This window comes from Xenia sp. Carnegie-2017, unplaced genomic scaffold, assembly GCF_021976095.1.
Source record: "Xenia sp. Carnegie-2017 unplaced genomic scaffold, XeniaSp_v1 HiC_scaffold_16, whole genome shotgun sequence".
NCBI classification, from domain to species: Eukaryota; Metazoa; Cnidaria; class Anthozoa; order Malacalcyonacea; family Xeniidae; genus Xenia; species Xenia sp. Carnegie-2017.
Genome location: NW_025813469.1, coordinates 10,183,693 through 10,451,768, shown reverse-complemented (window position 1 = coordinate 10,451,768; position 268,076 = coordinate 10,183,693). Strand labels below are relative to the sequence as shown.

Below are 268,076 nucleotides of genomic sequence, written 5' to 3'. Positions count from 1 at the left end.
AATGTTATTAGAAAACATATATAGCAATCGAAATATATAGGGTATAGTTGGTGGTTGTGTAAAGACAATGATAATGTCATCTCTTGAATCAAAGGCTGCTGATGTTTGAATTCTTTACCAGAATTTAAACAACAGCTTTACAATGACATTGATTAAACTCCTCAAAGCAGAGCAACAAAACATGTCGAAATTAAACAACAGCTTTACGAGCTGACATTGATTAAACTCCTCAAAGCAGAGCAACAAAACATGTCGAAATTTAGTCATTAGATAATGAGTTTTTACAACCATTACGAACACCAACAGCATGCAATTGAAGAGGAATTGATTTTCGATTTCGCCACCATTGAATTAAGTTGTTTGCTTTGTTATAGTTGGTATGCGATTCCTTCAGGGATTCCTATTACAATGTGAAATCTCATAGAAAAAGAGAATTCTTATAAGAAGCGCTTTAGAAAAATTCACAGGAATTTGCAAACTTATAGAAAAATATATTTTCAAATTCTTACACAAAAAGCTATGGGAAAAATGTAAAAATAACAAACTCAAATCATCCTTGAATTAGCTAAAAAAAATTATTGTGAGATGAAGTTGGATTTTTTCATTTGTAATAAAAAAATCGTTTTGGGAATGTCTTGTTGACTGTTACGACAGTGAAATGGAATTTACATATTTTTCTGTATGATATGAATAAAACAACACATTCCAAAAGAGCTATAGTACAAATTAATGATTATAAACAATTTAAAACATATGTAGTGGCATGCATTATAAGCAAAGCTTTGTACGATATACAAGAAGTTATCTGTTTAGAGTTACGCGTCATATATACAACATGCAACAAATACTGTGTATCTAAAATATCTGTCCAGTCGAGTATTCTCAAACTTACAAAAAATGAAAGACAACAGCAATCCTTTCTATTTTGAGTTAATCGCAGTAAAACTTACATGGCAATTCAAAAAAAAAGTCTCGATTTCGTAATTTTAAGTGTACGCCTTTGTCTTTAATTTGGTCAGGTTTGAGAGCCACAATTTGGTCTCTGTTTGTACACTCTCTTACGAAATGTGAAGTAATACCACATTCTTTGTTGGAAAACAGCGGTCTTCCTCCACACAAATCAAGTTTTTTCACAATCACAACATAATATACTTCGCACTGGCATGCCTGTAATTCAGCAGTGCTGCATTGACAGTCTGGCTGTACACGGTAAAGCCCAACAACGATACTATACTTGGTAGTTGAGCTGTCGATTTGCACATAATAATCATGGTGTCTTTGGGATCTTGTATAACTTTCCGAAGTGTATAGCACATGATTTACAATAAATCTGTTATAAAAAGTAGCTGATCGATTGGCAACGTCTCTGTTAATCATTTTTGCCACGGAAATGGTCTCAGATGGTGTAGACGAACAGCTTGTCCATTTCAAGTCCAGTAACAGCTCTAGTAAGGGCCCGTTCACTATTTGTAGGAATTTTGTCTTTGGAAAGTTTATTGAACAAGTGCCTTACTCTTGGACATGCGTCATCACGAATACACTCTTTCCCAATACCTGGTAGTTTCTGCGACAGTATAAAAGTATCGCAAATCTGTTGTGGAACATATTGGGTACCATTAAACATTTTCAGCAAAAAGTGGTTGTTGGCTTCGAATGCAAAGGCAGAAGTAGCCCAAAGTGGCCCGCAGTTCCTTACGCCTTCCGCTAAATGCGTCATAACGTGTACATTGAATGTACAGTTAGTCAAACCGTACAACTTTTCCATATCAGTTGCAAATTTAACAAGGCATGCGTTGGCTCGTGATAACATTTCATCACTAATTCTATTACCAAGTAATGTATGTACACCATGTACTAGCAAAAACAAATGCTCTAAATATTCACGAGGAAGCAAGCCATTTAGAACCACAAGACCATAAAAAAGAAATGCTCGTCACTCCGACGCTTCCCAAAATTTTCGCTCTTTTATTGATCTAGGGGCTCTAGTTATTTCAGAAGGCGGGCATATTACAGACAAACGTTCATCTAATAGCTCGACGTTTCTTCCCAAATAAAAGTTCTTTTCGTGGTTTCTCGAATCAAGCCAAAGATTGCACAGTTGACGGACTACTCCTTGACACACAGAATGCATATACTCCGGTGTAAAGCCTCTCACTGTATCAAATGTGGGAAGAATGTCGATACGCGAAAGCCCTTTTACCCCATTAACTGCTTCTTTTCTCATTTCAGCTTCGAAAGCATATTCAGCTTGATTCTGTGACGTTCTTGAGCTTTGATGACCACGCTGTGGATAGTAACGAGTTGGAGGACCTCTATTACGGAGAACAGACACACCTTCATGTTCACACCAATCGCACCCGTACTTACCATTAAACTGCTTGCAGTTTCTCAACATTGCACGAGCTGGGCTGTCGCTGGAACATACTAATGCGAAAACTTTGCGAGGTATAATTTCTTCACGTAAAAGAAATCCCTTTTTTTCCAAATCATGGCATTCGTTCACAAATGCTTCAAGAAAAGTGTTCATCTGTGGTTTTGTCGCACCAAACCACAAACCTGTAAGTAGAATATTCTTGGAACGAAGGTGAGGAGGTAACTCGTTTATCATACATTGATAGGCCAAATAGAGTATTGTGATGACTTAAAACAGGAATGCCATCTGCATTCCAAGTTAAAGAAATGTCATTTTCGCCATAGCTTTATCCCTTATCAGGCTCTTATATAGTTTACCCGTAGTTACGTCTGATATAACAGTTGATTCAGTCAAAATTTCCAAATTCCTGTTGGTTAAATATTCATAAAGAATGGGATCAGACAGGAGCTGCTTAAGTTGTTCTTTAGTGGAATATGAAGAAAAAGGTGCCGTTCTTCATGCTGTTTTCGCGATTGAAAGGTGTATCACATTCATCACACTTTGTGCTTTCTGCGCTTGTTCCAATGTACGACAAACATGACTCGCAATAAAATGAGCCTGCAAAGTATAACAATTAATTTTTCAGGAGGGATATAAACTGTAAATCCGTAACGTTATTTGCCGCTAGTTCTAATCCAGTTCGATCATTTTCATCAAGAATACAAGCCCTAAATATGCAGAATTCGAATTGTTTCACCACTTTTCTTCTTTAAATTGCACAAAATAAAGTTGAATTTTAAGATATTAAATGCACGAAGCTAACTACGTATTCCAGTCGAAAGTCGTTATAAAGAAAACCATATTAGAAAAATTCAAGATAGTTTTCTTTTACCTGAGATTCCTCCACTTGAATTGCTTTGTAGAACTTATACTTGCTGGATGGAAACGTGCTCGGCAAAATCAAACTCAAAATGTCGAGTAGATCAGTCAAAGCTGCATCTGTTAAATTGTTCTTTAATAAAAATGCGACGAGCAGGAGAACACTTTGAGACTTTGTTATAAGAGCACCAGGATATATTTCTTCATCACCATTTTCGATGTTTAAAACCTAAATACAAATTCTGAGTGTAAATCGGAATGTAGTAGCTATTATATGGTGGGGAGGAAGTTCATGTTAATATATTCATGTACCATAATCAATAATTAAAATGGATTTCAAAATTGATAAAATAGAACACACACAAAAAAGTGAATATTAGCCCTCTTTCCCAATCCTTGATCTTCTGCCTACCCTGGTTCTACGTACTGTATGATGTTTCACATTCACCTGCAGTGCTTCATGTCCAAGGCCATTATTACTAAGCTGGAAATCAACATCAATTTTTCCATTCTCCTGACATGCCTGTGCCTGTGTCTCTTGATCATTTTGATGAAATTGAATCTAATTTTTAAATATGTGTTCCATTGATTAAAGCGTTAATGAAACAAAATTTTGCCAGACTGTTTTCTAAATACATTACAATAACTATTCAAGCTCATCTAGCATCTTACAAACTATTTTTTAAATATAAAGATGTTTACTGTGTTTGCATAGTCTTATCCAATCAAGGAGACCTTTGGGAGAACTTGCAGATCAGTGCAAGCCAGAACGTTGAGGGTTGCACCTGCTCGAAAGTTCTCAAAACGTCTCCGAGGTTTGCATAAGCCAGTGCAAACGAAAAATATCTTTTATTTCTTTTCAAAATAACAATAATGCGAAACAGAGAAAACGTTCTAATATTCTTTTAACATGTATTCATGATGGACTTGCAACATCTTTTAGATTGATTGATTGATTTGATTGGCTGAGCGCAGATTGTTTTTCAAAGGCTAATGCAATGCAAAAATTTCGATTACCTGACAAAAAAATGGTGAAAGGATTCATAAAGGCAAAGCTAAACAACAGCGAAAGATGTAAAAAATTAAAAAAGTAGTAGCGTACCCAACTGATTTAACATAATTTTTATTTTTGATAGATAATTTTCATGTTTTTTTCTAGTTATACATACATATACGTTATTTGTATTATTATTGGTAATTTTGCAATTTTATTAACGTATGCAAGTTTAAAATTTTTAAAGTTCTATTAAATTGTTGGTTTTCTATATATTTAATGGTCATCTACAGTCATGTGTCTGTTTTTATGACTTATCATCTATGATCTGTAGAATTTATAGTCTTTCAAGTCTTATAGAAACTTGTGGGGCAAAACTGTCATTTAAAATCATGTAGAATTCCTATGTATGTTTAGAACTCCCCATGACAATTAGATTATGTAGCAATTCACGTGAGATTTTATAAAAATACGATTAAATTCTGTTGTAATCTGTAAGCAATAGTTTAGCCTCTTTACAAAATTCTTTTAAAAGGTTTTGTGGGAATTTTCGCCGAATACAATTCTTATACAATTCTTGCAGGATCTTATTGCAGTTGTTGTACAAATTTGTATGGGAATGCTTGTGCAGGAATTCCAATAGGATTCTTTGTAAGAAATTCGTATAGGAATTCTTGTAGAGTCATATATGAATTCCTATAGGTTCCTAAGCATGCTACACGTTGTTCTATGGAACAGGCCAATTTCCAATGGGGATCCTATAGGAAGTTTAATAGAATTTGGAGATCAGGTAAAATTCTTATAGCAATAATTTGTTTAGGAAAACTTGTGGGAATTCCAATGGGATTCCTTTTGTAAGAACTAACATAGGGTGTAGAATTCCTATAGGTTCTTACAGCATCCTATAGATTATTCCTATAGGCTCATGGGCCAATTTCCAATAGGATCCTGTAGAAAGTTTTAATAGGAATTCCTATTGATAATTTTCGTAAGGGATGTGCATCGTGAAGCAGGTTGACGTACTACTTATTTGCCAAAGTTATAGTAGGTTTGATCAACTGGACCCTATGTATCGGCTTTTGGATGGTGTTATCTATTTGTCTGAGACTAGACTTTTGAGGTTCGATACAATGTGTTAATATCACAGGAGAAGATGAATAATAATGAATGAGAGTTAATGATATTAAATTAACTAATAGGCTTTTCAATTAATTTGGTAAATGTTTACGAAACAAATTGTCACGACTGATATTGAGTGCACTTATGATACAAATAGTTCAACTCGTATATTAGTTAAGATATGGTTTAGAACCATAAAATGCTGTTGCAAGAAATGTTGCAGCCATGACATATTAGTGTTGTAAACTTTAGTAAACTAGGCTGGTTGCCTTTTTTTGACGAAATAAAACTAAACAAATGTGCCATGATTTTTAAGAGCCTAAAATGCGATGTTCCTATTTATATCAAAGATTTGTTCAAGACGAACAGTTCTGTTCACAATACGTCCACGAGACATGGCAATTTAAATTTAGTGTGTCCCAAATGAGTAGAAATGAACGATGAGGTGCTTAAGGCATTCAGTGTTGACGCAGTTAGTTATGGAATTCCCCATGATATCAAAAAAGCCTGAGTATTAATCTATTCAAAACAGCTGTGAAAAAGCATTTTATAGCTCATATCAAAACCTGGACAACTTTGAAACAATATTAAGCAATAGCACACTACCTAATTATAATTTTAATTTTTTATAAATTAATTTTTTCTTTCTGAATATTTTTTATGTGTCCTGCTATTTTTATCATAGAATTTTGTAATTATTTATGTATTTATTCATTTATCAGTTTTTTGTAATGCCTTACAATCTAGTTAGAGGGCCACAGGTTTGTCAGCTTTTCAGCTGTTACGTGTCCCCTCTTCAAATAAAGTCCTTATTATTATTATTATTATTGAGGTAAATGGATTTCATACTATTTCATTATTCATAATGACAACCACACTCGTTTCTGTGGCCTGTATGTGTGTAATAGTTTTGTGCACAGGACGCTAATGTTGCCATGATATGAAAATGTAAGGTATATAGCTGTAAAATACTTCAATTTGTGTAATATATTAATATTTTTTATGAAACGTAAAACTTTTGTCAATTTTCCTTCAGTTGTTTAATGTAATATAGTAAGACATACTTAAATAAGTCACTGGATCTATGAAACATTGCTTATTTGCTCTTATGGTTTTTGCCTTCATCATAAATCACCTTACAGAAATTCAGTTTAAACCAAACTCGGTATTTCATGCATTGTAATGCTCGATTTGATTTGCCAAGTGACCACTTGGCAAAAATTTGACAAAGCGATATTTGCCGTGTTTATTACAAATATACATCCAGAAACTGAGCAATGTCATCCCATTTCTTAAAAAGGTGGCTAGAACTAGGATGGAAAGGGTACGACGACGAAAAATACAAAAAACATCATTTTTTGAAATACAAAATATGGTCTTTTTGCCTGCTTTAGACGCCATCTTGGAATGCTCAATTTGCTACGGCCGTGCGATGTGCGTTAGCAATCTAGGTTCTATTAAATCTATGTGTTCAACTATCTACGTTACAACTTATTAATATACCATCAAAAAGTTTGCAAAAGTATGCCTGAAAATTGCAAATTCGAACGTTAATAAGTTACTTCTTGAAATCAGAATTGAATTATAATTGCAGAAAGAAAATCCCTGAAACCTATTCTTTTTAATTTAGCTAATAAAAAAAGGGGGGTTAGGATTCGTAATTGAAAAACTTTAATCGGTTCCATCAAGATTAGTAAAAAAGAAATAATAATTTCTTTGAATACCGTTTCAAAGAAACACATAATAGCTGTATTATGCAGGGGGCGGATCTAGAGTATGTCAAATCAGTCGCGCGACTGATGTTTGAAATTCAAAAATTACCTATTTATATTAATTAAAAATTTATTAATTATTCTCACTTTATTATCGCATTTACTTCGTGATAAAAATCCAATTTTATTTATTATTGAAAACTTATGACTAATCAATGAATATTTCGTTGGTAACCAGATAAGTTGAATTTTAATTGACCTGGATTAACCGACTGATAAGCGGGGTGGCTTGACTGGTTCGACTGATAAGGGAGTCTATGAACGCCAAAAACGCTTATTTTATTAGTCAATGGCCAGATCAGTGGACAGTCTGGAATGGTCTCGACCGATAAGAGGGGTGGCCGGACGTATAAGGGAGTCCAATTGCCATCTTACAATTGATTCATTTGAATTTTTGTTTTATTGTGATTGGTTTGACGGATCTCGACTGATAGCCAACTGAACTAACATGGTCAAGCTTACTGTGTGATTGGAATGTTTGATCGTTTCATAGTAATTTTTATAAGCGTGATAGAAACTAAACTACAATTGATGGAATTTATGAAAATCTTTTAGAAATTCATATATTAACATGAATGCTGCTGTCGAAACTGTGAATTTTTTCAAGAAGGTGAAAAATTTATGAATAAATTGTAAATGCTTGGCAAAGACGATCCCGCGAGCAACATTTCAGTCATTGATGTTCAAAAGAAAGCCAACATTGTTTTCAGTTTTATCAGCAGAAAATTACATCCAAAATCGTAAGTAAAGGACAAGTGAAGTGTATGCATGAATGTAATATATCAAAGTCAATTTATGCGAGTGTGTGATGCGATTTATGTTAATATGCCGTATGGTAAGCAGATTGATGCTTCTAAAAATGTTGTTGCCGAAGTACTTTTAGCTATGATTTCATTAGTGCTTGGGAAATCGTGGTCGTTATATGGCAGCGAAATCCTACATTCCTGAAAATATATTTCAATGGACAAAAAATCTGTGGCCATAAGGCGCCATACTATTATTTACTTTATCACAAACAAATGTTTGGGGCTTTTCAGTTTATGATCATTGATCATTCAATCATTGGACAGTTATACTACATATTGTCTAAGATTTGAGAAAACTAACATTGATTACATGAGAAGCTGTTTACTATAACCTGTGATTTTGAGTCTTCTGATCCATGAAGCTTTTTATTTTGACAATTAAACTGGAATGGTATTAAACCTGAGTATCTCACATACATGAAATGTTGTCTCATGTCACATATTGTCCCCTTTTCTAACTGAACACCTCATGCAGAGATGTAAAGGTGTGTTATGCTACGGCTCATACCAGATTGTTTGCCATAAATTCCAAAGGGCTATTGATGTATGAAAAGCATTTTCTATAAAGTAAAAATGTCTTTCTATGTATGCAGATAAACCTTGAAATTTGGCAAAAGTATTTTTTATGATCACTAGGTAATTTTAGATTTAGGTAATTATTTCAGATTTATATTCAAATGAGCTTTGATCATATGAAAAGATATTTATCATAACCAGTACGCATGACACATGATGCAATTTTAACATTCATGTAATTATATAATTAAAGACATGTTGGTTACATTCTGTTTGTATTTGATCATACAATGCTACTAGTGATTGCTATATAGCACACCTTGCAGAAGATAATAGTCTAGCGAAATGCCTAATAAACATTTATGGTATTAAGCTGTCCTTAACTGCAAATTTTCACTCTGATACTTTTTGCTTAAAATTTGGCAGAAAAAATTTTGAGTTTTTTCTCAAAAGGTGAATTTGCTGGCACTGATGTGGAGATGGATAAAGGGTTACAATAAACTTGCATGGTTTGAAGTCTGAGCTTTTCTATTTTTATGAACTGTCACTTGTAGTACGAAATTTCTAACTTAATTCATTACATAGAGGTTTGAATGAGGGTCCCTGTGGGGTCTATACCTGACAATTTGGTAGACATTTTTAAAGACTATATCGGTTTTTGAATAGCATTATTGTAAAATAAATTTTACGTTCCTAGACATGCTAATGAGCCATATATTTGGCATGATAATGAGCCTAAATATTTTGCAAAACATTCAAGTATTGTTCTCTTCATTTTTTTTTTTGAAAAAAACGTAGGCAAAATGTGTTGTTTTTACGCAAAAACAATGCCCATAAAATACATTTTCTATTGTTCTGAAACGCTGAAAATGGCATTTTCAAGGCTTTAAAATTCAAAATTTCTCAGGGGAGAATGCCTCGGACCCCTCCAGGTGCGGAGCGTTTTATGACTGATGTTTGAAAAATCCTAGATCCGCCCCTGGTATTATGGGCACCAAATTTATAACCATCTTCTCAGTAAAGTTTAGAGGGATGAGGAAAGCATCCGCCTGAAATTCCGGCAAAGTTATGTGTTTTTTTATCTATTCTCCGGCTTAGCTTTTCTGCCTGTTGCTGCAGCAGTATAAGATTACAATTTTTTACTGTTTTATCTCAAAAGCTTTGATATCAGTATGTTTATTTATCTTTTTACGTGCTATATTTGCTAACGAAAACCTTTACTTTCATTATGATTTTGATTGACTTTTAAGTATAGCATCATTCTATAGCAACCTAGATCTTGTGGTCAATTTGTTAGTTTGTGTTATTTTGATTTTGAAATTCGTTCATTTTTGCAATTCGTACTCTTAAAATTCAAAAAGATGTTTTCATTTTAAAATACTGCGTTAATACAGTGTTATATAAATCGGGTATTATAAAACAAGTAGTAGGGCTATACAGATACATTTTTAGATAAAAGTTGAAATTTTATCATAGTAGCTATTTTTGAATCATTTTATTAAATTTGATACAATTTTGTGCTTATCTAACATAAACTATGTATAGTGAAGATTAATATATTGTTTGTTCCTTTGTGAATACTAATAATTATTCTCCGACTACTTTTGCTGTTTTCAGTGATATACGAATTGCACATTTTATTCATACGACATATGTCTGTGATTTAGTTATTGATTGCAACAGTGATACGTAGACATAGCTACTACCGACATTAAATGGTTTTTGATTTTCTTCTATCTTCCGAAAGTTTTTGGGAAGCCTTGCTTGAAACACCAATCCTCAAACAAATCTTTTACCTGGTCTCTTTGTTCAGGATTTTTTGCGTAAACTCTGATGTATTTTTCCAGAAATTTTTTTGGCAGAATTTTACTCACTTGCTTTTTACTTATTTGCGTGTGTTCTAGGAATTTGTTGTAAAAGGTCACTGCATCGACTGGATCTTTCTCTTTCATTCCATAGCTAAATTCAACTATGGAAACAAATATATCTTCTTTTCCTATCACTCCTTCTGACATTTCAGCCAATTCTTTCTCGATTTTGTCTTTGATAGGACATTCGGCATCTGACGGTGGCTGAGTTTGACCACAAAATTTGTAAATTTTTCGTTCTTGTATGCGTCTTATCAGCTCCTTCGCTTTTCTGACAGCACACTCCTCGCTCTCATTTCGTAATATATCATACAGAATGCTGTCTGTTAAGAGAGTATATCGCTTCATATCGTTCACAGCTTCTGAAATTCCCATGATTTGGTCAACATTTTGCAACGCCTTAGCTAGCAAGTGTTCTATTGGTGCCTTAGTTTTGTGCTGACAAACCCTGTGATGGAAGGACCAACGTGTGTGGAACAACTCGTACAGGTTAAACACCTCTTTGTCCCGAACGCAGATATGAAGTTGGTTTTTCACAGGCATGATGCGAACATTCTTGAAGTAGCGTCGATGATCGAAGGTAGTTATCACTCCAACATTAGCGCAGTCACGGGCGAAATAATCAAACTTATCACAGTCAATGCCATTTTGTTTATTCGCTACTATTTCATAAAGAAACCATTTTGGTTTGCCTGTCTTTTTACATTTTCTTGTCACCTCTTTTTTGTCGTCGGGTTGTTTACCTGCAAAACCCCGTCAAAACATCAGGGTGAGTTGTGATTTTTACAGATGTGGCAGGAAGCGAGCATAGTTTGTATAGCCCATAATGCCTGGTGTGACAATTGTGTTACTATCAGAAAGCCGAATGAAAAATGTTTTAGGAAGAAATGCCGGGCTCTTAAGGAATAAATACAAAAAGGTCGGATTGAAAATCAACAATTAATAGAATGAGATGTAAATTCAAAAATGGAAACGTTTCATTTTCTGTTTACAACTATCTTTTTTATACCAACGAACACTACCCAGGAGATAAGGAATAAAAATCCATTAATTTCAACATGTATAATTTTGAGTGCATTGTTATTTCATAAATTTCAAACAAAAATGAAGACTGAGTTCATGGGCTGAGATCCATTTTTTTGCAAACCTTCTATAAGTTCCTTGATGAAAGATTCATGTTCCTCGTCAAGACCATTTTTCCTAAAACTTTCCCTAAGTTTTGGATTTTCATCAAGCATTAAACCAAAAAGTAGACACGATGCTTTCTCATGCTTCCACTGCAATTCAGGTTTTACCATTTTCAAGTACACTTCATCAAAGAAATGAGAGAACGGTCCTTGGCCAAGATCGTGGCAAAGACCGGCTATTTTGACGCATAAGCGTTCTTCTTCTGTGATATCAATCTCTTCTCCTTGAAGCTCGTGTAATGTATCAATCAATTTCCCACATAAATGAGATGTTCCAAGGGAATGTTCGAATCTGTTTATAATAAGATGTCACTTTAAATATGTTGCATATGTAAAGTTTGGAAATACTTGTATCACCAAATTATACGATAATTTCATTATCAATAGCCTTACCTAGTGTGAGTTGCCCCTGGATAAACATAATCACATATTCCCAACTGCTTGATATCTTTTAAACGTTGAAACTGTGTTGTGTTGATAATTTTAACCAACAAAGGATGAAGTTCGATGATGCCATGAATTGGATCGTTGAATATCGGATATGGCTTCAATTGCTTTGATAATGCCGTAAGATATTCTTCATCTACGATAAGTAATAATTTTAAGTGAAGCATCTTATTTCTAAAAAGATGCAGATTCCAAAGAAAATACCAATCTTGAATTTAAGCACTTGTAAATTTTTGGCTTTATTTCAAAGCCTTCGTAATACACTTTTGAAAACAAGTCCAAAATTTAATTCGAGTATTGATGGCTATTTTTTCGCAATCTGCTTCGTTTAAATCATTTAAAATTATGGTGAATGGTTTGAGCCCAGGAGTATCATTAAACGTTTGTAGATGTAGATTTTCCAGGTTAGTGGAGTCCTGAGAAGAACTGTTGGTGTTGATGTAAACTGACGTTTCGACAACCTTAGCGATAGTTATCTTCAGTCTCTTTTAAAATTGTTGCTGGATGTGGTTTTTACACCTAAGTAAATTGATTATGGTTTCCTTTAAGAAGATAAAAATATGAAATAGCTTCCAGCTTTCCTGTTCTCCTATTTTTGATTGCTTATGGCTGTAAGTGCAACATGTTCAAATCCAAATCTCAAATCTGGACAAGTATTATGTGTGACACATACCTTTGGTAGTTCTTAAATGAAAGGACAGATGTAGCTGCCGTGCAGACAATACCGTCAAGTTGGGAAGGCCTTTTGTATGTTTTAGCGATTGAATGGTACTTTTTGTCAACAATTGCGTCTTAGCACCAACATAACGAAACGCTGTTTCAGTGAATAAACCGCGCAACCTTTGCAGCATTTTCTTTCTGAAAATATATCATCATTATTGTTATTGTTATTCATTTAATTATTGTTCTTAATATACAAAGACGGCAGTACATCAGTTACAACTTTAAAACTTTTTGAAGTTGATGAAAGTAATAAGTTATTACATGCAAGTTAATTACTTGCAATAAATATCAATATCAAAACAATAAAAAGCAACAATAGTTACTCAAGAAATAAATTACTACAATAGTGCATCTTTAGTCATGCTAAACATTTATTTGAAACTTTACTTCCAACAATTGAAAGTGTAGACAAACCTATAATATAAATTTAATGTAGTCGTCTTCAAAATAAAAAATAGCTGATTTCCCTATAAAGATATTTCTATATATATGTAACGCAATGTACAAAATTTTAATACGGTGGCAGTACATCAGCTACAACTTTAAAACTTTTTGAAGTTGATGAAAGTAATAAGTTATTACATACAAGTTAGTTACTTGCAATAAACATCAATAACAAAACATTAAAAAGCAACAATAGTTACTCAAGAAATAAATTACTACAATAGTGCATCTTTAGTCATGCTAAACAATTATTTGAAACTTTACTTCCAACAATTACAAGTGTAGACAAACCTATAATATAAATTTAATGTAGTCGTCTTCAAAATAAAAAATAGTTGATTTCCCTATAAAGATATTTTTATATATATGTAACGCAATGCACAAAATTTTAATGATGGTTTATTAAAATCTGTTGCCTACGTACATAAATAGACGACTACTAGTTAATATTTCACTCAAAAGGCAACTTGCTTTCATTGGGAAAATTCTTTCAATTACTAAAACATTTGCACTTCCTATCAACGTAGATCAAACGAAGTCTTGGTGAACACTAGTGTATCTAACTTTTGGCAAAGTCTTTTTATTAACAAATGGTATGTTTTATCAAAACAAATAATAATATCTAACCTATCAATGGGTATTTATTTATTTTGCTGACGGCTGGATTCCCATTGTTGGTAAAAATGGTACACGGATCTTCCGCATTCCTTCATTGAGAAATTCCACATATAGCCCCAATTTCATAAAAAATCTTTTCAATCAGCATAATCTTTTACTGATTGTACTTCTTCTGCAGAATTTTTTTTACAATTTTATGCATTTATGTTCTTATTTAGGTTAACTATATTGGGTTTCTGAATTCTATGTTTCAGCTAAAGTTCAAAAACATTTCAAATTCAAAAATATGTTTTATTACCGGGTAATACAATAAAGCCCCAAGTTTTGTGTTGAACTGATGACACTTTTTGTCATTAAAACATAGAAAATAACTTAGAGTGTATGAGTTCAGCAATAGTTGTCAACTTAAAGTTGTCAACTTAAAGAAAAACATTCTCTTTTAGGCATTTTTTCTTATTAAAAATTAGAACATCTGTCGGAATTTATCGGTTTGTAACTCTTTGTTTTTTTCATTTTCAGATAAATTTCGTTTGTATATATACAAAATATATTTGAGCATTAAAGAACAAGATTGTCTCGGAAGTTTTTCTCCTAGCAGCTGAACCTCTTCGTGTACGGATTTTGACAAAGGGAGCAGCTCTGCTTCCACAGGGAAAGTCATTCTGTGAAGTGTCAAAGTTTTTTTGAATAACATGTGTAAAATCTTATTAATTCTTTTTGAATAAATTAGCGTTTTGATATCGAAAACCTATTGGAACTGTTAAGGGCTGGCATTGGGGTAAGGGCTTGGCTCGACTCATATTTCCAACAATGTACTCTTTTGTTATGTATGTTTTGATGATATGAAGTATGATTTTAATAACTTCTCGTTCGCTAACACCATATTGTCTAGGGCTATTATATTGCAAAACAGTTAAGTCTACTGCGATGAAAATGTTTTGTTTTTTAAATATAGTTGATGTGTATAACAGAATGGTTATATACGAGAGAAAATTGTGATTGTACATAATGATAAATGATTCAAAGATAGGTTAAAGCAAAAAGTTTTCATTGACCAACTGTATAAACATTTTCTTAATTCTCGTAAATATGTTGTGATGAGAACAAGTATCGTCTGTTCAACACGAAACTTTCACATAATGACATAAGGTAACTTGTGTCAAATACTAAAAGAAGTTTTTAGCCAAACTAATTGCGGAAGTTGTTGACTGTTTGACTGAAAGTTCGTTATTGCCAGTTTTCGTTTTTCATCTTGACGCGTTCTTGATGAGATCATTTTAGAACTTTATTCACATTTGTAGTTTAGACATAGATGAATAGTGTTGAAAGCTGTACCTCTGCAGTACGTTGTAATTAAACTTATATGCAAATATATATAGTTATATGTAAATTGTACACGGTCACATTCCTTTCGACAACATTCAAGTATTACATATAAGTACTTTATATCATTAAGCAATTGTATTTTCACGAAGTAACTTTAAAGGATTCCTCTTTCTATTTCGTGCACATTGTAAATTTTTGATAAAAATTGATAAAAATTTTATCGTTCAATTAGTACATTTATATAAAAATTGTACGCAATTGGATGCTCTTCATAATCTTTAAAGTATAGCATATACATTTGTGATATTTTTATATTTAAATAGATTTTAGATACGTTTTTTCCATTATAAAAACGAAACCCGTCAGTTTAGAATTAGGACTATGTTACATCAAACATAAATGTTGACGATCTAAGCTGTATATTGCCTACATACATATGTAGACAGCTACTCGTTAATATTTCACTGGCAAGGTAACTTTATTATGCCTTCGAGAAGAAATTATTTGAATTACTTAATTGTCTGCTTTTAATCAATGTTATATCAAACAAAGTGCTGGTGAACACTGTTATGTCTACGTTTTAGCAATTAAAAATTTCTATTTAATAAAATCTAACTAATCAATGGACATTTACTTATTTTCTTGACCGCTTAATTCCCAAACTTGGTAAAAATGGTTCACGAATCTTCTGCATTCGCTCATCGGGAAATGCTTCATAGAATCGAATTCCTGAAACATCTCTTCAGTCAAGATAATCTTTTACGAAATTTACTCTTTTTACAGCATTTTTATTACAAATTTGGGCATTTATGTTCTTATTCACGTTAACTATTTTGGTTTTTAGATTTATGTAATCTAGCAGTGGCTAAAATTCATAAAAAATTTGCTAATTTAAAAACATATTTTATTACTGGTAATACGAAAGCCGGAAGTTTTTGCATCGAGCCGATTATACTTCAAGTCATCACAACATGAAATAACACAGAGTTTATAAGTTCAGTATTAGTTGTTAACTGGAAGGAAATTATTTTCTTCCAGTTCCAGGCATTTTTATTCCATTAAATGTTAGTAGCTACTTTATTCTGATAAAATTTAGAAGTTTATATCCTAAGCAACCCCTTGTGTTTACATTTTTATGTAAATTTATTTAGTGTTTGAGCATAAAAGAACAAATTTATCGCGAAAGTTTTGTTCCGTTTGTTCATTTTCGTGCACTTATTAAACAGTCGATAAACGATGATGGAAAGTTAATCGTTCAATTTGATATCCTTATACGGACATTGTTCCCAGTGAGGTTGGCAAAATAAGTCATTGCATATATTAAAATTCAAAACACCTCAAATACAATTTAGCCATACAAAGATAATTTTTGTCAGCTAATGCCGTAACCTTATGAAGCGCTTTTTAGTGAATAATCTGCAGCATTTGGCCACATTTTCCTTTTTAAAATTATCCATTTAACTTAATGACATAGAAATGGTCGATTTCCCATATATTCATTCCAATTAAATTTCAAAATAAATTGAAAGTATTGAATGAGGCATTTGTGAAATGAAGCAGAATTATTAAGGAATTTAGGTAAAGCTGGGCGTCACCCAGGAAAAACTTGTTTGATATATCGTATAGGTTTTATATCTACGTTAAGAAAGCTTTAATTAATCCAAAGAAAAGTAGTTTATTTGCTATGATTCATTTTCAAAATATCTATTATGTTGCCTTGCCTTTTCTTTTGTTGTCTCACATTCTATATAGTGATTTATGTCGTCTAATAAACTTTTACAACTAAAACTGTTGCTTACATACATGTATAAATAGATAACTACTAGTTAACATTTCATAAAGCTAACGTAACCTACCTTAAAAAAATTTGGCGAAACACTGTAAGGTCTGCTTTTCAACAATGTAAATGAAACGAATTCTTGGTGAACATCAATGTCTGAGGGCTTGACAAAATATATTATAGCTGATAATTTTAAATTTAAAGTACCTTTACGACAATGATATTGGTTAGAAATTTCTAAAGAATAGAATTTTACCAACTGATTGGCTGTTGTAATTTATTTTGCCAACTGCTGTATCCCCACTGTTCGTGAAAACGATACGCGTATTTTCCGCATTCCTTCATCGGAAATTGCTGAAAAGCCCAAAACTGCACTAAAAGGCTAGACAATGTTATTGGTTTAATTTTCTTCGAAATAGTAAGTATCGGTTTCCCTAGACTTATTTATGCTAGCCAAATTTTAAAATGGCTTCAAAATGTTTTTGTAACGCAAACGGCAACATATTTACAGCAGTTTATTCAAATCTTGTTGTGCTGACATACGTAGTATGAATCTTAATGAAATCTCCAAAATACATTGTTACGAAAGTATGCAAATATTTTGTTTACATGGAACACAACCAGACCTTATACAAATTCAAAGTGCAGCAAAGAAGAACTTTGTATTGTCAAACAAACACTTTTATTCTCATAGCAAATCTAAAGATTCCTATGTTTTGTTTCGCACACTTTGTAAAATGTCGATGAAAATTGATGGAAATTTTATCCTTCCATTTGATATTTTTTATAATACGGAAATTGTATACAATCAACGGTGGTATAACTGCTATGAGTAGGCAGAAGATATTCTTGTTAAAAGTAATTTGTAAATTTGTGTCATTGGTAGTCATCAAGCTTTATATTTGGTATTCTTGGCACCAAATTTTTGTACTTTTGATATTTGTTAATTAGCACTTTGGTATCTTCTCTCACTTTTTCTTGTGCTTTTTCTTTAACGGGTTCCTGTTTAGACTTTGTAGTGCCTTCTATGGATGCAACTATTTGTACCAGGCCCAATTTTTGAGAACTTTTCTAGCTTATCAAGCAACCCGTATTCCCATTAACAACAAAAAATGTCTCCAACCCATATAGTTTATCGGTTTCGACCACACACTGGCATTTTCCTTTAATTGATAGTTGTTTTTTCGACTCATAAAAAAAAACTTTCTCATTTGCGTCCTGCAATATTGGCCAGTTCTTCAATTTGTTAAAATTCACTTCATCTATAAGATTTACGCTGGAACCGGTATCTGCCATGACTGACACAGGAGTACCATTTATCTTAACTTTAAATTTCGGCAGCTTTTGTTGGGCCGTCAACGTTGAAAATACATATTCATCTTCCATACTTGATTCTGACGTTATTTCTTGCACCGTATTCACCTTGTGTCTACGTTTTTGTCTACCTTTGTGTGAATCTTTTTTTTTATGTATTTATGTTCACCTTTGTCAATCAGTTTTTCTGCCGTTGTGTCTAATATTGTGTCTAAGTTAATGTCTACATTTTTGTTTATCTTTGGGTCTACGTTTCTGTTTGTCTTTTGCTGAACTTTTTCTCCATCTTTTTGTTTACTTTCTTGTGTGGTTGCTGTAAAGTTTGAGGTGACAAATTTCACAATGTGATAGCGTTCTCCTTCGACTGTCATTGAAAAACCTTTCAAATTGTTTTTAATTGCATTTTTTTATTTACATCATTTTTCGAAATTTAATAAGGCACATTAGCGCTCCAATCACAGCCACTACACCCATCAATTGTAACCTTATATCATTACGGAACCTGAAAACGAGTCATGTTCACTACTATATCCAATCATGGTCTTGGATCAATGATCCAATGATTCAACCAATTTCCATAAATTCAATGACTTTAGGTTGAGAGATTTTAAAAGATATGAGAATTTTAGATACTGATAGTGAAACAAAAATGTCACAATACAAATTATCATCAATTTCCTTCAGAGGTACGCTATCCGTCATTGATTTTTGCTAAGTACCTTCAAACAAACATGAAAATTATACAAAATCTTGGGAATGATATGTTCTGGATCATACGGTGTTTAAAAAATTATTACGAAAAACAGACAAAAAGGTACGATAAACTTATTCCTATACTATGCTCACAATCATGGTGATGTACATAAAATGCCTTGTCTAATTACAAGTGTGAACTATTGATTAGATCTTTTTTACTCAAAGCTACTGTTTCACCATCTTTTGAAATCATGATAAAAACATCACAATAAAATTAACTTGAAACTCAGCAAAAACGATGAAATTTTCATTGCTTTCCTCAACATTATACATATGCAATTTGTTCTCGGGTATTGATGCAAAAATGTACAAATCACAACAATTGATAACATATTTAGAGTTATATATCTAAACTCTGAGCACATCATTGTTTTCTGCATTTTCTATATGCCCATATGCAGTAAGTTATGCAAGAGAAATGACAAAATAATAAAATCGAAAAGTTATATTTTGCGGGAGTAACTATGGTTTTACTTCAGAGGTTTAATGAACAAAAGTATAAAAAATATAAGAATTGATGTTGAATCAACAAAATTTCATGAAATACTATAATAGTAATTATTTTTACACAGTACATAATAGATGGAAATGATCACTCAATTTGTATGATTGAAAGTGGCTCGCACACATCTCGTATGGTCTTTATTTGAGTTTATGTATATTCACCTACTGCATAGAGTGTGTTTGGTAGAATGCAGCTAAAATTTCCATTAAGTACTTTCATAATCTTTGAGTCATATAAAATTTAATATAAACATGGTTTTTTTTATAACAAAATGTATAGTTTATAAAAAGCAAAATTCGGTCGTTTTTTATAAAATAAATTGTAATTTTGTATGAAAGCCAGTTTCAAGTGCAAAATTTTTTAAGTGATCTACAAAAAATATAATATGTGAAAAGTTAATCACAAATTTGTAAAAAACATTGTTTGATTATTGTCTTTTGCACGCTCTGCAATACATACTCTCTAATGAAAATTCCCAATATTTGTGCAGGATTTTTGATACACTGTATACATTGCTTAATATAGCTAAATCTTAAAAATCATAAAATAGATTATACTTGAAAGAAACATTCTAAAACAGTCTTCGAAATAATAGTGCTCTTGTGGGAAGTTTACGTCTAAAATTTGATAGCATTTAAGTACCTTGCTGAAAAAGTAAATTTTGTCCAAGATATTAAAGCAGTACTCCAGCGTTCGAATTTTTTATTGTTTCGATCTCAAATCCTTGATCTTCTGTACATTTATACACTTTTAACTTTTTTGCATGACGTTAACATCAACAATGCCACTATCAGCTTGGTAATTGAGGGCATATCTAGACATGTTTTATTTCGTATTAAATCCAGAAATAATTTGTTTCAAAGGAGCTCAATACGGCAAAACATGCATTAAAAATATTAACACCCCCCCCCAATCATCGTTAACTATGCAACCGATAGAGTTATATTATTTCCATAATAAGAATCTTTCTCTTTTTTATCATGAAGGACTTTTTATGCATAGCTATAACCCTAGCAACCTGACTATTTTGCTAGCCAATCAGCGTGCGCACAAAATATCAGGGTTAAACTGGCTTTGTGGCATTTATTAAAGTTAAACCAAGGACGCATACTCACAAAAAAGTTTTCATTTCTCTTGATCTTCTTGGACCACTAATGAATTGTCTCACTCCATCTATGTGGCTGAACTCGGCCTTTGTAATCAATCCCTATATGCTGCTACACCAACACGTTGAATTATTTTTGTTATGAAGTGCTACGTAGCCTCGAATTTAATCAGAATACTTATCTGTCTGTAACATTTTTTACAACTACTGATTTATTTTCTCTTGCACTTTATGTAGTTGTATTTTTTCAAAATATTTAGAATATTCTAGCTAAAATTCTAAAATACGTGCGAGTGTAACAATATGTTTGAATTTAATAGCAATGTCGCAAAATATCGACCTGTTCAAAAGGGCGACATTTTTTTGCGTTCTGGATTTTATACAAATTGTTCATAAACAAATCGCCAGGCTGCAGATGCACTTCATGTGAAGGTTAAAACTTTATCATCGTATTTTTTATTCATTTTATTGAATTAGATACAGTTTTGTTCTTATCTAACATAAACTATGAATGGAGAAGATTATTATATAGCTCGTTTTGTTTCACTTGTGCTTTAGTGTTACATTCTAGCTATTTTTCATTAATTGGAAGTGTGAAATGTGGATTTAATGTATATATAACTATCGGTGCTTTGAACTAAAGACATTTTGTTGTGATTCGCTCGTTAAGAAATTGTCAAGCGTATTTATAAGACAGCGTGATTTAGCAACAAGAACTTCGAACAGTCTTTCTTTATCCTCCTATAGGTTTCGGATACTTTTGCTTGGAGCACCATTTCCTAAACGTTTTTTTGATCAATTCAGTCTGCTCCTTCTTTTCGGAGTATTTTGCATAAACTCTGATGTATCTTTCCTGGAAATTTTGTGGCAGCATTCGACTCACTTGCTCTCTTTTTATTTCTACATTTTCGCCAGATTTTTCGAAAAATGTAACAGCTTCAACTGGATTCATACCTTTCATTCCAAAATCGATTTTTGGTATGTGAACAAATATATCTTCCTTATTCAATTCTTCTTTTGATATTTTATCCGAATCTTTTGATATTATTAACAGGTCTTCGACGATATCTTCTTCCGAAGGACAGTCATTCGATTGTGGCTGAGTTTGACCACAAAATTTGTAAATTTCTCGTTCTTGTGTGCGTTTTATCAAAGCCTGCGCTTCTCCGACAGCATGCTCCTCACTCTCATTTTGTAATATATCATAGAGAATGCTGTCTGTTAGAACGGTGTATCGTTCCATATCGTTCACAGCTTCTGAGATTTTCATGATTTTATCGACTTTATAAAACGCCCTAGCCAGCAAATCTTCTATTGGTGCCTTAGTTTTGTGTTGATAAACTCTGTGATGGAGAGACCAACGTGTGTGGAACAATTCGTACAAGTTAAACACCTCTTTGTCACGAACGCAGATATGTAGCTCTTCATCAATAGACATGATGCGAACATTCTTAAAGTAGCGTCGATGGTCAAAAGTACTTCTCGATCCAACGTTAGCGCAGTCACGGGCAAAATAATCAAACTTGTCACAGTCAATCCCATTTTGTTTGTTTGACACGATTTCATACAGAAACCATTTTGGCAGTTTTGTAATTTTGCATTTCCTTTCCACCTTGCCTCTGATTGGGTCTTTTCCTACACAAAAGGAGAAATTGCAGTTGTTTTTTCGTTTATTAGCTTGAAAGATAATGAGTTAGCATTAATCTTATTGGCATCACAGAAATCAATCTTTACTCTACATATCTTTGCAATAAAGTCGAAACACGGTGCCATCTAATAAATTGCTATAGGGATGACTGACGAGAATCTCTCGTCCATTCGCAGCTTAAAAGAGATTTGACTCTTCTCCAATCCCTGTGGGCTTGATAGCTCAACAGGTAGAGCGGCCGACTAGTATCCCGAAGGTGTGAGTTCAAATCTTGTCAAAGTCAAATGTCTTTCATGTTTTTTTTTTAAATTTTTAAATTGAAAGGTTTCTATTATTCATCTTCAGATTAAAAAGTATGATAAATTTACTTTGATTTTCTATATATTTATCATAATATACTAAGAATTACATGTTAACTTTATTATATATATCTACAAGATCTAGCAATAAAAGATTGTTTATGACGTTTGGTCCGGGATAAAATACTATAAGTTTTGCTTTTACGCAACTCGTGCGAATTTTCTTTGGAATAAGGTACTAAAAATTTGCATGGATGATCAGGTTCCTCTATAATCCTTTTGATCTCTTGGGTAGTTGCTAGTTCACGTCTGCTTTTCAAGGAGGGTAAGTAGTTTTTATCTAGTTGTAAAATTTTTAAACTTCTTCTTTGTACACGTTCAATTTCTTGCTGTAAAAAATGTGGAAGTCCTGCCCAGACTGCCGATGCATACTCTAATACTGGTCTTAATTTTGATGTATATGTTAATAATCCAACATTTGAAGGTAATTGAGACTTCCTACAAAGTCGAAGATGATATAGTCTTTTATTTGCCTTGCATGTAATTTGGTGTACATGTTCATTCCATTTAAGATCATTTTGACATGTTACATCAGGAAGTTTGAAATTAGTAACTTTCTATTTCTTCTTCTCCAATAAATAGGGAGGGTGATTCTTGTATTGAGTCCGTAAAGCATATCCACATATCCTTTGTTTTTTTTCGGATTCAGAGCCATTCTGTTATTATCAGCCCATTTCCGCAATTCGTCGATTACTTTTTGCATGGAACTGCATTCACCTCTTTCGACAATCTGGTTCTGAGTGCAATCGTTCGCATATTTACATGTATTAGCATCTATTTCTTTAGGAATATTGTCCTCTAAATCATTTATATATACGTTAAAGAGCACTGGTGATATGACAGCGCCTTGTGGCACGCCCAAAGGGCAAGGTTGGATGGATGAAAAGGCTCCTTGTAGGTTGACTTGTTGCGTTCGTCCGGTCAAAAAACTTCGAATCCATTGCCAGAAAGACTTATTAATTACCGTTGATGCTAATTTTTGTAGTAATATATTGTGATTCACCATGTCAAACGCCTTTCGAAAATCAATAAATAATACGTGAACTCCCTTTCTACCTAATTGAGAATTATCTGTTGCATTATACCAATTTTGTGTCATAGATATTAGAGCAGATACAGTAGATCGTCCATGAGTAAAGGCATGTTGGTTACTCTTTATTTTGAAATCTGATTTATTCAAATGGAGTTGAAGTTTGTCTATTACTTTAGCCATTTGAGGAAGGACAGATATAGGTCTGAAGTCATTTTCAATATTGCTTAGATTATTAACTTTAGCAACTGGAGTTATTAGTGCATATTTATATTGGCTGGGGTACTTGCATTGTTTTATACTTGTGGTTACTTTATTGTGTACGACTGGTGCAAGATTTTTGCAAAAACGTTTAAGTATCCATGCCGGAATTTTGTCATCTCCTGTTGCTTTTCTGGGACTTAGGTGCTGTAGACAACTCTTGACCTGTCCAATAGATGGTAAAGGAGGTTTAATATCCTTAAGCGTTTGGTTGATTAAGTTATCTTCAATTTCGTAGTTAGGTAATTGGTTTAACTAAGGTTTTGTAAAGACTTGTTGTAATTTTTCAGCTAGCTCCAGTACATTTTCATCATAAACATTTCTTTTACATTATTTCCGTTATTCATTCCCAACATTAAGAAGATTGATTTATACCATTTTTTAGGGTTAGTCGTACGAAAGTCCTTTGCTTTTCGTTTGTAATATGAAATTTTGGCGTTTTTTATAAGTTTTGAGATATCAGAACATAGTTTTTCATAATGTGCTTAATTATTACAAGAGAAAGCACGTTGTCTGGCTTTGATCTTTGATTTATAAAGCTTATTATCCAAGGTTTATCTGAAGCATGCATTCGTACTGTGTTCTCAGGAATAGTTTCATCCATAATACTAAGCATCGTCGAGGTAAAAGCATTTACTTTTTTATCTACAACTTCTACATTAAAGACCTCCGACCAATCTTCAAGAATAAGTTTTCAGCATAAGACATTTACTTTTCCAGGCGTTAAGAGTCTTACCCTTCTGGGAATTGTTGGTGTTTTTTCTTTCTGTTTTGGCACTAATAGAAGGCATTGGTGATCAGAACGTCCCAAAGGTGGTAAATGCTGTGTTGGTTTATAAATCTCTCGCATATTTGTCAAGAATTGATCCAAAATGTTTTTTCCTCTGGTTGGGTATAGGATAGATTTTTTTAAATTGAAACAATTACATAGATTAGTCAAGTTTAATTTATTGAAGTTCAATCTTATCATGTTCTTTTTCGGCACTTTGTCCAGGTGGATAATAAAAAATGACGACAATAATTGCACTAAAATGGCGAGGCTGTTGGTTTAAGCACTAACCATAGCACCTTTTTATGATTGTCTTCATCAAATAACTTACGACTAACAGCTATACTTTGATGTACATAAGTAAGAACTCCTCTGCCAAGGGTGGGTCTATCTTTGCGAAATATTTTGTATTCATCATTAATCGATATTGCTGTATCTGGTATATTTGGAGAAAGCCAGGATTCTGTAATCAGAACAACTTCAGGACCATCATTCATGACGACTCCTTGTAGTTCATCAATTTTATTAGTTATATGACATGCATTTTTGAGCATGATTGTTGGGAGAAAGGTTTTAACTGGATCATTACTATTAGTTTTAATTTCTATAGAGTTGCATTTTCCATAATTCGTATTGTATCCCTTATTTATTTTAATATGTTTGATTGGTTTTCTCTGGGTTATACGAACGTCAATTGAGAAGATGTTATCATTGGTTGTGTAATCTGATGCGATTAAACCACGATGCATTCGATCCATTTTCCTCCTCATCTTAGCCCCAAAACCAGTCGTATACTGAGAACAAACGTCAACATGCGGTTCAACAGTAGTTATTTTTCGTTCAGTGTTTGATGAACAAAGTGTAGCTATGTTAACCATTATTTTGCTTTGTTTTTCCTTTTGCAAGATGTCTGATAATCGTACTTCAAAAAAGCTTGTTTGCGAAGATCTTGGTGATGTGAGTGTGTTCGGGGATGATGGTAATACTGAAAAGGGGTACTCTTATGACAAAAATTGTTTTTCTTTGTACTTTTAGAAGGTGTTTGAGATGGTGGATATTTAATGTCGTTAAATTTGACTTGATATTTACCATCCTTTGAGTAGTTTTGCTTTGAGTTTTGGAAAACAGAAGTAGAACTCGGCAGTTGTTCGGTGTTAATTGCTGTAAGCGATGTTAAATTTTGTTTTTGATCAGAAAGGACATCATGAGTTGTATCAACTGGGTTTGGTAACTTCTGTTCCGGATGGATAGTAGCAGCAGAGTTGTTTATCTGGAGTTGTTCCATGCCAGCATGATTTGCAGAATACTTAACATGTTGTTTTTCACGATATTTAGTCATTTGCATTGAAAACTTGTCATTGAAATTTTGTTTGTTATTAATTGTAGTATAATTTTGTAGGGTAACGGAATAGTTTTTCGCCTTGGTGTAATTATTTTTGTGTTTGGCACGATATATTTCTAGTTGATCATCAAGAGAGTTAAGCAATTGTGATGGAACAAAATTATTGCAAATTTTAAATTCATGTCTATTGCTTCTAGTTTCAATAGCTCGTTCATTCTTTTTGTTTTCAAATCTCTTTTTTAACATTAATACATCCGTTCTAAGCTCTTTAATTTCCAATTCAAGTTTGATGTTTTTATCCTTTTGTACTTGCAACTCTGTTTGCAATGCCCTTATATCATCTCTGAGAATTTGAGCCTTTGCTTCGGGGGGAAAAGATTGGGTATTTTCCAAAGTTTGAAGTGCATCGACTCGGCTTTGAAGAATTTCGATATCAAGTTTAATATCTTCGACACACTCTTTAATGTTAACATTCGACCATTGAGGTGTCATTCCACCTGAGGCTTGGGAAGGAATACGTTGTAAACATCTACAACATACCTTTGTATTTGCTTTAAATTCTTCCAAAGTTGTAGATACACACATTTGAATTAGACAATATCTTAGTTGATTACCGCTTTCTCCTTGAAACATAAAAGTATTCTGTCTACCACAGTACTAAGTACAAACCAGATCATTGCTTGAACCGACAAACTTTCTTGAACTACCTCCCGGTGATGACCATTTACCTCGTTGATCAAGGCAATTTTCGAAAAAATCTTGCAGTGTTTTTAAAAAATTTTGCCATTTTAATCGTTTTCCATCATAAGCAATACATTTCGAAGCTTTAAAACTATAAATTCTTTCTATATCACAATTAAGATTACATTGATCGCGAGACAATAAAACACAACCTACCGCCATGTTTGCTTGTTAAGACCTTATGGCTAACAAGCCATTTACTAAATCAACTTCAATTGAGCAATTCGCAGTCGCACTTGAAGCTATTGTGTCATACACAAATACAAAATAATAATTTGAAAGCAAACACAATAGAAAGTTAATACCAACAATGATCTCATAATTTGATAATCACTAACCACTGTACTCGTATTAAAAGATCGAATAATTACAATATCCGCCTATTTAAAATAGCCTAAGTTCAACTATAAAAACGGCAGATTTAAGCATGCGCAAAGTCCCTTAGCCAATCAGAATTCAAAACTTCTGATATAGAATTGCATTGTATGTTCCGCCCTCTGAAGATAGGCGGAATACGTCGAGAATTCGCGCGAGTACGCATTGAAATGTGGGAGAAAAGACAGTTGTTAGGTTACAAGCCAAATCTTGAGATTTAGCGGTATTACGATTACGAACCACAGAATAAAAGCGTGAAAACGAACGAATAAAACATTATATTACAAATTGTTTGTGAAATAATATTTATCTCATCTCCAAATAGAATATTTATTATTCTTTGGAAATTTCTGGCTGTAACGTGGCTGTAACTCACAAGAATGTTCATGTAACAAAGCAGGAGTGAAGTACACAGATGTATGGTCGTGTACTGCAAACACGAATGTAGATATTGATGACGACAATGATGTTGAGGAACAGGAGTTTTTAGATGATGATATGGAGGACGAATTCGAGGCAGACCTTTAGAAAAAGCGCGTCTTGTCTTGCACAATACGCTTCTAACTTTTAAAATATTATTTCCGCAACAATTGTTTAAATCCAACTTAATGCACAAGTTTATTTTTTTAAGCATTTTACTTATTTTGTTAGTTTCATCGTGTGGAATAGCTCTTTATTAGGTCTGGCACTAGCACACAAAATATAAATAACATGAAGTTTCACGGGAGAAATGGCGGATTACGGAATTGTAATGAGCTACAAATTTTGAAATTTCAATGTAATATAACAATAAAACTGCAGCTTTCTTGAGATGACAAGAAGTAAAACAGTATTAAGCATGTAAAGTCGTACTGTCTTGAATTTTTCACGGCCTTTCTGGAGGTGTCCAACGGGAATGAAAGAAAATCGGTCACAGGTCACGGATAATTTTGAATTTTTTTATGCTATTAAAATAAAATTGGAAAAGGAAAATCTTAACCTTTCAATGACTTTAATTGGCTACTAAGTATAAAAAGACCTCAAGCTCGGTTATTAAAGGCTTATTGATTTCTAATTACTGCCTTTCCATGGAAAACTACAATTTAATTATTCTCTCAAACTATTTGTTATTTCGCATTTGTTGTACCTGGTAGTCCGACTGGGAGTCAAACAACGCTTTAATAAAACATGTGCAAAAATCAAGTGACGTCGTATTTCACGTGGTAGACATGGCTATGGCTAGTAGTGTTTATGACGTCAAGATTTGATAATGTTTATTATCAGGTGTTTAATGAACCGATATTTACAATGAAAGGTAATATTTATGTTTTTTTTGCATTAGAGCAGGTTGAATTCGATTGGCGTCGGAGGCTCTGGACCGATTTACTTACTTTAAAAATTTTTGGCGAGTGTTACTTTCAAGTTTACGTCGAATTATCACCAGGGCGGTATATATCTACAGGCATTGTTAAATTTTTCGACAATTTTTTGTTTACTGGATCTTGCTCATAACATGTACGTTGCTAGACTACAAATACGTCTCAATATTGAAATTTGAAAGTTTATTATAATACTTTTCATTTTATTTTGATTCAATTTTGTGCTGCTCTAACATAAAGTAATTTTAGCATAGATTATAATATACTTATCAATATTTATTCATTCCTTTGTTTCCGTTCTTCCATCTTTTACACTCCAACTATTTTTTTACTTTTCCATATATATTGTCCGACTTGGGCATTTAAAGTGTCTATAATCATTGGTGTTTTGAATTTAAGATATGTAGTTTAAGTTATATGAAACTGTCAAGTACGTTTTTAGAACAGAAAGATGTGGCATAAAATAGTTCATAAGGCTTTAGGAACATATGGCTTTGGAAATTCATTATCATCGCACCATTTTTCAAATATTTTATTAATCAATTGAATCTGGTCTTCATTTCGTTCCGGGTTTTTTGCGTAAACTCTGACATAAGTTTCCTGGAAATTTTGTGGTAACATTTTACTAACTTTCTCTCTTTTTATCGCAAACGTTTCCCTGCGTGATTTATCAAAAAACCTGACAGCATCAACTGGATTTTTATCTTTCATCCCAAAGTCGAACTCCACTACAGAAACAAATATGTCGTTCTTTGTTAATTTTCTTTCTGATAGATCAATCAACTTTTGGACGATTTCATCCTCTTTTGGGCAAGTGAAACTCGACGGTAGATCAGTCTGACCACAGAATTTGTAAATCTTCCGTTCTTGTATGCATCTTATCAACTCCTGCGCTTTTCTGACAACTCGCTTCCCGCTCTCATTTCGTAAGATGTCATACAGAATGCTGTCTGTTAGAACGGTGTATCGTTTCATATCGTTCACAGCTTCTGAGATTTTCATGATTTTATCGACTTCGTAAAACGCCCTAGCTAGCAAATCTTCTATTGGTGCCTGAGTTTTGTGTTGATAAACTCTGTGATGGAGGGACCAACGTGTGTGGAACATCTCGTACAAGTTAAACACCTCTTTGTCACGTACGCAGATCTGAAGTTGGTCGTTAATAGACATGATGCGAACATTTTCAAAGTAGCGTCTGTAGTCAAAATTACTTTTCACACCGACATTAGCGCAGTCACGGGCAAAGTAATCAAACTTGTTGCAGTCGATACCATTTCGTTTGTTTGACACGATTTCATAAAGAAACCATTTTGGTTGGCCTGTAAATGGACATGTCCTTTCTACCTTTTCGTCTTCTTTGTTGGGGTCTTTACCTGCATACAACGAGAATTTATAAAGTCTCGGGCTACTGCAATATAAATGTGGAGTTGTGTTACTGGAGTAATAATTTGGAAGGTATAATAAATAATGAGTTTGAATCCTAATGAGAGCTAGCATGAACTTTATCATGATTTTTAGCATTACCTTGATGAGATCTTTAATGAAATTTACATGATCATCATCAAGGTTTTCCTTTAAAACTGTCCTTAAGTTCACGATTTGACTTGAGCATATCATCAAATAGTTTCAGTGACGCCGTCGCGTGTTTCCACTCATTGTCAGTACTTCCACGACAAAACTTTTTCATGTACACTTTTCGAAGAAATAAGAGAACGGTCCATGGCCAAGACCACGACAAAGACCTGCTATTTTGACACATAACCGTTCCTCTTTGTGATTTCAATCTTTTCTATATTTTCTCTTTTTCTCTCTTCACGATGAAGCTCGTAAAGTTTATCGATCAATTTTCCACACAAATAAGATGTTCCAAGAGAGTGTTCGAACCTGTTTGAAGATAAATTGTGTGGGTAAAAATTTTCAAAAGTTGCGCTATTCACCACTTAATCTATAAAACATATCCCATAGTGTTTTCCACGTAATAACCTTACCTTGTGTGAGTTGCTCCAGGGTAAACGTAATCACAGAGTCCCAACTGCTTGATATCTTTCAAACGCTGAAACTGTCGTGTGTTGATAATCTTGACCAACAATGGATGAAATTCGATGAAACCATGAATTGGATCGTTGAATATCTTAGATTTATCAATTGACTGGCTGTCTTCATTTTTTAAAGTTGCAGAATCTCCCATATCTACTTAAACTAAAATTTTCAAATAAAACAGTTTTGTTTGCTTTTATTCAATTTACAGATAAACAGAGCTACTCGGCTTTGCTGCTAATCAATACTTTGTGGAGCTCTATGTCTTAGCATTTTCAAATTCTACTCTTAAATGCATGCATGTTCAAGACAGATGTATGCACTGACAGGCAAAGGCGTAACTAGAACGTTAATTAGGAGTGTGCATATTCATATACTCAGTTGCACCCTACTGATTTCTTTTGAAATTCAATTCACTTTCAAAAGAAATCAGTTGGACGCAACGGAATATATGAATATGCACCACCCACCCCCTCCCCCAAATTTACGTTCTTGTTACGTCTATGTTGACAGGTTGCCTCATATTTAAGGGGAATACAATCAAACGCTAAAAATATCTGCCGCATACGAATCTATATCCAAGGAATTCGTGAGGTAGATAAGTTAACTTTTGCATTTGTTTTTTAAAGCTTATCATATGTTGATGTATAATTTGCCACAATTATGGTGCGTTCACAAGATCCGATTTGTTGTATCTTATAAAACTGATCGTGTGAGCACATACAATTTGAGCCTACGACATTTGGATGAGTAAGTCTGAAATGTCGGATATAGATGTCGAAGATCAGAGAAAACCAAAAAACCCCAGAGTTCTCACCATCCATACTTTCCATATTTAGATTTGCAAAAAACTTGGAACCAAGGACATAAAGATGCAAAATGTATCAATAAATGTTCTAGATGAAATAAATGGCTGCTACCACTATTAGAAGTATCCAGACGAATATAAATATCAACAAAATTAGCGGACCGAGAAATCGGATCTTGTGAACGGGCCACAAAAACATGGTTACGTTGAGGAGCTCATGTGTGCGTGTGCGGGGATGATTTGTTTTAATGAGACGAACAAACATCAAAGACGATAGGATCCATACCGTTTCTCGGGAATGCTGGAATAATAAAATGAGACCCCCGATAATAAAAGAGCGCTTTCCAATAATGGCATCAATATTTATGATTGTTATAAAATCTCCACTACCAAAAGTCTGTTTTATTTTTTGAAGATTTTTTCTCCCTATTTTTCTATGGTAGCTGTAGAAGCAATATCAACTAAGCCAATGATCATTTTGATAAAACAATCATTTCACTCAAGATGCCGTATTTGCAATTTGTGTACGCAGGTGGAATCTTGTAAAGAACCGACCGGCAATACGTGTTGTCATTACAAGATAAGTAGCACAGAGTTTATTGTTTGAGTAATAACTGAAGAAAGTTTTCAGACTCATTACATCTGATAAAACTTATCTATCTACGTGCTTGTCGTCCGTTGTCATGTTAATTTCTTTTCTCTTTGAACATGCATCGAACAGCAAATTGATGACGAAGTATTTAGCTTTCTCAACAAGACAAGTTCATATCAAAATTTTGGCTAAAAGAAGTGACATCACGACCTACATACGACGCGTAGCAACGTCGACACTTAAAGAGATAAACAACACCAGAATCTCAGAGCACCTGGAGATTTTTCTTCTGACAGGAAAACAGTATCACCATATCAGTATCTTCACTCATACTTAATATATTTTATGTTGGGCAATTGTTAATCAAGGAAGTTTTTGTGAAATGAACTATCAATATAGGTAAAGGCCTATCGTATACTTGGAGTAACTTGTTTAACTTGTAAAAAAAAAGAAACTTAGTTTCTTTGGCTATAATTCATTTTTAAAAGATATAAAACCTGATTTTTTATACTGATAATGACACGTAATACTTGTATTCATACCCTAGTGATTTGTTAAATTAAACACAACTCATTGTGCTCATATTTTTATGTAAATTTCTTTTGTGCGTGAGCATGAAAGAACAAATTTATCGCGGAAGTTTTTCTCTTAACATCTGTTGCGATTTCAAATACTATTTTAGTAGTTTATTTAACGTAGTGTCAACGAACCTTCTTTTGTAGGTGATGAACAAGGTTTTTGCGTTGCGTGGCGGTGTTATCAAAGTAATCTTTTCGAGTGTCTTATTTTTAATGTATTTACATGTACAGGTGGCATATAATATTAAATGGACGATACCTGTTGTCTTCGCAACATAAAGGAGAATAAATTTTATGAGTTCAACAATACTTAAAGAAAATCATTTTCTTCCGTATACATTTTCTTCAAATAGAAATAAGTACATTTAACGAATTTATCGGTGTTCGTTCATATCAACAACAATTTTTTTGTTCTCCATATTTTATGCAAATATCTTTTTGTCTGTGATCCTAAACTACGAAAAGGATCACGAAATTTTTTGTAGCACTTGTTCCAATTGCAAAACATTTTTTGTCATAGTTCATTAAACTTAAAGTTTATTTTGAATGAAAGATGGGAATGAATTAATCTGTGTCCAATGTCCTTTTTTAAGATAAAACTCAAAAGACGATGTTTTCTATATATTTTGTCTCGTCTGAAGTTAAAATGTGAATAAAACAAAGGTATCATAAAATATTCTTAACAAAAACACGTCGGGGTTAAAAGCAAAAATTAGCGCCGACAAAATCAAATGAAATATTTAGACTTTTTTCAAAACAAGACTAGTTGCTGTCAGAATCTTTGACTGAAAATATCTTTTCCTAGTTTTGTGGTTTATTGCACTTTGTTTTTATTTGGCCTTTTCGTGGCAATGCTTAATTCTTTTCATTTGGAAAACTGTAAATGCTCATCAAGACACTTTTCTTATATAAAGAATAATAAATGATTTCACCCACCTTTGATTTAACTATGTCTTATCGTTTTTAGATAAAGATCACTGACGTTTATATTTCTTCACCAAACACAAGCTTCGTGTAATCTTCTCTCTGCAACAAAAACGATTGAAAGATAACAAACAGACTCGCCCTTTCTTTTTTTGCCAGTTAGAGATCACGTGCATAAGCAACGCCAATCTTTGAACCAATAGAATACTTGCTGGGGTGATTTTTCACGCATGCGCTATAAAAACGATGAAATGTACGAAAATGGAACTATGCTTTCCTATAATGGCTTTAACATTTTGATTGTTTCAAAAGCAATAGTGCCGACATTTTCTTGCATATGTCTAAAGTTTTTCATTAAGAAGTTTGTAAACGTAGCTGTAAGAAATATAAATTAAACACAACAAGTTGTTATACACAACAGTACATAAATCTTAATTAAATATTAAACGTGTAATGACAGGTAGCCTACCTTAAAAGGAAAATTAACGTATGTGGAAAATTAAATAGTTAAACCTGCTGCCATACATCAATATAGATCTAAGTAAATCTTACATCAATGCAGTGAATTTCTGCATTTGTTATTCAACCGTGTCTTGTGTATCTGTGAGCCTGTAAGACCAAAACATTGCATTCCTTTCTATAGAAACTCTACTTGATCCATTTAGGTTCCTTCAAAATCAGTATAAAGGATATAATAATTAAGGCGGCATTCGGAATACGTTTCAAAGAAACAAATAACAGCTGTATTATGGTCGCCAAATTTATGACCATCTTCTCAGTAAAGTTTAGAGAGATGAGGAAAGCATCCTTTTGAAAGTCCGGCAAAGTTATGTGTTATTTTATCTGTACTCTAGTTTCGCTTTTCTGCCTGTTGTTGTATTGTTGCCCTATAAGATTGTAATATTTGACAGTTTTTGTCTCAAAAGCTTAGTTGTTAATATAATTTACCAATTTTTGAACTTTTGTTACATATTATTAAAATAAAATTTCGAATATACAAATATAAATTGTGTAATATAATTACTTTCTTTATGCAAATATAAATTGTGATATAAAATTAGTACACAGTCCATTCCTTTCAAAACCATTGAAATATTTCATATAAGTACTTCATAATATTAAAAAACATATTATTCACAAAGTAACTTTAAAAGAGTCTTTGTGCTGTTTCGTGCACTTTGTAAAATGCCGATAAAATTAATGGCAATTTTATCGTTCACATATTATATATACATATCGTACAAATATTTACGCAATCAGATGTTTTTCATAATCTTTAAAGTGTAGCATGTATATTTTTGATACGGTTGTACTTTATGTATGTAAAATTGAAGGTTTTCTAAAGATTGATTTTAGATACGTTATCTACCTAGAAAAACGAAATCCTTGAAGAAATTAGTTTCTTGCATAACATGCTATGATGTACCAAGCTTTATTCTCTTAAGTCTTCAAAATATTTCCTTTTAAATTATTTGCTATCAGTAGTCGATCTATGGTTGGGCAAATCAAACCAATGCCGTACATATCGAAATTAAAAATTCTTAATTACAATTTACGCATGCAAAATAATTTTTGTTAGCAAATGCCACGTAGCCCTCTCATTATGACATGCTACTTCGTAAATAATTTGGAGCTTTTTGCCACATCCTCTTTCTAATACATCGAGTTAACTTTTTCACATGTAAAATGATTCGTTTGCCAGATATTTATTGCAATCATTTTTCAAAAATACATTAAAATCGAAAAAATATTTTAATTCATATGGATATAATGTTTTTGATTAATCGTATAGAAGTATTGAATGAGTTTTTTTTGTGAAATGAACTATCAATATAGGTAAAGCCCAGCGTATGCTTGGAGTAACTTGTTTAACTTGTAAAAGAACGAAACTTAGTTTCTTGGCTATAATTCACTTTTAAAAGATATAAAACCTGCTTTTTTATACTGATAATAACATTTAATACTTGTACTCATTCTCTAGTGATTTATTACATTAAACAAACTAATTATGCTCACATTTTTATGTGAATTTCTTTTGTGTGTGATTATGAAAGAACAAATTTATCGCGGAAGTTTTTCTTTTCACAGCTGTCCTGATTTCAAATACTTTTCTAGCAATTTAATCAACGAATCTTGTTTTGTAGCTGGTGAACAAGGTTTTTGCGTTGCGAGGCGGTGTCATCAGGTTACTTTTTTAGAGAAAATACTTACTTGATACAAGTGTCTTATTTGTAATATATTTGCATGTACAGGTGGCAGTCTCGTATTGAATCGACGATACCTGTTGTCTTCGCAACATGAAGGAGAACAAATTTTGTGAGTTCAACAATACTTGAGGAAAATCATTTTCTTCCGTTTGCATTTTCTTCCCATAAAAATAAGTACGTTTAACGAATTTATCGGTGTTCGTTTAAATCAACTACAATTTTTTTATTCTCCATATTTTATGTAAATATCTTTTTGTCTGTGATCATAAACTAGGAAAAGGATCACGAAATTCTTTTTGCAGCAACTGTTCCAGTTGCAGAACATTTTTGTCGTAATTCATTAAATTTAAAGTTTATTTTGAATGAAATTTGGAATGAATGCTTCTGTGCCTAATGTAACTATATAAGATAGAATTAAAAAAAACGAAGGTTTCTACAAATTTCGTTATGTCTGCAGTAAAAATGTGAAAAAAAAACAAAGGAATAAAACATTATTCACTAGAAAAACGCGTCGGGATGAAAAACGAAAATTAGCGCCGACGAATTCAAATGAAATATTTAGGCTTTGTTCAAAACCATATTCCCTCTGCAGCCAAAAGAATTGAAAGATAACAAACAGACTCGCTCTTTTCATTTTTTGCCTGGCAGATATCACATGCATAGCCAACGCTAATCGCTGACGAAATAAGATACTTGCTAGGATGATATTTACGCATGCGCCATAAAAGGAATGAAATGTTCGAAGATGGAATTGTGCTTTCATAAAATCACTTGAACATTTTGGATTGTTTAACAACCAATATGGCCTATTGCCGAGATTCTTTTGCATACGCCTAAAGTTTTTCATTACGAAGTTTGTTATGATAGCTGTAATAATTAAACACAACAAGTTCAAATCTAAATCTTAATTTTAAATATTACATATATCTTAATTAAATATTAAACGTGCAATAACAGGTAGCCTACCTTATATAGAAAATTAAATCGATAAATATGCTGTCATATATCAACATAGATCTATGATAATCTTAGATCTATGCACAGAGTTTCTGCATTTGTTATTCAGCCGTGTCTTGTGTATCTGTGAGCCTGTAGGCCCAAAAACATTACATTCCTTTCTATAGAAACTCTACTTGATCCATTAACGTGTTTATATTACGAATTTTAGCCCCCCTTTTTTATTCAATTATATGAAAATTTGGACTATTTGAAGGACTATGATATGTTGATGGTACTAAACAAGCAAATATAAGTTCGTTAATTTTGCCTCTAAAGTTGGGTATTTTTTGCGAATATTTTACGACGCCATAAAGACACTTGTCACGTAGAGTTGAACACGTCTGCTTCCGGTGATAAAATAATATATAGAAACATTAGGTGATTTGAATCTTTTGATTGTCCTTTTTCTTGTTTTTCAAATAAATACACACATTTTTCTTAAAAATTAAAAAGAATATAGTAAGAAAAACTATTGCTGAAGTATGGCCTCCAACAATTATCAGCTTGACACGATAACTCATAGTCTGAATCCGTTTCCTCGAGTTGTGCAAAAATCAAGTAGTTATGTCGTAATGTCCAGCAAAAACAATGATCGGATGCATTTTTCGTCAATATTCTTCGCCACTTTCAAATTAATATTGAAACAAAAATCCTCAAAACGTACAGAATAAGCAATAGAGATAGAGAAAGCCTCAAAGTTCGCCAATGTTTATCAATGTTTACCCGCTAAATTTATCCATTTCCCTCGTCTTTACCATTCATTTTCTTTGTTAGGAAACAAAGGAATTGATATTTCTTCCTTTTTTGAGTAATTTGCGCAACTGAATTGATTAGGTTGATCAGTAACACATCTTTTTCCATCACATTTTTTGTATAGATTACCAGTAAAATACGCCATGTTGATTGGATGTGTTCAATTCCACCATAGATATATTAAACATAGATTGCTGACGTGTATACAATTTATACTTAGCCAGCATTGAGTTCTATAATAACTGGAGCGGCTAACTGTACTGGGGCAAGGACGCCAAAAAATGGCGGCCAACGGACGTATTTCCGCTGAAATGATCGCTTTGCAGAAAAATAAATTTTCGACCTCCCCCTGGTATCTATAGTAAATTATAAAGAGTCTTTCAAAAGCAAACACGATATCACAGAATATGGTTATCGTTAGTTCCATATTCTGTGACGATATCTTTTTCGGCATTTCTTTTATAATGCCAATACTTCAATCGTTCAATTGTTGGATGTCGTAGTTTCCACAAAAAGGAACTAATCGCTTCTCACAGGTGAGATAGTTGCTTGTTTGGTTAGTCCGTCGACGATTGAAAAGCAATTATACATGCACTTGAAAAGCCATAAAATACATATTAAAGATCGTATTTTGTAAGACTGACTTGAACGCCAAATATACTGATGTTTTCCTGTTTTTGTTTATAAAACTCAGCATACTTTTCTGTCATTTGTTAAAGCATGAAATCGTAAATTTACCCATCTATTTGCAAAATAGTTTCCCTAAAGCAAAAATACCCTGCACACATTTTGCTCTGTGAGTAAGTATCAAAAAGAAACGATCAGCCCAAACAGTACCCATGACTTGGAGCAGAGCTTGTTATGTTCTATTTGCTGACAACATGCAGGGAAGATCAAGGAATAAAGATGACTGGAAGATGTTATTGACAAGGCAGAGTCTTAAAAAAATGATAATGCTGTAAAGGTAATTGATTTATTTTCTTCCCTATCGAGAGTTATTTAATTTGATCGTTGTCAAATTCTATGGATGGAGACAAATAAGTACTTCATATTATTAAACAAGTATGTTTTCACAAACTTAACTTTAAAAGATTCTTTGTTTTGTCTTGTGCACTTTCTAAATTTTTGATAAAACTTGATGGAAATTTCATAGTTCAATTAGTATATTTATACAAGCATTGTGCGCAATTCGATGCTTTTCTTAATCTTTAAATATCGCAAATATATTTGCGGTATAACGATACTTTATAATTGTAAAATGAAAGGTTTCTAAAAAGTTATTTTGAATACGTCACTGATAAGGTAACTTAAACCTTCGAAAAGAAATTCGTTGAATTAATTAATTGTCAGCTTTTAACCTATATAGATCGAACGAAGTGTCGATGAGCACTATTTTTTTATTGTGTCTATGTTATGGCAAAATAAATTATAGCTGTTAATTTAAATTAAAAGTACCTCATTTACAATGTCATTGGTGATAAATTTTCGTTTAGTAAAATCTAACCAATCAATACACATTTGTTTATTTTTCTGACCGCTAAATTTCCAATGTTGGTAAAAATAGTTCACGCATCTTCATTCATTCATCGGGAAATGCCACATAGCAACGAATTCATGAAACATCTCTTCAGTCAAAATAATGTTTTACAAAATTTAGTCTTTTTGCAGAACTTTGCAATAGCTAAAGCTCATAAAAAACTTGCAAATTTAAAAATCTTTTAGTGCGGGGTATTACGGAAGCCGGAAATTTTGCATTCAACCGACTTTTTAAAAACATAAAATAACGCAGAGTTAATGAGTTCAGTAATAGTTGCTAACTTGAAGAAAATTATTTTGTCGTCGGCATTTTCTTCCAATAAAAGTTAGTACATCTGATAAAATTTTGGATTTATATCCATGGCAACTCCTTGTGCTCACATTTTTATGTAAATTTCTTTTGTGTGTGAGCATGAAAGAACAAATTTATCGCGGAAGTTTTTCTCCTAGCAGCTGTTCTGATTTCAAATACTTTTCTAGAAGTTTATTAGATGTAACGTCAACGAACGCTCTTTTGTAGCTGGTAAACAGGTTTTTTGCGTTGCGAGGCGGTGTTATCAAGTTAATCTTTTTTAGAAAAAATTTATATGATACGGGTGTCTTGTTTGTAATGTATTTACATATACAGGTAGTAGTCTCGTATAGAATCGACGACATCTGCTGCTTCCCAACATAAAAGAGAACAAATATTATGAGTTCAACTATATTATGATTTCCTACTTGAACAAAATCATTTCGTCCGTATGCATTTTCTTCCAACAAAAATGAGTATCTTTAACAAATTGTCGGTTTTCGTTCATATCAACTAAAATTTTTTTGTTCCTATATTTTATGCAAATATCTTTTTGTCTGTGATCATAAAATACGAAAATGATCACGAAATATTTTTTGTAGCAGCTGTTCCTTTTCCAAAACATTTTTGTTGTTTTTCAAAAACTTAAAATTTATTTTGAATGAACGATGGGAATGAAGGTTTCTGATTGCAATGCATCTATTCAAAATAGAATTCTCAAGACGAAGGTTTCTTTAATAATTCTCATGTAAAAATGTTAACGAAACAAATGCATGATAAAGTACTCTCAACAAAAGGGCGTCGCGACGAGAAGCGAGAGTTGGCGCAGACAAAATCAAATGCAATATTTAGGCTGTGTTCAAAACAAGACAAGCTCCAGTCAGAAATTTTCATTGAAATATCTTATGCCAGTTTTATCGTTTATTGCATTTTGCTTTTATTTTGTTTCTTTGCGGCAATAAATCATTTTCATCTGGTAAATGCTAAATGCTCATCACGACACTTTCATTATATAAAGAATAAGAAATAATTTCTCCCAGCTTTTACTTAGCTATGTCTTATCGATTTTATATAAAGATCACTGACGTTTATATTTCTTCACCATACACAAACTCCGTGTAGTTTTCTCTCTCCAACCAAAACGATTGAATAATAACAAACGGGCTTGCCCTTTCTTTATTTTTGTCTAGTAGAGATCACGTGAATAGGCAACGCTAATCTGTGAACCAATAAAATACTTACTGGGGAGATTTTTCACGCATGCGCTAAAAAACAATGAAATCTATCAAAATGAAACTATACTTTCCTATAATCGCTTTATTATTTGGATTTTTTCAAAAGCAATAGTGCCGACATTCTGTTGCATATGCCGAAAGTTTTTCATTACGAAGTTTGCAAAGGTAGCTGTAAGGGAAGTATAAATTAAACACAAGAAATTGTTATACATAACAATACATAAATCTTAATCAAATATTAAACGTGCAATGAAAGGTAGCCTACCTTAAAAAGAAAATTACCGTATGTGGAAAATTAAATAAGTAAATCTGCTGCCATACTTAAGGCCAATTTATGCTTCTTACGACATGTGCCGCGCGACACTCTGGCTTGTGCAATCTATGGGCACGCGCCATCCGACAATCAAATAAAGCATTTGTCGCAAAGTCACTACCCATGCGACAACCACGCAAAATCTGCATACAAGTTTTAAAATTATGTTGACATTTACATCAAATAGTGCATTGGCAGCATTGTTAATATTCTTTGTGAATCAAATGAATTAATTTCTGCAAAAATCTCAGACGAGGAAGAGCTGGAACTCGAGGAAGAAATGATATTGCTGTTATTGCAACGAAAAAGGAAGCGACATCGTAAAAGAAGATGGTGTGTCCGTCCACTTCATCAGTCAAGAAAAACTGAGGGAGAGTTTGTGCTTGTTTAACAAATGCGTGCTATTGATGAAGAAATGCACTTCAAATATTTTTGCATGTCAGCCAACCACTTTGATGAGCTTGCTCACAAAATTAGACCATTTACTAATCATGCAGGAACTCACTCTAGTCCTGTTGAACTGAAGGTGAGATTTGCAGTGACTCTCACAATTTTGGCGTATGCTGGATCACATCAAAGTATTGCCGCCAGCTACCGCCTTGGATCAACGACTGTTATGTATGCAAAGCAATTTGGAATGCATTGAATAGAGAGTTTATAGGTTGTCCTTCCGGGACCTCGTGGAATGAGATTGCCCGTGATTTCTGGAGGTTATGGAACTTTACTAACTGCTTAGGTAGCATTGACGGAAAACATGTCGTTATCAGAGCACCCCCATCTTCTGGCAGTGATTATTTTAATTACAAGTCAACCCATTCAGTTGTTTTGATGGCTGTTTGTGATGCACTGTACAACTTTTTAATGGTTACATTGGAGACAACCTACTTCATAGGAGATTACAATTGCCATCCCCCCAAGTGTTACCAAACACCAATATACCTGTTCCCCATGTCTTTGTTGCAGATGCCGCTTTTCCACTCCATGTTAACATGATGCGACTATATTCAGGTAGGCTTGCACAACAGATGTATCAGTCACATTTAATTACTTAGTCTACCATTGCTTTATTGTATGAAAAAAGATGCCACAAACAGATACTGCAAATGCTTCCACCTAGCATTTATGATTATACTTGTTAGGCTCTATCCTCACTGAATCAGAAAGAGTTTACAACTGCAGGCACTCCATAACAAAAAGAGTTATCAAGAACTTATTTGGAATGTTGTCTGCTAGGTGGAGGATTCTTGGACGACCAATGGAATTTCATCCACAAAACGTAGTTGATATTGTGAAAGCATGTGTTGCTCTTCAAAACTTCCTCAACTAAACAGATGCCACAAATGCTTCCGCTAAAATTTTTTTATCAAACTTCCCAGATACAATCAATGCTTTGCATGACACACAAGAAGGAGAATGGAGAAAAATTGTTGCACATGATACTAACTTACTAGATATGAGGCGGCTATCCAATGCAACGTCATCACGTGCTGTTCGAAATGCAGTTCGAAATGACTTAAAGAGTTATTTTATGTCAGTTCATGGGATGCTGACATGGCAAGCAAATGTTGTAAATACAGGATGTCTGAAGTCAAGACCCTAAGCATAGTTTGATTACACATTTACGAAATTATTTAAATAACCCTAAATGTTAAAAAATTGTGTTAATATTTTTTGTAAATTATAGGTACATGAATATGTATTCATAAAATTGCAGTGGTATACCCAGCCAGATAATTTTTTTATTATTAGCAGTATTCATTTTTTTAGAAATCTATTAATTTTATTGTGAGCAAAGACGAAAATATTTACTTAGCATAAAATTGTGGGCTGGCTGCAACTGTAACATTGCATGCAGCATTAATGTGAATGCCCTCCAGCATTGTCATAAAATACAAAACTCAATGATTACTACATTGAAATATAGTTTTTTACCATCCATGTTTATTTTGCCTTTAGCTTTATCAGCCGAAAACCTTCACAATAAAAAAAGCTATTTCCCTTTAGAACAAAACTAAGTTTAATGTGTCTTAATATATTTCCACGACACATTCACTGCATAAATACAAAGTTTTATTAATTAAAGTCACTACTGTAAAGTTTCTGTTCTATTTCAAATAAAATTTTATTAATAGCAAATTTTGCTTTGATTACAGTTGTGGTGGAAGCTTCTTTAGTGTATCTACCATTGATTCTGCAAATCTTATTTCCTCATTTGACCTATAAGCTCTTCTTTCTTCTCCTAATGATTTCATAGAGTCCAGTCTCTCTAAAAGTGCTGATGTTGTGGGTGAGGCAGCTCTCTTTTTGGACCTTTTAGATGAGGATGGTAGCATCTCACATCTGTCTGAACTTAAGGACTGGCCAGGTGAGGTCTCTCGGATAGCCAGGACAATTACTTGAGAAGGAGGAGTAGTGCCATCACATAGAGAGGTCCTGGAATGTGGGGTACTGGCCCTTGAATTAGAGGTGTTGGCTTATTAAGTAGTAGATTGCAAGTCTTCTAGAGAAATAGTTCATAAACTGGTAGGGTCCTCTTCAGTACACGAAAGTTGGGCCTCGAATGAATAATTTTCTGTACGGCCATTGTCAGTTAGATTCTATATATATGTGGCAGCGTTCACAAAACCACACAATGGACATGAACAACTAATCCCCTGTAATGCTTATCTGAGTTACCTCTGATAATAGAAAATTCAAGTCAGTCTCACGATATTTGATAAAGCTAGACAACCACGACAGGCTAATGACAATAGCAGGTATAATTTTCCCGCCAGGGTCACCACTCTTCGATTTCAAACGCTTTTTGGCTTTCGTAAATCGGTCCCGTATTTTCTTCCATTTTTGTCAGCAAACAGCATCAATTGTTTCGAGCTTTTCGACGATTTCCTTCCATGAATTCGTAGTTTTTTTGTAGGTCTTTATAATCCCGTCTAGACGAGACATATATATGAGGATATTTCCTAACTTCTTCCGCTAATCTTTCTTCGAATCCATCCATGATTTAACATTTTTCCATATTAGGGATAAACATATTCAGAGACAAACACAAATGACCAACTACGTGTGATTAGATAGCCATTCTTAGTCCATGATGGCGATGTTTGCGGGGAAAACATTAGACATGGCGAACTAAACACTTTCTGCAAGGTTGTACTGCCACACAACCAGCCCTTCTCCTCATACCAATCTCTCTGAAATGCTCGTCATTTATTTTGGATTGTTACATCAGGAGTGGGCCGTTCATGAACGATAACATTCTGTTCGACCGACGATGGAGCAGAGAACAGTTTAGCTAATAAGCTATTTACTAAATCAACATCAGTTGAGCAAATCGCTGTCGCACTTGAAGGCATTGTGTCATACAAGACATGTCTTGAGATTTTGCGGGAAGTACACAGATGTATGGTCGTGCACTGCATGCACAAATGTAGATATTGATGACGACAATGATGTTGAGGAAGAGGAGTTTATAGATGATGACATGGACGACAAATTCAAGGCGGACCTTTAAAAAAGCGCGCCTTGTCTTGTACAATATGCTTATAACTTTCAAAATATTATATTGCTTAAATCCAACTAATGCGCGAGTTTATTTTTTTTAAAACTGATGTTTTGCATCTTTTCCATTTAGTCGATGGCATTTTCTGATGGCTTAAAGTTACCCAAAATACAGTATTCTGTGATAAAAACTTCCTTTCACACTGTTTTCTCAGGCGACATGATATTTTCAGATTTCAAAACATTTACATATGTATTTCACTTTTTCATATAAGCACAGTTAATTATATTTTTACAATTCAAAACATTTCATTATAGTTTGGCACAAAAATCTAATAATCGTTTTAAAAAGAGCAAATACAATGGTGAATGGTCATTATATTAATATAATATTTCTTAAATGAACTGTTTAAAAAACAGAATGCTAATCCAACAGTTATTAAAGAACTGTGCTTAAAGATAAAAGACATTATGCATTTCGGCAGACCACTCATCAGGTGTCAACGTCTGCTAAATGAGAACTTAGAAAGTATTCGATATGTATAAAAATGGTAAGAAAAAGTTAACGTCATCTCCAAGTTAAGAGATCACGCTTAAAAGAGAGATACATTAAACATTTCTTTTTCGCTTGTTGTTTCAGTTACGCTGTTGTAATTAAGTTGACTAATCACATCCTCTGTCGACAAAAAGATTGCATGTTCAATTCTCTGTTTTAAGCGCCATTTCTCAATTTGACGAGATGACGTTAACTTTTCCTTACATTATAAATATCGCATGATTCTAAGAGCTCTCATTTAGCAGACGCCGACACCTGATGAGTAGCTTGCCAAAATGCATGGTGTCTTTCAGATTTAAAACAGTCCTCTTAGAGTTCGTTGGGTTAGTATTCTGATTTTTAAGAGTTCATTATAGAACTATTATGTTATGATTTTGACCACTCATCATGGTATTTGCTCTTTTTAAAATTTTTAAATTTGACACCACGACAAAATCTTTATTTTACTGGTTATAACTCATATCCTAACGTTAAATAAATTCTTCAAAGTTTGGAAGAAATAGAAATATTTCCTTTAAAATATGAAAAAGTGTGACATATTAAACATGCATAAGTCAATGTAGCTAATAGGTAGGTTTAGGTTAAAAAAGGACGAGATGGAATATCAAGTCATTCTGTTGACTGGTAAAAGTTAAATGTACCCTTTTTTAAAGGATAAGTTAACAATTTCGCTTTCTTGGCGCAGTTCAATGGCCCATCGGACAAAAATTCTAATACATCAGCAATGTAAAGCGAATAAAGTATTTCTACACACTTTTGACTAAAATTTTATTGTGTTTATTGAAAATTGCTAAGGCTTAAATATCTTCACCACGCTCAAGGTTATTGTGCTCTTCACTTTACTACAAAAAAGGCCAAATGGTGTGAAAATCTGCTATGATATGTCTTAATGTTATTGGTGAACATGCATAAAGCTTAAGATTTGACACCCATAGATTACAACTAAAAACATCACATCTAAATCACACTTCACAACTAAAAATAGTTCACTTCACGCTAATTCACAATGACAATACACATTTCCTGTACACACAATACAATGACGTAAGAACCAGATAACAAATACGGCTAACCTGACGTTTACTCCTCATTTGACTCTGAAGATGACTGCCGCTAAGGTTGTCGAAACGTCAGTCAACAACAATAAAAACAGTCCTTCTCAGGACTATACCAACCTGGACGATCTTCATTTACAAACATGTAATTCTTGTAGTTTTGTGTTTTTGCACCACGTGGTATAATTTAATGACAGTTTTTCTACGGATACATCTGATGAAATATTTTGGTCACTCAAGTAAATGGGGACTACATCAACCATTAATGTATGTTCTGGGATTGTTATTGTCAAATCAACATCAATCAATGGGATGAATGGCTGTTCATTCTTGTGGCATCAATTTTTATGTGCCTCAATTCGTTTTATTATGATCTATTTATTATATAGCAAGTATCACTTACGGATAAATGGGCTCTTTGATTGGATCAGAAACATTTTTGTTGGCCATTATTTTCCTGTAATCTACCGCGGTCCAAAACGCGTAAATTTAAAGTTAAATGTAAACAAAATTCGTAAAGCAAACAGCATAACGAAAAATAAACGAAACAAGAAACCATTTACAAATGTGATTCAAAAGAAAAACACTTGGAAAACAGTTTAACTATCCAGATAGTACAATTTAATACAATTTTTTTTTTATGGGCGAAAACTAGAAAAGTGAAAGCATAGAAAGGTACACAGAAATGATGTGGAGAGAATAATTAAATTGTAGTTTTCCATGGAAAGCAGGAATTAGATATTACTAAGCCCTTAATAACCGAGTGCGAGGTCTTTATGAAGAAATAACGGACCGAGGTGTTTTTGTACACAACGAGCCCGTAGGGCGTGGTCCGTAGAGCGAGGTACAAAAAGACAGAGCTCCGTTATTTCTCAGTAAAGACCAAAAAAGCGGGGTAATTAAAAGGTTTATTATATGCCATTATTTGACCTGAAACGAAGCTCCCTTACTTTCTCGTCCTTGCTGTTTTTTATAGGTGTAATTAACAGAATTTACTATACTAGTTAGCCAAATTTGGTACTATTGAGCAAAAATTCACAAATATTTTGCCATAGATTTACTATATGGTGGGATTTGCACATTTTTTAGGCTTTGCAATTCAGTTCCGTTCAAAATTAAAAATGTGTTTTTATTTATTAACATACACTGCGTCATACAGTAGCAGTCTGTCTGTATTCCCTATCCTGCCAAAAATCTCCATAATTTCTAACATAATGGATTTTATAGAAATTCAGTAACAAAGAAAGCGGATATTTTATCATACATTATTTTTTCAATCATTTTATTGAATTTGATAAAAATCAGTGCATAACCTATGAATGGCAAAGTTTATTATAATGTTTGTTCTTTTTTCCTTTTTGCTTGTTTTTTTTACACTCTGATTAGTATTTATTATTCTAATGTGCAGTGTGCATGAATTCAATTTACACGCTATATTTTTGTGATGAAGTTATTAAAAATCTATTAAATGCATTTACTTTGTTATGCTAAATCAAAAATTCAATAATATCAATGTACAAATAAACCAGTTTTACTGACATTTGATGACATAGTTACAGTGGTTTTAAAATGTACGATAAGTGCAGAATGATGCATCGATATCGAAGTAAAAAGTGCAAGTGTTAGTGTTTATGCGTTTATTATGCATGGCTTTCCTAATTATTTTACTTAGTTTGATAGCTTAAAAGATTTTCCAATTCAGGAGTGTCAAAGTGTAGTCAAGTGAAACTGTTTCATTACTGATTGTTATTTATCCAAAAAATTCCTGCATAGATGGAGGAACTAATTGCATTAGCCATTTCTTCCGTTCTGATGCAAACCTGTTCTTCTTCAATTGGGTCGAGGCCATCACCTTGCGACATTGGACCTTTGATATAATCACATGCATTTGCTTCATTCAGCAAGTTTTCTGGAGGCACAACAGGATTCTTTTCAAAATTTCTATAGTATTCTGTTATCAATTTCCAATCATTGCGTCTTCTTTGAGTCGAAAGATCAAAGCACTCCCATCTTGCTGGGTCTGTGAGGATGAACATGATTACCGCTGGGTGAGTACTTCTCATAGCAAACTCATTTATGGCAAAGTCGTAATCTTCGGCGAGATAAAATCCTACTCCATTTGAGAAATCAGAACCCACTCTACTCGCGCCAAGATTGATCCCACCATCAATGATACTTTTAGCAGCTTCATGATGTGTGCCATGGTAATAGATGAGTGCGTTTGCATCACCTTGCTTTATTTCATCTTTTTTATCCTGAAGAGCTTTTTCGGCATCTTCTTTACTTTGTGTATTGAAAACTTTCACCGTGTATGATCTTCTTCCTCTTCCTTCAGATCTTGATGGGCTGAAAGCGAACCATTGATTCATAGGCGATAACGGGTAACTGAGCAATGGTAGTTTCATGTTGAACTCTGGGTCGTACTTAAAAACATTCTCGACATAAATTCCAACCCAATCTTGCAAACTTCTGTGTCCTGGAACAGGTATGTTTGCGATCCATTGATCGATTTCAACAGCTTTATCTTCAGCAAATCCCATCTTTTGCAATTTATCTTTTCGGGTCAGAGCTTCATCATTTCTAATTTTTTTTTCGACATCTTTAAGAATGCGTAATAAGCAGCTCATTTTTCCATGATGACTTTTCATAAATGCAGTAAGATTGTTAAAGCGAGTGACAATTTCATTGTTCAGACCAAGCACGTTAACTAGAGAAAATTGAATAACTGTTATAAGACATTTTATGTTGAGTGTCACGGTAATGTTTTGCGCTTAGTCATACAAAGGCAGCCATTTTTAAGGCACCCTAAAATGGCGCTACAATAGTTTAGTTTGTAGCAGTTTTCCTCACAGCCTGTTCTTCATGATTAGGTTGTTCAACTGATGATCCGTAATTGTTTAAATCGTCTTCATATTCCTAACTCAATACAGTCATGTCTGGATCTTATTTAACTTCCGGCATTTTTGTGCAATATTGTAGTTAATTAATTATGGAACATTTAAAATACACGAGAATAGCGTAATTTCATTGGCAGATGTGAACAGAAGCACGCAAAACATTACCGTGACACTTGCAATTTAAACTGCGTTAATGAAAGAGAGCAATAAATCACGTATCGTACATTGTTTGGACGTAACTTGTTCGTTCTCGTTTTGCTGTGGCTTTTCTAGATCTTTGCTGACGACGTCTACAAGAATCATAAACGATTGTCATTCAAAAACCACTTGCTTATAAAAGCGAAAAGTAATAAATTCAAATTTCTAGATTTGTGCATCGAATTACTTAACACAAAGATCTCGCATTTTAATAAATCAAGTTTGGCAAACACGATAAAGACATTAGCATTTCGTACTTTGAATCGGCATGATTTCTTTCTTATCACTTTGCTGTGGCTTTTTCACTGCGTTGCTGAGGCCGTCTATACGAATTATAACAATAGCATGGAAAACATAAATTTACAATGTAATAGGTTTCTTTACTCTAAATTATATTTGTATGACTTTTTTACATCATTACATCCAAAGAAATGATCTTAAACTTTAAAAATATCATGGAAGTGAGTAAAGAGGAAGGTAAACCATTTATTATCACAGGGTCCATAGTAAAGTGCGCACCGGGAAGTAAAGCAGGAAGTAAGTCATGTCTGTGCTTAGAGGAGATAATTAACATTATGAAATTAAACCATAAGAAACTTCTGAACAAATAATCTGAAAAGTTTGTCAAGTGTCGTCACACTTACCGGTAAGTGCTTATTGCGCTTTTAGTATTTATCAATATTACGTGTACATAATTTCAATGAATAACGGAAGTGTAGTTTTATTGTGTTATTTCATCTGAAGATCGTCGTTGTACGTGAAACAATGTAGAGAATCATTTCAAAGTATTGTTCAAATATAATTTAAAGTTATAGATATATACATATTATTTACAAATAGGCAAATGTAAGCTGAGCGTAGCTACTATGATTCGTATATTATCTAAAAACTTAAGCAAATGTAAGCTGAGCGTAGCTAGTAGCTATACTAAGACTGACAAAAGTACAACTAATTTACAAGAGTTCATAATTTTATTTTTTGATAATGGCCTTGTGTACTGTATTTTTATTTCTAATACCCCGATAAAAAACATCAAATTTTACAATTTAACAGTGGTCTTTACTCTGAGGAAGTCATTTTCGATAAAGTAACACTTGAATGCATGCAAACTTGAACAAGTTGCTCGAAATGATAATTTACAGGTATTTATATAAGCTCAGCGTATGTATAGCTACTAAGATTCTTGCAAAAATTACTTAAAAGTAAGAACTTGCGCCTTAATTATTGATTTACAAAATATAACTATAAGTTACAAGAATTCGTAATCTTATTCGTTAATGATGGCTTGGTGAACACTCGAATTAAAGAAGACATCAAAATTTTGTTTTATGATTATTGTAATTTTAAATTCTGCTTGGTGGATTTCAAAAACATCAATAATTAAAAGAATCTTACTTTTTTTGCTCTTGGTTTGTTCTGAAAAGAAACTTTTCTGAACTTCAAAGGTAGGATCTATACAAATTTAACAAAATCATAATTATAGCTGCATAAACTTTAACTGGCTGCGAAGAACACATTTTTCGTTTGACTGAAATAGTCAAACGAAAAACGACTAAAATCTAAAACAATATATTTTATTGGTATATCTTTTCACCTATTTTTTGCTTTCTTTCTTTGAACTATATATGTACGCCCCAAGTCAAAATGTAAGTATAAATTTTTATTTCATCATGTCAAATAAGAGTAAATGTCTGCCTGATAACATACTTTAAAACTGTTTATCTTTCATGGTATATTTTTACCATGCAGATGGATATTTAGATGGGAAATTTTAAACATGGTGGTTTAGTCTGAATAGAAATATAAAGTGTGTCCACGATGATTGAGGAAAATGGTACTGTAAAACTTAATTTTGGTCAAAAGATCATTGTTTAATGTAGCTGAAACTTGTAGAATTTATAAAAAAGTTTCCATTGTTTCAAAATTACAAAGTGATGAACAAATTAATCTTGATGAATCTTAATGAATAACATATTTTGGTAATGAATACCTTCTCGCCATCCTGATTTGTAATTATGTGTACTTAACTTTCGACGTTTTTGAGCATTTTCCATATTCTAAAAAACAGTAACGTGTATGAATCACAGTCTCGCATTATTTTACCATATTGTTTATCGGATTTGAACAGAATATTTGGACCGTAAATATTCTCAATATTGACGTTTTGGGAGCAGGTGGTACATAAAATATAGAAGATGCGTGCAATCATAAAGTAAATAAAACCTAATAATGGGAGGGGGAATTTAAATCATAAATATAATATCTTAAATCATACGCCAATCAATAAAAGTATACAATCTTAAAATCTTATGTTATCCTTTTACTAGTTTTACAGCAAAATGTCGGTATATTTGTTTACAAGATCCACATAGGCATAATTTGATTTGGTGGCAGTGCCCAGCACAAAATTTCTATTGCTTCCAACCTTTCTTGTCTACTGTTTAACGCAAGAAGGTTTTGAATTGGCAATCTTTCGACTGCCATCCTCCAAAAAATTCAAATAAGCAATTTTTTGGCCAGGTAAAACTAAATAACTAGTAAAGTAGCAATGTGTTTTGAAAAAAATTTAATGTTCCGAAATATTTTTATAAACGCAAAATATTTTTACTCGCGAAACGTTCCTGCATGACGGCAGTTTGAATAAAACGGTATTTTACTTAACATATAATAATGCATTTCTCAGGCACGGAGCATCCTTTGCTCGTCAAATCTTAGCCTTTAATAAATACACCTCGCCCTAACATGAAATATAATATATTAAATTGAAGATAATGTTGATGATCGTATTGATGCTGTCGTACGTCAAACAGTAGGGAGCTTTAGCAAAGACTACGAGTACGACTCAGTGAACTCGACATTTGAATAACTGGAATGATAACCGAAGCCAAAAATTGAAGCCAAAAAAATATTTGTTGTCATCATTCGTCATCACACGTCAGGCTCTAGTCCTCGCGTGTTCATTTTATTTTTTTTAAATCATTTGTCCCTTGGTAATGGTAGAGTTTGGATCTTGATCAGAGCGTAAAAATAACGAAATTTTTGGAATGAAAAGGTTCACGGAAAGTGAATCAAAGTGAGAAATCGAGAAGCAAGATGAGGTGAACTTAGTCGATCTGCTCTTACGCTGCGGTTTTCCTTTAAAACATATCAAAGTCTTTAAGGATATTCAATTATTGATATCGAGATGACAACCATTTAGTATTTCAAGTTTCAAGCGCTATCAAAATCGATGAAAAATACAATCGATCTGTAAAAAGTAAAAATGCGAGTTATAGACTCAATATTTTTTATGAAACTGGATATTCAAGTTTCTTTTTTATTCGGAAAAACAGATCTTTAAATCCACTTAAATGACAAAAAAGACAAACACTGTCTGACACCGTTTGAAAGTTTACCTTCCAACGAAAGAAAAATTTATGCTTGAATATTTTCTCGTCATATTTTCTATTGTATTGTCTTTTTAGCAAACAGTGTAAATTTCAATTGGCTTTTCCTCGTTACAAGTTGTTAGTTACAACGAACTCACTGTAGTAAAGTTTCAGCTGTAAAAAATAACCTTTTGCGAGGAGTTACCTCGTGTGCTGTTTGTCGTGATGTTTTTTATATGTTTATGCTTTTGCGATTTGTATTCAAATTTATATTGGCCGTGTATGTTTGGCACTCAGGGGAATGAAACTGACGTACAAACCGCGTGAATATTCGACTTTGAAGGACCGGAACTAACGTACAAACCGCGCAAGAGACTAGGACTTTGGCTTCAATTTTATATCTATAAAATGTATTGTCCATTGAGTTCTATAATAACTGGAGCGGCTATCTCAAGCGCGGCCTTAGATATATGATGATGCCAAATAATGGCGGATTTCGTCCTTTGCCGCTGAGATTTACCGAAATTGACCGCTTTTCCGAAAATTTCCCAATTTCCCACTCCCTCCTGAGGAAAGAGTGAGGAAAATGTATGTGTGTATTTGGGATTCGGCAAGCAATTTTTTGATGAAAATCAAGGTAAAAACCTTAAATTCATAACAGCGAGTCAACTGTGGTTTTCAGTTATCTGCTCCTACGAGGATGCATTTATAACTATCGACGAAAGACCTATATGTCGGCTACACATGTATGAATGCAGATGTGCGTCGTTTTCTTACCAGCGTCAAACTTGTTTGATCGATTAAACTCTTTAGTCTACACAAAAAAGTATATCATAGTTCATCTCCACGGCTCACGAGAGAGAAGTTGGCTTATTTGTTATCATTGCCATTTTGCACCTTTTCATGCAATGGGCAATGGCTTTTTTCGCCACAATTGTAGGATTTTTACTTCTTTCTTTAAAAAAGTACATGTTAAATCTCTCGATATTTACGGATTTTCTGTAATTGAGTTTCACATTAAATTTCAAAAAGACTCAAGTCTGCATAGGTTTGCAGGGGCGGATCTAGAGTATGTCAAATCCGTCGCGCGACTGATGTTTGAAATTCAAAAATTACCTATTCATATTAATTAAAAATTCATTAATTATTCTTACTTTATTATCGCATTTACTTCGTGATAAAAATCCAGCTTTATTTATTATTGAAAACTAATGACTAATGCAACGAATATCTCCTTGGTAACCAGATCAGTTGAATTTTAATTGACCTGGAATAACCGACTGATAAGCGGGGTGGCTTGACTGGTTCGACTTATAAAGGAGTCTATGAAAGCCAGAAACGCTATTTTATTGGTCAATGGCCAGATCAGTGGACAGTTTGGAATAATCTCGACCGATAATAGGGGTGGCCGGACCTATAAGGGGTCCAATTGCTATCTTACAATTGGTTCATTTGAATTTTTGTCTTACTGTGATTGGTTTGACCGATTTCGACTGATAGCCAACTGAACTAACATAGTCAAGCTCACTGTCTGAATTGAATGTTTGATGGTTTCATAGTAATTTTTATAAGCATGATAGAAACTAAACTACAATCAGATGGAATTTATGGAAATCTTTTACAAATTCATATGTTGACATAAATGCTGCTTTCCAAACTGGGAATTTTTTCAAGAGGGTGAAAAATTTATGGATGAATTGTAAATGCTTGGCAAAGACGATCTCGCGAGCGACATTTCAGTCATTGATGTTCAAAAGCAAGCCAACATTGTTTTGAGTTTAATCAGCAGAAATTTACATCGAAAATCGTAAGTAAAGGACAAGTGAAGTGTATGCATGAATGCAATATATCAAAGTCAATTTATGCGAGTGTCTGATGCGATTTATGTTAATATGGCGTATGGTAAGCAGATTGATGCTTCTAAAATTGTTGTTGACGAAGGACTTTTAGCTATGATTTCTTTAATGCTTGGGGAATCGTGGCCGTTATATGGCAGCGAAATCCTACATTTCTGCAAATATATTTCAATGGACAAAAAATCTGTAGCCATAAGGTGCCATACTATTATTTACTTCATCATAAACAAATGTTTGGGGCTTTTCAGTTTATGATCATTGATCATTCAATCATTGGACAGTTATACTACATATTGTTTAAGATTTGAGAAAACTGACATTGATTACATGAGAAGCTGTTACTATTACCTGTGATTTTGAGTCTTATGATCCATGAAGCTTTTTATTTTGACAATTTGACTGGAATGGTATTAAACCTGAGTATTTCACATACATGAAATGTTGTCCCATGTCACATATTGTCCCCTTTTCTAACTGAACACCTCATGTAGAGATGTAAAGGTGTGTTAATCTACAGCTCATATCAGAGTGTTTGCCATAAATTCCAAAGAGCTATTGATGTATGAATAGCATTTTCTATAAAGTAAAAATGTCTTCCAATGTATGCAGATAAACCTTGAAATTTGGCAAAACAGCAAAGTATTTTTCATGATCACTAGGTAATTTTTCTGATGATCAGTATAATTTCCAAACTAAATTATTTCAGATTTACATTTAAACGAGCTTTGATCATATGAAAAGATATTTATCATAACCAGTAAGCATGATACATGAACCAATTTTAACATTCATGTAATTATATAATTAAAGACATGTTGGTTACATTCTGTTTGTATTTGCAAATACAATGCTACTAGTGATTGCTATATAGCATACCTTGCATATACTTACAGAAGATAATAGTCTAGTGAAACGCCTAAGAAACATTCATGGCATTAAGCTGTCCTTAACTGCAATTTTTCACTTTGATAATTTTCTTAATCTTTGACAGAAAAAAATTTTGAGTTTTTTCTCAAAAAGTGAATTTGCTGGCTCTGATGTGGAGATGGGTAAAGGGTTACAATAAACTTGCATGGTTTGAAGTCTGAGCTTTTCTATATTTATGAACTGTCACTTCTAGTACCAAATTTCTAACTTAACTTATTACATAGAGGTTTGAATGGGGTCTCTAGGGGGGTCTATGCCTGACAACTTGGTAGAAATTTTTAAAGACTATATCTGTTTTTGAATAGCATTATTGTAAAATAAATTTTACGTTCCGTAGACATGCTAATGAGCCATATATTTGGCATGATAATGAGCCTAAATATTTGGCAAAACATTCAAGTATTGTTCACTTCATTTTTGAAAAACGTAAGAAAAAAAACGTAAGCAAAATGTGTTGTTTTTACCGAAAACGATGCCCACAAAATACATTGCGTATCTCACGAAGGCGGCATTTTAGAGGTTCTGAAATTCAAAATTTCTCGGGAGAATGCCTCAGACCTCTGGCGCTGGAGTGCCTCTGACGTTTATGTTCTGATGTTTGAAAAGATCCTAGATCCGCCCCTGTAGGGTTTGAGTAAAAATGAAAACAAACAATATTTATAGAAATTACTTAAAATTAACCTTTTCTGATGTTCTGGTGAAACTCCATCAAATACTTGTAAGTTGTAGTATATTTTTGATTTTGTTGTATTGATATATGTTGGGCAAAATGCAAATGATAAATGAAACCTTGCCGCTTCCAATGGTGTTTATAATTAATTTGTAGTTTAATACTTCTACCTTTCTTTTTCACTTTGTTTTGTTTCCTATATTTGCAATAAAAATTGCATATAATTTGAATGATTAACAGTTGTCACATAATAATAAATTTCATAAGCAGTTGGTAGTGCATTTTGTTCACTGAGTATCCACATCTGGTGTTTTGTCCATACAAGAATGATGAAATGCAAAGTAGATATGTCATAGCAAGGCAATAAAAACCAAAATGAATTACATACCTATATTGGCCTTTTATGCTAGAAGCTTAAAAGCTTTTTGAAATTAGAATATTATTGTATTGTATTACCTCTATATCATCAATCTAATGATGAAATAAGAAGCAAAAGAATTTGGAGAAAAGCTTTGAAAAGTGGCTTTTTCTTTTAGTAAGCAGCAATAATCCATATGATAAATCTAAATCCTGTACTCTAATGGTAAATAAGCTCAAATTTTTCTTAAAAGAAATATAAGAAATATGTATAAGAAATATACAATACAGTAACTTTAAGTTTCATCACTGAATCTTTAATGCTTCAGTGTAGTGCATTAGATATTAGTAACATTCAAACAACTCAACTAAAATATTTTTTTGATAAATGTATGACATGATTCAAACATTAGGTTACATAAAACCCAATGAAACATACAGTTTGAAGCTTTAAAGTCTGCATTGAGTCATCATCAATCTCAGTTACAAATGTTTACATAGACACAAACTTTATGGCCCTTCCATTTTATGTTGGAGAATTGACATTTCATTAAAGCATCAACACACACAACCGCTTTGCCATCTTTCTTTGGATGTGAACTTTAACCAAAGCATTCAAGGCATCCTGAGTGAATCCATTGTGCCATCCATAGAATTTTGATCAAATTAAACTATACTCTGATTGGGCAGACAATAATCATATATCTTTACAGCAATTATCATTTTTAAGACTCTGCCTGGTCAATAACATCTTGAGTCATCTTTACTCCTTGATCTTTCCTGCATGTTGTTAAAGCAGCCAGAACATACAATCTCTGCTCCAAATCATGGGTACCGTTGGAACGATCATTTCTTTTGATCGCTTCTCACAGAGCAAAATGTTGCAGGGTCTTTTTGCTTTAGGGGAAACTATTTTGCAAATAAATGGGTAAATTTACGATTTCATGCATTAACAAATGACAGAAAAGTATGCAGAATTTTATAAACAAAAACAGGAAAACATCGAGTATATTTGGCGTTCAAGTCAGTCTTACAAAATACAGAATCTTAATATGTATTTATGGCTTTTCAGTGCATGTATAATTGCTATCCAATCGTTGACAGACTAACAAAACAAACAACTCTCACCTGTGAGAAGCGATATGTTCCTTTTTGTGGAAACTACGATATCCAACAATTGAACGGTGGTGGCATTATAAAATGCCAAAAAATAAATCGTCACAGAATATGGAACAAACGATATCCATATTCCTGTGTTATGTGTTTGTTTTGAAAAATTCTTTATAATTTACCTATAGACATAAGGGAGGTCGAGAATATTATTTTTCTGCAAAGCGATCATTTCAGCGGAAATACGTCCGTTGGCCGTCATTTATTTGGCATCCTCGCCCCAGTAAAGTTAGCCCCTCCAGTTATTATAGAACTCAATGGTATTGTCGTTATCATTCCAGATATATATATATGGAGTTCACTGGTACGACTACGAGTACGATTTACGTCATTTTGGCGCGAAAACATTGTTGCAACAACAAAAACACGAATCTGACATCAATCTAAGTACGATGTGTTTTAAAAAATTCGTAGTCGCAACTACGATATCTTTTTAAGCAAAGAAAGTAGGTATATTTCTTTATTCCGTAAGAAATTAGTTTACGATACTATTTTCGAGCATCCAGGCTTTAATTTAGAACCCTTTTTGAGCGTAGATGAACATTAAAAAGGAAAATATGACCTGCAAAACTTTCATGTATTTCGTACGCAAAGTGAAAGGTAAACAAAAAACGATAGTATAAATATATCGTACATAAAATTTAAAATAGTGAAGATTTTTCAGTCTACAAGTCCTATATTCTCGCAAAATTAGTGTTACCGATTTTGTCTGGAGGGCAACTGTCAAGCTTCCCCTTCCCCCGCTACTTACGGCCCTTCTGTGTGTACGATAACTCAAAAAGTACGTAAAATATTATGCGAAATATATTGCAGTGCATTACATTCCCATCGTTAAAGAACGAAAAGATTAAAATTTGGTAGGAAATTGAACGAGAAATGAACAAAAAATTTATTTCGCTTTTCCCAATATATAGCTGCATGCGTGTACAATTATAGTTTGAGAAACTTTGTATCTTTAAACACGTTTTAGTTAGGAATGGATTTGAATGTGTAAAATGCATGCATATAAAAAGAATTTAAGTCAATGAAGTTTTTGCCATATTTTAAACGTTGTCTAAAAACTAAATGTGAATAGAAATATAGTTATCTCATCAAGAAGGCGTCAAAATGAGAAACAAAAACATTCAGTGACGAAATCAATAGAAGCATTGCGCTTTTTACTATTTGCATGATTTTTGCTAATAATTGCGTTTTCTAGTTTTTTTGATTACTGTGAATTTGTTATATGTTGCAACGACTATGAGTCACAATTATGAATGCTGAACATTTTCATCTGTTAAAGATTATTACGACACTTATATTATGTAATGATTATGAAGCACTTTTGCACATCTTTGCAAATATCTTGTCGTCTGCTATAAGATTACTGGCGTTTGTTTTTTTACAAAACACAAACTTCTTTCAGTCTTTACTTTGTAACAAAAAAGACGAAAAGTCGATAAACTGACTCATTATCGTCATGCCTCAGGGGTGCATTTCTACTTGGCTCAAGTTTTGCATGCTCTTTTTGGGTCAATCACTTCCAGCGTTAAATCATTAAAGTAATGTTCATTTTTTGGTTGCAAGAAATAAATTAAAAACAAAATGCTTGTTGTAATATTGTTATGTTGGCATTGGTCTCCCTGTGCCACTATCTACGGTACTTTATGACCAGCTGTACTCACTCTTGTGTTTATCCGCCTTATTATTGTTTGTAGCATTTAATTTAAATAAAGCCTAATGAATGGTAAATTAACACAATGCTTATTATGAACTGGCCACCTTGCAAGTCAATATTTAACACCCTCCCCCTATGGCAATTTCGCCTTGAATATTTCAGTTCTAATATTCTGGAGGTTTTGTTGCACTTTTTTCAAATGTTTTTTTATGAACTTCTAAAGTTGCTGTAGAGGTAATATAAATTGAGCAGTTAGTCACTGGCTTAATTATTTAAAGGCTTAATGGCTTAAATACTGGAAAAATGGCTTAAACACAAAATATTTTTAATTATAATTTATACATGCAAATTGACGTCTTTGATAATTGCTGTATTAGCAATTTATAAAAACATATAATAGAGTTTATACAATGAACAATAGTTTAAAATAGTTTACTTTAATGCATTTTTCTTCAAATAAAAATTATCAAATTGGTGTACGTTCATGTCAACTGCTTGTGCTTCAATTTCGTAAAAATTTATTACGTTTTGTGAAGGTGAGAAAACGAAATTTGTGACGATTAACCACTGGAATCCTTTATAGGCTTTGTAGCTACAAATGTCAGTCGGAGCTAAATTTCCTTTGGCAAGTTGCTCGGCTTAAGACATTTTGCATGCCTGCACATATTTAGTTACTTGCCTTTTGGGAAAGCAAAGCATATTTGATTTTTTTTGTTGAATGTTCATCGTGACCTAAAATGTAAAAATTAAAAAACAATCTGACCCACCTCTATCTTTTCTTTTTCTATTTGATGATCACTGAAATTGTGAACCATGCGCACAAGCTTCTTGTACTCCTCACTTTTCAACATTCAGTATTAAATGTGAATAAACAGGCTTTTCCTTTCCTTTTTTTTCTGATGCTTACGTGGATGGTAAAGCTAAGTATTTGAACCAATAAAATAGCTACTAGCTGCCCGGAGCTGTTTTTTTGCGCGTGCGCCTTAAAACAATGGATCAATCAAAAAAAAGTTTGTTTCCCAATAAAGGCGTAAATTTTTATGGGTTTTTAAAACTAATATTGTCGAGATAGTGTGACATTTGTCAACGATTTTCTAATATAATCGTTTGAAAGTAGCAATAGAAAGAAAATAAAACTATTGCTTTCATTTGAAGTATCAATTTGAAAACCATCATTAGATGAAAATTGTCTCACTTTAAATTTATATGCACAGATGCAGCTTTAAAAATTGGAAAAACTATGAAACGATGAGAGTTTTAATCATATATATGTTTAAACTCATCGCTTAATTGTATAACGTAGGTATCTCTTTATAACCATTGAAGTAAAGCGAAGATATTTTTAAGATCAGTAAGATACATTGCGTGACTCATAATTACCGCAAGTTCGAATTAAAAAATTATTTACGTTAGATTTTTGAGATTTAAGATACCAAAGTTAAAAGTAATTTGAAGTGTGGCCTCAGATAGCGTAATATATTGAATAACAGATACACCTATAGGTAGTCACAAAAGAAGTTTTAAAACTAAAATAAAACTGTATATTTTTTGGACAATTTATCTGTTCTCAAAATCATCTAATTGTGAAAGTATTTAGACGTGCTATAACCGATTTTTAGTTTGATGACATCATGTTGTGTAAGATGTTCAAAACAAACCTCTTATCATGCATTTTGTGAATTTTTATACAAAATAAAATCTAAAAAGAGTTTCTGCTTCCACTCTGCAGACAAATTCTTTATGTTTTGAAATTTCAAAATTTTAGACATTTCAACTTTCTATCAAAGCTGAAATTTTGTAGCTGTAGCCGAACTGAAAATACATAAAAGCATTGTGCTATTGCTTTGATATTTCACTTCATAACAACAGACAATATTTCCTTTAAATTAGTATGCAGAAACATTTTTTATCACTTTTTTCAAAGAGTTCTTAATAAGCATTTTTTTTAAAAATAGTTGAAAAGAAATACAGTAGCAATACTTACAAATTGCGACTGCTGTTCATTGCAAATTTCAAGCAAATAATTTATTTAATTTAAATTGCGTTTACGCTTTCTTGGGAATTATTTAATATTGCTCATCCAACACATTATGTATCACATATTATGTATGAATAAAGATGCATGTATATACTGTTTATAGAAGAAATATCAAAACATCCATTTTATTTGGATGTATGCTCATCATTTTGAAACAGCAGCTTTTGCGCAAATTGTCTTATTTGTCATTAATGTATACCAGGCACGGCGCCGAATTGCGGCATTTTTATCGAGATAAATCTCTGTTAACATTTAGCTACATATTTTAGCTACATATTTTAGCTAAAAGTGAGGCAAAACGAAGAATTTTAAGAAGTAACTTTAAAAATAAGAAGAATTTTGGAAAAGAGTAATTTGTAGTCTTATGTTTTAACAATTATAACCAAAGATTGCAACAGGTTTATTAAAATTCTGCGACAATAGAGAAAATAAAAATTTCGAGAAATAACTAGCACTATCAATATCAAGAATAAAATTCAAATTGTCAACGCACGTACTCTGACAATTTTTACACATCCTTAGGCTTACCATAGTGATTTACGTCGAATTTATTAAAATATGAAAATAAATTTATTTCTTCTATTTTTATACATACACCCTGTAAATTTTCCTCGTTACAAGCTTGTGATTAACTCGTGGAATACATAATGATTTTGATTTATCATAAGAAAGCATCGAATGGTTTTTTGGTGACATGAGACAGAATTATCAAAGCGCAAATTATAAGCCTATATCTTTTATGTTCAATGTGCAACTGGTTTTACGTGTCCTAGCCAGTCTTCTCCGTATTATTATAAAAAAAAACTCTACCATGAAGAAACTTAGCTATTAGCTAGTTTGTTGGATATAATTGATTTCAAAACACAAGACACGGGCTTTTTACTTCTGTTGTCTTATATTGTCGTCATTTCTAGTACGAAAACAAACTTTTTACGACTCAAACTGAGGCTTAAATACGTAGAGAACTATACCATTTAATGTTTTTCTGACAAGGTAAATTAACTTCGGAAATGGAGGACTTGACAATACAGTATAGTCAGTAGTGATGTTTCGACTTGTTGTCTTGATGTTGTTCTAACCTCATCTGCAGACTGTTGCTGTCTTTAGTCTATAGGGTTACTTAGCTATATGATCACTGTTACGTGGAACAGATTGTTTGTACTCTCCTAGCCGCGAAACTCGTTTCATATTTATTCGGAAAAGGTATTGACCGAAATCAAACTTAAACAACATAATAAGGTTAAGTTTAACACTACATTTGTTCCTGTCAGCACCTTTTCTCTGTCGACACCATGTTTAAAGAGATAATCATTGACATCATGCATCTTGACCGCGAGGTCATATAAATAAGCCCTTATATATAGTGACGACGGTAACAACTACTAAGCAATCATTGCACGAGGTTGAGCATGATATCAAGAATTGGTCAGACCGAAGTCATGTTGAGCCTGAAACACTTGTTGTTATCACAATATATTACTTTAAAGAAAATTATTTTATTTGAGCCAAGCTTCCATTTTGTGGAGTCTGCATCCAGCAAAATTTTGAGGTCATCCAATGTAGTTGGCGTACATATTTTGTATTGATAAGTACCTTGCATGACGTCACGAAGTATGTTGTTCCAGACCTTTCGGACGACGGACAAGGTGTATCAGAGGGCATTTTTGCCAACTTCAAACCACCATAATAACGGAACGATTTGAGCAAACTAACAAGTTTTTTTCACTAATATGTTAGATGTCACACTTACATTTGATATCGCGAATAAAACGTTTTGCTGACAGGAACACTTTATATTTGACAGACAAAAATATTTTATATGCAAAATCTAATGGCAGTTTGAATAGCTGAGTATTAAAGCAAAAAATGAAATAAAACATAAAATTTTACTTGACATTTTTCCAAATCAACAATAGCTACACATAATATGTATGTTGGCGTTTCTTTCTAATTTAGACTTAATTCAGCCTGATGGGCAAAACGTGTGCATTGGCTCCATATCGTGGTTCACTCATTGAAGGAAGATATGCCCATGGCCAATTGTTACCCATTATAATGCACTCCATTGATTTGAGTTCTTCATATTTATAGATAAGATCTCCCATGACAACAATTGAATCCCATGCACAACATAAGGATCACTTTTCCAACATGATGGTAAGACTGTGATCTTAGCTGTCCTACTGTCATACATGAAAACACTTTTATGCTTCTCTGTCCTCTTTCGACCTCCAAAAATAACAACTTGATCTCTTCATCAAACGGTTGCCATTCTAATCAATGGATGAGGTAATGGAGGCATCTTTTCATGGGCAATTTCTTTACTTTCACAAATCTGGACAGTTTTCTTTATGTCATTGAACTTCCTATTGGTTTCGAAACTAATCTTTACAGCAAAGTTAAGCGGAAAGAAGAAAAATACAAACATTTAATAAAAGAGCAGAGTCATCGTTTCAGACATGTTAAACTAATCAATCGCTTTAAAAATACATTATAGGTGTCTTTGCCAATGAGTGCTCTAGTTTCTTAGATATGTTCGATAAAACTGGCATGGAGAAGAAACATCAAAAATACTGCAAAAGAATTATCTCTATAATCTTAGCATGTTCAGATTTTGGTAGTTAAAGTCATTATTCCTTATCTTCATTACGTCATTAGTAATTACTTTTTGGTTGTGATTCAACTAAGATTTGTTTTTGATTTCTTTTCAAGTATCGCAAAATTTTCTTTGCGTCAAACAAATAAAGTATGGTCGTCGTGCCAGTCAAGATTGTCAAAAAATATTTTCAACTTTTCTGTTCGCTACATTAACAATTCTTTGCCAACAAGGAAAAACTTCACAAAATGGGCTTACTTGTCTTCACCAGATTGTACCTTCTATCTTAAACTGAAACCCTATTGATGTCGTTGCTGGCCTTTTCTTAGCGATATTTGCAGTTGTAAATGTGCGAATAATTAAATCAAAAATCCTAATGTAATTACTAACACATTTATTCATCACGAAAAATCCGATGAATATGGTCAATTCGGTTTTTCGTATAATCTTCTCAATTCAATCCATTGGTTTCAATTCATCGACAATGCAGCAGTAATAACCAGCAAGAAGTCAGAAAACCAAAAATCTTTTCAATCGCTTTCAACTTTGCTGCAACTGGTCTAGTATGGTAATTCGAGTTGATACATTGACTTTGAAATGTCAAACAATAAGCACCAAAACGAATTGAGGTCCATTCTTACTAAGCTGGTGGTTGATAGTGACATCCGAGAATATAACCTAAAAACAAAATTGCTCTCAATACTCGATACGTTTTTCCTAAACTATGGCATTTCACGATCGCAACCCTTTCAAAAACCTGGATATCCGATCCCATTGTCCACCAATACACACGCAAATAGTTAGAAATACCAATATCAGGAACCCTAGGTAACGTCTACCTGAGGTATTCCGAAATTGGTCTTAACGTCACTCAACCATCCACTACATTCACTCAATGGCAATACACTATTCTAAACACTTAAAAACAATACATTAAAAACATCCGGCATTTTTGTAACTCAACAAATAATCATACTAATATTCAACATGATCAAAATAAAACAGCAAAGGAAGTTTTATGGTCCTTTCAAAATCAACAAGTAGACAAACATCGAAATCAACTACAGTGTCAAGGTCCAGCATTTCAAAATTTCTTTACGTGAAACAATTACAACGTGGTCGTGAAGACGAACTAAATAAAGCATTTGCGATAAAATACTGGAAAGATTCTGCAAATGTTAGGAGTGTAAAATCTGAAGCTCACTTGTACATGATAATTTTAATTGGTTTCTTATTTTAGGCCGTGAGCAATTTTGTAAAGACTTTTTTTAGACTGCAATTCACGTTCAATAAACCATCAATCAACCACTAAACAAACTGAGAACGGTATAAGGTCCATAAAATAATCACTTTTTCTTCAAATGCTTTTTAAACTACACCTATATTACACAAACGTCGTTCATTTATAAAATAAATATTCACCATACTCAAAATGAATGTGAAAACATTTTTCATTATTATAGTCGTGGGAAGCATCTTTAACTGTATTTTGTATACGTACTTTCATTGACAGCCTTTCCACATGTACATGCGTACTTTCCATGCCGATGTCAACAGGATTGCTCTCTCTTGAATAAATACGCTTTATGCAGTAAAGACTCAAAGCAACGAGCAAACAAAACACGAAGACACCTGCCAAGACAACACCACGACAGCTCCAGTTGAAACTAAAAACATAAATCATGTAGATACAATACAAAAAGGCTTCCGCGAATTTGGGGGAATTATATACAACTTTGTAAGACTTATTCGTACAGCAAAGTTTTTCACACGACTGTTGGCTTTTTACATTCATAAAAATACACATTGTCTTAAACAACGAAACACACAGATTTATGCATTTAGGGTTAGAACTATAGTTTGCTGCAAAAATAAACAGTATTTTTACGAAACGCATGCAAGGAAGTTTACTGCATTGACACGTAGGCCATTGTCTCCCAAAAGAATGGAATAACTGAATAAGGCCTCTCAATGCAAAGGTATAGAGTAAGTTTTAGATTCAACAAACAACTTGTTTTGTTTTATGAGACACGTTTTTATCAAGGTGTAAAACGGGTCTTCATGTCACTGCATGGCTACAACAGATCATCAGCAGGATCAACAAAACGTTAAAAAATGCTTTCTTTGCGGCATCTGTGGTGTGATGTTTCTGCGTTCACGTCTATCTGTTTGACTTCGGAAAATTCACGATCGTCACAGTTGAGCAATAATTAGGTATATGCTCTTTAATAGACACTCAACTATGCCAACTCCGCATTTTATTATGGCTGCCAATTCTACTTGTCTTTTTAAAAAACTCTTGGGAACAAATGAAACAGCCGATTACAATTCAAAAAATGTCGCTTAGCAACCTTTTACTTAGAATATGACTGCCATGAAAAAACAAGTCTACTTGAGATAACAAAATATGTATAAATACAAGACGCAAAAAAACTGTTAATTTTCGACTTTAGGATGTGGTTTTGAAAGATGACTTGTTTTCCGGACTTTATTTGTTGCTTTGCTTTTTTAAAATGTCGGTTGGAAATGGTTTTTGGTTACTGGTGTACTTTGTGTACATATCCTGAAAAAACGGCGTCCTTGGTAACTCTAGATATCAAGAATTGACATTTCAGCAAGCTGACAGTGAATAGTATTTATATCATAATATTCGTGCAACAAAAGATACACAGACAACCTTGTTTATTAAGCGAGGAAAAAGTTCCACCATCTGGCATCTTCGTGGAAGTAGCTGAAAAGGAAAGAGCTCAACTTATGTCAATTTGATTGGGCAGAATTTATAATTTACTTGCTTTCACATGGACGGATACAATCACCAAAGTCTGTTGCTCCGGGTCTCACTTTAAAACACTAAACTGACTCAACAACAATATGTAATCTGAATATTTTATGCAGTGCGGTGTTTGAAATTTAATGAAGATATGATCTTCGCACTTTGCTGGACAATTTAAGCAATCGTCTCAGGACCTGAAAAAATCAGGTGACTCCCGAAGATCATATCTTCATTTAATATGTAATCTATTGCACAAATTTGGACACTGTGCATCCTATGATACAGTAGTTCGAAATGAAACTGACTCAGCAATACAAAGAATGGAAACAAAGAAACCTGTCACAAGGTTTTTGACGAGGGACACTTACTGTTGCAGTTTGGCAAAATATTGAAAAGGAAAAAGAAACTGTGTCTATAGAAGAGGTACAACTCATCACACTAACGTCATATTAGTGCTACCTTTACGTCAGAATTCCAACATCAATCAGCTACTCTTAACATAAATAGTTTGCAGAGAATGTTTCAAAAAGAGCCCATTCATATTTATCATTAGGAACTTAAACGTCGCTAAGGTTCCCGGATTTACCACATGAGATATTTGTTGGTACGTCTACCATTAAAGTGTTTATGAAACGAATTTTGCCCCCCTCTTTTTTCCGATTTGATGAAAATCCACAGTTTTAGAAGCAATTTGATATATGAATAAGCATTTTCTGTTGAGTAGAAGTTAGTTAAGTTTACCGCTGAATACGGACCTAATGTGTGAACTTTTCAAGTGGCCATGTTAATAAGTTATGACGTCATAAGTGAAACACGTTTTGTTTACGAACTATAGATTTATATGGTCGACGACACATTCCTCTTCGTTTTCTTGCTTGAAAAAGACTCCTGCTTATCTAGTTATTATAATATGCTAATATAAACATTTTAGAAACATGCAGATGGCTGGAAATATAACCTTTTGTAGATATTTTATTGGAAATTTTCTCTGTTGTGTAAATCTAGATTTGAAATATAAATGATAACTCTGTAACAATGCGACTTATTTTGGTGTTTTTTTTTTGTTAGTCTCACGATTCTTGAGTAAATCGCTTAAAGAAAAAATTACAGGAAAATCGCATTGAACTCGACCATATTTGATGGGCTTGGATCACATGCTTTTTATCCGAATTAACATACATAAAAAAAGTATAAGAATTTCTATAATACAATGTGAGCAGGTGTAAAGAATATAGAGCCATTTTTAAAAGATAAGAGTACTGCTCTCACAAACTATGTACCGTAAAACTCCCTGATAAATAGGTCCGGCTTTTAAAGTTATTATTTGGCTCGAATATTTATCATAGTTTGGCATCAAATATTTATCATTTGGCTCGAATATTTATCACATCCTGCTTTTTCTGAATATTCGCTGTGTGAAAGTTACTTCATTGGACAAATTTGGCAAGGTTAGACAAAAGTGTACAAGAGGTACAATACGACCTGAAAAAGTATCAGGACGTTGAATTGAAGCAATCTTGCCTAGCAATTTCTTATCAACATGTTTTAAGCTCTACGTTTGCATAACATCGTAACTAAATCGTTTTTAACTGCAGTGAACAGTAAGCTCAGCAACCAGATTTGACTACAAGGTAGCTACATCATCTGAAATCTATATACTATTAGACGATTCACAGTTCTACAATATGCTTGGTAAGCAGTATCAGCTTTAGATGGAAAAATACCTTTATCCTCTAAGGCTTCGAGCTCATTCGCTAGAGAGCGCCTCTCGTTTACAATAGTCATGTGTTGCCGCAAACGTATTATTTTTGCGGTATTAGTTTCAATTTTTGTAACCCGTGAGTTCAACCTCCACACATCAGACTGCATCATTTTTTAGAAAATAAGAGATTCATCACTTAAGGTATTACGTGTGACGCACCATCAGGCAGACTATTGGACAATTCATCCTGAACGCCGTCCACAATGCCGCTGGCTTGAATCTAAAATCACTCAAAATTTTCCGTCAGACAAGACTATTTTTGCCGTTCAGAAGATTTTTTCCCCACTAAAGTGTCTCTGGTGGGAAGTGCATTCTTTTTTATTTTCATTTCACAGGGGAAATTTTTGCATTGCCAATTTTTAAGCAACCGATGTAGAGTTAAGCCGGCGTGCAATGGTACAAGAAGGCGCGAGCTACGTGAAGCGACTTTGTCACAATGTCAACAATGACGGAATAGACAAGCAATGTAAGCAATAACAGAACATATGTCTGAACTACGATGCGAGATAAAGTGCAAAATCGGAATGTTTAAAATCATTAAATTAAACTTGGTTAAACTCATATAAGGAATATATGGTATCCATTGAAAACAATTTACGAGTTTGTGAGTGTAAGGATGGAAGGCAATCCAAATATTTCACGAAAGTACAATCCAAACAATTACAGATAAAATAACTCCAAAAAACTTAAAATATGGCACGGAGTTGATTTAACTCATATTTACGAGTTAGTTTAAGACATCTAGACTTCCTTTGACTCAACAGCCTTTACAGCATATTTTATATTTTTAAGTTGAGCAAAAGAAGAGTTAGTTGACTCGATCAAAAAAGCCACTTCAATTCCCTGAAAAGAAAAGGTGCAATGTTTATGGACAACATCTAAAAACATAAGATACGACTTACGAGAAGTTTCCTTTACTGTTGTTGATGTTGAGTTGAAAGGAGGTGTTGCTGTGCCATACAAAGTTAAGCGAAATCCAAAGAGAGTACCTGAAAGTAACACATTTTGATTATTTTTGGTAAAACATTCAGTGTCTACTACCATGAGTCGTTTCACTACAGTGATTTAACAGTAACGTGTTACAACAATTTGAATACAAAAATGTATTGCCATCTGACGCCTACGTGAATAGCCATAACAAACACTTCATCGCAATACTAATTACAGCAAATTATTAAAACAGCAAATTGTTTTGTAACAGTTAACTGCAAGTGCTAAACAATATGTCCAAAATATATTTATAAAAAAAAACATGTTAATACTTTTGCGGTGATTGCCCTAGAGCCGTGTTTGCATTAGCCTGTGCAAAACGACCTGACCTCAACCAATCAAGTCAATCAAGCAATCAATCAATCAAAAAGAATTTGCAAATTAATCATGAATACATTTTGCAAAACCATTATCAACCACAATGCAACGCGCAGTAGTTTGTTTACATTCGTGCTAAATATGATAATTCATTCCATCACACGATAATCTTTCTCATAGACTCCTCGTTCAACTTCGACAAGCTGTACGAAGTTTATCAACATACCAAGTTTTGTTCATACTATTTAAGGCATGTTTTCAACCACTAAGCTTGCCATAGTTTTGAATGATTATTTAATTACCCAAACAGATCTCTTTATGAAAAAAATCACTGGCCAGCTCGTAAAAAAAACGCCACAAATTTTTATACATACACAAAAAATGCATAGAATATCTAAAGAATACAGACTGATACAAAGTTTGTCTACTTACTCAAGCAAGAAAATTGCAGCTAAGATCATTTGAGTGCGCGTTGCATTGTGGCAGACAATGATCTTTTAAAGCAAAATTAAGACTTGTCCTTTGAAATTTGTCTGTTTAGCTTTATTCTTATTTCATAATAGAAATAAAGCAGGTGCAACCTTCAACCTTCCACCTCGGGCTTGCACTGATCTGCTCTCGAGTTCTACCAAAGGTAACCTAGGTTTGCATAAGCCTGTACAAACACAGTAAACATCTTTTATTTCTTTAACAACAGTTTACTGTAGTATTGTTTAACCAATGAAAAAATCACATGCAACTTACCGGGCCCGGTACCCTGGGAAGGAAGATAATTTTTGAAAACAACTCGCCACTCCCCTAATGAAGACTCGCCCCAAAAATGGACAGTGAGGGTCGTCAAATTCTCGTATCGTTTGTATCCAGCTAAAGCGTCTAAAACACGGTGACCAATAACCTTTGACCTAGTACCTTTAGGTGACGTAATGTAAGCACCAAGGACACCAAGTTTAAAATATTCCAAATTAAAGGTAGCAACAACATGCTCCAGATGATATATAATTCCATTATTACATTTAGTTCCATCAAAAAGGATGTTGAATGTGGTTGAATCAGCTCTAAAAATGATTAGAAAAATACTTAAGAAACTCTTTTTTCTGCGTCTCTGCGTGGAAATGTAGAATAAAAATTCAATAATATTTCACGCCCATAGCTTCAAATATCTGGTTTAAAGAGCACTAATTCAAAACAATTACCTCAATGGTTGCCTCTCAACATCAACCTCACACATTAATTGAGGTGGCAGAGAATGGTTGAATTTCTCAGCGTTGTTTGCAAACATCGAAGCATCAACAATCCGAAGCCGACTTGATTATTCACTGTGAAGATAAATTGCTCCTCATAAAAATCTTTTAGTAAAGGTAATTGTATAGTTACGAGTGTCATTATGGAAAAACATGCACGAGTAAAAACTAAAGAAAAATAGCGCGGAGACCGAAGGAGCTATTTGCAGTCTTTAAAAAACTCACGATTAAATCTTTAGCCTTAATTGCACGAGAAACTATACTATTACTTAAAAAAAATATACTTAGAGATATTTCTTGACTGTGCCGCCCAACTCTGTGTCGCTTCGTTACTCTCTATAGCTTCAGAAAAGCCTCGTTCTGCGGCCTAACAATAAAAACATTCACCCTAATAACAGTACATGCTGTTTTGTTTTTAGTCTTTGTATTATTTTGTAGTTCTTGAATTTCAAACGATTGCAATTGTGGAAACTTTGTTTTCTTGAAACTGCCGCCATGCATGTTTTTTTTTAAAAGTTTTTTTGACTTTTATTGCTTATCAGACAATCAGGTTAAAAGTTTACAGCGCAATTACACTTTCCACAGAAAAATTGAGGTTTTCTAAAGCGCAATTACAGCTTTTCTTCAGTTCAATTACAGCTTTTCCACAGAACAATTACAGCTTTTCTACAGTGCAATTACAGGTTTTCTACAGAACAATTACAGCTTTTCTAAAGTGCAATTACAGCTTTTCATCAGTTCAATTACAGCATTTCCACAGTTCAATTACAGCTTTTCCACTGTGCAATTACAGCTTTTTTACAGTGCAATTACAGCTTTTCTACAGAACAATTACAACTTTTCTACAGAACAATTACAGCTTTTCTAAAGTGCAATTACAGCTTTTCATCAGTTCAATTACAGCTTTTCCACTGTGCAATTACAGCTTTTTACAGAACAATTACAGCTTTTCTACAGTGCAATTACAGCTTTTCCACAGAACAATTACAGCTTTTCTACAGTGCAATTACTGATTTTCCACAGAACAATTACAGCTTTTCAACAGAACAATTACAGCTTTTATACAGAAAAATTACAGCTTTTCTACAGTGCAATCACTGATTTTCCACAGAACAATTACAGCTTTTCAACAGAACAATTACAGCTTTTCCACAGAACAATTACAGCTTTTCTACAGAAAAATTACAGCTTTTCTACAGTGCAATTACTGATTTTCCACAGAACCATTACAGCTTTTCAACAGAACAATTACAGCTTTTCCATAGAACAATTACAGCTTTTCTACAGAAAAATTACAGCTTTGTACAGTGCAATTACAGCTTTTCTACAGAACAATTACAGCTTTTCTACAGTGCAATTACAGCTTTTCCACAGAACAATTACAGCTTTTCTACAGTGCAATTACTGATTTTTTACAGTGCAATTACACATTTTACAGTACAATTACAGTTAAACTGCATTGCAATAAAGCAATCACAGTGCAGAAATATCTCAAGGTATATTATTAGATATGTCAATTAGTCATACATTCAGACATTATAGACTACGTTGCAGTCAGATTGTACATGTGAGCTCAAAAGTAATCGAACACTTAGTATTTCGAAAACATTTTGCCTTGGGATTTGAACTGATCACAACAACTATTTGTAGTATAGAAAAGTTGACATGACACTTTTCCGTCGTATTCATTGGAATACGCTCTACAACACCATTTATGAGCTATTTACGATAGCCGTGTGCATTTGTGCAAATTACTAAGTTGTAAATAGCATGACATACAACAACTCTTTTCAGATGTAATGAGTAGCTGCTTCTTGGTATGCCGTCCTGTAGCATGAACGACTTCAATACGATCGGGAATCGACTTTAAAGTATTTAATAATCAGTAACAGTGGGATAGTTGTAGCAAATGCGTTCAGTTTTCTTTAACAAATCATAAGCGTAAAGCGTAAAGATATGTTTAAATTGCTTGTTCAACTGTCCACCAAACATTTTATAAATTATCGAAATTGGGTGTATGGGATTGCATCCCTATTCGGCAAAGGGACTATCGATTTTGCAGACCATAAACCCCAATAATATTTCTTTCAAACAAAACCAGGTAGCCGAGATTTATCAGCGCACAAACTTATCACTTAAAATTCTGTACTAAAATACGTTGCTGTTGCCATTCTACAACTTTCAGCAGGCAGTATGAATTCGTAAAGAGCTGGTGTCCAATAACTTACTGAGCGCTCCTGTAAGTCTATCCAGGTTACAAAAAACTGTACTACTTATAGATATATATTTTCAATTTCATTGTCATTCAATACTTCATTATATATAGACGTCCTATTTCCATGTTATGCAATACTATACTGACAGTCACAGATACTATTTTTCTTAAATAATAAAATAGAGACTTTGTCGGGGTTACAAATTTAAGAATTGCTTTAAGAACAGCAAATACCATGGTGAATGGTCAAATACTTACGTAATAATTCTTAAAAAACTGTTTACGACATAGCATTCGAACACTAAAACAAGAACACTAAGCTATAATTCTAAAAGAACTGTTTTTTAGAATTGAAAATAATACTGAGAGTTTGTTTATTGCCGGCAACGTTGTCTTTATATTTTCGAAAAAAACTGTTCAAACCCACCCAAAAAGAGTTTCTGCCTGTGCTTATGTGAAGCAATGTAGCTTACGAGTGCAAATGTGAATGTGAAGCTCGCTGTGTAGAAAGAACTTCTCAAAGGCTGAATGATAGAGCAAAGCAACATGCATGTACCAGCTTCTATCAGAAATGAAACAGTTCTTTTAAGACTACAACCAAAACGTGATTGTAAGAGTGACAATTTAGCGTTATGCGATTCAGCAATCGGAAAACATCTTTTGAGCAGCACTCACAGTGCAAATTCATATTCTGATCATGATTTTAGAGTTGCTAAAAATGTCGCTCGTTATTTCAATTACGCGTCGTGGAGACTGTATTAATTAAGTTGACTAGCAGACAAAAGTATTATGTTTTCAATTTATCTCTGTTTTAAGAGTCATCTCTCAATTCGGAGACGACGTTGAATTTTGGTCATATTATAAATATCGCATAATTTCAAAGCTCTCGTTTAGCAGACGTTGACATCTCATGAGTAGTCTGCCAAAATGCATAGTGTCTTTTATCTTTAAAAACATTTCTTTTTAGAATTTTTGGATTAGTGTTCTGGTTTTACACAGTTCTTTTAAGAACTATTACGTTAGTATTTGACAATTCAACATGGTATTTGCTCTATTTAAAGCAATAATACTTTTCTATGTAACAAAAAAATCTGTTGTGTAACAAAATGCTCAACTATATATGAAGTATCACTCATCTTTTTATAACGCTATATAGATTACTACAGGTTAACGTAACCCATCCGTTAGTTACACACTATGTGTAAATGTTTCTTTCTTAAGTTACAAAATGGTACATGGATGTTTCATTTCAAAATTATATAATGTTCTACTATCCATAGATGTTCAATTTCTATGTTACTTAATGGTCTATTATCAACAGAAGTTCAATTTCCAAATCACACAATGCTCGACATTTTGAAAGATTTGATTTATATTTTTGACATAGCCCGAATCTTTACATGACGTTAAACAACACAATTAAGTGACGTAGTTTCCAACACGAATAGTATAAAATCATAAATTGCGTTTGTTTACAACAAATTAAGATTATTTTCAGCAAGAACATACTGAAGTAATCAGATCATTCGACATGACTTGTCGAGCAATTTTATCATAGTCATCAGCAATCATTAAGATATATTTACCAAGGCAAAATGCACTTTCAACACTTAAATACGATCATTACTTTTGTATGGAAGGTAAGCTTGCCAATAGAAAACACCCCTACGCTTGCAGACTATTAGCACGTACAAAAAGGCAGAATCTTTTGTAAAATCTTAGTGAAAAGTAACGGTACCTTGAAAACCAGCTTTATTTAAAATTGGTACAACAGATTTATCAATGACGTCCATTCTGCTTGATTTCCTTATGAGATGATGCACAGCACGCCATGTAAGTGATTTTCTAAAGAAGTGAAATGAAAAGTTTTGTTCAAATTGGGATGGTCATACGCTATATTATAAATGCAACATATTTTTTTGGTGCATGTTGCAGTAAAGTTAAGGCTAATCCAAGCAGCCACCCCAATGATAGGATCTTTCGAAAGGGCAGCTAAATAACTAAAGCCTAGTTCAAACGTCGAACTTTATATGAATCAAACACATTTAAAACAAAAGATAATAAGGAAGTTCATCCCATTTTCTTTTGTCTTTAATGCGTTCGGTGTATTTAATACGGTGGCTCACAAGGGCCACCACACAAAATAAAAATATTAATACACACAAAAAATAAAAATACACACACACAAAATAAAAATACACACACAAAATACATTATACACACACAAAATAAAATTACACACACAAACTAAAAATACACACACAAAATACATTATACACACACAAAATAAAAATACACACACAAAATATGATTGCGGGCGCTTGCAGTGTCGGATGGTCTGACTATCATATTATCAGTTTGTAATCAGATATGTGTAATTCACTAATAGTGATTTTAACATGTGGTCGACTTGTCGTCGTATTTAACTGTTTCAACTGCGAAACATTCGAAAGCAAGCTCTTGCATAATCCTGGCATAATTATGTTTTGTGCCAACTGTGGTGCACAATCACTTGACGAAGCTTCTTTTTGTCACAAATGCGGTGTGCGTTTGGGAAGATTAACTTCTTTGCCAAAATGTTCTGAAGTGTCAATGACGAGTAGCGTCTCTTCAAGCAGTTGCCCTTCGAGCTCTGCAAGTCCGTTAACTTCAACTTCAAGTACCCCAAAGCTGTTTATAACTGGTACAGGACAGGCTAGAGCAATAATGTCCTTTCAAAGGACAACACATTAACCTTAATTTTAACCAGAATACGGGGAGCAATATCGTAAGCAACTTTGAAATAATTGATCACAGTGAAATTAGTGCATTTTGTTATGTACTCTGGAAGTTGGAACCATTAGAACTTTGAAAACAAAAGCGATCAATTACGAGCAATTCCGAGTAAGCCGACACTGCAAGCGCCCGCAATCATATTTTGTGTGTGTATTTTTATTTTGCTTGTGTATTTTTATTTTGTGTGTGTATAATGTATTTTGTGTGTGTATTTTTATTTTGTGTGTGTATAATGTATTTTGTGTGTGTATTTTTATTTGTGTGTGTATAATGTATTTTGTGTGTATTTTTATTTTGTGTGTATAATGTATTTTGTGTGTATTTTTTTATTTTGTGTGTATAATGTATTGTGTGTGTATTTTATTTTGTGTGTGTATAATGTATTTTGTGTGTGTATTTTTATTTTGTGTGTGTATAATGTATTTTGTGTGTATTTTTATTTTGTGTGTGTATAATGTATTTTGTGTGTGTATTTTTATTTTGTGTGTGTATTAATATTTTTATTTTGTGTGGTGGCCCTTGTGAGCCACCGTAATTTAAAGTTCGACGTTTGAAACAGGGCCAAGTTTCTTCCAAAACATAACTATAAAAAAGCCCGTTTCAAAACATGAATATATCTACAAAAATCTGGGTCAAAGTATACCTAGCTTGCAGACCAAGAGCTATTATTTCAGAGACCACAGCCGCTGCACCAGATGTTTGACCAAAAGATGAAGAGCATGCTTGGTCATTTGAAGCGGATGCAGTTTCCTTAGAATAAGAAGCTTATAGTGCACACATTTATAACACATATCCATGCATAACCAATCAGAAGCCGTAAAAATTGGAAAATGAAAAAAGGACAGAGCTTGAGTAATATGCGGCACATCATTTGTGACAAGATAAAAAACCTACCAGATTATCGGCGAAAGCAGCCGTCATAACAGCACTACATGGCTCAGAACTGAGTATTGGTTTTCCGTTTTTGTCCAGAGCAGCAACACCAATTGTGTGAATATTGTTTACAAAACCATTAAAAGCACAGTTGTCGCCAAAGAAAACTCCATTTCCAGCTGAGAAAACATACAGCGATCGGCGACCATTTCGTCCCTATATGTAGGAAAAGTTAGTATGTTTACATTTTTTTACGTATGTTAAATTTTATAAATCGCATATTATACATTTACATTCACAGTTTTAAAAATTCTCTGTGCTCACCAATCAAATCAACTTTTTAGAACATTAAAAGCCGATTGCGCTAGAACTTACTAAAGATAAAACGCTAGAGTTGGAAGTCGCTTCGCACCGTGTATTTCATTGGTCGTTACATGATAAAATAATGGGAGGTACATATAGCAATCTGTGAAATTTCATATGAATTTTTACACTATTGTGGTAATATGGCCATCATGCTCCCATGCAAGGTTGAGAATCTTTACATAACACTATAAAAAGCCGTCAAACAAAATGTTCATATATCAAACAGCCATTCACTATCTCTGTCAGTTTCAGATCATTCCATGTGTCAAGTCATTTTGCAATCAAAGTTTTTTGTTTTATTTGCTAATTGACTCTCTGCTTGCGCACCTCTAAATTAATACGAAATATTTCCTTGGGCCAATACCAAAGCACGTAACTTTGTACTAGGGAAACAATGCGATTACAAAACAGCAAAAAATTGTATCAAGAGAAAGGTTAAGTATACGATACACTAACAATTACCATCGCAAGAGGAAGTTCTGCCGCTGCCCATGTCATTTGCAAGTAAAAATTTGTTTCGGTAGAGTTGGACACATTTACAGTCACGAGGTGGCATCGTATTCAAGCATAAAATGCAAATTAGCTTGTCTGGTGAATTTGATACCTTATTAATGATAGATAAAGAAATTTTCATGTGCGTGTCCTACAACTATTAACATTGCGTTGCCCGTTGGCAAGGTTTATTTCGAAGTTAATAAATCAGCATTTGTCCAAATTTTAGAATACATCAAAAGGTTTTGCCGTTGGCTTTGTTTACAGCTTGCTTCGAGGCTTGCTGTCTATCATAAATATCTCCAATGCTTTTCCGGTGCTTTACATTCTATTTCATTTCAAAAATTTTAAACATAAATTCATTGCCATTTTGAATGAAAACAATTTTTTAAAACAATACTTTCGTCTTCAGCAATTGGTCATCAAGCTTTTTCAAGAGTATGATACTCACTCGTCCAATAAATAGAATGCAGATTTTGATGTGTAAAAACAGGAAAATTTTGACGAGATAATAGTGTTGTATTCTTTGTCTATGGCTAGCCTTGTCCTATATGGGTTTAAATTAATTCTTGCTTATTTTTGACGTTCTGTTACATCCACACTGATATTATAAGTAATCATAAAAACTTGAAAGAAAATACGAAGGTTGTCCTTAAAAAGTTTATTAGGGGTGTGTGTAATCTTTTCAAGCAACTGGCCAACGAACTTCGACAGAATACACTATAGGGGAAGCCTCGTCTTTTTCCAAGGTCTACTCGATGACGTCGGTTGAATGTGTTAATTTATTAATTAATAACGCAATAATATGTTAAAATTATATGTAGCAAGTTAATGTACTAAAGAAATATTTTTAACATATAGTCATGGAAAAGACGCTACATCTTCTTCGCGTCAAAATGCACACGTCTTTTTCAAATTTGCCCAATTTTGAAAGACTGCTTGAGGAGATCCAACGCGTTTGAAACATTCTTTTCACACAAAATTAGCATAAGGGATTCCCAAAGATCTTGATGCTGATTTCTTTTGTTTCCGTTGTTAATTTCACGATTAATATTTACCCCCAAATTAACGTTCTAGTTTCGCCTCTGAAAATAACATAAGTGCAATAAAAATCATGCAGGAATGATTGATTGCAGGTCTTTGGCAAAGTGGTACACATTCTAATTACTCGTCTAAAGAGTAACTTAATAAGATCTTTCCTTAAAATGGGTCCGGTGTTCTCAAGAGCGTATTAGAATTTTGCCGTGGTTTACGTAAATCAGTTCGAGATACACACATTTAGCCAGCACTTAATTCGGTTTAGTGACATTCTTTGCCATCAACAACAGAAATTAAATGTGAGGAGTCTTATTTATTTGTTCCAACCACAATTTTCGGATAAAGGAAATAAATCAAAACATCGTTTATCTTCTGGTATAATTACCAAATACGACTATCCATAACCTTTCATCTTAATGTAATTTGGCACTTTGTAGCTTTTAATGGGAATAACTGACAGCCAGCTGGTAGCTACATGTCATTCTGTCTGCCCTGGTAGTAATCTTAAGGAAGATCATGTAAGATCTTATAAGACCCTAAGGTAAGATCTTATGAAAGATCCTAATAGGATCCTGCATAGAATCTGACGTATAAGATCTTACTAAGACCCTAAGTTTTAAGATCTTAGTTAAGATTTCTACCAGGGTGACGATTTTGTGGAAATAAAACCGAAATATTGCAATTCTCAATTTATCTTGTTTATAACACAACGTAGTTCTTCGGATTGTGTTTAATCTTACACTTAGTCAAATTGTCTCGGAGGTAAAAGATGGTTGAGATAAAGTGGCACTCGTCTATTCATCAAATAGTTATAGAACAACAAAACCCTTGACACAAGCGCAGTTTAAGGCAAAAATAACGCTGGCTCACAAAGTGAAAAAGTGGTAAATTCAAAGTTAGATAAGTTTATGACTGAGAATTATCTCAAAAGTTAGAAACCCTAAATTAACCCTAACCCAATCTCCAGCTCTCAAGCTAACATTTTATTACGTTGTTTTTACTTTTTCACTCAATCACATCATTTCATTTTAAGCTAGTAAAGAGTGAAATGGAATGTTTTGTTGTACAGTTGTGTAGCTGTCAGTGTTTTTTGATTTTTAATACTCCGCCCGGCCCCCCATTCACTGTCATACATGCCCACAGTGTTTATGGTCAACGGAAATGGTCTACCGGTGTCCGCTAAACTGCACTCAAGCCAAACCCTGTACGTAAGTGTTACCTTTATTACGCCATTTAAGAAAGCACGCCGTGTTAAAGGCCCTGGGCCCTGCACTTTAAAGCCTACGTCAGGTGGACCCCAACTGCAGGAAAAAACATCAATTCCGTGACCATCAAACGGAAATATTGCTCGAGCAAGAACTGAGTCTTCAGGAATACCAGACGATGTTAACTGAATTCCTTGAAAACAAAAATGAAAAATTTTGTAAACAAACGACCTGTTACGTACGTTAGCCAGCCAGAAAGTAAAAAAATTTCACCACGTGACTCGCACAAAAATTCATACAGGTGTGATACGTTTAATTTGTAGTGGCATTTTACCGGCAATCTTGGCGTTGTAAGCGATACCAACACCACAGATACCATTGTTGGCAGCTCCAGCGATAACACCAGCACAGTTTGTACCATGTCTATAAAAATATCACGACGGTTATAACAATGTTTAGTAACAAAGCACAGTTAGTACCATGTCTACAACACTACCACAGTTGACGTACCCAGACGGCAAGTCTTAGTTTTGCAATGTAAATTTCAAAAAGTTATCGTTATTTATTTCTATTGAAATCTATTGTTTTTGCAATGAGTGAAAAGAACAAAATTTGCATAGCCGGACCAAACTGGCAAGCTTGCTACGTCACTGGTTATAACCAGTTTACAACAGCAACAGCACATTTAGTATCATATCTATACTAATTCTACAATATCAAGACTGCCATATCTATAATAATTCTATAGTATCAAGACTGCCATATCTATAATAATTCTATAGTATCAAGACTGCCATATCTATAATAATTCTATAGTATCAACACTGCCATATCTATAATAATTCTATAGTATCAACACTGCCATATCTATATTAATTCTATAGTATCAAGACTGCCATATCTATAATATATCTATAGTATTAACACTGCCACATCTATAATAATTCTATAGTATCGACACTGCCATATCTATAATAAGTCTATAGTATCAGCACTGCCATATTTATAATAATACCAACACAGTTAGTATAATGTCTACAGTGGCATGTGAATGGCTAGCACCCAGTCAGACTATTTGACAAAGGCAAACATGACAAACCCCATATTGTACAATGAAGCACTAATTTTCATACTGCATTTTGAACAGAGACTTTGTTGAGATGAAAAGCTTAAAATACTGTCTTAAACTGAGAGAACATTTGTATAAAGCAAATTCCGAAAAAGTACGACATCTTGAGATTGCAAAATATGCATCAAAACAAGACAAGAAGTGAACTGGAAATTTTCGACTTCATTTCAAAGTCATCTTCAGAAAGTTTCTGTTTTGATGCATATTTCACTATGTCTTGCTTTTTTGGAATTTGCTTTATACTATATTTCTTTAAATTGTCAGCTGGTCATGGTTTTTGAGAAAATATTTACCATGGAGAATAGTGACCACATAACATATAGTTAGATCTAACATGAAATGGAAATGTTGCAAAACAAAAGCATGCATGTCGGTACACAACTTACTACTTATCAGGCATCTAAGACTACACTTTCTCACTGCTTGTTTAGGCATTGCTTAGGTCCTACAAAGGTTGATGCTTGAGGTGTGCACTTTAAGGATGTTTTCCTTGATTCTCTCATTTAAATATTGGTGATATAGTATGGGAGATTTGCTATAGTATGCTGCATTGTGAAAATTAGGCTTGCCTTTTAAATTCATAAACAGAGCTCATAAAAAATGCAGGAAAGAATTCATAGGTATCAATCTTGAAAGACAAATGTCCAATTTATACCCTTCGTTTAATGTTTGTCAATTTAAACAATTAAGGGTAAAACATAAAGGCTTCCCACAATCATGCTTTGTGAACAAAGTCTTACTCAGATGCATAAAAATTATATTTATGTATTATACATTTAATATGTATGAGCTATGCAAAACAGCTCTCTGATAAAAAATCACTTGTGATACATACTCATCTGTTTTGTTTGGTTCGAGATCGTTGTCTACATAGTCACGACTTAATGAGGGATCCTGTTGTGTAAGATTAAAATATTAAAAAACAGGTTTGAGTTATTTCATCAGCTAATTATGATCACAAGACATTGAATACTAGTTTCATTCTCATTCCAACTGCAACATAGAAACAAGAACAATTTACTAAGGATAACATAGTTTAACACATTCTAACACCTTCCATTTATTAATATCAAAAGATCTTCAATAAATGTCTGACACAAATGAAAAAGCCTATGAGAGGCTGTGATAGCAGTTTATAACTTACATATCGTCCTGCAAACTCCATGTGCGTATACCTTAGTCCTCCATCAACCACAGCAACAGTAACACCATCACCAGTATAGCCTTTCTCCCAGACTTCCTTCACCCTATGATCAGCAACAATACCTCCACTCTATATAATAATCAAACAATTTTACAATATTACTGCAATATCCTAGTTTATCACCACTGTTGCCAATAACAATGATATCATACAAGATATTTTTGCTGTGGCCATCTTGCATCATTAAATAGTACAGTTCTCTTATTTCTTTTTTTGCTTTTAGGATAAGCATCAATTTAAAGAGAAGCATTAGACATGGGAAAAAAGTGAAAAGGAAAATCAAATTTGCAAATACTTGTAAAACTGATCATTTCCAATGAATCTCCATTCATTTCTATTTTATTTCAGGGTACAATTGGTATTTTCTCACTCAAAATTGATTCAAAATTTCATGTTTCGAAAACTAAAGTAATAGAATATAGTAATAATGTAAAGTTAGGGATAAGACTAGGGTCAGACTTCAAAAGTTGAAATCATACGTAGCCGGGCATATAGAGCAGCAATTTTTTTATGAAATATAAATAAGATTCTATTAAAAAATCAGCATTATTATTCCAGAATACATCAAAAGGAATAGATGATTAAAGCCAAATTTCTTTTTCTACAACTTTCATCGTTACCTTTGTTTTTTGATTCAATATTTCACTGTTGTTATCGTCATAAATTCGTAGAATATTCAACGACTTTCGCTTTAAGATAATTGCTTCTTCTTGTTCTCAGCAAAGCTATAGTAGCCAATAGCTAGCACCGTAAAACTGACGATAATTCCACTTTGTCTGTACATTTTGTCAATTACTAATAAATAAAAACCAAAACCCTACGATGGCCCAGAAAAAACACCAAAAACTGCTAAGCATCGCACGCGTCTTAGCAACACTAACTCCTCGTCTGTCGCAGCGTCGCTTCCTCCTTTTACATGTCACTTGTCAAAATCACAAGTCACAACCACGAGTACTTTGCATATTTCCTGTTAACAGAAATTCCACTTTAAAGGAAATTTGTTAAGGAAAGCTTTGATAAAAAAATTGGATTTCTAAGAAAAAATGAAATCAACTAAACCTGAAAAATTTTCCAAAAATCTGACAAAAATCTGAATAATTTTTTAGAAATATTTACTACATTCCATATTATATTTTTTACTATAAAAGTGCAAAGCAATTATTATAGGAAATATCATAATCATGTAAAATTAATTGTCAAATCATGGGTCAAATTCATAGAGTTCTATAATTAACTGGAGCGGCTATTATCTCAATCACGGCTTTGTCGGCTGACGCCAAAAAATGGAGGAAATGCTCTATTTCCGCTGAGATTTACCGAAGTTCTCTCCCCCTAAAGAAAGAGAGAGAGGGAGGCACCTTGGAAATTTTATGTTTTCCTTACTATAAGTTGTGTATCATACTATCGTAAGAAATATCACTCAAATTTGACATAAAATCCTTAAAACTGAACTTCTGTTCAATGAAAAGAAAAGATGGATGAAAATATAGCGTTCTTAAAACATCAACACAAACGCGGTGAATTAATAATAATCTTTAGTAATATACTGGTTATTCATATTTAAAGATCAGATCTCCCATGACAACAATTGAATCCCATGTTAAAACAGCACAACATAAGGACCTCTTTTCCAACATGATGGTGAGACTGTGATCTTAGCTGTCCTACTGTCATACATGAAAACACTTTTATGCTTCTCTATCCTCTTTCGAACTCCAAAAATAACAACTTGATCTCTTTATCGAACGGTTGCCATTCTAGTCAATGGATGAGATAATGGAGGCATTTTTTTCATGGGCAATTTCTTTACTTTCACAAATCTGGACAGTTGTCTTTATGTCATTGAACTTCCTGTTGGTTTCGAAACTAATCTTTGCAGCAATGTTAAGCGGAAAAAAGAAAAATACAAACATTTAATAAAAGAGCAGAGTCATCGTTTCAGACATGTTAAACTAATCAATCGCTTTAAAAATACATTATGGGTGTCTTTGCCAATGAGTGCTCTAGTTTCTTAATTATGTTCGATAAAATTGGCATGGAGAAGAAACATCAAAAATACTGCAAAAGAATTATCTCTATAATTTTAGCATGTTCAGATTTTAGTAGTTAAAGTCATTATTCATTATCTTCATTACGTCATTAGTAATTACTTTTTGGTTGTGATTCAACTAAGATTTGTTTTTGATTTCTTTTCAAGTATCGCAAAGTTTTTGTTTGCGTCAAACAAATAAAGTATGGTCATCGTGCCAGTTAAGATTGCCAAAAAATATTTTCAACTTTACTGTTCGCTACATAAACAATTCTTTACCAACAAGGAAAAACTTCACAAAATGGGCTTACTTGTCTTCACTAGATAGTACCTTCTATCTTAAACTGAAACCCTATTTATGTCATTGCTGGCCTTTTCTTAGCGATATTTGCAGTTGTAAATGTATGAATGATTCAATTAAAAATCATATTGTAATTACTAACACATATATTCATAACAAAAAATCCGATAAATATGGTCAATTCGGTTTCTCGTATAATCTTCTCAATTCAATCTATTGGTTTCAATTTATCGACAATGCAGCAGTAATAACCAGCAAGAAGTCAGAAACCAAAAATCTTTTCACTCGCTTTCAACTTTGCTGCAACTGGTCTAGTATGGTAATTCGAGTTGATACATTGACTTTGAAATGTCAAACAATCAGCACCAAAACGAATTGAGGTCCACTCTTACTAAGCTGGTGGTCGAATGTAACACCCGAGAATATAACCTAAAAACAAAATTGCTCTCAATACTCGATGCGTTTTTCGTAAACTATGGCATTTCACCATCGCAACCCTTTTAAAAACCTGGATATCCGATCCCATTGTCCACCAATACACACGCAAATAGTTAGAAATACCAATATCAGAAACCCTAGGTAACGTCTATCTGAGCTATTCCGAAATTGGTCTTAACGTCACTCAACCATCCACTACATTCACTCAATGGCAATGCACTATTCTAAACACTTTAAAAACAATACATTAAAAACATCCGGCATTTTTGTAACTCAACAAATAATCATACTAATATTCAACATGATCAATATAAAACAGCAAAGGAAGTTTCATGGTCCTTTCAAAATCAACAAGTAGACAAACTTCGAAATCAACTACAGTGTCAAAGTCCAGCATTTCAAAATTTCTTTACGAAAACAATTACAACGTGGTCGTGAAGACGAACTAAATAAAGCATTTGCGATAAAATACTAGAAAGATTTTGCAAATGTTAGGAGTGTAAAACCTGAAGCTCACTTGTACATGATTATTGTAATTGGTTTCTTATTTTAGGCCGTGAGCAATTTTGCGAAGACTTTTTTTTGGCTGAAACTCACGTTCAGTAAACCATCAATCAATCATTGATCAATCAACCACTAAACAAACTGAGAACGGTATAAGGTCCATGAAATAATCACTTTTGCTTCAAATGCTTTTCAAACTACACTTATATTACACAAACGTCGTTCATTTATAACACAAATATTCACCATACTCAAAACGAATGTGAAAACATCGTGACAACATCGTGAAAACATCGTGAAAACATCGTGAGAAGCATTTTTGACTATATTTTGTATACGTACTTTCATTGACAGCCTGTACATGCGTACTTTCCACGCCGATGTCAACAGGATTGCTCTCTCTTGAATAAATACGCTTTATGCGGTAAAGACTCAAAGCAACGAGCACACAAAACACGAAGACACCTGCCAAGACAACACCAACGACAGCTCCAGTTGAAACTAAAAACATAAATCATGTAGATACATTAAGGCTTCTGCGATTTTGGGGGAATTATATACAACTTTGTAAGACGTATTCGTACAGCAAAGTTTTTCACACGACTGTTGGCTTTTTACATTCATAAAAATACACTTTGTCTTAAAAAACAAAACGCAAAGATTTATAAACGAAAAACTATAGATTGCTGCATAAAATAAATAGTATTTTTACGAAACGCATGCAAGGAAGTTTACTGCATTGACACGTAGGCCATCGTCTCCCAAAAGAATGGAATAACTGAATAAGGCCTCTCAATGCAAAGCTATAGAGCTACTTTTAGATTCAACAAACAATTTGTTCCGTTTTATGAGAGACACGTTTTTATCAAGATATAAAACGGGTCTTCATGTCACTGCATGGCTACAACAGACCATCAGCAGGATCAACAAAACGTTAAAAATGCTTTCTTTGCGGCATCTGTGGTGTGATGTTTCTGCGCTCACGTCTATCTGTTTGACTTCTGAAAATTCCCCATCGTCGCAGTTCAACAATAACTAGGTATATGCTCTTTAATAGACACTCAACTATGCCAACTTCGCATTTTATTATGGCTGCCAATTCTACTTGTCTTTTTAAAAAACTCTTGGGAACAAATGAAACAGCCGATTACAATTCAAAAAATGTCGCTTAGCAACCTTTTACTTAGAATATGACTGCCATAAAAAAACAAGTCTACTTGAGATAACAAAATATGTATAAAAACAACACGCAAAAAAAACTGTTAATTTTCGATGTGGTTTAGAAAGATGACTTGTTTTTCGGACTTTATTTGTTGCTTTGCTTTTTTAAATTGTCGGCTGAAAATGGTTTTTGGTTTCTAGTGTACTTTGTGTACATATCCTGAAAAAACGGTTTCCTCGGTAACTCTAGATATCGAGAATTGACAGTTCAGCAAGCTGACAGTGAGTAGTATTTATATCTTAATATTCGTGCAACAAAAGATATACAGACAAACTTTTTTATTAAGCGAGCAAAATGTTCCACCATTTGCATCTTCGTGGAAGTAGCTGAAAAGGAAAGAGCTCAACTTATGTCAATTTGAATAGGCAGAATTTATGATTTACTTGCTTTCACATGAAAGGATACAATCACCAAAGTCTGTTGCTCTGGTTCTCACTTTAAAACCCTACACTGACTCAACAACAATATGTAATCTATTGCACAAATTTGGACACTGTGCATCCTATGATACTGTAGTTCGAAATGAAACTGGCTTAGCAATACAAAGAATGGAAACAAAGAAACCTGTTCCCAAGATTTTTGACCAGGGATATTTACTGTTGCAGTTAGGCACAATATTGAAAAGGAAAAAGAAACTGTGTCTATAGAAGAGGTACAACTCATCACATAGCGTCATATTAGTGTAACCCTTAAGTCAGAATTCCAACATCAATCAGCTACTCCTAACATAAATAGTTTGCAGAGAATGTTTGAAATAAAGCCCATTCATGTTCATCATTACGATCTTAAACGTCGCTAAAGTCCCTTGAGATATCCGTTGGTACGTCTACCATTAAAGTGTTTATGCAACGAATTTTGACCCCTCTTTTTTTCCATTAGACAATAATCCACAGCGCTAGATTTAATTTGATGTATAAACAAATATTTTCAGCTTACTAGAAGTTAGTTAATTTTATTGCTGAATGTCCGGACCTAATGTGCGAACTTTTCAAGTGGCCATGTTAATAAGTTATGACGTCATTAGTGAAACACGTTTTGTTTACGAACTATTGATTTATGAGGCCGACGACACATTCCTACTCGTTTTTTGCTCGAAAATGACTCCTGCTCAACTAGTTTTTATAATATGCTAATATCAGTATTTTAGAAACTTGCAGATGGCTGGAAATACAGCCTTTTACAGATATTTTATTGGAAACATTCTCTGTAGTGTAAATCTAGATTTGAAATATAAATGATAACTCTGTAACAATGCGACTTATTTCGGTGTTTTTTTGTTAGTCTCACGATTCATGAAAAAATCGCTTAAAGAAAAAATTACAGGAAAATCGCATTGAGCTCGACCATATTTGATGGGCTTGGATCACATGCTTTTAATAGCTTCACAGAAATAACACAATAGTAATGGAATGTCACTAGAGAGTAGCAACAAGAAAAATACCGAATTACATACATAAAAAAGAGAATAAGAATTTCCATAAGACAATGTGCGCAAGTTTAAAGAATATAGAGGCATTATTAAAAGAAAACAGTACTGCTCCTTGATAAATAGGTCGGGCTCTTAAAGTTATTATTTGGCTCAAATATTTATCAGATGTAAAAATCATCTAATAGCTGTAGGCAACATAAGAATCATTCCATATGTCATGTTTATACAACAATATATAGAGAATCCGGGCGAGTTTTTCTAAATTATCATTGAATGCCTTTTTGATTTATCATACTAATCATACAATGGGGAAACGTTTTTACGTTCAGGATGATATATGTACATAGGGTAGATGCGAAAAGATTTATAATAAAACGTTAGAGACAATAAAATAGTTTTGCTTCGAATACCTCTCTATTTACTGGCTAGAAATAAAAGAGCTTAAGAACTCCGACCTTTTTATCCCACGAAAACATGTGTGTAAAAGGACAGTGGACTATGCAACGACAAGCAAAGCACCTCCTTGCATCAATAGCTTGCGATCAGGAAACAGAGCAAACTATTAAAAGAGATACTAAATCTACTGGAGGTCTCCGGGGCATTTCGCTAAATTGCGGTTGGATTTCTTTGGGTGTAGAAACAACCCAATTTTGACAATTAGTGAACAGTAGTCGTAACATTACAAGCACAATTAGTATAGGCATTGCCCTGCAAATAGAAATCATCAGTATAACCAGATGATCATGTCCTTTTTTTCAGGATGTTGTGTGGATTGGTTCAAATAGTTTTGTGATTTTCCTAAGAACACTACAATGACCATTATATTAATAAAACTACGCACTTATAGCAGAAATTTGCAATTTTTTACCAACAGGTATCACTGGCAAGGAGTAACAGGCGTCTCTTAAATTCATCGAGGCCACACAACAATTAGGTGTCATTAGTTTAATAATAGATCACAGCGTGATCACCATTTTGAAATGGTGATCTGCAACAAAAGTAAAAACAGATGTTTCAGGTTAAGAATCATACGAAAAAGGCCATCTTTTAGAGCTCACAAAGATTGGTGTGATAAACTTAAACAATACATGGTATGAGGGAACAATATAGCAACAATCTTAGCAAGAACTTGAGATATTTAAACTTCAGTCACTTCCTTCACTGATGCATTGAATTGGCATTGACCAATTTGACCAAAAAATGTAGGGAGGGTGTCCCTCAAACAACTCAAGTTCAAAACTTTGACAATACTCAAAATTTCAGGATCAGAAGTAAGTTTGATTCATTCATGCAAAAATTGAGAGAATTTCTATGCTTGGAAATAACCAACTCGATTGTTTAAGTCAATTATCAGATTAAAATATAATGCCCATGAAAGCTCACCATGGAAATTACTTAAGTCCTGGTTCCCCTGGTGGTGCTATTGACCATGAGGTGATAGCCTTGGAAACTATGGTTCGTTGCATCGCTATGGTCTCCTTCTGCATAAAAATGTCGCAGTGGAGGCACATTGTCATTTTGCCAAGAATACCCATTGACTAATTTTCTTCAAAGTCTTTAAATTATTGAATTAAGCTTGAAAGTCACCATTAAACAAGTTGATAGTGATCGGTAATTTTTCTGAATAATAGGCCACAAAAGCCTTTTTAAAAATTGGCTACATAACTTCTCTACGATGATGAGACAACTTGGCAAAAGCATGAAGAGGCATGTCAATAACATTCATGTTGAACTGGATGAAATAAAGGGGGATGGTCCATTTGAGTGGCATTATTTCTGCCACTAAAAGCATGTTTGTGGTACAAATTATAGAGCATCCTGCTTTTTCTGAATATTCGCTGTGTGAAAGTTACTTCGTTGGACAAATTTGACAAGGTTAGACAAAAGTGTACAAAAGGTACAATACGACCTGAAAAAGTATCAGGACGTTGAATTGAACCGATCTTGCGTAGCAATTTCTTATCAACAAGTTTTAAGCTCTACGTTTGCATAACTTCGTAACTAAATCGTTATCAACTGCAGTGCACAGTAAGCTCAGCAACCAGATTTGACTACAAGGTAGCTACATCATTTGAAATTCTATATACTATGTGACGATTCACAGCTCTACTGTATGCTTGGTAAGCAGTATCAGCTTTAGATGGAAAAATACCTTTATACTCTGAGGCTTCGAGCTCATTCGCTTAAGAGCGCCTCTCGTTTACAATAGTCATATGTTGCCGCAAACGGTATTATTTTTGCGGTATTAGTTTCAATTTTTGTAACCCGTGAGTTCAACCTCCACACATCAGACTGCGTCATTTTTTAAAAGATAAGAGATTCATCACTTAAGGTATCACGTGTGACGCACCATCAGGCAGGCTTTCGGACAATTCATCCTGATTGCCGTCCACAACGCCGCTAGCTTGAATCTAAAATCACTCAAATTTTTCCGTCAGACAAGACTATTTTGCCGTTCGGAAGATTTTTTCCCCACTAAAGTGCCTCTGATGGGAAGTGCATTCTTTTTTATTTTCATTTCACAGGGGAAATTTTTGCATTGCCAATTTTTAAGCAACCGATGTTGAGCTAAGCCGGCGTGCAATGGTACAAGAAGGCGCGAGCTACGTCGAGCGACTTTGTCACTATGTCAACAATGACGAAATAGATAAGCAATGTAAGCAATAACAGACCATATGTCTGAACTACGATGCGAGATAAAGTGTAAAATCAGAATGTTTAAAATCCTCAACATAAACTTGATTAAACTCATATAAGGAATATATGGTATCCAATGGAAACAATTTACGAGTTTGTGAGGGTAGGGATGGAAGGCAATCCAAATAATTCACGAAAGTACAATCCAAACAATTACAGATAAATAATTCCAAAAAAACCCTTAAAATATGGCACGGAGTTGATTTAACTCATATTTACGAGTTATTTTAAGTCATCTAGACTTCCTTTGACTCAATAGCCTTTACAGGACAACTTTAGGGGTAAAACATATTTTATGTTTTTAAGTTGAGCAAAAGAAGAGTTAGTTGACTCGATCAAAAAAGCCACTTCAATTCCCTAAAAAGAAAAGGTGCAATGTTTATGGACAACATCTAAAAACATAAGATACGACTTACGAGAAGTTTCCTTTATTGTTGTTGATGTTGAGTCGAAAGGAGGTGTTGCTGTGCCATACAAAGTTAAGCGAAATCCAAAGAGAGTACCTGAAAGTAACACATTTTGATCATTTTTGGTAAAACATTCAGTGTCTACTACCATGAGTCGTTTCACTACAGTGATTTATCAGTAACGTGTTACAGCAATTTGAATACAAAAATGTATTGCCATCTGACGCCTTCGTGAATAGCCATAACAAACACTTCATCGCAATACTATTACAGCAAATTTTTAAAACAGCAAAATGTTTTGTAACAGTTAACTGCAAGTGCTAAACAATATGTCCAAAATATATTTATGAAAAAAACATGTTAATACTTTTGCGGTGATTGCCCTAGAGCCGTGTTTGCATTAGCCTGTACAAAGCGACCTGACCTCAACCAAACAAGTCAATCAATCAATCAATCAATCAATCAATCAATCAATCAAAAAGAATTTGCAAATCAATCATGAATACATTTTGCAAAATCATTATCAACCACAATGCAACGCGCAGTAGTTTGTTTACATTCGTGCTAAATATGATAATTCATTCCATCACACGATAATCTTTCTCATAGACTCCTCGTTCAACTTCGACAAGCTGTACGAAGTTTATCAACATACCAAGTTTTGCTCATCCTATTTAAGGCATGTTTTCAACCATTGCGCTTGCCATAGTTTTGAATGATTATTTAATCACCCAAACAAATCTCTTTATAAAAAATATCACTGGCCAGCTCGTGAAAAAAAAAACGCCACAAATTTTTATACATACACAAAAGATGCATAGAATATCAAAAGACTACAGACTGATACAAAGTGATTCAACCAAGAAAATGCCGCTAAGATCATTTGAGCGCGCGTTGCATTGTGGTTGACAACGATCCTTTAAAGCAAAATTAAAACTTGTCATTTGAAATTTGTCTGTTTAGCTTTATACTTATTTCATAATAGAAATAAAGCAGGTGTGCAACCTTCAACCTTCGATCTCGGGCTTGCACTGATCTGCTCTCGAGTTCTACCAAAGGTAACCTAGGTTTGTATAAGCCTGTACAAACACAGTAAACATCTTTTATTTCTTTAATAACAGTTTACTGTAGTATTGTTTTACCAAAGAAAAAATCACATGCAACTTACCAGGCCCGGTACCTTGGGAAGGAAGATCATTTTTGAAAACAACTCGCCATTCCCCTAATGAAGATTCGCCCCAAAAATGGACACTGAGGGTCGTCAAATTCTCGTATCGTTTGTATCCAGCTAAAGCGTCGAAAACACGGTGACCAATAACCTTTGACCTAGTACCTTTAGGTGACGTAATGTAAGCACCAAGGACACCACGTTTAAAATATTCCAAATTAAAGGTAGCAACAACATGCTCCAGATGATATATAATTCCATTATTACATTTAGTGCCATCAATAAGGATGGTGAATGAGGTTGAATCAGCTCTAAAAATGATTGGAAAATACTTAAGAAACTCCTTTTTCTGCGTCTCTCCGTGGAAATGTAGAATAAAAATTCAATAATATTTCACGCCCATAGCTTCAAATATCTGGTTTAAAGAGCCCTAATTCAAAACAATTACCTCAATGGTTGCCTCTCAACATCAACCTCACACATTAATTGAGGTGGCAGAGAATGGTTGAATTTCTCAGCGTTGTTTGCAAACATCAAAGCATCAAGCAATCCGAAGCCGACTCGATTACTCACTGTGAAGATAAAGTATTCCTCATAAAAATCTTTTAGCAAAGGTAATTGTACAGTTACGAGTGCCATTACTAAGAAACATGCACGAGTAAAAACTACAGAAATATAGCGCGAGACCGAAGGAGCTATTTGCAGTCTTTAAAAAACTCACGATTAAATCTTTAGCCTTAATTGCACGAGAAACTATACTATTACTTAAAAAATATATACTTTGAGATATTTCTTGACTGTGCCGCCCAACTCTGTGTCGCTTCGTTACTCTCTATAGCTTCAGAAAAGCCTCGTTATGCGGCCTAACAATAAAAACATTCACCCTAATAACAGTACATGCTGTTTTGTTTTTAGTCTTTGTATTATTTTGTAGTTCTTGAATTTCAAACGATTGCAATTGTGGAAACTTTGTTTTCTTGCAACTGCCGCCATGCATGTTTTCTTTTGAAAAGAAGTTTTTTTGGCTTTTATTGCTTATCAGACAATCAGGTTAAAAGTTTACAGCGCAATTACACTTTCCACAGAAAAATTAAGGTTTTCTAAAGTGCAATTACAGCTTTTCTTCAATTCAATTACAGCTTTTCCACAGAACAATTACAGCTTTTCTACAGTGCAATTACAGCTATTCTACAGAACAATTACAGCTTTTCTAAAGTGCAATTACAGCTTTTCCACAGTTCAATTACAGCTTTTCCACTGTGCAATTACAGCTTTTTACAGTGCAATTACAGCTTTTCTACAGTGCAATTCCTGCTTTTCCACAGAACAATTACAGCTTTTCCACAGAACAATTACAGCTTTTTACAGAACAATTACAGCTTTTCTACAGTGCAATTAAAGCTTTTCCACAGAACAATTACAGCTTTCCTACAGAACAATTACAGCTTTTCTACAGAACAATTACAGCTTTTCTACAGTGCAATTAAAGCTTTTCCACAGAACAATTACAGCTTTTCTACAGTGCAATTACAGCTTTTCTACAGTGCAATTACTGATTTTCCACAGAACAATTACAGCTTTTCAACAGAACAATTACAGCTTTTCTACAGAACAATTACAGCATTTCTACAGTGCAATTACAGCTTTTCTACAGAACAATTACAGCTTTTCTACAGAACAATTACAGCTTTTCTACAGTGCAATTACAGCTTTTCCACAGAACAATTACAGTTTTTCTAAAGTGCAATTACAGCTTTTCTACAGTGCAATTACTGATTTTTTACAGTGCAATTACACATTTTCACAGTACAATTACAGTTAAACTGCATTGCAATAAAGCAATCACAGTGCAGAAATATCTCAAGGTATATTATTAGATATGTCAATTAGTCATACATTCAGACATTATAGACTACGTTGCAGTCAGATTATACAAGTGCGCTCAAAAGTAATCGAACACTTAGTATTTCGAAAACATTTTGCCTTGGGATTTGAACTGATCACAACAACTATTTGTAGTATAGAAAAGTTGACATGACACTTTTCCGTCGTATTCATTGGAATACGCTCTACAACACCATTTATGAGCTATTTACGATAGCCGTGTGCATTAATGAAAATCACTATTTTGGCTTTTATTGCTTATCAGACAATCAGGTTAAAAGTTTACAGCAATCATTAAGATATATTTACCAAGGCAAATTGCACTTTAAACGCTTAAATACGATCATTACTTTTGTATGGAAGGAAAGCTTGCCAATAAAAAACACCCCTGCGCTTGGAGACTATTGACATGTACAAAAAGGCAAAATCTTTTGGAAAATCTTAGTGAAAAGTAATGGTACCTTGAAAACCAGCTTTATTTAAAATTGGTACAACAGATTTATCAATGACGTCCATTCTGCTTGATTTCCTTATGAGATGATGCACAGCACGCCATGTAAGTGACTTCCTAAAGAAGTGAAATGGAAAGTTTTGTTCAAATTGGGATGGTCATACGCTATATTATAAATGCAACATATTTTATTGGTGCATGTTGCAGTAAAGTTAAGGCTAATCCAAGCAGCCACCCCAATGATAGGATCTTTGGAAAGGGCAGCTAAATAACTAAAGCCTAGTTTAAACGACGAACTTTCTATAAATCAAACACATTTAAAACAAAAGATAATAAGGAAATTCATCTCATTTTCTTTTGTCTTTAATGCGTTGGTGCATTTAAAGTTCGACGTTTGAAACAGGCCCAAGTTTCTTCGAAACATAACTATAAAAAAGCCCGTTTCAAAACATGAATATATCTACAAAAATCTGGGTCAAAGTATACCTAGCTTGCAGACCAAGAGCTATTATTCCAGAGACGACAGCCGCTGCACCAGATGTTTGACCAAAAGATGAAGAGCATGCTTGGTCATTGGAAGCAGATGCAGTTTCCTTAGAATAAGAAGCTTATAGAGCACACATTTATAACACATAACCATGCATAACCAATCAGAAGCCGTAAAATTTGGAAATTGAAAAACGAGAGCTTGAGTAATATGCGGCACATCATTTGTGACAAGATAAAAAACCTACCAGATTATCGGCGAAAGCAGCCGTCATAACAGCACTACATGGCTCAGAACTTAGCATTGGTTTTCCGTTTTTGTCCAGAGCAGCAACACCAATTGTGTGAATATTGTTTACAAAACCATTAAAAGCACAGTTGTCGCCAAATAAAACTCCATTTCCAGCTGAGAAAACATACAGCGATCCGCGACCATTTCGTCCCTATATGTAGGAAAAGTTAGTATGTTTACATTTTTTTACGTATGTTAAATTTTATAGATCCCATATTATACATTTACATTACACAGTTTTAAAAATTCTCCGTGCTCACCAATCAAATCAACTTTTTAGAACGTTAATTAGGGGAGTATATATTCATAAATGCAGCTCTGCCCTGCTGATTTCTTTTGTTTGCGATTTTAGTTTCACGATGAATATTTACCCCAATTAGTGTTCTAGTTTCGCCTCTGATATTGACAAATGTCAGATAACAAGTATACAGGAATGATTGATTGGAGGTCTTTGGCAAAGTGGTACACATCCTAATTACTTGTCTGAAGAGTAACTTAATGAGATCTTTGCTTTAAATGGGTCCTGCGTTCTCAAGAGCGTATTAGAAGTTCGCCGTGGTTTACGTAAATCAGTTCGAGATACACACATTTAGCCAGCACTTAATTCGGTTTATTGACATTCTTTGCCATCAACAACAGAAATCAAATGTGAGGAGTCTTATTCATTTGTTCCAACCCCAATTTTCAGATGAAGGTAATAAATCAAAACATCATTCATCTTCTGGTATAATTACCAAATACAACCATCCATAACCTTTCATCTTAATGTAATTTGCCACCTTGTAGCTAATAATGGGAATAACTGACAGCCAGCTTGCAGCTACATGTCATTCTGTCTGCTCTGGTAGAAATCTTAAGGAAGATCATGTAAGATCTTATCAGATCCTAAGGTAAGATCTTATGAAAGATCCTAATAGGATCCTGCATAGAATTATACGTATAAGATCTTACTAAGATCCTTTTAAGATCTTAGTTAAGATTTCTACCAGGGTGACGATTTTGTGGAAATAAAACCGAAATATTGCTATTCTCAATTTATCTTGTTTATAACAAAACGTATTTCTTCGGATTGTGTTTAATCTTATACTTAGTCAAATGGTCATCGAGGTAAAAGATGGTTGAGATAAAGTGGCACTCGTTTATTCATCAAATAGTTACAGGACGACAAAACCTTGGCACAAGTGCAGTTTAGCGGGCACCTTGTGTCGTTACTCAGCAAAAATAACGTTGGCTCACAAAATGAAAAAAGTGGTAAAGTCAAAGCTAGATAAGTTTATGACTGAGAATTATCTCAAAAGTTAAAAACCCTAAATTAACCTTAACCCAATCTCCAGCTCTCAAGCTAACATTTTATTACGTTGTTTTTACTTTTTCACTCAATTATATCATTTCATTTTAAGCTAGTAAAGAGTGAAATGGAATGTTTTGTTGTACAGTCGTGTAGATGTCAGTGTTTTTTGATTTTTAATACTCCGCCTGGCCCACCATTTACAGTCATACATGGCCACAGTGTTCATGGTCAACGCAAAGGGGCTACCGTTGTCCGCTAAACTGCACACAAGCCAAACCCTGTACGTAAGTGTTACCTTTATTACGCCATTTAAGAAAGCACGCCGTGTTAAAGGCCCTGGGCCCTGCACTTTAAAGCCTACGTCAGGTGGACCCCAACTGCAGGAAAAAACATCAATTCCGTGACCATCAAACGGAAACATTGCCCGAGCAAGAACCGAGTCTTCAGGAATACCAGACGATGTTAACTGAATTCCTTGATTCAAACAAAAATGAAACATTTTGGAAACAAACGACCTGTTACGTACGTTAGCCAGCCAGAAAATAAAAAAATTTATCACGTGACTTGCACAAAAATTCATACAGGTGTGATACGTTTTATTTGTAGAGGCATTTTACCGGCAATCTTGGCGTTGTAAGCGATACCAACACCACAGATACCATTGATGGCAGCTCCAGCAATAACACCAGCACAGTTTGTACCATGTCTATAATAACATCACAACGGTTATAACAATGTTTAGTAACTAAAACACAGTTAGTACCATGTCTACAACACTACCACAGTTATAACCATGCCAGTCTATAAGAACACCAGAAAAACTAGTATCATGTCTATAATAACACCAGTAGAGTTATAACCAGTGACGTACCCAGACGTCAAGTCTTAGTTTTGCAATGTAAATTTCAGAAAGTTATCGTTATTTATTTCTATTGAAATCTATTGTTTTTACAATGATTGAAAAGAATAAAATTTGCATAGCAGGACCAAACTGGAAAGCTTGCTACGTCACAGATTATAACCATTCTACAACAGCAACAGCACATTTAGTACCATATTTATACTAATTCTATAGTATCAACACTGCCATATCTATACTAATTCTATAGTATCAACACTGCCATATTTATAATAATAATTTTATAGTATCAACACTGCCATATTTATAATAGTTCTATAGTATCAACACTGCCACATCTATAATAATTCTATAGTATCAAGACTGCCATATCTATAATAATTCTATAGTATTAAGACTGCCATATCTATAATAATTCTATAGTGTCAACACTGCCACATCTATAATAATTCTATAGTATCAATACTGCCATATCTATAATAAGTCTATAGTATCAGCACTGCCATATTTATAATAATACCAACACAGTTAGTATAAAGTCTACAGTGGCACGTGAATGGCTAGCACCCAGTCAGACTATTTGACAAAAGCAAAGATGACGAACCCCATATTGTACGATGAAGCACTGCATTTTGAACATAGACTTTGCTGAGATGAAAAGCTTAAAATACTGTCTTAAACTGAGAGAATATTTAGTATAAAGCAAATTCTGAAAAAGTAAGACATCTTTAGATTGCAAAATATGCATCAAAACAAGACGAGACGTGAACTGTAAATTTTCGACTTTATTTCAAAGTCATCCTCAGACAGATTCTGTTTTGATGCATGTTTTGCAATTTCAAGTTGTCTTGCTTTTTCAGAATTTGCTTTATACTATATTTCTTTAAATTGTCAGCTGGTCATGGTTTTTGAGAAAATATTTACCATGGAGAATAGTGACCACATAACATATAGTTAGATCTAAAATGAAATGGAAATGTTGCAAAACGAAAGCATGCATGTCGATACACAACTTACTACCTATCAGGCATCTAAGACTACACTTTCTCACTGCTTGTTTAGGCATTGCTTAGGTCCTACAAAGGTTGATGCTTGGGGTGTGCACTTTAAGGATATTTTGCTTGATTCTCTCATTCAAATATTGGAAAATTCTCTCTGAGTGATATAGTATGGGAGATTTGCTATACTATGCTGCATTGTGAAAATTAGGCTTGCCTTTTAAATTCATAAACAGAACTCATAAAAAATGCAAGAAAGAATTCCTGAGATACATACTCATCTGTTTTGTTTGGTTCGAGATCGTTGTCTACATAGTCACGACTTAATGAGGGATCCTGTTGTGTAAGATTAAAATATTAAAAAACAGGTTTGAGTTATTTCATCGGCTAATTATGATCACAAGACATTGAATACTAGTTTAATTCTCATTCCAACTGTAACATAGAAACAAGAACAATTTGCTAAGGATAACATAGTTTAACACATTCCATCACCTTCCATATATTAATATCAAAAGATCTTAAATAAATGTCTGACACAAATAAAAAAGCCTATGAGAGGCTCTGATAGCAGTTTATAACTTACATATCGTCCTGCAAACTCCATGTGTGTATACCTTAGTCCTCCATCAACCACAGCAACAGTAACACCATCACCAGTATAGCCCTTCTCCCAGACTTCCTTCACCCTATGATCAGCAACAATACCTCCACTCTATATAATAATCAAACAATTTTACAATATTACTGCAATATGCTAGTTTATCATTACTGTTGCCAATAACAATGATATCATACAAGATATTTTTGCTGTGGCCATCTTGCATCATTAAATAGTGCAGTTCTCTTATTTCTTTTTTGGCTTTTAGGATAAGCATCAATCTAAAGAGAAGCATTAGACATGGGAAAAAAGTGAAAAAGAAAATAAAATTTGCAAATACTTGTAAAACTGATCATTTCCAATGAATCTCCATTCATTTATATTTTATTTCAGGGTACAATAGGTATTTTCTCACTCAAAATTGATTCAACATTTCATGTTTCAAAAACTAAAGTAATAAAATATAGTAATAATGTAAAGTTTGGGATAAGACTAGGGTCAGACTTTAAAAGTTGAAATCATACGTAGCCGGGCATGTAGAGCGGCAAATTTTTTTATGAAATATGAATAAGATTCTATTAAAAAATCACCATTATTATTGCAGAATACATCAAAAGGAATAGATGATTAAAGCCAAATTTCTTTTCCTACAACTTTCATCATTACCTCTGTTTTGTGATTCAATATTTCACTGTTGTTATCATCATAAATTCGTAGAATATTCAACGACTTTCGCTTTGTCGTTGCTTCCTTCTTGTTCTCAGCAAAGCTATAGTAGCCAAGAGCTAGCACCGTAAAACTGACGATAATTCCACATTGTCTGTACATTTTGTCAATTACTAATAAATAAAAACCAAAACCCTACGATGGCCCAGAAAAACACCAAAAACTGCTAAGCATCGTAGGCGTCTTAGCAACACCAACTTCCCTCGTCTGTCGCAGCGTCGCTTCCTCCTTTTATATGTCACTTGTCAAAATCACAAGTCACAGCAACGAGTACTTTGCATATTTCCTGTTAACAGAAATTCCACTTTAAAGGAAATTTGTTAAGGAAGCTTTGATCAAAAAATTGGATTTCTAAGAAAAAATGAAATCAACTAAACCTGAAAAATTTTCCTAAAATCTGACAAAAATCTGAATAATTTTTTAAAAATATTTACTTCATTCCATGTTATATTTTTTACTATAAAAGTGCAAAGCAATTATTATAGGAAATATCATAATCCCGTCAAATTAATTGTCAAATCATGGGTCAAATTCATAGAGTTCTATAATTAACTGGAGCGGCTATTATCTCAATCACGGCTTTAATTCTCGGCTGACGCCTTAAAATGGAGGAAATGCTCTATTTCCGCGGAGATTTACCGAAGTTCACAATTTCTCTCCCCCTAAAGAAAGAGAGAGGAAGGCACCTTGGAAATTTTATGTTTTCCTTACTGAAAGTTGTGTATCATACTATCGTAAGACGTTTGACTCAATTTGACATAATATCCTTACAGCTGAACTTCTGTTCAATGAAAAGAAAGGATGGATGAAAATACAGCGTTCTTAAAACATCAACACGAACGCGGTGAATTAATAATAATCTTTTGTAATATACTGGTTATTCATATTTAAAGATCAGATCTCCTATGAAAACAATTGTATCCCATGTCATATACTGGCATTTCAATGATAAATGTATGAGTAAGGGTCGTCGACAAATACATTTTATCCACGCATCGTGGACTTTCCCTGCAATTATCTGAATCCCCTATCCCCACCCACCCCCCCTAACCCATCGCAGACCAACGAGAAAATGTATTTATAGATGACAAAAAAAGCACATTGTAATTGTCAATAATAATGCAGTGCCCTAACTTAGAAGATATAGAAACCAAGGACGGCGGAACATCGATGAAGGTATATTATTATATAATGTTTTACTTTATTAGTTTCTGTTAAAATCAATCGTGACTTATAGATTATAACATATGAATACAAGAATATGACCCTCCCCCCAAGTATCGATGTTCCGCCGCCAGTAATCAAAACATAAATATTCGTTTATTTTGCCATAACATTCTTGTTGTGAGTATAAATATTGTGAAATATTACTGATTTTTTCGACAATGATATTTATTAAATCAGTTTGCGTCACATTTTTCTTAGAATTGCGGATTCTGGCCACACTCCTTTGCGGACAACGTCCACGATGCATTACGAAATCTATTTGTCGACGACCACTAAAAGTGTTTGGTAAATTGTGAACTAATTTCTGTGTAGGTTATTGGCTTTCTGTCGGTGTTGCAATAATTGTAAATAGCTATATTGCTTGCAAAATGTCCAAGAATGTTACTTATACAGTTCGCTGAGACTAAGAATAAACATTTTACAAGTAATAGTAAGTATCTACACCAAATATACAAAAAACATTTGTATTAAATCAATGTAGATACATTGATACTTAATATCAAATATTCACCATAGTGGATATTTCAAAAAATCATTATACTGAAAATTTTGGTATACATAATACATATTAAATGCAAAAAGCATTATTAATGCAGGAATGTCGATCGGGTTGAAAACGTGAGTTCAGACATTTTTGAACAAGTATTTTTAAACAATATTCTCATGTTTTTTTCACATGTTCTTATTCACAACAATGCATAATCAATGAGTTGTATAAGAATTGAAATACTATTTATTCTTATATTAATTATATTTAGTTTATATATTATATTAATCGATCTTCCATATCCTCATCACCATGCCTACACTGTAAATTTTGGGGGGTAAAAATTACCCTTAATGTTAGGGGTGAAATGAGTGCCACAGAATGCCCCGGTTTTGAAGGGTAATATTTTATGGGGGTAATGTTTATTTAGGGGTAAAGTTTACGGTGGTAATATTTAGTTAGGGGTAACTTCTATTAAGGGGTGAAATTTATCAAGGGGTAAAATTTATGGGGGTAAATTTTAAAGGGGTGATTTTGATGGACATGCAATTCCCCCATAAATCGGGGGTAAAATGAAATTACACAGAATGCTGCATTTTTTAGGGCAAATGAGCAAATACAGGAGGTAATGCTTCAATGGGGTTAAAACGAACTCTGAATCTATAGTAAGAATAAATGAAAATAGATCAAAAAAACAATCTCTTTATTTCAACAGAAAAGGAATGAGCGTAGCTATCTCGAGAATGGAGTGAAGGTTGGCAAATATTAAAAATGCGCGTTATTATCAATAAAAAAGATTTGATTCAAGGAAAAGTAACGAGGTTCAACATGCAAACATAACTACTCAACCATTGACAGAGTATTGGCAAACATAAATACTCTACTATTGGCAGAACATTGATAATTGGGAGGGGGGGGATTTAAATATTCAAATGTTATAATTCCTAAAACTAATTAATTTCAATGTAAAGTAGAACGGGCACAAATGAATAATAGCGCCCCCCAATTTTCAATATTCCTACGCCCTTGAGTACTCCCCTCAATAATTGAGCTAGCTACGCCAACATAAAACATGCGTACACCGTAACAGAAAAAATTGTCTAAATGTCCAGTGTAATGGTTTAAATGTCTACTTAATGCTTACTTTAACCTGGCAAGAGCTTTAATAAATTTTTGCAAGCTAATTCTATTGGTAGCAGTGTGCTGCAACCCAACAAAAACGGAATCAATAAAAAGAAATACATCCTTATGATCTTGTGGATAAGCTATAGAAAATACATAGTATGTTGCATAGAGCGTAAAAAGGACTGTGTCTAAAGAAAATGAAGTTACGTCAACGAGTTGTCGTCCTTCGACGCACAATAGTAGCCTGTCAGGCTTCAGTATATTTTCACCAATAACCAAAACTCGTGGATAGGTGGTGCGGGTTATTTTGTTCGGCAAATCATCATCTTCCTAAAACATACACAGAAAAGAAAATGCTTCGGTGTTTGAAAGTTGCATCGATGAATGCACTGTATAGAAAACGTTCCTAGTAAATTAAAGAAGAACATCGACACAAGCGTTGCATGCAATTAATTAAGAAGTCTTTATCATTGCTTACCGACAGCATTTTCATCAGGCTGTTTTCAGACGTTTTCTTGGTTAGCAAATGGACTAACAGCATCACTGAACTTGTTGTTTCAAAGTCTGTTTAAAAGTTAACACAACTTAGCATTTATAAAATATTATATTTTCCTTAAATATTGTGATAATAGATTTACCATGCCGAAAGCATATAGGGATGACAGTGTCATCGCTACACCTTGTAATTTATAACACTCTGTAACTAAAAGCGAGAGACTTGCCAGGTGGGAAACGGATACGTATTATAGAAACAATTGCCCAACATAAAATTCGAAAAAAAAATAAAAAAATGGCTTTATTACTAGGCTATTTTTACCTACCGAAGGAGTCCTCTATTCCTTCTGATACTGCTTTTTCTAGGCACCTTAAAGTATTCTTGATGAATGGACTTTTTCGATTTAGTTCTTTACCGTACTTCAAGATTGCTTTTCGATAAGTAGAGAATGAAGACTTCATGTCTTTAACGGCACAATCATCTCTCATCACTCTGCAGTATTCATGGCGAATCTAAAATTGCAAAATAATATTTGTGAAATATCTGATTTATTGTAAAATATGGTGAAAGCAAGACTTTGTCACAATGTAACGTATTCAACCCCTAACCCCTTTAAGTGTGGATAAAGGTGGATATTGTTGTACGATATCTTCAACAGGAACAACTGTAGTCAATATGTTTCTTCGTCTGAAATCGTAAGTTGAATTCATTAATTCTTTAATAATTCCATAATCTTGAATGGATGATGATTTGCGGCATTCACTTTGCAAGTGCAAAATATGCTCCACGACTTTGTTTTGAGAACAAAAGAAAACTATAACACCCATGCTTCTCAAGTTGTACAGTATGGCGAACACTTCAGTAAAGTGTATGGCATCAACCGTACATCAATCCTAAATCTAAGCAGCTACTACCATGTCGTTGGTGGCCTACCACCACACATAATGCATGACATTTTAGAGGGGGTTCTGCAATACGAAACAAAGGAATTATTAAAAAATTATATAAGAGAGGAACGTTTATTCACTCTGGATACATTGAATGAAAAAATTGCCAAATACGACTTTGGATATTACAATGACACCAACAAACCATCACCAATATCAGAAGCAAAGTTATCATCAAATGACAACAGTTTAAAACAACATGGTACGTTGTTCATTGGAAATGCACAATGACTTATAATAATTATTATCGTAATATGTTGATGTAGTTCCAACATCTAGATAGCTGAGGTATGTGTTTTTATTTGATTGCAGCTGTTCAGATGTGGTGCTTGGCAATTCACTTACCACTCATAATTGGAAATATTGTTCCTCCAGAAAATGACCGATGGAAACTTTTTCTTAGTTTGCTACAAATCACATCTCTTTGCTTTTCACCTGTAATATCAAAAGATGAAGTGGCATATCTTCAAGTCCTAATCAATGACCACCACAATAAGTTCAAGGAGCTTTATCCCCACTGCAGCATAATTCCAAAAATGCATTTTATGGTCCACATTCCTAGTGCTATAAGCAGGTATTGTAAAATCAAACAGTAATAGAGTATTCCCTTCGATAGATATCAAATAGCAAGGTACTATATTTAAAACTTATAGAATGGGCCCTCTAGTTCGTGCTTGGTGCATGCGATTTGAAGCAAAACACCATTATTTTAAGAAGTTGAGCACTGTAATTGGTAACTACACAAACTTACCATTTACTTTGGCCATGCGACACCAACAATGGGTTTGCTATAAGTTGCAGTCTGGCAATCATGAATCAGGATTTCTCGAAAAAGGCATTGAAGTTGGACCAGGTACAGCAAATAATTTAAAGGAGCTATAGCAAGAAATGAGCATGAATTACAAATGTAAATTTAAATTTTTAAATTTAAAGGTCCAACACTATGTGCAGGAGATCATGAGAACTATGACTTATTAAGCAACCAGGATGTCTTCATACGTCAAACTACTTCTATTGCCAGGTATACTTTAAAAATACTCACTGAAACTTGAGTGAAATACGCATGGCAAAGCTTTTATCAATAAGGTAATTTTTAAAAAATTCAGGTAAAATGCAGTTATTGCACATACTTTTTCATGTATCGAGAAGTAAAAAATGTAATTTTAAGAAAAATTTATACAAATAATGACTATTTGCAATTTTCATGATTGAACATTCCTCTCCTAGTTTTTTTAGCTTTTGGCAGTTAGTTATTAATGCACTAATTCAATTAAGTAGATTTACAGAATGAAAATACACATTGTTTTTCTCAATATTTTAGACCAAAATGGATTTCAGTTCATGGTACTAAATTCAAAGCTGGATGTGTTTTGTGGGTTAGTCATGACAAAGAAGAAATGCCATGTTTTGTGATATTGAAAGACATTTTGGTGGTAGAAAGGAATTTGGAAAGAGCATGGTTCATTACTCAGAAACTTGGAACTGTCAAATTTCATGAGCATTTCAGTGCATATGAAATGGTTGACACAACTGAGCTACAGATAATTAAACAGCAAGAGCTACTATACCAATTGCCACTGCATTTGATTAATATTTCAGTTCATGGGCAAAACAAAATATTTGTGTGTCCAAAATATCAAATACCTGTTATTTAAGGAACAAAACCTTGCATTTTTACGTTGAATTAAAAGGCGAGCATAATATGAATTAAAACATAATCAGAAGCATAAACCTTCTCTAGTAGGAAAATATGTTTCCTATTGAAACAAAACACAACCTCTATTGCATTTGAGTTGATCAAGAGCAACAATCGCAAAGAGAAACGTACTCAAAAGAAAAATAGTCGGAACCCTAGACAGTTAAGATTCTATCTCCAGGTCATTTCGCCAAAATAACCTAAATGCAGCCTTTTTCATAGTATAAAATACAACGAAGTTCAGAACTTCAGAGTAATGAGAGCATGTATTAAGTGTTCGTTTACAACTCTTACATTACGTGGTGTTACTTAATTATACTATAAATCAATATATAATATATACTTACTTTCTTCAAAAAATCTTGGAGAAATAGACCATAAATTTTAATATTCCGACAAAGTGGTTTGGACTCTGTTGACAAAGAAGCATGTTTCTTCCACTCTTGCCTAATTCCGCCATGTTGATTTTAAAAAATGCGTTGCACTTGGCATTACACCAAACGCATGGGGTAATTTTTACACCCACATGTTGCATTTACACCCAAAGAGGGTAATTGTAAACATTACCATTATGTTGAGGGTAAAATTTAAACTACGGATAGCAAACTACCCAAGACTTTAGAGTAAATATTACCCTTCAGTGAATTACCCATCTGAAGGTAGTAAATATTACCCTAAAAAAAGATAACTTTTACCCCCTAAAATTTACACTATAGTGTTTAATTACAGATTAGGAGGCCATTTATCGTATAAAGTATAATAGACAATTATTGGATGAGGTTGAGCAAGATATCAAGAATTATTCACACAAAGGTCAACGTTACTTGCCAATACGAACTGAAGTTTAGTAATTGGTTTATTATTCACTTCAACTACTGAAATATCATTAAGACATATCATTATAAAACATTTTTCAAATTTTCGCCAATTAGTTTTCGTCGGACAGTTTATTTAAAATCTTCAGCTTAAAACATGTTTTAAATCTTGAATTTTTAAGTTAATAATTTCGTTTATCATTCAAAATGTTCAATATTTTGTTTTATAAAACTTGTAGTGTGAACTGCGTGATATGGCATGTATTTTTGATAACTTTGCTAGTATTTTCTCAAAAGTTTCAACTTATGCGATGTTTTTCCAGTCTCCTTTGCTTTTTAAGCTGCCGATCAGTAAATAAAAAGACATCTTATCTGGTTCGACCGATAACGTAGTTGAAGAAAGCTTATTTAAGCTATTTGATTGGTCAATAGCCAGATCAGTTGAGGATCTGGAATAATCTCGACCGATAAGCGGTGTGCGCGGACCGATAAAAGTGTCCAATTGCTATCGTGTAATTGGTTCGTTTAAATTTTTGTCTCACTGTGATTGGTTTGACCGATTTCGACTGATAGACAACTGAACTAACATAGCCAAGCTCATAGGCCGTATTTTATGGTGGATTATTGTTCAGGTTGAGATGCAGCAATTCATGACTAAGTAAAAACAACATAGATGTACTGATATGTACTCACTTAATATGAATCTGCCTGTTTACACCCCGAAAACTTGCAATCAAGAGAGCTAGAGCCATCAAAAATTCGACATTTATTTTCTATATCTGCCATATTGTTTTGTGTGAAATTCGCTAAATTTGCTGGTTCATATTAAAAAATCGGTGCTACATAATCATTAAGGATCAATCTATCTAAGTTAATTTGAAATGATATGTTTAGCTATTAATCTTCCATAGCTGCTGGATGGACAAAAAGACTGAAAAATGGAAAAACAGTTATTGAAATTGAATTGCGAAGGAGTCCTTCATCTTTGGTGTATATGATATAACGAAAATAAATCTAGCTCCTGCTGTACACACTGCTGAGCAGTACATTCTTAATAGAACATTTCATTGAAATCGTTTATGAAGTTGTCATGTGTATCGTCGGCATCATCGTAATCACTATCATCACACTCCTCCGGCTCTTTTATTGCGCCGTTATCTTCAGAGGCGTAGTTACTTCAGTCAGAACAACCGTAAAGTCAGTACATTGCAAATCAGATTTCAAGCACGAACATCGAAGATTCTTGCTACCAGCTTTACACTTGCATGTTACGCACTCGATTAGTTTATCTGGAGCAGAGGGTCCAGTTGTTCAAAGAATCTCTAACTGACCATTTTTCATGTGCCATCCATGCCTTACAGGAGGTTGAACATTAATGTGCGATTGCAAACAATTCTTCCAGATGGCTGCTTGGTACTTGGCTCTCTTAATGTGCAAAAGAAGGCTATCTGCATTCGGGGGAAGGCATTTGTCAGAAAACTTGCCTTGAACTCTTATCACCATAATGAAGACATATAAATTTATTTAAAGAAAGTGCTACTTGCTCAGGAAGATCAGATGTTGAACCAAGTACTTTAAATGTTTCGATTATCTCAGGATTATCATAAAGTACCTTCCAAGGTTTCCCTTTTCCTTTTCCCGTAAACGCAAACGTAGGATTGCAGCCTATGCCTAAAAAAGAAATCATACCAATTGTAGATCATTTTTAGCGCTTGAAGCTTTTTACTTTTTATTTTATGAGGATGAAGCCTCGATTTTTTCAACTATGCAAAGAAAAAATTATTAGGTTATGTGGATGTTTGTAGTGATACTAATTTCGAATGAACTTGCTGCGATGTGACATCTTCTTCACTTATCTCTGATTCATCTTCGGTAGCGCCAGTCTTGTCATTATTGCTAAGAAACCTTCCTGCCATATCACCTTTACACAGGTCTTCAGCATACATTATTTCCTTCTTATTGCAGAATTTCGGAGTAAAGAATGCAAGCTGGGAAAACCTGTCTAGCAAACGTTCCTTCAATCGTGAAGTCGTATAGCTTGAAGCATCGGCATTCTCGAAGCATCTAACTGTTTTGACAAACTTGTCTTTAAGAACATTCATGTAAAAGATTCCATGATTTTCTATGATTGCTTTCTTGATAAATTTGCAAAAATCTGCGAATGACTCTTCATATAAGCATTTGCGACCAGAACTACTTTCATTTGACTTTTTTGCACAGGTAGTATTATAAAGAAATGAGGTGTAGCTTTTTTAGCATTTACTATGATATTTTAATTCCAGAGCATTACATTCCTTGTCTAATATGTGGACCAGAATTCATCGGTCCTCTTTCCTGGTTTCAGTTTCACGTAGTTTTCCGCCATCCTTCGTTTCTGCGGTAACTACTTTGTCTAGAACTCTCTTTCTACTTTACTGACAAAAAACATTGTAATTGAACATTCCTCAACATCAGTAAGACAACAAAAAAAATCGTATCGTAGGTAGATTAAGTACAGAGCATTACGCTGTTACAAAACAGGTATTGGAATACCTATAAAATATTGGTTTATTTGTTACATTATTCACCGATTGAGTGACAAAGGAGTTTTCTTGCTAGCATATTATGAATATTGGTGGCAAAACTGCTTAATTTCTGCCCGGAGGTTTAGAACTGTCATGACAAAACGAAGATGATCGTAGCAGTTTCGTGTGAGGCTCATTAACATCTGTCGACTTATTTTCTTGTATATAGTTTTCATTGACAGTGGCTGCTGAAGCTTCAAACTTTTTGCTCATTCTTTTTTCAGCCCGTCTAATCAGGCCGACATTAGTAAACTTTGCATAGCAATTTCTATAGTACTTTAAGTCTTCACGGTACTCAGCCAAAGGACTTTTTAAATACTGAATTTTTCGTCAAATTTTTGTTCTTCACAGCGGTGTCTCTCTGCTCACCATTGTATAGTAACCAAAGCTCGTAACAATGTAAAAGTTTTTTCAAAGATGTCTCGGTAAAATCGGTCAATGGCCCATTTTCACCTTTAAAATGGATTATACATCCCCGCAAGCTCACCATTTTGTTGTTTTCATCATTGTGCACCCGCAATTTTTGCTATATTTTCAGCAGTTTCACAAATAAAACAAGATGGTGACAGGTAAAACGTTAAACGAATATTATGAAACTTTGGAGTACTGAAACACCAAAGATTGCAATTTCATGAGGTGCAAACAACTTAAATCATATTCAGTCAGTAAAAATAAGTAGTTTTCTGTGATTTTTATGTAGTCATGAATTTCGGCATTTAGAAATCATTTTTTAGAAGGGGCGGATCTAGGATTTTTCAAACATCAGTCATAAAACGTCGAAGGCGCTCCGCACCTGGGGGGGGGGGTCTGAGGCATTCTCCCCTGAGAAATTTTGAATTTCAGAGCCTTGAAAATGCCATTTTCAGCGTTTTAGAGCAATACAAAATGTATTTGTGGGCATCGTTTTTGCGTAAAAACAACACATTTTGCTTACGTTTTTTTCAAAAAAAAAAAATCAAGTGAACAATACTTAAATGTTTGCCAAATATTTAGGCTCATTATCATGCCAAATATATGGCTCATTAGCATGTCTAGGAACGTAAAATTTATTTTACAATAATGCCATTCAAAAACAGATATAGTCTTTAAACATTTCTACCAAGTTGTCAGGCATAGACAGTAGTTAAGGTGCAGTTATGGTCCCGGAAGTAAACGGAGCTCTTACCCGTGTCAATTAGTTTCCAGTCCTAGAAAGTAAACAGGGCGCGCGCGTGTAAACCGGAAACGAACTTAGCGGGGGAATGTTGAATGTGATAGTTTATCATAATAAAGGGAAATGAAACAATTGACAAGAAATATTATCTAATTTAATAAAGCATCCAATAAAATGTCTTAAAGCCCTCTTTGCATTTCATTACACGATTCACTATATAGTCGAACTATCGTCTTAAAAAATGTTATTTGCGTTGCTCATTATTGCATTGCTTTTGGACGTTTTGAAAAAAGACAAAAAATATGGCACACATGCTTAATCAGATATATGCAGACACTGTTGAGTTTGAAGAAGTTAGTCACAGCGATCTTATCAATTTGATTTTCGTCGATTTTATAAGTAAAAAGATTCAAGAGCTACGAAGAGCTGAAAAGAATGAAAGTAAAGCAGATCCTTGGGTAGAGTATCAAAACGTTTTAGAAATGATGACTGAGGAAGATCGTTGGTTCAATTTTGCAGCTCGAGCAGTCGAAACAATTAATCGCGAACATGTCTGGAATGGAATATGTGAAGCCTTTAAGTTTCTAAAGAACTGTGGACCTTCGAACTCTCACAAGACATATTTTGACAAACTGTTTAGTGCTACTTGGGTAGAACTAATGTTAATTTACACGGAGACAAAACGTCCTCCTTTTTTTCAACATCTCTTTGACTATGCTGATTGTAGTTGTAAACTGAAATACAAATCAACTATGTAATTGCTTTGACAAAAGAAAAAAAAAAATATAAATTTCAATGTTATTGCATTTTGACTTCAGTTGTTTTATGACCATGTCATTGTGAAAATGGGAATCGGTAGCAGCAAACGTGAAAATAGAAATGCAAAAGGGATAAAAATCATAATCGTCAGAAAATGTTTCGCTTGGGTATAAGTTTCGGACGCAACGATCTCAATCTTGAGGGTCATTTGCAAGCAGGATACACAAGTAAAACTGTTAAAATTATGGACCCGCCGCAATTAAACTTCCAACAGATAATGCGATAGAAGAAACACTGCCTGTAACTGAAAACATTGAACCCGTCGATAATGAGTAGTTAAAAGAAATTGACATCTAATTGCAAAATTATTATCACGAGAACATTGTCATGAGTAACGTTGACCAGTACTTAGCCGGTGTATACTTCAATCCAAAACGTCCTGGAAGCTACGGAGGTGTTGAACGTTTGTACCGCGATGTAAAGGCAGAAGGAATATATGACATTAGTCGTGAAAGAATTAAAGAATGGCTCATGCAACAAGACGCATACTCTTTGCATAAACCTATTCGAAGAAAGTTTGAAAGAAATCGTGTCGTAGTGAGTGGTATTGACGACCAGTGGCAATTGGATCTTGCAGACATGCAATCTTTGCAAAAGTATAATGATGGTTATCGCTATCTTCTTATCTGTATTGATGTTTTTTCCAAATATGCATGGGCTGTTCCATTAAAAAGAAAACAGGATCGTCGTTGGTAGAAGCTTTTAAAAGATTTTGTCATCAGGGCGTAAACCGACACACATTCAAACGGATCAAGGCTCGGAGTTTTTAATCGAGACTTTAAGAAACTTTGGCAGAAGAAAACGTTACCTTTTTAATACATTTAACGAGACGAAGGCATCCATCGTTGAACGTTTGATACGTACACTGAAAACTAAAATGTGGCGCTACTTCACAGCAAACAAAACCATGAGATACATTGACATGCTTCCTGATCTACTGTATTCTTATAATCATAGCATGCATCGCAGCATTAAGGAAAAACCGATCAACGTTACAAGTGAAAATGAAGATAGAATTCGGCAAAATCTATACGGGGATAGCAAATTAAATAAACCTATGCATGTAAAATATAAGTTTGATATAGGTAACCAAGTACGAATAAGTAAAATAAAACGAAGGTTTGAGAAGGGGTATTTACCGAATTTTTCAAAAGAAATTTTCACTGTAAGTCAAAAAATACCGCGCAATCCTCCTGTATACAGACTGAAAGATCATGAAGGGACGAACTTCAAGGAACATTTTATGAAAAAGAACTTCAAAAGTCATCAAGAAAGACGATGTTTATGAGATTGAAAAATACTTAAGAAACGTGGTAGAGGGGCAATGTACAATATTTTGTAAAGTGGTCTGGCTACCCTAACAAATTTAATTCATGGGTACCAGCATCGGAAATACATATATAAAACGTAACCGTTTTCATGATTTTTTCATTTCACATTATACCTTAAAGATGAGCGGGACACACTTCTATCTGACATTACCTAGTAATGCATCTCTCTCTGTATTTCCTGAGAATAAGATTTCAGGTTATCGCGTAAAACTACCTCACGTTGTGAATTTAAATGGTAATTGGGAAGTAGGATTGTATTCAATTACATATCCTCATACATGGTACACGTTGAAAAAAGGTTTGGATACACATATATATGTAACTCACAAAACAGGTCTACCTACTCCGGTATTTGTCGACTATGGCTTGTATGAAAAAGCCTTCGACCTAGTAAAATCAGTTAACGAGACTCTTGACAAAGAAGTAAAAGACAATATCAAATTGAGCTTTGACCCCGAACAGAAAAATTAAAGTGCATGTAAGACAGGGTTACAAAATATCATTTAATCAACGAATGTCGGTCTTACTCGGCTTTGGCGGAAAAGACGTAGAGATTTTAAAACAACCGAAAGTCCTTATGCTTGTGATTTGCACGGATCCGTCATGATGTATGTATATTGCAACATTGTACAACCGCAAGTTGTTGGAGACGTCAATGTAAAATTACTAAAGGCAGTTGCTATTCAAGGAAAATATGGAGACATTGTTTCAAGAACATTCACTAATATCCAATACTTACCCGTGCAAACAAAATCTTTTGAGGACATCGAAATTCTCTTAAGGGACGAGTTAGGAAATCCCATCGCATTTGAACGAGGGAAGTCGATAGTGACACTTCATTTCAGAAAACAATCCTTATCTTATTTTACATAAGAAAAAAATATGAGTAGAACAAACCGTTATGTTCAATATTATCTCAATCAGCAAAAAGGATACGGATCACAACCTGTCTTTAGAGGAGCATCCTGGCAAAAAGGTTATGGGCAGATGGGTTATGGTCTTGGTGGTTTATTTCGTAGATTGGCTAGAGCTGCAATACCTTTGGCAAAAACCGGCGCAAAAGCTCTAGGTAAAATTGCCCTCGATACAGGTGCAAACGTTTTGGGTGATGTTATCTCAGGGAAAAGTTTTAAAAAGTCTGCAAAATCTCGTGTTAATCAAGCAGCAAAAGAAACAGGGAAAAAAGCTGTAAACCGTATACAACAGTTTGCTCAAACAGGAAGAGGAAAACCCCAGAAGAAACAGGCAAAAAACAGCTAAAAGAGAAAAGCATCGTCTTCTCATGTCATTTACCATTCAGCCAAGAGACATAAAGCAGCTAAAGAAGCAGAAGATATTTTCGGTTAAATATGGAGTTCGTTCATCCAAAATCAGCAGAATGTACAAAAAGTGAACTTGATATATTTTTCGTACCCCAACGCAAACCAGTTTGGAAAGGGGCGATGGATAGACCATCCACCTGTCTCTAGTGTATCTGAAAGCGGTCCGATTACCTTTTAGCGCCAGGTACAGAAGATTATGTTGACTTGTCTAACACAATGTTGATGGTCAGAGCAAAAGTAACGAAAGCTGACGGTGGAAATCTCGACGATGGCGCTAAAGTAGGACCGGTGAACAATTTCTTGCATAGTTTGTTTAAGCAAGTTGATGTGTTTTGAAAGGGAAGCTAGTAACCCAAGCGACAGGAACTTATCCTTATCGTGCATATATCGATACACTTTTGAATTATGGTCCATCAGCTAAACAATCCCAGCTGACAGCTGCGTTGTTTTACAAGGACGAAGCTTCAAAAATGGAGGTTGCCGACCCAGCAAACGCCAGTCCAAACAAAGGCTTGAAAACACGAAGTAAGTTTAGTGCGAGAAGTGCAATTGTCGAAATGGGAGGCCCTATATTTTGTGATGTTTTCTTCGGGGAACGCCTCCTGCTTAGCTATGTTGATTTGAAAGTGGTATTGAACCGTACCAGTGACGAGTTTGCCCTAATGGCATCCGAGGACGATGCAGCATTTAAAGTGAAACTGGTGGATGTTTATCTAAAAGTTCGCAAAGTTAAAGTGAATCCTAGTAGAGCTATGTCTCACGAAGTTGCACTGAAAAAAAGCCCAGCCGTTTACCATGTAAGGCGTGTGGACTGCAAAAGTTTCATCATTCCATCAGGAAACCCGTCGTTGCAAAAAGATAATCTTTTCAACGGTTTGGTACCGAAATCACTTGTTGCAAGTGCTGCATTCAATGGTGCTTATAAAATAAACCCATTCAATTTCCAGCATTTCAACGTTTCATCTTTAGGCATTTCTGTAAACGGCGAATCTCTACCATCTAAACCTTTCAAGCTGTCGTTTGGTAACAATCCTAGATACATAGAAGCATTTCTATCACAATTTGCTGGCACTGGAAAAATAATTTTGAACGCCGGAAATGGAATTGATCGTGACGAGTTTCTAAAGGGTTTTGCTTTGTACTGTTTTGATTTGACGCCTGATATGTGTGATACGAGAGAACATTTTAATACAGTGCAAAAAGGAAATCTTGCCATTGACATACAATTCTCAACAGCACCAACTAATGCTGTTAGTCTTGTGTGCTATGGAGAGTTTGAAAACGTGATCTTTATCGATTCTGACAGGAATGTTGTCTATGACTACATTGGTTGAATGAACACCTCACAAATATCGTCTGCTTTGAGATCGGATCCTGTTACAAGCAAGAAATTTCTTGGTGTTTTTCCAGCCAATCGTTTACCTAAAGTAATCAAAAGTTATCCGAATGGGTTTATAGCAAACACCGATATCAGCGGAAAACCTGGAAGTCATTGGGTTGCATTTTACTTTCCGTCTGAACGAAAAGCCGAATTCTTCGACAGCTATGGCCAGTCGCCTGAGACTTATCATAAATTCTTTAGAGACTATTTGAAACATTATGATTGGGATTTTAATGCACGCAAATTACAAAGTATTTGGACCGATGTATGTGGACAATATTGTATATTTTACCTAAGCCAAAGAGTGCGAGGTCATAGTATGAGTAGAATTGTAAGCATGTTTGATGGTAATACTGTTGAAAACGATAAGAAGGTATCGAATTTTGTAAACAAACATTTTCAAATAGAAACTAGTGTAATCCCTAACAACGGAAATCAGTCAAGTACAAACTTATTTGTAAAAGATTGAAGTGTTTAATAATCAATAAAAAGTTCTTTGTGTGACTTAATTGCTTGCATTTTGTATTTACATATTTTCATTGACAACAAGGAGGAAAATGATATCAACTGCGATTTTTATTTAAAGAAAAAATCCTTTACAAGACATATTAATAGCTTAACCAACGTAATTGAGTTTTCTTGTGTGTAGTGGAAGCTTTGGGCGTTATGAATTTCGTTTTTGATGAACTAGGATAAACTGTTTCGTTTTCTTCACGTGGTGAAGTTTCCATTTGAGCCTCCTTCCATCTCATATCGTTCCTAACCAAATCTCGAGGAATGTTTATTTTTGATAAAACACGAAAGAATTCTTTAGACCCTTTAGGATTGAAATTTTTCCTTCCTCTCACAGCATCGCTAATTAGATCTGTTATGTTTGATTGCGGAATGGTGACTCCCTCAAGTTTGACTTGTCCAGAACCGTCCCAAGATATTATACTTGGCTGTGTTCTAAGGCGCTGCAATATTGCTTTCGCCCGCTCACGCATAGTTTTTGGCACACTTTGTACAATGACAGAGTCAGCTAATGTCTGATTTTCGTTGTCACTTATTATGTTTTTTTCATTCCCATCAAGGGTGTCTACCACACGTACCATGGGTATCTGATTATCTTTCTGTTGCTTCAATTTAAGGAATTGTTCAAAGTTTGCGTTAAAAAGTTTTTGTCTTTGATCGTCACTCATATCGTCTTGTTGAAGAATATGCGAGAGCTGCGAGTCTTTATTCATCATATTCATCATGATCGGACTAGTTTCAAGTTTTTGTTGTTTTTCGTATCTGTTAAATACATCTTTAGGTACAAGAATCATACGCTTGGCATGCTTCATTTTGTCAACAAACTACCTAGCACTGTCAAAACCGGAGGTAGTAACGCAGTCAGCAGATTTCCTCCTTTTTGATTTAAAAGTTTTTTCTTCTTTGCTCGTGAGATTTTTTTGTTAGCTAGAGCTCTCAGGTGTTTCTTGTACCTTGACAAAACTCGCTTTTGACTGGCAGATACTGGAACAGTTCCTTTTAAAACATTGATAGCACATTCACAAATACACAAAATAACGTCAGAAGGTCCATGTTCGATGATCACTTTTCGAATTTTTGGTTTAGATTTTGCGAGTACTTGCAAATACGGAAGATTGTTCCTAATTCGCTTAGACACAGTGCTTACATGATTGTTGATGGCGATGATTATTACTTATGTACATAGACAATATGCTTTTCACCAGGCAGGATATTTGTTCTGACACGCATATTGTCAGGTGTGAGCTGATGCATATCCAGCATTAGATAACCGAAAGGGCGGCTTGTAGCATCTTGAAATAATTCCAAAAGATAATTCGTTTTCTTCGGATACATTTGTCGTGCCAGTGTGGAGAAACCTAAAATGTCTCTAGGGTTTTTGAAAATGATCATGTAATGAGAATTTAGACTTATAGTTCGCGATTGTTTACCAGGCGGAAATAAATTTTGCGTTAATTACATGACAGATATTCCGCGATGATGTGACCCGCGGGTAAATAAATCCGACATTCGTTGATCATTAGAACACTCGGACATAAGATCGTCTACAATGACTAAAGAGTTTTGACATCCTTCCAAAACATCGGTCAAGTTCTCAGGGAATCCTTCGACGAAGCAAATGTTTGGAATTTTTGATTCCATTTCACCAAATTCACTTTGCCGCTCGCCATAACAGTAAATAATTTTATTCGGAACGGGATAAAAAAGTTCATTTAAATTATAAAACATCGACCTAACCAAATAGCTTTTGCCTGACTGACTTTGACCACACACATAAAAGTTGGCAGGTGTTCTAAAACGTACGTCCATTGTCTCGCAAATAAAAGCAAACATGTTCTGTTTTCACTTTTATAACCACTCGCTAGTAAACATTTTGACATATTCAAAGAAAGAAGGAATGATTCGACTGGTTTGAATGGGGCGGTATTTGTAAAATAGTGACAAAGTGCATACATTAAGAATACATTGGACAATGAGCAATATTTTTCTAATTATCTACATCAATCAAACAACAAAGTCTCTTTGATTACATATGAACAAGTCTTACTCTAGCATATATTTATGACAGAAAATTTTAAAAAGCACTTGATGGTTTTACTTTAAAATCCTCACAAGCATAGGCATGCCTTTTAATCGTTCATTCATTTTGTAACTACATTCATAGTTCACAAGAGTTGTTTGTAACTTTTCCAATTTTCCATAATGAATTCCTTGCTGTCTGCATGTTGTTTTTTATGGCGGCATGTCCAACCCATGGTGAAAAATGTGGTTATGTGAAGAGATATCATATGTTAGATTGTTCTAACATGAATCTGAAGCATGTTCCTGTCGGAACGGTAAAAGATACACGAATAAGGATTTTGTCGTTGAGACGAAACAACATTAAAGCTGTGAATGAACTTGATGTTATTCGTGCGTACCCAAGACTTATGTACATTGATTTACGTGAAAACCCTCTGTCCTGTCCTGCAAATTTCTCAATGTTAAATGTGTTGTATGATCTGTGTCCAACCAGAAAAAAAGATTTGTATTTGACGCCTGTGAACTCATTTTCGTCTGTGACACCACTTTTTTCGTGTACATCAGCCACAAGAAATCGTTTCCCTCAGTCGTTCGTTAGTCTTTCTCCTCTTCCATCGTCGTTGATTATGTCCACCACATGTAAATCATCGCACGTTCCGTCGTCCCTCCGAAAGTTTTATGTTCATCCCTCGCTAATTTTTTTTAACATGTCAACCTCCATTTCAACTTCATCACAGTCGCTGTTATTATCGTCTACATCTTTGCTGTTGTCGCCGTCAACGTCATTAACACCTCCACATTCAGCGATATCATTTTCAACTTCAAAGTCATCACCCCTGTTGTCGTTATTACCACTGTTACCACCACTCTCATCATCAACATCACCACCGTTTCATTTACAGCTGTCGTCTTCGTCTTTACATTCATCACCCTCCTTGTCGTTATCACCGTCACAGTCAGAATCAATGGTATCGCCTTCATCGTTTATGTATTTTGTTCCACCAGCGAAAGAAAAAACTGTCAACTTTTATGTGTTGGTTCCTTCTACGTTAGTTTCCATATTTGTCTGTATAATGCTGATGTATTGCATAGTTCACAATTGTCGTCGCTGTTTCCCCTCTGTACATACCGATCACATAGAAATGACTGCGTATCGTGTTCAATCATCGTCAGCCTTGTCCAGTGTAGAAATGTGTCAAACAACCTTAGTCTAAAAATATGTATATTTGTTTGTTAGTTTGCTTCTCATTGATTCAAAACTATTCATCTTTTTTTGTTGTTAAAAATGTATACAGTATATGTATGTATCTTTAATTTACCTGCATTGGCATTATATTTGTTGATCCACTTGTCTGTAAAATGAAAGTTCACTGTTGGATTGAGCACTGTCATCTAGAAACTCCATATCTGATTGTCTTTCGGAAAAGACTTCTTCATCATTTTCGGAGTTGGTTATCATTAAATCAATCGACTTGCTAATTTCCTCCTCTTCTGACCCGCTTTCCATGTCATTTTCTTGCACAATTTGATGAACGGATGTAAACAAAATATCATCCGTCACCGCATCGTGTGTGGGAGAAGTCTTTTTATTTAAGTTACTGCCAATCATGACATTTATTGGCTGGCTTTTACCGGAGCTCTGATCCAAGATATCCTTAAGAAGAGCCTAAGTGTGAACATGAAAGACCTGATGATGTACTTATATGCCTTTTTATTGCACTTTTAGCATCAGGCCAATGTGTTAATGACTCTAAAAAATATTTTAATTCGACTGTTTTTGGAGGGAAACCTATCACCAAACAAAACAAATAGTAAGCAAAAAGCACCTTTAAGACTTGGAGAATACGAAAGCCAAAGATAATCCTTCAGCCAATCATGTCGAAAGGACCTACTTCGACCATTTGCATCAACAGTTTTAGGAAATTCATAGCATTCATCAGGTACGAATACATTCTTCACAAGTTTTTCAATTTCATGAATTTCCATACCTCTCACCTTTTCTCTATAAAAACCAACATCATATGGATTTCTAAGCAAATCAGCATTTGCAGTTTTATTATCTGGTAATTGCAAGGTAGAAGATGAAATAAAAGAAGAAGCATCACAAGAACCCAAAGCGCAACTGTGAGATATACCATATAGATGAGTCTTAGTTGTCATGGTTGTCTCAGTAGGACCAGAAGGTGTAAACCTCAACTTTGTTTGTATACTGGGCTTTTTAGCTTGTGACAAGTGACTACTTCCCTTTCTTTTAGTTCCCTTCCCACCAAGTATCAAAGGCACATAATGATTGTGTTTGAATGCATTTGCTTGAGGAGCTAAACCTTCAAAGCAAAATAAAACTTGCGAATAATTACTAGTGGAAGCACAAGCTCTAAATAGAATTTGAGGTTCAATTCTTTGGTTAAATAATAAATTCCACCTATAAGCACTAGAGTATATGTCAGGATAATAAGAAAAAATGCTACAGGATGTAACTGAAGAGAGTGCCAACAAACAAACAAACCCAGTCCATGCCATATCTTTTGCATTTAATACAGCTTCTGCTCTGACCAGTTCAGCAACAGAACAACCACTTCCAGCACTATCAATAGCTTCAAAAGAGACTGACATGGCGACCAAGCTTGAGATAGAATCAAAGAGTTTGTTATGCTGAGTTTCAAAAAGATTTGAAAAACATGGATGTTCCTTATAATAATAAGCATATAAAAATAATTCTATAGAGGTCATCAGCCTCAAAATAGTCACCACAGAGTTGTCACCAACAAGCAGAATTGACAATGAACTATAGAGGCAGTTGCCATTTGTAGCAGATCTGAAATAATGTTATGTAAATTTCAAATATCATGCTTCAGTTCATTTTTGTATATCTTATCTCAAGTACACTATTGAACATATCAAGAAATAAATCAATAGAAACGTTTTAAATATGATCGAAATTCGAAAATTTGTTTTGTTTTGAATCACATAAATAAACCACAAATGACAAATGCATCGGGCATCACATCAAGTCAATTTATATTTGCTTATATATTCTTGTGTAAGCATGCATGCATAACATGTCATAAGTTTTCTAACCTTAAGGCAACCAAATTTGTGTTCTTTGTCTTGGCATTCTGGGGAATGTAAAATTCCGCATTGATATTTCGGAAAATATCAACACCGAGACGATCCAACAAACTATCGCTGGTAACAATGCTGTTGACTTTCAGGCAATCCAACATCTCTCCGTAGAGTTGAGACATAAAAGTCTCATCTTTCCTCGTAAAAGCATCTTCGACTCGATCAGTGAAAGATGCCATGCTTCTCATTAATATTGTTGGTTTTGAAGCTCAAAGATAAAACCTCGGCTGTCAACAATCTCATTATGTGCTGAATTTCGCACAACACCGCTTGAACATTTCAGCAAAAACGGCGGCTCGTTAGTCAGCACAACGGCAATAAACCAATCAAGAGACAGATTTTAGTCTCCAAATTCAGCACAATTTTAGGCGTGCAGACTCTGTGCGGGTTAGCTATGGGTATTTCTCCCGCAAGTGAATGATAAGTATTTTTAGCCACTTGATCCCTTAATCCCACGCTTAATCTAGGTCTTAGAAACAATAACATTGTTCAGTGAATGCACGTTGTTGCACAAATTTCTCATAATTCTATCCATAACCCTGACAATAATTTATTTTTCTAATACTTTTGTTGTGAGGACACAAAAAATTTAATTGACTTTAGGATAAAGAATTCATGATCATTATCTACACAACGAAACAAACTACACCATACCCACACACTGCATATTGTTTTTAATTTTAACTAGGGGCATTTAAAATTTGATTAATTTTTTCCGCTGCTGTGAAGAATTTAACTACGTCGCGTGCTGAATGTGACGTAGTTTCAATCCGCCCCTGATTACTAACTGTATAAGCATTATTTTTAGGACCTCCACAGACAAATTCAGTAGTGTGCTCGCCTTCGTCAATTTCATTAGTCAAATCCCCCAAATAGTCTCCCAGAGGAGGCTTTTCTGAATCAGGCGTTGCAACAAAAACTACGGTGTCCATATAAAATACTATTATGCAATCGGTCTAACACGTTGTATAATGCTAAACGTACCCATGCAGAAGTAAAAATACCAATAAAAATATTTGTTGTTTTATTTTCCTTTTGAAACTCACAATGACACTTGTAAATAACTTCAACTAAATCGTCATTCAGTAATTGCATATCGTGAATCTCGGTATCGGCGCTATTTAGTCGATTGTACAATACAAGCGCGTCGTGAATAAATTCAGTAATTAACATATCATTACTTTGTGCAAATTTACCCCACAGTGAATTCAAATAAAGCTTTGCTAGTGCTCTTAACCCTGCATTTTTTATAATTTTCTTCTTACGCAATAGAATTCCCTCATGCTTTGGGTAGTCAATGATATATTTTGCCTGGTCTGATTCTGAGGAAATCCATGCGGGGTAGCCTGAAGCCTCTTGTTTTAATCGCAAAAAGAAATTGACATTTTCGCTAAATAAGCTGTTAGAGCTTTCTTCGAAATGCCAGATTTCATGTATCTCTAAAAGTTTGTAGCCTTTGCAATTGCCTTAGTCATTTCAATGGCAGTAAAAGTCCCCCCAAAAAACACGCTCGTTAACTGACTGATGACATTCTGCCGTGTAATCCATTCTGCTAAAGTAATTAGAAAGGTCTTTAAAGGTTTTGCAAATAATTGTGGGGTGACCTGTAGGATAACGTCGATTTTTTCATAACAAACATGTAAAGACCTGTAAAATCGTAATAAAAGATTTTCTCGTTTTCTTCAGCCTTATGAAACAACTTAAAGCCTTCAACTCTACCTCCAAAAAAAATATCAGTCGGGCATAGGTCTGTTATGAATTCGTGTGTGTTTAGAAAATACTGCATTTGCGGTGTCAGTCTCAGTCGTTTGAAATCATGCTCACATATCGTTTTCACATTATACCTTAACTCTAATAAACTTTTCTCACGCTCAATGGTTCGATTGTACGCGTCTCTTAGTGTTGTCCCTCTGTGATAAGCATTTTCACCTCTCAAATCAAGACATAAGGGGCAGCCGTGATAAACTTTACCCTAAAACTCATACACAGTATTAGTGTCTTCGCAAAATCCGTTGACGAAAATATTTAAAATAGTAAACCTACAGTTTCATAAATATATGGACTCTAGCTGTGCTAGTGGATTCTAATTACTTCAAGGATTAAGTTTTTTCTGCATTTTTTAATTGTTTGATTAAGGCTTCTTTTAATCATATTTCCGTTAAAATTTTTTCCCAAGAAAATACCAAAATAGTAAACCTACAGTTTCGTAAATATGTGGGCTCTAGCTGTGCTAGCCGATTCTAATTACCTCAAGGATTAAGTTTTGTCTGCCTTTTTTTATTGTTTGATTAAGGCTTCTTTTAATCATATTTCCGTCAAAATTCTTTCTCCACACGAATGATGAAAAATTTCTTCTTGCTTGTTTTCATAGTATAATGACAAGTTAAAAATTGCAGAGATAATAATTGTTAAGACTAATAGCTATAATTTTTAAGACAGTTATGATACATAATATTTTTTCCATACCAAAACTGATAATGGCCTTGCACGTTATTTCACAATCTTAATTGGCGGTGTTTGAAAATACATTAGGCCTGCATACATACGAGTTAATTTACTGTTTTAATACTTTAATGCCTTCATTCAATCTGAAATGCCCGCTAGCCAAGGAAATAATCGATCCATTGGAAAATTATTGCTAACAAAAGAGCCTATGTCAATAATATGCATGTAAAAGCACTCACAAAGTCTCATGCAAAGTCTTCAGCAAGCGGCGAATCTCTACCATGTAGAATGGCTACACAAAACAGAATCACGCCAATTTTGAGTAAGTTGAATTGAAATACAATTTCAATGGTAGATATGACTTTAGAAAATTTAAGTTGTGATTTTGTTCATTATTTTAGGCCAGTGCGAAGTCTGAAAGTTGTGGGTAATTTGCCCCCAAAGTTGCGGACATAAAATCCATGTTGTCGGAGGTGGAAGAAAGACTGATTGAATGCTTGCCATCCAAATGTCCTATTTGCTTGTAAGTCAAATAATTAACATGCTTGCTAAATGTTGTAGTCGTTTTTTTATGTATGTCCATTGCTTTATACTCTAGATGTTTTGACGAAGAAGTTGATCGCTTCTTAGAAGATTTTTTTGAGTATGTATTTTTATAATTCTTTATCTTTTGAAAATTGATACAGTAGAACAGTCAGTAAGATTGATTTCTTTTTATTTCAGAGTGATCGTTGCTAGTTTTTTTAATTAAATAAAAATGTTTTATTTCAATAAAATGTATTTAAGAATATCAACGTCTCATTTTCTAAATTGTTCTTTTTTTCTGTCAAAAATATTTTTCTCCAATCGTTGCAAGTGTACTTGATAAGTTCTAGCCCATTTACTATCGGAGTCATGTCTTGTGAGCTATCAAAGAAGGATTTCATGACTTCTTCCTCATCAATTTTTGATACTGCATCTTCAAAGTAAATCGCTACCCTTTCATTATTAGGCATCATCAAGCATTCGTGGCGTTTTTGTGAGAGATGGTCAACGTGACAACCGTCACAGTCTTTTGCCACAAGTTCGTATAATTTAAACCCAATTTCAGTGGCATAGCACTTAAACAATTTATTCTGTATATTGCTTTGGCGTTCATCTAAAACATGGCTCTCATCTTCAAATTCGAAGGACGATTCCTTCACTTTCCTTGCTTGCTCAATGTCTACTTTTAAAGCCATTTTCGTTTTAGTAAGACAAAAATTACCAAATAACTTTAACTCAATAAAATTGTAACGTGTTCTCCTTTTTTATATTTGAAAAGGAAACAAGAAAACGGATCTAATAATGCTTTAAGAATAGAAAACAATTGACAATTTTAATTAAGTTTTATCGTGTTTCAATTAATCATGTCATCCAATAGCAACCTTCGTTCATTTTATATCGTTTCCGGTTTACACGCGCGCGCCCTGTTTACTTCCTAGGACTGAAAACTAATTGACACGGGTAAGAGCTCCATTTACTTCCGGGACCATACCTGCACCTTAACTACAATAGACCCCCCTAGAGACCCCCATTCAAACCTCTATGTAATGAGTTTAGTTAAGTTAGAAATTTGGTACTACAAGTGACAGATATAGAAAAGCTCAGACTTCAAACCATGCAAGTTTATTGTAACCCTTTACCCATCTCCACATCAGTGCCAGCAAATTCACCTTTTGAGAAAAAACTCAAAATTTTTTTCTGCCAAAGGTTAAGCAAAAATTATCAGAGCGAAAATTTGCAGTTAAGGACAGCTTAATGCCATAAATGTTTATTAGGCATTTCACTAGAATATTATCTCCTGTAAGTATATGCAAGGTGTGCTATATAGCAATCACTAGTAGCATTGTAATTGCAAATACAAACAGAATGTAACCAACATGTCTTTAATTATATAATTACATGAATGTTAAAATTGGTTCATGTGTCATGCTTACTGGTTATGATAAATATCTTTTCATATGATCAAAGCTTGTTCAAATGTAAATCTGAAATAATTTAGTTTTGAAATTATAATGATTATCAGAAAAATTACCTAGTGATCATGAAAAATACTTTGCTGTTTTGCCAAATTTCAAGGTTTATCTGCATACATAGAAAGACATTTTTACTTTATAGAAAATGCTTTTCATACATCAATAGCCCTTTGGAATTTATGGCAAACAATCTGGTATGCGCCGTAGATTAACACACCTTTACATCTCTACATGAGGTGTTCAGTTAGAAAAGGGGACAATATGTGACATGAGACAACATTTCATGTATGTGAAATACTCAGGTTTAATACCATTCCAGTCAAATTATCAAAATAAAAAGCTTCATGGATCACAAGACTCAAAATCACAGGTTATAGTAAACAGCTTCTCATGTAATCAATGTTAGTTTTCTCAAATCTTACACAATATGTAGTATAACTGTCCAACGATTGAATAATCAATGATCATAAACTGAAAAACTCCAAACATTTGTTTATGATAAAGTAAATAATAGTATGGCGCCTTATGGCTACAGATTTTTTGTTCATTGAAATATATTTGCAGGAATGTAGGATTTCGCTGCCATATAACGGCCACGATTCCCCAAGCACTAAAGAAATCATAGCTAAAAGTCCTTCGTCAACAACAATTTTAGAAGCATCGATCTGCTTACCATACGCCATATTGACATAAATCGCATCACACACTCGGATAATTGACTTTGATATATTACATTCATGCATACACTTCACTTGTCCTTTACTTACGATTTTGGATGTAAATTTCTGCTGATAGAACTCAAAACAATGTTGGCTTGCTTTTGAACATCAATGACTGAAATGTCGCTCGCGAGATCGTCTTTGCCAAGCATTTAAAATTTATCCATAAAATTTCAACTCTCTTGAAAAAATTCACATTTTGGACAGCAGCATTCATGTCAATATATGAATTTGTTAAAGATTTCCATAAATTCCATCTGATTGTAGTTTAGTTTCTATCATGCTTATAAAAATTACTATAGAACGATCAAACATTCAATTCAGACAGTGAGCTTGACTATGTTAGTTCAGTTGGCTATCAGTCGAAATCCGTCCAACCAATCACAATAAAGCAAAAATTCAAATGAACCAATTGTGAGATAGCAATTGGACTCCCTTATACGTCCGGCCACCCTTATTATCAGTCGAGACCATTCCAGACTGTCCACTGATCTGGCTATTGACCAATAAAATAAGCGTTTTTGACGTTCATAGACTCCTTTATCCGTCGAACCAGTCAAGCCACCCCGCTTATCAGTCGGTTATTCCAGGTCAATTAAAATTCAACTGATCTGGTTACCAACGAGATATTCATTGGATTAGTCATTAGTTTTCAATAATAAATAATGCGGGATTTTTATCACGAAGTAAATGCGATAAGAAAATAAGAATAATTAATGAATTTTTAATTAATATGAATAGGTAATTTTTGAATTTCAAACATCAGTCGTGCGACGGATTTGACATACTCTAGATCCGCCCCTGTTTTTTAGCACGTTTTTTTCATACAGAATACGGCCTATCATTGTCTGAAATGAATGTTTGATCGTTTCGTAGTAATTTTCTAAAGAAAGATAGAAACTAAACTACAATCAGATAGAATTTATGGAAATCAATTACAAATTCATATATTGACATGAATGCTGCTGTCCAAACTTTGAATTTTTGCAAGAGGGTGAAAAATTTATGAATGAATTGAAATTGCTTGGCAAAGACGATCTCGCCAGCGACATTTCAATCATTGATGTTCAAAAGCAAGCTAACATTGTTTTGAGCTTTCTCAGCAAAAATTTACATTCAAAATCGTAAGTAAAGGACAACTGAAGTCAGTTTGACAGATTTCGACTGATAGCCAACTGTATGCATGAATGTAAAATATCAAAGTCAATTTATGGGAATATGATGCGATTTATGTCAATATGGCGTATGGTAAGCTGATTGATGCTTCTAAACTGGTTGTTGCCGAAGGACTTTTAGCTAAGATTTCTTTTGTGCTTGGGGAATCGTGGCCGTTACATGGCAGCGAAATCCTACGTTCCTGCAAGTATAGTTCAATGGACAAAAAATCTGTAGCCATAAGGCGCCATACTATTATTTACTTTATCATAAACAAATGTTTGGGGATTTTCAGTTTATGATCATTGATCATTCAATCATTGGACAGTTATAATATACATTGTTTAAGATTTGAGAAAACTAACATTGATTACACGAGAAGCTGTTTACTATAACCTGTGATTTGAGTCTTATCTGATCCATGAAGCTTTTTATTTTGACAATTTGACTGGAATGGTATTAAACCTGAGTATTTCACATACATGAAATGTTGTGGCATGTCACATGTTGTCCCCTTTTCTAACTGAACACCTCATGTAGAGATGTAAAGGTGTGTTAATCTACGGCTCATACCACATTGTTTGCCATAAATTCCAAAGGGCTATTGATGTATGAAAAGCATTTTCTATAAAGTAAAAATTTCTTCCTATGTATGCAGATAAACCTTGAAATTTGGCAAAACAGCAAAGTATTTTTCATGATCACTAGGTAATTTTTCTAATGATTTTTATAATTTCTAAACTAAATTATATCAGATTTACATTTAAACGAGCTTTGATCATATGAAAAGTTATTTATCATAACCAGTATGCATAACACATGAACCAATTTTAACATTCATGTAGTTATATGATTAAAGGTTTGTTGGTTACTTTCTGTTTGTATTGGCAAATACAATGCTACTGGTGTTTGCTATGTAGCTCACCTTGCATATACTTACAGAAGATAATAGTCTAGTGAAATGCTTAACAAACATTAATGGCATTAAGCTGTCCTTAATTGCAAATTTTCACTTTGATAATTTTTGCTTATTATTTGGCAGAAAAAAATTTTGAGTTTTTTCTCAAAAGGGGAATTTGCTGGCACTGTATGTGGAGATGGGTAAAGGGTTATAATATACTTGCATGGTTTGAAGTCTGAGCTTTTCTACATCTGTGAACTGTCCTTGTAGTACCAAATTTCTAACTTAACTAGTTACATAGAAGTTTGAAGGGGGGTCTATAGGGGGGTCTATGCCTATCAACTTCGTGGAAATTTTTAAAGACAATATCATTTTTGGAATAGCATCATTAAAATAAATCTTATGTTCCTAGACATGATATTGAGCCATATATTTGGCATGATAATGAGCCTAAATATTTGGCAAAACATTCAAGTATTGTTCACTTAGTTTTTTTTTGAAAAACGTAAGCAAAATGTGTTGTTTTTACGCAAAAACGATGCCCACAAAATGCAATTTGTATTGTTTTAAAACGCTGAAAATAGCATTTCCAAGGCCCCAAATTTCAAAATTTCTTAGGGAGAATGCCGCGGACAACCTAGGTGCGGAGCACCTCCGACGTTTTACAACTGATGTTTGAAAAATCCCAGATCCGCCCCTGCTTTCGTCAAGCAAAACTCATTTTATTTTTGACTGTGAACAGAAATACGAGGAATAAGTTTGAGAGCGTTGTTTTGAAAGCAAATACAGTGTCATAAAAATTAAAAAAACACTGTGGATCTATCACACCACAAAAAATTATATTATTAGAGGCCTTGTTTTTTTTTCACAATTTGACAGATTGCAGAATTGCAGACACTAAAGATAATGAAAAGGCGTTAAAGGTATTGTTGATGCTACTAATTTCATAATTGCCACTTGGCATTTCTGTCATTGAAGTATGCAATGTAATAGTAAAAACAGGTTTGTAGATGAAAACCAAGATAAAATAACTGATTTGGGCAATGTGTACTGACCCGAAATTTGCCCTTACTTCAAAATTTATTGAGGAAGCTCATAACGACATTTGTGCCAGAAAAGTTTAATTTAGCCTTGCTTTATCTGAGAACAATTTATACGTTGTATCATTCAAGGTTACCCAGGACCAGTGCATAGCGTAGCCAGCCCGCAAGTTTCGTCGTGTAATGTAAATTTTTCTGTGTTCACTCACTGTAAAAACAATAATTTTCTGAAGAAATGAATAATGTTGATGATTTGAAATTTACATAGCACGATCAAATTTGCAGGCTGGGTATACGCCACTTCCAGGACATTTAAGATTTTTAACCTATTAAAGATGTGACACGCAGTGCAATTATTAGGAAGAGCTCATTCTAGTTTCATACTTATTGAACTTGCTAATCACACAGATTGGTGACAACCACAGGTCATGGAACTAATTTGTTTACTTATATCTAAAATTGAGCCGTCTATGTTTTTAACAAGCTATTTTAGTATATACGTCTATGAAATTCTTTTGTTTTCTTTACCTTTCAAAAAAATCTTTGTATGTGGATATTCTATATAAAGAGCCAAGGCGATAGCATTTTGCAGGTATGTCTTTATTTTCTCCATACAAGAAAAAGATCTTTTAGCTGAAGCAATGTACACAGCAATAACTGCATTGGGCTATGGTAGCTTGGCAACTTCTGACAAACGTTGCCGAATATTTAAGTGAAAAATATAATTCAAAAGCTCAATTATCTCTAAAAATTTTGAATAGTGTTAATTTAACAAAAAGCAATTGACTATTATTTAGTGTTGTCAAGGAGAGAACCCTGTAATCTTTTCATTGCTGAATTTCACCATTGAAATTACGTTCAACGTTTTACAAATTACAAATGTTTATATTTATGCAGTTCCAGGATTCCACAGTTCATAGAACAACAATTCGGCATACTTGCCAAAGCGGTAGAATTAATAACCTCACTGTAAAGCTGTTTGAAATTCCTTTTAGAACGTTGGTTTTAAGCGCCCTTTGGTCTCAACAGCAGAATAACAATTTCATAAGCAAAATCATAGTAAAGATTAGATGAGAATTTCTTTCTGGTCTAGATTTACTGTAAGTAGAAATGCTAAAACATTAGCAAATAATAAATCGTCAGATGTTTAATATTCAAAACAGACTAATACAAAGCTGAACTAACTTGATCAGCAGCGCAAAGAAGTCAAAAAAGCCATAGAATGAACAATTTTTGTAAAAAAGCTTGTGGACTATTGACATGATCACTCATTACAGATGAACCATCATATTTAGCGCTACCCACAATTAAAGTTTAATGGTTCTCCATAACTATGAAGAATACCTTTCACAACTTCACTGATGACACTTGATCTAGATCTTGCTCAAAGGCACTTGATCTAAGATGACATCCCTAAACTTTAACTTGAAACATTTTTACAATCTCACACCCACTATTCATCGGAATAATAGCACTAAGGCGAGATTTTGCAGGATAATCAGTTTATTTATCGTGAAAACAACAGGGATTACAGCCCCTGCTCACCCCTTCAATAATCAGGTCTTTCCAAAGTTTAGCGCGCGTACCAAAACATTTCAACAATTCTCTACATTTGCCTTAAGACTGTTACTCGACTTATCATATCCCCTAAATGTAAATCTTTCTTAGCTTAATTTGAGAGCATCGCCATTATCTGTTAACATTTCTCTGCTTTTCCCAACCTCTTTATAGTAAGTTGCTAATATTTCTCATTTCGCACTCGAAAACTGAGCGTCAACACTTTCCGGAGAATCAAACATCTTCCGCTACCTGTAATCCTCCATATAAGATTTCGCCTTCTCATGTTTCTAACAAATGACAATTGGGCAGTTAATAAATATCATAACAACTATGTTTGTTACGATATTTATTAACTGCTCAATTTAAAGACTTACCAGATTAAAACAATAACCATGATTACAAACTGCCGCTCATCCAATTTCTCTTTGAATGGTGGACTAATTAAAGAGATACGACTATAACTTTCCCCTAAATATAACTTAATTTTCAATGTTCATGATGCTGAAATATTCGTGTTTGCATGCACGCTGGGTACATATGTATGTTAGTTTTGTTTTCTATCTATAAATGGTTAGAAAAACAACATGGAGTTGCATAAACTATTTGAGAAATTTGACTTGCTGACAAAAAATGTTGACTAATCTCATTTTTAAACGGACTGCCATTTGTTTACCAAATAAAATTACATAAAACAATTTGAATCTTTTTTGAAAGTTAAAATTAATTGCAGTTTCCTCAATTTCATTAAGCATGCCAAAAATAACCTTTTGCACAGTAAAAAATATGCCTTTATACAAAATTTATTTCTCTTATAGATGAACAAAGTTACCGAAAGTCGAGGCCAATCACTATGTTTCTACTCGTTCAGAGGATTTGTATTTTTAAAACATTTTATGGTTCCCTCCTCACCAAAAGCTAAAAACCATCATACGTTTAAGCAAATGCAAAGTCATTAGCAGATCTAGGTGTTAGTCCAATACTACAGTAGCAAATCCAGGGGCGGGCAGTGAATTATATTTCCATTTTGAAATACTTTGGAGCAAATCCTACTTGGAGTATTTTAGTCTTAAGTAATCCTTAGAAATTTGTAACCAACAGTGTTTTTTAAAAAATTCTTTGAGTTTAAAATAAACTTTTATAATTTGTTTTGAACGAGCCTAAATCCGTCACTGCAGTACTACTCAATTTAAATTTCAAAATACCTTCAAAACAACACAAATGGTTATAAAATGAGAAAAATATGAAATCTTACCAATTGACTTAACTCTAAATTGTTTTTAAGTGTAAATACTTGCAATAATGCGAAACAGTAATTGATATTCACGTATTCTAGATCCTCCATTCCATTCGTTACGGATATTTTCAACGCATATGTGATTTTTTTAAAAATCGTGTGTGTTAAGAAAGACTTTGAGCATAAATGAAATGGCGTATTAGCTTTGTGCTTTATTTCGCATTTTCACATCACGACTACACGCCACTACACGTAATAATTTGTAATGAGTCGTCTAAAAAATAAGGAAGTCACTTTGCAAAGCAGTCAGCCGTCTTTTTTCGACAACATTTGAGTTCTTTTACGCATCGCAGCTCATTGCAGCTTGCCCCATTCAATTGCGTAATGAAGTAGTTAGGTTGAGTGCACTGAGCCCAACCCTCCTTAAAAGAAGGTTTGTTCCAGTCTGTGTTCTTTACGTAGCAATCTCCATATGACTTTGGACCATCCTTTGGCTTGCAGCACTTAGCAAATTTCATATAACCATCGCGCGACTGTTGTATTTCTGATAAGAAATATCCAGATGGGCATTTCCATTCTTTGCCACTTTAAGAAAGAGAGACTCTATTTAAATTTCTTGAGCAAAATAAAACTGACACAGCAGATTATTCGAACTGCACTATGAAATGTTCGCCAAACAGTTAAACATTGATAGTTGTATCTCAATAACACTAATAAGTTCAAACGAAATTCGATCAAATGAACTTTACTGCTTCAAAGCAGACACATGTTCAAACACAAGCGTCGAATTTTGATTTTTGAGCTTAGACGATTTAAAGGGTCAAAAAAGACCAATTCATTTTATGTGTTAAAGTATATAAAGTATTTTGCTATTGTTGATGACTTTTTTTGCAACTAAAGTTGGTGAAGCTTGCATCAGCTATACAGCTCAAACATTCGTGGTTGCAAAACAGCAGATGTAAAAATAATACATGAACGCTTCTGTTCCAAAATAGATTTGTCCTGTGCTAAGAATAGATACACAGAGCATACATGTGGGTAGCCTGAATTTACATCCTATAAATAAATAGCACTAAAAATTGAAATGAACTGATAAAACACCGACTAACTAATATTATATATATTTGAAAGTTATTCTTTAACTGTCACAATGACTCAAAGACTGCATTGCCTGAAACGAAAAATAGCTATAGGAATACAAAGTATTGGCATTTGTTCATGACTAAGCGGGTTGTGATAAGGCACCTAAAATGATATCGCACTCTATTTGAATCTTATAAAAATGATTTTACTATACTCCTTAGTGAAGGCTTTGAACTACTAAACGTGCTCGGGATGCGTTTGGAAAGTCAATGCCAACTTCGGTTATAAATATCTTTCGTGCTTTTACAATTATATCTTATTAAAATTTGTTTAAGTTTTTCTAAGCGTGTCAGAAAAACAAAATAGTAGTGATGTTATTAAGAGGTCTTACAAGATTTAACCATAAATTCCTTGTATAATTGAGAATAAAAACTATTTTTATGCCAATAACTTTAAAACATTTGACAAGAGTGTAAAAAATCCCTCACTTATCGTGTAAACTCCAACGTAAAACGCATGTTTACAAACAAGGTACTATTATACAACTAAATCACTCTTGCCAGAATAATTTTGTTCAGGGCCGTAGCTAGAACGCTGATTGGGGAGTGTACATTCATTTATTCAGTTGTGCCCCACTGGTTTCTTTAGAAAGCCAAATAATTTTCAAGAGAAGTCAGTCGGGCACAACTGAATATATGAGTTACTAGCTACGGCCCGATTGTCTTTGAATTTTTTCAATAACGTTTTGATACAAGACTATATAGCCAACGATTCAGTTCTGATTGTGATTAACCTATGTGTCATCTTTGAGTGGGAAATTCTTGAAAATAACAACTATTTTATTTTTTTCACTGCCCACATCTTGACAGCATGGTATCATATGTTTAAACTCATCGTTGTTTTTTACGTTCTGTTAAATCTACACCAATTATTGATTATAAAAACTCGAACGAAAAATTTATATATGCTGGACATTTGCCTTACCATAGCGCTGTGTCCTGAGTGTGAGATAATGAATGCGTGTTCTTGAATTGCAATCTTTGTAACAATGATAAATATTTCTTTTCCATCAGACAACAAAGACAGATGAATTGCAAGTCAAGAATGAGTTCCAAACTGATCTTAATACAAGTGCATCATATTTCTTGTATTATACTCAGAAACGAGGTATAATTGATGTTTTTTGTAGTCTGAAAAGTGCACACCTTATACTTGTATAATATTTGAGCTGTTTAGTTTTGAAAGCTGTCCGCAAAATGTAGGAAAAGGATTACATGTACAAAACAAACAATGTTTTTATTTATAGAAAATTCCATGGTTCACGCTAAATGCAAACCGAAAATGAAGATCAATGATATGATCAGTAATATGGATACGAAAGGGATCTACTTTTTCATATTATAACATGGGGGTTTGCATGCATACAGGCTGTACCCACTAAAATAGATGCTCTCATGTGAATAATTGGCATGACGAAAGAAAAAACATTGCAATCTGTCAATGTATAATTTTGGCGGCGAAAGTTGATGAAACGTTTATGCAAGAAAAAATGTAAATTAATAAATTACCTGTTAGCTTTAATAATTTTACTTATTTCAACACACTTTGGTTGACTATAAAAGCCATTGTCTCAACATCGATGTTTGCCTTTCATTGAAGAAGTGGAAGAAGTGTAAAAGATCCATCCGGATCTTGTATGTTTTCTGTATATACCCGTCATATAGTAATTGTTTGGTTTGCAACTTATCCAATTTTCATTGTTCCAAAAGACATGACAATTACTTTTTACTAGAAACGTTAATGAACAATAAAGTGTCAGTATATTAGAGCATCAAAAGATTCAGTTTGTGATCTATTTTAAGTAACAAACATGGCAGCAAGATAAAAGTGGGATATTTCAATATTCTTGTACCTCAACATTTGCTTTACATTCAAACAAACACTGTGTAGGAGAAGGGACATTTTTTGTTTACAATAAGGAGTTCTGTACTAATTGAAACTAAAATGTTTTAGTTAAATAGCTAATAGTGAGATTTATAAAATTTTAAATTGTTGAACATAAATCGTTGATATTCTTGTTCTTTTTACCCATTTATGAATATAGGTTAGCACATAAAAAAAATTTAAGGATCGATTACATGAGGTGAGTTGTCCTACTTAAACGGGTCAGCTCGCCTAGCCGAGACGAGTGAAAAATTGCAATAACATGAAAGGTTTTGACTCGCACGGGAGAGCAATTTTGACATAAACAAATTAGTTGCGTAGCTTTTTTGTTTATGAATTGTAAATCTACATGGATGCATGTCTGTTTTTGTCGACTTTGCTGGACCAAAATCACCATATGCATTATTTTGATACTTGTGAGCTCACACTTGATACAATGCTTCACAGCATACATCGCTCTAACGTCTATGTCAATTTAAAGTTTTAAACTGACCAATAAACGCACGGGCGTGTCGAATTTCTTTGCCCACTTTGCGAAATTCACGATAATTGATTTTGTCAATCTCTGATTATGCGAAAAAGTTGAAAACCAATTACAACACTATTACAAATAAACACAATAATTACCTTTAGTTTTGCATCGTCTTCCTGTAAATCCATTAGAACAACAACAATGAAAAGACGTATTTACAAATTTACAAAAGCCACCATTCAAACATGGATTAGAAATGCACGGAGATACACCTAGATTAATAATGAAAAAATAGTATAACAACCAATTTGTATGAAAAGCGTAAATATGTTACGCCAATGATCGTCTGCGCATGCGTAAGTTCGAAATTTATTACTTAGCGCGAAAATATTCGCAAGTGGAAAGCCGAATATACGCTTGCACTTTAAAAAAAATGTGTGGAAATATTCATAAATGGCCCTTTAAAAACATTGGCGCTGTTTGGTTGAATGCTCAAAAATTTCATGTATCTATAGCTTTTATTAGCTAGATTAGAATTGCGTGAACTTTTGTGCAGGCTGCGTGGTTCACGCAAAAATTAAAAACTTAACAATATGAAATCAAATTTGTCAACAATTTGTATAATTTGCTATGCACATACAATACTTAAGTAGTTGGTAAAAATTTTACTTGTTCTTGAAAACAAAATTGTAGAAACATTTGGGAAAATATGGGAATTGCTTACATAGAAAAACGGCAATTTTGCCTGCACTTGCCACCCAGTTTCTAAAGATTTTGGTCAAAAGCTAAGTTTTTGTTGTATACTAATTTTTAAAGTGAAAACAGGCAACAACATAAATGAACAAAATATTTACTTTCCCAAACAAATATATGAATGAAATAGTTAGAAATTTCTTAGAAAAATCCCCGCGTACTATGCTATTGATTCCATATTACTTATAGTGTAAGTATTAAAAAAACATCGTAAAAAAAAGCCTACAAAGACGCCACATTTCAATAAAATGAAGTTCTTCTTTTTTAATAGCTGCTTTCTATTTTGGATAGTAATCTAACAACTACATTAAAAAATATATAAAAAAAAAATTGTCTAGTTCAAAATGAAAATAAAATTATTTGTTTTGTTAGTCGTTAATATGAAAAACAAAAAATACATGAATTATGCATCATATTATTTTGTTAAATTTAAACACAAAAACACACAATTTTTAGGCCTTGTCCTCACGTATACGTTTTCATTTGAAAACAAAACTTTTCCCTATGCGTTTATTAAAAGATTTTTGTTCACACGTGGCGTTTTTATAGCATTTTTGTTCTCCACACGAAAACGATTAATCGACTTCAAAACGATGCCTCGGCTCATGGCGCATTTGTTGTTTTAGGCTGAGCTCGTAAACAAACATCAAATTACCGCAAAGTACTTCGATTTCCCTTTCATTCTTCTTCCATCACCATCCGACTGACAAAGTTGTCCTTCCAAGCGCTGGTACGTCCAGATTTTATTCAAAAACGCCGTCTTCGAAGAGATTGACTTCGTTTCAACTGCCCATGATTAGAAAACTCTGATACTAATGATTATATAATTTGTCGCCTTTTTTAAAAATCATTTATATTCTGGAAAAGCGCTAATTTCATTTGGAAGAGCTTTTTGATGTTTGGAATTAGACCTAAAATTTTAGAAAATAAAAATGCTTGTCGATTCGCTCAAAAGCGCTGACCATTATATATGACGTAAGCGTTGTTATCTTTCCCCACGTGTACGATTGTGTTGCGTTTTTTAAAGTTCTACTCTTGAATGCGTTTTCAAATAATTATGTTTTCAATAGGTGCCAGCATCGGATACGTGTGGACGGCTTCCGTATACGCGTGGACGGGCTTTTATTGAATTGCTTCATAACTTTACTGTCTAAACACACATGTCATCAATCTCCATAGACTCTCATTTTAAAGCGAGAAAAATAAAGAATCTGAAGAAAACACAAACGTCGCGAAGAAAGCGAAAGTCTATCTACCGTATGTTAACAACAGATTACGCCATGTTCACGTCATCTTAAGGCCAATCTATGCTTTGTGCGAAACGTGTCACGCGCTATCGCATGCCACTGACGTTAGCTGCGCGCGCCCGTTTAAGCTTTTATATTTGACACGAGGAAGTCGTAGCAAATTGTTTTTTAAACGAACCGTTTGAAACAAACCACACGAAGTATCCGTCATCATGTTTACCTTTAATATGGAATCATCAGGATGAGCTGCGCAACAAAGCGACAAAGCGTCTGCAACGTTACAAAATTTGTCGTGCACGCGACACGCGCGTGGTAAATGCGCACTTCCAATTCCTCCGTATGTACGTCATATCTTTTGCACGACGCGTCGCGCGCCTTTTTTCACGTTAAAAGTTATTAGCATAAAGTCTAAAGAGACTTGTTAAATCTAAATCTGTTCATTATCCAACAGTCGACAACGTATTATTTCACTTTCAAAAAATGCATTATTCCTCACCAGCGCTTGACGTGGAACTAAACGGAGCTGTTCTTGTTCCATATAAAGAAAGACGAAGTCTGATTAAGGTACCTAAAACATAAAATTTCATTTGGCTTAATCTTTTCATTTCAGCTCATGGACTGTAAGATTACAAATTGCTACATTTAACATTCACTAAATGTTTACCTGGCTTGGACGGCCTGATCTTAACATGCGGAAATCAAGCAAGAGTTAGAAAAGCGAGCGTAACACAAGCCGAAATCGAGTGCTTTGCACCACTTTTCTTAACTCGAGCGACATTCTCAGTGTTTGGATTAGGCTATCTAAGCATTTGAAATCGTTTAGTAAATGTCTTTATAAAATAGCAACCAGAGGACAGTGTGGTAACTGACACCAGTTTCGATATCAAAAATGATTGAAAATTTTGAGTTTCGATATAATTTTTGATACCAAAATTTAGTTTTTACTGTTGTTTGAATTAGACGCTAAATAAAAATATTGAATTGCAAGATCTATTAGACTTATTAATTTGCCGAGAAAAGGGGTATAAGTATTCCACATTTCCGGGTTATTCGATATTGATACCGCGTTTTAACTATCGCTGGTATCGAATACCCTGTACTCGGTATCGCTTAGCACTAACGACAACCCTAACACAAAAGCTATATCCTCTTATGATAAAATGAAGCCAATATGGCGGCTATAGAATGATTTTTTGTAGGTATAAACACGAGTGTTGTGTGCGTCGATTGTCATGAATATAAAAAAAAAACAACCGTCATGTTTTTAACATTTCGTATGAGTTTTACGTTTGAAGACATTGAATATGTCGTGTTTTTGAACTTTACGATTGTTATGTAAAATAATTTTTAGTCACATATTCATTTTTCTGAAAAATAAGTCGTGATAACGGAATACAGCAACAAGCAATCAGTTGATCTCAGTTACATGACTCAAGAGCTTTGGTTTTTGGTCAAAATACAGACTTAGTAAATACTAAATTGATCAAAATTATTGTACAAGTAAGATATAAGGAAAAAAGACACTACATAGTTTGTTTTTTCATCAAATTTGCTGTGGACAGTGAGAAAAACAATGTTTTGAAAACACCATGGTTTTGCTTATATTGGAAACTTCCCCATTCATCAAAGAGTGCCCAAAATTTACATGCTCTTTAAAAGCTAGCAGCAATTTCAATAAAATAAAGCTTGGTTTAGCTCAACAAATGAAAGAACAAAACTTCTATTAAAAAAGTAGTTTGCACAATTTAATCTCAATTAATGATATTTTATGGGCAAACCCATGCAAACTTGAAAAAAGTTTGATTAGATAGTCGATAGTCAAGTTTGATTCAGATAGTTTTTGTAACCGTTAATTACAAGTTTGTTGTTATGTATATCAATAAAAGAGAGCTTTAGCAAGAGTACGATTACAACAACGAGTACGAAGTTTGACCGTGTAAGGGAATGGCACGAGGAAGTTTGCTGTCTTTGTCGCTTCGTCAAAATTTAGTTTTAGCTATAAACTACAGAATGAACCTTTTTATTGTGAAAAACACCAACGTTTGCGAAGCAGCTACGGCTCCATTTGTCTATAATCATATCAACTAAACGCTAATACTGATTTTGCGAGAACATAAGACTCTTTAGAGCGAAAAATCTTCACTACTTCAAATTTTATGTACGGTATATTCATGCTATTTTATTGTCTGTTCACCGTTCATTTTGCGTACGAAATACATGAAAGTTTTCAAGGACATATTTTTCTTTTAAATGTACATGGGCGCTCAAAAAAGTTCTAAAGTAAAGCATAGATGCTCGAAAATAGTACTGTAAATTAATGTCTTAAAAAATGAAAAAACATATGTACTTTCTCGGCTTAAAAAATTTATCGTAGTCGTGACTACTAATTTTTCACAAAACATCTTACTCAGACTGATGACGGCTACGTGTTGTTGTTGTCGCAACAATGTTTTAGCGCCAAAATGACGTAATTCGTACTCGTAGTCTTTGTTAAAGCTCTCTAATGTAAACAGCTACGTTCTTTGCAAATAAAATGGTTTTTGAAGTTCCCCGAGTGCAATAGACGAATCATGTTCCCGATTTATGGCGATACATGCAACATTGGACATTCGATCTTCCCTCATTTTGCTATGCAAATCAGCTACTAGATGCAGTTAACGAAAGACGTACAACGTTGAAACTTATTTGCTTTATTTAACGTAACTATATATATTGAGAAATGCGTAACTTCATTGTTACGTCACTGATTAGTAAACGTATATGACTCCAATTAAATAAGAATTGTATGAATTTTCATAAATATCAAATATCGTACATGGCAATCTATTCTTAACTTACCTGTGCCTTTTCCAAAATTTTCAAGTTCATTTTTCAGTGAAATTTTCCAAGATCCTGTTGATGGCTCACCCCAAAAATGAACACTCAATGTACTTAAATTGCTTAATCTTTTGTTACCAACCAAGGCGTCCATAAAGCGTGGACTCATTACTTTTGACACTGTACCACTTGGAGACTTAATGTAAGCACCAAGGACACCACGTTTAAAATACGTCAGATCAAATGTGGCAACAACATGTTCCAGAAAGTTTATAACTCCATTACCACACGTAGTTTTGTTGATCAGTATATTAAAGGTTGTCTTTCCTCTTCTGAAATAGATACTTTTCTTAATCTATTTAAGAGGAGTTGTGTAGAAATTATCTGTATATCACTCGCTATATATCTTAAAATCACAACTACATTAAAAAAAAACTTACAAAATTTGTTGCGGTCCAAAGCTTACTTCACATTTTAATTGTTCTGGTAGCATATTGCTTGATTTTTTTGCCATTCTTAGAAACAAAGATGCATCCAAAAAACCAAAGCCAACTCGTTCACTAGCTTGAAAATAAAATAAATTAAGTTTCTTTTGCAAACATTAAAACTTTGCACTTTAGCAGATTAGCTATAACAGTGAAGTTGCTATTGCTCGTTAATTTCGTAATGTTTTATAAAATTATGTGTTTCCTGGCCATGAAAATTAAGGCTCTTGTAAGGAAAAGTAGTGATGTTCTAAACGATATGGTAGGATAATTTGAAGAGCTAGCAAACCTAAAAAACATTGTATAAAACAATACAATACTGATGTAAAACTTTGTTGTGGGCTTAAAAAATATTTTTTTGCATTATCGTATTAATAACCGTTGTTAATATATGGTCAGTTAAATCCAATTTCATGTAAAACGTGGATACCAAAAAATGATTTCATACAGGCAAATCGGTTATTTGATATGAGTAATAATACAAATCATGCCATCAATTGCTTATAAACGAAGCCGTAAACGCTTTAAAACAAATTGAAAACAAGATATTAACCGTGTTACAATGAAATAAAGATAAAAAACCTTTTTTCCTTTTAATGGATATTCTGTTTCAAATTATTAGGTTTTTGTTTACCATAAAACAGAATAAGACAAATAAGGTTGACATTTTATAGATCCTTGAATTTATCGTATTTGGGAAGACAATTACATCCCAAACATTTAAGATTTGACTACAATACCGAATTTACTCAGGATATTTCTCAGTTGGTCGTTGCTATAAAACTATGAAATTTAAAACTTTGAAAACTTTAAAATTTTGCTAAAACTATGAGACTTAATTGACTTATCCTCTTGAGTTCGGAATGTTTCTGGAAAAACAATATTGCTTTAAAAAGCCCCCACGCGTTTCAGGTTGTTTTTGGATTGCGTATTAGGTGGATTCAAAAAGTTGAAAGCTTGAAGCTCGAGGTTTAAGGCAATTGTTGCAGACAAAGCTTTGTAGCAACAATTATTTGATTAAAATGGATTACTTCATGGCTGGTCAATGCAAACGAAATAACCTTTTTACTATACGAGTATTGAATTTTAGGGGCTGTTTACATGATCCCGGCTAACTGAGTTTCAGTGAGGCGTGAAATGATTTCGAGGTATTGAAAGGAATGAAATTTGAAGCGTAAAAATTACAACTGCTTATTAAGCACCACAAGTCATTTGTGCAGTACTTCTCAAATTAGACCAAATTGGTTGTTGCAATTTTAAATGTTTTGTGTAGTTATCAAACCAGAATATTGTGAAATTGCCAGAGAAGATTTATCTGATCATGAGTATTGAATCGTTCCCATTTGCCAAAATCACTTAACGCTTGACTTAATCCCGGCTACCCGGGCTCATGTGATCAGCCCCTTAAATTAGAGTGAGATATGTCGCTAGACACAATTCTAACGCTTTAAAACAATCACCTAATTTGCATAAAAAAATACAATATACACACATGAATTGTTCATGTTGACAAACTAGTTTTTCTTTTCTACCGTTTTTGTCTTAACAATATGAAAAGCAATTCCACTTTTAGGAAGCAACTAGTTTCATTTTATACGTTAATTATCTTTTTACTCTCGGACGAAAGCGTAATAAACTCGCTTAAATAATCATTCTTGAGGGGAATATTGTCCATGTTTCGGAATTCTTGTTTCGACTGTGAAAATTACTGAAGAAATCAAATTTTCTGCAGTTTTTTTATCATTTTCCTAAAATTTATATTGAATTCGCTTATGGATTGCGTTTCGGTAATTTGCAAAGTCATTAATAATTGAAATCAAAAAAGTTTGTTTTTGTGTTTTTTGATTTTAATGCTGTCCACATAAGCGATAAAACTTGATATGCATTTTGTCACTGATGAAAAATATCGTATATCCAATCAGAATGCAGATATGGTGTTTTTCACTAATGAAGAAAATTGTAAGTCCAATCAGATACTTGGAACTTTTAGGCATATGATTTTTATCACACCGCTTTGTTACGCTTAAATTCAATAGTCGTATAATAAACTTGAATACTGCTTTAATATAAAGCATACATCTTGTGTCTAAGCGCTGGGATCATACTTAAATAAATCAGATACACTGCATGCTGAAAGCGTTAGGAAAGAAAAAGAAAGAGTTGAGCCGAGAAGGATCGTCCAGAAAGTGTGGATAAGAGTGGATCGTTGCAATTGACATTTATTTATTAGGGAAGTAGTGATTAAAAGCGTTTAGTAATCCATGGAATGCAATACTTAAACGGCTAAAACTTTGAATTTTAATAATTAGATTCAATTGCTGGGGCATGTTTTTTACATTATTACCACCACGTTAGCAAGCAAATAAAAAAATCAATCGTTCGAAACGTCAAAGAAAATTATGACAAGTTCATGCAATGAAATATTTTGGAAATGGTTAAAGCAAAGATTGATTCAAAAGCGCATTCCGTTGATGAAGACGTGCATGAGGTCGTGTTGAAGCGTTAAGTAGAGAGAGATTAAATTAAAAGGCTTGTACGTGTTTTACTAAATGTTTTGAATAAGTAAAATATTAATGTTGTAAAATCAGGCTTTAATTATTGGATACCATTTTATGTATGTAATGAGAGGCTTTGTCATTGATATGATGACAGCAGATATGAGTATAGGGTGGTTGCATTTGACGTCAAAGCGGCCATGTTGTGGGAGCACATCAAAGTGCCGATACTAAACAGAGCATAAAATTAACATTAATTCTTTTCACTATATGACATTTCCTCCAACATGGTGACCGATGTAAGCACCCAATAATCATGAAACTGACCTTCGAAGTGGCGTCCCAATAATTAAGACATTGACTATGCCCGTTTCAAACGTCGTATTTTACAAAAGCCGAATGCAATTAAAACAAAAGATAATGTGGCATTCTATTTCATTTTATGTTGTCTTTATTGCATTCGCCTCATGTAAAATGTAACGTTTGAAACAGACCTACAAACAGATTGCAAACCCTGCACATAACTTTGCCTGAGTGTGCCAACTTTAGCTTTTACTGATTTCGATTGTGAAATTTTGCAAAACAAAAGGCGGAAAAAAAAATTTCTCTTACCAAGAAATCCTGCCGCATTATACTTTTTCTTTACACTTTTGTGAAGAACATCAACTTTGCTTGACCTTGCAATTAAATGCTGAACATCGCGCCATGTTAACAGTTGTCTAAAAAAATAATCGAGGTTTCTCCACATTTGGCTAATGCTGAACACAAAACAAGACATGGGTTAAGGCTAGTTTTTAAAGCATTCCGAGTTATGCTTTAACACAAAAATAAGAAATCATCTAAGATTTGATCATTTGTACTTCATTGCTAAAGTCGAAAATACTTGCACGGCATAAAGTTAAGTCAATACATGATTACAAATAACAATAAAACTCGACTCTTGATCACAAATATGCATGACAATATTTTGGGGATGCATCGCTTATCTAACATCATGCAATGCACAGAAAATTCAAAATAGAATAAGAGTTGGCCTGTATACAAGGAGTAAATTGTGTTCATGTCTCTAAACATAAACAGCTGTTTTTACACATACGTTATTAGCAGTCTTTTTGACTATTGTCACGTTGCAATCCATAAAATTTCACAAACTTTCTTGGGATACTCAGTTCTTTGAACGAAGTATGAAATATTTTCAAGAATGAAAGAACATCGACTAAATGAGATTTACAAACATTAATTTTTACTTCTACGACGTACTTAGCTTGGAGAACAAGTGCTATTATTCCAGATACCATAGCACTAGCAGCTGACGTTTGGCCAAATGTAGAGCTGCAAGATGTGTTACTAGAAGATGAGGCAGTTACCTACAATAGAACAGAATTATTATTATTATTATTAACATTATTATTATTATTATTATTATAATTATTATAATTATTACTATTATTATTATTATTATTACATGTTTGTAAATGTAGATCGTGCAGGTTGATAAAGTCCTGAGAAGGACTGTTTTTGTTGTTGTTCACTGACGTTTCGACAACCTTAGCGGTAGTTATCTTCAGAGTCAAATGAGGAGTAAACGTCAGGTTAGCCGTATGTATGGTCGACCGCTACTGTTCATCAAGAATGTATAATGCATGTAGGGAAGCATAGTTTTTGTTCTTGTGAAGATGCGAAGAAAAGGTCTAAAAAAAAGTCTAAAAGATTCATTGATCTGATGGCCTAAAATTAATTCAGCAATTAAAAGAATCGCAAAAGATTGCAGTCATTGTCAAAGGACACAGCATGCCTCAAAATGCAGCCTTACACTCATGACAGTTATGCTCAGTATATTCATGTCCATTTTGAAGCGATAATCTTTTTAGTGGTCGTGGATGCATATTCAAAATGGCTTAAGGATTATTAAAGCATTAAAGCACAACAGCACTCAAAATCGTGAAAGCCTTGCGATCTGTTTGTCCTTGAAACAGGATGACTAAAAAACTCATCAATGATAATGGACTATTGATGACTGCTAAGCAGTTTCGTATGTTTCTTAGAGAAATAGAGTTTATTATACTACAAAGGAGCCATATCAACTAGGAACGAATATGTTGAAGAAAGATTCGTTCAAACGTTCAAACGCTCAAACATGTTAGTATCAACGAAGAAAGACACGGGCATTACACAGTTGGATATTGCAAATTCGTAATAAAATTACAGAAACACCCCTAAGTTATTTAATCTATAAATCACACATTTCTTATATTAAGGTTTTGTTTTACTTCTTTCATATGAGGAGGAGAGGGGGTAAATTTACCAACAAAGGGAATGCTTCCCAGGAAACTTGGCTCGTAGGAGGAAAATTTTTAGAAGGAGGGGACATCTTTCCTGTGACACCAGCATATGGCAAGCATGCTAGAGACAAACAAGCAACTCAAACAAAACCAAAAGGAGCTATTGCTGGTAATAGTTGCTAACTCTTCATTCCACGAGAGGCGACTTTCAAAGATTATAAAGGGAAAGAAAAGTGGATTCAAAGAATTTTACAAGTTCAAATCTACTATTATATTGCCAGTTTAAGGACGCCTCGAATTTTATCTAGATTTGTTACTTAGTTCTGACAACCACTTCCTTACAAATTTTATCACATGAATAGTTTGCATAATTGCATTCATCACGAGATGGCTGATCAATAGCAATATTTAGCTTCACGCAATTCCCCCTTTTTGTGAGCACAATCACATTTAGAGGAAATGTTGTCAACATTTAATGTTTGCTACGTTTAGCTCTATTTCGAATAAAAATTTATTCCAATAAGAAGCTTTTTATGATATTTATCACATATTTCATGTAATATAAATAAAATAAACAAATATAAATGACTGCATGTTATAAAATTTATAACCACATACCAGGTTATCAGAGAAAGCAGCTGTCATTATTGCACTGCAACTTTCAGAGGTAACATGTGGTCTACCATTTGAGTAAACAGCAGCAACAGCGATTGTATGAATATTATTTACAAATCCATTAAACGCGCAGTTGTCACCAAAAAAAGCTCCATTCCCTGCAGAGAATACGTAAATTGAGCCTCGACCATTTCTCCCCTAAAATTATGTTGAAGTTATGTAAAGAGGCTTTTTCAAACAGAATCAAGACTACAGTCTCGATATTTGTCACCTGCCAGACAGTTTCTAAGATTTTTGTCTTACTTGTGCTTTAGAAGAAGTTATATGGGTGACTTTTTTGTTCAGTTCTATTGATCAATTTAGCATATGACTTCAAAAAAGTTTTATTTAAATAACCTTTTACAATTAGCTAGATGAAGGTAAGAATTACCTAGGATGATAAATCGAAATGGCTAAGCGATAACTTAATTTTATGTTGTCATATCTATGAAACAAAGTTTTGTAAATTTGACAGAGAATATTTTTCGATATTTGCGTTGATTATTTTTGAAAGAGAAATTGAATCGCATAACTGCATCTTGCTTTTAAACGCCATTAAAAAATTTTTGTTGTGAACAACCAGAGAAATAACTATACATCATGAGAGCTGAAAATCAATTTCTGCCGTGGCGTCCGATATAGTCAATTTTACATGTTTGTTAATGTAGATCGTCCAGGTTGGTATAGTTCTGCGATGGACTACAAAAACAAGAATAAAAACAATCCTTCTCAAGACTATACCAACTTAGACGATCTACATTTACAAACATGTAACGATACTCCCGGGCTCAAAACCATTTACTTTAGTAGATGATTTTCTTACAGCGCTTTTTTTTGCCTGTTTTTTTATTTTAGAGTGTTTGTTTTATGCAGCAGTAAAAAAGCACGTTCCCACAAGCTGAGAAAGAAAACATAACGAGTAGCTCAATTAGTTATCTTACTTTAGTAACCCCGTTCTCTAAGGCTTGCTCTGTCAAAGGTCCAGGACCTTTGACTACAAAACCAGTATCTGGAGGACCCCAGCTGTTTGAGAAAATATCAATCCCACGACCATTGAACGGAAATAATGCTTGAGCAAGAACTGCATCACTTGGAATTCCAGAATATGTGAACTGAATACCTTGAATTAAAATTGTGGAGAGATTATAAGCTTTTTCAAAAGAACCATCAGAACATGTACAATCTTAATTTCTTAACACTCCTTTCATACATAAGCTTTAAGTACAATAATCACTAAGAAAAAAAACCCAAACAAGATATTATTGATTTTGACATAGCAGTCTAAAAACACAAGCTCGTATTAAATTTGTTATATGTACTTGAGCAGCCTCAACAATACCTGTCTTAAATAGCCAAACAACAACATAAATTTGTCACACAATGTTTTTGGAACAGTCCAATCCCAATTGCTTTAATAAATTCTGATAAAAATTTACCAAAGTACGAAAATAAGGCAACAGAAAAAATTAAAAAATTTTTTTTAATAATAATGCAAACATTTTTTGCAATAAAACTTTAATATCGAGATCAAAAAGTGACAGATTTCACGATCATCATGACTTTTTTAACTTCTATACTACTGAAAAAACGACTCCTTATAATAAAGATAAAGATTTCTTTTAAAAAAATTTAAAAAAATTGATTTCCTACTTTTTTTAACCTGCTATTTTTTTTATTTATAAAAAGATGGAAAGAACTTTTTGGTACCTGCAATTTTTGCTTCAAACGCTATACCAACACCACAGATTCCATTGTTCGCAGCTCCAACAATGACTCCAGCACAGTTTGTACCATGCCTAAAGACAAACAACATTAAAAGCACAGAAGTATGACCGATAGTAATGTAAATCATAAATGCAAATCACAGTGATCTCAATCATCTTATTTAGTTTTTCTTCCGAGAATCAAGCCCTATACTATAAATGTTTAAAAATGAAAATGTCATAACTTTATGATCGTATTCTACAAACATTTCCCAGTAGTTATTTTGTTGAAGGGTTTATCCATCATTTTGTTAATAATGACCTAAGAAACAAACCTATACATGCAACTCAATATCATGTCTCTAAGACAAATTAATTGGCCATTGTCATTCAATAACTAAAGAAAATACGAATAAAGATACAAGGCCTTGTTTAAGTTCATTATAAATTCAAAAAGCAACAATCTTAACAGGTATTGGAAATTATTATGCATTGAATACATTAATTTTATTAGGTTACAACATTTGGACCGGCTGTTTACATGCAGTTGGTTCATGTAAAAATGGACGTTTATATTAGGCCTAGCAGTTCCCTTGAAACATTGAAGAGGGCGAGGGCAGCTTTAATTAAACTTGTAAGATTAATGTGAACTTTCAAGGTAAGGTCAGTAAAGCTTTATTAGATAAGACTTTACTAGTCACTGTTATTTTGAGATGTTATAAAGCTAGTATATTGATTACATCAAATGAAATTTTAAAGTTGAACTAATGATGCTCTCGATCATTTGTATCACTTACTCGTTCCAAAGAAAAAGATTTCTGTCGTCATTTGCATAATTGTAACTTAATGAGGGATCCTGTCGTCAAAAATGAAAAATATATAAGCACCAAAATATCACAAAATAACAATTATGCAGAAGGGCCTTTCAAGTGTGCGCTACGCCTTTGCGTCCGCCATCATTCCAGCAAGATACTTAGGGTTTTTTACTTGTTTCCAACCACTGCAATTACATGATGTCCTTTCTGCACGATGAAATCGAAAATATTTCTAAATAAGTAATGCTGTTGGGTCATTTTAGTGGTTGGGAATAAGTGAAAAGCCCTAAATATATTGCTGGAATAATGGTTAAGGACAAAACATTAGAGGTTCTGTCACGAGTGACCCTTCTGTTATAATCCATATTCCGTTACTTTACTGATAAGATTCTTAGAACTTTATTTGTCTCATGGAGCTTATTAACTTTTGTAACTTTTATACACTCTTTTATCGCATGTAATTGTTTAAACCAATGATGTTTACTTTATTTTGATTGTATATTTAATATTAACAATTAGTAATAACAAAAAGCGATATTTTTTACTCACATAACGTCCATAAAACTCCCGATGGGTGAATCTCAAGCCAGAATCAACGACTGCAACAGTTATATTTTTACCTGTGTATCCTGCCTTCCAGACGTTACTCACTTTATGATCGGCAAAAGTGTACCCTTTCTGTAAAAGTAGTGATAAGCAGAAATAGGCAAGTTTATGACAATTTTAACGAGAAAAAAACTATCCATGATAATAATCACAGTAAATTTATTGCAATTTAATTTTGTATCATGCATTGAAGATTTTAGTGGAGTGCAATATACGTATTATTAAAAAAATATTTTCACAATTTATTGTTTGGTTTAGATATTATTTTGTAAATTTTAGATTACGAAAAGTTAGAACACGTCTCACCAAAAAAACTAGATTATTACTTCACATCGTTATTATTGGGGCCTTAGCGTTTCTCATTTAAATTAAGTACTTTCCAAAGCAGTCAAATTAATTTTTGTTTTTTCTATACTCCAACAACATTACATCATTGATTTAGATTGAGAGAAGGAAAATTGCCGAGTTAACAATGTTAAAGTTGGCAGATCTATCACATCACGACGTATGTTTTTACACACACCTCAAGGGCAGATCAAGTTTTCATATAAACTTAGTCACATTGTTGCGCCGATGTTTTTAACGGATTCCCTTCTGAGGATTTTTCTTTGAGGATAATTTTAAAGTCTGATTGTTGAAATCTCTGTTTCTGTCGTTTTTTTATTGTAATGATTGCATAATGCTTATATTTAGGTATCAATTAGTTTGATGTTTTAACGCATGCATGGATGGCAAAGGTAACTCAGTTTTAGCCGACATATATTTTAAAATGAATCAATGAAATAAATTATGACGTGTTATGGCGATAGATGTATTGGCTACCTCCATTATGAGCTACGATCAAAGAAACTCCTCTCTTTTTAGGAACGCACTCGCGGATTCTGGTTTACCTCAATGATCCCATACACTAGAGACAGTACTTCCTTGAAAATGCGAATTTCATTTTCTCCGGCTGCAGGTGGTACTTACCTCAAGCACAGCCTGGTCTAAAAGAAGCACATTGACCATGTCATGTCTCATTTAGTCATGCTTTGCTAAATCTTTCGTTTCTTGTTTTTATTTATTCTGGCATTCAAAATTTGTCGGTGATAGTTATTTTGGAAAATATAAACATCGAGATGATCTAGCAAATCATCGTTTGCTACGATGGTTTCAAATTTTAGACAATCCAACTACTCTCTGCAGAATTATAGTGTTCTAAAGTTTTCGTCTTTTTTCATCGATGCATATATATGCATTGTCAATTCTCTCGGTGAAAGATGAGATTGACATATATACTCATCTCGTAACAAGCACTGAACATTGTCAAGCAATCGGTGCTGAATTTTGCACTAATTAATTAAACATTTTTCCAAAAACGAAGGCCCAATAGTCAGCACCATTTGCAGCATTAGGCAAATCAGAAGAGAGATTTAAGCCATCAAATTCATCATAATTTTAGCTCTGCTGACTCTGTGCAGTTTACTTCTGGTTTATGGTGTTTACGGTATGAAAAGAAGCGACCGCATAAAGAATAGTTTTGAACTAAGTAAAAATTCACACATTTACGAGAAATTTGACTACACAGAATTTAACTAAGGTGCGTGCTGAATATGACTTAGTTTGAAGTCGCCTTGACACACCCAAAATTGTTAAAAAATAAGGTCAGTAGGATACTCTAACAATTTTGGTTTCCTATTTTGAATAAGACGATGTTACAAGGTGTCTGAGATGTCCCATTCTTTCATGAAAGTACAGTTGACATTTTACGCTACTGTATTACCAGATGCTCGTATGGGATCAAACGAAAACGAGCTTATCAAAAATTTCAATTGAAGAAAACAGCTTATATTTTGTCCATACAAAACAGTGATGCCAATAATTAAAAGGCACTAACATCCTTCTTTTCTATGCAACGACCTTTTCACTTTTCTATGCAACGACCTTTTCAGCATTTGTATCAGAGGAAAAATGCTGACCAATGGTCATAAGCTTATAAGAATTTATCTTCCTTCTGCATTTTTTTCAAGTACATTCATGTAAAATTTTTATTGCACTGATTTAATTATATTTCATTAGCTTTACCAGGTATATCTGTTTACGCCATAGTGGATCATTGAACAACGATAATCTCTTTGATCTCTCCTTTTTATACCGTTTTTTCAGCTAAAAAGATATCAAAACTTTATAAACTGACATTTCATTTAAATAATCACTACATGCACTGAAAAGTTTGAGCAACCAAATTTTTAATATAACTAAACTTGAAAAAAGTACAAATGAATATGTACAATTGATTCAGTTAAACATTTACTATTAATTCAGTTAGTTAACAAAGCTCAACTATTACTGAGACAGATTAAAGTTGAATTCGATTGACTTCAATTAATACAACATCTAGTGGAGTGGAATTTTTGTTCCTTAGCATAATTTAAAATGTTTAAAAAAAAATCTCGCAATTTTAGTAAAGTTCCTTGTACTTTCTGGCCTCACATACATAATTGGTATGGTAAGATAAAGAAGGAAGCAATTGCAATCTGACAAAAGTGATTTATTTTGAAAGTCATGTATTAAGCTATTCGATATAGGCTTTCGCTACATGTACTATTACGACATGCTAAGTTAATACTTTTACGTTGTACATTTTCATTTCATATAATCGCGTATATCATGGTATTTTTTTGAGAGCAATTAAAAGATTCGTATAAATTTCCAAGATAAGATAAAATATATATTTTCACTAAATTACCATAATACGGCCTATTTACGGTAAGAAGTAAAACTGTATATCTCTCTCATTTTATGGTAATAAATCTTTTTTATACTGGCCTCATCAGCTACAAGTAGATAGTTAAGTCTGGTCATAGAATAGGAATGTACAGTAGGGCCACTTCACTGTGCAACTGGCTGCTGTATATATAATTAGTTTACTAGCTGCCGTTTGCCATATCGTCAATCCCATTGGTCACACAATATAATTTACTGGCTGCCAATATGGCAGTCACATGCGTAATAAGATATGCGTGGCATGTAAAAACTTAAATGGCGTGGCCCTACTGTATGTTCTCTATACTTGGGTCTGGTCAAAACGTTCATACTCTGATAAAATCCGGGCTGGTATATTTTATATGATATGCCCAACGTTTACTTACCAGATTTAAGTGTCGCAGACCATTTAAGCTTTCACGATCATTTTTTTTAAATTGAGTACTATGCACACCATTTTCTTTCTTGTTGGATGTATGACCCTGCATATATAAACTGCCCCTCTTGATGTTAAGAGCTTTAAATTTTTCTTCTTTTCCCTTAAGTGAAAATTGCCATTTTTTTATTTAGTATTTTTATATGACATGATTTTGCAGGCCAAGTAAATTGATTTTTTTTGCGTGAGAAACAAACGATGTATTTGCAACGTTTGAGACAATTCTTCTCGAAGGTAATATACAGCAAATATGTAAGGGATGTGAGAGATCTTTGCTTTGTTAGCACCGCCTTTTGTAGAATTGAAAATTTGAAGTTTAAAAAGGTCACAAATACAGTGGATTTTTTATAGAAACTACCAAGAATAATTGTCGGTAAGCTAACTTAAGTTAGTGTCCCTGGCTAAGAGAATTGGAATTAATTAACGTCAGCTGTCAATTCAAGATGATAAAGTCTTATTTTAAATAAAGAATAAATAAATCAGTTTTTAGGCAATTGTTGAATAAGAACCACACTATAAAACTATAACTTCAACCAAAATTTCAATAAATGATGCTTCGAATTACTTAATGTCGTCTAAGCTGTTTTTTGAAAATTGACTTTTAGGTAAGCCATTACTACCTAGTTGTTAGTGATGTTTGGTGCAAAGTGTGTTGATATTTGTTGTCTTACTAAATTATTTATCGCTAAAGATCGCGCATTGAAAAACGAAATTACTATATTTTTTATTTAAAAGCTAGTATAATGAAATTACAATACCTCACGTTCAACTACCATCGAAATAAAAAGAAAAAGGCATGATAACAATGACGCCAGCTTAACTGTGTTTACAAACATGTTTTTAAAAAGAGTTTGTACGTTGCTCCTTGCTTGCCGATATTGTAAAACATACTTTGAATACTGACTAATAAATGCGACTACTTCTTTTGATGACTTCTTGCTGAATAATCTTTTCATTTGTTTGTTTAAAGAATTAACACAAAACAGACTTGCTGAAGGAAGAAGATTGCTATTTGTTATTGAAATATCAGCATCACTTATTAAGTAAACAGTCCAAGCTAACGAATAATGACGTGCACGGTTTTATTCGTACGTACTGTTGGACAAAAAATCTTGAAAAAATTGAGCCATTAATGGGAGGAATTTCATAATAATTTTAAAGTTAAACGTGAATAGTTAGCATCGACGTATGCATGGATACGGAAGTGAAGCTGATTTACATGCAAAACCATGCAAAATGTTTTATGCATAAATAAAGTTTGTATTATGAATGTCGTAAGTTAAGCTGATCTTAATTACGACAGTTTTATGCAAAATGGACCTGCGTAGACTCATGTGTTTTATTCTGCCAACAATGCTCCAAGGCTATAATTCTGTAACATATTGTCATCTTTATATCTAATCTAACTTGTGAGCTTCTCATTGCCAATGAACAGCGACAGCGATATCTTAAACTCAAAAGTTAAATTTAACAGTACTAGAACACGTATTTTAATAGTTTAAATGTGCATAGACCTTGAGGTGATATAGTTGTAAACATCAAGCGTGCAACAATAGCTGTAATAAGTTCAAAAAATAATCACAAACCGATTTGACAATTTATAGGAAAGGTTATTAATAATGCAAAATACATCATAAGAGATCTGACCGTCATAACCACTTTAAGCAATCGTGTAATGAAATTCATTAACCTGCATGTAGGTGATCGAAACATTCTTCAACAATGTTTTTGTTTTTTACTATATTCATCTATGATATTCATGATAACGAAGGATTTTCATTCAATTTCTACTTAGTAGCTACGTACTTATTCTTAATAGATTTAAAAATTATGATCTTTACAGCGTGACTGCCCTTTTCAAAGACTTTCTAAAAATACATCTTTTCTTCTTCTTAGATTTATGCCTACCACTCTAAAAAAGTCTGTTTATTCTTTTAAAGAAATTGTCTTGAAGAAATGATTGAAGCGGATGAGTACATACCAGCTACAAGCCACAGAGAACAGTTTTGCAGCTGTAGACCTTGATTACTTGAAGAAAGAATTCGTGGCGTAGCTTATAATTCGGTTGACAATCTCCAGACAAATACCCACATGTGTACATAGGGACATAATGGATGTCTTACAATTTTTTGGGACAATTTTTTTGCTTCGCCTGACATCATCGTCCTTTTTTTATTTGACCATCCACACTAACGCTAAGGATACACGGATTTGCTTTAATCTGAGCCATGTTTTTGTGTTGACAGAAAGCCTAAACATATCAAAAAATATACGGATTCAAATGAACTTGTATTATTGTCGACAGGACTCAATCTTTGCGAATCAACAGTTTGTACACGTGCTAATTGCATACACGATGACCTAATATAAAACATGTATTGTAAAACATCCAAACATACATTGCAGGGGCCGGTTGCACAAAGCCTGGATAGCAATATCCGTTGAGTAGCAGAAATTTTCAAACTTTTAAAAAAGGTTTTTATCTTTTTCTTATGTCTAAGAAATTTTGTCAACTTCAAAACAATATTTTATTTAAGTGATTGCACAGTTCAAATCGTATATTTTTCTCTTATACGAGATTTTATGAACGTTAACAAAATTTGCTATCCAGTGTATAACACTATCCAGGCTTCGTGCAACCAGCCCCTGCAGGGTATGTAAAATAAACAAGTAGCCTTATGCTTAAAGTGCTCTGAAGTTAAAATTTCGCATTTCGTTTTTCGACACAAACGTTTTCTCTGCATTTTACATATCATTTTAAGCTATCGTACACTGAATTTGGTCAACGTGAACGCATCAAAACATGGCATTTTTGCTAAAGCGCGTGACGTCTTTCAAAGGACGGAAGTTGAATTTTAAAGCTGTTAGTTTATAAAAATACATATCGAACAGAATATTCTTTATGACTTCTTGTTTGTAAAAATCGAGTATAGTTAGCGACAAATAAGTAATACGTACAGGGAGACAACATATACAAGCCACTATAGTTTTATAAGCTCTTTAATAAACTTATGATTCTTGATGAACTGGGTACTGCATCCGTGACGCAGGCTATGGTTTAACACATACGCAATGTTATCAGAAACTAGCTGCAATTGGCTGATTCCAATCTATTATAGTAATATAAGATTCTTGATTAGAATTCTCAAAGAAATGGGTGCCATTATGTAGTCTGTTGTTTTAATTAAAACCCTAGCAAAGTACAAACAGCAATTGGATAGGAAAGAACTTTCTTTTACACCATTGTTTCCCTCGCGTAAAATGTTCATAATAACATGTAAAATAGATATGACCAGTGCAATGTAAAAGAAAATACATAAAAATTGTTATTGAAAGATCAACAACAAAGTACAATGCAAGCAAAAAGTTTGGACATAGATTGTAACAAATTGCTTCAAAAGATCGTCCACATACAAAGAAAATGCGCTTATGCAAAAAGTGTGGAGAGCTCACGAAAAGACATCAAAGTTCTTGTCCTTAAGAATTGTTTGACAAACATTCTTCGGAAGCAAACTTTTATGTTAGTGGCAAAGTAACATACTATGCTATGAGATATCGTGTAGTGAAAATTTTCCCTTGAAAATTAAACAATTCCACTTGTTTGTTTAATAGTGTTAATGCGGACCGTTTGCATCAAGAGAAAACATATTAAAGACATCATCAGACTCTGATAAATGAAAGCAGTATTTACCACTATTGGCAGAAAATAAGTATTTTAAAAAAGAAATCCATTTCTGCACAAAGGCTTTATAAATTTATGTTATAGAGTGGTTATAGCTATGAAACTACACAGCCATATACTTTTACGCATAATTAAATGCAAAAATTAAGCAATGCGAGAGTTTTTTATCTTCCTTCAGCAAAGTGAAGAGGTTGAGTATCGGATATCTGACAATATTTTAGAATTCATGAGTATCAAATGACATAAAATGAAGATAAACAGTTAAAGTTCAAATGCAGCCATTTTCTAGCCTCAGATAATGATAAATGTCGACATTGTACTACCATAAAAACGCAGAACAAAAAGAAATAGACAATAAATACTGTCTGTATAAGCTGCCAAGTCTTAAACGAATTCATGGAATTTGGCTAAAAGGTAGCCAAACATACAAATACTCTCCAAACTTCCTTTAGCATGTTTGTTTTTTCTCTCTTATCTTAATTTGCATTTTCAGGTTTTAAAACTTGCTGCAAGTAGTTCACTTTTTATTAACTGTAAAGTGGTCGGCTAACTAGTTTCAATATTCAATTGATGAAGTATACCTTTAAATATATTTTGAAGACGAGAATATTCTGATCGACATAAGATGAAAGTCTTATTGATTCATTTTGCTGTGTTGATTTTTGTCAACTATTGTGAGGTACTATCAGAAACGTAGCTACCATAGGTTTATAGAAAAAAAATGCTTGCTCTCATTGAAACTTAAGGTCTGCTGCAACATGCATAGTAACTAATTTTTATTATTTTTTAAAGTTTACTGTTACATTAGTTTAAATGCTATGTTTATGTTTCTGTCAGTTTTAAAGTTTTGCTGGTAGTTATTATCTTTTTTTTGTCAAACCACAATTGTGAAATCAATAGGCGCAATTGAAAATCCTCTGCATATGTCTATCTTACTTCTACGGTGGTAAATTATAAATGCCTTTATATACTTTGCGGCTTTGTGTTACCAAACTCATTATAGAGCATAAAATACTATTAACCCATGTGTTCTGTTTTCTTTTCAAAACGTGGCCACACCTATCATAAAAAGGAAAGCAAATACTTATACCGTAACTGCGATAGAGTTTCAAGACTGAGCGATAGTTAATTTGGGTTGCTAATAACAACTTTGTTTGAATTTTCCAACTTTGCAGCCATTCAAGACAAAGTTCGACGTCCTTATTAATGAAAGAGGTACCCAATTCGTGGAAAAAATTCAAATAAGTTTGAAAAAAAACAGGATAATTTTCGTCGTTCCCCAACATAATGATATATCAGCTTCAGTTGTTCTTCACGATTTTAATCTGGTGCGAAAAACTTATGCATTTTAAATTATTCCTAACTGTTAATTGCCATAATAATGAGCAACATGCAAAGATGATTTAAAATTAAAACTATTGTGCCACACTTTGATACAATGGAGAAGTTCGTAGCTATTCCTATATCAATGATATTAATTGCCGCACACAAACCAGTTACATAACATGTTCAGTAAAAATGTCAATACAACATATATGGAATTCTTACAGAATTTGACGATAACTCGCATTCCTAAAGAAGGCATTTGTCATTTCAAGCCTCTTGAGGAAGGTTTGCCTTCCCCCAAGGAAATGATGTACGAAATGAATTACGTAAGTTTAATCTTTTTACAATATATTACTGATTGACTTTGTTGCATGCTAGGTGATTTTAAATTAAAGGTTTAAAATTTTATTTGATGGCAAAAAATATTGGTCTTTAATCTTAGTTTACTGTCCTTTTTTGCATTAGTCAATTAATTGTAAACTTATAAATCATAGCATATGATAAGCTTATTAAAGTGAGTAGTAAATAAATTACAACATATTTAAAATTATACTGCCGGAAAACACGTTGCAAATAAGCTTTGGCAACGCAAGAAATACTGAATTTTAATAAATTTACAGGTTGGTAGAGTCCTGAGATTTTATTTATAATTTCAAATATGTTGCGATTTATTTACTATTCACTTGAATGAGCTTCTTATATGCTATGATTTATGCGTTTACTATTAATTCATTAATGCGTTTTTTAGGTTGAAAAACCGTTATAGGTTTTGATTAGGGTATGGGTTGCAGCTATTCAAGCGGATATGAACCATGTATTTTTATTTTTCTGTGGAAATCCTGCATCCTGAGTAGAAATTAAAAATAAATCGATTGATTGATTGAATTGTCTCCCTATGATTGCATAATAACAATCATTCCTCCTTTACTGTTATTCTATCCATTTTTTTCTTGTTCTAGTTGAATAACAAACATCCTCGGATTAGAGCAAATACAACATTGGTTAAATCAACTCAATATGGGTTGGATAAGCGCATCAGTCGAAAAAATGTACACCCATCGATAGCAAAATTTTGCTCCGGACTTGCAATTTACAGTTTGAAGAAAATTGTGAAAGATGACTTTCATATATTGGGTGGTAACGGTAAGTTTTTCAAATAATTCTGAATTGAAAAGTTTTTTTGCACTGTCAGTTTTTTAAAGTCAAACAATCATACTTAAGTAAATTTGTGGAGTACGTCAAAAAAATTGAAAGAGGACTAAATTTCAAAAAAGTTCGTATAATTTGTGTGTTAAATACTTTTGAAAAACATAAACTCAAACTATACATTCTCATTAGTGAGCTATAATAGACAGAAGGCTCTCTTCAGATAAATAGGTCAGCTCACGCGTGCCTGGAAGTTTAATCATTGAGTTATCTAAACAACTGGAGTTGTAATGAGGACTGGACCCAGTTGTCAAAAACATGGCGGTAATGGCGGATTTTGGTTGTCAAAACTTCCAATTTGAAAAATATTTTTAATCTTCACTCCCTCCGGAATCCGGATTTCTATTACTGCTTATAATAAAGACCACCAGAGAAAACAACCACGATACCGAAGCAAATAATATTGAAAATAATGCTTCAGGCTTTTTTGAAATAGCCACACACATTGAGATGACAAAAATGAACGGGAAAATAACGTATATTTTGTCCATTAAAGTTTTAGCTATATTAAAATAAATGGTAAACGATATTCTTTGCTACGACTGTGAATGTTGTCAAGCTTGTACATAATCCATGGACGCTACTTGTGTGTTTGACTGTTTGTAACAGCTTGGTGCAACTGCCTTTCGTGAATAGATGGGTAAATCCTAGTTAAAATGTCTGAAAAGGAGTGAGAAAAAGTTTGCTTACACCTACGACTTAAGTCAACTTGTAAGATATCCTGAATAAGTAGGTATCAATTTTTTTTAGTTATTGTCGTAGGATTGATTCTGCGTGTCGTAGTCTGATTTTTAACGTAATGATATTCTGATAAATGTATTGAGAACATATAAAGAAAATGTCTTGAACTAGGAGAGCCAAAGAACAAATTTCAAAACATTATGATCATATTGCTGGGTGGAAATTTCTGATTTGAGCCAAGATATTAGACACTGGATTGTTTATAGACTTTCTGGATAGTTCTTGTGTTATAATTGTTATCATGTGACGAGAAAATTTAAAGTTCAATTTTTTGGCGATATTTTATGTCCGAAAAAACTGCAAAAAGGAAACTTAAGCTTCAATTTTGAAATGCATAAAAATAATCAATCATTTTTTACTCCTGGTTACGTGTTTAAATTGGGTGGAAACACTAGGTGGCTATAGACTAGCATCAAAATTTTGATTGATGTGGCCCTTCCACATTTTAGTTGAATGACGTAGCCCTCCATGTTTTACTTTAATGACCCGCCATACCACTAATGTAGTGATTTTTCTAAAAATTTTAGAAACCTCCACTGGACAAAAGAGACAAACTTTCAGTGCTTCACTTTGTCCCGGCTACAAGCGTCTTGATTGCAATCCAAACACCTGGATACTCAACTGCAAATTCGTACTTCAAGGAACTTGTATCTATTGGGTAAAATGCAAAGTGCCTTTTCACGTAATCAACAATAATTGGGATCATTGTCAGTTTACTCACAACTGGAGTGCAATTGTGTGCTGCACAGCACAATGCCCACCTGGAAAGTAAATCTTTTTTAAGTTTCCTGTTTCACGTTGCTTAAAACGTAGAAATTACTTTGTTAGCTTAGAAAACATAAATGTAAGTGACTTTTCAGTACGAGTAGTATGAATTTACTGTGTTATTTTAGATTGATTAGGCAAATATGGTATGAAAATACTCTGCTAAAAACACATTGTGTTTTAGAAGTATTTATCTCATATGTCTCAAATAGCATGGTTTCAACAATTTTCTACATTGCATTATGGTTGTCCAATCCTTACAGGAGAAAAATTTTCAGCAGAATGACATTTACTATAAACTAAAAGTCGAAAACAGAACTGGGAAGGCGTGTTGTTAGAGTCCATGGCCATTTGATAAAATCTTCTTTAAAGTGATGGTTTGAACATGGGAGTATCGTTACATGTTTGTAGATGTAGATCGTCCAGGTTAGTAGAGGCCTGAGATTCTGATTTTTATCAAGCAAACAGATTAGAAAACGTCATGAAAACAATAAACCGTACAAAAGTGAAAGCCCTCTTTCCAATAAATGGCTTTAACAATTATGATTTTTTTTAAACGAGTGTTTCCGATATTCTAATACATTTGACAAGTTTTATTGGCTTACTTTTGTGTCAGCTCCTTGTGCTTCCTCTTTCAATCAAATTACTTTGTCTGTCGGCGTGAAAATAACAAAAATCCATTAGTTAAAGTGATTAAGATGTAGTAGCTATAACTACTGTTTGTGTTATTATACTACTTAAAATTAGTATGGCTAAGTTTTTAGTAAAACTCTCCTGACGTTTTCTCATAAATGATGTAATCGCATTTTAAAATCCATTTATCATTTGCAATTTGAGGATTTGAGAAATCACACGTCAGCTGTCTTACACGACAATTCTTTCCTGCTGGTGCTGTAAGTATTTTTCCCGAAGTACGACTCCAATCTTCTGCATCGTGTTACAATGATTGTTGAATCTCGTTCTTTATCCTGACCTCATCGTTTGAATTCATTGCTGTCAGTGAAACGGAAACCATTAACGATTGTTCCAAAACATCTTTGGCTAAAATAGACGATGGCGGTTAAAATAGACGATGTCTTACATCACGTTAAAGCCTGTAATTAGCGATATTTCTTCTGACCCATGCTCTGATTCATTTCTGTTTTCCCGTGTCCATATCATCACGTTGTCGACCTTTACGTTGAAAATCGGCACCCAGTTTCTATGATTGATTTTGAAAAGTTGTCTTTCATCTGTACCCATAGATATAGTAGGCCTAGATTGCTGACGAGCCGCCATTTTGCGTGACATTCATGATAAATCCAAGATGGCACGGGAACCGGGCAAAAAATATAAAATTACTATAGGGCGATTGATGTTTTTCGTAATTTAATTCTTCTCATTGTTTTCAAACTCTTTCGATCAAGTTTTATTGGAAACAAATCGTTATTGTAAGTGTTTTGAAGCCATATTGAACAGTTATTATTAAAATACGGGCGAAAATATCGCTTTCGAAATATTGTGTAAAATGGTCGATTGGTTGTCTCGAGTCGTTCGTCCACCAAAATAAACAGATTTTGTCAGCTTTAGCTCCCATACTGGTTTGTTGTGCGTTGAAATATATCATTTTGACAATTTATAGAAATATGGGAAAATCAATATGAACATTTATAACAAAAAAGCAATTTATTTGCAGAAGTACTCCAACTGTACTCGTACTGATAAGTGAGATTCATCCACAGTATAGCAAGGCCATTTGACTTTGAATGAATGGAAAGTGGAGCAAGAAGATACATAACACTGCAGCACTAGTGTTTACTGGCAAGATCTTAGAGAAGCTAGTAATGATGGGAAACTTAATTCAAGGAAACTTGCCTTATCTCACGTAATTGTATCCAGGAACATTGGCTATACTGATAAGATCTTACAGCTAAGTTGTTATACAAAACAAAAGGAAACATATGTTCAGAAGCTTGTTATATTACTGGTTATTACAAAATCGGACATCTCTTAAACAAACAAAACTGTAAAATTCACTGAGCACTGCAAAGTAGAATGAAAAAGCTAATGGCATAAAAGTTTGTGGAAATCATTAATGTTCATTTAAGTTTATTTTCTGCCACAAATGAACTCCAAATCAGTTTGGGCAAAAAACATCGTCTTTGTTTTATTTTCCGACAAGTTTAAAATTCTTCAAACAACAACTAAAAGTTCCGTGGATGGCCTGATCCAAATTAGAGCCCAAGTTTAACATAGGCTGTTTATTATTTGATTTTGCAACATCCTGCAAAGTTTTTCACCATAAATTCAAATTTTCTCACCTCCGTCGAATTGGAACCTCCACGACTGATTATCATTATATTGGCCTATGTGCCAGACACAGCCAACGTCTTTTTTTCCAGACCCCCACTTAATATTCATCGTGCCAGTTAAGATTGGCAAAAAATATTTTTAACTTTACTGTTCGCTACATAAACAATTCTTTACCAACAAGGAAAGACTTCACAAAATGACTTACTTATCTTCACCAGATAGTACCTTCTATCTTAAACTAAAACCCTATTGATGTCGTTGTTGGCCTTTTCTTAGCGATATTTGCAGTTGTAAATGTATGAATGATTCAATTAAAAATCATATTGTAATTACTAACACATTTATTCATCACAAAAAATCCGATAAACATGGTCAATTCGGTTTCTCGTATAATCTTCTCAATTCAATCCATTGGTTTCAATTCATCGACAATGCAGCAGTAATAACTAGCAAGAAGTGAGAAAACCAAAAATCTTTTTACTCGCTTTCAACTTTGCTGCAACTGGTCTAGTATGGTAATTCGAGTTGATACATTGACTTTGAAATAACCAACAATAAGCACCAAAACGAATTAAGGTCCACTCTTAATAAGCTGGTGGTTGAAAGTGACACCCGAGAATATAACCTAAAAACAAAATTGCTCTCAATACTCGATGCGTTTTCCTAAACTATGGCATTTCACCATCGCAACCCTCTTAAAAACCTGGATATCCGATCCCATTGTCCATCAATACACACGCAAATAGTTAGAAATACCAATATCAGAAACCCTAGGTAACGTCTATCTGAGCTATTTCGAATTTGGTCTTAACGTCACTCAACCATCCACTACATTCACTCAATGGCAATGCACCGTTCTAAACACATTAAAAACAATACATTAAAAACATCCAGCATTTTTGTAATTCAACAAATAATCATACTAATATTCAACATGATCAATATAAAACAGCAAAGGAAGTTTTATGGTCCTTTCAAAATCAACAAGTAGACAAACATCGAAATCAACTACAGTGTCAACGTCCAGCATCTCAAAATTTCTTTACGTGAAACAAATACAACGTGGTCGTGAAGACGAACTAAATAAAGCATTTGCGATAAAATACTGGAAAGATTCTGCAAATGTTAGAAGTGTAAAACCTGAAGCTCACGTGTACATGATTATTTTAATTGGTTTCTTATTTTAGGCCGTGAGAAATTTTGTAAAGACTTTTTTTTGGCTGAAACTCACGTTCAGTAAACCATCAATCATTGATGAATCAACCAGCAAAGAAACTGAGTACGGTATAAGGTCCATGAAATAATCACTTTTGCTTCAAATGCTTTTCAAACTACACCTATATTACACAAACGTCGTTCATTTATAAAACAAATATTCACAATACTCAAAACGAATGTGAAAACATTTTGAAAACATCGTAAAAAAATCGTGAAAACATCGTGGGAAGCAACTTGGACTATATTTTGTATACGTACTTTCATTGACAGCCTTCACACATGTACATGCGTACTTTCCATGACGATGTCAACAGGATTGCTCTCTCTTGAATAAATACGCTTTATGCAGTAAAGACTCAAAGCAACGAGCAAACAAAACACGAAGACACCTGCCAAGACAACACCAACGACAGCTCCAGTTGAAACTAAAAACATAAATCATGTAGATACAATACGAAAAGGCTTCTGCGAATTTGGGGGAATTATATACAACTTTGTAAGACTTATTCGTACAGCAAAGTTTTTCACACGACTGTTGGCTTTTTACATTCATAAAAATACACATTGTCTCAAAAAACAAAACGCAAAGATTTATAAACGAAAAACTATAGTTTGCTGCATAAAATAAATAGTATTTTTACGAAACGCATGCAAGGAAGTTTACTGCATTGACACGTAGGCCATCGTCTCCCAAAAGAATGGAATAACTGAATAAGGCCTCTCAATGCAAAGCTATAGAGCTACTTTTAGATTCAACAAACAATTTGTTCCGTTTTATGAGAGACACGTTTTTATCAAGGTATAAAACGGGTCTTCATGTCACTGCATGGCTACAACATACCATCAGCAGGATTTTATTTTATTGGTGCATGTTGCAGTAAAGTTACGGCTAATCCAAGCAGCCAACCCAATGATATCATCTTTCCAAAGGGCAGCTAAAGAACTAAAGCCTAGTTCAAACGTCAAACTTTAAAATGAATCAAACACATTTAAAACAAAAGATTAATAAGGAAGTTCAACTCATTTTCTTTTGTCTTTAATGCGTTGGTGCATTTAAAGTTCGACGTTTGAAACAGGCCCAAGTTTCTTCGAAACATAACTATAAAAAAGCCCGTTTCAAAACATGAATATATCTACAAAAATCTGGGTCAAAGTATACCTAGCTTGCAGACCAAGAGCTATTATTCCAGAGACCACAGCCGCTGCACCAGATGTTTGACCAAAAGATGAAGAGCATGCTTGGTCATTGGAAGCAGATGCAGTTTCCTTAGAATAAGAAGCTTATAGAGCACACATTTATAACACATAACCATGCATAACCAATCAGAAGCCGTAAAAATTTGGAAATTGAAAAAACGACAGAGCTTGAGTAATATGCGGCACATCATTTGTGACAAGATAAAAAACCTACCAGATTATCGGCGAAAGCAGCCGTCATAACAGCACTACATGGCTCAGAACTTAACATTGGTTTTCCGTTTTTGTCCAGAGCAGCAACACCAATTGTGTGAATATTGTTTACAAAACCATTAAAAGCACAGTTGTCCCCAAAGAGAACTCCATTTCCAGCTGAGAAAACATACAGCGATCCGCGACCATTTCGTCCCTATATGTAGGAAAAGTTAGTATGTTTACATTTTTTTACGTATGTTAAATTTTATAGATCCCATATTATACATTTACATTACACAGTTTTAAAAATTCTCCGTGCTCACCAATCAAATCAACTTTTTAGAACATTAAAAGCCGATTGCGCTAGAACTTACTAAAGATAAAACGCTAGAGTTGGAAGTCGCTTCGCACCGTGTATTTCATTGGTCGTTACATGATAAAATAATGGGAGGTACATATAGCAATCTGTGAAATTTCATATGAATTTCTACACTATTGTGGAAATATGGCCATCATGCACCAATGCAAGGTTGAGAATCTTTACGTAACACCATAAAATGCCGTGAAACAAAATGTCCATATATCCAACAGCCATTCACTATCTCTGTCAGTTCCAGATCATTCCATGTGTCAAGTCATTTTGCAATCAAAGTTTTTTGTTTTATTTGCTAATTGAGTTTCTGCTTGCGCACCTCTAAATAAATACGAAATATTTCCTTGGGCCAATACCAAAGCACGTAACTATGTACTAGGGAAACAATGCGATTACAAAACAGCAAAAAATTGTATCAAGAGAAAGGTTAAGTCGTATGCGTTTCCGGTGCTTTACATTCTAATTCACTTCAAAAATTTTAAACATAAATTCATTGCCATTTTGAATGAAAACAATTTTTTAAAACAATACTTTCGTCTTCAGCAATTGGTCATCAAGCTTTTTCAAGAGTATGATACTCACTCGTCCAATAAATAGAATGCAGATTTTGATGTGTAGAAACAGGAAAATTTTGACGAGACAATAGTGTTGTATTCTTTGTCTATGGCTAGCCTTGTCCTATATGGGTTTAAATTAATTCTTGCTTATTTTTGACGTTCTGTTACATCCACACTGATATTATAAGTAATCATAAAAACTTGAAAGAAAATACCAAGGTTGTCCTTAAAAAGTTTTTTAGGGGTGTGTGTAATCTTTTTAAGCAACTGGCCAACGAACTTCGACCGAATACACTATAGGGGGAAGCCTCGTCATTTTCCAAAGTCTACTCGATGACGTCGGTTGAATGTGTTAATTTATTAAATAATAACGCAATAATATGTTAAAATTATATGTAGCAAGTTAATGTACTAAAGAAATATTTTTAACATATAGTCATGGAAAAGACGCTAAATCTTCTTTGTGTCAAAATGCACACGTCTTTTTCAAATTTGCCCAATTTTGAAAGACTGCTTGCGGACATCCAACGAGTTTGAAACATTCTTTTCACATAAAATTAGTATAAGTAATTCCCAAAGATCTTGAAGCATAGCGCTTCTTAATCTTTTCTTCATCATTTAAACATTTTACTGGAAATTTTTCACATTTCATTTGGTAAGTGTTACCCTATGGCACCAACGGTCGTTAAAGTATTAATCAAACAAAATTCGCACACAGCCGCATCAGTAGTGGACTGCCTAGTGATGGACCTCGGTTTTGCACAATGCTGATTGGCACAAACATATTTGATGTTTTAAAGTAGCTACAAGTAACAACCAGTTATATTTAGTCAATGTGTTGAGCTCCAAATGATGACCAAGGGCAAAACTAGAACGTTAATTAGGAGAGGGTGTGTATATATTTATAAATTCAGCTCTGCCCTGCTGATTTCTTTTGTTTCCGTTGTTAATTTCACGATTAATATTCACCCCCAAATTAACGTTCTAGTTTCGCCTCTGAAAATAACATAAGTCCAATAAAAATCATGCAGGAATGATTGATTGCAGGTCTTTGGCAAAGTGGTACACATTCTAATTACTCGTCTAAAGAGTAACTTAATAAGATCTTTCCTTAAAATGGGTCCGGTGTTCTCAAGAGCGTATTAGAATTTTGCCATGGTTTACGTAAACCAGTTCGAGATACACACATTTAGCCAGCACTTAATTCGGTTTAGTGACATTCTTTGCCATCAACAACAGAAATTAAATGTGAGGAGTCTTATTTATTTGTTCCAACCACAATTTTCGGATAAAGGAAATAAATCAAAACATCGTTTATCTTCTGGTATAATTACCAAATACGACTATCCATAACCTTTCATCTTAATGTAATTAGGCACTTTGTAGCTAATAATGGGAATAACTGACAGCCAGCTTGTAGCTACATGTCATTCTGCTACATGTCTACATGTCATTCGGTAGTAATCTTAAGGAAGATCATGTAAGATCTTATAAGATCCTAAGGTAAGATTTTATAAAAGATCCTAATAGGATCCTGCATAGAATCTGACGTATAAGATCTTACTAAGACCCTTTTAAGATCTTAGTTAAGATTTCTACCAGGGTGACGATTTTGTGGAAATAAAACCAAAATATTGCAATTCTCAATTTATCTTGTTTATAACACAACGTAGTTCTTCGGATTGTGTCTAATCTTATACTTAGTCAAATTGTCTCGGAGGTAAAAGATGGTTGAGATAAAGTGGCACTCGTTTATTCATCAAATAGTTATAGAACAACAAAACCCTTGACACAAGTGCAGTTTAAGGCAAAAATAACGCTGGCTCACAAAGTGAAAAAGTGGTAAATTCAAAGTTAGATAAGTTTATGACTGAGAATTATCTCAAAAGTTAAAAACCCTAAATTAACCCTAACCCAATCTACAGCTCTCAAGCTAACATTTTATTACGTTGTTTTTACTTTTTCACTCAATTACAATATTACATTTTAAGCTAGTAAAGAGTGAAATGAAATGCTTTGTTGTACAGTCGTGTAGCTCTCAGTGTTTTTTGATTTTTAATAATCCGCCCGGCCTGCCATTCACTGTCATACATGCCCACAGTGTTTATGGTCAACGGAAATGGGCTACCGTTGTCCGCTAAACTGCACTCAAGCCAAACCCTGTACGTAAGTGTTACCTTTATTACGCCATTTAAGAAAGCACGCCGTGTTAAAGGCCCTGGGCCCTGCACTTTAAAGCCTACGTCAGGTGGACCCCAACTGCAGGAAAAAACATCAATTCCGTGACCATCAAACGGAAACATTGCTCGAGCAAGAACTGAGTCTTCAGGAATACCAGACGATGTTAACTGAATTCCTTGAAAACAAAAATGAAACATTTTGTAAACAAACGACCTGTTACGTACGTTGGCCAGCCAGAAAATAAAAAAATTATATCACGTGACTCGCACAAAAATTCATACAGGTGTGATACGTTTAATTGGCAGTGGCATTTTACCGGCAATCTTGGCGTTGTAAGCGATACCAACACCACAGATACCATTGTTGGCAGCTCCAGCGATAACACCAGCACAGTTTGTACCATGTCTATAAAAATATCACAAAGGTTATAACAATGTTTAGTAACCAAAACACAGTTAGTACCATGTCTACAACACTACCACAGTTTTAACCATGCCAGTCTATAACACCAGAAAAACTAGTACCATGTCTATATAACACCAGTAGAGTTATAACCAGTGACGTACCCAGACGGCAAGTCTTAGTTCTGCAATGTAAATTTCAGAAAGTTATCGTTATTTATTTCTATTGGAATCTATTGTTTTTGCAATGAGTGAAAAGAATAACTTTGCATAGCAGGATCAAACTGGCAAGCTTGTTACGTCACTGGTTATGCCTATTCTACAACAGCCACTTCCAACACACCATTCAATTTTAACAAATTTACCACTTGACATAAACTCGACTGGAGATTAAATTTGAAGATGTATTTAAGAACCTCATTACTGCACTCTTTGTGAAAGTCCTTGTCGTTGTAAATGAAGGAAAGTTGACTCTCCAAAGTTTGGATGTCAAAAAGAGGACTATACTTATCTTTGAGAAGATTGATCTTCTCCTGTGGAACTATGCTCTTCCATGTAGTAAATAGTTTAGGATTTACAAGGTCTAAAAACTCGAACTGATTAATATCTTGAAATCGTTCACTTATCATGCCTTTAATGCAATCAATAATCTCAAAATAAAGCTGTTTGTAATTGTATCTACTATCTGCTCTGGTTGCTGGTGGGCCTACTTTTTCTAGTGCAGTTTGGTAAAACTCGGTGAAAGCTTGATCTGTGCGAAGTGACACAATAAACTGCTTGAAATTGTCAATCTTGCTTATGCCATAGTTAAAATGGGTTTCCCTATTTTGAAGAATGGAATACAAAATTGTGGACTGTTCTAAAATCCTGTAAAAAACACACACTAGAAAACAAAAGAGAAAGCTATCAAGATAATGCAGTAAGCCACTTATTTTACTTAATGACTCGTCATCCCACCCAGCTGGTTGTTCAAGTACCCCCTCAAATATATCTAAAAGTTTTTAATAGTTTTTGTGCAATACATTGATTAATCTAGAGCGATAATACCATCTTGTTTCACCAGGGGCAGGAAACTCAAGGTTGTTAGATGTGAGAAAAGCTTTTCTTTTTGGGGCATTGCTTGTAAATGTATTGAATGTAGCTATATTAATAAAAAAGATTTTAACAGGAGAAATTGATGAGGCTGACTGGCATAGGACCAGGTTCAATCTATGAGCTGCACAATGAACAAAATGAGCAAAAGGATACTCTTGTCGAACCAATGCTTGAACACAATTGATATGGCCAGACATGACAGAAGCACCATCATATGTTTGTAAAACCAGTTTTTCTTTTATATTAGAATACTCACCAAGTTTATCTTTGACAACTTGTGATATTTCTGTGGCATTTCTGTTGATACTTACATCCACAAATCCTAATTGCCTCTCCATAATTTCACTTGCTTTGTCAAACCGAGCAATAACACTTAGCTGCTCTTTGGTGGAGACATCAGATGCTTCATCAACCTGAATACTCATAAATGTGCAATCATTTATTTCCTTTCTGATTTCATCTTCAATAATTGAATCAAGACAGCTGATAAGACCATTTTGAATTTTTGGGGCGACTCCAGTAAATCTTCTGTCACCAACTATATCAGATTCTGCTAGTCTACTGTGCAGTCGACGCTCAAATACAGAATCAAACTTAGCAAAACATTCGAGCAACTCTCTATAATTACCTTTGTTCAAGCTACCTTCGGACTCATTGTGACCTCTAAATGGCAACTCTTGCTTTGACAAATACAACACGGCCTCAGTAACAGTTTTTAAAATTTCTCGATTTTGTCTTACCTCCTCATTGTGACGCTGAATCACATTTCTTCTAGCGAGGGACATAAGACAATCAATTCGTTCACTAGTTCCATACGTTTTCCATGTCTTACATGCAGTCAAATGCGATTTAGATTTTTCATGCTTCTTAGCATCAGACATAATACTCCGCATATCGTTGTAGCCATTCTTAGTCCACGATGGCGATGTTTTTGGGGAAAACATTAGACATGGCCAACAAAACACTTTCTGCAAGGTTGTACTGCCACACAGCCAGTCCTTCGCCTCATACCAAACTCTCTGAAATGCTCTTCCCTTATTTTGGATAGTTAAATCAGGAGTAGGCCGTTCATGAACGATAACATTCTGTTCGACCGACGATCGAGCAGAGAACGGTTTAGCTAATAAGCTATTTACTAAATCAACATCAGTTGAGCAAATCGCAGTCGCACTTGAAGCCATTGTGTCATACACAAATACAAAATATCAACTTGAGAGTAAACACAATGGAAAATTTAAAAATCAAACGAGACTTACCTGTAAGTTGAAGTTTGATTGTAATTCTATGAGTTATTGGACAAGGAAACTAAGGAGTCATGTGAGATATGCGCACGCAGATCGAGGAATCAGTTTTCAACGCTGCGAGTGATTTCAACAGCATTCACCATTTAGGGCGGTTGCAATAAGATTTTTTACACTAAAAAACCCTCCAATATAATGGTGACTTTAGTTTCCTTGTTCAATAACTCATAGAATTACAATCAAACTTCAACTTACAGGTAAGTCTCGTTTAATTTTTAAATTCTATTTCGTCATTGGACTACGTCACTAAGGAGTCATGTGAGATATTCAAAGTGTTGTGATCACGAGCTTTAACATAATCCCAAATGTATTGACAATTTTTTCAACAACACATATAATTATACTTCTAAATTTAAAAAAATTTGTGCTTAGTCATTGGAACCATTTAATAATGAACAACTGAAGTCGGCTTTTGTTTTTAATGGCTTATTATAATATTTTTGAAATGTTGGTCTAATACCACCCAGCTGCTTCCATAATTGCTTCAATTGATATGGATGCTTTGTTTGCAGCTGACGAGGATGCTGCTCTTGTGCTGCAGCCAGAAAAATCATTTATTCCGGCCAGCTTTAAGATTGTTTTAAGCCATCTCGAGATAGTGTCCGTGCTTGCTACATTAAAGGGTTTTTGGAAACAAATTAACAACTGTTTGGAATTACTTCTAATAGTTTTTGTTCTTTAAATGTACTCAGTAAGGAGTTTGAACGGACAAAGTGTTGCATCTGGGTCATATTTCTTAACTATGAAAGGCTTTAGGTGTTTCCCAGGCCGAGATGTTTTTAACAATTGGTCGAAGGTGAATACATACTTATCATCCTCCCGAGATATATTGTCCAGTGATAAGGCTTTAAGGGTTTGGCACCTTAGAGCAGAGATAAGGGCTAACATCATGGTCAGTTTAAGTGTTAGCTTTTTCAGTGTCAAAGTTTCATTTGGTTGCATGGTTTTTAAGTATTCTAGCACTATTCGTACATCCCAGATTCTGGTGTACCTTTGTAAGGCTGGACGATTTTCGAAGACTCCTTTAAGGAATCTGCAAACCAGTGGGTGTGTTACAAAACTAGTACTATCTGATAAACTTACTATCGATGATAGCGCACTCCTTGCAGTATTTAGTGCACTATACCCAAGCCCTTTTTTGAACAACTCCGCAAGGAAATTTATCCCTTCTTCTACAGTGGGAGAAAAGGGATTGATATGCCGTTGATAACAATATTGTCTCCATCTTTCCAAATGCCCTTCGTATTGCTTTCGTGTGCCTGCTGTCCATGCTAATTCCAGGACTTCCACAGCTGTTGTCGAAAGTCCTCGGTCTTTGAACTGTTTCCTGATAAGTGACACACTACTAGCACTAGTTTCTCGTGAAGAGGATGTTTCTCCAATGTGTTGCTGGGAAGAATTAGTGTTGATGGTGTTTGTGGTAGCAAGATTGGTGACTGCATCAGCATTCTCATTGCTACTGGCCACCAGGATTGGGTTGGCCACTTTGGTATAATAAGCAGTCCCTCCGCATTCTCTTTTTGAATCTTTTGTAGCACCTGACTAATCAAACAAAAAGATGGAAAAGCGTAAAATTGATAACCCAGCCATGAATGATGGAAAGCAATGACTGCAATTGCTTCCAGGTCTGGGGTATATGAAATGTATGGCTTTAATTGGCAATTAATTCTGGAGGCAAAAAGGTCAATGTTTGGCTTTACATTTAGTTTCGTACAAGCCCTATGAAATATGTGTTTATTCAGGCACCATTCAGTGGTGCGCCTGGCCTTCCGAGATTCCCTGTCTGCATCGACATTCTCCTTGCCAGGAATACGGGCAACTGTGATCCAAACCTCATTAACAATGCACCAGTCCCATATAGTTTTGATAAGACTGTTCAATAATGGAGAGTGACTTGTTCCCATTTTGTTTAGGGTATTTTGAACTGTAGTGTTATCAACTAGTACTTTTACATGCATTTTCGTAATAGATTTTTGGTGTGACTTGAGACCAAAATACACTGCCAGCATTGCTAAATAGTTAATATGAGATTGACTCTCTTCCTGACTCCAGAGCCCTCCAGTTTTAATGTTATTTATAGCACACCCCCAGCCCACTTTAGATGCATCTGTGGACATAGTTACATCCAGCTCTGGTCTAGAGATCAGTTTGTTTGATCTTTCTACATTGTTTATCCACCATTCCAGCTCCTTTTTTGCGCTAGAGGATAACTGCATGTGAGTATCATAATTTCCCTTACATTGTTTTAGGGCTTCCGCTTTCTCACCCTCTGTAATCCGAAAATATAAGGGCCCATACATTGCCCCTGCAAATGTAGAGATAATAAACCCAATAAACTGGGCAACCTCTCTTATTTGAGGTATCCTAGAAGAGTGTAGGTGGATAACAGCCAATTTTACCTTCTTTGCTTTTTCTGGTGTCAAAGAAACAGTCATAATTATTGAATTTAGAATAAAACCAAGAAATACAATTTTTCGTGTTGGTATTAACACAGATTTTTCAGGGTGAGTGACAAAATTTAAGTTGTCTAAAACTTTAACTGTCTCAACAATGTTTGCTGCACAGTCATTAAAGTTATCACCTATCAAAAGGAAATCATCAATATAAGGTGATGATATATGACCCTTTTTCCGTAATGATGAGTACACAGGCTTAAGCAATTTTGTGAATTTTCTTGGTGCTAATGCTAACCCATTAGGGAAGCAAGTAAATTTATATAATTTACCATTCCAATCGAATTTTAAATATTTCTGATGTTCAGCACAGATACGTACTGAATAATAGGCATCTTTTAGATAAACTGATGCCATGTAGCAGTTTGGTTTCATTAGACTAATAGCATTCCAAACGGAGTCCATTTTGAAGTGCCTATATACCACATACTTATTTAAACTTTTGAGATTTAATATCATTCTATGAGACCCATCAGGTTTTGGTCTTAAGAAAATGGATGAAATAAATTCATTTGCCTCATGAGCCGATTCAACTATGACACCCTTTGCAAACAGCTTTTTTATTTCCTGTGCAACACAACCATTCTCGAATGTTGTGAATGTATTGGGTTTTGGTGCATGTAGTTGGTGAGGTAAAGCGTTAAATTCAATCTCCTCACCCAAGACTGTATGTAAAACCTCTGAATCAGAGGTGAGTTTGCGCCATTCACAAAGTTTGTGACTTAACTGGCCTGCTTGAAAGCGTTTCACTCGTGAGTGTAAATACCTGACTAATAAAGGCAAGTCTCTCTAAAGTACTGACCTGTAAGTTTGTCATGATATTTTGTTTCTTTCACTATTGGCCATTACTGGTATTGTTGCTGCTTGACTGGAAAGGTTGATGGCTTTTTCGATGGGTATGTCGACCTTGGTGGGTGTTTCTTCCAATTCAGATTGTTGGATAAAAATGTTCTTTCTTGGTTTTCCTGTGAGGAGGAATTGTTGGTACCATGAGAGTGAGGGCGGCCATACTGCCTGACCTTATCAAACCTTTGAGGCACTGTTGCCTTGCTGATCTTGTTCGATGCCCTAATATCATTTAGTTGTGTTTGAAGGTTATCCCCAAACAAGTAAGTCGTTACTGGCACATGTGATGCACAAAGGCTGCTATAATCCTTGTTTAAATTTGGCCTAATAGCGTCGCGTCGACGCATTGATAGTTCACACATTGTGTGGCCAAGAAGTGCCAAGGCATCGGTATTCATTGTGATCAGTTTATCAACGTCTGGTGATTCTTTACTACGTATTTGTAGCAATTTGTCTGTCGTGAAAGACAGTACGGCGCCAACCTTCGCTATTGTTTTCTGCGTGTTAGCAGTGCGAAGGTCGTTGTGCTTGGTCTTATTGTCAAGCTTGTCCCATATCTCAGCGTTAACGCGAGGGACAATAAATTTTTCACAATTACTTGGTCTTGAATACTTTTCCATTTTTCTTTTTGTTTTGCTTCTGGGAGCTTGTTCGACCATCGTTTGTTGACAATATCAGCAAGTTGCTGGTTTATATTGTCGCCAACCTCCTCTTCTTGCTCCAAGTCGTGCGAGATTTCTTGTAGCAAAGCGTCATGTTCGCGTCGAACACATGTGGCGGTTATACTACCTTCATTTGCCGAGTCAGCATCAGGTTCACTTTCTCGATGCAATCCTTCTGCCTCACCGTCAGTGTAACCTTTGTCTATTTCCATTAGTGAAGTTACACGTCGTTTTTTTGCTTGGTCCTTCGTTCAAGCAAGGATCCTGGCTGTCGGACTGCAACAGTTTAATGGAACTGTCCATGTTGATAATTTTGCTTGACATTTTCTCTACTTTGTCTACGAGACTAGCCAACACTTCTGGCATTGCTATCCCTGGTGGTGTCGCTTCATTCATACCGCTTGGCTCTTCTTCCAATAGCCGTCTTTCCAATTCGTCATCTGATGCCATGATTTTCGCTCCTTTGTTGAGATTTTATTCGATAAAAACAACCGTTCGCTCGAAGACTACGCGGGCAACTGATTCCTCGATCTGCGTGCGCATATCTCACATGACTCCTTAGTGACGTAGTCTAATGACGAAATAGAATTAATACCGACAATGACACGTAATTTGATAATCACTAATCGCTGTACTCGTATTAAAAGGTCGAATAATTACAACCTCCGCCAATTTAAAATAGCGGGAGCTCGACTATAAAAACAGCAGATTTGAGCATGCTAAGTCCCTTAGCCAACCAGAATTCAAAACTTCTCATATAGAATTATATTGTATGTTCCGCCCTCTGAAGATGGGCGGAATACGTGGAGAATCGCGCGAGTATGCAATGTGCGAGAAAAGGCGGTTGCTAGGTTACAAAACAAATCTTGAGATTTTGCTGTATTACGATTACGAACCACCTAATAACAGCGTAAATATGAACGAATAAAACATAATATTACAAATTGTTCGTGAAATAATATATATTTTATGTCCAAATAGAATATTTATTATTTTTTTGGGAAATTTCTACTCCCGCCGGGCGGGAGTAGCGGGACGCTAGCTACGCCACTGAACATGAGTGAAGATGAACTATTATACATTAGAATATTGTAATAGCTTCTACAAAAACACACAGTTACTGCGGAACAGTAACGACTGTTTTTACTTTGATATTGATGTTTTTGCACTTACTTTTGGACTGTAGCACTTATAATGACGTTTGATGGAAAATCGTTCACTTTCATTTTTTGTGAGGCGATGCTTTCTTTTCAAGATTAAACCTTTGCTGACTTTTTCAAATTTCGTCTCCTATGAAAAAACTTATGCACTTTACTATTACATAACGAATTTTTCAAATTATGTCTCTTGCATTAACCACATTCGATTCGACTAAATTTGAAGACGCAACATTCATTTCGTGATTGTTCGAGTACTTGACGTGTAGTAAAATACAAATCAGGATTTTGCTAAACAAACTATTTTCAGCTACCGGAGTGCATCGGTCATAACAATATAAGTTTAATCTTTAATGGACAACATCTCCTTTAAACATGAGTAAAGATAAATAGATAGGCAGTTTGAAAAACTTTATTTTCCCACCCTAATCCTGTCAACTGATGCCTAATTAGATAGAGGGCGTAAATATCATTTTTCGAAGTTTAATGAGGAACATCAATGCTCCAATCACTCCAATTACATCTATGTCTTATAACCTAGTAACATCACGGATTCTGGAAACAGGTCATGTTCACAACTGCATCCAATTATGGTTCTTGATCTAATGATCAAATCAATTTCTATAAATTCAATGACCGTTAGTTTTGAGATTTTAAGAGATATGAGAATCTGAGATACTGATATATTGTAAAAAAATTCCACTATACACATTTTCATTGATTTGCTTCAGAGGTACTGCTATCCGCCATTGAAGTTTGCTAAATGCCTTCAAACGAACTTGAAAATTACAAAATCTTGTAAAGGACATGTTCCGGTCGTACGGTAATTGTAAAAAAGTGCGACGAAAACATACAAAAAGGTAGGATGAACTCACTCACATGCTGTGCCCACAATGTATGAGGATGTACATAAAACGCCATATCTATTTATAAATGTGGACTATCGATTATATCTTTTTCCTTCAAAGCCACTGTTTCACCATCTAGTGTTTGTATTCCTTTACATTAAATGTACTAGAAAGGAATTAAGAGTTGAACTATGGCAGTATGACTGAGTGTGAGAAACAACTCTTAGTATGTGAAGTCAATCTTAGAGGAATGAAACACCCAAACAAAGGTCGGAACTATGACAGAATTATTGACAGATCAGTGGCAATTAATCATCTACCTGATAATAGTACCGTGAAGGTGGAGATTTTAGTTCACTTATTGCTGGATACAAATAAAGAAACTACTATCTCATGCAAAACCAGATATTAGAAAGTACCATAGCATTAAAAGGCTTAATTCAAAGTGAACTAGATTGCATGGAAGCTGAGGGGGTAGTTAAGAAAATGCAAGAGCCAAGGTAATGGGTCAATAGTATTGTCTGTGTAGTCAAACCTAATGGAAAATTAAGAATATGCACGGACCCAAAAGATGTAAATAAGGTAATAGAGATATAACACTATCCAATGAGAGCAATTGAAGAGGTATTGGCGCAGATGGCTGGTGCCAAAGTTTTTTCCGTTTTATATGGTCAATCAGGATTTTGGGAAAATTGTCTTGATAAAACAAGCTCAAGGTTATTCATTATCAACACACCGTTTGGATGCTATGGATTTACGAGGCTTCCGTTTGGAATAGCATCATCAGCACCAGAAGGGTTTCAGCGTGCTGTGTCTAGAATGTTGGAGAATTTGCCAGGTGTGTACTCTACTATGGATGACATCATCGTATGGGCTCAGAATGTGGCAGAACACGATAAAAGATTGCAAAAGGTCTTAGAAAGAGCAAAATCTCACCATCTTCCCCTCAATCTAAAAAAGTGCAGAATATAGCAGTCAGAAATTTCATATTAGGGTCATCTTTTAACGTCGAATGAGTTTGAGCTGATCACGAAAAAGTCCGAGCTGTACTTAAAATAGAACGTGCAAAAGATCTCAGTGAAAAACGACGATTTCTTAGATTTATCCAGTACCTCGGTAAGTTTATGCCTAGCTCGTCAGAAGAAATTTCTTCTTTGAGAAAGTTACTTTAGAAAAATACGGCTAGGCATTGGGGTAAGAGTCAAGAAGAAAGCTTCCAAAAGTGGAAAAGTCTTGCATCGTCAACACCCGTACTCCATTACTATGATGTAAAGAAACCAGTGAAGATATCGAGAGATGCAAGTGGTAAAGGATTGGATGCAGTACTTTTACAATATGATAGGCCAGTAGCATAAGCATCGAGAGCTTTCACAATTGAACAACAACAATATGCACAAATTGAGAACGAATTGCTAGCAATCGTTTATGGTTTTAAAAAGTTTCATCAGTATGTTTATGGTAAGCAAATTGAAGTGGAAACACATCACAAGCTCTCACACAGCATATTCAAGAAACCTCTGCCACAAGCCCGTTCGTGTTAACAGAAAATTTTGCTAAAAGTTCAAAGCTATAACCTTACAGTCAAGTACAAATCTGGTAAGGAAATGTACCTCGACGATACATTTAGTCGCTCTTACTTAAACGAAACAAATGAGACGTTAGTTACGGATCTCGATGTCAATGTAATCTAAATGTTAGCAATGTCGGCAGAGAAATATAGAGTTTCAAAACGCTACTTCCTAAGATTCAGTTCTGACATCGTTAACAACACAGGTTTTTAACAACACATCGTTAACAACATTCGAAACACGAATGAATTGTCCACTAAAGATCAGATGCTATTGGATGTTTAAAAAAGATATTTCATATCAAGAGGGTTTGCTATTTGATAGTGATCGAGTTATTATACCCCTGTGATAAACGAATCGCATTTTGGCGTCAACAAGTGCAAAAAACGAGTGAGAAAATTTCTTTTTTGGCCTGGAATGGCATCGCAAATTAAAGAGTTTGTGGCAAATTGCGAAGTTTGTGCGTCGTATCAATCCTTAAATAGTCGAGACGCCATGATAGTAACGGAGAGCCCTAGTCGCACATGGAAATTATTTGTTCGAGTATCTGGGTTAACATTATCTTCTTTGTGTGGATAATTATTCGAAGTAGCGGAAACAGCAAAATTAGGAAGACTCACTAGTAGAGCTACAGTGGCACACTTAAAGAGCATGTTTGCGCCGTATGGACTCCCGGATGTGGTCCGATCAGATAACAGTTCTCAGTTATCAGGTCATTGTCTTGAAGAGTTCCAGAAGAGTTATGGGTTTTAGCATGAAACTTCAAGCCCTCGATACCCGCAAAGTAATGGAGAAGCAGAGCGAGCGATTCGACAAGTGAAAAATATTGTGAAGAAAGCTCAAGTCCTTATAAATCTTGCTTGATTACCGAACTACTACTTTGGAGGGAAGTAGGTTTTCACCGTCACAACTATTAAAGAAGACTGTTATACTCGTAAAGAAGTCGCTGTTCCATGAACGAGAATGCTGATCAAGTTAAGAAGATGTTAGATAAAAGAAAGCTTATTCTGAAGGCCAGTTATGGTAAAAGAAGTGGTCGTAAACTACCACCATTGGAGTTTGCTCAAAGAGTTCGTATTCAAAAAGGAAGAAAAATGGCAGCAACGGTGATTAGAAAACACAAAATTCCTAGGTTGTATGTTGTTGAAGACGAAAATGGATTAGAGTACAGGAGAAATCGCAGTCATTTAAGAGTTAATAAAGCTCGATGTGACGCTAAACGACAATTAGAATCGAATAATTTAAGTCAGATTCTAGAAATTTAGAAAGGTTGAGCATAAAAAGCTTCAAATCTTCAGTAGCAGACAATGCTCAGAAAAACAAATCTGGAAGATTAGGTATACAGCCAAAAAGCTATGATGCAAATGACTTTCGAAAGTAACGATTTATGTTCTTTTAGTCATAAATCAATTAAGTCAATTGCAAGACAATTTATTTTTTACTGACAACTTTTTTGAAGATTGGATGATGTAATGTATGTTAATTAGTTTTGTAAATGGGTATTCAAAATATATAAATATGCACTTGCTGAGAGGCAATTCATCTTCTTTTTTCAATACCAATTTGTTGCCTTGACGTTACAATATCGTTTAGTTTTATATATAACTTTGACATGCATATGGAACAAGTTTTGAAATAGGTGAATTTTTATTTAATTAGACATAGTACAAAGCCTTATACCTAATCATGATACTAAATCACTCAAAACATTGAGTCAGAATACTTTCGCAATACATGGCTAACAGATCATGAAAAGCATTTTAATACACAAATCATTCGATGAGCACTATTTTGTCACAAAAATCGTATAACCAGCAACAACATATTTCATGTTTTTTTGTGCAAGCGTGTAGATCTGTCATTCATTAGCCTTTTTCAAACAAATTGTTCGTTACACAAATTTGGTTGACTATATATTTAAGTTCGAGCATTTTTAATAATTTAGCTTGGTTGGTTAATTTTTTTCTTTAATTTTTTGATTTTTGTATATAATCATATTATTGCCACAAAATCTATTGACTGAAAGGAATGAATGCAGCAAATGCTTAAACTATACCTTGTCTCCTAAAACATCTTGACAGATTATATAGTATTTTCTAAATACTAATAAACGATATCACCCATCTATGCTTACTTTGCTTTTCGTTTCTATGACGTTTAGCTAGCGCTTTAAATTCTTCACCACAAGGTGCACCAAAGGATGGACCTATTAGCTACGACTTTTCACACTTCGACCAAAGAAAGAAGTTTGAACTGAAATGGATTCGGACTTTTTTCGTGTCAAGTAACACCAAATCTATCTACAATTAAATTCACCCCATGATGGCTTCTTCAGCCTGTACATTACATAGAAAAAATATTTATAATTTCTTTATTTTACTTTGGGATATTTCTCAATTGCAATTGGTTGAATGCAGTACAATTGCTTGTTATTGCTTTGTAGTAGAGTGTAATTGCACAGTTATGTAGCGTGATCAGCTGAAAAGCAATAAACGTCAAAAAACAGGCTCATTTTTTGTTCATAAAAACAAGCAGGGCCGTAGCTAGAAAGTTAATTGTGGTGGTGGGGGAGGGGTTGGGGGTAGTGATTATTCATATATTCAGTTTTGCAAGACTGATTTCTTTAGTACGCCAAATCACTTTCAAACGAAGTCCGTCGAGCGCAACAGAATATATAAAAAAAACTCAAATAGCTTTCTAGCTACGGCCCTAAAAAGGAAAATCTAAAATTCAAGAAGTACAGAACAACACATTAAGAATAAAGTAATAACAAAAAATGCTGTTTTTGTGGTGAATGTGCATATTTATAATTGTTGGGCCACGCAACGAGACTTCTGAAGCGATAGACAATTACAAAGCATGAACTTAAGAGTTAAAACAGCTTAAAACAAGAAAAAATATAACTTTTGCCTAACAGTTTTTCTATCCAAATGCATATGGCTATCGTTTGCTTGTAAAATACGCTATTTATTTTTAGCAAAAATGTACATATATTCTTACTTCCTTTTTGACGAAAAGTAGAGAACGAAAAACTGTTGTGTTACAACGTTTTACTCTTTTATTGCTCTGTGACAAAAGAAACTATCAAGGTCTGAATTGCACGAGTCATTACAGTCACATGTAATGAACGGAAACCTAACAATAGTAGTATTTTTGGAAGAGAGTGAGCAAAGATATAGAGTTCACAAATTTGTAAATTATCTATTCTATTAAATAATTTCACCGAATCTGTAATTTGTTGATTGAAATTGATTATTTCGTCCTTGTATATGAAAGTTTAACCCACTGGTGTAATGTTTCCTTCGTAAATCAACTGATGGGGAAAAAAGGTTTAATTGTTTTGCATTTACTTATTTGTAAATATTTTCAATATAAATTTTGCAAAAATCATTAATAATAGCAAATTGAAAACCATAATTTGTATTTTGTCCATATCACATTGAATACTGTATTCTTAAGATATTTTCTTTTAAACTTAAATGATATAATACAGGCAACGTCGCGTGTGATTGCTTAACACCTTTTCACTCAAATGACCGAAATCTCTGGCTATGAATATGGGCTATCGCTATATGCCACATTTGTTACAAAATCTTTACATAATGAATGAATTGTATTCAAAAGATCAAACTATGACCTGCATTTATTGTACTTGTGCAACGCTTACCGAACTACATAACAATAATACAAAGTCTATAGTTAAGAAATATCATTAAGAGCACGAAGAGAAGCAAATATTTGTGTTGACGAAATTAGAGGCTTTTCACGCGTTCGTGTGTTATGAAAAAAAAAACAAAAATCGCAGAAAACTCTATCCGTTGCGTCATAATAATGCATACAATAATAGTTTAGTAATATTGTTTTATCAAACGTTTTGGGTATGTGCATACACATAACTTTTGAAAAAAAATTTTTACTTTGTTTTTGACATAAAAATCGAAATACATTATCATAGAAGATAGCTATTTAGTCAACTAGGTAGAGCCACATAGATGTAAAAAAAACTTAATAAATATGCAGAAATACTTTAACTCATGAATTCACGAATTCAAGGAATTTCTAAAAAAGGCTTTGAAGTTAGACAACTGTAGGAAAACAGTGTTTCTGTTAATTTTTCTAATTTATGCTCTCAAACAAACATGGCCTTCAATTCTAAGAGGAATATGATTGTGTTTAAAGTTTATATCAAACAACAAATATCACAAAGTTAATTATTTTAAAACTTAATAGCTCAGGCGATGAAATTTTCAAAAAATTTTATTGACATTACGTAAAGTTACTCTGATGTACAACTTATTGGCGGGTAGTTATACAATAATGAACATCATAAATTGAATTTATTCTTGGCAATTTGTCAAGAACATACCACAAATAGCTCTAGCATACTTGAATGATTGTCTGTCAGTGTATTATGTCATAAAATACTTGCATGTAAAATGATTATGTATTCGAGAAACTAATCATTCGACTTAAATTATATCTTCAGAGTTGTGACCAGGGATGTACCGGGCGAAAAGCGAAGTTTAAATATAAATATCGAAGCCCAGCAAAGTGTCTTTAAAAGAGCTATTTAATGTATAGAAAGAAATATTTATTTAAAAGTGTAACGTTTCGTCTTGACTCTCAAGACATCATCAGACAATATTGAATTACAAGTATAGAGGGATATATATATATAATAGCTATTTACATAATATTAAATTACATGGTGGGATGAAAACGTGTTAGTAAATGTTGGATAAGATGGTATGACGTGGGATAAGTAGAAACGCGAAAGAAACAAAAATAAACAAACAAAACACACACAATAACAAAATATACAGACATGAGGACAGACGAAATTACATTAAAGCAACTGAAGAACAATGGAGTTTCCTTGGACGTTAAGAGATGGTTTGATTTTGTTGATTAAGAGGCTTTCGTGAATAAGAAGTTCTTGTGAGTTAAAGCATGAAGAAAGTATTTCAAAATCCTCAAAGTGGTGGTGTGTCCTGTGGATTTAAGGTGTGATAGTATGGAGGAGTGACAGGGATGTTTAGAAGGTTTACCAGTCAAAGGGGTGATGCCCAAATGCTCTGAAATTCGAGTGTGTGGGTAGAGGGTGGTTTGACCCACGTATGATGTGGAGCAGCATCAACACTTAAAAGAATATACAACATTCGATTTCAGAGTTTTGGGCACTTTGTGCTTGAGAGGAAACAGGCTGGAGAGGCGTTTGGTGGATCGAAAGAAGAATCGTATTTCACAGTGTGGGAAAGCGGCACGACAAAGGCGATTGATTTGTGTGCGGATTTGAGATGAGTATAGACCAGTAAATGGAAGGCCGAAGTATTTTCTTGGGTACGGTATGAACAGATAGTTTGGGTTGAAAGACTTTGTCAAGAAACATTTTTACACAGTGATCAAATATGTGACAGGGAAATGAATTGGAAATAAACAATCTGCGTGCTTTTTCGATTTCAGTATGGAAGTTTTTATAAGTGGAGCAAATATTAAAGAAGCGATGAACTAAACATAATATTAAGCTGCGTTTATATTTTAGTGGGATGAAGCTGTGAAAATTAGTAAAAAGACCAGTGAACGTAGATTTTCTGTATATGGACGTGAAGAACTTTCCATTAGAGCGATGAATGGTGATGACAAGAAATGGAAGTTTTCTATTGTGTTCGATGTCACTGTAAACTTAATATTAGGGTGTTTGTGGTTTAAATAGGTCAGAAAGGGTTGCACATGGTCAGCAGTACGAAAAAGGAGAAAACAATCATCAACGTATCTTCTATAGCCTTTGTTTTATTATATTTGATGATCTTAAGGCGTTTGTTTTATTACATTTTGCGTTGATATTTGGTGTGACCGTAGTCCGTATATAAATCGTCGATCTAAATACATGAATGCTAAATCATTTCATCTATTAATTGGTAAATAACGACGCATTCATTATGTAAAGAGTGAAAAGTAGTTGTACTCACCTTCAAATATATCTTTTTGTTTTTGTTTGAAAATGACTATCGCTTAAGACTATTCTACAAGCTCTCAAGCTTCGTGTACTCTTTGCTGTGCAACTAAACAAAATATTGATGAATAAACATGCTCGAACTTTCTTTTTGGCATAGCAGAGATCACATTGGTCGCCAGCGCTAAGTCTGTGAACCAATAAAACTTTTGTGTGAAAATAGACTTCTCACATAGGCGTCATAAAATGTTGCCAAGACTCTGATGCCTTTGTCTTCAATTATCTTCTTGAGATATTTGTAAACGAAATATGAAAACATCAACATTATACAACGTTGATCATTTTAAGAAACCCAGCTTGTGTAATATGTAACTTATACTGTAAACGGATTGATCTGACGTAGATTGTTGTTATTAAAACATAATAGATGATGGTTTATGAGTTTAACAACAATGGTACAAAATTATTAGTCTTTCACAATCTTTCATCATTTCACATTTGCACCGTCACTCTTCCCTATTGCTGATGATCTTGTCTTATTACACATTAACCCACATTTAAAGCAATAATGCAATTATTGTGTGACTTATAATTAAATATATTGGCAATACCAAATCCCTGGTTTTATCTATTTCCTTAACATAGATAAAATACCAAAAAAGAGCCAAATGTTTGGCAAATCTATTTGGACATTTTTCCATTAGAATGAATTTATTTATAAAAAAGCAATGTTTTGAAATCGAGACAACTGCTGAGATAATAACTGCAATTTCCTCTTTTATTCTCTGACTAAAGAATTTCACAAAGAAGATTCTAGAATGATGATGGCATAGGCAGAAATCAAATGATTGTAAACTTGTGTAGAATACAATTTACGATAAAGTGTAGTTTTGAAGGAAGAAACTCTACATATCGTTTATAAACAGGCTATGTGAAAAAGTGCAACATTGGATGTCGATTTTCAAACGACACTTATAAAATTTGCGTGACTCATTAACTGACCCCATGGAGGTAAAATTGCAAATGAATAAACTAATGCAAAACATTTTGCAGCCAATGCACATTCCAAAATCACAGTACTTTAAAACTTCTTTTATTGCAATTACCCCTCCTCTGAGAAATAATTACAGCTGAATCATGCAAAATCTTAAACGTCAATGGCAGCAATAATATACCGCACTCCCTACAAATACCACATCCATTATGTCGGCATAATAAAATGTCAATTTTTGCATAAATGTCTGTTTCGTTTATGTATACATATTAAGAAAATCCAAACTTTCAACATAAATTAACTAATATATCGAATTAATAGAATCCTAACATTTCACTTTCCAGAAATCCGTTTGTAAAAGAAAATAGAGCCATCAACTTGGAATTTAATGTTTTAACTAAAAGTATTTTGAAATTTGACATTGACGTATATCAAGCTTTTTGTATACATGCCAATGTATCCCTTTGTAATAAAATGTCGCGAACAAGGAAATATGAGTGTTAGTATAATCATATATTTGTTTATTTTAGGCATACATACTTCAAATATCTATTACTTTAAAAAGATCATGAGAATAATTTGATTATGTAATACAAATTCTCCATCATAAGATGTTACATTAAAAGCCACATTAAGAGTCACGTTGTTAAATAAATTCTTAACAAGCGTTGTTGGTTATTTTACGGCAATTATGACATAATTACAAAGTGTCGATTTATTTTGGTAAATGTCTGAATTCATCCGACGCTTAAAATTTTGCATGATTCAGCTGTAATTATTTCTCAGAGGAGGGTTAATTGTAATGAAAGAAGTTTCAAAGTACTGTGATTTTGGAATGTGCATTGGCTGCAAAATGTTTTGAATTAGTTTATTCATTTGCAATTTTACCTCCATGGGGTCAGTTAATGAGTCACGCAAATTTTATAAGTATCGTTTGAAAATCGACATCCAAGAATACACGTTTTTACATAGCCTGTTTATAAACGATATGTAGAGTTTCTACCTTCAAAACTATACTTTATCGTATTCCACACAAGTTCATTGTATTCCACACAAGTTTACAATCATTTGATTTCTGCGTATGCCATCATCATTCTAGAATCTTCTTTATGAAATTCTTTAGTCAGAGAATAAAGAGGAAATTGCAGTTATTATCCCAGCAGTTGTCTCGATTTCAAAACATTGTTTTTCTATAAATAAATTCATTCTAATGGAAAAATGTCCAAATATATTTGCCAAACATTTGGCTTAGCTTTATCAATTCTTTTTTAGATATTTTATCTATGTTAAGGAAATAGAAAATTTTTTTTAAAAGACTAGCATTCAATTCTGCCAAAACTAGGGATTTGGCTTTGCCAATGTATTTAATTATAAGTCATAAAGCAGCTGCATTATTGCTTTAAATGTGGGTTAATGTGTAATAAGACAAGATCATCAGCAATAGGGAAGAGTGACGGTGCAAATAGGAAATGATGAAAGATTGTGAGAGACTAAAAATTTTCTTCCATTGTTGTTAAACTCATAAACCATCATCTCTTATGTTTTAATAACAACAATCTATGTCAGATCAATCCGTTTACAGTATAAATTACATATTACACAAGTTGGGTTTCTCAAAATGATTAACGTTGTATGATGTTGATGTTTTCATATTTCGTTTACAAATATCTCAAGAAGATAATTGAAGACAAAGGCATTAGAGTGTTGGCAATTCTTTATGGCGCACATGTGAGAAATCATTTAAGGAAAAATTTTACTGGTTAGCGTTGGCGACCCACGTGATCTCTGCTATACCAAAACGAAAGTTCGAGCATGTTTGTTCATTAATATTTTGTTTAGTTACACAGCAAAGAGTACAATAAGCTTGAGTGCTTGTAGAATAGTCTTAAGCGTTAGTAATCTTCAAATAAAAACAAAAAGATACTTGTCAAAGGTGAGTTCAATTTTTTCTCACTCTTTATATAATGAATGTGTCGTTATTTACCAATTGATAGATGAAATGATTTAGCATTCGTGTATTTAGATCGACGCTTTATATACGGACTACAATCACATCAAATATCAACGCAAAATGTAATAAAACAAAGGCATGAACTTCAGAAAACAAAGAATTAAGTAAATTAAGGCAATCAAACACTATATTGTTACAGGAAGTTGACTCTTTACTTAAACATTTACAGCAAAATTTTTTCCCACTGATTTCGCCATTGCGTTTCTTCCTGGCGCGTTTTTCATGGTATTTGTTTATATTAAACCTTTTTATTTACACTTTACTGTAGATATAATTTAAGTCGAATGGTTGATTTCTCGAATACATAATCATATTACATGCAAGTATTTTATGACATAATAAACTGACAGGCAATTTACAAAATCATTCAAGTATGCTAGAAATATTTGTGGTATGTTCTCGACAAATTACCAAGAACAATTACAATTTTATGATGCTCATTTTTGTATAACTACCCGGCGATAAGTTGTATATCAGAAAAACATTACGCAATGTCGATAAAATTTTATGAAAATCTCATCGCTTGAGCTACTAAGCTTTAAAATAAGTAACATTGTGATATTTGTTGTTTGACTTAAACTTTAAGCACAATCACATTTCTCTTAGAATTGAAGTCCATGTTTTTTGAGAGCATAAACTAGCAAAATTAACAGAAACTTTGTTTTCCTACAGCTGTCTAACTTCCAAACTTTTTTTTAGAAATTCCTTGAATTCATGAATTCATGAGTTAAAGTATTTCTGCACATTTGTTAAGTTTTTTTTACATCTACGTGCCTCTATCTAGTTGACAAAATAGCAATCTTTTATGAATCTATTTCGATTTTTATGTCAAAAACAAAGTAAAAAATTTTTTTAAAAAAAAAATTATGAGTAAAAGTAAAAATTTTTTTTAAAAATTTTTTTAAAATGTTATGTGTATGCACATACCCAAAACGTTTGATAAAACAGTATTACAAAACTATTAATGTATGCATTATTATGACGCAATAAATACAGTTTTGCGCGATTTTTGTTTTTTTCTCATAACACACGAACGCGCGAAAAGCCTCTAGTTTCGTCAGCACAAATATTTGCTTCTCTTCGTGCTCTTAATGATATTTCCTAACTATAGACTTTGTATTATTGTTATGTAATGCAGTAAGCATTGCACAAGTACAATAAATATAGGTCATAGTTTGATCTCTTAAATACAATTCATTCATTATGTAAAATTTTGCAACAAATGTGGCATATAGAGATAGTCCATATTCATAGCTAGAGATTTCGGTCATTTGAGTGGAAGGGTGTTAAGCAATTAATTTGCTAACCATAAAAACCCTGACGAAACTTATTACAACCATAAATGATTTCTGGCAATTCGTTCTTAATTTGTGCATATTGTTGTTGTGCAGATGTGAGAGCTCTCGATGCGTATGCTAATGGCCTATAATCTTGTAAAAGAACTGCACCCAATCCTTTACTACTTGCATCTACCAATGTCTTTACTGGTTTCTTTACATCATAGTACTGGAGTATGGGTTTTGATGATGCAAGAATTTTCAAGTTTTGGAAGCTTTCTTCTTGACTCTTATTCCAATGCCAAGCCGTATTTTTCTTAACTAATTTTTTCGAAGAAGCACTTTCTTCTGACGAGCTAGGCATAAACTTAATAAGGTACTAGATAAATTTAAGAAATCATCTTACTTTACTGAGATCTTTGCACTTTCCATTTTAAGTACAGCTCAGACTTTTTCAGCATCAGCTCTAACTCCTTCAGACGTTTTAAAATGACCCTATTATAAAACGTCTCTAATAAGATGCCCCTAATATGAAACTTTTGACTGCCGTATTCTGCACTTTTTTAGATGCAGCAAAAGATGGTGAGGTTTTTCTCTTTCTAACACCTTTCGCAATCTTTCATTGTGTTCTTTAGCATTCCGACCCCATACAATGATGTCATCCATAATAGAGTCCACAACTTGTAAATCCTCTAACATTCTCGACATAGCACGCTGAAACACTTCTGGTGCTGATGCAATTCCAAACAGAAGCCTCGTAAATCGATAACATCCAAACGGCGTATTAAAAGTACATAACCTCGAGCTTGCTTTATCAAGATAAATTTTCCAAAATCCTGATTGAGCATCTAAAACAGAAAAAACTTTGGCACCAACCAAATGTGCCAATACCTCTTTAATCGTTCTCATTGGATAGTGTGCTATCTATGTTACTTACTTTTTTTAGTGCGCGCATATTCTTGATTTTCCATTAGGTTTGACGACACAGACCATATATTGACCCATTCTGTTGGCTTTTGCACTTTCTAAATTCCCCCTCAGCTTCCATAAAATCTAGTTCAGTTTGAACTAACTCTTTTAATGCTATGGAGAATTTCCGAGGTTGTGGGTTATCTGGTTTTGCATAAGATTGTAGTCTTACAGAATATTCTCCGGGAAGGCAGCCCGATCCTTTATACAATTCTGGATAATCTTGTTCCAGATTAATTACACTGGTAATCTGTCTCTCTGATTCTTCTTTGGCAATTTTATAAGCTCTTTTTACTGAATTGAGCTCTTGGCAGGTTTTAGCACTCAGAACTATACATGCTTTTTCATCTACTACAAAGATGTTCACATTGTAATAGTTCTCTCTGAAAATTACTGGCAAAACTACTGTGCCATGTACCACTTTGGGGGTCCCAAATAAGATTTAAGTGATGTATCCAATTTAGTCATTGTTCGCTTAAAGATAAGCTTTTGTAAATGATTGTAGAAATTGTGTTACATTTTGCTCTAGTATCTACTGAAATTCAATTAGTTTAACCTTTTATTTTTAGTGTCTCAAACCACCCTTTGCTGCTATCTACGACATTTATCTCCGAGTGTACACATCCAATGAACTTACATTAAGCACCACTGCACTCCTTTACAATGTTGAATCCATGTATTTTTTTTTGTTCTTTTATTGATCCAGTGCTTTTGCACATTTTTGCAAAGTGGTCATATTTTTTGCACTTGCTGCATTAATTACATTTACCAGGGCATTTCCTTCTAAGTAATGTATCTACACTTTCCACATTGTTTACCTGATTGCTTCCGGCGACTGTCTGCAGTCTTGCCACCTTTTTGATTTTGTTTACGCTCTCTCAGCTTCAATCCATGAATTTTATTTTCATCCCTAGTCATTGTTTTAAATTAAGCTTTAAAATGTTCCATAGTAGTACGACCAATATCGACTGCAATGTCAACGAAGATCCTTCCTGAATTAATCTTACTCTAACTTTCGACGATTTGACTCGAAATACTGTTTGCTCTCTTGCCATTTTGTCAGCTTCTCGATATCCAGAATCACGTGCTAACAGTTTAAGTTCAGTTACAAACATTTCAAATGCTTCTTCCTGGTCTTATATTTTGGCATGAAACAACTATTGAGCAAACACTTGTTTGGACTTTGGTTTTACGTAAATTTTAAATAGTTAATACAATTTATCAACCTTTTTCTTTTTTTTCGTCTGCTACTGCAAACGTTTTGTAGATTTCTCGTCCTTTCATTCCTACCTAAATTATCAAATAACTTCTCTCCTCAGCTTCAGAACGATCCTTCAGTGGACCTTCAAACATAAATTGCGAATGTTCTTTAAACGAGCTTCAAAAACTAGGTAAATCTTTGAGGTCAGTCCATTTGAGGAACTGAACCATTAATTCGCCCATCTTTTCCTTTTTTTTTAAGAAAAACACCTAGGTTTTGCTTTAATAAACACTTAAATTCTCACGAATGCATAAGAATTGACTGCTTACAGCGCCATGTAACCTCAAAACACCACATTGGTATTTTAAGAAAGAAAATGACTTGCCTCTCAGCAAGTAAATATTTTTTATATTTTGAATACTCATTTACATAACTAATTAAAATACATTACAGATATTACATTTGTTCATTTAATTTTTTTTTTGTAAAGGATAAAAAAATGCAATTACATTTTCTTGATATCATACCGTGGTACAGTTTTCACTGGTTTGGTAGGATAGTCTTTGGTATCTTTGGTATCGTAGGATTCATCATTCTTGGTATTTCATTAACCTTCTATGATGAGGATTCATTTCATTGTTTTAACAAGAACATATCAGCAACCAGAGAAGCTTCTCTTATAAAAAATATTGATTTAAGCTGTTTTATTCAATACAAAAATGAGTTAAAGTACAATATTTCTAATTTGCTTATGGTGTGTTTGAATTTCGGCATTGTTATAATCTTGGGAATTATCTTTGGATATTTGGTAAAAAATCGAGTTCAAGACTATGCTCGTTCTATAACAGAAAACTACAGAAATGAAAGTAATGAAACTTTACTTGCAACTACTAGTAAAAAGTATCCTTGTTTTCCTACGTTTTTTATTTACATCATTCATTTGGGTGTTCGCCTCGGCACAGTGAGTGTATTTGTTGGGTTACTTTTCTCCATGAATATTCCCAATGACTACTTCTGTTCATGGCATCCAAGAATGATGAAAGAAACATCCTGGATAAATAACACTGTTCCTGCCTCAAATGATGTCATATTTCTTGATTGTATAAACGCTAGAAGTGCCAAAAGTAAAGCCTTGATCAACGTTGTAGCAATTATTGATGTTATTTTTATCATACTAACTATTCTAGAGCTTATTTACTTGTTTTATATGGGTTGCAAGGACAAATTTTTCATAAGAGAGAAAGAATTTTGCGTTGTGTATTTGTTACGAAGTCATAAAAGAATGGGAAAATGGTTAAAGCAAATGAAAAAACAGTCTCGTGATTACAAAATCCCTGACGAATTTATTGATGGAAATACCTTGGAAAATGTTGACATTTCAGTCATTAAAGTGGAAAATTTATTGGAAAAAGCCTACCCTAAAACTTGTAAACGACATGAAATCTTTCATTATCAGCTTAATCCTGATGAAAACGAAAAGGAAAACGAAAAGGAAAATGAAAAGGAAAAAGAAAAGGAAAAAAAATTGATAAAAGCAATTTTTGGGGAAATACAGGAACGTTCCATTTTAGTCATAGGAAGAGCAGGAATTGGTAAAACTGTGTTGACTAGAAAACTTATGCATGAATGGAAACACAGTAAAAATGAATTTTGGCAAGATAAACTCGTTGTTTTAATAAGATGTTGTGCGCTAAAAAAGGGTTACAATTCTGTCAAAGATATGTTGAGTGAATGCGATAAAGCTTCAAATCAGGATTTTGAGCAAATTTACCAATTTATACATGTCCATCCAGAAAAAACAATCCTTCTCATTGACGGTGTTGATGAACTGGACAATGATGAGCTAGAGCAGCCCAATGTCAAAACAGTTTTCAGATCGTTAAGTGACCTGGTTGGAGGGAAACTGTTGCCTGATGCCACTGTTCTGATAACATCACGACCCACAGCCGAAAATAGATATCGTATGTTACCTTTTGACCGGACTGTAGAGATCTCGGGCTTTTTTAATGACAAGATCAAAAAATGTGTCAACACGATTTCCGTTGAAAATAATGATATCTCTGACCAGATTATGAAATGCATTGAGAGTTCTCTTGAGCTGAGTAGCTTATGTTATATCCCAGCAAACACAAAAATGATCTGTCAGACACTATACAAAAACTTCAAAGAGAATAAGGAAAATGTTCCAAAGACTATAACAGAGGTCTATAAAAGCGCACTAACAGAAATCTCTAATGAGGCGTCTGAAAATGACATGAATGAAATAAAAGATATTGCATACAAAGGAATTGTTGGGAAAAGATTAATTTTTGAAAAAAATGCCAGTGACCCTCCTATATCAACTAAATCGAGTATTTTTCATGAAATACCACGTACTGGTGAACGCCTTCTTTTCTGTTTTGATCATTTAACTCTTCAAGAGTTTCTTGCTGCCAAGCATGTAGTTGAAGATAACAAAAACATTGAAAACTTTTTAGATGATCATTGCAAAAATCCTAAATGGCATTTGGCAATACAGTTTGTAGCTGGTTTGGTTGGAGACATAAAGAGATCTGGACAACATGATAAAGAAAGAACGAAAAATATTGAAGAAAGGTATTATTATAGAGTTTATATTTCTTTCATAAACAAGCATGAACTATACGTGTTATTTTCTTTTAAAGATTGGGCTTCCATTTTAGACAGTTTTATGCTGAGTATAGGATGAAGAAATAACAATTTATAAAATGGGGCTTATAAAATAAGAAATGAGTTTTTTCTATATAGAAAATAGTTTTGCGTGTTTTATAATTTGTCATAAAGTTTATTAATTTTCATTAGAGAGTCTTCTAACGAACATTATTCCATCGTTTAATCCCATAAAAACACGTGCAACATAGACCCTTTCCACATTAACGCTACGTTTTTATCGAAATAAAAACGCATCGTTTTCAATGCATCCACAACAACGTTTTAATGGCGTTTTCAGCTGTCCACACTAAAACACTTGAAAACAATGAATGTATGATATATCTGGCTGCGCATGCTTTTACAAAAACCGCCCACGTACTGTTGTTGTGACATCATTTGAAATTTGTATAGGTGTAAGAGTGTAACTTGACTGTTGACTGTCCTACACTGTCCTACAAAAAAATAGTTCACGAAATTTGTGCATCAAAGATTTAAGGTAGTTCCACCACTTCAGCTCTACAAGTGCTCCATTGCAATGCACTTCTTTAAAAATTTAATGATTTTTTCGGTAAATACTTCCAAACATCTCTTTAAAAAACAGTGTCATTCAAACCATTGAGTTCTATAACAACTTCAGTGGCTATCTCAAACACGGCTTTAATTAGCGGCTGACGCCAAAAAATGGAGGATTTGTTCCATTACCGCTGAGATTTACCGAAATTGACTGTCTTCCGAAAATCCCACAATTCCTCTCTCCCCCCCTAGAGAAAGAGTGAGGAAAAAGTATATGTGTTGTTCGCATATTTTAACAAGCAATTTTATGATGAAAATCACTGTAAAAACATAAATTTCCTAAAAGCAAGTCTAGTGTGTTTGCCAGTTGTCGGCTTCTACGACGGATGCCTTTTTTTAATTATCGACGAACGAGGTACATATTAACGCAGATGTGCGCATCTTAACTGTCGTTTAATGATTTGCTTGATCAAAGTTTGTAGTCTGCAAGAAATAAATTATATCATATTCTGTGTTAACGGATTACGAGAGAAATCTTAGCTTATTCATTCTCATTAGCTTTTTGCTGTCTTTCATGTGACGACCTTTTTCGCAAGAATTGTAGGATTTGTTTTTGTACATGCATCTCTCGTAAATGAATAATGACAAAAATTTTGTATACATATCACGAGAATTCGAGAATCTTTGAGATTATTGTAGTCTTCTGAACAAGAACTGCATCAAATACTTGCCAAGTTGTAGCATATTCGATTTCGTTGTAATGATTGTGAAATGGCAAAAAGCAAATAATTAAAACACTTAAATTACAATAGTGTTTATAATACCTGAATATATGAATACATGAATACACAATTGTGTATTTAATACTTCTCTTCTTTTTCTCTTTTTTATATGTTTCCTATTAGCCATGTGATTTGAGAATTTGATTGACTAATACAGCTTTTACCTCATTAATGAATTTTATACCCATATTAAATATCAGTTGCTCTGGGATTTTTCCCTCTAAATATGCAACATCTGGTGTTGTTTATACAAGAATGAAGAAGTGCATGTACATATGTAAAAATAAGGCAATAAAACCAGGTGAATCAATCATATTTTGTGTTCTTTAATGCTAAAATATAACAGCTTTTCAGTAATTATAGAGTTATTAAACTGTTCTACCTGTATTTCATCCATATTATGAAATGAATTAAGAAGCAAAAATTGAAGAAAAACTTGGAAAAGTCAAAACATTTCCTTGGATTATTAAAGGAGAAAATAAAACGAATGGCAAATGTCCATTCAGTACTTTATTAGGTAAATGAGCTCAAAATATTTTTTCAGCAAAAACTGAAGTTAAGAAGAGACGTATAGCACTGAAATTTTTATCACTGAATCTTTAATGATCCAATATGGCTTGTATTACATATAAGTAGCATTCAAACAACATTCTACTAAAATAATTTAATAATGAGATGTGACATGATTTTACAATTTAGTTGTACAAAAATTGTACTGTTGCAGTAAGTCATCATCAATCTCAGTGTCAATATTGACAGAAGCACAAACTTTATGACCTATTTACATGACATTTTATGAAGCATCAAGACACAGAAAGCCTTGTCATCTTTATTTGATACTTGACCTTTACTTTCAAAGCATTCTAGGCATCTTTACAAAATCCATTATCTCCATCCATTGAATTAGTCCAGGTTTAAATAACTGTTGGACCGGGAAGTCTGTAAATAATTTAGCCTTATAATTTTGAAGTTAGACTCTGCCTGGTCAATAGAATCTTCTAATTGTCTTCATATAGAGATCTATGAAATAGTGTTTGGTACTGGTACTGCAATACTGGTACTATTTTGCTATCCCATCATCCTTCATGTTGTCAGCAAATTGATCAGAACAAACTCTTCTCTACTTCAGGGGTTCTCTTTGTGGTTATTTTTCTTTCATAGTATCTGCCAACTGAGTAAAAAGAGCAGAATTTTTTTTGCGTCAAATATATTTACGGTTTCACACATTAACAAATAAGTCGAAAAGTATGTTGATATTTAAAAAGAAAAACAGGAAAACGACAGTCCGATTTTATCGCTCAAGCTTCAAGATTAATTGATCAATTTAGTTAATTTTCAATTTTTTGATCAACAAACAAAACAAATACCTCACCTGTGAAAGAGACATGTTCCTTTTTGTGGATACTACGATAGCCAACAATTGAATGAGTGAAGTGTTGGCATTTTAAAAGAAATGCAAAAAAAGATACCGTGTTTGTTTTGAAAAATGCTGTATAATTAGCTATAGACATCAGGGGGAGGGGGAGAATATAATTTTTCTGCGAAGCGAACATTTCAGCGGAAATAGGTCCATTGGCCGCCAATTTTTTGGCGTCAGGTCCCAGTCCACTTAGCAGCTCCAGTTATTATAGAACTCAATGATTCAGACGGCCATGTTTGTAAATTACTATTGTTTTACTTACCTAGATTTGAAAAATGGATCTCTCATCTACTTCGTGATGACGGCGATAAAGCACTTGGTTTTCTTGGCATGAAGTGTTTATACGAAATGCAAGACATTGATGTGATAAAGTCAGCTTGTACAAAATTAAATTCCAACGAAAATAGCATTGTAGAAATACGGAATGCTATTTTTACGCCTTTAGATTCTTATAACTTATGCAAATTTATATCCAAATGTGAGCACATAAAAGGAATCCTGTTTACTTCGTGTAATTCTGATCAGCAAAACTGTTTTGGATTGAAAGAAAAATCGTCAAAAGGGACACGGGATAACTATAAAAGCTCAATCTCTTTGGAATATGTATGGTGTACCCATAATAATGGACGCGAGCAACCTTTAATGATACAAATTGTGTGATCATTTCCATCTATTATGTACTCTATAAAAGTAATTACTTTTACAGTATTTCATGAAGATTTTGTTCATTCAACATCAATTTTTATATTTTTTATACTTTTGTTCATTGAACCTCTGAAGTAAAACCTCTCAACTCTCCTTTTTCTCTTAAACTGAAAGAAGCGCTCTACATTAAAAACTCAAACCAGACCTCAACAAACAAATATACCACATTAATACAATATTTAACCTGTAATATAATATCTAACACTAATTCTGTAATTCTTTAATACACTTAACGATATTCACATGCACATATATATATATATATATATATATATATATCATGTAAATAGCATTATCACCTTCACTCGATATACTGAAGATGGCATAAGCATGCCGAAACATGTTTACAATAAAAAAACTCGTCTTTCATTTAAAATATCTGAAGTAAAACCCTAGTTACTCAAGCAAAATATAATTTTTTGACTTTATTATTTGTCATTTCTCTTGACGATATACATTTACAAACATGTAACGATACTCTAGGGTTCAAACTATTTACATTATTACGATCATTTGGACGACAGAGCGAACAACTTGCTAACGACTACATACGTTTTGCAAGCAACGTCAGACGCATACGCCAACAACTCTGGTTCAACCATCGCTGCAAGGATTTTGGTCTCGTTCCGGGAGGACTTAGAATTAAGTCCCTGTTGAACACACAAGAGGCTATTCAGATTGTCAAAGCCACGAGCAGACGACTGATACGAGCACGAATTAACGACTGTCATAGACGAATCAACTATTACATCAAACAACAAGAACAAAGACTGAACAAACTGAAGGAACTCATACCAACGACAGTAAGTGATACTTTGCTTTCTACGATACAAACTATTGCAGAGAAACGAGCAAACAAGACAGAGACACGACACCAAATCAAACAACAACAAAAACTTGAACGTTTAAAACAAACTAAAACAAGTACAAGACATAACATGACGATAACTGGGTGAGGACTATTTCTTCCCGCTCATTAGACGAAACTGAAACGCGACTACTATCTTACGGTCTAAAACATTGCATAACACCTAGACAAATCCCGACTGAGACGATAGTATCAATTGTCGAGGCTGTCTTAGCGTACCAAAGAGACTTATAAGAGACAACCAAAGACGAGATCTGAAGCAGGATAGCCTCTACTTTACAATCGTCCTCTATACGTGACAACAACCTTACAAAGGACGAACAACAAGCACACAAATGACTAAAACACAACAACATCGTCATTTTACCATCAGACAAAGGGCGCGTGACTGTGGTCATGGACAGGAATGATTACTTTAACAAAATGGACACCCTTGTTAACGACAGACAAATGTACGAACAACTCAAACCAGACCCAACACCATCACTAGTACGCAAATTTAACAGCAAGATCTTCTCTGTAAGAAAATCTAACATTATATCTGAACGTCTTTACTATCTACTCGGATGTTCAGTACCACGACCACCCAGACTATACGGACTACCAACACTGCACAAACCACAAATACCCATGCGACCAATTGTATCATTCTGTGGTTCGCTCACTTATGAACTCTCAAAATACTTAACTGACATACTGCAACCACTTACAAACAAATCAAAACACAAGCTACAATCCACTGAAACTTTCATTAAAAAACTGAGCACTATACAAATACCGGACAGCTATATACTAGTGTCTTTTGACGAGAAATCACTGTTCACCAGTATCCCACTTAATCTGGCACTTACTTGTACAAAAATCCTCATTGCAAACACTACTGACGTACTGCCATTACCAACAGAAGACATTACAGAGCTACTGGAGCTCTGCCTCACTTCGATATACTTCTAGTACAAAGGTACACACTACAAACAATTACATGGAACAGCAATGGGCTCACCCGTTTCTGTTGTAGTTGCTGAAATTGTAATGCAATCTATAGAGCAATGGGCGCTCACGACTTACAAACATGCACTACCTTTTTGGTTCCGCTACGTAGATGACACAATCACAGCACTACATGCAGATGAGATTGATGAGTTTCACACACACATCAACAAACAGAGCAGCCACATACAAGTTACCAAAGATGCTGACGAAAACGGAACTCGTCCTTTTCTCGACTGTTTGGTAAAACATGACAATCAAAACAAACGAACAACAGTTTATCGCAAGCCAACACATACTGACCGACTACTAGACCAATCATCTTACAATCCTACATCACACAAAGCCACCACAATCGAACATTAATAAGACGTGCACAAATCATATGTGGTTCACCGGACGCTCTACACAACAAAAACAACTATGAAAGAATGTTTAATTGAAAAGAATTTAATTGAAAACAACTATCTCAAACGTGTTTTAGACAAAACCAACTATAGCTCTGACTTTATCAAACGCAACACTTACAAACCCAACGAACCCAACGAAATGAACAACTCAGTGACAACAGCAACGATACCTTACATCAAAAGTACGTCTGAGACTATCTCGCGTAACTCACAACCATACAACATACGTGTCGCACATAAGCCAACCACAACGTTACGACAAGTACTAACGAACATAAAGGACTGAGAACAGCCCAACGAACGACAAGGTGCAATTTAGAAAATAAACTGCTCCGACTGCCACGCCTCCTGTATCAGGGAAACTGGCAGGAACTTAAGCATAAGACTTACTGAACACAAACGAGCTACTAAAAAACAAGACAAAACTAATCACATTGCCGTACATCACCGAATCACAAAGCAAAGCATTGACTGGGAGTTGGCAAAATATATTACTTACAGTATTGACTAAAGACAACGGCTTATATTAGAAAATTGTTACACCAACTTGGAACAAACCCCCCTGAACAGATCACAGCAATTACCGATACAAACAAACGATCAACTAAAAACATTACACTTCACACTAATTCACAATGACAATACACATTTCCGGTACACACAATACAATGACGTAAGACGACAAATACGGCCAATCTAACGTTTATTCCTCATTTGACTCTGAAGATGAGTACCGCTAAGGTTGTCGAAACGTCAGTCAACAACAACAAAAATAGTAGACAAATAAAGTAAGCACAATGTCCTGCATTACCATGTGGCGTATCAAAACAATAACGCGCATGCTCGTAGTCAATTTAATGGCGTTGAAGGATTTAGTTGTATGTTTTACTGTTTGGACTCAGCTAACATATTTTCTACTATCATACATGAGAATATTATAATAGCTTCTACAAAAACAAACAGTTACTGCGGAACAGTGACGATAGTTTTTACTTTGTTAATGATGTGTTTGCACTTACTTTTGGGCTTCAACACTTACTGTGACGTTTGATGGAAAATCGTTCCCTTTTTTTTGTGAGGCGATGCGTTCTTTTCAAGAGTAAACCATTGCTGACTTTTTCAAATTTCGTTTCCTTTGAGATAACTTATGCACTTTACTATTACATAACAAATTTTTTAAATGTCATCTCTTGTGATAGCATTAACCTGATTTGATTCGACTAAATTAGACGACGCAGCATTCATTTCGTGATTGTTCGTACTTGACGTGTAGTAAAGTACAAATCACGATTTTGCTAAAGAAACTATTTTCGGCTACCGGAATGCATCGGTCGTAACGTCATAAGTTTAATCTTTAATAGACAGCATCTCGTTTAAACATGAATAAGTATAAATAGATAGGCAGTTTGAAAAACTTTACTAACCCACACTAATCCTGTCATTGAGCTGCTGCCTATTTCCACAGAGGGCGTAAATAAGAAAGAAAATTTACATTTTTGTGTCTACATTTGTGCCCACCTTTGTTTTACCTTTAAATCTACCTTTATATCTACTTTTGTGTCTACGTTTTTGTCTATCTTTATGTGAAACTTTTTATGGATTTATGTTTACCTTTGACAATCAGTATTTCTGCCGTCGTTTCTAATATTGTGTCTATCTTTTTGTCTAACTTTTTGTGTGCTTACTCTAAAGTTTGAGGAGACAAATTTCACAATGTGATAGTGTTTTTCTTCGACTGTCATTGAAAAACCGTTCAAATTGTTTTTAATTGTACTTTTTATGTACACCATTTTTCGAAATTTAATGAGACATATTGTCGCACGAATCACAGCCATTACACCTTTCAATTTTAACTATACAACATTATGGAACCTGGAAACGAGTCATGCTCACGACTGTATCCAATCATGGTTATTGATCAACTGATCCGATGATCTAATGGTCCAATTAATTTCCATAAATTCAATGACCGTTAGGCTAAGACATTTTAAAACATATGAGAATTTGAGATCCTGATATCAACAAAAACTTCATAATACACATTTTTATCAATTTGCTTCAGAGGTGCTGCTATCCGGCTTTAATTTTTGCTAAGTAGCTTCAAATAAACATGCAAAATACACGAAATTTTGAAAGCGATATGTTTTGGATGATACGGTATTTGGAAAAAGTATGACAAAAAAACAGACAAAAAGGTAGGATAAACTCATTCACATACTATGCCCACAATCAATGGTGATGTTCAAAAAGTTCTTTTGTCTATTTACAAGTGTGGACTATTAATTAGATCTCTTTCACTCATAGCTACTGTTTCACCATCTTGTGATATCACAATAAAAATATCACAAAGAAATAATTCGAAACTCAACAAAAATGATAAACTCTTCATTATTTTCCTCAACATTATACATATGCAATTTGTTCTCGAGTATTTATGCATGAATTTATGATAGAAATAAATTTCTTATTGGTGGTATAAAGACAACATACCAAAAATTCTCATAGCATATTTGAATGATTTTGAAAGGATTCCGCCAATTTACAATGTCATGAGAAACTTGTGTATAAAAAAAATCATGTAGCTATTCCAGAGATCAACGTTTTATTTCTCATATTATGTAAATGATTTCTTGTTTCTTAAAATTCATGTTTTTCTTTGGATACTTTTTGCGTCAATATTTAGTATAACGATAGATCAGTCTATAAATCTTTGACCTAAATACATAAATGCTACATCTGTTAAATGTTTGTAACTATACATTCATTGCGTAAAAAATGAGAAGTAATTTTGCTTACCTTTGACATATATCTTTTCGACTCTACTTTAAGATCGCTGACGCTTAAAATTTTTAACCGAATACACAAACTTCTTGTTCAGTTAACACTGAAATAAAAAGAGTTAAAGGTATCTAAATGTGTTAGCGCTTCTTTTTTGGCCTAATAAAGATCACCTGATTGGCTAAAACCAAATCTGTAAACAAATGAAGTTCTTTTATGATAGTTTCTCCCCCCTTCGCCATATAACTTTGCAAAGATTCTGATGCATTTGTCGACAATAATCTTCCTAATGTGGCTATAGATTGTAGAAACATCATCGGAAATAAAAGTTGATAGCAGTCGTTGAATTAATCAGAGAGATAAAAATAGATTTTTATGTGTTGTGGTAAAACAGTTTTGCGCTCATGTTTATTGATCAAATCACAACAATTGATAACATATTTAGAGTTATATATCTAAATTCTAAGCACATCATTGCTTTCTGCATTTTATACTATATGCCTACATGCAGTAACTTATGCAAGAGAAATGACAAAATAATAAAATCGAAAAGTTATATTTTGCTGGAATAATTATGGCTTTACTTCAGAGATTTAATGAACAAAAGTATAAGAAATACAATAATTGGTGTTGAATCAACAAAATTTCATGAAATACTATAATAGTAATTATTTTTACAAAGTACATAATAGATTATATAAACATATTTATTTTTTGATGACAAAATGTATTGATTACAAGAAGCAAGATTCGATCGTTTTTTTATAAAATAAACTGTCATTTTGTGTGAAAGCCAGTTTCAAGTGGAAAAAATTTTAAGTGATCTACAAGAAAAAACTTAATATGTGGAAAGTTAATCACAAAATTTTTAAAAATCATTGTTTCATATTTGTATTTTGCAAGCTTTAGATACATACTCTCTAATTACAATTCCCAATATTTGTGCAGGATTTTTGATACACTCTAGACATTGCTTAATATAGCTAAATCTTAAAGAACCATAAAACTTATTATACTTGAAAGAAACACTCTAAAACCGTCTTCGAAATACACAGTGCTCTTTTGCGAAGCTTACGTCTAAAACTTGATAGTATTTAAGTATCTTGCTTAAAAAGTAAACTTTTTTCAAGATAATTATTACCATGAACAGGATGTAATAAAATTGTTAATTAGTTTGTTATAACCAATCAATGCTCAATTTTATGAGTTCACAAGTCTCGCTGTTTAAAGCTATTTAAAAAAAAATTACATCGTTATCTGTACAATAAGTTTACAAGTGGATCTCAAGAAACTTTTAAGTGATTTAGCAGATAGATGTATTTAGGATGAAAGGAATGAATATGTAAAACCCGTGTTATAGTGAGAAATAATTAAATAAGACACTTAGCATCTTGATCTGCTATATAATTCACGTTGACACCGGTATATTATTCGATATTTTACAAATATTAGTTTGCAAAGCTTCACAAAAATGTTTAAAACCTTTAGACTAATAACTTTATATTTAACTTTTACTTTTTAACGCTTTACTAAGATGTTTCACATGCTTTACTAAGATGTTTCACTAAGATGTCTTCTAGCTCGCTAAGTCGAATATTCAATTCCGTACGTTTATAATCTGCACTTCAGTTCATATTCATGATAAGAATACACGATACAAATTGCAAAGAGATTAAGCTTTTACAATTATCCCGTGTCCCGTTTGACAATTTTATTTCCAAGTCAAAACAGCTTTGCTTATCAAATTTACACAAAGTAAACACAATTTTTTTGTGCCTACATTTGGATATAAATTTACATAAGTTATAAGAATCCAAAGGCGTAAAAGAAACATTACGTATTTCTACAATGCTATTTTCGTTGGAATTTAATTTTGTACAAGCTGACTTTATCACATCAATGTCTCGCATTTCGTATAAACACTTCATGCCAAGAAAACCAAGTGCTTTATTGCCGTCATCATGAAATAGAAGAGAGATCCATTTTTCAAATCTAGAAAAGTAAAAAATAGTAATTTACTAACATAGTTGTCTGCTTGAATTATAGTGGTTTTTAAAGAGATGTTTGGAAGTGTTTACCGAAAAATCATACAAATTTTTAAAAAAGTGCAATGTAAAAAAAGTACTTGTAAAATTGCTTGTTAAATATGCGAACAACACATATACTTTTTCCTCACTCTTTCTCTAGGGGGGAGAGAGGAATTGTGAGATTTTCGGAAGACAGTCAATTTCGGAAAATCTCAGCGGTAATGGAACAAATCCTCCATTTTTTGGTGTCAGCCGCTAATTAAAGCCGTGTTTGAGATAGCCGCTGCTGTTATTATAGAACTCAATTGTTTGAATGACAGTGTTTTTTAAAGAGATGTTTGGAAGAATTTACCGAAAAATCATACAAATTTTTTAAGAAGTGCACTATGAAGAAGCGCTTGTAGAACTGAAGGTGGAGCTACCTTAAATCTTTGATGCACAAATTTCGTGAACTATTTTTCGTAGGACAGTCAAGTTACACTCTTACACCTACACAAATTTCACATGATGTCACAACAACCGTACGTAAGCGGTTCATATAAACGCATGCGAAGCTAGATATATCATACATTCACCGTTTTCAAGTGTTTTAGTGTGGACAGCTAAAAACGCGATGAAAACGCTGGTGTGGATAAATTGAAAACAATGCGTTTTTATTTTGATGAAAACGTAGCGTTAGTGAGGACAGGGTCTATGTTGCACGCGTTTTTATAGGATAAAACAATGAAATAATGTTCGTTAGAAGACTAGTTAATAAAAATTAATGAACTTTATGAGAAATTATAAATTTTGCAATACTATTTTATATATAGAAAAGACTGATTTTATATTTTATAAACAATATTTTATAAATTGTTATTTTTTCATCCTATTCTATGCATAAAACTGTCTGAAATCGAAGCACAATCTTTAAAAGAAAATAATACATACAGTTCATGCTTGTTTATAAAAGAAGTAAAAACTCCAAGATAATACCTTTCTTCAATATCTTTTATTATTTTTTTCATATTTGTTTCAGATCTCTTCATGTCTCTAAACAAACCAGCTATAAACTGTATTACCAAATGCCATTTAGGATTTTTACAATGATCATCTAAAAATTTTTCAATGTTTTTCTCATCTTCAACTACATGCTTGGCAGCAAGAAACTCTTGAAGAGTTAAATAATCAAAAAAGAAAAGAATGCGTAGACCAGTACGTGGTATTTCATGAAAAATACGTGATGTTTTCAAGATGCGAGGGTCACTGGCATCATTTTCATTAATTAATCTTCTTCCATCAATTCTATTTTATGCAATATGTTTTATTTCATTCATGTCATTTTCACACGGATCATTATATAATTCTATTAGTGCTCTTTTATAGACCTCAGCTATAGTCTTTGGAAATTCTCTTTCCTTTTTGAAGTTTTTGTTTAGTATCTGACAGATCATTTTAGTGTTAGCGGGGATATAACACAAGCTACTCAGCTCAAGAGAACTCTCGATGCATTTCATACATTAGAAAAAGCAATCGATATTGGTCGTGGATTGAAGCTCAGAGAGCGTAAACAAAGGTCCTGTTCACACGATACCGGATTGGTTCGATACCGGATTACCTTTCGTACCGGATAGGCCTTGCGTTCATACGGCTCGCTGAAATCCTGTACACTTTATATCGTTTTTTCCGGAGCGATTTGACTCCGCTGTGGAAGTGGTATAAAAACCAATCCGATACTTTCCGTTGTCGTGTGAACGCTCGAATCCGAAACGTTCCACTTTGGCAACTAAAAAGTTCATGCGATTTTTCAAAAATGAAAGCAAACATAGCGATACAAACAATGTTTTAAATAAATAATCCGCCAGCAAATAGAATATATCTTCAGCATGGCATGTTTAAGTTTTTAACAATGTATTATCGCAGTGTGAAAAGCTTCTTTCTAGTATTATTGTAAGGGCAACATATCTTCGGTTGTATTTGAACTTTATACTCTTCCAGTCCTTGCGGCCATTCGCACAAATGATGCAAAAACCTTAATACACACAAGAAAAAGCTGTACTTTGTTATCTTTCAAAAAAATTTCTCAATTTCTTATGAAATATTTGAATTAGCAACCATCGCTGTTAACGCTTGCACGCACAAGTAGTGGGGCGATATAAAAACTTATGTATCGTCTTACGAATGCGGAATCGTGTGAACAGAATGCATTTTTCGTATCGGATTGCTCAACATGGAGTCCTTAAGTGTGACGTCACGTTGCCATGGCGCTAAAAAATGCAGTTCTAAACAAAATATCTTATGCGAGCGCTTTGGACACGCTTTTTGTTTTGAATGTCTAAAGCTTTAATTATCCAATGTAATCCCACAAAAGACAATAAAAAAAAACAGGAAAGGTTAAAGGGTCATCCAAGGGATCAACTTTCGTCGAAGAAGTGTAAAGGACGCGGGTCAAACGGGCAAAATGGTTTACTGTTTTTCTCCTACATGTGGCCATACGTCGGAGGGCAACACTAGCAAGTTCTTCGCTTTTCCACGACGAGTACAAGAGATGGATTCGACTCATAAGGTATGTGAACTGATATTCAAAAAGAATTCCTTAATCGGTGAACATTTGATGAATTGCGAGATTGTAAGGGAAATTTTGTTTGACCTAATGACGTCGATTCCATCCCGGGAAAAAACAAGATCTCTGCACCCTCCTCTTTCAGGCAATTTGAATCCTGTCGGATTGTTATAGACTGCACAGATATTGAGGTTGCTGCACTGGGATTGATGAGACAGCAAAATGCAACCTATTTATCATACAGAAGAATGAATTCCTTTAAGGTAATAGTTGGTGTTGCACCAAATGGAGTCATTACTAATGTCAGTCGGCTGTATCCAGGTTCTATTTCAGACAAGGCCATTGTGCAACAGTCTGGACTCCTTAATCACTTGACAGCTGGAGATATGATTCTGGCGGACAAGGGTTTCCTTATCCAGGATGTTGTACCACCTGGTGTCTGTGTCAATATTCCACCTTTTCTGAATAATGGAACTTTCACAGAGTGAGGTCAAGAAAACAAAAGCCATAGCTAAAGCCCGGATTCATGTCGAAAGAGCCAATGCTAAGTTGAAAGACTTCAAAATTTTAGGCGTCATTCCTTTGTATTTGCACTGCTATGCTTACATTTTGTTTCAATTATGTGCAGCACTTGTAAATTTGCAATTTCCTCTCATCAAAGAGGGATGCGAAGATATGGTTTTTGAGTAGTTTTATGCTTGAAGACTACATTGGACAGTTTTTTAATAATTATTGTTGTTCAAATAGAAATAAAATAATTTGTAGACTGAGGCTTACTTAGAAGAAAATACAGCTAGAGGGGTGGGAGGGGGAGCATTCTGATATAACAGTAAAGGGATGATTTTACCTCCTAGGGATTACAATATTTATCATCTGGTACAGCCTGGGTGTACATAGGGTGTCAAATTAGATCACTACGAGAATTCTTTTATCATGTTTAGGAGAACAGAAGTTAAATGAAGTTTTGACATATGTTTTACAATGGATGTGTTTTTGGGGAGAAGAATAAAAGCAAGTACTGCCCACAGTTACCCTTAAGGAGTCTTTCTGAACATTTCCCATGAGCATCCCATCACTTTTCTATGGGAATTTCAGTAGTATAGTACATGGGGGTAGGGGATCACAAAAAGTTCACTTTTTGTTATCCCATACGCCCCATGTACTATACTACATATAACCTTGGGTAAAAACTATCTTTATAACAGCTTAAAATAAGACCATTGTTCAAAGACGTCCCTCTGGTAAAAAGGTCATGTAAAAAAGCTGCGTAAAAAATTGTTTGTTTCAATATAGTAGTAAAAATTGTCTTTATAACAGCGCAATATAAGGCCATGTTTCAAAGGCGTCCCTCAGTAAAAGGCCATGTAAAAAAGCTGCGTAAAAAACAATTGTTTCAAAGGGGGGTAAAAATCTCGACGTTACAATCTATTGTTTAAAAATATGGAATCTATATGTTTTTGAAATATATAGGTGCGTTTAAATCTTAAAAACAGTCTTTACAAATAAATGTTAAAAAACATCGTTTCGGAGGAAATTCGGCAGCGCAGAGCACAAAGTGCTCGAGCAGGGGAATGGAATTTCCGAGAATTCTGGAACCCAGGTGGGGAAAATTTTTACGAAGTGAAAATTCGGGGTTCCCCCATAGATTCGATGAATATTCGAAGAATATTCGAGAATAACAGAGGCTTAAAAAATGCTCTTCAAAAAACCGTCTTTAATAATCAAGTGTTAATAATCAAGTGTTAATAAAGCATCTTTTTAAATAGTTGTTAGGGGCGAAGAATTTCAGGCAACTAAGCCTGAAATTTTGAGCGCAACAATGTCATAGATGCTCTTTACAAAATATGGAATCTATATGTTTTATATAATTTTTGTTAAAAGTGTTTTACTAACTGTTTCAGGATTTTGAATTTTTTTGTATATCGCTTTTGTATTAATTACTTGTTACAAACAGTTATGTGATATGTAGTCAAACATGAGGATTATTCTTCATCTTCAGTTTTAGTTTTAGATTGATAGTTATCTTTAATAAATTTTTTTAATTTTTCAATTTCATCATTTACAGATTTTTTAGTTGCTAGAATATTATTTTGTATAATAGCTCCGAAATTTGATGAATAACCATTATATAACATAGACAATGTAGATGTATGTTGTGAATAAACTTGTATTTTTGATAATCCATTAAATGCTTTATTCCATTTTCTTGCCCATTCATTATAATTAATTGAAGCTGTAGATACTTTTGTTTCAAGAATAATAGAAATATTGTTTAAATCATCATCAACACAGTATACGTAATATAAATCTAGTAATGCATCAGCTATCTTTTTTCATTATCATTTGTTATTTTAATGATAAATTTTTTATTAATCTTATCTACCATAATATCTAATTGAATTGTTTTAGATTTATCAGATGTATTTATAAATAGAAGTGTAAATTCAATAAATTTAATATTGTTAAAAAGGATATTTATAATATCTTGTATGCCACTAACATTTGAGTTGTAATTTAATTGATTACTATGGTTTACAATTTTACTTTTTACTATATCATCTATTTGAGTTTTAGTATAGTGTTCATTAAATTTATTATCAACTTGAGTTTTATTATAATAGTGGTCATTAAATTTATTATCAACTTGAGTTTTATTATAATAGTTATTTAAATTAGAAGTCAAAGCATACTTACCATCAGCTTGTGTTTTAGTATAGTAGTCATTAAATTTACCATCAGATTGTGTTTTAGTATAATAGTTATTTAAATTAGAAGTCAAAGCATATTTACCATCAGCTTGTGTTTTAGTATAGTAGTCATTAAATTTACCATCAGATTGTGTTTTATTATAATAGTTATTTAAATTAGAAGTCAAAACATACTTACCATCAGCTTGTGTTTTAGTATAATAGTTAGTTAAATTAGAATTTAAAGCATACTTACCATCTGTTTCAATCTTTGTATAATATTTATTTAAATTAGAACTTAAAGCATACTTACCATTTGTTTCATTCTTTGTATAATAGTTGGCTAATCTTGAAACAAAAACATATTTATTATCAGCTTGTATTTTAGTATAGTAGTCATTAAATTTACCATCAGCTTGAGTTTTAGTATAATAATTATCTGATAGATGTGTTTTATCTACAGATCCTTGTATTTTACATTAATATCTGTTTTATCATGCCCATAAAATAAGCTCATTTATATTATTCCTTAGATTTTATATCCGGTTTATTATTTTTATGTTCGTAAACATGTTTAACAGTTGTTATACCCCCAGATAAAAACCCTAAAAAAGGTAAGATTGGTGATACTTTTTCTACTAAACTGTACACATCTCGTTTTAAAAGGTCGTCTGATTTAAGCTGTTTTGTTAATTCTTTGGAATCTTCAATAGCATCAAACCCTTTTAATATATCTGAAAATTTTGATATAACTAAATCAGTTAAAAACTCATTAGCTTTTGTAATCGTTTTTCTCGTATTCAGTGTATAATTTATCAATAATTTTTGACTAGCTTTTTAATGTAAGCAACTGACTTGTCTAAATCACCATCTTCAGCTAGTTTAAGTAGTTGATCTCTTTTATTAAAACCCTCTTGCGGTTTATCTTGTATATTATCATCACATACAGCATCTTTGATAGTATCATTTGCGGAATCAATCTCATTAATTATATCATCAATTGTTTCAGGCTCTTTACGCTTTGGCATATATATAACACATGTTTTATTGCGGAATAACAATTTTCCATTGGTATGGGTATACAAGTTGATTTCTAAATGTGCATACTTATTATTTTTCAATTTTTTGGTTATTTCTTCTATATCATCTTTCTCAACACCATAAAGATAATCATCAAATATTTTTTTCATATCATTGCGGTTTGTATTATAAAATGTAACTAAATAACTTATATTTTCGCGATAAGGTTTAGCAATACTAGTCAATTGCTGTGTAACCACAATAGTAGACAGCTTATAATGACGAGAACTGAATGCTAAACGAACTAATTCAGATGTCCTATTTTTAACATCTAAGCAACTCGCACAGTCATCAAGTATAATAAGACTATTTGTACCTTTATATACATCACTAACATATTTTAAAACAATATCTACCTGATCTTGGTCACATTCTACTTTAATTAAATCAGAATCATTTATATATTTCCATTCTTGATAGGTTTTATTATATGATAAAGTCGGACATAATAAAATAATATAATCAAAATGTCTATTAAAGTTTTCTTCTAACATTGTGAGGAGATGATGACTTTTACCACAATTTGTCATGCCTACAATAATCATATTAAAGGGTGTGTTCATTTATATATTACTTGTTATTCTAGTATTGGATACTTTGGAGATCATTGTTTACAAATTGAACAAGAGCATCACTAATAACATAGATATAACAGTTTAAATCTTTTGTATATGCACTTTTTTTAATCTCTAGTAAAACACCATTTTGAGTATTAATGATTCGTTTACCGTTACCAGCAATATTTTTTTCTTGAAAGGTGCGTAAATCGATGACTAAACTGAATTTATCTTTATAGAATTTTTCAATTGTCATGAAGCAATCTACCGGGATAGTTAGATCAAAAAATTTTCTTGCTTCTTCATAGAATTGTCTTTTATTCATGCCTTGGGAAAACACCATATTAGGCACTCCTTCAATAGTCAAACGAACTTCGTTTATTAGTGGAAATTCGAATTTTTCACTATCACTAACTGAATTTTCTGTGAATAGCAATACGATGCCTTTCATTGATTTGCGGGGGACGTTTACATTAATATTTTGTAATGTACTTGACTTATCCCATTTTCCCTTTTTTAAGAGGGTTATATGTTCATAAAATAGACTTCTTCCTATAGAATATAAATTTGTCACCTCATCAGCAATTTCTTGATTCTCAATAGTTTCATATTCAAGCATAATATTTTCTAATTCATAATCACCTATAGTTTGACCACTTTGAGGGATAAGGACTTGATCGCTTGGGGGTAATGTTATTATGTATTGAAAGTTATTATTCATATTGAAAGGGCAATAAAGACCATGATCTTTAAGAATATTATCGATATTAATTTTCTGTCTTGTACCATAAATATCATACATTAATTTGTCTGCTACTTTTTCTGAACTTCCACTTGTTGCAGCACTGTCATCCTTTGAAATGAGTTTTCTTAAATTTTGGTACATATACCATATTCAATAAGGCCTTGTCGATCACTTTTAGGTAACCACAAGTCTTTGTATACACTTATAACATTATGTTCACTACAATCGTAAAGGGTTTCCCAGCCACTTTAATTTGTAGTCTATGTTGTAAAATCTGACTGAGATTATTTAGAAAGTGACTTTTGTATTACTGATTTTAAGATCAAACGATAGATTAAGTGAACCAGGCACTAAGCAACTATTTGCTTTCAATTTTGGAATATTAATATAAACTTGTTCATTCGGTTTAAGACTATTAGGATTAAAGGTTATACTATAAAAGTACGGTTACCTTTAATTTTTGTCATAGCAATCTTTTTATAACCAGGTAAAAGCTCTTCTTGTAACAATCTATTCATATATATTAAAACATATTTTATTTTCTTCTTTGTTTATACTGATCATATATTAACAAAGCAGCAGCAATAGATAAAATCCATAGATTAGAAGCTAACCATGCTAAACCTTTTGCTCCCCAAGATATAGCCTGAGCTATAATATTCAATAATGGTCCTAACACTGGCCATAATTTTTTACCTATATTTGCTAAAGCCTTAGAAAATTTACTAGTAGCTTGAGCACCTTGTAGGATTGCTTTTCTAGCTCCTATGACAATGGTTGTAATTATACCAGCCACAGATATAGCTAAAGCTGATAATCCTGGGATATTTTCTTTAACCCATTCTTTAAACCGCTGTAATTTAGTAATGTCTTCTTCTTGTTTATCTCGTACATCCTCTTTCTCTAATTGATCTTCTTCTTCTTTAATTATAATTTCTAATTCTGCGGCCCTTTCGTGCAAATTAGTTAATTTATCAATATTGTTGTCAATACTATTTTCATTTTCTATTTCACCTATTTTAGCTATAGTTTTGTTTAGCTCTTCAGTAAAGTGATTTATTTGTGCTTCTATGAATTGTGGTCGTGTTCTTTTATCAATAGTTTCAGAGGGGGCCATTACACCTATATGTTCTCTAAGTTCTTCATTACTTATTTGATTGAAATTATCTGTATATTGATTATTTAAATCAACCATAGGCATACTCTCTTCAGTTTTTATAAATTCATCTTGCAAATTAATAATTCTTTTAATTTCGTTTTTAAATTGTTTAACAGCTTCTTTAGCAATTTTATTTTTATTATATTGTAGTATTCCATTATTATTACGTGTCAAAACAATTATACCTTTTTTACTTCGTTTATTTCTTGTATTTAATGGTTTGTAAGTAATATTATTTATATCAGTTCTATCTAGATTTAATCTGAAATCTATACCTTCAGAAGCTGCCATACCTTTTAGGTGATTAAATCTAAACTTTTTTTTATAATTTTTTGTAATAAACTGTTCAACAGCAAAAGAAACTTCATTTTCAGGTCTATTAATATTTGTATAAACCGGAGTTGAAGTAGGAACATTAGGAAGAGTATTAGTTTTATTTGTCTTTTTTCTTATTGTTACACCATAATTATCGTCGGTAAATGATGTTTCATCAATAAATTGAAAATTTTGCCAATCTTCATTATCATCGTTATTATCTTCATTATCATCGTTATTATCTTCTTGCTTATTATCTTCTAATTCAATATAATCAAAACCTCCTTCTGCCATTATATAGATTACTCTATATTTTGTATTTCACTTTCAGGAATCCAACTGTTATGTTTATTATCATAACCTAACCATTTAACTAAAACCATCTTTTTACCTTTAACCTTCTTACGTTTTAATATCTTTTCAACTCTATAAACATCATCTTTCTTATTCACAACTGATAGTTCCTCTTCATAAAATTTACCAATTATAGGCTCTCCTTCTAAATCTTCTATCTCATATAAATTCGGATCTCCTCTAATAACTTTTGTAACTTTAAACAACTCTTCTGTAAAATTTGCTTCATAACCTTTCGTAAATATAGATTTATACTTTGATATTCTAACCATATCACCAGTTTTAATCTTAGGTAATGGTAAATAAGCAACTTCATGACCGTATAATGTATTCCATACTTCATCTTCATTCTTTTTATTAACATCTTTAGGCTTCATCAAGATTGTACTGTGTTTTGTATTGTTATAATTATATACTAAATCATCCAATATATCAATCCATTTATAAGTTCCTTTACTGTAAAAATATTTCCACATAGATGTTTTAAGCGTTCTGTTGAATCGTTCGACAATCGCGGCCTTTTTATCATTTTTAGTAGAGAAGTACTTAATTCCATGTTTCTCTAATAATGATTTTACACCTACATTATAAAATTCTTTACCATCATCAAATTGAGCTAGTTTCGGGTAATCATTAAATCTATCTTTAAATTGACTTAATAGTTTTGATACAGCTTTTGTCATATTATTTGTGTCTTTCCTATAAACAAGGATAGCAAATGCATATCTACTTAATATTTCAATAGCTGTTAATATCCAATAATAACCATTGTTTTTATACTTATAAGAACCCATATCAACTAAATCCATTTGTATTTGTTCACTAAGATAGTTTACCCTTGTTTGTCTGAATTTATGTCTTCTAATAATAGGTTTATATCTAGTATATGTATCTTGAGATATTAACCATTCTTTAACCTGTTTTCTACTAACATCTATACCTTCTTCTAATGCTTTCTGATACAACCGTTCTGCTGCTTGATACCCTGTTTTAGGATCATAATAAATATCTCTTAAACTTTGCTCAATTTTAATGTCTTCATCCATTTAACTTACTCAAGATAACATTCAAGTAGAATACTACCTACATCCACATGGTTATCATCTTGATCTAATATATTAAATATTAGCTCGTTAAAAGCTCTTTTATAATTGTAACTTTAGATTCAATATCGTTGTATTCGTATACAGTACCAAATAACGACTGAATTGTTATTACTGGTAATGTTAAAGCTATATTACTTTTTTTCCTTCAGGGTTATAATTATAACTTGAATTTACAATATTAGAAGAAATTTGAATATAGTTTAATCCTCTGTTTATATCCACTTTAGAAACACCATTTTGTACGATACCTTTTTTCATAGTTTTTATGGTATCATTAAAACCTAACATTTTAATAAGAGTATCAGACAATACTAATACCTCGTCATTATTATTAGTTATTTTACAAGTTCCGTTGTTTTCTACCATCTCAAGCTTTACGTTAACAGACTCAAGAAACGTTTTAAGCATTTTAAAAGTCCAGTAACCAGCATCTATATTATATTTTGTTGCGCCTATTGTAAAAGCTAAAGTATTATTTAATTTCATTTTTATATTCCCAATACACATAAGCTTTTTGATATATAAATATGAATAGTTAGATGTTACTATACTTTCTTGTAAGTCAATTTTTTACTATCTCCGTCTATAAAACAGTGAACTTTTCATATATAACATAGCTTATATTATATGTCAAACAAGCAAATAGAAGAAAATGCTATAAAATTAGGCGATGATGATTTAAAAATGTACCAACATGGCCAAAAATATATTTAGAAACAACTAAAACGCCTTTGTTTTCAAATCTCATAGCAGCTGTTAATGGAGATGAAGGTCATTACCAGGATTATTTGATCATATGTTACATAGGTGGTCCTCAAAGTTTATTGTAAAAAAGACATTTCAAAGGCCGGTAAATGTTGATATATGTAATTTCAGATTGTATGTAACAGAGAATGATTATTTTATGAGTAGTTTACCACCTATAACAGCCACGTGGATAAGTGAAATTAAAAGTAAAAAAGAACAGCCGACTGGTATAAGATACAATATTAAAAATCATTTAAATTATAAACAAGAAGCTTACTACGCTATGATTTGTGGGGCTTATGTTGCCAGTTTTTATGGGTATTGGGCTTAATCATTTAAATTTTGATAAAAGTAGAATTATACAAAGCCTTGTTAAATACCATTTGTATTATCAGATCCGAAAATTTATGAAGCATCCATCGTTATTAGACAAATATGACTTTACGGAATTGAAAAGCATATACCTTATAAAGGTATTTTAAAATTTGATAAAACAATGATGGGTATTATGTTAATTTTCAATATTCGACTACTGATTATAGTAGCTTCATTGCATATCATTCTGAAGGTATTACATTAATCGGAAAAGTTCTTTTGCAAGAGAGCATTGAAAGTTTTGTTTATACAATTCTTGGAGCTCAAGCAAATACAAGATGGTCAATAGTTAATCATGGAGCTAAGAGCATGCAAACTCAAAACGTTTTAGGAAATTATTAAAGGATACTATAGTACAGAATGATACGACTGTATTGATATCTAACATGAGAAAAGTATAAAAGACACGAATGTTATTTTAAATATGGCAATCAGTCCTGGTATGATTTTAATACCCAGCCGTATGATAATATTAGATAAAAGATTGATGGGTATAATAATATTTTAACATTAGCTAATAAAACTATGAAATTCGGTATTAATTCTAAAATAAATTATTATGGAGTTAAAAGGAAGAACTAAAAAGTACATCAAGATAATACACCCTCACAACACCTAGATACTCTAGATGAAGTGCATAAAAAACCAGTAGTATATAAACATACAAAAATGATAGTAAATAATCCCCATCAAACAGATATGATTACTTTATTCGGTATATCAACGCTATTATCATTCATATTAGTTAAATATGTTTTATAATATAATATGAAAAAAGTTATAGATTTTAATCATATTTCGAGTGAGTTGAGTCAAGAGGAATTTGAAAAGCTGAAAAAGTTGTATTTGTACTATCACAAGATGTATACCTGTTATAAATGGAAGTATAATAAATTAAAGAAAATTAGATTATCATTAAACATGGGAAGTATTTTTCTAGTCTCGGCTGCTGGTATTATTGGTAGTATAACCGTAAACCCGATAGTTATAGCCACCCTGAGTGGCCTAGGTTCTTTAGTTCAAGGTTATATGGTTAAGAGTAAGATTAATAATAACTTAGAAATGTGTAGATTTGCATATACATCATATGAAAAAATACTTATAAATATTAGATCTTATTTAAGAGGATTACCTTATGATGAAGTGATTTTTCTATCAGACGTAAAAGTGGTTGATGATATTATAATTGACTTTTGTACTACTATAGATGGTATGATTAGTAAATATAATGAAAAATATAAAGATCTTTGAGTTATCTGTAAGTTATCTATAAAATTATCTGTGAGTTATCTATAAGTTATCTATGAATAAAATCTACATTATTATATAACATGTCTGAAGAAAATCTAAAAATTACTACAGTTAAGAAAGAGAAAGACCCTATTAGAGTCGAAGCTGGTAAACGCTTAGCTGCTATATCGAAAGCTTCTAAAGAAAAAAAAATGCGGGATAGGATTGAATTAGAAAATAAAAAGAAAATTGAGGATAATAGCTGGAATATTAATTACGGATTCTTATTTGGAACTATTGGAGTGATAACCGCTATTGCTAGCCTCTATTATACAAGGAAAAATGATAAGAGACAGGAAAAATTAACAAACGATAAAGCAAGAGAAGAAACAACTAGTGAAAAACATGTTTTGATACAAAAAAATAAAAAATATAATTTAGACTCATTTGAATAAAATATTTCCTATTATATATGAGTAATACTATGAATAAGAAACAACTTATGATTGAAGTTTATGATGCAGTGCTTGTGACAACAACTGCTGTAGGTCTTTCTATGGCTTCTAGAAAACTATTTGGTCAAAAATTAACAGATACAAACAATATCAAAGATTTTTCAAAATTAGCTATTGCTATTACGACATCAACAATGCTAGTTAAATATGCTCAAAACAAAAAATGGGTCCCTGAAAATCCATTTAAATCTGTATAAATATATATGACAAGTGTTATTACTAGTGGGGTTGGAACAGTTTTTGGATCTATTGTGAATGGCTTAGGTTTCAGTCTATCTTCATTTTTATTTCATAAACTTGATAAAAACGGTTATGCTGAGGAAATTAAAAGACACAATAAGGCTCTAGAGGACCTATCTAAGGCTAAAGAGGCATTCTATGAAAATGAAATCAAGCAGCATGATAAAATACAACAGTTAAGACAAGAACTTCAATATGCTGATAATGATATTGAACTTACAAACAAAGCTTTAGATGCGCTTAGAAAAGTAAAAACAATACATTACAACGGGTTAACATTTCATAAAGAACCACAGTTAGATGACTTTTATAAAAGATCGAAGAATATGAAAAAATATGAATCTATTACAATGGTAGGGCTTGGTGTTATATCTGGATATTTATTATATAAACTTACTTAAAAAAATAAAATATATAGTATTAGTATATGTATTGTAATAAATTAATTCATAAGGAGTTAGAAGAGTTTTTTGGTTACGTAAATTGTTGCTTTTGTGATAAAAAGATATGTGATAGTTATATTAATAAATCTGCTGAGATATACTTATGTTGCAAAAATCAAGAAATTATTTCAGATAACAATAAAATGGTCTGTAAACACTGTGGTATTATTCACTTATATAAGGTAGTTAATGAATGGATACCAGAGATTTGGAAATGTCAACGATCAGTTCACTCAAGGAAAAAATGGTTTTATAATAAAATTAGATTGTGTGTAACTTTTGAATATGTTGAGAAATTGACAAATGATTTTATAAAAGTTGTTGGTACTATGATTAAGCATAAATTAATTAATAAAAAAAATGTTTGTATGTATAATTATTATATTATACGCTTAGCAAGTAGGAGCAATATACCATTAAAAAACCATGTTAAAGATATGAAAAATAGTAAGACAAAGAGGATTTTTGATGATAGATTATTTGGTGAAGTATATAAAATCCTTAAGTGGGATAAAGACATCAACTGTACTTATTATAATAAATGGGTCCAGTCAAAGAAATAAAAAATTTACTATTATATATGAATCTTAAAGATCTATTAAAAAAGATTAGAAATTTTATTCTATGTTGTAAAAAAAGTAGTTCTAATATAGAAGGTGTTTTGAAGGATTTTGAAAAAACATTGTATAAAACAAAAGATAATTTAAACGCACCTTAAAAAATAATATATATAGTAATTATATAGAATGGTGAAAGTTATAAAAAACAAAGATGTATATAAATTTAAAGTACATGAAATTAATTTAGATTTATTAGATGAAATTATGAAAGATAAAAACATGTATATTAAATCATTAAAGTACGAACTTTATTATAAAGACGATATTGATAGATATATAACTAAATATTATGAATTGAATACAAATGAATGGTTATCTTTTTCAAAAAAATATATATAATATAAAAAATATAAAAAAATTTTACATATAATGTGTTCAATGAATATTGATTATGAACCGATTATACTAAATACATTTAAACCATCTAATATAAATACTAATAGTAGTGATTTTTATATACCACAGTTTACACATACCACTAAAGCTCTGTTTAATAAATATCATGGATGGGATGATTGTTATTTTAAGTATGAAATCAACAATATAGATACAGATGTTTATGTTATAAAATTTGATTTATATGAATATTGTAATTATTCAAGTGCTAATGGAATTATTAAAATTTGTCTCAAACGCATTAAATAACTATTTAAAAAATAAAATATATAGTATTAGTATATATGTGTTCAGATAAACAAATACGAGGAAGACCAAAAATTTATACTAAAGAACAAATCAAACAACATAGAACTTCATATATGCTCTCAAAACCATGGTATTGTGATTCATGTAATATAACATATAGTTTAGCATATAAAACGTTACATCTTCAAACTAAAAAACATCTAATAAATTCAAAAATTTAGGTGCGTTTTAAAAAAAATATATAAATATATAGTAATTATATATGATAGAAAATAGAAAAACTTAAAAGACTTATAGACAAAAGATGATATTAATAACATTGAAATGAGTAATAATAAAATATCATTATGTCATTTCGGGCCTGGGTGGGTTTTGACTTTTAGACCATTATTTATTATGTAAATTTGATTTATATATACTAGTTGATGCTTTACCAACAAAATTATTACATTATCCACCTGATTCTACAGGATATGAAAATGTAAAGATTTTGAAACATTTAAACATACTTTAATATCTGAAGCAATTGAATATGGTCTAAAATTAGTTGAACATAATAAAATTTAAGGTTATTAAGATTTAAAACTGATAATCATAAAAAGAACTATTTTATTATTATGATACTACTGTACAAGAAAGTTTAGATGATCCTGTTATTCGTGCAAATTAAACAAAGTGATATGGATACATGAGAAGGGTTTCATACCATGGTATTTGGTCTTGAACCAGGAATGTTACCCAACACAATAAAAACTCTAAATTAAGAGAATATTTACAAAATATTTAAAAAAACTGTTAAATAGATTAATTTAATTATTTTTATAAAAGTTTTAAATATAGATTTATTTCTATAATTAAAATTAGTGCGTTTAAAAAAATAAAATAAAATATATAGTATATATATGAATAGAGATTATTTAAATCGAAAGGTACTTAAAGACAAACCTATTTTATATAGTATGCCTAATATGAATAAAGATGAACTTCAAAAGTTGACTAAAGACGATTTAATTAATTTAATATTAAATCAAAAGCCGTGGGTTGAAGTTAATAATACTTCAATTTCCAAACCAGTACAAAAAGTATTATCACAATCCAATATCAAACAAATGACTTTACCTCAGTTAAAAGTTATTGCCAAAGAAAAAAAAGTTAAGGGTTATTATAAACTTAGAAAAAACGAATTAATCAAAGCATTAACACCAATCCCAAAACCAAGAAAGAGTGTAAAAGAGATGATTAAAGAGTATGAGAACAATACACAGATGCTATCAGATAAAAATAAAAAAACAATACAAACACCAAGAGTTAAAATAAGAGAAACAAACAATGCTCTTAAAGGTTATACAAAGTCATATGAAATAAGCATTATTAACAATAAAGCACCATTAATACAAATGCAAAGCACAAGAAAGTATCTTACATATTATCTCAAAGAATTATTAACAACAATTAAAGGATTAAAATTTGTTGAAACGCTTAAGGTAACATTTGAAAAAATTCAAATAAAATCTAATGGTAATGCTAATGTTTTAACAAAAATTGCTTATTTTAACTGCTCAGCTTTAACAATTACAAATAATGAGAATATTACTGAATCACTACAAATTTCAAAACAAAATATATTAAACAAGATTGATAAATTTACACAAGAAGGTTCTGGATGGGTTATTCGCTTTATAGATAATCATTATCTTAATGTTGTTAAATACAAACCATTACAAGGATCTTCATACATTAATTTACCCCAAGAACTTAAAAACTCTAAAAAGGGTTTGATAAATATGAAAAATAAAGACAGTAAATGTTTTATGTGGTGCCATATCCGATATTTAAATCCGCAAAACAGTACCCCACAACGAATAAAAAAATCTGATAAGGAATATATTAACAAATTAGACTACTCTGGGATTGAATTTCCAGTAAATATTAAACAATTTAATAAAATCGAAAAGCAAAACAGAATTAACATTAACGTTTTCGGATATGAAGATAAACAACCATATCCATTATTCATATCAAAAGAACAATTTGAAGACCATATGGAACTACTATTAATAACTGATAATGAAAACAAACATTATATTCTAATAAAAAATTTTAATGCATTTATGTACAACCAAACTAAACATAAAGAAAGAAAAAATTTTTGTATGAGATGTCTTCAATGTTTTAGTTCTGAAAAAATATTAAATAACCATATAGAAAACTGTATATTAATAAATGGTATACAATCAATAAGAATGCCTGATAAAAATAACAAAATACTTAAATTCAACAACTATCATAAACAGCAACCAGTACCATTTGTCATATATGCTGACTTTGAGGCTATTACAGAAAAGATATCTAGTTGTAATCAAAATAATAAAAAATCATATACAGAAGCCTATCAGAAGCATACTGACTGTGGCTATGGATACAAAATTGTTTGTTGTTATGATGATAAATTCACTAAACCAATTCAACTATATAGAGGTGAAAAGGCTGTTTACAAATTTATGGAAGCTATGTTAAAAGAAGTTAAATATTGTAAAAATATTATGAAAAACCACTTTAATAAACCATTAAAAATGACCTCTGATGATGAAGAAGAATTTAAAAAAGCTGATGAATGTCATATCTGTAACAAAAAATATACTAAGAAAGATATTCGAGTTCGAGACCATTGTCATATCACTGGCAAATACAGAGGCTCGGCACATCAAGATTGTAATTTAAAACTTAGAATAGACTCTGATAAATTAAAAATCCCAGTAATATTTCATAATTTAAGATTGTATGATTCACATTTTATTATGCAAGAAATCGGAGCTATTGTTAAGAAGCATACATACAAAAACAAAAAAGGTGAGAAAATTGAAATGAATATAAATTGTATACCTAATAACATGGAAAAATATATGGCTTTCATGCTAGGTAATCATCTCACATTTCTTGATAGTTTTCAATTTATGAGTTCTAGTCTTGATAAGCTTGTTAATAACCTACCTAAAGAATCATTTAAATACACCTATAATCAGTTAAAGGTGAAAAACTTAATTTAATGACTAAAAAGGGTATATACCCATATGATTATATGGATAGTTTTGAAAAGTTTGATGAGGGGTTGCCTTCAAAAAAAGACTTTTATAGTATTCTTACTAATGAGAATATATCAGATGATTCTTATAAGCATGCTCAAAATGTTTGGAATACATTCAATCTCAAAAACATGGGTGATTATCACGACCTGTATCTGAAATCAGACGTTTTATTATTAGCTGATGTATTCGAAAACTTTCGAAAAACATGCTTAGAATACTATAATTTAGACCCATGTCATTACTTTACATCACCCGGGTTGTCTTGGGATGCTATGCTTAAAATGACAGATATTAAAGTAGAACTAATGACTGATATTGACATGTTTCAATTCATTGAAAAGGGTATGAGAGGAGGCGTTAGTTATATTGCTAATCGATATGGTAAGGCTAATAACAAGTATATGGAAACATTTGATAAGAATAAACCCTCAAAATATATAATGTATTTAGATGCAAACAATTTATATGGAAGGGCTATGTCACAATACCTACCTACATGTGGTTTCAAATGGTTAACTGATAAACAGATTAACAACATAAATTTAGCCACATATAAAGAAGATAATAAAAAAGGTCTAATTTTAGAAGTTGATTTAGAATACACTAAAGAACTACATACTTTACATAACGATTATCCTGTTGCACCAGAAAAAGTTAAAGTAACTAGTGAAATGCTGTCAAAATATTGTAAGACAATTGCTTCTAATTACAATATATCAACAGGTTTAGTTTCAAAATTAATACCTACATTACAAAATAAAGAGAAGTATGTGCTACATTATAGAAATCTTCAATTATACTTAGATCTCGGGTTAAAATTGAAAAAAGTACATAGAGTACTTGAATTTAATCAATCTCCTTGGTTGAAAAAATACATAGATTTTAATACTCAAAAAAGAACTATTGCAAAAAATTCTTTTGAAAAAGACTTCTTCAAACTTATGAATAACAGTGTTTTTGGTAAGACAATGGAAAACTTACGAAAAAGAGTAGATGTTAGACTAGTAACTAATAAAAATAAATTATTAAAATTAGCTTCAAAACCTACTTATGTAAGTAGTAAAATTTTCAACGAGAACCTTGTAGCTGTGCATAAGATCAAAGAAACACTAACCCTTAACAGACCGGCATATGTGGGTATGTGTATATTAGATTTGAGTAAAACGTTGATGTATGATTTTCATTACAACTATATCAAAAAGCGGTATGGTGATAAAGCTAAATTATTATTCACTGATACCGATTCTCTCTGTTATGAAATAGAAACTGAAGATGCTTATAAAGATTTTTGGTCTGATAAAGATAAATTTGATTTTAGTGATTACCCAGAAAATTCACAATATCATGATAAGACTAATAAAAAGATTATTGGTAAAATGAAAGACGAAACCGCTGGAATAGTAATTAAAGAATTCATTGGTTTAAGAAGCAAGATGTATAGTTATATTAAAGATAATAATAAAGAAGATAAAAAAGCTAAAGTAATTAAGAAAAATATTATTAAAAACGAAATAAAACATGAAGACTATAAACAAACACTATTTGAAAAGAAACAAATACATCATACAATGAAAACTATCAGAAGTGTGAACCATCAACTTATTAGTTATGAGATTAATAAAGTATCACTCAGCTGTTTTGATGATAAACGATACATATTAGCTAATGGATGTAAAAGTTATGCTTATGGTCATTATCTTATCAATTCAAATAACTAAATATTAACAAACAGTTATAATGTTTAGTAAGCATGTAGCGTAGGCCTCTGTTAGAGTAATATCATACATACCTGTTCCTCATGTTTGACTACATATCACATAACTGTTTGTAACAAGTAATTAATACAAAAGCGATATACAAAAAAATTCAAAATCCTGAAACAGTTAGTAAAAACACTTTTAACAAAAATTATATAAAACATATAGATTCCATATTTTGTAAAGAGCATCTATGACATTGTTGCGCTCAAAATTTCAGGCTTAGTTGCCTGAAATTCTTCGACCCTAACAACTATTTAAAAAGATGCTTTATTAACACTTGATTATTAACACTTGATTATTAAAGACGGTTTTTTGAAGAGCATTTTTAAGCCTCTGTTATTCTCGAATATTCTTCGAATATTCATCGAATCTATGGAAGAACCCCGAATTTTCACTTCGTGAAAATTTTCCCCACCTGGGTTGCAGAATTCTCGGAAATTCCATTCCCCTGCTCGAGCACTTTGTGCTCTGCGCTGCCGAATTTCCTCCGAAACGATGCTTCTTTAACATTTATTTGTAAAGACTGTTTTTAAAATTTAAACGCACCTATATATTTCAAAAACATATAGATTCCATATTTTTAAACAATAGATTGTAACGTCGAGATTTTTACCCCCCTTTGAAACAATTGTTTTTACGCAGCTTTTTTACATGGCCTTTTACTGAGGGACGCCTTTGAAACATGGCCTTATATTGCGCTGTTATAAAGACACTTTTTACTACTATATTGAAACAAACAATTTTTTACGCAGCTTTTTTACATGACCTTTTTACCAGAGGGACGTCTTTGAACAATGGTCTTATTTTAAGCTGTTATAAAGATAGTTTTTACCCAAGGTTATATATAGTATAGTACATGGGGCGTATGGGATAACAAAAAGTGAACTTTTTGTGATCCCCTACCCCCATGTACTATACTACTAATTTCCCTTCCCCTCAGGAAAACAACATTAAATGATGTACCATATTTCCACGTCTTTAAATACCATGTTATTCTTGTGTTTATTAATAAAAATGCAAATATATGTATAGCCTGTTACCACAACTCCCTCACACCAAACTAGTAGTGGTAGGTCAATTTGAGGAATGAAAACCGAAGAGTATCATTATTTTTAAAAACAAATCGTTCATTAAAAAGCCTTTTTTTATTTCACTACAAGAGAAAATCACGCCCTCGTGTTCATTTGGGCAACAAAAACAGTGTCAAACTTAATCTTTACATTTGGCATTCACCGTCACTTTATAAACCTTTTCTTTCATTCTTGCGTGTACTTCTCCTCGTAAAACACTCTGCTGGTAAGTAAATGCTTCAATTTGATTTGACTTAAGTGGTTTTCCCGCTTTTTTATAGATTTCTTTTCTTCTGAGAAGAAAGAAAAAAGCGAAGCGATGGATAATGTCTCCATTTTGAATCGAATGGGCGCTTGTTTGGAACTGAGATTTTTAGCACCATGGAAACGTGACGTCACCACTTAAGGACTCTATATCCGGTACAAGACGAATCCGGTATCGTGTGAACAGGGCCAAAATCAAAAAGGTGGCAAGAGCGCAGACAATCGCCGGAAGCAATCAGGTGATCAATGTGGAATGTGTGGACACCTTTACTTAAAAGGAAATGCCCTGCTAAAGGTAAGCAGTGCAATAAGGCCTCCGCTATACGGACGAATCTAATTCACACGAATTCAAACAACGCAATTTTATTGGACGATACTGCGACGTATAACTTGGAAACTTACATCTCATAAATTAAATTCGACAAAGTGAATTAGATTCGTCGGAGATTGACGCATTATGCGACACAAATGCGTTTTAGAAATAGACGATGAACTACAGTCGCATTGAATTAAATGCCATTAATTATATAAAAATATTTCAACCAATCATAGACAGAGTTCTATTTCATGGCGGCAATTCATCAAAAATAATCATGAAACAATATGGCGGATGCAGATTATTTTGTTTGTAATGAGCCAACAAAATATCGTTGTATAACTTTTAACCTTCTCATTTGTAATGTATGCTGCGTGGCAGAATTAGATGAAGAAACATTTAGATGGATGGCTCAAGTGAGCGTGGGTTATTGTAATAAGTGTGCGATCGACAAGCGGGTAAATAAGCCGAAGCATGTTGGTCAAGTGAGCTGTACCATAAGTAGATTGAAAAAGAAACAAATCAATTCAGGCTAGGAAAATGCTAGTACAAATCACGATGAGATAGAAAGCAGCTCTGACAGTTCTGACAGTTCTTGCAAAACCAAGCAAAAGGTTAAAACGCAGAGACGTGGAAGAAAGGCAGCTTGGAAAGATTGTCATGTTGATGATCTTGTTGATGTAATCGTCAATGACGAAAACTTCAAGAAAAATTTAATTTTTACTAACATTAAAAAGAAAAAAAAACACTGAGGTTTACCAACGTGTTTTGGAAGTTCTGCAAAAAAGATATTCAGAAAAAGATCTAGCTTTCATCTTCCCATTCGATGTCAAACAAATCAGAATAAAATTCAAGTGGTGTGTTGCCATTTGTAAGAAGATGTGCCTTACAATACGAAAAGCCACCGGCTTTAAACGGATCCAGGATGAAAAGGGTTACAGTAAGTGGTTTACTTTGTTATACCCTCTGATAAAGTCTCGTGACTCTTGCCAGCCTGAGCGATTGAACCTGATGCTGTTATAGACATAGAAAATCACAATAACTTAGAAAATGATTTTGGAGTTGATGTTGACAGTGTACCATCAAGTGGGTCAAGCTTTTCTGTGGCAAAAAAAAACACATATAAGAAAAAAAGAAACTCTGAGTTATTGACTGATGCAATATTAGAGTCAGCTAAAGTTTTAAAAACTGCTGTGGAAAATGATCCCACTAAGGACATAATAAATATCATTAAAGAGGAAATGCAGCAATCCAGAGAGCAATACAAAAAATTTATGGAAAAAATGGCAATTATTGCTCAACAAAATTTACATCCAGGATCATCTCAAATTTATCGTCAAACCCCAATATCTGCTTATGACTGTACAGTTGGACACTTTACAAATACCAATCGGGGTTTAGAATTGAATTCATTTGATCATCAATCAAATGCAAGTGCACAACAACAAACATCTAGCAATGGGGACATGACATGGAACATGCTTAATAGCCCTAGTACGTATCACCATTTATAACACTGTTTTTGTATTTCAATTTCTTTACAAATACTTTATTTGAACTCAAATTGAGAAACATTCTTTTGTTTTTTTTAAATATGACTGTTTTGTTAGTGTTTTTGTAAGAAGATATTCTTTTATGTTTAAGAGAAATGTGAGAATGAACAGAACATTACATTTTACTATGGCTGCATGAAGTGTATCTTACAAGTTCTTCAAGTCTAATAATTAACTAAAAAATCCTAAACATAGAATACTTCTGTTATGACCCTCACCTAAACATTCAGTTATCTCTAATAAAGTCCATAGTGCATAGAAATTCAATGAAAACCAAGTAAACATTCTAATTTAATGCCTTGAGCATTGGCATAACCTGGCTATCCAGTTTGGTCATGCTTAAACACTATCATCTGGCTACCTCCATGTAAATAACTTCTACACAAATAAATATTACTAATGATCTATAATTTATACAGCACAACCTGGTTTTGCCACTGAGCAATGGTAATAAATTGCTAAGTTTACGTGCTGCTTGAACCAGAGGTTTTTTCTTCCCATAAATATTCAGAAATTGATGAACAAATCTGTTCAGCTTTGTTGCATGTGTCCCTAGTCTTTTCACAAGCCCTCATTTTAAGAAAATCTCTTACTACTGCTCTATCTCTTTGCTGATGAGTAGCAGGATCCACTGAAATGTCAAGGTGAGAAGAGAGAACTTCCCCTCTTTCAATACAAATATTGTGCAAAACTACACATGTACTACACATGTACTATGCACTACTTAGTCGATAATTGAAATTGCGTTGCTTTTCCATCAAGACACCTCTTGAATAAGGCTTCATTAGGTAGGTTGAAAATGGAAATGCAGAGTCTCCAAAAATTAAAGGAAATACATTGCAATTGCCAACTTTCTTAGCAATGTTTGGAACAATTTCTTGGTTTTCCATCTTCTTCCAAAATGATGTTGACTGTAAAATAACAGAATCGTGAGCGTTACCTGGAAACCCTGCACTTGCCCACACAAATCTGCTCTTAACATCAACTAGTGCAATTAAAACAATCGAATAGAAGTTTTTGAATTTGTGATATTTTTTTTGTGATTGTTGACCTCCTAGTGGGCAACTTATTGAAATATGGCACCCATCTACAGCACTCCGGCAGCAAGGAATTGTGAATTGTGAATCGTGAATTGCAACAATTTCTCCATATCTAAAATTTTTTCCTTGAAATCATTTTCTGTTTTGGGAAAATGATTTGAGACTTGTTCCCAAAGGTCACAAACAATAGCATCACACACTTATATAACTGTGTACTGTACTAACACCAAGTCTTGACATTTCCGCTATGGTGTAAGGGTAGTCACCTCTACCTAAACGATATAGGCAGATAGCTAAACGACATTCCGGTGAAACTGGCTCTTCTATAACAACTTTTTTCTGAAGTTTATGCCGAATCTTTTCGACAATAAAGTTAAAAGTACCTTTCGAAACTCTAAAAGTACCTTTGAATTGTTTATCCGAGTAATTTTCCCAAATGTTTCTCGGTAGGCGACGACAACTTCGAATCCTTGACTTCAGAGTGGTTATTGTTTTAACACTTGCCGTCACATTCAGTAGTGACAGAGCAGCTATAATTCTCATATACCTTCGGTGAAGCAATAATAGTAGAACGTACCACTAAAAAATGTTCTTTGTCGCTGTCTCAACCGACGTTTGTAAATTGTAAGCAAACGAGTAAATTGTTTAACTGATGGGGAGCCATCTTGTTTTTCCAATTCATGAGCTGTAGATAGGAGTCTAGGGACGAGCACGGAGTTTTCTGAATTAAATTCGACAAAAAAATTCGACATATAACTTTGCCTTGAGTTTTTGTCGCATTATTGTCGAAGTTAATAAAATCAAATTCGTATGAATTAAATTCGTCCGTATAGCGCAGGCCTAAGTGTAACAAGTATAACCACTTTGCAAAAATGTGCAAAAGCGCTGGATTAATAAAGGACAAAAGAAAAATACATGGAGGTAACTTTGTAAAGGAGTGCGGTGACGATGAATGCAAGTTCATTCATTGACACTGTCGATAGGCGCTAGAACTACGCAGACGGCAATTTGCAACCTTGAACCAAAGGAAACGTGGTATTGCTGGACGCTTTTTACATGTTGTAAGGAATTTTAAGTCCAATTTAGCTTTACCAAGTTTGAGTTCCAGGCGTTGACACTTTCTGAATTCTTTAAGCGTTTTATAACTTTTATTGTCATATCGATTTGTCAATATTGTTGCCAATGAGGTGCCAGGCGGAAAACTGATTCTCAATATAAATATTACAGCCCAACAAACAATTTTAAACATAGTCATAAAAAATTTGGTTTTATGAAATTTATTAAAAGAGTGACGTTTCGTCTTTACTAAAGATATCTTCAGATTAATTTGGAAGTTAACAAGAATATAGATATATATAGAGATCTTTACATAGTTTGAGGTATCAGGTTACTGTGAATGTGTAAGTGTGATGTGATGTATTGTGTGATGTAAGTGTGATGTATTGTTAGGGTGACTTTGACTAGAAAACGCTATCCTAACCCATTAATCTCAAGTATTCTTTCTCATAGAACTCCTCCAACCACCCTGCTTCACCAGACGATTTTAAAATCATCTAATCCTGCTCCGACACATTCGAGCTCATGATCCACGAAAGCCTCCTCATCTCCAAACTAAAACGTTCACTCAACAGTCAAGGCAGCTCCATCCCTCTTAAGCTTTTCTAAACTCAACACCTCACCCTAACAATACATCAAACTTACATCGCACTTACATCACACTTACATCACACAATACATCACATCACACTTACACATTCACAGCAACCTGATACCTCAAACCATGTAATATGTTTAAACATGTATAACCTCTATATATATCTATATTCTTGCTAACTTTCTAATTAGTCTGAAGATGTCTTGAGTAAAGACGAAACGTCACTTAAATCTTGTTCGGGACCCCCAATAGTGGTACGTGGTACAGTGGTTTTGCCAGTCCTTTACAGATAGAACTTTTACAATGTGAAGTTCTATGTAGTAGATGTAAAAGCATGTCCAGTTTTGAGTGCTAAAACCTGCCAAGAGCTCAATTTAGTGAAAAGAGTTTATAAAATTGCCAAAGAAAAATCAGAGGGACAGATTACCAATGTAAGTAATCTAGACCATGATTATCCAAAATTGTGTAAAGGATTGGGCTGCCTTCCCGGAAAATAGAATATTTCATAAGACTACAATCGAATGCAAAACCAGTTATTCATCCACCTCAGAAAGTCCACATAGCATTAAAGGGCTTAGTAAAAAATGAACTAGATTGCATGGAAGCAGAGGGAGTAGTTAAGAAAGTGCAGGAACCAACAGAATGAAACAATATATGGTCTGTGTAGTCAAATCTAGTGGAAAATTAAGAATATTCATGGACCCAAAAGATCTAAATGAAGTAATATAGATAGAACACTATCCAATGAGAACGATGGAAGAGGTATTGGCGCAGATGGTAGGTGCCAAAGATTTTTCTGTTTTAGATGCTCAATTAGGATTTTGGCAAATTTTTCTTGATAAAGCAAACTCGATGTTATGTACTATTAATACGACGTTTTGATGCTATCGATTTACGAGGCTTCCGTTTGGAATAGCATCAGCACCAGAAGTGTCTCAGCGTGCTGTGTCTAGAATGTTGGAGAATTTGCCAGGTGTGTACTCTATTATGGATGACATCATCGTATGGGGTCAGAATGTTGAAGAATACGATAAAAGATTGCGAAAGGTCTTAGAAAGAGCAAAATCTCACCGTCTTCGGCTGAATCTAAAAAAGTGCAGAATACGGCAGTCAGAAGTTTCCTATTAGGGTCATCTTTTAACGTCGAAGGAGTGAGAGCTGATCCTGAAAAAGTCTGAGCTGTACTTAAAATGGAACGTGCGAAAGATCTTAGTGAAATACTACAATTTTTTGGATTTATCCAGTACCTTAGTAAGTTTATGCCTAGCTAGGCAGAAGAAAGTTCTTCTTTGAGATAGTTAGTTGAGAAAAATACAGCTTGGCATTAGGATAAGAGTTAAGAAGAAAGCTTCCAAAAGTTGAAAAGTCTTGCATCATCAACACCCGTACTCCAGTAATATGATGTAAAGAAACCAATGAAGATATCGAGAGATGCAAGTGGTAAAGGATTGGATGCAGTACTTTTACAAGATGATAGGCCAGTAGCATAGACGCATCGAGAGCCCTCACAGCTGCACAACAACAATATGCACAAATTGAGAACGAATTGCTAGCCATCGTTTATGGTTTAAAAAGTTTCATCAGCATGTTTATGGTAAGCAAAGTGAAGTGGAAACACATCACAAGCTCTCACAAAGCATAATCAAGAAACCTCTGCAACAAGCCCCTTCGCGTTAACAGAAAATTTTTCTAAAACTTCAAAGCTATACCCTTACAGTCAAGTACAAATCTGATAAAGAAATGTACCTCGACGATACATTTAGTCGCTCTTACTTAAACGAAACAAATGAGACGTTAGTTACGGATGTCGATGTTAGTGTAATCCAAATGTTAGCAATGTCGGCAGAGAAATATAGAGAGTTTTAAAACGCTACTTCACAACATCCTGTTCTAACATCGTTAACAACAAAGGTTTTTAACATCACATCGTTAACAACATTCGAAACACGAATGAATTGTCGACTAGAGATCAGATGTTATTGGACGTTTAGAAAAGATATTTCTTATCAAGATGATCGAGTTATTGTACCCCAAATTCTAAGATCGGAAATACTAAATCTGATACACGAATCGCATTTTGGCGTCAACAAGTGCAAACAACGAGCGAGTGAATTGCTTTTTTGGCCTGGAATGGCATCGTAAATTGAAGAATTTGTGGCAAATTGCGAAGTTTGTGCGTCGTATCAATCCTTAAATAGTCGAGAGCCCATGATAATAACGGGGAGCCCTAGTCGCACATGGGAAAGAGTTGAATGTTATTTGTTCGAGTATCAGGGTTCACATTATCTTCTTGGTGTTGATTATTATTCGAAGTGGCGGAAACAGCAAAATTAGAAAGACTTAAGGCCCATTTCCACTTCATTCGCAAATCGCATGCGAACATTCGCTTTGCGAATTTGACAAGTTCGCAATGTTTGAGTTTTTGCGAACGTTCGCATGCGAACCTGCGTGGGCAACCAATCAGAAAAAGACAACAACAAACCAAAATGGCGGCGACAGGAAAAATAGAATGGACGCCAGAATTAGTTGAAGCCTTGATTGAAAATGTTCGTTCAAACAAAGTCGTTTGGGATACTAGCAATGCAAATTACAAGAACAAAAATGTGCAGGAGTCAGCATGGTTAAAAATAGCAAGTGAGTGTGGTCTGGAAGGAAAAGCATCGAGTATTAAAGCAAAATGGCGCGATCTAAAAGACACGTATAGGAAAAAGTTGAAGTTGTTGATACCAAAATCTGGTGATTCTGGTGGTACAAAGAAAGCTACTTGGCAATGGATGAGTCAAATGAGTTTCATGAAAAAATTTAGCATCGTTGAGACGCCAACATCTTCTAATTTCTTGACAATAAATGAGGAGGAAAGTCGCCGGATAGGCTTGCTGTCAAACGACACTGAGGCGGACATATCTGACTTGTCCCTAACTTTAGATGATCCAAAGCCAAACAGCCCAGCTTGCTCTTCATCAGCAAGTGCCGTTAGTAATACTGAAATCTCTAAAGCACCAAATTTCTCTGGTAAAAGAAGGAAAAGGGATGAATCACTCAACCAAGTAGATTTGGCGATTTTATCTGAACTAAACAAAGATAAGGATGATGATGAGGATAGTCTGTTCATGAAATGCTTGATTCCGCAACTAAGAAGACTGGAGTTTAAAAAAAGAAAGCATTAATAAAATACCAAATTCAGCAGCTACTTTTTCAGGCAGAGTTTGAGTCCAGTTTTGAAGATCAATGATTTCTTCTGAATTGCTCCTGCTAGATGGAGTATTCTAGTTAGGTCTTGGCATGTAAATGTGCAAAACATGTACTTGAAAGTTTTGACTGCTCCATATAAAGGCAAATTCACAGCTTATACACATACAGTCAAAAAGAACTGCTCAGGTTTTGTTTAGTAATGTTGAATAGGTAGCAATTACCAAAGAGCTGGATCCACTTGTTATTGAATATACTATTATTTTTTTCTCGGAAATTTCATGTAATGTTTTGGCATTTTGTGACAACAATACCCCTGATAAACTATTTTTACTAGTTGTCAGTTCTTTTTGACTGTTGTGTAAGAAAAAACAATCAAATTAAACAGCTAGAAACCTTTACCAATTTAATGAGCTGATTTTCCTTATATTTACATACTGTTATAGTTTTGACAAATTTACAGTATCTGTGTGTTATGTGTTTTTTACAAGATTGGAAACATTTTGGTTCTGCTCTTTAGCTTTTAATACTCAACATTAACAAACATCATTTATTTTTGTACACATTTTGCCAAGGTACTGCACCAGCAGGTGAATTGAAAAAGTTCTTGAAAATGTCTCGGATTTCTTTTGCACTTTTCTTGCAGGCATTACCATTTTTTGTTTGGGTTAAGGATTGATAGCCTGTATCCTTATTAACATCTTCTCTCCAAGCTCCTGGCACAATATCTGCATTTTTGTCTTCAGAATCTACAAATCCCGGTGGGCAATATCTTCGCTCATGTCTGGGCAATGTTGATTCATGGAACATTAAGAAATTATGTAAGACTACCACAGCTTTGACGATACCAATGCAACGCTCAGGTATAGCATCGATTGGTCGCTTGAAAATGCGCCATCTTGCAGTTGAAATGCCAAATGTATTTTCACTAACTCGTCTTGCCCTCGATAATCTGTAATTAAAAATTCTTTTGCCATGTTCCAAATACCGTCCACCATATGGCTTCATAACATGACGTCCTAATGGAAAGGCATCATCTGCAGTTATTACATAAGAACATGTGGTGTTTGTGTTGGGCAAATTGCAGTCTTCTGGTAAAGATGACCTTCCATTATAGAGGGCATCTTTCATTCCACACCGTTCAAATATACCACCATCACTTGAACTACCAATAGCACCTATATTCACTAGCAAATAGGAATAATGTGCACTGCAAACAGCCATCAAAACAACACTGAACCAACCATGAAAATTAAAGTACAATGAACCAGTGTTGGCAGGACAGTGGCATCTTACAGATTGGCCATCTAGTGCCCCAATACACAATGGAAAATTCCACTTCTCCCAAAATTCTTTCGCCACATCTTCCCATTCGTTTGTTGTTGAAGGACATTGGACATAGATAGGAGATAGTGCCTTCCATATTGCTAAACATGTCTCTGGGACAATCTTGTTGACTGTAAAATGCCCCAACCGATAACTAAAAGATATGGTTTGATGAGAATCCCCAGTTGCAAGATATCTTAGGGTTACTGATAGCCGTTCTGCCGGCGAAATGGCTTCCCGTTTCTGGTTAGACTTAATAATCAATGGGGTAACTAACTGCAACAATTTCTCAAATACAATCGGTGACATACGAAAATATTTAAAGAAACTTTCGTGGTCTCCTAGTTGCATTTCTCTGACCAGATTGGCATACTCTCCTTGCTCTTTTCTTTTTTGGAGAATAGGTCGGACCCAAAATCGTTTTCTGTATTTTGCCTTCCTTTTTTGATACCTTTTTCGTAATAACAATAATATTAAAAGTTTTCTTCTGCAAAAAACTGCCATGTTTTTTATTTAACCCGCAAAATTTTGTCATACAAAATAATTTCATTTTATTGGTCAATTAAACAATAGAAAATTGTGCGAACAGCGTTGATGATCGTGATAAGTCTGTATTGAATTGCATGTGTACGCACGTCGCAATTCGCAAATCGCATGCAATTTGCGAATTGCGAATGAAGTGGAAATGGGCCTTTACTAGTAGAGCTACAGTGACACACTTAAAGAGCATGTTTGCGCCGTATGGACTCCCGGATGTGGACCGATCAGATAACCGTCCTCAGTTTTCAGGTCATTGTTCTTAAGAGTTCCATAAGAGATATGGGTTTTAGCATGAATCTTTAAGCCCTCGATTCCCGCAATGTAATGGAGAGGCAGAGCGAGCGGTTCTAACAGTGAAAAATATTCTGAAGAAAGCTCAAGATCCTTATAAAGCTTTGCTTGATGACCGAACTACCCCTTTGGAGGGAACTAGGTTTTCACCGTCACAACTATTAATGAATCGAAGATTAAAGTCTGTTATACCCGTGTAGGAGATTGGTCAAAGAGTTCGTATTGAAAAAGGAAGAAAAATGGCTACCAGCAACTGTGATTAGAAAAAAATTCTTAGGTCGTATGTTGTTGAACACGAAAATGGATCAGAGTACAGGAGAAATTGCAGGCATTTAAGAGTTAATAAAGCTCGATCTGACGCTAAACGACAAGAAGAATCGAATAATTTAAGTCAGGAATCAACTTCTAGAAATTTAGAAAGGTTGAGCAATGAAAGCTTTAAATCTTCAGTAGCAGACAATGCTGAGAAAACTAAATCTGGAAAAGTAAGTATACAACCAAAACGCTATGAAACAAATGACTTTCGAAAGTAACGATTTAAGTTCTATTAGTTAGGAATCAATTAAGTCGATTGTAAGAAAATTTATTTATTACTAACAATTTTTTTTAAAGTTTTGATGATGTAATGTATTTAATTAGTTATGTAAATGAGTATTCAAAATATATAAATATGCATTTGCAGAGAGGCAATTCATCTTCTTTTTTACCATACCAATTTGTTGTCTTGACGTTACAATATCGTTTAGTTTTATAAATAAATTTGTCATTCATATGGAACAAGTTTTGAAATAAGTGAATTTGCATTAAATCAGACATAACACAAAACCTTATACTTAATCATGATACTAAATCACTCAAAACATTGAGTCAGAATGCTTTTGCAATACATGGCTACCAGATCATGAAAAGTATTTTAATTCTCAAGCCATTTGTTGATGACTATTTTTCAGTAAAATCGTATAACCAGCAACAACATCTTATAGCACTAGGTGTAAAACTAGCATTGCTTCTTAATTTTTTAACATTTTTTTAAAATAAATATTACTCAACAAAAATTGTAAAAATACAACGTAAAGAATGATCACATGCCTCTGAACTTGTCGTGTAAAAATTCAAAAGTTTTGCTTCATTTAATAACGAAGTCGTCTTTATGAGAGTGGCATGTTCCATGTATTTTTTGCAAACGTCTAGCTATGTCATTCATTACCTTTTTTTAAACAAATTGTTCGTTGCACAAAGTTGGTTGACTATATATTTAAATTGGAGCATTTTTATAAAATTTTGCTTGGTTAGTTAATTCTTTTCTTAATTTTTTTGATTTTTGTGTATAATCATATTATTACCACGAAAGCTATTAACTGAAATGCATGAATGCAGCAAATGTTTAAACTATACCTTATCCCCCTAAAACATCTTGATAGATTATATAGTATTTCCTAAATACTAATAAACGACATCACCTGTATATGCTTACTTTGCTTTTCGTTTCTATGACGTTTAGCTGGCGCTTTAAATTCTTCATTACAAGACGTACCGAAGGATGGACCTATTAGCTACGACTTGTCACACTGTTTTCGTGTCAAGTAATACCAAATCTATCTAACAATGAAATTCACCCCATGATAGCTTTTTAAGCCTGTACATGATATAGAAAATAAAATTTCCTAATTTCATTATTTTACTTTGGGATATTTCTCAATGGCAATAGTTTGAATGCAGTTCAATTACTTATTATTGCTTTGTGAAAGAGTGCAATTCACTTCTCAAAATAATACGATTGGTCCTTGAATATTACAGTTCTTTTAAACTAATATTTTCGAGGTTTTGTTGCATTTTTCTCAAATGTTTTTTCATGAACTTCTAAAGTTGCTGTAATATAAATTGAGCAGTTAGTCTCGTTGAAAAATGGCTTAAACACAAAATATTTGTGATTGAAATTTATACATACAGATGGACGTCTTTGATAATTGCTGTCCTAGCAATTCATAAAAACATATAATAGAGTTATGAAATCAGCGATAGTTCAAAATAATTTTTTTAAATGCATTTTTCTTCAAAAAAAATCATCACACTGGTGTACGTTCATGTCAACTGCTTGTGCTTCAATTTCGTAAAAATTTATTACGTTTTGTCAAGATCAGAAAACGAAATTTGTGACGATTAAACAGTTGAACTCTTTATAGGCTTTGTAGCTACAAACGTCAGTCGGAGCTAAATTTCCTTTGTCAAGTTGCTCGGTTTATGGCATTTTGCATGCCTGTATATTTAGTTACTTGCTTTTTGGGAAAGCATAACATATTTGATTTCATTTGTTGACTGTTCATCGTGACCTAAAATGTAAAAAATAAGAAAAAGTTTAACTTATCTCTATCTGATTTTGTACTGAAATTGAAAAACAGGCTTTTCCTGAAATGAAATTGAACATTTAGTACTGAAATTGAAAAACAGGCTTTTCCATTCTTTTTTTCTGTGATGTTTACGTGGGATGGCAACGCTAAGTATGTGAACCAATAAAATAGCTACTTGCTGCGCGGAGTATGGAATGGCAAATCAATTCGTGACATCAAACGAGTTTGATATATGACTCATCTGTCACGAATGATAAATGTTTTTTAAAACTTCCGCGTACACTAGGAAAGGTTGTCGATCACCATTGTCACGAATAACAAGTACGCGCGGCAAGTACACCAGTGTTCAGCGGGCTTAATATCACACATTATGTATGTATAAAGATGCATTTATGTACTAAACATAGAAGAAATATCAAAGCATCCATTTTATTTTGTGGTACAGTCATCATTTTGAAAGAGCAGCTTTTACGCAAATTGTCTTATTTGTTATTAATATATACCAGGCACGGCGCCGAAATGCAAGCATTTTTATCGAGATATATCTTTCTTAACATTTCGCTACATATTTTAGCTACATATCTTAGCTACATATCTTAGCTACATATTTTAGCTGAAAGTGAGGCAAAACAAAGAATTTTAAGAAAGAACTTTAAAAATAAGAAGAATTTTGGAAAGTAGAAAGTCCTAATCTTATGTTTAAACAATTATAACCAAAGATTGCTACACATTCATTAAAATTCTGTGACAGTAGAGGTAATGAAAATTTCGAGAAATAACTAGTACTATGAATATCAAGAATAAAATTCATATTGTCAACGCTCTGACAATATTTTACACATCCTTAGGCTTACCATAGTGGTTTTTGTCGAATTTTTTAAACTATGACAATAAATATATTTCTTCTATTTTTGTATATATACCCTGTAAATCTTCATCGTTACAAGCTTGTGATTAACTTGTGGAATACATAATGATTTTGATTTATCATAAGGAAGCAGTGAATAAATTTTTTTGTGACATGAGACAGAATTATCAAAGCGTAAATTTTAAGCCTATATCTTTTATGTTCAATGTGCAACTGGTTTTACGTATCTTAGCCAGTCTTCTCCGTTTTATCACAAAAAAACTCTACTATGAAGAAACTTAGCTATTAACTAGTTTGTTGGCTATAATTGATTTTGAAAACACAAGATACGGCTTTTTTACTTCTGTTGTCTCATATTCTCGTCATTTCTAGTCCGGAAACAAAATTTATACGACTCAAACTGAAGCTTACCTACGTAGAAATTTATGCAATTTTAATGTTTTTCTGACAAGGTAAATAAACTTTGAAAATGGGGGACTAGACAATACACTATAGTCAGTAGTGATGTTTCGACTTGTTGTCCTGATGTTGTTCTTACCTCACCTGTAGACTGTTGCTGTCTATAGTCTATAGGGTTACTTAGCTATATGATCGCTGTTACGTGGAACAGAATGTTTGTACTCTCCTAGCAGCGAAACTCGTTTCATATTTATTCAGAAAAAGTATTGACCAAAATCAAACTTAAACAACGCAAAAAGTTTAGGTTTTACACTACATTTGTTGCTGTCAGCACCTTTTTTCTGTCGACACTATGTTTAAAGAAATAATCATCGACATCATGCATCTTGACCGCGGGGTCATATAAATAGACCATTATTGACTACAGTAACAACTACTAAGCAGTCATTGCATGAGGTTGAACATAATATGAAGAATTAGTCAGACCGAAGTCAACGTTATCTGCCGAAGCGTACCTTAGGCGGAATAACATTGAGCTGGTATTTCATGCCTAAAACGAATAAATATATCCTGCCTAAAACGAATAAATATATCATGCCTAAAACGAATAAATATATCATGCCTAAAACAAATAAGAATGATTGTCTTAATTTTCACTGAAGTATTAAGAAACTATATCATTATAAAACATTTTTCAAACCTTCGCTAATTTGTTTTTGTCAGACGGTTTATTCAAGTTCGTCTCGTTTAAATATGTTGTAAATGTGTTCAAAGTCAGCCTCGCCGTTTTTTTAGTGTTTTTCGCATCCTTTTCCTTTAAAAGCTTTCACATCGTTTTTAGAAACTGTGGAAAACATCGCTGTTGTTAAATTTCTTTTCAAAACCGGCTTTCATGAGCTTCTTCGGGCCGCTAAAAAAGCAATATCAACCAAAATTTTAACCAGTTGAAGAGTTCTTGCCAAGGAAATGCCAAAAGTTGTCTTTTTGTAGCTGATTTACACACGCAGGTGGAAATCTCATGTTATCAAAGGAGCGGTGTTTCTTTTAGTTGAACTAAATAAAAAAATCAACATTTGAATGTTAGAATCTTCTATGATCTTCTAAAAATCTTCATGGTTTTCTTACGCACATTTTCAATCTAACCCATGCACTGATTTTAATCACGTGGAAATTTCTTGCAAAAAACTGCAGCACGTAATGTGAAAAGTAAAACAGTATGAAAAATATTTCATACAGCTCTTCTATGTTATATCATATATCATTTGAATCTTTGTTTGATTTAAAGGACACGAGTAACAACTACTTGAGTACCTTCTCTGTGAATATTCACCGGACCTTTTGCCACTTCTGACTCAAAACTTTTTTCCAACACTCATTCTATCGAACAAAGAGAAGACAGTATCAACAAATAGAGTAAATAAGAAATCAACCATAATGCAAAAATAAGATGATGTGTCATAACATATGGGGTGTGCTGTAAGACAATTACAGAAAAACAGACATCCTTTTATTGATGTACATTTCCATCACACGATTGATGTGATTATACAGCGGTTCTTGACAAAGCATGCAAGAAGCTACGAATATAACATGTATGTTTATCGATTGTGTAAATGTTTTCTTTTAATAGTGCACTCTTTACAAGGCACGTGTCAAATTGTCAACTTTTTTAAGGGATGCGCACTCCTAGTTGTTTGGTGAAACATATTGTTACTTTGCATTATATTATTAAGTGCAGAAATACGTACTTTGTGCTAGGTATTTTATTTCACTGGTCATCTGGTCGCAGACTGAGGACATTGATGTATTTGCTGTTCAGTATTATGATCTAAAATATCGAGGAAAGATATAAATTCATTTGAGATTGTTCAATATGATGACTTAAACAATGAGAGACATTTTGGATTCAGTTAAATCATTCAAGACTCCAACTTAATTGATATAATAGATCATAATGATTTTTTTATGAATCAGCTTAAAACGTCAGCTTAGTAAATACGAGAAACATCTTTAAAATAATGATACTTCAAAAATGGTCAATGGGTTTTTTAGAATACGCATGTAAATTTTGAAACAGTACACAAAAAATGTAAATAATCATAGCAGAAACTTTTTCTTTTGAAATTTTTATTACTTTAAGTAGAAGAAAACCTACCAAGAATTTCTTCAAAAGATGATTCACTCTTTAATTGTGCCTACCAGCAAAATTTTTAAAACTGTTTTTGAAACTAGGTGTGATTTCTAACGTATTGGTGAAAAGTTTTCACATCCTCTTGTTATGGAGGTTTTAAGTTGCCTTTCAATGGACAGGATCCAGCAAAATTCTGAGGTAATCCAATGTAGTTAGTGTACATATTTAGTATTGACAAGTACTTTGCATGATGTCACGAAAGTATATTGTTCCAGAACTTTCGGACGATGGACAAGGTGCATAAAAGAGGGCATTTTTACCAACTTCAAACCACCATAAAAATGGAACGATTTGAACAATCTAACAAGTTTTTTAACTAATATGTTAGATGTCACACTTAAATTTGATATCGCGAATAAAACGTTTTGCTGAGAGGAACACTTTATATTTGACAGACAAAAAACTTATATATGCAGTTCCAAAAAAATCTAATGGCAGTTTGAACAGCTGAGTATTTAAGGAAAAAATGAAATAAAATATCAAATTTTACTCGACACTTTTCCAGATCAACAATAGCTACACATAATATGTATGTTAGCGTTTCTTTCTAATTTAGACATAATTCAGCCTGATGGGTAAAACTTGCGCTATGGCTCCGAGAAAGGTACGTCCATGACGAATTGTTATCCATTATAATGCACTCCATTGATTTAAGTTCTTCATATTTATAGATCAGATCTCCCATGACAACAATTGTATCCCATTTTAAAACAGCACAACATAAGGATCACTTTTCCAAAATGATGGTAAGACTGTGATCTTAGCTGTCCTTCTGTCATACATGAAAACACTTTTATGTTTCTATTTCCTCTTTCGACCTCCAAGAATAACCACTTTATCTTATCATCGAACGGGTGCCATTCTAGTCAATGGATGACGTAATGGAGGCATCTTTCTCATGGGCAATTTCTTTACTTTAACAAATCTGGACAGTTGTCTTTATTTCATTGAACTTACTGTTGGTTTCGAAACTAATCTTTGCAGCAATATTAAACGGAAAGAAGAAAAATACAAACATTTAATAAACGAGCAGAGTCATCGTTTCAGACATGTTAAACTAATCAATCGCTTTAAAAATACATTATAGGTGTCTTTGCCAATGAGTGCTCTAGTTTCTTAAATATGTTCGATAAAATTGGCATGGAGAAGAAATATCAAAAATACTGCAAAAGAATTATCTCTCTATAATCTCAGCATGTTCAGATTTTAGTAGTTAAAGTCATTATTCCTTATCTTCATTACGTCATTAGTAATTACTTTTTGGTTGTGATTCAACTAAGATTTGTTTTTGATTTCTTTTCAAGTATCGCAAAATTTTCTTTGCAAAATGTCCAACAATAAGCACCAAAACGAATTGAGGTCCACTCTTACTAAGCTGGTGGTTGATAGTGACACTTGAGAATGTAACCTAATAACAAAATTGCTCTCAATACTCGATGCGCTTTTCGTAAACTATGGCATTTCACCATCGAAACCCTTTTAAAAACCTGGATATCCGATCCCACTGTCCACCAATACACACGCAAATAGTTAGAAATACCAATATCAAGAACCCTAGGTAACGTCTATCTGAGCTATTCCAAATTTGGTCTTAACGTCATTCAACCATCCACTATATTCAGTCAATGGCAATGCACTATTCTAAACACTTTAAAAACAATACATTAAAAACATCCGGCATTTTTGTAATTCAACAAATAATCATACTAATATTCAACATGATCAATATAAAACAGCGAAGGAAGTTTTATGGTACTTTCAAAATCAACAAGTAGACAAACTTCGAAATAAACTACAGTGTCAAGGTCCAGCATCTCAAAATTTCTTTACGTGAAACAAATACAACGTGGTCGTGAAAACGAACTAAATAAAGCATTTGCGATAAAATACTAGAAAGATTCTGCAAATGTTAGGAGTGTAAAACCTGAAGCTCACTTGTACGTGATTATTTTAATTGGTTTCTTATTTTAGGCTGTGAGCAATTTTGCAAAGACTTTTTTAGACTGCAATAAACCATCAATCAATCATTGATCAATCAACCATCAATCAAACTGAGAACAAGGTTCATGAAATAATCACTTTTTCTTCAAATGCTTTTCAAACTACACTTATATTACACAAACGTCGTTCATTTATAAATATTCACCATACTCAAAACGAATGTGAAAAAATTTTTCATTATTATAGTCGTGGGAAGCATCTTTGACTATATTTTGTATAGGTACTTTCATTGACAGCCTTTACACATGTACATGCGTACTTTCCATGCCGATGTCAACAGGATTATTCTCTCTTAAAAAAATACGCTTTACGCAATAAAGACTCAAAGCAACGAGCAAATAAAACACGAAGACACCTGCCAAGACAACACCAACGACAGCTGCTTGGTGGCAGTGGAGAGGAGAGACCTTGCTGAATGAAGCGCGTCAGGGAGTACCATTTCCCATTTACTGTCCGGCAGGCTTGCTGACTTGAGAGATGAGCGAATAGCTTTCCACAATATACCGTTATAGCGTTCTACTTGGCCATTGCCTATCAAGTGGTAGGGTGTGGTTCGACTCGTGACATAATTGATGAGAGTACGGTGTTTGTTTGGGGCTTTATCGCCGCATTCTTGAATGAAGTTGTTGAACGTTCGGAGCCAATGTTTCCACTCTTTCGCGGCTGACGGCGAATTTGGGTCCAAGTCGAGACGTTGCGGTTTCAATATCGTTTCCATATTGAAGAATTTAAATAAAGTTAAATAAATTGTTGTAATTTACCATTCTCTGGCTTTATTTAACTTTAAAACACAACTTAAAACACTACAAAACAATAATATGGCGGATTATATATAAGAATGAGTACCGCTGGTCTGAAGTACTGCAGATAGTGGCACAAGGAGACCAATACCAATAAAACAATAATACAACACGATGTTTCAGCGCTCACGTCTATCTGTTTGACTTCTGAAAATTCCCCATAGTCACAAAGTATGTATTAATACAAGACGCAAAATAAAACTGCTAATTTTCGACTTTAGGATGTTGTTTTGAAAGATGACTTGTTTTCCGGACTTTATTTGTTGCTTTGCTTTTTTAAATTGTCGGCTGGAAATGGTTTTTGGTTTCTGGTGTACTTGTGTACATATCCTGACAAAACGGTTTCCTTGGTAACTCTAGATATCGAGAATTGACAGTTCAGCAAGCTGACAGTGAATAGTATTTATATCATAATATTCGTGCCTCAAAAGATATACAGACAACCTTTTTTATCAAGTGAGGAAAAAGTTCCACCATCTGGCATCTTCGTGGAAGTAGCTGAAAAGGAAAGAGCTCAACTTATGTCAATTTGATTGGGCAGAATGTATAATTTACTTGCTTTCACATGGACGGATACAATCACCAAAGTCTGTTGCTCTGGGTCTCACTTTAAAATCCTAAACTGGCTCAACAACAATATGTAATCTATTGCACAAATTTGGACACTGTGCATCCTATATTACTGTAGTTCGAAATAAAACTGGCTCAGCAATACAAAGAATGGAAACAAAGAAACCCGTCCCAAGGTTTTTGACGAGGGATATTTACTTTTGCAGTTTGGCAAAATATTGAAAAGGAAAAAGAAACTGTGTCTATAGAAGAGGTACAACTCATCACACTAACGTCATATTAGTGCTAACCTTAAGTCATAATTCCAACATCAATCAACTACTCCTAAAATAAATAGTTTGCAAAGAATGTTTCAAAAAGAGCCCATTCATATTTATCATTCGGAACTTAAACGTCGCTAACGTTCCCGGATTTACCACCTGAGATATTTGTTGGTACATCTACCATTAAAGTGTTTATGGAACGAATTTTTCTCCCCTCTTTTTTCCGATTTGATGAAAATCCACAGTTTTTGAAGCAATTTGATACATGAATAAGTATTTTCTGTTGAGTAGAAGTTAGTTAAGTTTACCGCTGAATACGGACCTAATGTATGAACTTTTCAAGTGGCCATGATAATAAGTTATGACGTCATAAGTGAAACACGTTTTGTTTACGAACTATAGATTTATATGGTCGACGACACATTTCTCTTCGTTTTCTTGCTTGAAAAAGACTCCTGCTTAGCTAGTTTTTATAATATGCTAATGTCAATATTTTAGAAACATGCAGATGACTGGAAATATAACCTTTTATAGATATTTTATTGGAAACTTTCTCTGTTCTGTAAATCTAGATTTGAAATATAAATGATAACTCTGTAACAATGCGACTTATTTCGGTGTTTTTTTCTGTTAGTCTCACGATTCTTAAGTAAATCGCTTAAAGAAAAAATTACAGGAAAATCGCATTGAACTCGACAATATTTGATGGGGTTGGATCACATGCTTTACGTCCGAATTAACATACATAAAAAAAGAATAAGAATTCCCATAATACAATGTGAGCAGTTGTAAAGTATATATAGCCATTATTAAAAGGTAAGAGTATTGCTCCGTGATAAATAGGTCCGGCTCTTAAAGTTATTATTTGGCTCGAATATTCATCAGATGTAAAAGTTATCTAATAGCTGTAGGGAACATAAGAATCATTCCATAAGTTATGTTTATACAATAATATATAGAAAATTCGGGCGAGTTTTAACTTGTCATTGAATGCCTTTCTATTTATCTTACTCATCATACAATGGGGAAACGTTGTAACGTTCAGGATGATATATGTACATAGCGTAGAAGCGAAAAGATTTTTAATGAAACGTTAGAGACAATAAAATAGTTTTGCTTCGGATAGCTCTCTATTTACTGGCTATAAATAAAAGAGCTAAAGAACTCCCACCTTTTTTTTTCCACGAAAACATGTGTGTAAAAGGACAGTGGACTATGCAATGACAAGCACAGCACCCTTTGCATCATTAGCTTGCGATCAGGAAACAGAGCAAACTATGAACAGAGACACTAAATCTACTGAAGGTCTCCGGGGCATTTCGCTAAACTGCGGTTGTATTTCTTTGGGTGTAGAAACAACCCCAATTTTGACAATAAGTGAACAGTAGTCGTAACATTACAAGCACAATTAGTATAGGCATTGCCCTGCAAATAGAAATCATCAGTATAACCGGAGAATCATGTCCTTTTTTCCAGGATGTTGTGTGGACTGGTTCAAATAGTTTTGTGATTTTCCTAAGAACACTAAAATGACCATTATATCAATAAAACAACGCACTTACAGCAGAAATTTGCAATTTTTTACCAACAGGTATCATTGGCAAGGAGTGACAGGCGTCTCTTAAATTCATCAAGGCTACGCAACAATTAAGTGTCACTAGTTTAATGATAGATCACAGCGTGATCACCATTTTGTAATGGTGATCTGCAACAAAAGTAAAAACAGATGTTTCAGGTTAAGAATCATACGAAAAAGGCCATCTTTTAGATCTCACAAAGATTGGTGTGATAAACTTAAACAATACATGGTATGAGGGAACAATATAGCAACAATCGTAGCAAGAACTTGAGATATTTAAACTTCAGTCACTTCCTTCACTGATGCTTTAAATTGGCATTGACCAATTTGACCAAAAACTGTAGGGAGGGTGTCCCTGAAACAACTCAAGTTCAAAACTTTTGACAATACTCAAAATTTCAGGATCAGAAGTAAGTTTGATTCATTCATGCACAAATTGGAAGAATTTCCATGCTTGGAAATAACTAAGTCGATTGTTTACGTCAATTATCAGATTATAGATATAATGCCCAAGAAAGCTCACCATGGAATTTACTTAAGTTCCTGGTTCCCCTGGTGGTGCTATTGACCATGAGATGGTAGCCTTGGAAACTATGGTTCGTTGCATCGCTATGGTCTCCTGCATAAAAATATCGCAGTGGAGGCACACTGTCATTTCGCCAAGAATACTTGGTACACATGCATATGTTCTCTCCGAGCACATGTGCCTCAGCTCTAGTTGGCTCATTGACTAATTTTCTTCAAAGTCTTTATATTGTTGAATTAAGCTTGAAAGTCATCATTAAACAAGTTGATAGTGATCGGTAATTTTTCTGAACAAAGGGACACAAAAGCCCTTTTAAAAACTGGCTACATAACCTCTCTACGATGTTAAGACAACTTGGCAAAAGCATTAAGAGGCATGTCTTGTTGAACTGGATGATATCAGGGGGGATGGTCCATTTGAGTGGCATTATTTCTTGCCACTAAAAGCATGTTTGTGGTACAAATTATAGAACATCCTGCTTTTTCTGAATATTCGCTGTGTGAAAGTTACTTCATTGGACAAATTTGGCAAGGTTAGACAAAAGTGTACAAGAGGTACAATACGACCTGAAAAAGTATCAGGACGTTGAATTGAACCAATCTTGCCTAGCAATTTCTTATCAACATGTTTTAAGCTCTACGTTTGCATAACATCGTAACTAAATCGTTTTTAACTGCAGTGCACAGTAAGCTCAGCAACCAGATTTGACTAAAAGGTAGCTACATCATCTGAAAATCTATATACTATGTGACGATTCACAGCTCTACTCTATGCTTGGTAAGCAGTATCAGCTTTAGATGGAAAAATAGCTTTATCCTCTAAGGCTTCGAGCTCATTCGCTAGAGAGCGCCTCTTGTTTACAATAGTCATGTGTTGCCGCAAACGTATTATTTTTGCGGTATTAGTTTCAATTTTTGTAACCCGTGAGTTCAACCTCCACACATCAGACTGCGTCATTTTTTAGAAAATAAGAGATTCATCACTTAAGGTATTACGTGTGACGCACCATCAGGCAGACTATTGGACAATTCATCCTGATCGCCGTCCACAATGCCGCTGGCTTGAATCTAAAATCACTCAAAATTTTCCGTCAGACAAGAATATTTTTGCCGTTTAGAAGATTTTTTCCCCACTAAAGTGTCTCTGGTGGGAAGTGCATTCTTTTTTATTTTCATTTCACAGGGGAAATTTTTGCATTGCCAATTTTTAAGCAACCGATGTAGAGTTAAGCCGGCGTGCAATGGTACAAGAAGGCGCGAGCTACGTGAAGCGACTTTGTCACTATGTCAACAATGACGGAATAGACAAGCAATGTAAGCAACAGAACAATTACAGCTTTTCTACAGAAAAATTACAGCTTTTCTACAGTGCAATTACAGCTTTTCAACAGAACAATTACAGCTTTTCCACAGAACAATTACAGCTTTTTTACAGAACAATTACAGCTTTTCTACAGTGCAATTACAGCTTTTCCACAGAACAATTACAGCTTTTCTACAGAAAAATTACAGCTTTTCTACAGTGCAATTACAGCTTTTCTACAGTGCAATTACTGATTTTCCACAGAACAATTACAGCTTTTCAACAGAACAATTACAGCTTTTCCACAGAACAATTACAGCTTTTCTACAGAACAATTACAGCTTTTCTACAGAAAAATTACAGCTTTTCCACAGTGCAATTACAGCTTTTCAACAGAACAATTACAGCTTTTCTAAAGTGCAATTACAGCTTTTTTACAGTGCAATTACACATTTTCACAGTACAATTACAGTTAAACTGCATTGCAATAAAGCAATCACAGTGCAGAAATATCTCAAGGTATATTATTAGATATGTCAATTAGTCATACATTCAGACATTATAGACTACGTTGCAGTCAGATTATACATGTGCGCTCAAAAGTAATCGAACACTTAGTATTTCGAAAACATTTTGCCTTGGGATTTGAACTGATCACAACAACTATTTGTAGTATAGAAAAGTTGACGTGACACTTTTCCGTCGTATTCATTGGAATACGCTCTACAACACCATTTATGAGCTATTTACGATAGCCGTGTGCATTTATGCAAATTACTAAGTTGTAAATAGCATGACATACAACAACCCTTTTCAGATGTAATGAGTACCTGCTACTTGGTATGCCGTCCTGTAGCATGAACGACTTCAATACGATCGGGAATCGACTTCAAAGAATTTAATAATCAGTAACAGTGGGATAGTTGTAGCAAATGCGTTCAGTTTTCTTTAACAAATCATAAGCGTAAAGCGCAAAGATATGTTTAAAGTGCTTGTTCAACTGTCCACCAAACATTCTGTAAATTATCGAAATTGGGTGTATGGGATTGCATCCCTATTCGGCAAAAGGACTATCGATTTTGCAGACCATAAACCCCAATAATATTTCTTTCAAACAAAACCAGGTAACCGAGATTTATCAGCGCACAAACGTATCACTTAATATTCTGTACTAAAATACGTTGCTGTTGCCATTCTACAACTTTCAGCAGGCAGTATGAATTCGTAAAGAGCTGGGTGTCCAATAACTTACTGAGCGCTCCTGTAAGTCTATCAAGGTTACAAAAAACTGTACTACTTATAGATACATATGTTCAATTTCAATGTCATGCAATACTTCATTATATATAGACGTTCTATTTCCATCTTATGCAATACTATACTGACAGTCACAGGTACTATTTTTTTTAAATAATAAAATAGAGACTTTGTCGTGGTAACAAATTTAAGAATTGCTTTAAGAACAGCAAATACCATGGTGAATGGTCAAATACTTACGTAATAATTCTTAAAAAACTGTTTACGACATAGCATTCGAACACGAGAAGAAGAACACTAAACTAGCAATTCTAAAAGAACTGCTTTTTAGAATTGAAAATATTACTGAGAGTTTGTTTATTGCCGGCAAAGTTGTCTTTATATTTTCAAAAAAAACTGTTCAAACCCACCCAAAAAGAGTTTCTGCCTGTGCTTATGTGAAGCAATGTAGCTTACGAGTGCAAATGTGAATGTGAAGCTCGCTGTGTGGAAAGAACTTCTCAAAGGCTGAATGATAGAGCTAAGCAACATGCATGTACCAGCTTCTATCAGAAATGAAACAGTTCTTTTAAGACTACAACCAAAACGTGATTGTAAGAGTGACAATTTAGCGTTATGCGAATCAGCAATCGGAAAACATCTTTTGAGCAGCACTCACAGTGCAAATTCATATTCTGATCATGATTTTAGAGTTGCTAAAAATGTCGCTCGTTATTTCAATTACGCGTCATGACGACTGTATTAATTAAGTTGACTAACCCCGTCCTCTGCAGACAAAAGGATTATGTTTTCAATTTATCTCTGTTATAAGAGTCATCTCTCACTTTGGAGACGACGTTGACTTTTGGTCATATTATAAATATCGCATAATTTCAAAGCTCTCGTTTAGCAGACGTTGACATCTCATGAGTAGTCTGCCAAAATGCATAGTGTCTTTTATCTTTAAAAACATTTCTTTTTAGAATTGTTGGATTAGTGTTCTGGTTTTACACAGTTCGTTTAAGAACTATTACGTTAGTATTTGACCATTCAACATGGTATTTGCTCTATTTAAAGCAATAATACTTTTCTATGTAACAAAAAAATCTGTTGTGTAAATAAATGCTCGACTATATATGAAGTATCACTCATCTTTTATTTCATTTTTTATAACGCTATATAGATTAGTACAGGTTAACGTAACCCATCCGTTAGTTACGCATTATCTGGTCTATATCCTATTTTATACTTTCATCTTTTTACTTATATGTCTATTCAATTTGCTTGGCTTCATGCATGTCATTTGCAATGCTTTGATCACACCACTATCTGTAAATGTTTCTTTCTTATGTTACATAATGGTACATGGATGTTTCATTTCAAAGTTATATAATGTTCTACTATCCATAGATGTTCAATTTCTATGTTACTTAATGGTCTATTATCAACAGAAGTTCAATTTCCAAATCACACAATGCTCTACATTTTGAAAGATTTGATTTATATTTTTGACATAGCCCGAATCTTTACATGACATTAAACAACACAATTAAGTGGCGTAGTTTCCAACACGAATAGTATAAAATCATAAATTGCGTTTGTTTACAACAAATTAAGAACATTTTCAGCAAGAACATACTGAAGTAATCAGATCATTCGACATGACTTGTCGAGCAATTTTATCAAAGCCATCAGCAATCATTAAGATATATTTACCAAGGCAAAATGCACTTTAAACACTTAAATACGATCATTACTTTTGTATGGAAGGAAAGCTTGCCAATAAAAAACACCCCTACGCTTGCAGACTATCAACACGTACAAAAAGGCAGAATCTTTTGTAAAATCTTAGTGAAAAGTAATGGTACCTTGAAAACCAGCTTTATTTAAAATTGGTAAAACAGATTTATCAATGACGTCCATTTTGCTTGATTTCCTTATGAGATGATGCACAGCACGCCATGTAAGTGACTTTCTAAAGAAGTGAAATGGAACGTTTTGTTCAAATTGGGATGGTCATACGCTATATTAAAAATGCAACATATTTATTGGTGCATGTTGCAGTAAAGTTACGGCTAATCCAAGCAGCCAACCCAATGATAGGATCTTTCCAAAGGGCAGCTAAATAACTAAAGCCTAGTTCAACCGTCGAACTTTATATGAATCAAACGCATTTAAAACAAAAGATAATAAGGAAGTTCATCCCATTTTCTTTTGTCTTTAATGCGTTCGGTGTATTTAAAGTTCGACGTTTGAAACAGGCCCAAGTTTCTTCGAAACATAACTATAAAAAACCCCGTTTCAAAACATGAATATATCTACAAAAATCTGGGTCAAAGTATACCTAGCTTGCAGACCAAGAGCTATTATTCCAGAGACCACAGCCGCTGCACCAGATGTTTGACCAAAAGATGAAGAGCATGCTTGGTCATTTGAAGCGGATGCAGTTTCCTTAGAATAAGAAGCTTATAGTGCACACATTTATAACACATATCCATGCATAACCAATCAGAAGCCGTAAAAATTGGAAAATGAAAAAAGGACATAGCTTGAGTAATATGCGGCACATCATTTGTGACAAGATAAAAAACCTACCAGATTATCGGCGAAAGCAGCCGTCATAACAGCACTACATGGCTCAGAACTGAGCATTGGTTTTCCGTTTTTGTCCAGAGCAGCAACACCAATTGTGTGAATATTGTTTACAAAACCATTAAAAGCACAGTTGTCGCCAAAGAAAACTCCATTTCCAGCTGAGAAAACATACAGCGATCCGCGACCATTTCGTCCCTATATGTAGGAAAAGTTAGTATGTTTATATTTTTTTACGTATGTTCAATTTTATAGATCCCATATTATACATTTACATTACACAGTTTTAAAAATTCTCCGTGCTCACCAATCAAATCAACTTTTTAGAACGTTAATTAGGGGGGTATATATTCATAAATTCAGCTCTGCCCTGCTGATTTCTTTTGTTTGCGATTTTAATTTCACGATGAATATTTACCCCAATTAGTGTTCTAGTTTCGCCTCTGATATTGACATATGTCAGATAACAAGTATACAGGAATTATTGATTGGAGGTCTTTGGCAAAGTGGTACACATCCTAATTACTTGTCTGAAGAGTAACTTAATGAGATCTTTGCTTTAAATGGGTCCTGCGTTCTCAAGAGCGTATTAGAATTTCGCCGTGGTTTATGTAAATCAGTTCGAGATACACACATTTAGCCAGCACTTAATTCGGTTTAGTGACATTCTTTGCCATCAACAACAGAAATCAAATGTGAGGAGTCTTATTCATTTGTTCCAACTCCAATTTTCAGATGAAGGTAATAAATCAAAACATCATTTATCTTCTGGAATAATTACCATATACAACTATCCATAACCTTTCATCTTAATGTAATTTGACACCTTCTAGCTAATAATGGGAATAACTAACAGCCAGCTGGTAGCTACATGTCATTCTGTCTGCCCTGGTAGAAATCTTAAGGAAGATCATGTAAGATCTTATCAGATCCTAAGGTAAGATCTTATGAAAGATCCTAATAGGATCCTGCATAGAATTATACGTATAAGATCTTACTAAGATCCTTATAAGATCTTAGTTGAGATTTCTACCAGGATGACGATTTTGTGGAAATAAAACCGAAATATTGCAATTCTCAATTTATCTTGTTTATAACACAACGTATTTCTTCTGATTGTGTTTAATCTTATACTTTGTCAAATGGTCGTCGAGGTAAAAGATGGTTGAGATAAAGTGGCACTCGTCTATTCATCAAATAGTTACAGAACGACAAAACCTTGGCACAAGTGCAATTTAGCGGGCACCTTGTGTCGTACTCAGCAAAAATAACGCTGGCTCACAAAATGAAAAAAGTGGTAAATTCAAAGCTAGATAAGTTTATGACTGAGATTTATCTCAAAAGTTAAAAACCCTAAATTAACCCTAACGCCATCTCCAGCTCTCAAGCTAACATTTTATTACGTTGTTTTTACTTTTTCACTCAATTACATCATTTCATTTTAAGCTAGTAAAGAGTGAAATGGAATGTTTTGTTGTACAGTCGTGTAGATGTCAGTGTTTTTTTATTTTTAATACTCCGCCTGGCCACCATTTACAGTCATACATGGCCACAGTGTTCATGTTCAACGCAAAATGGCTACCATTGTCCGCTAAACTGCACTCAAGCCAAACCCTGTACGTAAATGTTACCTTTATTACGCCATTTAAGAAAGCACGCCGTGTTAAAGGCCCTGGGCCCTGCACTTTAAAGCCTACGTCAGGTGGACCCCAACTGCAGGAAAAAACATCAATTCCGTGACCATCAAACGGAAACATTGCTCGAGCAAGAACCGAGTCTTCAGGAATACCAGACGATGTTAACTGAATTCCTTGAAAACAAAAATGAAACATTTTGTAAACAAACGACCTGCTACGTACGTTGGCCAGCCAGAAAATAAAAAAAATTATCACGTGACTCTTACAAAAATTCATACAGGTGTGATACGTTTAATTTGTAGAGGCATTTTACCGGCAATCTTGGCTTTGTAAGCGATACCAACACCACAGATACCATTGTTGGCAGCTCCAGCGATAACATCAGCACAGTTTGTACCATGTCTATAAAAACATCACAACGGTTATAACAATGTTTAGTAACCAAAACACAGTTAGTACCATGTCTACAACACTACCACAGTTTTAACCATGCCAGTCTATAACACCAGAAAAACTAGTACCATGTCTATAATAACACCAGTAGAGTTATAACCAGTTACGTACCCAGACGGCAAGTCTTAGTTCTGCAATGAAAATTTTAGGAAGTTATCGTTGTTTATTTTTATTGAAATCTATTGTTCTTACAATGAGTGAAAAGAATAAAATTTGCATAGCAGGACCAAACTGGCAAGCTTGCTACGTCTCTGGTTATAACCAGTCTACAACAGCAACAGCACATTTAGTACCATATCTATAATAATTCTATAGTATCAACACTGCCATATCTATAATAATTCTATAGTATCAACACTGCCATATCTATAAAAATTCTATAGTATCAACACTGCCATATCTATAATACTTCTATAGTAGCAACACTGCCATATCTATAATAATTCTATAGTATCAACACTGCCATATCTATAATAATTCTATAGTATCAACACTGCCATATCTATAATACTTCTATAGTAGCAACACTGCCATATCTATAATAATTCTATAGTATCAACACTGCCATATCTATAATAATTCTATAGTATCAACACTGCCATATCTATAATAATTCTATAGTGTCAGCACAGTCATATCTATAATACTTCTATAGTATCAACACTGCCATATCTATAATACTTCTATAGTATCAACACTGCCATATCTATAATAATTCTATAGTATCAACACTGCCATATCTATAATAATTCTATAGTATCAACACTGCCATATCTATAATAATTCTATAGTATCAGCACTGCCATATCTATAATAATTCTATAGTATCAACACTGCCATATCTATAATAATTCTATAGTATCAACACTGCCATATTTATAATTCTATTGTGTCAGCACAGACATATCTATAATAATTCTATAATGTCAGCACAGTCATATCTATAATACTTCTATAGTATCAACACTGCCATATCTATAATAATTCTATAGTATCAACACTGCCATATCTATAATAATTCTATAGTATCAACACTGCCATATTTATAATAATTCTATAGTGTCAGCACAGTCATATTTATAATAATTCTATAGTATCAACACTGTCATATCTATAATAATTCCATAGTATCAACACTGCCATATTTATAATAATTCTATAGTATCAGCACTGCCATATTTATAATAATTCTATAGTATGAACACTGCCATATCTATAATAATTCTATAGTACCAACACTGCCATATCTATAATAATTCTATAGTATCAGCACTGCCATATCTATAATAATTCTATAGTATCAACACTGCCATATCTATAATAATTCTATAGTATCAACACTGCCATATCTATAATAATTCTATAGTATCAACACTGCCATATCTATAATACTTCTATAGTAGCAACACTGCCATATCTATAATAATTCTATAGTATCAACACTGCCATATCTATAATAATTCTATAGTATCAACACTGCCATATCTATAATAATTCTATAGTGTCAGCACAGTCATATCTATAATACTTCTATAGTATCAACACTGCCATATCTATAATACTTCTATAGTATCAACACTGCCATATCTATAATAATTCTATAGTATCAACACTGCCATATCTATAATAATTCTATAGTATCAACACTGCCATATCTATAATAATTCTATAGTATCAGCACTGCCATATCTATAATAATTCTATAGTATCAACACTGCCATATCTATAATAATTCTATAGTATCAACACTGCCATATTTATAATTCTATTGTGTCAGCACAGACATATCTATAATAATTCTATAGTGTCAGCACAGTCATATCTATAATACTTCTATAGTATCAACACTGCCATATCTATAATAATTCTATAGTATCAACACTGCCATATCTATAATAATTCTATAGTATCAACACTGCCATATTTATAATAATTCTATAGTGTCAGCACAGTCATATTTATAATAATTCTATAGTATCAACACTGTCATATCTATAATAATTCCATAGTATCAACACTGCCATATTTATAATAATTCTATAGTATCAGCACTGCCATATTTATAATAATTCTATAGTATCAACACTGCATATCTATAATAATTCTATAGTACCAACACTGCCATATCTATAATAATTCTATAGTATCAGCACTGCCATATCTATAATAATTCTATAGTATCAACACTGCCATATTTATAATAATTCTATAGTGTCAGCACAGTCATATTTATAATAATTCTATAGTATCAACACTGCATATCTATAATAATTCTATAGTACCAACACTGCCATATCTATAATAATTCTATAGTATCAGCACTGCCATATCTATAATAATTCTATAGTATCAACACTGCCATATTTATAATAATTCTATAGTGTCAGCACAGTCATATTTATAATAATTCTATAGTATCAACACTGTCATATCTATAATAATTCCATAGTATCAACACTGCCATATTTATAATAATTCTATAGTATCAGCACTGCCATATTTATAATAATTCTATAGTATCAACACTGCATATCTATAATAATTCTATAGTACCAACACTGCCATATCTATAATAATTCTATAGTATCAGCACTGCCATATCTATAATAATTCTATAGTATCAACACTGCCATATCTATAAAAATTCTATAGTATCAACACTGCCATATCTATAAAAATTCTATAGTATCAGCACTGTCATATCTATAATACTTCTATAGTATCAACACTGCCATATCTATAATAATTCTATAGTATCAACACTGCCATATCTATAAAAATTCTATAGTATCAGCACTGTTATATCTATAATAATTCTATAGTTTCAGCACTGTTATATTTATAATACTTCTATAGTATCAGCACTGCCATATTTATAATAATACCAACACAGTTCGTATAATCTCTACAGTGGCATGTTAACGGCTAGCACCCAGTCAGACTATTTGACAAAAGCAAACATGACAAACCCCATATTTTACGATGAAGCACTAACTTTGATACTGCATTTTGAACAGAGATTTTGTTGAGATGAAAAACTTAAAATACTGTCTTAAACTGAGAGAATATTTACCATGGAGAATAGTGACCACATAACATATAGTTAGATCTAAAATGAAATGGAAATGTTGCAAAACAAAAGCATGCATGTCGGTAAACAACTTACTACTTATCAGGCATCTAAGACTACACTTTCTCACTGCTTGTTTAGGCATTGCTTAGGTCCTACAAAGGTTGATGCTTGGGGTGTGCACTTTAAGGATGTTTTGCTTGATTCTCTCATTTAAATATTGGTGATATACAACAAACAACAAACAACATTTATATACCGGCCATTATTAATCCCCGCCAGGGGGGTTGACCGGTCCATGAATTTTTCTACGCCACACGTCTCTATCTCTCGCCATATCTCTCGTTATACCCATCGCCTTCATATCACTGTTCACAGCATCCATCCATCTCTTTCTCGGTCTACCTCGTTTGCGGACTCTTTCTGGTGATATAGTATGGTGATGTATGGTGATATAATTTTCTCTCTTTCTTTCACCTCTTTCTGGTGATATAGTATGGGAGATTTGCTATAGTATGCTACATTGTGAAAATTAGGCTTGCCTTTTAAATTCATAAACAGAGCTCATAAAAAATGCAGGAAAGAATTCATAGGTATCAATCTTGAAAGACAAATGTCCTATTTATACCCTTTGTTTAATGTTTGTCAATTTAAACAATTAAGGGTAAAACATAAAGGCTTTGCACAATCATGCTTTGTGAACAAAAGCTTACTCAGATGCATAAAAAATTATGTGTATGTATTATACATTTAATATGTATGAGCTATGCAAAACAGCTCACTGACAAAAAATCGCTTGTGATACATACTCATCTGTTTTGTTTGGTTCGAGATTGTTGTTTACATAGTCACGACTTAATGAGGGATCCTGTTGTGTAAGATTAAAATATTAAAAAACAGGTTTGAGTTATTTCATCGGCTAATTATGATCACAAGACATTGAATACTAGCTTAATTCTCATTCCAACTGCAACATAGAAACAAGAACAATTTGCTAAGGATAACATAGTTTAACACATTCTAACACCTTCCATATATTAATATCAAAAGATCTTCAATAAATGTCTGACACAAATGAAAAAGCCTATGAGAGGCTCTGATAGCAGTTTATAACTTACATATCGTCCTGCAAACTCCATGTGCGTATACCTTAGTCCTCCATCAACCACAGCGACAGTAACACCATCACCAGTATAGCCCTTCTCACAGACTTCCTTCACCCTATGATCAGCAACAATACCTCCACTCTATATAATAATCAAACAATTTTACAATATTACTGCAATATGCTAGTTTATCATCACTGTTGCCAATAACAATGATATCATACAAGATATTTTTGCTGTGGCCATCTTGCATCATTAAATAGTACAGTTCTCTTATTTCTTTTTTGCTTTTAGGATAAGCATCAATCTAAAGAGAAGCATTAGACAAAAGTGAAAAGGAAAAAAGTGAAAAGGAATATAAAATTTGCAAATACTTGTAAAACTGATCATTTCCAGTGAATCTCCACTCATTTCTATTTTATTTCAGGGTACAATAGGTATTTTCTCACTCAAAATTGATTCAACATTTCATGTTTCAAAAACTAAAGTAATAGAATATAGTAATAATGTAAAGTTAGGGATACGACTAGGGTCACACTTCAAAATTTGAAGTCTTACGTAGCCGGGCATGTAGCACGGCAAATTTCTTATGAAATATGAATAAGGTTCTATTAAAAAATCAGCATTATTATTGCAGAATACAACAAAAGGAATAGATGATTAAAGCCAAATTTCTTTTTCTACAACTTTCATCAATACCTCTGTTTTTTGATTCAATATTTCACTGTTGTTATCATCATAAATTCGTAGAATATTCAACGACTTTCGCTTTAAGATAATTGCTTCCTTCTTGTTCTCAGCAAAGCTATAGTAGTCAAAAGCTAGCACCGTAAAACTGACGATAATTCCACTTTGTCTGTACATTTTGTCAATTATTAATAAATAAAAACCAAAACCATACGATGGCCCAGAAAAAAACCCCAAAAACTGCTATGCATTGCACGCGTCTTAGCAACACTAATTTCGCTCGTCTGTCGCAGCGTCGCTTCCTCCTTTACATGTCACTTGTCAAAATCACAAGTCACAACCACGAGTATTTTGCATATTTCCTGTTAACAGAAATTCCACTTTAAAGGAAATTTGTCAAGGAAAGCTTTGATAAAAAAAATTGGATTTCTAAGAAAAAATGAAATCAACTAAACCTGAAAAATTTTCCAAAAATCTGATAAAAATCTAAATAATTTTTTAGAAATATTTACTACATTCCATGTTATATTTTTTACCATAAAAGTGCAAAGCAATCATTATAGGAAATATCATAATCCTTTCAAATTAATTGTCAAATCATGGGTCAAATTCATAGGGTTCTAAATTAACTGGAGCGGCTATTATATCAATCACGGCTTTAATTATCGGGTGACGCCAAAAAATGGAGGAATTGTTCTATTTCCGCCGAGATTTATCGAAGTTCACAATTGCTCCCCCTCCCCCTAAAGAAAGAGAGGGGGGAATGCACCTTAGAAATTTTATGTTTTTCTTACTGAAAGTTTTATATCATACTATCGTAAGACGTTTGGCTCAAATGTGACATAACATACTTACAGCTGAACTTCTGTTCAATGAAAAGAAAAGATGGATGAAAATACAGCGTTCTTAAAACATCAACACGAACATGGTGAATTAATAATAATCTTTTGTAATATACAGACATTTCGATGATAAATATATAAGTAAGGGTCGTCGACAAATACATTTTATCACGCATCGTGGACTTTCTCCGCAATTATCTGAATCTCTTCCCCCCCCCCTTACCCATTAAAGACCAAAGAGAAAATGTTTTAATATATGACAAAAAAAGAACTTAGTATATGTCAATAGTAATGCAGTACCCTAAATGCTAAGAGAAAGAAACCAAGGACGGCGAGACATCGATATGGAGGAGGGGGGGTATTATTCATATATGGATGTTTTACTTTACTAGTTTCTATAAAAATCAAATGTGTGTTTATTGATTTATACATATGAATGTTGGAATTTAGACCCCCCCCACCCCAAAGCATCGATGTTCCGCCGCTAGTAATGGAAACATAAATATTCGTTTTTTTGCCATTACATTCTTGTTGTGAGTACAAATATTGTGAAATATTACTGGTTTTTTCGACAATGATATTTATTAAATCAGTTTGCGTCACATTTTTCTTAGAATTGCGGATATCATAACGTCTATGCTTGTTACGATATTTATTAAATGCCCAATTTAAAGACTTACCAGATTAAAACAATAACCATGATTACAAACTGCCGCTCATCCAATCTCTCTTCGAATGATGGACTAATTATAGAGATACAACTGTAATTTTCCCCTAAATATAAATTAATTTTCAGTGTTCATGATGCTGAAATTTCCGTGTACATATGTTTGTTAGTTTTTTTTCTATCTATAAATGATTAAAAAACAACAACACAGAGTTGCATAAACTATTTGAGAAATTTGACTTGCTGACAAAAAATGTTGACTAATCTCCATTTTTAAGTAAACCGTCATTTGTTTACCAAATAAAATTACATAAAATGAAATAAAACAATTTAATTTTTTTTTTTGAAAGTTAAGATCAATTGTAGTTTCTTCAATTTCATTATGCATGATAAAAATAACCTTTTGAACAGTAAAAAATATGCTTCTATAAAAAAATTACGTCTTTTTTAAGTGAACAAAGCTATCAATAGTCGAGGCCAATCACTATGTTTCTAGTCGTTCAGAGGATCTGTATTTTTAAAACATTTTATGGTTCCGTCCTCCCCAAAAGCTAAAAACCATCATACGTGTAAGCAGTTGCAAAGTCATTAGCTGATCCAGGTGTTAGGCCAAAACTCCAGTAGCAAATCCAGGGGCGGTCAGTGAAATATATTTCCATTTTAAAATACTTTGGAGCGAATCCTATTTGGAGTATTTTAGTCTTAAATATTCCTTAGAAATTTGTAACCAACAGTGTAACTCCTCAATTTAGATTTCAAAATATCTTCAAAACAACACTAATGGTTATAAAATGAGAAAAATATGAAATCTTACCAATTGACTTACCTCTAAACTGTTTTTAAGTGTAAATACTTGCAATAATGAGAAACAGAAATTTATTTTCACTTATTCTAGATCCTCCATTCCATTCGTTACGAATACTTTTAACGCATATGTGATTTTTTAAAAATCGTGTGTGTTTAGAAAGAATTTGAGCATAAATGAAATCTTTTATTAACTTTGTGCTTTATTTTGCATTTTCACATCACGACTACATGACACTACACGTAATAATTTGTAACGAGTCGCTTAAAATATAAGGAAGTCATTTTGCCAAGAAATTAGCCGTCTTTTTTCGACAACAATCGAATTTTTTTACGCATCGCAGCTCATCGCAGCTTGCCCCATTCAATTGTGTGACGAAGTAGTTAGATCGAGTGCACTGAGCCCAACCCTCCTTAAAAGAAGGCTCGGTCCAGTCTGTATTCCTTACGTAGCAATCTCCATATGAATTTGGACCATCCTTGAACTTTCAGCACTTAGCAAGTTCTACCATTGGGCGACTGTTGTACTTCTGACAAGAAATATCCAGATGTGCATTTCCATTCTTTCCCACTTTAAGAAAGAGAGGTCTTTATGTTAAAAATAGATACACAGAGCGTACATGTGGGTAGCCTGAATTTACATCCTATAATTAAATAGTGCTAAAAATTGAAATGAACTGATAAAACACCGACTGAAATAGTATTTTATATACTTGAAAATTTCTTCTTTGACTGTCACAGTGACACAAAGACTGCATTGCTTGAAAAAAAAATAGCTATAGGAAAAGAAAGCACCAGAAATGATATCACAGTCTATTTGAACTTTATAAAAAGGATTTGACTATATTCCTTAGTGAAGGCTTTGAACTACTTAACGTGCTCGGGACGCGTTTGGAACGACGATGCCAACTTCGATTATAAATATCTCTGGTGCTTTTACAATTATATCTTATTAAAATTTGCTAAAGTTTTTCTAAGCGTGTCAGAAACAAAATAGTAGTGATGTCATCAAGAGGTCTCACAAGATTTGATTATAAATTCCTTGTATAATTTAAAATAAAACTATTTTTATGCTAATAACTTTAAAACATTTGTCAAGAGTGTAATAAGTCATTCACTTAACCAGTAAATCCAACATGAAATGCATGTTTACAAACAAGGTACTATTATACAACCGAATCACTCTTTTTTTAGAAGTACAATTTTGTTCAGGGCCGTAGCTGGAGCGCTGATAGGGGTGTGTATAGTAATTTATTTATTTGTGCCCGACTGGTTTCTTAGATAGCCAGGATTCTCAGATGACAAACGTGTTTTCAAAGGATAAAATGCATTAAATGATTTTTGTGAGTTTCTGTTTTCAAGAGAGCATATAGGCTGTACAGCAATCGCCCATCATGCAAAAGGATTTGACGCTGTTCTCATTCAAAAGTGGCTAATACAATATCGGCCGACAGTCGACATGCATGTCATTCATTCAGGTCTGAAAGTAATGCAAATATTTTTAAAAGATTACCAAATTACTCTAATAGACTCGTTAAATTTCCTAAGTATGCATCTTTCCAATTTACCTCGAACGTTTGGGTTGAATTTGTCGATGTATTCGAAAGGTGATTTCGCAATTTCGTCTGATTGATGCTTCTAAAATTGTTGTTGCCGGAGGATTTTTAGCTATGATTTCTTTAGTGCTTGGGGAATCGTGGCCGTTATATGGCAGCGAAATACTACATTCCTGCAAATATATTTCAATGGACAAAAAATCTGTAGCTATAAGGCGCCATACTATTATTTACTTTATCATAAACAAATGTTTGGGGCTTTTCAGTTTATGATCATTGATCATTCAATCATTGGACAGTTATACTACATATTGTTTGAGTCTTCTGATCTATGAAGATTTTTATTTTGACAATTTGACTGGAATGGTGTTAAACCTGAGTATTTCACATACATGAAATGTTGTCCCATGTCACATATTGTTCCCTTTTCTAACTGAACACCTCATGTAGAGATGTAAAGGTGTGTTAATCTACGGCTCATACCAGATTATTTGCCATAAATTCCAAAGGGCTATTGATGTATGAAAAGCATTTTCTATAAAGTAACAATGTCTTTCTATGTATGCAGATAAACCTTGAAATTTGGCAAAACAGCAAAGTATTTTTCACGATCACTAGGTAATTTTTCTGATGATCATCATAATTTCTAAACTAAATTATTTCAGATTTACATTTAAATGAGCTTTGATCATATGAAAAGATATTTATCATAACCAGTAAGCATGACACATGAACCAATTTTAACATTCATGTAGTTATATAATTAAAGACATGTTGGTTACATTCTGTTTGTATTTGCAAATACAATGCTACTAGTGATTGCTATATAGCACACCTTGCAGAAGATAGTAGTTAAGTGAAATGCCTAATAAACATTTATGGCATTAAGCTGTCCTTAACTGCAAATTTTCACTCTGATAATTTTTGCTTAATCTTTGGCAAAAAAAAAATTCGAGTTTTTTCTCAAAAGGTGAATTTGCTGGCACTGATGTGTACATTGGTAAAGGTTTACAATGAACTTGCATAATTTGAAGTCTGAGCTTTTCTATATCTATGAACTGTCACTTGTAGTACCAAATTTCTAACTTAATTCATTACATAGGATGGGGGTCTCTAGGGGGGTCTATGCCTGACAACTTGGCAGAAATTTTTAAAGACTATATCTGTTTTTGAATAGCATTATTGTAAAATAAATTTTACGTTCCGTAGACATGCCAATGAGCCATATATTTGGCATGATAATGAGCCTAAATATTTGGCAAAACATTCAAGTATTGTTCACTTTATTTGTTTTTGAAAAAGACGTAAGCAAAATGTGTTGTTTTTACGCAAAAGCGATGCCACAAAATACATTTTGTATTGCTCTAAAACCCTAAAAATGGCATTTTCAAGGCTCTAAAATTCAAAAATTTTCAGGGGAGAATGCCTCAGACACCCCAGGTGCGGAGCGCATCCGTCGTTTTATGACTGATGTTTGAAAATCCTAGATCCGCCCCTGTGCACATAAAGAATTCCATATTCCACTACATGTTTACGTTCACTTTTAGGCAATCCAACATCTCTCCGTAAAGATGAGTCTTTCATGGCTCAACTTTACGGAGAGATGCTGGATTGCCTAAAAGTCAAAAGCGTTGTTACCAACGATAATTTGTTGGATCGTCTCGGTGTTGATATTTTCCGAAATATCAATGCCGTTATTTACATACCACAGAGTGCCAAGACAAAAAATAACGAACTTGGTTGCCTTAAGGTTAAAAAACTTATGACAAGTTTTGCATGCATGCTTACACAAGAATATATAAGCAAATATAAATTGACTTGATGTGATTTCCGATGGATTTGTCATTTGTGGTTTATTTATGTGATTCAAAACAAAACAAATTTTCGAATTTCGATCATATTTAAAACGTTTTTATTAATTTATTTCTGGATGTGTTCAATAGTATACTTAAAGGACATTGGCAATCAAAATTTTTGTGGCATATTTTTGAGCCTTTGTGATGTCTAACGACCAAAATAGCAAATATTTTTTCAAAAATATTTTGTTGCTGAGATACTTGCAATAAAAGTTGTATAAATTTCGTCATCATGGATAAAATTTTGATAAAGTTACTCGAGCGGTAGTGACGTCATTAGCTGGTAAGCAGTCAAAACGACAACGGCGATACAACACATTTAAAGTAGAGTTTACGGGGGTTTTTTGTTGTAATGAATGACATACACGAAAATCAACCGGGTTAGGTTCTGCCCTATCAATGTGAACCTGAAATGAAAGCCGAAACTAGTGAAGAAAGCGGTTCCGAAAAGGAAAGTGAGCGGGGCGACTTGTCCTCGTCGGAGGATGAAATAGATGCTGAAGTTAAGAAAGCAAATGCTTGGCCCCTTCAAACTCTAAGTGTGGACATTGTACTTTGTCAAAAAAGGCAATCGAGTGTTTTATTTTCTTCGAAAAAGCGCTTGAATACGATGAGTATGAGGCTTTGCTAGGCCAAACAGAAACTCAAGGAGAGTATTGCTTGACAACACGCCAAGAATTTCGCTACACTATGCTGGCAGAAAGTGTTTTATCGTAGACGTGTGTCGGTATCTTGAAGAAAACTGGCCCCTGTCTGATGAGGATCTGGCGAGAATACACAAGCTGTATCGATTAGTCGCATATCAAAGATGTTCTATGTGGATCTTTCAAATTTTAGGGAATAAACATCGAAGACCATTTCCTGCTTGTGTTTATGCTAGCATACGAAAACGCTTCGCGTCACCAGACGGACTTTATACACATTTTAAATACGCATATTATCACGAAAGACCGTAAATTAAAGTCTTAGACAGACGCTCTTTGATATTCTTTGTTATGATCTGCATTGCGATGCCAAATCATTGTCGAAGGATTGTCACGAACTGCGCAAAGCAAAATGCATGTGTGACCACCCAAAACTTGTATTCATTCATAAGTTATAAAGTTAATAGAAAAGTTTACTTGTACTTTGTGCACGCAAACACGCACGTAAAACATTAAGCATAAACGAACTCTACAGTCAAGAACAAAACATAGTGGCTTAGAGCTTATCACCTATATAAAACTACATAATCTCGCAGACTCATATATATAAATAATAAATTCAACTTATAACTCTTTGTTGGTCACCGGTTTGTAATATGGGCATGTTAAACTCATTTTCTACGATTTTGAAACGGATTTTACAAGCGGAGAGCACGTTTGTGAATTTTGCATTATTACAGTACACAGCTTCAGATGACAAACGTGTTTTCAAAGGATACAATGCATTAAATGATTTTTGTGAGTTTCTGTTTTCAAGAGAGCAAATAGGCTATACAGCAATCGCCCATAATGCAAAAGGATTTGACGCTGTTCTCATTCAAAAGTGGCTCATACAATATCGGCCGACAGTCGTCATGCATGTCATTCATTCAGGTCTGAAAGTAATGCAACTATTTTTAAAAGATTACCAAATCACTCTAATCGACTCGTTAAATTTCCTAAGTATGCCACTTTCCAATTTACCTCGAACGTTTGTGTTGAATTTGTCGATGTATTCGAAAGCGATTCCGCATTCAAATTCAACACTTGAGAAAATCAAAATTATGTCGGTCCGATTCCTGCTCTAGAATATCATACCCCCGACACAAAGCAAAAAGAGATGAATAAATTGCATGGCATCAAAATTTAATTAATGAGGGGTACGTTTTTGACTTTCAAAATGAAATGTACAAATATTGCTTTCAAAATGTAACTATTTTACGCCTGTGTTGTATTGAATTCAGAAAGCTGTTCATAGCTGAGACTACCATAGATCCGTTTGTTACTGTACTTTTCGGTCATGGCTGTGTTTCGTTCAAATTAATTAAAAGAAAAAACCATAGGTATTGTACCTAAAATATGTATCGTGAAAGCAACAAGCCGTATTTGAACAGTTCCATTGAGTGGTTGGAGTTTGTTTCTTTTCAAACAAAAAGCAATATCAAGCACGCCCAACGCTACGGGAGCGAGAAAGTTATTTTTGATCCGCTGTTAGGTAAAAATTAATTTGTCGACGGATTTTGCGAAGACACTAATACTGTGTATGAGTTTTATGGTAAAGTTTATCACGGCTGCCCCTTATGTCTTGATTTAAGGGGTGAAAACCCTTATTCCAGAGGGACAGCACTAAGAGACGCGTACAATCGAACCATTGAGCGTGAGAAAGATTATTAGTGTTAGGGTATAATGTTAAAACGATACGGGAGGATGATTTCAAGCGACTGAGACAGACATCTCAAATGCAATATTTTCTAAACACACACGAAATCATAATAGACCTATGCCCGACTGATAGTTTCTTTTTGGAGGTATTTTTACTAAATATATTCACGACGCACTTGTATTGTAGAATCGACTAAATAGCGCCGATACCAAGATTCACGATATGCAATTACTGAATGACGATTTACTTGAAGTTATTTACAAGCGTGATTTTGAGTTTCATAAGGAAAATAAAACAACAAATATTTTTATTGGTATTTTTACTACTGCATGGGCACGTTTAGAATTATACAACGTGTTAGACCGATTGCATAAGAATATTTTATTCGTCGACACGGACAACGTAGTTATTGCTGCAACGCCTGATTCAGAAAAGCCTCCTTTGAAAGACTATTTGGGGGATTTGACCAATGAAATTGACGAAGGCGAACACATTGCTTAATTTGTCTGTGGAGGTCCTAAAATTATGCTTATACAGTTAGTAATGGTAAACAGCAATGTAAAATAAGAGGCTTTACATTGAATTTTAATAATAGCTTGCTTTTAAACTCTGATTCGTTACAAGAAATGATTTATAACTATGTAGAACAACCATCAACTGTAGAAAAAAAAATGTATAATAGTCAGAAAAAAATGGTCGCGCAAACTTGTAAAGAGAAATCAGATAAAAAATACATATTGTCTTTGATAAATGAATAATAATAGACGTAGCTGCCAATACCATTCACTATGAATATCGTTGGTTTCCGACACTTGAAAGTTCACACCATCAGACTTCTCCCACACACAATGCGGTGACTGATGATATTTTGTTTACATCCGTTCATCAAATTATGCAAGAAAATGGCATGGAAAACGTGTCTGAAGAGGAGGAAATTAGCAAGTCAATTGATTTAATGATAACCGACTCCAATAACGATGAAGAAGACAAAATTATTGCAGTCTTGGTTTA

General features: G+C 33.5%; 13 protein-coding genes, 6 long non-coding RNA genes and 1 pseudogene across 23 annotated transcripts; 8 read left to right on the top strand and 12 right to left on the bottom strand.

The window, feature by feature from the left end:
• Window positions 1-3,007: 3,007 nt before the first annotated feature.
• LOC124437355 lies at window positions 3,008-3,770 on the bottom strand. The gene is made up of 3 exons (XR_006945664.1): window positions 3,681-3,770; window positions 3,246-3,461; window positions 3,008-3,081 (listed from the first exon to the last, which is right to left on the bottom strand). It is a non-coding gene; the product is annotated as an uncharacterized LOC124437355 (long non-coding RNA).
• Window positions 3,771-9,919: 6,149 nt separating this feature from the next.
• Window positions 9,920-16,992, bottom strand: LOC124437348 (deoxynucleoside triphosphate triphosphohydrolase SAMHD1-like). Its single transcript, XM_046987324.1, has 5 exons — window positions 16,909-16,992; window positions 12,615-12,799; window positions 11,888-12,077; window positions 11,455-11,786; window positions 9,920-11,050 (listed from the first exon to the last, which is right to left on the bottom strand). The coding sequence occupies exons 2-5, from the start codon at window positions 12,790-12,792 to the stop codon at window positions 10,173-10,175; spliced, it is 1,578 nt and encodes a 525-aa protein (XP_046843280.1). The 5' UTR covers window positions 12,793-12,799; window positions 16,909-16,992; the 3' UTR covers window positions 9,920-10,172.
• Window positions 16,993-21,245: 4,253 nt separating this feature from the next.
• On the bottom strand, window positions 21,246-25,349 carry LOC124436036 (deoxynucleoside triphosphate triphosphohydrolase SAMHD1-like). The gene is made up of 2 exons (XM_046985962.1): window positions 24,911-25,349; window positions 21,246-22,147 (listed from the first exon to the last, which is right to left on the bottom strand). The coding sequence occupies exons 1-2, from the start codon at window positions 25,347-25,349 to the stop codon at window positions 21,246-21,248; spliced, it is 1,341 nt and encodes a 446-aa protein (XP_046841918.1).
• Window positions 25,350-28,563: 3,214 nt separating this feature from the next.
• LOC124436035 (deoxynucleoside triphosphate triphosphohydrolase SAMHD1-like) lies at window positions 28,564-33,826 on the bottom strand. Its single transcript, XM_046985961.1, is given in 5 exon segments — window positions 28,564-29,768; window positions 30,087-30,179; window positions 30,212-30,279; window positions 30,384-30,594; window positions 33,347-33,826. Coding segments are annotated over 4 exon segments (1,266 nt in total). The 5' UTR covers window positions 30,584-30,594; window positions 33,347-33,826; the 3' UTR covers window positions 28,564-28,863.
• Window positions 33,827-47,118: 13,292 nt separating this feature from the next.
• LOC124436622 lies at window positions 47,119-60,012 on the bottom strand. The gene is made up of 6 exons (XM_046986588.1): window positions 59,646-60,012; window positions 50,864-50,930; window positions 50,269-50,325; window positions 49,131-49,196; window positions 48,900-48,965; window positions 47,119-48,485 (listed from the first exon to the last, which is right to left on the bottom strand). Exons 1-6 carry the CDS (start codon window positions 59,727-59,729, stop codon window positions 47,515-47,517), a joined length of 1,311 nt encoding a protein of 436 aa, XP_046842544.1. The 5' UTR covers window positions 59,730-60,012; the 3' UTR covers window positions 47,119-47,514.
• Window positions 60,013-62,783: 2,771 nt separating this feature from the next.
• On the bottom strand, window positions 62,784-83,019 carry LOC124436034 (neuroendocrine convertase 1-like). The gene is made up of 16 exons (XM_046985960.1): window positions 83,010-83,019; window positions 82,514-82,608; window positions 81,834-81,962; window positions 81,525-81,583; window positions 79,895-79,983; window positions 79,575-79,753; window positions 76,481-76,675; window positions 76,230-76,336; window positions 74,550-74,656; window positions 70,549-70,671; window positions 70,100-70,410; window positions 69,788-70,010; window positions 68,950-69,036; window positions 66,190-66,243; window positions 65,014-65,179; window positions 62,784-64,190 (listed from the first exon to the last, which is right to left on the bottom strand). The coding sequence occupies exons 1-10, from the start codon at window positions 83,017-83,019 to the stop codon at window positions 70,583-70,585; spliced, it is 1,059 nt and encodes a 352-aa protein (XP_046841916.1). The 3' UTR covers window positions 62,784-64,190; window positions 65,014-65,179; window positions 66,190-66,243; window positions 68,950-69,036; window positions 69,788-70,010; window positions 70,100-70,410; window positions 70,549-70,582.
• A 299-nt stretch (window positions 83,020-83,318) lies between these two features.
• Window positions 83,319-99,913, bottom strand: LOC124436863 (furin-like). The gene is made up of 14 exons (XM_046986837.1): window positions 99,617-99,913; window positions 99,148-99,231; window positions 98,936-99,064; window positions 98,627-98,685; window positions 97,110-97,198; window positions 96,788-96,966; window positions 95,158-95,352; window positions 94,910-95,016; window positions 94,434-94,540; window positions 92,537-92,660; window positions 92,089-92,399; window positions 90,930-91,016; window positions 85,508-85,666; window positions 83,319-84,652 (listed from the first exon to the last, which is right to left on the bottom strand). Exons 1-14 carry the CDS (start codon window positions 99,776-99,778, stop codon window positions 84,615-84,617), a joined length of 1,830 nt encoding a protein of 609 aa, XP_046842793.1. The 5' UTR covers window positions 99,779-99,913; the 3' UTR covers window positions 83,319-84,614.
• A 3,609-nt stretch (window positions 99,914-103,522) lies between these two features.
• On the top strand, window positions 103,523-104,554 carry LOC124436033. Its single transcript, XM_046985959.1, has 2 exons — window positions 103,523-104,160; window positions 104,271-104,554. Exons 1-2 carry the CDS (start codon window positions 103,791-103,793, stop codon window positions 104,552-104,554), a joined length of 654 nt encoding a protein of 217 aa, XP_046841915.1. The 5' UTR covers window positions 103,523-103,790.
• Window positions 104,555-113,323: 8,769 nt separating this feature from the next.
• Window positions 113,324-115,548, top strand: LOC124436032 (uncharacterized protein F54H12.2-like). The gene is made up of 2 exons (XM_046985958.1): window positions 113,324-113,581; window positions 114,003-115,548. The coding sequence occupies exons 1-2, from the start codon at window positions 113,324-113,326 to the stop codon at window positions 114,990-114,992; spliced, it is 1,248 nt and encodes a 415-aa protein (XP_046841914.1). The 3' UTR covers window positions 114,993-115,548.
• Window positions 115,549-117,500: 1,952 nt separating this feature from the next.
• LOC124436664 lies at window positions 117,501-119,705 on the bottom strand. The gene is made up of 2 exons (XR_006945422.1): window positions 118,894-119,705; window positions 117,501-118,784 (listed from the first exon to the last, which is right to left on the bottom strand). It is a non-coding gene; the product is annotated as an uncharacterized LOC124436664 (long non-coding RNA).
• Window positions 119,706-123,369: 3,664 nt separating this feature from the next.
• On the top strand, window positions 123,370-129,114 carry LOC124436860. 2 transcript variants are annotated; one of them, XR_006945517.1, is made up of 5 exons: window positions 123,370-123,464; window positions 123,544-123,665; window positions 123,741-123,785; window positions 124,134-124,205; window positions 128,794-129,114. It is a non-coding gene; the product is annotated as an uncharacterized LOC124436860 (long non-coding RNA). The 2 variants fall into 2 exon arrangements; XR_006945518.1 differs by lacking the exons at window positions 124,134-124,205; window positions 128,794-129,114 and adding an exon at window positions 123,866-123,897.
• A 400-nt stretch (window positions 129,115-129,514) lies between these two features.
• Window positions 129,515-134,668, top strand: LOC124436813. Its single transcript, XR_006945497.1, has 4 exons — window positions 129,515-129,546; window positions 129,950-130,054; window positions 133,905-133,998; window positions 134,138-134,668. It is a non-coding gene; the product is annotated as an uncharacterized LOC124436813 (long non-coding RNA).
• On the bottom strand, window positions 131,828-153,224 carry LOC124436810 (neuroendocrine convertase 1-like). 4 transcript variants are annotated; one of them, XR_006945494.1, is made up of 16 exons: window positions 153,044-153,224; window positions 152,236-152,388; window positions 151,169-151,249; window positions 149,048-149,176; window positions 148,481-148,539; window positions 147,688-147,776; window positions 146,922-147,100; window positions 145,945-146,139; window positions 144,305-144,411; window positions 143,657-143,763; window positions 140,505-140,628; window positions 140,086-140,396; window positions 137,744-137,815; window positions 135,403-135,519; window positions 134,400-134,619; window positions 131,828-132,333 (listed from the first exon to the last, which is right to left on the bottom strand). XR_006945494.1 is itself a non-coding variant. In XM_046986783.1 (15 exons), exons 1-15 carry the CDS (start codon window positions 153,119-153,121, stop codon window positions 134,462-134,464), a joined length of 1,959 nt encoding a protein of 652 aa, XP_046842739.1. In that variant the 5' UTR covers window positions 153,122-153,224; the 3' UTR covers window positions 134,388-134,461. The 4 variants fall into 4 exon arrangements, 1 of the variants encoding a protein (XP_046842739.1); XR_006945495.1 differs by having other exon boundaries at window positions 140,086-140,393; XM_046986783.1 differs by lacking the exon at window positions 131,828-132,333 and having other exon boundaries at window positions 134,388-134,619.
• Window positions 153,225-156,499: 3,275 nt separating this feature from the next.
• Window positions 156,500-160,176, top strand: LOC124436811. The gene is made up of 5 exons (XM_046986784.1): window positions 156,500-156,646; window positions 157,143-157,295; window positions 157,518-157,619; window positions 158,253-158,436; window positions 159,768-160,176. The coding sequence occupies exons 1-5, from the start codon at window positions 156,593-156,595 to the stop codon at window positions 160,010-160,012; spliced, it is 738 nt and encodes a 245-aa protein (XP_046842740.1). The 5' UTR covers window positions 156,500-156,592; the 3' UTR covers window positions 160,013-160,176.
• A 3,610-nt stretch (window positions 160,177-163,786) lies between these two features.
• On the bottom strand, window positions 163,787-168,512 carry LOC124436031 (protease KEX1-like). Its single transcript, XM_046985956.1, has 6 exons — window positions 168,490-168,512; window positions 168,335-168,423; window positions 168,015-168,193; window positions 164,927-165,121; window positions 164,675-164,781; window positions 163,787-163,940 (listed from the first exon to the last, which is right to left on the bottom strand). Exons 1-6 carry the CDS (start codon window positions 168,510-168,512, stop codon window positions 163,823-163,825), a joined length of 711 nt encoding a protein of 236 aa, XP_046841912.1. The 3' UTR covers window positions 163,787-163,822.
• A 4,231-nt stretch (window positions 168,513-172,743) lies between these two features.
• On the bottom strand, window positions 172,744-197,737 carry LOC124436726. The gene is made up of 3 exons (XR_006945458.1): window positions 197,536-197,737; window positions 185,478-185,481; window positions 172,744-172,754 (listed from the first exon to the last, which is right to left on the bottom strand). It is a non-coding gene; the product is annotated as an uncharacterized LOC124436726 (long non-coding RNA).
• LOC124436725 (NACHT, LRR and PYD domains-containing protein 3-like) lies at window positions 186,945-197,272 on the top strand. Its single transcript, XM_046986686.1, has 3 exons — window positions 186,945-187,229; window positions 191,245-193,349; window positions 196,406-197,272. The coding sequence occupies exons 2-3, from the start codon at window positions 191,254-191,256 to the stop codon at window positions 196,797-196,799; spliced, it is 2,490 nt and encodes an 829-aa protein (XP_046842642.1). The 5' UTR covers window positions 186,945-187,229; window positions 191,245-191,253; the 3' UTR covers window positions 196,800-197,272.
• An 8,525-nt stretch (window positions 197,738-206,262) lies between the features above and the next one.
• On the top strand, window positions 206,263-225,608 carry LOC124436657. Its single transcript, XR_006945419.1, has 2 exons — window positions 206,263-206,462; window positions 225,475-225,608. It is a non-coding gene; the product is annotated as an uncharacterized LOC124436657 (long non-coding RNA).
• LOC124436656 lies at window positions 206,550-207,223 on the top strand (annotated as a pseudogene).
• An 18,757-nt stretch (window positions 225,609-244,365) lies between the features above and the next one.
• Window positions 244,366-259,171, bottom strand: LOC124436030 (neuroendocrine convertase 1-like). Its single transcript, XM_046985955.1, has 10 exons — window positions 259,007-259,171; window positions 258,532-258,594; window positions 258,320-258,448; window positions 258,011-258,069; window positions 253,992-254,080; window positions 253,673-253,851; window positions 252,045-252,239; window positions 251,794-251,900; window positions 251,318-251,424; window positions 244,366-244,471 (listed from the first exon to the last, which is right to left on the bottom strand). The coding sequence occupies exons 1-10, from the start codon at window positions 259,169-259,171 to the stop codon at window positions 244,398-244,400; spliced, it is 1,167 nt and encodes a 388-aa protein (XP_046841911.1). The 3' UTR covers window positions 244,366-244,397.
• Window positions 259,172-268,076: the final 8,905 nt, after the last annotated feature.

Excerpts from the sequence above, each read along its gene's own strand:
- LOC124436725 (XM_046986686.1), top strand. The coding sequence starts at position 191,254 with ATGCAATTACATTTTCTTGATATCATACCGTGGTACAGTTTTCACTGG. Across the intron at positions 193,350-196,405 it reads ACGAAAAATATTGAAGAAAG|ATTTGAAAAATGGATCTCTC; the intron begins GTATTATTATAG and ends TTACTTACCTAG.
- LOC124436811 (XM_046986784.1), top strand. The coding sequence starts at position 156,593 with ATGAAAGTCTTATTGATTCATTTTGCTGTGTTGATTTTTGTCAACTAT. Across the intron at positions 156,647-157,142 it reads TTTTTGTCAACTATTGTGAG|CCATTCAAGACAAAGTTCGA; the intron begins GTACTATCAGAA and ends CCAACTTTGCAG. Across the intron at positions 158,437-159,767 it reads TCATATATTGGGTGGTAACG|AAACCTCCACTGGACAAAAG; the intron begins GTAAGTTTTTCA and ends TAAAAATTTTAG.
- LOC124436863 (XM_046986837.1), bottom strand. The coding sequence starts at position 99,778 with ATGTACAGACAATGTGGAATTATCGTCAGTTTTACGGTGCTAGCTCTT. Across the intron at positions 94,541-94,909 it reads GCTCTTGGTCTGCAAGCTAG|GAAGTCACTTACATGGCGTG; the intron begins GTATACTTTGAC and ends TCACTTCTTTAG. Across the intron at positions 84,653-85,507 it reads TGTACAGGCTGTCAATGAAA|GTTATATTCTCGGGTGTTAC; the intron begins GTACGTATACAA and ends TTTTGTTTTTAG.
- LOC124436033 (XM_046985959.1), top strand. The coding sequence starts at position 103,791 with ATGCTCCACGACTTTGTTTTGAGAACAAAAGAAAACTATAACACCCAT. Across the intron at positions 104,161-104,270 it reads CAACAGTTTAAAACAACATG|CTGTTCAGATGTGGTGCTTG; the intron begins GTACGTTGTTCA and ends ATTTGATTGCAG.
- LOC124436622 (XM_046986588.1), bottom strand. The coding sequence starts at position 59,729 with ATGTTGAAAAGTGAGGAGTACAAGAAGCTTGTGCGCATGGTTCACAAT. Across the intron at positions 50,931-59,645 it reads TAGAAAAAGAAAAGATAGAG|AATATGGAAAATGCTCAAAA; the intron begins GTGGGTCAGATT and ends ACTGTTTTTTAG. Across the intron at positions 49,197-50,268 it reads ACAAACCAAGAGCAAAAAAA|ACGGCCTCAGCAACGCAGTG; the intron begins GTAAGATTCTTT and ends TAATTCGTATAG.
- LOC124436031 (XM_046985956.1), bottom strand. The coding sequence starts at position 168,512 with ATGGTTAAAACTGTGGTAGTGTT. Across the intron at positions 168,194-168,334 it reads TTACAACGCCAAGATTGCCG|GAATTCAGTTAACATCGTCT; the intron begins GTAAAATGCCAC and ends TTTGTTTTCAAG. Across the intron at positions 164,782-164,926 it reads CTGCTTTCGCCGATAATCTG|GAAACTGCATCTGCTTCCAA; the intron begins GTAGGTTTTTTA and ends TCTTATTCTAAG.
- LOC124436032 (XM_046985958.1), top strand. The coding sequence starts at position 113,324 with ATGGGTTATGGTCTTGGTGGTTTATTTCGTAGATTGGCTAGAGCTGCA. Across the intron at positions 113,582-114,002 it reads GAAAACCCCAGAAGAAACAG|CTAGTAACCCAAGCGACAGG; the intron begins GCAAAAAACAGC and ends TTGAAAGGGAAG.
- LOC124436034 (XM_046985960.1), bottom strand. Across the intron at positions 79,984-81,524 it reads GAACCAAACAAAACAGATGA|ACATGGTACAAACTGTGCTG; the intron begins GTATGTATCACA and ends ATATTTTTATAG. Across the intron at positions 74,657-76,229 it reads GCTCTTGGTCTGCAAGCTAG|AAAATCACTTACATGGCGTG; the intron begins GTATACTTTGAC and ends TCACTTCTTTAG.
- LOC124437348 (XM_046987324.1), bottom strand. The coding sequence starts at position 12,792 with ATGCTGCAAAGGTTGCGCGGTTTATTCACTGAAACAGCGTTTCGTTAT. Across the intron at positions 12,078-12,614 it reads TCATTTAAGAACTACCAAAG|ATGAAGAATATCTTACGGCA; the intron begins GTATGTGTCACA and ends TACTTATCGTAG. Across the intron at positions 11,787-11,887 it reads CCAGGGGCAACTCACACTAG|ATTCGAACATTCCCTTGGAA; the intron begins GTAAGGCTATTG and ends TATTATAAACAG.
- LOC124436030 (XM_046985955.1), bottom strand. The coding sequence starts at position 259,171 with ATGTACAGACAAAGTGGAATTATCGTCAGTTTTACGGTGCTAGCTTTT. Across the intron at positions 252,240-253,672 it reads TCTTAAATGGCGTAATAAAG|GGACGAAATGGTCGCGGATC; the intron begins GTAACATTTACG and ends TCCTACATATAG. Across the intron at positions 244,472-251,317 it reads AAATAAAGCTGGTTTTCAAG|CTACTTCCACGAAGATGCCA; the intron begins GTACCATTACTT and ends TTTCCTTTTCAG.
- LOC124436036 (XM_046985962.1), bottom strand. The coding sequence starts at position 25,349 with ATGAGGAGGAAAATGGATCGAATGCATCGTGGTTTAATCGCATCAGAT. Across the intron at positions 22,148-24,910 it reads TCAAAGTATAGCTGTTAGTC|GAAAAGACCCAATCAGAGGC; the intron begins GTAAGTTATTTG and ends CCTTTTGTGTAG.
- LOC124436810 (XM_046986783.1), bottom strand. The coding sequence starts at position 153,121 with ATGTTTGTAAACACAGTTAAGCTGGCGTCATTGTTATCATGCCTTTTT. Across the intron at positions 149,177-151,168 it reads GGCGTAAACAGATATACCTG|AAAGGGTACACTTTTGCCGA; the intron begins GTAAAGCTAATG and ends CTACTTTTACAG. Across the intron at positions 146,140-146,921 it reads TAGAGAACGGGGTTACTAAA|GGGAGAAATGGTCGAGGCTC; the intron begins GTAAGATAACTA and ends ACATAATTTTAG.